The sequence below is a fragment of the Rousettus aegyptiacus genome, unplaced genomic scaffold, assembly GCF_014176215.1.
Source record: "Rousettus aegyptiacus isolate mRouAeg1 unplaced genomic scaffold, mRouAeg1.p scaffold_m13_p_12, whole genome shotgun sequence".
Lineage (NCBI taxonomy): Eukaryota > Metazoa > Chordata > Mammalia > Chiroptera > Pteropodidae > Rousettus > Rousettus aegyptiacus.
Window position 1 is genome coordinate 77,798,071 of NW_023416287.1, and position 288,358 is coordinate 78,086,428.

A 288,358-nucleotide genomic window follows, 5' to 3' on the forward strand; every position below is an offset into this window, starting at 1 on the left:
GCAGCCTGCCAAGCCCCTAAAGAAGCTGACCACGGGGAAACCCAGGCGCTGATTCAGATGAGAAAAGTGTTCCCAGAAGCCGCAGGAAAATCATCAACTGCTGTGAAGCTGGAAGATTTCCTCCCATGACAAAGCTTCATAGATGGCGAACACGAAAAGGTTTTTAAAGCTCTGGATCCCACCTGCCTTGGAGGAAAGCAGCGACACCGGAGGCACGTGATGTGTGATAAACACTTTCCAGGCACGTCGGTGTTTCTCTTGGAAGGCTGTGCAGGGAGTTAAGTCTTTAAAATATCTTAATATCGAGTATGGATGTTGCTCAGAAAATGCACATTGTTCGTTGATCAAGATTAAACATGAGACTCTAAAGAAATTTTGGGCTTGCAGCTGAGTCTACAAGCCTTGCTTTGGAGAGTTTAACACCAAGACCCCCACCTCCTCACCACACACATCCTGACCTCGCCCACCCTATGCCGACTGTGCCAGGACCTCAAGGGGGCAGACCCAGCTTCGTCCCTTCCAAAAAGGCTCCCAGGTGACTCTAATGCTCAGGTGGAATTAAGCATTGCTGGCTCAAGGGTGTGTTTGCTCTTGAGACTCAGGGTGGGAGGTAGAAAGGTCTGGAGCCCACTCCCTCAGCACTGGGGTGTGGTCCCTTTGCAGACAAGCTAGTGATTTCTTCAAGATCTGTGTGACAGAGTGACAAAGCCCCCTGGAACTATGCTGGACCAAGCGTGTTAATATCGAGCCCTAGAGGATGAGGAAGTCCACCAGGGTTTGCTCTCAATGGCTCTGGCAGTGCACAGTGCACCCCGAGACACTGCATACAGATCTGACAAAGAGGACCAAGGACTCTCACTTATTGGATGTTTCTCTGTCCCTCCATCTTTTGATAATGGGGAGTAAACAATCTATGGATGTTTCTCAAAGTGCAGCAAAAGACAACAGTCCCCAACCCTTCCTGACGCCTGGAGGTGATGCTTTGAAGACCTGGTTCCTTCAGGGAACCAGGGACAAATGGGGAAACCAAGGAAAATTGAGACTCCTCAGGAAGGTGCAGATGTCCTAGATTCTTAAGCAGACTCTTGGCACCCAGAACATGGGTTCTTAGGCAGCTTAGATCTTCATTGTTTTTTTCCATAAACATAGTGTATTTTCCTAAGTAGATTCTAAAGCAAACTGAGGAAGCTGCCAGGCTTATGGACCTCACGGCAGAGTGACCTGGGGTCTGGCAGCAGAGAGATCTCGATAGAGTCCCTGGAAAGTGCGAGAAGACAGTTTTGTGAAGCAGAGGGGCATGAATGACACTCACGGATCCTGGCTGTTTGAGGGCAAGGAAGCCGTACTGAGCAGGGCTGGTGTCAGGATCCCACATACTAGGGCTGAATGCCGGTTCTGCTCCTCACTGTGTGACCTGGGACAAGTGCACTCATTTGAGATGGTCTCATCTGTAAGAGGGGGTTCTACTTTCCTTGTGGAGTTTATAGGATTAAATGCAGCTGTACATAACACATGTAGTAGCATGCTTCATTCAAGTCCTAATACATGGTGGTTCTTTTAGCCATTTAAAAACACTTTCTTTCACGTGCCCATAGAATGTCTAGTACTTGGGACTTGCTCAGGTTGACTGAATAAGGGTTCTGGTCAAATGTCTGTCTAAAGCGGTGGTTCTCAACTGTCTCCAGACCCCATCTGCGGGGCACAATTGGCAGTGTTAGGAGACATTTTGGATGGTCACAAGTGGAGGTGTGTGTACAACTGACACCTGGTAGGTGGACAGGGGTGCTTCTAAACACTCTATAATGCGAAGGACAGTGCCCCGAGCCCCAAACTATCCAGCCCAAAATGTCAGTAGTGCTGAGGTTGAAAACCCCTGATCTAAAGGAAGAAGCTGGGATTAGCCCAAGCAGACAAGGGAGGGAGGGAAGTTTACAAGTCTAGGATCCAGCAGTGAATGAAAACTCCTGCAAACATACTCCAAAGAGGAATCTTCTTCTCACTTAGGACATCTTTAGCATTTATACCTCACAGGGTTGTTGGAGAAATTGGACTTGCACTATTGTGATTTCTAAGAAAAAAATATTTTTGACCATTCAGATGACCAAAACATATTTCTCATATATATTTGGTCTTTGTCCAAGGTTTCTGCCTCACAGCTCTCCAAACCCTTGTAATTTCCTAAGTGTCAAGTGACAAAGATGTCTTTTGTTTTGTTAATGAGGTGACTTTCTGAACCTCACCAAAGAATGGGGGCCAGAGGTTGAATCACCAATGGCCAAAGATGTAACGAAGCCTCCATAAAAACCTAAGGACAGGGCTTGGCGAGCTTCCGGGCTGACAGGCATGTGACTTGGAAGGGCACGTGACTTGGAAGAGCGTGTAGTGCGTGGAATCCCTGTGGCCCTTGCCCCACACGATGCTCTATGCATCGCTTCCATCTGGCTGTTCCTGGGTTATACGCTTTTATAATGAACCATCGATCTACTAAGTAAACTGTTCCCCAAGTTCTGTGAGCCACTCTAGCAAATGAACCAAACTCAAGGAGCGCATCACAGGAACCTCTGATTTACAGCCAGTCAGTTGGTCAGCAGCACAGGTAAACGTGGGCTGGTGACTGGACTCAAGTGGAAGAGGGAGCAGTAGGACCCAGTCCTTCACCTGTGGAATCTGATGTTATCTCTGGGTAGATAGTGATGAGAGAAGATTCTTGAGATGTTTTACATAAAATTACAGTGGGCCGGAGAGAGTGAGAGGAGCGGTTAGTCTGTTAATAGCTGCGGGTCAGCTAACGAGACTGCTCACATTCCTGAGTGTACGCTGGAACGGACTTAACTTACAGGTGGCTATTTCCGCGTTTGTCAAAGGGAACAGCCAGGCGCCACTGATCCCAGGACCCTCCGCTTCTTGTTTATACATGAGCTTTCCAGACTTCCGGACTCTGTTCCTACCCCAGGCCTCGCTCTGCTTCACCTTCTCCCACCCACTCCCTTTTCTACAGCTAATGTAAATTCATTCAAAACAACTTAAATCTTTCTCCTCCACTTAATGTATAAAAAATGCTCGCCAGCACCGGGACAGTGGCGCTGCTGCTGGCAGTGTAGACTTCAGGCCCCGGGACCTGGGTTTTTTTTTGTTGTTAGCAATGGTCCAACAAACCCTTTCTTTTTACAAAGACTTTCAGCCTCTGAAGTTAAAATTTTTAACAATAGTGTCAGAATTGAGTTGAATTCTAGGTCTCCCTGCTGGTGTCTGATAATTGCTTCTTGGTGTGGGACCTGTGGGACGCCCCCACCCCGCCCACCCCCACCACAGTACACATTGAAATTGTGACCTCAGAACACAGGAGGCTCACGGGGCGCTGCTTTAAGCAGCCTTTTGTAAGATGAGAAAAAGCAGTAGAAATTAGAGGGTCAGAATGGGAAAGCAGCTGGAGGTTGAAGTGTGGTCCAGTAGAAAAATGTGGTCTATTTTTGATTTTCTTACTAGGATAAGGCAAACTACACACTACAGAGACTAAGCATTAAGTAAAGGGACATTCCATGACTCTGGACATTCTTCAGAAAGTCAACCAAGTTATCTGGATGGGCCAATATCTATCTGTTCATGGTACGGTCTCAAAGATGAAATTAAAAAACCCAAGTAAAAATCCTGATTCATTCAGTTTTGGCCAATTTTGACATTTCTCTTGCTTGATGGAGCACTCTAGTGCCCAGTATGAGTCCATACTGGTGCCTTAATCTAGCCCAAGTCCTTCATGGTCAAGATGGTATAAAAATACAAATCATCCCATTATCTTAAGATCTACTGGAATTTTTAGACTGGCTCACCTAGAAATTAGAGCATCATCGAGTTAAGTGAAAGATGCTCATAGCTCCGTTATAGGCAACTGAGATGTTTTCTATGAAATACTTTTGAAAATGCGTTTTTTTTTTTTTTTACTTTAAGCCAGTTAAACTCTTAAATCTCAGCTTTTATTTCTCTGCAAAATGGAGACAATCCCTACACCCCTAAGGCTGTGGTAGAGATTAAATAAGATTATGCACGAGTTCACTTTGTACTAACTGGGTCACCCAACCAAAAGTAGCGTTCTAAAACCCAAAGGCCTTTTACTTTAGTTTCTTACTTGAATGTCATGTCATCCTCACAAGTTATTTCCATTTTACAGATAAGGAAAATAAGATTCAAAGTACATAATCTGCAACATATAGGATTAGATGCCCTCTACTGAAGCCAGAAATGGAAGGAACTTGAATTGAAATAGAATCCAAAGCTGGAAAATAAGTTTTGTAGACTTAACCCGGGAGCAGTTTTGAAAACGAGGAAAAGCATGAGAAATGACTGAAAAATCAGATGTACCCTAAAAGGTGGTATATCCAAGGGACTCAGTGCCCTACTTGGATTTTAAAAGCCTGAGAGGCAGATTTGGAGTGTGACTGACTCCATCTTTTACCTGGAAAGGATTACCTAAGGGCAATGGCTGGGATGACAGAAGGATGCTATCCTGGGGAAAGTTAAAAATACAGGGGGCAAGAGCTGAGGTGAAGTCACAGAAAAAGTTGAAGAAATGAATGGAACATCAAGAAAAGGCTTGTCTACTAGTAAAGAAAATAAAAGGGCCATTTCTGTATTCCTTGACCACAAATACTATTGTTGACACGAGGATCTATTTTTGAAAAAGTACTAGGAACCACCCATTTGCAAAGAGAAAACAAAAAAAGGATCCTGACTCAACGGTCCTTACCACAGCTTCTAGGTATAAGAGCGCACTGGTTTTCATGTGGTTTAAAAAATACCACTGGGAACAGACCAGGAAAATTAGACTTTTGGTTTGCTTTCTCAATTTCAAATGAGACGGCGGCTTCTCAGAGAACCTGCATCCATATACTGAAAAGACAAACCTAGGAAGATATGTCTAGCCTGTAGATAACTGCAACTTCCAGGATTAAAAGGAAACATCCTAAGGAATATTATTAGATGACTTAAAAAATGTGCAAAGTTCCCAAGAAATACAAACTTGGTAACGTACAGAGTAACAAAGGAATGTTGCTATTTAATCCAAACAGAAGAGTTCAGCAATAGTCCATTCTTGGTTTTTGTCAATAACCGGATATGGGGGTGGGGAGTCCTTAACTGAGGTTGTACAGACTGTTTTAAGAAAGTAACTTTAAGAGCTTCTTTCAGACACCTGCACATTTTCACACATACACAATTCTTAAAATCATTTTCAGCAAGTTCTTGTATACTCCAGTATGAAAGAAATTAACTAGCCTACCCCTCCCATTTTTCTCTGTGGTTTGTCTTTCAGAAAAATTGAACTTTATGAGCATTGACCAGTTACAATTTCTTCATAAATAATAGGCATGGCTATTTTATTAACTCTATTATCATATTCTTTTAATCATCACCTGATAGTGACCCTCAAAGACTTTAAATCTAGGTAATTTACAAATGTTTTGCATTAGTGAAATCCATAGATTATCAAGTATTCCCTCAATCCTTTTTGAAATCTTGGCTCTCTAGTTTTAGATTTATCTTTTAAAGTACAGGGCCTAGTTTCCATACTTCAGCACTTTACATTCATGATTCAAATAGGCTTGAAACCACTATCCCAATTTGTCTCTTGTTATAATGCCTTGGTAATTCCTCTGAAATTGCAGAAATAAATCATGCCAAAGGTTCTACTGTTTGTTTTTGATCTTGGGAGATGTCATGATATGACCCTTGGTGCTTTAATATACAAAAATAACAAATTTATTTTCCAGCTTTAAATAATTATTACGTTCTTATAGTTCCAGGATCACATTTTTAAAAACTCTCAACTTTTCATTTTAAATAGAGACTATTACTGACTTATCCAAGAACATTCAAATTTAACAGACTCTTCATCTATTTCTGGGGCATACACTGTCGTATTTTGAGGGTTTTTTGTACAGCTTTAAAGATGGTGAGACTGACTTTCCCCATCTTTGCGTTCAATGTTAGTGTGTGCAGTAAATTATAAACTGGAATATTGCTGGTTGGCACTGAACAAAGATTTATGTAATTTTGGTCCTCACGGTCTCTTCTTAAACTAGTAAGCTTATTATTAAGCTAGTTCTTTTCAGTTTGTTGCTGTATATATCATAGCTGAGTATCGTAGCTCTTTCTGAAAACTCTCACATTTAAAAAAGGTATTTACCCACACTCTTACAAAAGACTGAAGATTTTTAATTTTAAATAGACAGCAGGAACTCATTTGGGCATCAGGTTATGAACATCTCCATTATTTATGAGACATCTAAAAGATACCCTGAGGGGCCTGGAAATGGGTGTTTTCTCTTCAGCCCTGTCTCTCTTTTGTCTTCTAATCTCCATCAATAAATTGATCAATGAACTGGTTACTATTTAAAACATCTTAACCATGAAATCCTCTGTGGAAGTTCTCTCATACAGGTGTACAAACACTACCTTTAAAATATAAAAAGCAGATACTAATACAGAGGTAGCATAGAAAATCCCAAAGTGGGAAAATTTGACATTCTTTCACAATTTTCAATTACTTGATATTGTCAGCTAGATAAAGGGAAATACTTTTTGAGATATTCAAGTATGAAGGTATGACAGTTTAAAGAGAACAGCTATTCTGAATCTTTACTAAATGGAATCTTATTAGATTTCTCTATGTCCTTCCCTATTTCATCAATGCTCCACTGCCTACAGTAGTAGCTTAAGTCACGGAAACAAAATGGTTAAGGTATGGACCAGCCATAAAACAAAGTATTACTGCAACCACTAAATTATATTGCGTATACTGACATGGAAAAGAAGTTCATGATATATTATAAATGTCCCTAACCCCTACTATTTATAAAAAGTTTGGAATGAGAAAAGTAGAAATTTGAGGAACAGGTAGCAGATTGAGAACCAGTGTCTCTACGCTAACAGGTTCACTGATAATAATTGGAAGTGTGATAGCATCCCTATACCTATTTCCTAAACCTAATTATTCTAGCCTTCTTCACACTTGCTAAAAACTTATTTTGGAAGAGGATTCTCCTGTTAAAATACTTTTTAGGAAAGACACGAGTAGCTGGAAATGGGAAACTTTGTAAAAGGAAATTTTCAGTTTTGGTAAATAGGTATCTTCCAGTCTAAACTAACAACTACACGAAAAACACCAAGGAGAATACATTCAAGTTAATGGAAACAAGTCTTTATTAAGTAACTTTTAATATCAGAAAAATAAAACTCTTATAATTCTCTTTACAGCAAATATATAATATCAGTGCTTTGGCCATCTTAAGTTAAAGGCCCTTTATCATAAAATATATGGTTTTAAACTTTACTCAAGTTGAATTTGTAATCCCTATGACTTCCCTACATATACATAACAAAAGAGTGTAGTAAAATTAGCAAATACTAAACTATATTGATAATTTATCATTCTTAGTTTGTGGTTTTTAGAAACAGTACACGCACCTAATATATATGTCGATTCCTTGGCTTATTAGTTGCAGTGTACAATGCAACAAAATACAAAATACATGCTTGGTGAACATTCGTTCATATCTACAAGACGGCAGCTAAAGATTAGGTTTCAATACTGACATTTAACTATCCTACAAGCAATTAGCATTACATCATAATATGCCATCAAGGCAATTTTTTTATACTGAAAAAATCAAAATAAAAACCGTTATTTGTAAACTTTTATACGAAATGTAACTCTTCAAGTGGAAATAAAAAATAAAATTTGTCTATTTACTATTCAATACACATAGGATTTCAACTTTTGTTATACTGAGAAAAAAAGCTCTTTTGTGTTGGGAAAATAATGCTTCAAAAAATAATTAGTAGAAAACCCCACCAGTATAATGTTTTGTCCTTTCAATGCCAGCATAGATTTGGGAACATACTGAGGATGAAGTTATAGACATCCACAGGTGAAATGTAAAAGTGTATTTTAAAGAAATCTTTCCTTGTGATTGGAAATAGTTTTGAAATGAAGTAAACTGATTGGAAGTCGTCACAGCTGCTTTTGTGAATTATGCTAAGGGCATTATCCCTCTCTCTCCCTCCCCCTTCCCTAAATTACTAAAAAATAAAATATTTATAATGTGCAAGACAAATATGGATTGAACATAAAATGTTTCACATTTTGATCTAGAGTCTAAAAAGTAATCAATAGCTTGATCAGACTAATGAGTGGAATGTTCGCATCTTCAATTATTAGCCAATACAGGTGCATCCCAAAGCACTTCCTGCAATGGGAAAACCCAGGTGGCATTTCCACATTCACTGAGGGAGGCAATGGGTAGGAATTCACAATCAACACAACTGCATTCCTGATCCACTGATCATACCAACCGCGAGCACTCTGGGCGAGATGAAGGTCAATGTAGCAGTTTTTGTCCCAAATTATAACCAGTGATTGAGTAAACTGCCATCAGCCTATTATTACCAATAAGTAATCACAATGCTTTAAAAAGTTATTTGCAATCCTGCAGAATTAGGCATAAGTTGTTGTAAAATAAAAAACAAACCTGTTTTGTCAAAACTGGCAGTGTAAAGAAGGCAGCACTGGAAGTGTCTGAATCATCTGTAATGCCAAGTACCCTCCATAAATTCTTAATGTGGTTAGGCTTTGGGACTCATTGTTTTTAAATTTTAGACGTATACACTTTTCTCATAGGCTCACACAACCTATGATCATCTTCACTCAGCCGAGCTGAACTTCAGCTTTAGCAATTCTTGTACAAGCTTTGTCTCTGGGTCTACAGGATATTAATAATTCAAACCAAACTAATAGACAAGAGACCACTTAGGTTTAGTGTTACCATAGCAGCCTTTTATAAGTTTACTAACAACTTTAGCCTAATCCCAATAAAGCCTGATAACAGTCATAAGAATTCATTAGGAAGTTTACTGGGGGTACCATTATACCCATGCCTTTACGAGTCCATATAGAGATATAGTATTTATGTATATATATATAGTTAAGAGTGAATTTGGATTGCCTGAGTAACAGCTGTCTGGCAAACTGGACATGATGGCGTTCTCTTTTCACAGATCTTGTTGGCACATTCCATGCAGAAGAGGTTGTGGCCACATGGAACTAGGGCAGCAATAACTTCATTCTCAAAGCAAATCACACAGTCGTGCTTTCGTCTTGATTCTGGAGGTGAACTAGAGGTGGAACCACCATTGGAAGAGGAGTAACTATTGGTACCATTAGAAAAAGCAGGGATGTATATTGGAAGGCCAACATGGTTGCCTGTACTAGGTGGGTCGCTCCTAACCCTCCGAGCAAGTGGGTGTTCAATGCTCTCAGGAAACGTAGGAGACAGACGAGGAGTAGATGGCTGACTTCCTCTACGCTGAGTCTTCATGTTGCCAGAAGGATCACTCCCAAAGCCAGAGAGTGGGTTCACTGGTTCAAATGGAGTCCAGATAGTTTGAGCGGATGTTGGTAAAGAGTCAAAGGCAGGAGAATCAACGGCAAGATCTTCTGAGCCTACAGATGGTAGTGTATCTCCAAACCAAAAGTTTCCTGTGCTAAATGGGCTTGTTGGACTAAAGTCAGCCAGCCTGTTGCTTCCAAAGTAGGAATCGGTGGAACCACTTCCCAGAGAACTGGAACTATCATTTCGATAATTGGATATCATTCTTGCGCGGCTAGGAGGAACCGGATTGGAGGAGAGCCACGCAGAGCTAAGAGTGCCACTTTCAAAGCTTACGTCAGTACCGTTGTAATGGAAATCATTCTCTTCATTGAGCTCGATATAGTTTCCTGTACGCATGGCAATATGCATTTCTATTTCCTCTCGTGCTCGGTCAACATTTTCAGGCATCCCTGTCACTTCGAAGACAGGCTCCTTATCTCTGCTTGGAGTTACTATATATGTGTGGGTCTGCTGCTGAATTCTTTTAATAGTTGCTCCTTTGGGTCCAACTACTAATCCTACCACACGATAGGGGACCCTGACTTGAACGGTGGTTTGGCCAGGCAGATTAGGACTACATGACAACCCTCCCAGGGCAGGGCCATTTTTGTTTCGAGATGCACGAATCATGGAGAAGTGCTCTGCAGCTGAGAGGATTTCTCTTTTGGCCATGGCAACATCTTCCTTCCGTCCAGTGACAACAAAAATGGGCTCTTCACCACGAACAGGTGTTTTGATGTACGTGTTTGTCTTGGCTCTCAGTGCTTTAATTTTACAACCTGTTAGAAAAAAAGAAATCATAAGAATCAACGTCTACTTCAATAATATTGATAAAGACAAATCACAGAAAGCTCCTTTCCAGCTCAGCATCTGCTTCTGGGCAGCTAGAGTTCTCTACAAAGGTAAGCTATGCCATGAGTGGTCTGAATCTCAGACTTCTGAAGGCTTAGTATCCCACCTCAGGATGTCGATGGCAAAGAGAAACCATTAATGTACATGTCAGATATTTAATAGCACTTGTCTCATTTAATCCACACATTAACCTTAAGAACTAGACTCTTCTATTCCTTTTACTGTGAAACATACATGAGCACAGAAAAATTGTATAACTTGTCAAGGTCGCACAGCTAGTAAGTGGCAGAGCCAGGTAAACCAAGTCAGATTTCAAAATCTATGGTTTTTTGGTTAGTCCAAGAACCTCAAGTTTCACACAACTATACCATATGGTAGACATTCTAACCGATTTCCACTTAACTGCCTTATTTTAACTTAATATTACTCCTTTCTGTGAAACTCAATGGTGACAGCAGCAAAGGGCTCATGACTAGTAGGAGTAGGGCATCTCACTTTTGCTCCCATCAGCTAAATTTTAGACTAAGAATCAGTTTTGTTTATTTCCATATCTGTTTATGGTAGTTGTACTCATGTGTTAACTAAATTAACTATTACATAAACCGGTGAAGTATGAATACAAAGAGACATTGTACTTATGTAAAAAGTAAATTATTTTTGAAAATTTCAACGAAGATGAGTATCTTAAAGGGAAAAAAAAGGTGCAGTTGAATTATGTATGGGTGAGACAACTATAAAAGCCTAGGACTTTGCACTCCCTAAAATTCTTAGAAATTACATGGAATATGGGCATTAAATGTGGTTTTATTGAAGGACTATTCTTATTGGAAGACCCATTCTCAAATAAAAGGCTTTGGCCCCAAATAATCTGAAGTATATTTAAGTTAAAATACCTAAGACATATATGCATAACTACCCACCATGATTCCCTACTTTAACTCTTTGGAAAAATTACTCATTACCACCAGTGCCAGCTGTGTAAGATTAGAGGGCTTTAAATTGTTAACTTAAAATGTCAAATACACAACTAAGTCACAAAACTCTGGGGTTATAATTTTGCAAGATCTTAACATGAAGCTTGCCAAAACAGATTTGCTCTCATGAATATATTATGCTATTCCTAGTTCCTCAAAATAATGAAAAAAAGGTGCTGTTGAAGATATTCGTCACAATCTGGGGAAGTCTTTTTCTTAAACCTTCCCTTTCTTTTTTGTGCTCCGGTATATTCATAATGTACAAAAACTAAGTCTTTGTAGACATCAATTCTAACCTGCATAACTGCAGTGGTACCCAGCTCCCACCATAGGTCTCCTGTCTTGCCTCACTCAGTCATTTTCTATATTCACTTTAGTCAGATGATGCTTTCTAAACAAAGCACAGATAGCATGATCGCTTCTTTGCATACAGTGGTTTAATGGCTCCCTTTTATCTTTAGGCAAATATGGCACGCAGGCCCCTCTTCACCCGATTACCAATCTCTAGCTTTATCTCTTTACCACTCCCCTTTTCCCCAGTCATCACTTCTTAACCTCTGCAGTGTGCTCCATCATATTAAACTCCTATCTGTGTTCCCTTGCTTCTATGACTAGAATATTCCTCCGTCTTTGGCTCTTTACCACTTGTACCTCTTGGCTAGGTCTGCTAACTCCTGCTAGCTCTTCAGATTTTAGTTTAGGTGCCTCATCCTCTATGAAGCTTCCTCTCCCTTAGGACTGGTTTGTGGATCCTTCCTAAGCATTCCCAAAGCACTGAGTGGTTGACTGCGAGATTTTCATATTCTGGCCCCATACTGCTAATCCAACCCTTTTGAAAGGAGTTGATTATGCTATAACTTCCGTTATAGCATATTCAACACTTTACTCAACTTACCATTGAATTTTCACATCTTAACCACAAATGACGACCCCTTTCCAACAAACTGTAGAAATTATAAATAGCTGCTTTCTCACTGTTGGATCCTGGGTATCTATCATGAAAGCACTTTTAGAGTAGAGTTTAACTTGAAGGCTATATTCATTTGAGAAGACTACAGGGGAGACACGGCAAAAAGCAAAACTGTAAGGAAAGCCCTTAGTGCAGTACCTGGATCGAGTTAGAAAGGCCAAGGGGAGGGGGTGGCTTGGGGGCTATCAGGAAATTACAAGTTAAATGCTACTGTAAAACACAGAAGTTTTTATTATAGAGTGCTGCTGTAAGTTTACATCTATAATGAATTACCAGAAGATTGATATGCTATACCTGCTTTTGCTCCACAATAGGAAGTAAAGATCAGAGCAACGAAACTTCCATATTTACTTATTATTTATATAGGCTGAATCTCCAGAAGACTCCCTGATTCAGTGCAGAAAGTGATGCTTGGTGCTGAGAACTGAGATCATTTTCCATTGGCCAATATGTGGCTGATGGAATGACATCTAAGAAATTCTGAAAGGGGTGATGTGACTGTGTAACTGTTGATACTATACTCATTTTTACTATATCATACACTTATTACTCAGATGAGTTTACACTCTGGGCTACAACTTGTCAAAAAGGCAGTCTGACAGAATCGCATTCCTAACAAACAGGATCCAGACCATCCTGCAGAAGAACACTGGGCGATTTCTCTTAAGGACAGAGAGAATTAGCTTAAGGATTGGCCCCTCTCCATCCTTACTAATCTTGACCATTAGAAACCTGAATTAAGAAATTTCTCTAAATAAATACTTCTGAGAATATAAGCAACTATAAGTTTCACCTTAGAATACTTATTATTTAACACCTAATAAATATATTATTAACTAAGAAAATATGCCTAAAGGTACACAGAACACCATTTGGCCTCTGGTTGGTAATACATGGCTCATTAGAGAGACAGAAGATGAACGTTTTGAGCATGAACTATGTCTGAGATTGGGAGTTAGGACAGGACTTACCCTGCCCAAAAGGGTCATTGCTTAGGTTTTGTGGATCAGGAAAAAGTGGTAACAGAAGATAGCAAAACCAACAACCCCTTTTTAAGCCACTGCCAACAAAAACCGAAGTATTTCTTCTCCTAAGTTTTATAGGACAGTTTTAACATAAGAGCTTAAACTCAGATCGGATTAGGACTATAAGGAAACCTCATCAATCATCATGTTGTTTCTACAGGAACACAGATATTCCAGCACATAGTTCTAAGTAGGTGACAAACTAAAGAAGAAAAAACTTGCTTGATTTTTCAGGTGGAGATAAAAAAGCTTTTTGTAGCATTTTAGATGGAGTTTCTATTTGAAAATTCAAAGACATTAAAAAAAATCATGGAGTAATTTATAATCTCAAAGCAGCACAAAACTCAGAAGCTATAAAAGTACTGATAAATTAGACTGTACTTTACAGTTCCCATTTTCATGTGAATTGAGGTACCATTTTCCACCTGTAAGACTGTCAAATATTAAAAATAGTGCTATTAAGAATGGGGAAAAGCATCCTCATATCTAGCTGCTGAAGAGCCTAAACTGCCCGAGGGCAGTCTGTAATATCTATTAAAATTACAACTGCATATACCTTTTACCCCTACAATCCCACTCATAGAAGTGAATCTGTAGAAATACCTGAACAGGTGCAAAATGACTTTTATTTTACTTATTATTTGTATTAGTGTGAGGCTCGTACAGATAAATAATGGAATACTATGCAGTCATAAAACTGGTTGACTTAGGGGGACAGGGTAGAAGGGAGATAGTTTTCCTTGTACACTATTTTTTATTAATTTTGAGCCATAAAAATGCATTAGCTTTTCAAAGAAATATGGTTAAATTAGAAGAATTAAAGAGAAATTAAACATAAATGATACTGTTTACTAGATTTAGCATTATTGATTAGACTTTTGGTTAATACTGAGATTATTTTCAATTGTATAAACAGCAGGGAAATGATTTCATATCCTCAAAGCTTAAAGGGTTTTAATTCGAAGAGGTTTAAAAGACTAACAATTGTTTTCTTACAACTACAGATAAAAACCAACATAGAGCAAGTTGTATACCAGCCTGTTGTATAGAGGTTAAGAACTAAGGTAGCACCAACTTTCAAAGTTGTAATTTTATTGGGAAGTAAATTACCCCCAAACAAAAAAGTTTCCTATTTACCTCCTTGGTGTAGGAACCCATTTCCCCTTTCTGCATCACTGTGGCTGGGGCTGTTTCACCTTAAACCCTGTAGTGGCAGCCAGAATTCTGGTCCTCTCAGAAGCAAAGGCCCTATCTTGCTTTCACAGGGTCAGAGGGAGACCTAAGGTCCCTGTTGCTGGGAGAGGAGTTGAAAGGAAGAAAAGGAATTGAAAGGATGGTATCTTGAGTGTTTCTCAGACCAAGGGTTTGCAATATTAATTTAATGGGTAGCAATCAGCATAAAAAAAGAGAACTCCATGTGTTCTAAATGTTTCAGTGAAATACATGTACAATGGGCTTCAATGTGAAATATTCTTTTGCTTGTGTGTGTGTGTGTGGGGGGGGGGGGCGGGGGGGGGGGTGTCACAGTCCCGAAAAGTGTAAAACTACTAGACTAGATCATCTTAAAGGCCACTTTTAACTTCCTTTACACATGTCGAGTGATGTACTTATAACAAAATCAAGGTGTTGGCACGGCTGTGTTCCTTTTTTAGGGAAGCTCCAGGGAATGATCTGTTTCCTTACTCCTACAGGTTACCGGAAGAATTTAGCTGCTTACAATTACAGGACCGAGCTGAGCTCCCTGTTTCCCTGCAGGGTGTCAGCTGAGGGCCATTCCCAGCTTCTATAAGCCACCCACATTCCTTGGCTTATGGCCCCTTTCCTCCATCTTTAGAGTCAGCAATGGAGATCGAATCCTTCTCATGCTACAAATCTCTCCCCTTCTCACATCTCTGACCCAATTAGGAAAGGGTTTCTGCTTTTGAAGACTCATGTCATTACACTGGGCCCTCTAAGATAATCTCAAGACATCTCCCCATCTCAAGGTCCATACTCCACATACATATTCAGTTTGAGGGGAAAGGGTTTATTCTGCCCACCACATTACATTACCATTTTCTTTTCTTCCATTTTTTCTTTTCTTCCAAGTCCCTGGCTTTTGAACCTAGGAGAGTAGTTGGTTTGTGAACAATTTAAACCCTAAACCGGGGCACTGGGGATGGGGGGGAGGGGGAGGCGGCTGGAAAATTCGAGGATCACAGGCACTGGAATTATGGTGATAGGAGAGAGCTAAAAATAAAAACAGGCAGAAAAATAAGCAAGCCACGATGTTGACAAAATATAGAGTGTTTATGTTGAGAAGTGAGTGATCTGGCAGGAGATGCACATGTAAAAGCTGGCCTCCACCTGTCCTGAGGGCTTTGCCTAGCTGTTCCTAGCTAAACCACTCCTTCTTCGGTCCAAGAATAATGTACCAAATGTGAGAAAAAGGGTCAGCCTAATGCTTGGACTTACTATTCAAGTATTAAATTCCCTATGAAAGTGCAGGTGCTAATTCTGGGTGATATAAAGGAACTATCATAACTTTTGCTCTCAAGGAGCTCAGTCTAGAAAGGGTACAGTCAGTCACATAAACAACAAAGATATAACTGATATCGTGAAAACATACAAAGCAGTGGGAGCATAGAAAAGGATGACTTTATCGATTATAATAAATGAAAGAAAGCTACAAAGGCATTTGAATTTAGGTTTGAAAAAAGGTGATTTTGCCAGGCCTAAAGGGGAGCGGAGAGAACTGCACATACCCGAGCAGAAATTCTAACGTACAACATAGCAGTCAGGTGCCCACCCCTGGCATGGTACTGTGAGAGCTTCAAGTGACTGGAGGGGAGAAGGCTAGATGAGGAGGTGGACATCTTCGATATCAAGCAAGGGTTTAAACTCTATCTTGTAGGTGCATAAAGAATTTGTTTTTTTGTTTGTTTGTTTTTTTAAAGAATCCCCTAATGTTATATGAAGTATTGCTGATTTTTGACAAAGATAATTTTGGTTCCCCAAAATTAAATTCACTGTATTTTCCATTTGCTTCACAAATTACCTACATACATAAGAGATTTACCTACCTTTTCTCCCAGACTTTCTCATCCCCTAAATATGCCTTGTTCCTCTCCTCTACTTCTGCTCAAATATCTCCCTACATAACCCAGAAAACCCTCCTAATACTACTACTGAGTAACAAACATGGCCATTTGGAAAAGATGAGATTGTATGTGTGAAAGGCTCTATGAACTCAAGAACAATACAAACATAGGTATGACTCACTATTTTAGCTACCACATATGAACCTTAAAAGGTCCACTTTGTTTAAATTTATTGAAGTGACATTGGTTAATAAAATTATATGGGTTTCAACCAGGTCCAGTTTAAAAGAAACAATGTAAGGAACAAAAAATTGATTGCCTGTAGGTCTGAGTTCTAATCTATCACTAGCTATTTGTGCTGTGAACGTTAGGTCATTCAAACTCCAGGTCCTTTCCATGCTTATATTTTTTGACCAAGCCCCTCTTCTCCTAGGAAATACAGTCACCTCTTTTTTCTAAAATCCATATTTCACATATGAATATCTATTTTTTCTTTCCTCAAGGAAAGGCAGACCGAGTAATGGTTAGGAACACAAGATTTTGGACCATCACTAATCAGCTTTGTGAACCTTAACAGGTCACTAAACCCCTACCTCTCTTTCATGAGTGAGGAACTATGATTAAAGATACTTCTCTCATTTGGTTATTGCAAAGGTTTAATAAAATATTAAAACACTTATTACAATGCCTGTTATTCAAGTAGGTAGCTTTTTAAACTGTCCACCACCCACCCCCCTTTAAGTGATTTCACGAATAAAACTAAGATATTAGGATTAATTTTTAAATATTAAAAACTTACAGCACACTTTCCCAAACTCTATTTATACTCTCATTTAATCATCATAATAGAGCGTTTTAGAGGTACTCTTTAAGGGCAGGAAAAGAGCTTAAAAGAATTGCTCAAGATCCCCTAGCTGCAAAGTCAGATTTCACACCCAAGTTGTCTTAATAATTCCACACATTCCTCAGTATGCCATACTATTTTTCTCTAAAAGCATTAGAGAAATACACTAAATTCATGTTTTGTGATATATTAGAATTAATGAGGTGTGGTCATATTATTTAATGATTTTATATAAAGTAAGATCAGTTTCCTTTTAGAACAGTCGAGAGAGACTATTCAAAAGCTCCTTTAATTTTCCAAGAGACTCAATTTCAGTATTATATCTTCAAAGAATGATGACTACCCAGTAAAAGTGTTTCTTGTACACAACTTAATCCAACATTTAAATAAAATGTTTAGATTGGCAGTGCAATGTATTCCTAAATCACAATATCGAAATAATAGTTTTCTCCTTTCTAGGGTTCAAGTGTCTTTTTATAGCTCTTTCCAGTCAAAATTCTCTGAAATTTTTAAAGAGACATTTCAAACAGCTTCATTTATGTGATTTTAGTTTGTATTCATATAGACATCTAATGCTTTAAGTCAAGTAGTATTCATTGTTCTTAAAAGCTCTACACAACTTGAGGCTGACTGGCTCCTAAGGTAAAGGGTTAGAGATAAAGGAACGAGGGAAAAACACCCTAATTACCACAATACGGAAATTAAAACAATAAATAATAAAATTGCAAGTTTCTAATCTAAATTCATTTCAATAAAACAAATAGTATCTTATTTTGTTTCAGGTACTGTGATATTAAGGATGTAAAGATGACTACGAATCACTCTTGCCCTCACTGACTTGTACCAACTTCAAGCACCAAAAGATCCGGTGGCTTATAGGTACCTATACGTGGTTCATGTACAGGTAACGAACTGTCATTTTCTTTTCTTTTATTGGTGGTGATATTGTTAAAATATTTATATACTTGCTGACTTTATGTCTGCTTGTCCTACCACATTTTGAGATAGGAGTGTTGAAGTCTTCAATTCTTTCTGCCTGACACTCTGGTAAGTTATTTATTATATCCACAGATCTGTTTCCTTATCTATATGGTGGAAATAAGAATGGACGCGATGAGATGATACACTGCCTGATACACTTAAAAGTTTTTAAAAGAAAATAAAAATGAATCAGTTTTCTATAGAAAGTTATAAACATTGAAAGACTAGAACTCCTAAAAATAATAGATTTATATTGTGAAAATCATGTTAAATTTACAAAACTGGAAGGAGATATGAAGTCCATCTAACCGGTAATTTGAAACCTGGCTTACTCTTGCACGATTTTAGGAACCCTTTTTGGACAAAAATCAGAATATAAGAGGAACAAAAGATAATCTAGTTTAATATTTTATAGGTGAGAGAAAACTGAAACCCAGAATTGCTCAGTTATAAACTATTATCTCCTAAACACACCATTCTCTCAGCCTACCTTATTTTTCTACTTGAGTCTTATAAGTGGAGAATTCCCTGCATGTACAGGTGTATTTAAAACAGAAGTTAAACTATATGTAAATCCTCCCCCCTCCTTTTTTTTTTTTACCATTTAGAGTACTGAAATTCTTAATTAAAAAAAGGGCTCATTGGCCTTTCAAATATGAAACACCTAGAAGAGGGTGTAAATTAGAGATGAAAGGCCGAATAAATTTCCTAAGTGGGGATTTTAAAATTAGGTTTATGCCCTTTAGAGGATGTTAATAGAAACCTGTCTGGGTATCATACAATGGAATCAGATTCATTTGTAAAGTAATTTTTCCTCCAGACTAGCTTAGTTTTACCATTTATATTTCAAAAACCCTAATTTTACATAGATTTGAAGGCACGTTGTAAACTTTTAAAAACATAATGCAGACCATTTAGTTAGTGGTATACTATAGGAAAAACTTACTAAAATGACAATTTTTGGTTTCAACTAGCATTTGCTCAGAATACAAATCTAGCAATAAAAATTATAAACTTTACCTTACCTCATATACAATTTATTATTTCTATACTTTCAATTTTACAGTGAATTTGTACTAATGGGATCTCAAACTTGATCCTCATAACAAATGGGAGGTGGGAGGGACCAGGGAAGGAAAGCAAGTGGAATAGGTTTGGTTTTATTTTCCCCACAAGAGGAAAATTGGAGACTCAACAAGGTTGATTTGCCCAAGGTTACAGGCAACAAAGAGCAAAACTAGGTCTCCAACACGTTTTCTGACTCCAACTTCAATGTCCTTTCCTGCAATAAACTAAGTAGTACTGGTGGACAGGTAGAAAACGAGCCAAAGGGGAGAGGAGACTGGTACAGAAAGGGGGACAGTAATACAAAGGTCAGTTCAAAGTATAAATACTTTTACATCAGTTACTTTTTGGGGAGATTTCCTAGTTATTCAGTACTATCCCTTCCTGCTCTCCTCCAACCCAACCATGCTCAGTACCAACCACCTTACACTTACCTTCAACTACACCTGCAGTTCATATTATTCCATGATAAAACTTTACTTGTGGTCAAGTCAGGCATCCCTGCATACAATAGTAGTTTTTGCTTACTGTACAAAGTTAACAAACCATGTGCACATGAATTGTTCTTAAATCCCAAACACTGGCATAAAAGTGGATCTATAGTTATGCAGTATAACTTAAAATTCTCAAAACCAGTCATAGACTAAAGACTTGAACTCGAATGCTATTCAAATAGCAATAGGCTATGCATACATTCAGTTTTATAGATGGGCTTGGAAATAGTAACACTGGAAAATGGTAAAGGCTTAAACATCAGATTTAATCTTTCTAAATGTCTCTACAGTAGCTAATGGTATACAGCATGGGAAAAAATTCACAAGTAAATTCACAAATTATGGTATATAATGTGAGAAACATTAAGATGCAGCCTAATAAAAAATATATCACTTTAGAATCACCTAAACATCAATGGGGTTCTAAAATAAGATTATCCATAATCTACTTGAAGTTTCCTAAGTGAATTTTTAAACTGCAAATATACTTTCCTATTTAGTATCTTATGAACATTATTATCTATTTTTTCATTTTGAGTTTAATTTTAAGTTACAAATTCTACATGGCATAATTTATATTTTAAGAAAATCCTGTAACAACCTCACAGATTACAAACTAATACTATGGTAGTCATCATGGCTGTTCACTAATATTCTGGCTCTCTCCTTCTGGGCACGTGGTTGTAATGCACTTTCTTGCTCACATGAATTTAGGTGTGGCCAGATGACTTGCTCTGATTAATGAAATATGAGCAGATGTGATAATTATTACTGCCAGGTCTAAAACATTTAAAGACTAGCAGGTGCTATGCCATTGTCTCTCATCCCTCTGGCACAGCGGGAAGGACCAACAACACTTGAGGAAGTTGCTTCCTTGGCCTGCGTTCCCTGAATGACTAAAATGAGCAGAGCCTCTGTGAACAGAAATAAACCTTTGATCTTTTAAGATTGGGAAGTTTGATATCAGAGCACAATTTAAGCCGATCTGGACAGAAGTGCTAAGTATCTAACAGGCATTCAGATGTCAGTTCATTCTTTTCTATCACTGGAGAATAAAATGTGTGTAACTGCTGAAGCCAAGAAAGGCAAACAAGATTAAACAGTGGTTCTCATTAACTTTAGATTTGACTTGAAAATGTGCTTATCACTTAATTTCATATTTATCACCTTATTTGTTTATCATTCAGTCTCTTATGAGGAAGAAGAATCCGAAGCCTAGGGAGTTTAGCCTAGGGAGTTTAAGTGACTTGTTCAAGATCACAGAATTACTGACACAGAGTAATCAGAATTTAGAAATTTTAATTTCTGATTCCTGGCTCTTTCCAAAATACCACAACTGAGCAGAGACTGTTAGGAACAATTTGAAGTCATTTACAATATGTATTTTTATATTAAAACATATATTCTAGAACATTTTTAAATCAGTTTAAGGCAAAGCTATTAAATTCTTTAATCTGTACAAATATCAAATTCATTCAAAACTAAATACACAAAATATTAAGCATTACCCTATAACTAAATGCTACCTTTCTTTAAAAACTTAAGATGTTAAAAGAACATCTAACCCATAAACTGTTGCAAATTTTTCTAAATAGAAATCTCTGTAACAGAGTAATTGTTCTCAAATACTTGACTCTCTGGATCATTTTCAGATTGTTTGGTAACTGAGGGTAGAAAATACACCCTTGATTTACCACTGTATTTTCCATATCCTCCCTAGTGAATCAAAATAGTTCATGAGCTGAATAAGACAGAAAGAAAAGGCAGTAGATTCCCCATCCCTTTGCAAGAACAATTATAACTGAATCTTTCCCAATGGTCCCAGAGCTCAATCAAACTATTATCAACTAAATTTAAAATTTAAAGCCTAGAAAGTTAATTTTAAAAGCTAGTGTGTATATATACACACAAATTAACTATAAAATGGCAGTGAATTTTTAGACACATTAAAACTAGAATATTAGAATAACTCTGCCTTCTGTGTAGTAGAGACACCAAACTTTTATTAGTGATATTTTAAAATTATACATACTAGACATATAGTATCTCAACTTATGATTAGAGCAGAAATTAACCCAAAAGAAATACTATTAACCTTCGAGAGCAGGATGCTTCAATACTGAGGCAGCAATATAGAGTAAGAATTTTATAATGTCAAATGAACTGGTCAAATCCTAGTACCATTAATTGAGAAAGTTACCTTTCAGAACTTCAGATTCTACATCTGTAAAATGAGGATAAGTGCCCAGAAGGGTTAAATGGCACCAGTAAAGCACCCAAGATAGTACCAGGCAAAAGAGATATCAACCACCCTCCCAGGGCCCCTAAAGAAAGACACTGTGTTTTAGCATTATTCTGAAACTGTTTTTCCTCCTGAAATATGCATTTCTTCTTGAATAGGGAGTATATGTATAGCAAGACTAAGCCTTTTCTTTTTCTCTCGGACAAACACGCACATACCTTATTTCAGTTGTGTCAGAACTTAAAAACTGAGAAAGTTTCTATGAAACTGGGAAAAATTGTCTCAAGGATGCACTTAACGCAATTTGAATTAATGTAACATATTGTTTAAAAAGTGACAATAAACACAACTACTGGATATCAGTAAAGGCAGAGTAGCTTAATAAAGACAAAAAAATTTCCAAGAGTCTAACTCAATGAAAGCCAAAGTAGGGTGCAAGAAAATCCAGTGGAGTTCAGAAAAAAAAAAAGTGTAACTCCAATTTCCATTTTTACCTTGCTCTTTTTTCCCCATGCTTTATAATGTATATTATATCAGCATACATGTTATTTATACATAAATGTTTAGATTTGGGAGTATAAACTTAAACTTTTTTGAAGGTATACAATAAAAAAATGCTATAGATGACTTTTTTAGACTGTGAGGCTAGAGAACACATGTCCACATCATCAATACAGTCACTAATGAAAACAGTTGACACACATTAATTTTAAACAGTGGTATAAAACCTTGGGTTTTAATCTTTTAAAACAACTGGATCTATGACATCAATATTTATAATGTAGTTAAGAATGTCTTAACTACATTATAGAGAGTCCTACTGGATAGCAACTGACTGCAAATTGGAACAAAGTCCATTGACTTTAACCTGTTAATCACTGTGTATATGTCTTGCAGGTACTACATTTTTGAAAGGCCTTAAATCTGTTGTCAAGTGTATTGTCAATGTCTATATTCTAAAACTTCTTTTGATTATCAGTAAGCCTCTTTAGTTACTGGCAGTCTTTTATACATTTTAAAAATACAGTTGGTTTAAAAATAAGATACAAAGCTTAAAAAATGGGGCCAGTTTCACACTTGCAAACAACCATACACTACTGGGTAGTATAAATATGAGGTCAACACTCTGCCAACTTTGATCAGTATTAAAAGCAGTGTTGGTTTTTTGAAAGACACTGGAACCAGAGGCCCATCTACTCGAGTTGCTTAATCTATATGGCTCAGAATTCCATTTCTGTCCTACTCTTCACTTTAGAGCTGAAGTCATAAACCAATTAAGAGATGTCAAACAAAATTATGACTTCAGGTAATGAATAAAATGGCAGGAATAGAAAATTCCTAAGGATGAAAATTTAGTTCATCCAAAGCAAACAAATTAAATTTTGTTTTGCTCTTATTCACTAGGGGAAACTATCACACCATAAAAGGATACAAACATTAGAAGTTACCTAGTTCTCCACAGGAAAGTGAAAATACTTTACAGGTTTTATTATGGTGCTGCTGAGGGGTCGGGGTGGCAAAAGGGGTCAATGAACCACTTAGCAGTTGAATGGTTCAGAACAGCAAAGGAGCACGGATTTTCTACTCTTAATAAAACAGAGAATGATGACATACTTTTAACAATACTATCAATTCTAGGAAAATATTAAGTGCAAAAGGAATAGTGAGCAATTTATCTCCATGGCCTAAGACACAGATTCACATTTCCTTATTAACCAATAAGCAGAGCCCTAAAAAGAAAAACTAAAGACTTTATTTCATTTGTTGTAATTTAATAGATACAAAATAAAAACTTGGAATGAATTCAGCTTACTTTTAAATAATGGATTTGTATAAACATTAAGTTTGCACAATAAAGGACCTATTTTATAGTGCTTTAAAAGGTATAATATGGGAACAAAAGTTTGTATTAAACCAAATGTACAAAAAATATCTTGTCCTTTAGTAAAACTGACATGTAAATGCTCTTTGTTATTCTAAACCATCACCATAAGCATATTGTTGTAACTTGTGCTTAGAAAGTGACATCCTAGTATGGCAATAAAGGTTTTTCATACTCTGGCTTAAACATAAACCTTCCTGGCCCCTTTTCATATCCTTAAAAAAATAAAAATAAAAAATGCAATTTTCCAATCATACTTAGAGATTATTCCTCCACACCTTTCCTTATTGTTCCTCAGTCTTTCTTCCATCTCCACTTGTTAAAGTCCTGTCCATTCTCCAAGGCCCTCCAGAGTTGATGTTCTCTTATGTATGACTTGTGCATGTCACACATTATAGTTAGTGCCATTCCACTGTTTATTAGACTGTTAGTTATCTAGGGCAGCAAGTTTGCCTAACCAATTTCACATTCTCAACTACCATAAACTCAATGCCCGGAAAAATACAAGCTTGATACATAGCAATTGTTGGATGTTCTTAACTGAATGGCCAACTCATTCTTCATCTGGAAATTACAAAAGCCCGAACAAGGCATGCGAAAGTTATTTGCCAAACTATGGTAATAAACTCTCAGTTGAATGGCACCAGCTTTGAACAGTGCTTTAAGTACCAATCATCAGGTGGTCCGAAATAAGCCATTTCCTCTATCCAGATTTCGGATGAGTTTTTCTTATTAAAATCCTAGAGGTAAGAAATGAGCCAACTCTGATATCTGAAACCACCATTTCAACAGACCTCTTATTTATGTGTACTTTAGACCACTTGGGAAAGATGAGATCATTTAAGCAGCAGCGCCATCATTTCTTTATTTGACCCCAACAATGCTCTCAACCTAACAGCAAAGAGACACGCATCAACCAGGCTAACTCATATTGTAATAAGGTAGCTGCTGGTATATTTACTTTAATAAAGGGAAAAGAACTATACTAAAGAGCATTGGACCGTCTCTAAAAATGTCGGATTCAGAGGTACTCTGAGCATCCCCTTCCCCCACCTTCACAAATCTACTCCTGGAATCTGAGACATAGGTCCTTTGTCTGAACAATGTGGGAGGAGTCTGTCTGCAGTACTGGTGTGCTGGCAAGAGAATTTACTGAACACGGAATAAACGCATCAAGTTCCTTAACTCAATTGCATTACTGTTGAATTTTCACACATCGTGTACAGTAAAGTGCACTAAAAGGTAGGCAATGTCCCTTTTCGAGTTAAAATGTATCAAAAGGAACACAAAATTAACGAGAGAATTAGGCTGCACTTCAAAAGCTAAGTTTCGGAATAGCAGAGGGGGTTGTTTATGAAACCGACCACTTGAACATCCCCTTCCCTCTCTAAAGAACTCGCTTACAAGCCTCCATTTGTCCATTTCTTTATCTGAACAAGCTGTTGTAAAGGAAGCCGAGCGCTTTTACAAGAGTTGGGGATCCAACTTGCAATCTCGGAGGTTTCCATGCAGAACACCAAATGCACAATCCACCCAACCTTTTACCACCTCACTGAGGTTTCTGGTGCCACGCCAGCCTGGTGTTCCACGAACACTGCATGAGTAAAGTGAACACCGCCGGATCGGGTGGCTCAAGAAACTTAACACCTTTTTCATCATACAAAAAGAGCGGTACACACCGTGCGTTTTCGAAAGGGCCCATCTTCTCATCCCGTCGACCCTCGGCTCCTCCCAGGTCCCTTCGTGGTGGACTTGGGGGGGGGGGGCTCACCAGGTTCGCTTGTTCTGCCCCAAGCCCTTTTCTCGCGTTTCCCCACCCACGCCCGGGGCCATGCCCAGTAAATCCTCCTCCCTGCACTCACCCTGGCGACCGACAATCTCAGCGACATGCTCGGAGCTGGGAACCGGGACGCACTCGGTGGTGTTGACGCTCTTCCTCCGCAGAAGGGCCGCCTGCTCCCCGTTCAGGGCGGCTGCCGCCGCCCCGCAACCGCCGGGGCCGTAGGCGTGGGACAGCATCGCCGCCATCATGCCCTGGGCATCGTCCCCTCCGTACAGCACCCCTGCCGCCGCGGCTGCCTCCCGGGCATCGAAGCCGGGAGCGGGCAGCAGAACCGACCCCAGGGACCCGCCCGGAATCGGCTGGGTCTGGGAGGCGGCGGCCGCGGGCGGCGACAGCAGCAGCAGCGACGGCCGGTCCTCCTCCTCTGCCTCCTCCAGCTCCTCCTCCTCCTCCAGCAGGTCTCCATCCAGCTCCGCTTCCTCCCCCTCCTCTTCGTCCTCCTCCAGCTCCAGTTCGGCAGTCTCAGGGATCCCGGGCCGGCCGGGCGGCGCCCGCTCCTCCGAAGACATACCCGCCGCCCGCCTGGCTTGGCCCTGCGCTGCCGCGGCCCTTAGCGCTGGCGCTCCGGGTTCCGCCGGGCTGGGGTCGTCGAGGCCTAGCGCGGCCAGGCGCTCCCTCAGCAGGAGCCCGTCCCCCTCGAGTTCCGGGCCGGTCGCGGGCGGCGGCAGCGGCGGTGGCGGGGGCGGCTGCGGCAGGGGGGCCGGGGCCGCCGCCAGGGCCAGGGCCGCGGAGCTGCCGCTCGGCATCGCGGCGGCGCGCTGTCAATGGCGGCGGCGGCGGCGGCGGCTGGGTCAGGCGAGGCGGGCGGCGAGCCCCATGGCGGACAGGGCCCGGGCCCTGCTCAGCGCGCAAACACCTTTCCTCTGGGGAGGCAGCAGGGCCGGCGACCCGGCCTAAGGAGCGCCAGGGCCGCCCGGAGATCGGAGAGGGCGGGGTGGAGGGGCAGGGGAAGGAGGCAGAGGCAGGTAACTAGGTGGGTGGGTGGGGACGGCAGCGGGGCGGGCTGGTGGAGGTGGCAGCGGCTCCCCTCTCAGGGTTTCTTTTGTTTCATGGCCTTAACCAGCCCCCGGCGCGCGCGGCGGCGGAGGCGACGCCCCACGCCGCTCTCCGAATGAAGCCGGCGCGCTCTGATTGGGCGCTTTTAATCTCTGGGAGCCCGCCCTCTCCTCCCCTCAGCCTTCTAAGTCCTTTCCCGAGCCCCCCTACTCTCCTTTTGAGCCCCGCCCCGCTCCTCCCCAGAGCTCTCTGATTGGGTGACCGGGACGGGCCAGACCCCGCAGCCTGCTCCTTTCGTCCTCTTCCCTCCCCCCTCCCCTCCCTCCCCTTCCCCTACTGGCTCGCGAGGAGAGGGACTGTGATTGTTCGCTTTACACGTCACTCTTTGTGACGTACCACAGCGGGGCGGGAGAAAAGGGGGCGGGACGAAGCGCAGTGGCAGAGGCTGAAACTAGTGACCGAGTAGGGGTTTTTGCGCAGGCGCGTACAGTTGAAACGCACACCTGGGTTTCTTTTTTTCCCCGCGTCCCTCTTGCCACTTGGGTCGGGTCTTTTAGCGCAGTGTGGGAGCAGCCTTGGAGTGGAGCCTAGACAGGGTCCGGAGGGCGTTGTTTCCCCTGGTTGAGATTTCCCTCTTTCAGGGTAAGGGCCTAAGGGGAGTCGAAGGAGGGGCCAGTGAGTGCCCTATCCAGCTGCGGGGGTGGTTTCCTGAGCCGCGTGGCTCCTGGGCCTTCCCTGCGGAACCCGGGAATGCTCCTCCTTTGGGGCAGGGCCCTCCCACGTCCAACTGGACGGGCTTCCAAATGCGAGCCTGGTTGTTTTTACATCAGGAGCCTTAAACTCTGAACTTCAGTTCTTTGGGCGTTTCAAGGAAATTAAATTTTTTCCTCCAAGACGCTCTTGCCTAGGTGCACACAGTAGTTATCTTTCCTAGGGGTTTATTTTTAAATAGCTTATTCCTCCATCTTAGACTATCTCACTCCCTGCCCCCCCCACCCCCGCCGGTGGTAGGTTATAGCAGGTAATCTCCCCAGGTTAGTGTTAACTAGCATTGTCCTATAGAGCTATAATGTAACCAACAGTGTAATTTTAAGGTTTCTAGTGACCTCATTTAAAAAAAGAAACAGTTTTAAGTAGTGCAATAATTCAAAATATTTTAACATACAATCTATAAAATTATTGATGTCTTACGGTTTTTTCACGCTGTCTTTGAAAATTGTATTTTACACTTGCACTCACACAGCATATCTCAATTCAGTTCGCTTCACATTAGCCATGTATCAGGTACTATAACTACTAGCAGCTTTGAGACCTTGATTTTTGAGTCGTAACTTGGGATTCTTTTTACACAGGATTTATTGTGTCTCGCTGCTTCACACTTGTTTGTTATGAGTGAACTTTAACTGAACACCAATTCCTAAATTGTCTAGGATGTTACAAAGCCAAGAGAAGGCTGAAGTATGTCTTCTGGTTTTTTTTTTTTTTTTTTTTTTTTTGCCTTTGGGCCATATGCCCAATTCTACAACTTGTCCTACTCCAATCAAATGCCTAGAGAATTTTAATGAACACTAAAACCTTTCTTGTAACTAGGATTCCCTCCTATAGTCCTGTATGTTGCTTCTTTAACAACTCATAGCAGTAGCCTCTGAAGCAGTGATTTCGACTTTGTACATCAGAATGAAGAACTTAAAAAAACATACAGAGCCAGGGAGAGGCAAACTTTAGATACTTGGATTTAGTAGATCTGGAGTGGGGACCTGGACAAGTTTTTAAAAAGCCAGGCTTGAGAACACTGACGTAGGGTTTGAACTTGGGGTTTACAGAAGGAATCTTGCTATTAATTCTACCGAAAAGTGATTTTTTTCTCTTCTACCTTCTCAATTAGGCACAATTTTCACTGATTTACTACAACTACACTTTTTGTGATATCTCCACCCCAAGGACATTTCAAGGCGTCTTATGAAGGTACTGAATCTTTTGTAATGTACCAGCGAGTAGCTTATATAATTAGACATTTACTTACAGAATATACAGATATGCTTGCTGTCTGATATTTCAGTTTAAACAATATTTGAAGTGTAGTCCTCTTGCAAAACAAATTCAAGAGAGAAAGTAAAATAAAAGGTGCAGTGGCCACTCCCAGGATACTTTGGTCATTGGGAGGAAATGGGTAGTAGAATTTCAAATGAAACTCTCAGAAGTTCCTTTTTTTCATCTCTTTTCATGAGTATTGTCATTTAATGCTCACCTCTTGGTCTTAAGTTCTCTTCGCTAGGGCCCACGGTGAAAGCTATAGTGGGAGTGATCGTTTATAGACGGTTTTTTTTTGAGAGGGGGAGATGTAAAAAAATAGATTTATATAGGTAAGATTCATTCAGCTAAGATTTTTTTAAATGCTAAATGGCTTAATTTAGGTGTTTGTAATATAAAAATTGCTTTCTGCTTCATTCTCACATAATAAATGTGTTCTCATAAGTTCCCATACACAATTGTATACATTCATGCATTATTTTATATTTGATCAATATTATGATTTATGAACAAGGCTGGAGATAATGAAGTTCATGCAACTTCCCCTTTGGGTCTGTATTTATTGTCTTGTATTAAATCTTGTTTATGAAGTAAATTTAAGATTTGTCTTTGTTCTAAATATATGACTGGGATTCTTTCATTTAAATTCATTAAACAAACCTAATCCCTTCAACCTCTCCCAGCCACATAACACATTAATTTGCACTTGAATAGGGTGTCTCTTTCATTCCTATGCTGCTGTTTATGACATAAGTTGATATCCTGGGGCAGAAGAGTTGCTTTAAGAATTTTAGGACAAAAAACTACAGAATTGGCTAGATTTCATCAAGTATCGGGCTGACTGCTGAACTAGCTTTTTAAAGTAGATTATTATGATATAAAGGTTGGAACAATTGCAAACTAAACAAAGCTTAACAAATATGTTTGTCCTAGTAAGAAAAACAGATAATTAAGAACAATTTTGAAGCAAAACCTTAAAGACTGCCACAAAAATGTGGTGAAAGATTCTGCTGACACTTTCACCTAGAACCCCAAACTAAACATCTGCTTTGTTTCAAGGCAAGATGAGTTTCTTTAGGATAGGCTGTCCCCAGGAATCAACAGTCCCCAGCTCCAAGATAAGTCTACCTAGGGCATGACAATAAACATGCCATTCTTCTACTTGAAATTAGGAAAATGGCATGTTCTAATTGCCTAAGAATGAAGTCTCCTACCGAGTGTTCCAGGCTTTCCACATTCTGGAGTCATTCTTCCAAGTGCTCCAAATTGTTACATGAACATGCTTAAATCTCTTAAAACAAACAGAAACTCTTCTTGGATGGCACATCTCCCACCCCTCACCACTCTTTATTCTCTACTCCAAATCACCTGCTCCGGTAGCCGTCTGCTGTTCTTTACCACTGCAGTGCTCTTCCTGCCACTTCACTGGAATTATCTTCATCTTGCCACTGAATCCAGTGAGCATTTTTTATCCTTATCAATCTTAACCTTTCCACGGCGCCACTGCTCCTTAAAACACTCTCTTTGCCTTCCCTCAATTTTCTTCCTACTTCCATGGCCGTGCCTTAGTCTCCTTTGCAGGCTGTGTGTCTGTCACTCTTTAGGGATTTATCGAGGCCGCTTTCTGCTTCCTCCATACTCTCCACCTAAAAATCTTATTTGTTCCCAAGATTTCTGCTACTTTGTTGACAATTTCCAGATTTATATTGTCATTCCTGATCTCTCCATTGAGTTACAGACCCATAAATCCCACTGTTTTATGGATGTCTCCACTTGGCAATTCGAATTCAACCTCACTTTAAGTTCAGCTTCCCAAACTGAAATTTCAGTTCAAATCAGCTTTTTGGCTCAGTATTGGACAGTGCCACTCTTTTCTCAGTTCCTTTGACCAAAAGCCTGATAGATGTTCTTGTCTTCTCTAACCTACATAGCCTGTAAAGGCCAAATTCAGTGGGTCACATCTTCCAACTCTCACATCTGTGTATCTTTCGGCTTCTTTACCACCATTACCATAATCTGGGCCACTAATATTCAGACCATGAACTATTACAATCGTCCACAAAACAATTGCTGTCCTCCAATTCATTTTCCGTTTTGCATTTGGAATGATTTCCCTGCTTGAAACTCTTTTTGTTGTCCTTAGGATAAGGTCCCAATTTCTTAACATAAAATCTTCTGTATCTGGGCCTTGTCTACCTCCTTAGCCTCATTTCATACCATTCTTCCTCTTGCCCTCTTGGCTTCTGCCATAGAAGCCACCTAGAAGCCATTCATATATTCTTCATACTCTTATGCCTCCAGGCCTGGAAAATGACTCTCCCCTGCCCGCTCTTAGGTTAGCTAATTTCCATTTGTCTGTTTGAGACTCAGTTTATACATCACTTTCTGTGGGATGTCGTCCCTAACACTCTAGGTAAGGTTAGGTGTCCTTGTAGTAGGCTCCCATTGTACCCTATATGTCCCTAGAAACACTCTTCATACCTTGTCGTTTAATTAAACCTCTTTCTCTGTTTTCATCCTTATAAAGTCAGTGCCTACTATAGTCCCTGGCATGTAAGAGGGGCCAGTGTATACTTGCTGACTGACTAAATAGATATTTTTCCAAATAAACTCAATTCTTCAGCAAGTCTAAGTTTTTGGCCATTTTTCAAACACAAGCTTGTAATCTTCCATCTTTGGGCCTCTGCAATTTTTTTTTTTTTTTTTGCCTAGATTGCCCTCACCTTCTACCCCCACCCTGCCCACCTTTACCAATTTTACAGCTTCAGTTTAAATTCGACTTCTGCCAACGTACTTCTTTTCTAATCAATACAATCAGGGCTAGTCCTTCTTTCCCAACCCCTTGGAAAATGCATGTGAAGACAGCATTTCGCATATATCTTCTGAATGCTTAATTAACTTCATAAAGTCTATCCATGGCTCCCTTTGGGTTCCATAGACCTGTGATACAGACAGGCTAAATGTTCACTAACTCATTTCCTTTTCTTCCTGAGTACACAGCTAGACTGCATTTCCTGGCATCCATTGCAATTGGGAGTAGCCATAAGACCGAGCTTCACCAAGTGCACACCAGTTCCAGACCCTTAAAAATCCCTTACACGTCATCTTCCACACTCCTTTCCCATCTGTGCTGTAGATGAACATGATGTTAAAGATGGCAGAGCCGTAAGAAAAGAACCTGAATCACCACGTGGAGGAGAGGTGCCCTCCAATCAGATATACCTAATTTAGACTTTATATGAGAGAGAAAATGTTTCATCAAATTTGAAGTATTATATATTTTTGTGTATGTTTAGCACAGCAGTTAACCCTTAACTAACAAAATGCTTAGTTAAAAATCTCCGGTTTGAAAGTAAACAGTAAAATGATCAGTGGTTCCCAGGGATTAAGGGTAAAGGAGGGATAAATAGGTGGTACCTAGGGGACTTTTAGGGCACTGAGACTGTTCTGTGTATAACTATAATGGTGGATGCATGTCATATTTATTTGTCAAGGCTCATAAAATATACAGTACCAACAGTGAACCCTACTGTAACCTATAGACTTTAGGTGATAATGATGGGTCAACACAGGCTCATAGACCATGACAAATGTACCACTCTGTTGCAGGTTGTTGGTGGTGAGTGAGGCTATGCTAGTGTGGAGTCAGGGTATATAAGAGAGCTCTCTGTACTTTCCGCTCACTTTTGCTGTGAACCTAAAACTGATTTTGGGGGGAAAAAACTACTTAAAAAAAAACTGACAAAAAACCTGTTTTACACATTTATAATATTTAGTTTGAACTGCTTATATGATCTGATCACACATTGCCTGGGACCATCCCACTGTGTAGCATGGAGCCTGATGTTATTTATTTACATGAGGATCAATCCACCAAGATGACTCAGCAATCCTAAATGTGTATGCACCAAACAACAGGGCTTCAAAATGTATGGAAAACAATGAATGAACAAACAAGTACAAAAAAATATGATAAAGCTTGCAGAAGAAATAGCCAAATCCACAAATGTAGTTGGGGCCTCCAATACCCTTTTCTCAGCAATTGATAGAACTGTTAGAAAATCAGCAAAAATATTGAAATAAATAATACCATCAGCCAACAGGATCTAATTGATATTTATAGATTGCAACATACAACAGCAGGATACACATTCTTTTCAAGTGGCCATAGAACATATCCTGGACTTTAAAACAAATTTCAAAAAATTTAGAAGAATTGAAATCATATACTGTATGCTCTGTGACCATAATATAATCAAACTAGAAATCAGTAACAGAAAAGGAACAAGAAAATTTCTAAATACCTGGAAATTATACAATGCAATTCTAAATAATTTATAGGTCAATGAAGAAGTCTCAGGAGAAATAAAAAAAAAAACCACACACATCAAACTGAAAATAAAAATACGACATCAAAATTTGTGGGATATGGCCGAAGCAGAGCTCAGACAGTAGTTTATATCACAAAATGCTTATGTTGGAAAAGAAGAAAAGTATTAAATCAATAATTTAAGTTCCTATCTTAAAAAAAGAAAACAGAGCAAAATAAATCCAAAACAAGCAGAAAAAGGAACAAATAAATAGCCGAAATAAATGATAATGAACATAGGAAAACAGTAGAGAAAATCAATGCAAGAGACTGATTCTTCAAGAGGAATCAATAAAATTGATAAACCTTTAGCAAGACTGACAGAGCGGCAAAGACAGAAGACACAAATCACCAATATCAGCAATGAAACGGACTAGTACTACAGGTCCTTCAGCTATAGAACTATAAAAGTAGAATACTATAAACAACTTAATGTTCATAAATTTGACAGCATGGAAGAAATGGACCAATTCCTCAAAAAGTACAAACTACCAAAGTTCAAGCAATATGAAATAGACAATTTGAATAGTCCTATAACAATTGAAGAAATTGAACTCATAAAGGAAAATCTCCTGAAGAATAAACCTCCAGAGCCTTATGGTTTCACTGGAGAATTATACTAAATATTGAAATAGGAATTAAGATCTAGTTTATGCAATATCTTTTGGAAAATGGAAGAAAAGAGCATACTTTGCAATCATTTCATGAGGCTAGCACAGATACTAAAACCAAAGATAATACAAAGTAAACTACAGACCAAAATCTCAACAAAATATTAGGAAATCAAATCTAGCAATGTATAAAAAGAATCAATCATGCACTACCATCAAGTGGGATTTTTTTTTCATATATTTAAAATGGGTTTAATATTAAGTCTGTCAATGGAAAACATGTTTATACAAAACCTTGGACAGGAATGTTCATTGCAGCAGTATTTATAATGCTCAAAAAGTGGAAACAACCCAAATATCTACTGCTGAATGGATAAACAAAATGTGGTATATCCATGTTATGTAATATTGTTCAGCCATAAAAAAAATGACATACTGATATATGTTACAACAAAGATGAACCTTGAAAACATGCTAAGTGAAATAGATCAGTCACAAAAGGCCACATGTTGTATGATTCCATTTATATAATATCCAGAATAGGCAAATATATAAAATCAGAAAGCAGATTAGTAGCTACCAGAGATTAGGCAGTGGGGAGAAAGCAGGTAACTGCTGAAGGGTAAGGATTTTATTTTGGGGGTGATGAAAATATTCTGAAGTTATTGGTGATGGTTCAAACCTAGTGAATATATTAACCAAGGAATTGTACACTTTAAATATGTAACTTATGTTGCAAATATATTTCAGGTAAAAAGCCAACAAATATACGATAGTCAACATTCTAAAGAAGAAAAATTATATCATCCTGTCAATTGATACAGAAAAAGCATATCACACTATCCAATATCCATTTATGATAAAAACTCTCAGACTAGGAAAACTCTCATAAAATCCACAAAAAAACCTATCACTAACATTATACTCGATGGTAAAAGACTGAATGCTTTTCCCCTAAGATCGAGAACAAGGCAAAGATGTATGCTCTGATCCACTTTTAGTCAACACAGCACTGGGAGTTTTAACCAGAGCAATAAAGCAAGAAAATAAATAAAAGATACACAGTTTGGAAAGGAAGTAATATTTACTTACATGAAATTATCGAATATAAGCAAAGGAGAAGACTATCTCAATGAAAAATTTCAGGTTTCAAAATAAAAGGAGAAAAATAAGCAGAATTGATTCCAAAATTTATATGGAACTAGTTTAAAAGACTCCATGTAAAGGAGGAATTATCATAAAAAAAGTATAGTCAAGGAAAGCAATATACAGGCACCAAGAAGTTGAGAAAGGTGGAAAAATTTAATTGGCTAAATATAGAGTTAAGCCGATTGAAACAAAAGGATAAACTATGGCATATGCCACATAAAATGCATAAAACAGTAAAAAGGGATAAACTAGAAAAACTAAAGAAGGAAACGAAGAACAAACCGTAGAAAACAGGGAAAGAGAAAAATATTGGAATGAATCTAAAATAAGTACAGTTGATGGACTACAGAAAATGAATAAGGTTAAAAAAGGAAATCTGATAATACATTGGAAGTAAACAACATGATTTGAATACATTTTAAGTTTGTGCTTAATACATAATAAATAATTAATAAATATGTAATTATATTCTTTAATTTCTGCCATTATTTTAGATGACATCAGCATGGCTCTTCTAATTTCTAATATCTACTTGTCTTTAAAATTTAATCATTGTGAAATGTTGGTTTTTCTAACTTTTGAGGTTCATCAGTTCAGAACTCATCATTCCTATCACTAAGTTCTAACCCACAACATATGTCTTATGGAGACAATGGGAAATATGTACCCCTTTACACCACACAAAGGGAATTTGCTACTTTTCAGTTTCACAAATCACTTATCCTATTGTGCCTCAGTTTTTCTTCACAGATACACTTGGATTAACTTATTCAATAGATAATTATTTAGCTTCTACTCTGTCCTCGGTGCTGTTCTAAGTATCTGGAATATATTAGTGAACAAAAGAAAAATTTCTGTTCCAATGGAACGTACACATTCTATGAAAGGGATACACAAGAAGACTAGTAAATACGGTATGTTAGAAGGTAACACTCTTAAAAAATAAAGAAACAAGATCGGATGAGGAGGTTATGGACTACAGAAGCTTGGGGTATGACATACTTTTAAACAGTGTGGTCAGGGTAGGCTTAATGGAGAATGTAATGTCTGAGCAGAGATTGGAGGTTAAGGAGTTAGCCAAGTGGAAATCTGGGGGAAGAATGTTCCAGAGAGAGTGGTACTTCTAGGTCTAAGTTGGGAGCAGATCATGCAGAGCTTTGTAGGCCATTTCAATGACTTTAGCTTTAATTTACTCTGTGTAAAATGAGATGCCATTGCAGAGTTTTAAGCAAAGAAGTGATATTTTCAAAGGTGTTGAGATTTTTTTTTTTTTTTTTACTGTAGGAAGCATGAATAGGAGCGGGGTTATAAGGAACTGTAGGATTCAGGACATAGTTTTGAAGACATGACCAGCTCCAAGGTTTGGACCTGAGCAACCTTGAGAGGATGATGATGCCACCAATAGGGAGAGCTGCAGGCAGAGCAAGTCTGGGATGAGTATTTCTAGGGTTTTATGATCTTTGGTGGCCTCTGATGTGGCTTGAATTTAAAGGCCTCTTCTCTGATTTGGTGTTTCTCACCATCCCTACTAGTCCTCTTTGTTCACTTTTCCAAGTCTTAGCTCTCTGGGAGGTAGACCAGTCAGATTTTTCCAGGCACCCTATTGGCTGGTTCCTCTTACTCAGACCTTAATTGTAAATCTCTCTGCTAAACATTTGACTTCTAGTTGGAAAAAACAAGACAGAGCAAAATCTCCTAATACTTTCATTGTTTTTCTTAAAAATTTTTTCATAAGATTAATTAAAAAAATTTTTTTTCCTTAAAATCATATTTCACAATAATTTAACTTTCAGAAAGAAATTTGATGCTCATTTTGCAATACTGGAGAGGTAATTGCTCTAAATAAGGAGAACATGGAAGCATTTCTTTCAGCTTTTAGCGGAATATTTGAACCTTGACTGGGAAAAACTCTTAAGGATGAGCATGAAATACACTTTCCGTATCAATTCAGTCTCTGCCTTACTATTTTGGGTCACGTGTAGGAGCTGTTGAATTTACAGTGGATAGAATGAGTTTTAAAATATGCCAGCTGTCCAGGAGGACTATTATTTTATTCAGATCCCTGCGTAATTGTGATATGGGATCTGGTCCTGATGGTCAGGTCTGCACTAAAGTCCTTGCAAAGCAAAAGTTCCCCAAGGCTACATTTTTTATGCTTCATTTTCAGACTGTTGGTGCCACAGGAGCAATTAAAATTTGTGAATAATGCCTGTTTCCCCCTCTGTAAATAATGTGGATGGCCTGCAGTCTGTTAATATTCATGGCAGGGGACTTAACAGGCTATTGTGTTAGTAACAATGTGGATGCAAATGGTAAACATTTATCATCTCCAAAGTTTTCAGGCAATTTGCAAAGCAATGTCAGTTGAAACAGATGCTCTAAACTCCTCAAATAAAACAATCTTTAGATGATTTCTCCACATTCTCCAAAAACATTTTGTCTCCCAGTAACTTCTATTTATGTCAAATAACATTATAAAATCTACTAGAAAGTGAACAGTAATGGATAAAAAGTTTAATGTTCTCTGAAATTAATTTCCTGATTCTTTAGATGCTATGAATTATTATTAAGGCATATCAATAATACCTCCCATATGCGGGAATGTATTAGTAAGTTCCCTCTGCATGTTTATTAGCTGGTAAACTACATATCTGCTAGTGAAAATTTCCCAATATATTTATCTACAGTCTCCAATTTTTACAATTGGTATTATCTTCACTCATGAAAATCATAAATCCTAATGAGAAAGTTCAAAGATTTGAAAGTCTTAAAATTGAACTAATATTTTGCCACGAGGAGAAAACTCTTTAAGAATTATAATGTCTCCTAGTACAGGTTGGAGAAGACAGACATGGATCAATAAATATTGACTAATTTCTTCTTGTAAGGCTTGGACTATGCTCGTGGGAATATAAAGAAATATAAATCATGTACTTGACTGCAAGAAGCTCACAATCTAGTTGGTGGGATGGTCAGAAGTTAAAACATACGTGGACATAGAAGACAATAATCTAGTGCTTAAATGGATCTCAGAGGAGCATCTTTTTAGCATTCTGAGAGGAAATATTTTTGTGAGATAATTAGGAGAGACTTCATGGAGGAAGTGAAGTTAGGCAGGGGTGCAGGGGAAGTGAACACTAAAAAGAGAAGCTTGCAGGCTTGGGACTAGCGGTGGTAGGACTGGGAGGTAAGTAGAAAGTTTGATTAAAGTGAGAGATAGATATATGGCAATGAGAGAAAGCAAAGTCCAGAAATATACAAAAGACTAAGCCATTTAGACTCTCCTCTGAGGCTCATCTACTGTCGAGAGGTTGGTTTCTTGTGTAAGGATTCAGGCCAAATAGAGATTAAGCCCCAGAGATTAAGTCCACCACCTGTAAACAGTATGCTATTTAATGATTTAACATCTTCGAACCTCAGTTTTCTTCCTATGCAATGGAGATTATATCTACCAAGCAAAATTATGAGGGCTGCATGAAATAACATTTTCATTGTCGCATTAGTTGTCATCTCCTCCGTAGCAAATGGGCGGGGCTGGGAGATTACAGTTAGAGTTTGTGAAGAGGAAAGTGACATCATAAAGGGGACAGCTGTGGCCTCTGGGGAGTGTCAGTCTTGTGTTGGTGTGCAGGATGAACCAGGGCAGGGGAGCCGGTGTGTGTTGGAGGTGAGGGACCAGGACGACGAGCTCATTAAACCTCACACGACACAGGGCCCTGAACTAGCCATACCGGCTGTGGCCAAGCCAGTAGAAATGAAATGAATTCGGGAGGGAGGAATAGAGGGGTTTGGTGAACATAAAGCCAAACATAGAAAATGAAATCATACAGAAAAATTTCATGATTTCAGGATGAAGAAACATCAAACTAGTAGATGAAAGTATTAAGGAAAAACCTCTAGTGGACATTTGTTTTGTCCGCCCCGTGCCCTAACCCACTCTTGCCTTTGGATTAGCTGTCCTCTTCTCTCTTTGAGGACATGCCATTTATTTGGCTTGGTGATATGGTCCCCATTATTATTTTATGTGCGAGCATATGTATATATGTATTAGGATGTGAAGCGGGACTTTTTCTCTTGTCTCGAACTTTTGACAAAAGCCCAAAGCTGAGAATAATTGGTAACAAGTACCCTACATTCACTCCCAAGAAAGGGTTTAAGATAGCATTCCACAGAAAATAGTCACGAGGATATTAAAGTACAGCATAGAGAATACAGTCAATGATATGGTAATAACTCTGTTAGTGCCAGGTGGGGACTACACTTATCGGGGGATCACTTCGTAAATTATACAAATGTCTAAGCACTATGCTGTACACTTGAAACTAATATAAATGATGTTGAATGTCAATTGTAATTAAAAAATAAAAATAAAAAATACCATCCCATCGTATTTACTATAAAATTGAGAGGAAAAAATAGAAAAGAAACCTAGTAATCGTCATTTCCACCAGTACTATTCTATATAAGACATTTCTCAGAAAGGATCGTTGATAGCGAATTTATAGGGGGTCTATCCTTTTTGGCATAGACCCTTGTCCCTGATGCTGCCCTGGAGGTATCTGAAAGTGGAAAGTTGGCTGGAGCAGTCCACAATGGTATGGAAAAGAGAGAGAGGGCAGCAGTGAGATGCAGGCCTCACTTTCACCTGTGGAGTAAAGGCACGTGGCGTCTCCCGCAGGTCGAGGGAGGCGCAACGAGGAGGATGAAACACCAGACCCACCATTGCTTCCTCCTTCGTCCCAAGTTCTTGAGTTATGGAAAGGCCTGCGCTCGGAGAAGAGGGAAGCGCTGGCTTGCTCTAGATCAGACTGGACTTTTTACTTCCTGCTCATGAAATGATTTCACTATCCGAAAGTGACAGGAGAGCCAGGGGCTCCCCCTGGGTCGTGGCTGAGGGCAGAGAACGGAGAGCTGACGAAGCAAGCTCGAAGGCAGCGGTGGGGGAACGAGATCAAGCTGCTTCATCTCCGTACTCCACCCAGTCCATCCTGTTTAATAATCATGCCCACAGGCATGGATCAAGATTGGGACAAAATACATCAACACGGTATCTGAAATCATCTCTGAGTGGTGAGAGTATGGGTGTTTTTAAATACTTCCTTTATATTAAAAATATTCCAAAATAAAACAAACAAGAAAGATGTACAGGAAATGGCTCAAGATAAGAGAGAAGAATGAAGATCAAAATTTTAAAAGGGAAGCGAGTTGTCTCCTACTTAGTCTAATAGCCACACATTATATCTGTATTTCTGTTGCAATGCCTTTAAATCTCTCCTTCTTTTCATTTTCATGCCACCACACTACTGCTGACTCTCCCTGTCCCCCGCCTTTAGAAGACTGAAGTGACCTCATAATTGATGCAGTTTCTTCCTGTGAACCACCACACCACCAGCAAGATTATTGTCCCCAAACCTTTCATCACTTCCCGATTGTTCCAAACAACCCCCCCCCCTACCCCGGGTTCAACCAGGCCAGTTTTCTTCACAGTCTTTTAAAAGGACTAAACTTAACCCTACTTCCTAATTTTTAACATCCAAAGGGACCTTTTGATCTATTCAAATTATAACCATTTCTTGGAGTCCACCTTGGTTCCCACCCCTTCACTCATTTCAGACAGCAAGAGGCTCTTGGCTTGGGAGCTGGTTTACACGCCAGAGTTCTCCACTTTTTCATACATGTAAATTGAATAAAGACTTGTAAAGTCCACAACTGATGGGATCATGCAGTGTACATTTGTACGTATATCCCTATGTCATATACTACATAGTTTAGCACATAATAGTCTCAGAAAATAGTGTTGAATCTAAGTAGTTATCGCAAAAGTATTCCATCTGTTAATTCATTACTGGTACTTAAAATGGCCCATCGGTTCCTTTCCTGAACCTGGTAAACTTTCTAAACCATCTTTTCTCTCTTTTCACTTATGGTATGTGGTCATGTCAAAGTAATTTGACATAATATCTAAAGTGTAGTATAAGACAGTGGACCTAGATAAAAGAAAACAACCCTTATTTAAATCCATTCGTATGTGCGATGAAAAGAAACACTTTCATACTACTCTTGTCATTTAAAAATAACTTTTTTGAGCCTCTGAACAAGTTACTAAAAATAAAGAAAACTTTCCCCTCTCCCCTACTCTACTACCTAGGAAAACTTTTTTTCCTTGACGTTTCTGAATAGATCCTAGAAAGTAAAATAAGGGCTCATACTTGTTTTCACCACACTTTTTTTTTTTATTTGTAAGTAAATTTATCCTGACTCTACACAAGCCAAGAATTAAAGTGCAAATAAGAGAGAGAGATTGAACATAGACAAAGGTCAAGCGTTCTCTCAAGTCTACAAAAGGGCCATGTCCAATGGGATTGACAAACACTAAATATTTCTGAGCTGTGTGTTTCAGAAGGCTGTGATATAATGTATTACATTTGATTTGACCTCATTAACAACTACAGTACTGATTGAAATGCTGAGCTAGGTTCAGATTAAAAAAAATTTTTTTTTAACTTCTTAGAGTTATTATTATTATTTTTTAACTCCTTTGACCTCACATAGAAGCCTACCTATATGTCCTCCTAAGTCCCCAGCCCCTCTCTTGTCATCTGCAGCAGTAGTGTAGCGTAAACCAGCCTTGACTGCTGGGTTGAAGCTCAGGAGAGCAGCCCAGTCTCTGGAACACTCTAAAACCCGAAGTCAGCTGGGCTCTTCCAGCCCCAACCCTTCTGAACTCTCCTCCCTCGAAATCCTGGCTTCACCTTCCAGAGTCACCCCCCCCCGCCCCCCTCCCATTCCTTTCTTAAAAATAAAACCTTACGCTTTGAGTTTCCCTACCATTGAGCTGACAGGCCGCGGACGGTGAGAGTGGGCTGTTGCTGCTGATGGCGGAGGCAGAGGTTTGCTCAGGCCTGGAACTCAGAACTCATTTTCCCATCCCATAAACGCCATAGAAACCATAATGCAGTGTTAGGTAGGTTCTAAAGTACGTTTAGAACTCCAGATGAGGTATGTGATTCCAATGGACTTTTGTGGGTTCTCCTGGTTACCCACCTATTCATTTTAAGCTTGTTTCCTTAGGAAAATGGCTCTGTGTTCTAAACAACTGACCACAAATTGGGTAGAGGGAGTCCTAGGGGTGCAGGCCTAAACTGTTTGTCTGCCGTGAATCCAGACAGGTATGGCCTTTGGTGCACTTGGACAACTCTACCCCAACTCCAGCCCTGAGACTGCTGAGCTGTTAGAAAAACCAAGAGCCCTGGTAGCGTGAGCACCCTAGAGGGAAATAACAGACCTAAGCAGGGAGAGGGTGCTCATGAACTTGGTGCAAGGACCATGGGCAGGGCAGGAAGGGCAGAAGGCTCAGGGATGGAGGGGTGAAGTTTTCCAGAAGGTCTTTGGGCCCAACTAGAGATTTTAACAATGATATATTGTTAAGGTAGTTTCTATAGACTTGTACCAGAGTTGTTGGCAGGAAGTTTGCAAAGGAAAGCAAGTGGAAAAAAAACTGTATCTTTAGAGTTTTCTATGCAATGGAGTCCAGGGGCAGTGTTATCTTGTGGCCTAGAAATAGAGTACATAGTGTGTGTGCGTGCGTGTGTGTGTGTGTGTGTGTGTGTGAGAGAGAGAGAGAGAGAGAGAGAGAGAGAGAGAGAGAGACAGAGAGACAGAGAGAGACAGAGAGAGAGAGAGACAGAGAGACAGACAGAGAGACAGAGAGAGAGAGAGACAGAGAGAGAGAGACAGAGACAGAGACAGAGACAGAGACACAGAGAGAGAGAAATTCCACTGTTCAGTCGGAACAAAATAAATATGTAGCTATAGCCTTGGCCACAACCTGATGATAGCGGGATGCGTGACAGTAGCAGTGGCAGGGAAAGGGAGAACTGTTATGAAATGATGAAAGAACTGGAAGCCACTGTGAAGTAGGAGAAAGAATGATCACAGCCGTTAATGAATCTGTGTGGAGCCCTATAGGATCAGAAAGAGGTTCAGGGGAACTGGGATCCAGAAGTTGCAATGGAGGGGTCTGATCTGGATTTAGCAAGTAATTATTGTTTTTGTCACTCTTTCTATTGTGTCCTGGGGAAACTTGGCTCCTTTTATACATCCCTTGGTGTATAATGTTAACATGCATAATAACATAGCAACATGTATAATAAAATCGCCCTGAATAGATGTTACTGACAGCCTAAGCAAAATAAAGCTAGAGCAAAACTGAAAAAAAAAATGTCGAGGTTTAGACAAAAGGTAAAAAAGTATCATGTGCTGTAACACTGAAGACACACTGACAAGATCCGGAAGCTGATCTTAGCCTTCATGTTTATTATTATAACTATTAAGGGTGCCTATTCAGTCTTTGCCTTCGGAGGAACTCAATAGAATTAAAAAGAAAAGACAGCCTTTACTGTGATAGTTTAAAGTTTGTTTTGTGGTGTTTATAAGCAGTCTGTAGGGCTCTTAGGCTTCTGTCCTGGGAGTATGGTTGGTAATATAATGTGGGGGGTCAGTCAGTTAGTTGCTGGCAAATCTCAGTGGTGGTGGTGATGGTGGCAGTGGCGGCCATGGTGGTGACGGTGGCGGTGATAGTGGTGGTGGTGGCCGTGATGGTGGTGGTGGTGGCGGTGGCAGTGGTGGCTGTGATAGCGGTGGGCAAGAAGGAAGTTTCCATGGGAGGCATAATGTGTGTTCTAGTCATTGACTCCTGTAGCCAGAAGGAGCTCTCCTAGGCATTGCGGGTGAAGCATGACTGCAGAAATTGGCACCTCTCTCAAAAAATTCAGCCTGCATGTTACACTTTGGCACATGAGTTTGGGCGGAGATGGAAGACTGCCTTGCTCTAGTCTACGGAATAGGCAAAAATGTATGCAACCAAAGTACTTCATAGATGTCAAACGATCTTACTCATGTAAAGTTCCTATTGATTATCCTTTGATTTAACAAACTCCTATGATGCACCTAGATCAGGGTCAGCCCTCTAGAGGTACTGGAGATGATCTCCAGTTTCTGTGCCTTTATAACTATAATTCCTCAAGAGCAGGGATTTAGACTATCTCATTTTTTTTTAATTTTTATTTTTTAATTTTTTTATTCCTTGGGGCCCCTTTTCTGGAATATTTGAACATGGCAGTAGAAGGTGTCACTCTCTTCTATCTTAGATTCAAGAACTATTGGCAGAAACGTCCCTTGCCCCTTAGTGTACTCTGAGAGAATGAGCCCTCAGTGCAGTTGGAAGCTGGGTGGAGAAGGGAGAGCATGAAGAGGGAAAGAGACACAAGGGAGGACAGAAAGAAAGTCCTGATGATTCTAGAGTTTAGCCGTGAAGTCTTCGCCACCCCCACCTTCCCATCATCTGATCTTATGAACCTGTGAGGACACCTCAGGTAGTTTGACATGGGTTTCCTGAAGAGTCTTGATTTACACCATGTTCGACACTGAACCATCATCTTCCTTTCCGAAAGTTGCATACCTTCCTGTATCCTGGTTAATGGTTCTGCTCACCACCTTGTCCCCTCAGGCTGGAACCCTGGGAGTCATTCTAGAATCTTTCTTGTCACCCCTGCCAGTCAGTGATAATCACCTTGTCCTCATCATATTGCCCGAAATATTCCTTGACCCCATTCCCTTCTCCCTATTCTTGTCATCATTACCTTAGTACAGGCCCTCATGAACTCTTGCCTGGGGTTTTGCAATGACCTTCTACTTGGGTTCCTTCCAGTTTCATCCTTATTAAATCCATTCTTCACGTAGAAAATGTAGTAAGATATCTAAAATGCAAACCCGACTTTATCAGTACAATGCCTATGTTTCCCGTGACCCAGTCTTACCCTGTCCAGTTTCTCACCTTTCATTTTACACTGCATTGATCAACAGAAAGCTTATTATTTCACACACGAACCAAGTCCAGGCTCTTGTGTCAGTAGCTATGACAGCTTTCATACTTAGAAAGAGAGGTCGTCTGTTTCTATTGACTTACTCTTCAACAGTCTTCAGTACTTTATTTCCTATAAGATGAGGCCTCCCTACCTTTTACCATGCCCCCTTCCCCCAACTATATGAGAATCATTGCTTCAGCCAGACTGTTCTACAGTACAGTTACCTACAATTGTCTTTTCCTCCTCTTGTTGTTTCTTTACGCAGATCTTTCTGTCTGCTGAGCTCTTCACTTCTTTTCTGCCCATCCCCTTGTACCTACCATCAAGGCATTCCACCCCAAGCTGATTTCTTGCTTTTCCAGTATCTAAATTCTTATCATATTGCAAAAGCCATCCTGGGAAAAAAAGAACAAGGCTGGAGGCATCACTCTGAGCAACTTCAAATTACACTACAAAGTGACAATAATCAAAATGACATGGTATTGGCAGAAAAACAGACACACAGACCAGTGAAACAGAATTGAGAGTCCAGAAGTAAACCCATGTTTATATGTGCAAATAATTTTCTACAAAAGAGTTAAAAACATACAGTGGAGAAAGGAAAGCCTCTTCGATAAATGGTGTTGGAAAACTGAAAGCTACCTGCAAAAGAATGAAACTAGACTGTTGTCTATCACCACACACCAAAATTAACTCAAGATTGATTTAGGACCTGAATATAAGACCTGAAACAATAAATTACCAAGAAGAAAACACAGGAACTAAACTCATGGACCTTGGACTTAAGAGGATTTTATGAATTTGACTTCAAAGGCAAGGGAAGTAAAAACAAAAATAAATGAATGGGACTACATCAAATTAAAAGCCTCTTCACAGCAAAAGAAACCATCGATAAGGTAAAGAGACAACCATCTGAATGGGAAAATATATTTGCAAGCAATGCCTCTGATAAGGGCTTAATATACAAAATGTACAAAGAACTTATACAACTCAATAACAACAACAAAAAACCAAATGATCCAATTAAAAAATGGGCAGAGGACCTGAACAGATATTTCTCTCAAGAAGACATACAAACGGCCAATAAACATATGAAAGGATGCTGAACATCTCTAGCTATTAAGGAAAAGGAAATCAAAATCACAATGAGATACGATCTTACACCTGTTAGAATAGCTATAATCAATAGGACAAATAATAACAAATGTTGGAGAGAATGCAGAGAAGAAGGAACCCTCATACATTGATGGTGGGACAGCAAATTAGTACAGCCACTATGGAAAACAGTATGGGGATTCCTCAAAAAACTAAGAATTGATCTACCATATGATCCAGCAATCCCTCTCCTGGGTATTTACCCCAAAGACTTGAAAACGCATATCCATAAAGATATTTGCACACTGATGTTCATAGCAGCATTATTTACAGTGACCAGGACGTGGAAGCAACTGAAGTGTCTTATGATACATGATTGGCTAAAGAAGCTGTGGTACATATATATATATACAGTGGAATATTACTCAGCCATAAGAAGAAATGAAATACTGCCATTTGCAGCAACATGGATGGACCTCGAGATAATCATGCTAAGTGAAATAAGCTAGACAGAAAAAGTTGAAAATCACATGATATCACTTATATGTGGGATATAAACCTAAAAGCAACAAATGAATGGGACAAATAAACAGGAACTCATGGTCGTGGACAGTAGACTAGTGGTTACCAGAGGGTGGGGAGAGCAGGGAGGAGGGAAGTAGATGGAGTAAAGGGGGTCAAATATATGGTGACAGAAAGAAATCTAACTATGGGAGGTGAACACACAGTGTAAACATATATATGCCTTACTGTTAAAGTGTACAGCTGAAACATTGGAGTTCGTTTACCAATGTCACCATAAAAATAAATAATTAATTAAAACTATTATCATTTGCACAACTCTTTTTTAAATCATTTATTTTGTATTGCTTTATATTGATATTTGACTCATCATTATGCCCTACCTCTGCCATAAGTTCCAGACTCTGTGAGGACAAAGACCATGCCTCGAGTTTCTGAGTATGCCTAGCATGTTGTCTTGTATGTACTTAGTAGATGTTTGTGGATTTTCTACTGCATCCATTCTCTTCTCTTGAGTCATGGTAGCCTCACATTTTGGTAAGTTTTTAATAAATGAGTTCAGAGAAGACAAGGCCAATAAATTTTAACTTCCAAATATAGAAGTTATTTAAGGTCAAATTCCTCAGTTCCCACAAAGGGATAATCACTTTTGTGAGGTTCATAGCAAGTCTTAAGTTCAATTGAGCAGGAGCCTATAACTTTTGTGTTAATGAAAATTATAATTACTAAGTACATTTACAATGCTGTGGAAATCATGAATTATAGTTCATGCATCTGTAAAGTTGTCATTTTAAGGCTCATGAAAGAAACAAACTCGAGACAAAGGAGAACAAGAAAACATTAGAACCAGATTTCTGGTCACAATAAAGAAGTTGCTTTCAGATAGCCAAAGACTATAAATTTTAATTCTCTTTACATATATTCCTATTTATTTCTGAGTGTTTTATCTTGAATTAGAGCTAATGAACATAGAAATTCTTCTGGCATTTCTATTTTATTTTTCTGTTCCTAATATTTGTTATCTGTTTTCATAATCTCTTATGATTACAGTGAGAATTTTAGTCAGCACCCTGATCACCTTGGTATGTAAGTCATTTTTCCTCTAAAGATCTTAGACATAGGTTGCGTTTCAGTTGTCTTTCCGTAGAATTTAGTATTCTTTTCATTGTAAGTGACATTTGTACTTACTTGGCTCGATCAAAAAGGGAATTTATTGGCTCATTGAAGTTAAAAATCTAAGTCTGGATCAAGATTTAGGCACAGCTAGAGTTAGAGCTATAAAGACGTCATAAATATTTTGTTTCCACCATCTTTTCTTTTGCCAAGTGTTGCCTTTTGTTCTAGATTCTATGTAGTAGCAAGATTGTAGCAACAGCTTCAGGCCCTGTGTCTGCTGAAGTTTCAAGACGAGAAAGCGTGACACTGTCTTTCCTAGAAGTCCTTGTCAGGGGATCTCATTGGCTCTCAGTGGTTTTGTGTCCACCCTGAAACCAATCACCATGACCATGATTTACTTAAACCTGATGGGGAGATATGATAGACATCCCTGGCCTCACCAGAATCTAATGGACCTAAAGTGTGGGTGAACTGGTACTGATATTTCAGAAATCCACTTATTGAACTCTGAGGAGCAATTCAATTTTTTGACTAAGTCCTCTTTTAATGATGTACTTCCTTGGCTTTTGTGATGCTTCAGATTCTTGGTCCTTCTTGTATCTGGTCCTTATCTCCTTTTTCTGGTCCTTAAATGTTCAAGTTTCTCAAGGCTAGATCCTAGGAATTCTTTTAACTGGCCTCTATTCTATGTGATTTCATTCGTACACAGTGCTTTAGCGATCATCTAACGAAACAAGGATTTGAAATTTACTCTGCAACCCAGAGAAACTCTGCACTCTATATTCTATCTCTGCTGTCCACTGACTTTTCTATTTGGTTCTCTTAAAGTCACTTCAAACTCAACATGTTCCAAACCACAACCCCTGTCCCCCAGATGCACCTGTTCTGAGCACAGTATTTTCTGTCGCAATGAATTGAACCACTAACTATTCAGTTCAGCAGGTCGGATATCTAAGCACTACCTTCAAAATGACCCTCACCCTCAGTCCTCGTTGCTTAGCTGATATGTCACCAAGTTCTACAAAGTTTACTTCCTTGATATCTCTCAAATTCTTCCACTCCTCTCCACCCATACAGCCTCCTCCTTAGTGCCAGCCATCATCTTCAGTTGTCTAATTACTATAAAACTTCTCAACTCATTTTCAATGTGTTCCTGCCTTCTTTCAATCTGTGTTTTATTTTGTAGCTAGAGTGCATTATTATTTATTTTTTTCCAAAAAATGCAAATTCTGTGACACCACTGGTCTTAAAATACAGAATACAATCTCGTCCATGGTCTACAAAACTTCGCTGTCAGGATTCTTTCCTAGCTTGTTATCACCGTAACACTCTATATCCCCCTTCCCCTCTTGTCCTTTACCTTAGTGGCCTCCTTTCACTTTATTGACACTGTGGTAGACATAATAATGTCCCCCTCCTCCTCAAAGATGTCCACGTCCTAATCTTCTAGTCCTAGTCAAAACTTCTGAATGTTATCTTACATCACTAGAGGGACTTTGACAATGTGATTCAGTTAGGGATCTTGAGAAGGGAAGATTTTCTTGGATTAGCTAGGTAATCTCAATATAATCACAGGAGTCCTTATAAGGGCAAAGCGGGAGAATCGAAGGCAGAGAAGGAGATGATGGAAGCAGAGGTCAGAGAAATGTGAGGAGGGGCCTTCGAGTTAAGGAATGCAGACAGCCTTTAGTAGCTGGAAAAGGCAAGGAAGCAGATCCTCCCATAGAGCTTCCAGAAGGAACACAGCCTTATCAACACCTCAATTTTAGGACTTCAGAAATATAAGATAATAAATTTGTTTTGTTTTAAGTCACTAAATTTGTGATAATCTGTTACACAGCACCAATAGCAAACTAAGACATACACCATTGAGCTGAATCCAATGTGTGTGTCCAGATTTATTCTTTGCCTTCTTTGTGCTGCTCTGTGCCCCAAAGCTGACCTCTATGTTCTGCATCACTGAGTTCTCCTCCCTTCTAGTCCTGGTTGGGCATGGCCAATGGGAGGTACACAAAGGAAATTGGAGGGCAGAGGAAAGTGAACCTGGGCTGTTTATTTCCTCTATTACTATCCTGTTGGATCTCTGTTGGCTGTTGCACCCCTTCAACTGAAGACCACAGATCTTCTCAGATGGTTCAACTACACAGCTACCTGTTCCAAGTTCTAATAAGTGCTTTATTCCCCTGCCCTGTTTAAGCCGGGGTGTAGTGGTAGGAGTGGTGGTAGTTAACTGCTCCCTGCTGTTGCTAGCCTAGGGCACTGCACTGTTCTGTGTTATTTTCTCTATACCCTGGCCTCATCTCGTGAAATAATCTATTTGTTAAACACTCCTAAGATTACCCAGCCTGAAAGGGACATCTGCTTTCCCACAGGATGCTGACTAATATAGACCTCATTAATTTCCCCTCTGCCTCAGTGCCTTGATATATGCTGGTGCTTTTGCCAGGAAAACCCCTTTTCCAATTTGAGCTCTCTTCCTCTATTAATCCTCAGATTCTTAAATAGCACTTCCTCAAGTCAGTCTTTCCTTCCCCCAAAGTCAAGTATTGTACAACCTCATAATACTCTGCAGCTATACTCCATACCACATCACACTTATAACTTCATAGTTTTTATGAGTTTATTTGATTATTGTTTATCATTCCATCTAGAGCTGCATTATCCTATATGGCAGCCACTAGCTACCTATGGTTGTTGAGCACTTAGAATGTGGTAAACTTAACCAACTAATTCAATGTTAAATTTTATTTAATTTCAATTAATTTAAATTTAAGAACTAATAACATTAGCAGAAAACTTTTAAGTATGTTTGGAACAGCTTGGACATGTGAATCTTATCAACTGTACAATTTATGAAATCTAAATACAGATAAAATATTTCTGATGAAAATTTAGTGTCTGAAAAGAAATGGGCTATAAGTATAAAATATACACTAGATTTCAAAGACAATACAAAAAATTGTAAAGTATGTCATTAATAATTTCAAAATATTGATTACACATTGAAGTGATGTTTTAGAGCTATTGAATTAGATAAAATATAGTATTAGAATCAATTGCACCTCTTTCTTTTTATCTTTTATAAGCATGGCTACTAGAAAATTTAGAATTACATAGGTGGCTCACATTGCTGATTTTCTTGGTAAGTTCTTTAACACAGAGAACAAGGTTCAAGAGGGCAGTTTTTTTTATCCTTGTGTTTCTCAGCGCACTGATTGATGCTTCTTAGAAGATCTTCTACAAATATTTAATACATGAGTGAATGAATGGAAAAGCAGGCACTCCCACATTGCAGAGCAGCCTCAGGGAACTCGTCACCTAGAGTATCAGATTTCTACTCTGCATCACTGTACATCTTAAGAGTCAAAGTTTGAGGAGCAACAATAATAAAACAAATTTAACGAGGTTCCAGTGTGTTTCTATCTCCTGGAAGTTAAGATGCCTATGGCCTGGTAGGTATAGTAGCAATGTATCTTAGCAACAAAAAACTGGGCCTTATCTAGTGATGGAGTAGGGTGTGTGCTGGTGGCAGTGGAGTAGACTCCGCTGTACTTGGCAAGAAGCAGGCTTCTAGGTGGTTTTGAGAGAAGAAGGTGAGACGCAGCTGTGCCACAAAGTCTCCTGGCACTCATATGTAAGGATAAACCAGGGCTGCTCCCTGCCAGCAATGCTCCCTTCCCTACAATGCCCCTGTTTCCCTTTTGTGATTCTGCCCTCCTTTTCCCCAGCAAGGTCATCCTGGTCATTTTACTCTGGTTTCACCCCGCCTAATTCCACAGGGTATCCCACCCAAGTCCCTGCATCCAATTGGAGAGGCTTATTTTTGTAGACTGTAGACCCCTGCTTCCCAACATGGACCCTTCAAAAGATAGCTTGGTTGGAGTGACAAATAGATCATTTGATTTTTGTTGGAAGGAAGACAACCATGTTAAGAAGACCTCTGCATTGCAGGTCACACACCTCCATCTTTTCGGCCTCAAATACCTCTTTTGACTTGCAAAGTGGCATCCTCCTAGGGAATTTATCTCTCATTCTTCATTGACCTTCTCTTTGAAAAGAAATACATATAGACACAGACAAGGCAAGGCCTTCATGTCTCTAGGATTAAGGTCCTTTGAATGTTCGCTCTGCCTGTCTGGCTAGTAATGTGGTAAGGTCTGAGTCATGGGAAGGCTCATAGGGGGACTTCCTTTGCTGGCCCTGCCCTGCTGCTCTGCCCATCTCTTTGCGCTTTCCACAGATCTCACACAAGCCAAATCCAGGCGCCTATTTTTTTTCATTCATTCCATCTTTACACTTTCTTTAGAGCAATGACCCACTTAAATGAAAGGGAAACACAAATCCCCAAGGAAATTTGCTGACAGCTGTTTCCGTGGTAGAATTAGGTTGGGCATGTGTCTGAGAAGCTTATGAGCTCTAAGATTCATTTTGGCTTGGGGCAGAGGTGGAGAAAAAGAGAGAGAAGATTTTTCAAAAGTGTCAGGTGACAAATGTTCCTGGGGAAGTTATTGGAGGCTGATGATAGAGGGCTGGGTAAAAAGTAGTTTCTCAAGGGCAGACCTAAGCTGACATTTCGCTATTCTGTTTCATCTCCCTCAGTGTCCTGTTCAGAAGCTCTGTTCCTAAGGTCACAGGTCTACCATTCAGGTCTAGATGGAGCAGGGAAAGCCAAACCATTTTTAGAGATAAAATACACTTGTGGCAGGCAGTAAATGGCAGTATGGTTTGGAAGATAGTTTAAGGACAAAAGATCACAGGTACAGCTTCAAACCAAGAGCCTGGAAACTAAAATTTGTTCTTGAATTTTCCAGGAACTGTGTGTGTACTTTAAGCAAGTCATTTTGACCCCTGTAAGCCTCACATATCTGCAGGATGTGTGGTTTAGACTAGATAATGGCTAAGATGCTTTTTAGCTTTTCACTTTTTTGAAACATATGAAATGATTTACTTATTGGCTAAGATAGCTAAAAATACTATTATTTAGTAAAGTTGTTAACAACTACTCAGACTGAATTCTGTTTCATCCTTTTCCTTTTTCTGATGGAGGTATTTTGTAGGATGGCCAAAAGGTGGGGCACAGAAAAGATCAAAGATCCAAATAAGCCCCCAAATGGACAATCGGCCTCTGAGTCACAGACCACCGATGGGCTGTGGAGTGTAGAGTCCTTTTGGCATTCTTTGGTATGAGTCACAGGCCTCACCATCCCAGGCATCCAATCACATCCTTTCCTTCCCTTATCTGTTTGTCTGGTATGTGGGAGGACCAACCACCTCCATGACTAACAGCCTGGAAACTCCTGACTGAGCCCTAATGTGCACTTTGCATGCTGTCTTCATTCAATTGCAATGGTGTGAATGCAGTGGGCACTGAATAATGTCCGATGCTAAATTTCGCAATAAACCATTTGTTGTTTATTAGGGGAACTGCCAAAACTAGGTATAGCAGATAAAAGTACTCTTAGGTCAGTTTAGAAGCTTAAACTTATAGTGTTAGAGAATTTCAGCGTTATATGAGACTGGAATCTATCTGATCTAATACTAATACTTTAGAGAGGAAGTAAAGACGAAATTACTTGCCAAAGTTACAGGTTAATTAGTGCAAAATCAGGACTCTAAAACACCACTAGATTCTCAGGTTTATGGCCTTTCTACTGTACAGTATTGCTTATGTAAGAACCTGTGTCCATTTTAAATATAATTAATTTTAAATATGCAGTGCATGGCACTACAAAATTTAAAAGACACGAAGGGTTTACAGCGAAAATTTAGTCTCATATCTGTTACGATCTCTAACCACTTAGAATTCTCCTTCTTTGATCAATCTGGACTTTATTTTAGTATAAAGTATGAGGTAGGGACCCAGCTTTATTTTCTTTCAGATGGTTATCCAGTTATTTTACTAGCCGCTAAGGTATGTTTTGCTGATTTGCGACTCTCTTTTGGAATTTTTATGATTATGTTTGCCTTTTCTCCCTCCTATCTGAACTTGAGAGTCAGCTTGCACGTTAAAAGATTATATTGTTTTTTAAAAATAGAATTGTGTTAAATTGGTAGATTAATTTAGGGAGACTTGACAGTGCTATCAAGTCTGCAATAGAGCTTCAGGACATCTTTTCTTCCTGCATAAAAAGAAACACAATAGGAGATAGTACCCTTTCCTCCTTTTGATGCGATTCTGTGAGGGTGTGGTTGTCACATCTTCAAACACCACACCTGACCTCACACCTTAAACTAAAATGTATTCTGGCCACTCTGGCCTCCTTGCTGTTTCTTCAGTTCAGCTGGCAGGTTCTCTCTGTTCAGAACACTCCCCCCACCCAGGTGTCTGCATCGCTTGCTCCCTCACTTCCTTCAGGTATTTATTTGCACGAAGGTCACCATCTCATTGAGTCTACCCAGGCAGCTCTATTTAAAATTGGTATTGCCTCCTCTCCCAGCTCCTGCTTTTCCTTATCTTGTTCTACTTTATTTTCCACACCACTTACTGCCTCTAACACAATAGGAAATTTACTTATTATTCAATTGCTTATTATTATGCTTATTATTTATTGTCTGTCTCCACCATTAAATGTAAGCCTCAAAAGGGCAGAGATTTCTGTTTATTTTTTTTCACTGCCATGTCCCAAGTGTCTAGAACTGTGCCTAGCATATAGTTAGTATTCAATAAACATTTGTTTAATTGAGTAAAAGTAAAGAAAGTATTTCTCTAGTAAGAGATTTTATTAAGAGCACACATTATGTTTTTATCAAATGTCAAATATATTTTCAGCATCCATGGAAATAACCGCATGACCATTTTCTCCTTTCATTCCCAGACATGGCAAATGACATATTAAATTTCCTAATAGTGAAATATTCATACATTCCTGGAATAAAACCAGCTTAGTCATGGTGTATTAACCCTTTCTGAGTTGCCTGATTTTGTTTACATCAATTATATTTAGGTTTTCGAATTGAAACTAAAAGTGAGATTGATTTGAAGTTTCGTCATGACATATTTGTTTGGCTTTGTTATCACGTTATGCTAGCTTCAAGAAATAATTTAGGATTTCCTCACCCACTTTTTTTTTTATTGCCCTAGAATAGTCCAAGTAGTATCAACTTTATACTTTCTTTGAAGTATAATTACTTATGCCTTCTCGTGATTGTAATCTCTGGGTCCTCAAATTTTTTATTTGTTGTTCTTAGTATTTTTTAAATGTAGTTATATTGTTTTTCATTTACATAGTCAAAATTAAGCTAGAGTTAATTATCTCAGGAAATTATCAAGAACAAATCATCTCACACCATACATTCTTTTAAATCAAGTTTCAATTAACTTGAGAGTTCATATAACATTGTTGTGACTCCCCTCCCTTCCTTCTTTCCTCCTTCCTTCCCTCTTTCTCTCCCTTCCTCACTCCCTCCCTCCCTCTCTCCTTTCCTTCCTTCCTTCCTTTCTTCCTTCCTCCCCTCCTTCCTTCTTTCCTTTGAATTCATCAAATTCTTGCTGCAGTTTTAGTTTTATTTTTTGCCTTGACACATTAGAAAAATGAACCCAACTCTTAACTATGCATTTTTCTTCTTGTGTGCTCATGCAGTCTTAAAGCCGTGAATACCTTGTTTTCTAGATGATAAAACAGATGCCCAGGAAGTTCAGTGTCCTGTCCACTTTCATTCTCATCAGAGAGTCAGAAGTAGGTCCCAGATCTCCAGTGCCTTTTGCATTACACCACTGCTTTTTTTTCTTGGGTTTGCATATGTGTGCACATGTGTGTGTATGTGTGTGTGTATGTTCTGCTCTTCTTTCCAAGACTTCGCCCTTCCACAAAGAAATGTTAAATACCAAGTATAAATACCAAGTTACTGTTTAAGGTGTTAGAAGATATGAAAATGAATAAGGTAGTCTTTGTGTTTTAGAAATTTACCATCAGTAAGGGACTTGGACAAGTAAACAGATAATTACAATATTGCACAGAGATGGTGCATATAAAATATAAATGGATAGAAATCACAGGGGTGGGCATCACTAAATGTAACTAGATGGTTAGGAAAAGCTTGACAGAGTCTTGGACTTGGCCCGAGAAGGAAGACTACTCAAGTTTGCCATTCCTTAAACTCAAACGTTCTATCAAGAACCATGCATATCTAAACATATTTTCATTCTAGGGGAGTTACTTCTGCCTAGAGAGCCCTTTGGTTCGAGGCGCTATGTTCTCTGTACTACAATCTCCATAGCTCTTCCTTTCTGGTGATAAATACTGGGCCCCAAAGCACTTTGGAGTTCTCAGTTCCATCCTAAATGGGTTTTACTCTCAGATGCTCCAGATAGAACCATCCCTTTGGCAGTCTTCAAAGACTCCAGCAGTTCTAGGGAGGTAGAAGTTTATTCTTCAGAAGGTGAAAGATAGTGTTTTCTTTTATGTTTGACACTAGAGTCCTCTGGTAGTTGATCAAACTCTGTTCACTTAGTGATTGAGGTTGACACTATCCATTTATTTATTCCAAGTAATTTCTCATTTATTTTTATCATCATTCCTAAACTGGTTCTTTTATTTAACACATTGTGAGTGCCTGCTGTGTGCTTATCTCTGGATTAAGCATTATGGGTGTATAAAGAATTAGAAAACATACTCCCTGCATTGTCTTATTCCTGACTGCCCAAAGGAGTTTTTAGTCTAGTTGGGAAGATAAGACAAATGGAAATCAAAGATAAACAAGAAAGTAAGTCATTGTATAATATGTCTCAAATGGATGATATAGACAATTACTACTATTGAGTACAGGAGAGAGAGTGATTACTATAGGCTACATCAGTTCTTATTTGCCCTAGATTTGCCTATCTTCAAGCCTTTGATGGCTAAGTTAATAGGCCATGTTGGCTAAGCTGTGATACATAACTGTTTGGTCAAACACCAGTTTAGATGTTGCTGTTAAGATGTTTTTTAGATGTGATTAGTACTTAAACCAGTGGACTTTGAGTAAAGCAGATCATCCTCCATAAGATGGATAAATCTCATCCAATCAGTTGGAGGCCTTAAAAGAAAAAAAAAAAAAAACTGAATTCCCTGCGTGTGAAGAAATCCTCCCTCCTGACTGCCTTTGGACTCAAGACTGCCACATCAACTTTTCCCTGGGTCTCTAATCTGCTGGCCTGATTTGCAAATTTTGAACTTGTTGGCTCCCTACAAGCGTATGAGCCAATTCCTTAAAATGAATCCATCTCTCTTTATACATGCATCCTATTGAGTTTGTTTGTCTGGAAAGCCCTGACTGATACAAAGTCCAAAGATTGTCATCCTTTTCCAATGTGCTCTATAAGGCGAGAAGACCTGGTGCATCATAGACGTTCCCATTGAAATGTAAAGTCATACATTTCTTTATTCTTTCAAGAAAAATTTTATTAACTGTCTATTAGTATGGTGGATTAAGAGTATAGGTTTTAAAACCAGCCTATCTAGTTTTTTTTCTACTTGGACCCTAAGTTTTCTCACCTGTAAAATGGAGATAATAATGGTACTGTTGCAGAAAAATTGCAAAAATCAGACTGACGAGAAACCAAGCAACACTTGGAGAGTTGGAGAACTCAGGTTTATTATGCCAACAGTCCCAGGGTAGCTCTCGCTCTGAAGGTCTGGGCCTGGAGCTCAGTTGCAACATTGCTTATATAGAACTTATTTGACTTGGGCTGATTGGTTAATTTGTTCTTGGACTGTTACAAAGTGCAGAAGTTGCTATGGTTGCAGGTAGTTACATAGTGTTACAAAGTGCAGGAGCTGCTAGGGGGTACAGGCAATTATGTTTGTTGCTTAGGCAGAGTTAGCTAAAGGAGGATGAGTTTTTAGTTACTTTTGAGTAGACTTATGGAGCAAGCATATCTACAGAAGCAGAACAAAGAGCTGATTAGCTATTTTGAGTGCAAATTCCTCTTTAGTGCCTCCTTTTTATGGTTGTTTTGAAGAATAATTGAGTTAATAAAAATATGCTAAGTGCTTTGAACATTTCCTGGCATGCTGTAAGCATTCGATACATGTTAGCTATCTTTATTATGACTGTATAGTAGGAGTACTGTGCCTGGCTTTCTGAGACAATGATAAGCATCATACAGAGTTAGCCCCTAAGTTGCTGAGGGGTCTGGACAAGGAAAACCAGTGGCCTGAGCTATGAAGGCAGAGGGAGTAACTTGTGGGGAGGCTGGAAGCTGAGATACTGTGGGTATTCAAGGGGAACTGATTGCCTGAAGTAAAGAGTGTGACGGGTGAGTTGGTGGGAGATAAGACAGAAGAGGTAAGCCTGGGGCCAGATGATGGAGAGCTTTGTATGTTGGAGGAAGAGATCACTTGTCTTTATCTTGTTGATACTTAAGAGGAAGAAAAGCCTGCTCTGTCTCTGTACCTTACTTATAAGAACTACTGCTGGGATTCAAGCCCTTTCCCTCTAGCATCTCTCTTCCCATCTCCTTGAACTTCTGACTGTACTTTAAAGCTCTTAGTTCAAGGCTGCCTCCTCTGGGAAGGCTTCCTGCCAGTTAGGCTTAGTGGGAGCCCCTAGTGTGCTCCTAAGGACAGTGCTTCTATCTTTGAAGACTTATCATATTTAGTCTATGTCTGTTTTCATGTTTATCTTCTCCACATTTGCTAAATTTTTTAAGCGCAGAAATAAAATCTTTTGTCTCTATATACTTTAAGCCTTTAGTCTTGGCCCACTGTAGGTCCTGAGTAATATCTGTTGAGCAAATTAATAAAGAAAATTTAGAGGGCCTATCAGAATCTCCTGGGTAGAAGTTTCAAAAGACACATTGCCAGATCCGCCCGTAGACATGAGATTTCTCTCAGTCTGGACTGGGATTCTTGGGTCTACCTTTTGAAAATGCCCCACGTGATTTTGAGACTCGCTCTTGTTTAAGAATCACTGATATGACTCAACCTGTTTTTCTGTCTGCTCCAAAGTTCACCGAGGGGAAGTGACTTACCCAATGTCACAAAGAACTAAACTACCAAAATATCCTTACCCTCAATCATGCCCTTTCTTTTACATTATATAAAAAAAACAGAGATGTGTTGGGAAGAAGAGATTTGATGTGAGGCATGAAACAACATATTGGTATGAGATGACAGTTCTCTGGTACTTCAATAACAATAATTATCATTAATGATAATAAGCCCCATTGTATTTGAAAGTATAGACATTACTGATGATGGTGCAGATGTTTGGGAGAAAAAATGAGGCACCGCTTGGCTGGCGACAGTATGCGGGGTGACTCAGCCCTGACCAGCCCTCCTTCCTTGTTTGTAAGGCACATGGGCAGCATCTGCCTAAGTGAACATGGTCCGAAGAGCCATTCTCGGGCTTTTGGAGGAGGGAGGATGCAGAGAGCATTTAGTCTAGTGACCCCTTTTTACTGATGAGGAAACTGAGGTGCAGGGAAACTGAGTAGTGCCCTCAGATGCTGCAGCCAGTTAATGGAAAAGCTGGGCCTACAGGCTAGTTCCCACAGCTCTTTGCCAAGCACACGTACAATGGCTGCTCCTGAACAATCTAGTTAAATGTTCCCAATTTGAGGGATAGCCATTTGATTCCCTTAGATGTCCCCAAAATGTCCCAATCAGCCGAGTTCATGCCCCAATCTGACCTATACAACTCCTTTCAAACCTTCTTCTGCCTTTGCTTCCAGTTCGTTCTCTAAAACTCAGCACTGGTCAGTGCCTTCCTCTTCACCACAGAGACTTTTGCTGGTTTCTCATGATGTAAAACTCCAAACTCCTTAGCAAGGCACTGCAGGCCCTTCAAAACTCACCTGAACCTGTCTCCTCATGTCATCTCCCACCCCTGTTCTGCATGGCTGGTGTGGACACTGTTGCCTCCTGCCCCATACTCACTCCAGATGCTCCTTTTCTGTCCGTCAGCGCCCACCACGGACTAGAGAGGTTGCAGGTCCCAGGTACTCTCTCCCTCTCATCTCCCTTGGGCCTAGAGCCTAGGTTATGAGCTGGGCTGGCAAAAAGAATGAAGCCTGTGGAAGTCTGAAGAGGAAGCTATGGGGTCACTTCTGGTGAAAACTTTTCTCCTTCTAAAACAGAGAAATAGACACAAAACATCCCTTCCGTCTCCTTTCTCATTTTGGAGGATGCAGCCTGAGCACCTGGTAACTAAAGGTGCTGCAGTTATTTTAAGTTCAAAACAATCACCGAGTAGCTGACCCACAGCCCAGATGTCACTGAGCCAACTTGCCCAGCTCTGGAACTTCCTGGACCTGGGCTTGCTGTCATATAAGATATAAAGGTATCGTGTAATACTATATTGAAGAATAAATCTCTAAGTAACAAACTTGAAAATGCACAATGACTCTGGCCTTCCATTATTTGTATCCTGACTGGTACCGTGACTCTTCTTTACTCAAACTGGGACTTGGGGAAGAAATGTGCCCCTCCCTCAGCTGACTCATAGAAAGGAGGCCAGTCTTAAAACTACAGAAAAACTCAAGTCTCCTCCCTCACTCCCACTTGCTCCTCAGGCCTGCCATTTGGAAGCCGTCAGAGGAGTCATTCCTACGTCCGCAGGCCACCGGCATCTGGGTGCAGGAGGGGCTCAGTGCCCTGGAGCTGCTCAATACAATTCTGGGCTGCCTGGTCTATGGCTTCACTTCTTGTTTTCCCGTTTTCTCTTTAATTTAGCAGTTCGAGTTTGATGGAGCCCTGTTACTTCCATGAGGGCTTTAGCTCTCTCCCGGAGATATTCTGCCTCTCCACTCACCTGTCTCCTTGTCCACGTAACAGGGCGGTCTTCCAAATTCCACCCGATTGCCTGATCCTTATTGTTTTGACGCCGGTCTTCATGGCCGGAGTTGAACAATGCTAGTTCTCACCTCTCTCTAGGCGAGAGAAGAACGGGAGGAACAAACCCGTTTGCTTGCGTACTTCCAAAAATCCACTTTCTCTTCCACTCCACGGTATCCTCCGCCCTGAACGCTCCTTCGTGCCAACATCTCCCCTTGTTGAAATTTTTCTCACCCTCAAAACCCTCGCCCACGTGCATGTCCCTTGTGAAGTGATCCTCGTTCACTCCAGTCACAGAACCCACATTTCTTGTAGCACTTGCAGGAGCCTGCGTGGTCTGCACCAATCAGCTGGCGTGTGTCACACTGCCTTGTGCTGGAGTTGTGACATGCGGCCCCGCACTGAACCATAAGCCCCCCGGGACCTCAGTTTACACATGTTTTTAATCCTCTGCTGCAGGGTGATGCAAGTCGACACACAGTTATTGTGCTCTGCAGTGATATCTCAGGACTTCCTGTCATGGGGAAGAATAAATGTATTTATTGTTCGAAGCTACTTTTATTTGGGTTTACGATTCCTTGTAGAAGACAAAATCACCATCACTAATACGTATACCAACTAAGTAAATAGAGGTGGGAGTAGAAACAGGAGTTTTCTACTATTTATTTCAACGTGGGGTGTGTGCGAAGGGGAATGACTGAGAGAAGGGATGTTAAGAGTGCGTATGTGTGTCCGCGTGTCTGTGTGTGTGTGCGTCTGTGTGTCTCTGTGTATGTGTCTGTGTGCAAAAGCACAAAGCTAAAGGAAAGGAGTTAATATAGGAAAATGTTGGGGGGGGGTGCAAGGAGGACTTTTTATTTAGAAACAAGACTGAAATAATAAACTCCACAAACAGTGTTACCCCAATATGGATTAGTAAAATCTAGATGTCCTTTTTAACAATAAATATTGCTTGGTGCCCCAGGTCTGCTAAGGATGGCTAATAATACTCTATTCTCTAAAATTTTAACTCACCTCATCCAAACCAATGCTTCCTAACAAGAAATTTGATTTTACTCTCAATAGATAAAGAAAATAGTTTTTATTCTCCATTTAGGTCAAAAGCAATTTTGGCAGCAGTTCAAACACTCCTTGGGGCACCAAGAATAACTAGAAGCTTATCTTTGTGAATGTCGTTTTTGGGTGATTCTCATTTTCTGGTATTTTTCTTCTCCAGTCCTTTACATTTTCTTTATTCTATTAAAAATTTTGCAGTTTTCATTTATTTTTCATCACAATTCTTTTCTTTGACATCTCTCCACACTTTCCTTATCTAGGTCTTTTTTCATTCCTTTCTGGGACGATGGTACCATTTCAATAATTCACATTAATGGAGGTGGGAGATTTGGGGTCCTCTGAGCAGCAAGAATGCAGTCTGGTAACGTAGAGGGGGTCCTGGACTGGAGCGCCAGAAACCTGTCTTTTTCTGTAGCACTTTATCACTAACTAGCTGGACGACCTTGGGCAAAATAGCAACTTTTTAGAATCTTGGGGCCCTTATCTCTAAAAAGAAGGATTTGACAAATATTATCTGTAGGCATTAACATTCTGTGACTTTTTGGGGAAAAAAAAAAACCAAACAGCTTTATTGAAGAAGTGAGATTTGCACTTGTATTTGAAAATATGCTTCTTTGGTGATAATTAACACTGGATTTAAAAGTCGTTTTGTATTCTGCAACTTTGTGGTGACTTGAGCTTTATTAATGAGGGCTGGGATTTGGCACCAGCATTTCCCAGGTCGTCATCAATCAAACACTGGAAACTTTCCCAGATAGGAACCAACTCTGAAGGAAATAAGGAGATAGAATAGTAACAGTTCTTAACTCAGGTTCTCTCTCTCTCTGTGTCTCTCCCTCCCTCCCTCACTCTCTCTCTTTTGCTATTGTGATAAAGACATAGAACGTAAAATCTACCCTGTTAATGAATTTTTACATGCACAGTACAGTATTATTGCCTATGATCGTACAGCAGATCTCTAGAACCTTTTCATCTTGTGTGATTGAATCTCTATATTCATTGCATAGCAACTCTCCATTATCCGCTTTACCTCTAGCTCCCGACAACCACCATTCTGCTCTCCGACTCTGTGAGTTCAACTACTTTAGAAACTTCATGTAATTTGTCCTTCTGTCATGTGCTAATTTCACTTAGCATGATACCTTCAAGATTCATCCTTACTGTAGCATGTGACAGTTTCTTTCTTTTTAAAGGCTGTGTAATATTCCTTGACTTATGTGCTAAACTATATATTTTTTCTGAGTTTGATACAAATAAAATTAAAACTCACATGTTTTGCCTCAGTACCCTTTGCTGCTCCTGCCGATGGTTCATGGTGCCCTCATGAATGCAAAAACTCTGGGCAGATTGGCCTAATACTCACTTATACCCAGAGATGGCTCTCTTTACCTTTTGATATATTACCAATGTTATGTAAGTATCCTTTTACTAATTTTCATTAGAGTTAGGTTTATACAAAACAGAAGTCTTTGTCTGAAAACATGGCCTTTTTGATTGAATCATTAGACTTTTGAGGGACAGTCTAGATTCTTGTCTTGACTCTGAGCAGCCTTGGGCAAAGTTCCCCCCATTGTGGGCCTCAGCTTCCTTATCTGTAAAATGGAGAGGTAAGGCTGATTCCATGGTCTTCAGTGAGGACTGTTTTGCCCTTCAGTGGACATTTGGCAGTGTCCGAAGACATTTTTGGTTGTCGAATCTGGCCTGTCATTACCTCTACTGGGTAGAGGCCAGAGATTCTGCTAAGTATCCTACCATGCACAGGAAAGGCACCCCCACTTTGCCCAGAGTTCTCTAGCATCTATAAAATGCCCTGACTCCTATGCCTTCAATTTTCCTGTAACTCTCTGGCTTGGACCTAAGACAAAAGTGTGAAATAGAAAAGTCTATCTAACGTCTCCCTTCGTCTTTCACCGTCTGTCCTTTCAAAGCTATCATTCTCTTTCCCCTCCCTTCACTGTTCCGTCATAATCTGGGACAGGTTTAAGAGGCATATGCATTTGGACAGTGCATAAACTCTGGGTGGCATCAGGCTGGCTTGAGGGAGGAAGACATTTGATCAGCCTAGACCTTTGCTGCCACATTGCTTCCACCTCATGTTTTGAGTCCATGTGTGACACCCTCCCCTTCTCTTATGTAAGCTGATGTTTTAGTTTTTAGTTTTAATTTTAGCTACTGTTAGATTTTGTTCCTTACGCGTTCCTATCCTGACAGTTGCTGTCTTGTGCAGAACTTTAATGTGTAAAAAATAATAATAATAATAGACATATCTGCCTATGTAGGTCTGGTCCCAAAGAACCAAAGACATAAAATCCCTTACGTTTATCTTCCCTTTAAGATATAAGCTTTAATAATACATTTCTAACTTGTCTTCTGTGCTGGAAATATATTAATTATTTACACATAAAAGCTAGAACCTAGGTGTTGTCTTTGATACTTCTTCCTCTCGTCTTCAGCCCTAATCTATCTCCCAGTCCTGTCAATTTTACCTCCTAAATATCTTCCAAATCCACTACTTAGTCCCACTTCCATCAATAACTCCAGCCCAAGTTTCTCCCATCACTTCTTCTGGGACCACAGCGACCTACTCTTAACATCATCTCCCCTGGTCCCCTCCAGTCTTTCGTTCACACGGAAACAAGAGCCACCATTTTAAAACACGAATTGGATCCCATTAACCTCAGTCATGAAACCCTTCAATGGCTTTTTATTCTGCTGAGGATAAAGGCGAAGCTCATTTATATGCCTGTAGGAGGTGCCTCCCTTCCTCCCTCTATTCCGCCCCCTCCTCCTGCTCCTCCTCCGGACACAGCTACCCCCACTTTTTCCCCATGTTCTTCACTCCAGCAACAGTAGCCATTTTTCAGTTCCCTGAACTCTCCATGCCCCTTCAGGGCCTTCGCACAAGCTTCTTTCCCAGCTTGGGATGTTCTTTCCACCCTGACGTCTACCCTCGTGTGTTAGGTCGGGTTCCAGGAACAGACTCTGATGACTGGGACCTGAGTTTCTAACAGCCGTCTTCCCTTATCTGGGGCTTAAGTTACCTGCAGTCAACTGCGGTCTGAAAATATTAAATGGAAAAATTCCAGAAATAAACACTTCCTGAGTTTTAAATTGCACACTGTTAGGAGTGATGGATGAAATCTCGCACTGTCTGGCTTTGTCCTGCCCTGGACGTGGATCCTCCCTCTGTCCGGAGTCTCCTCACCGTAGCTGCAGACGCTCCCCGCCCCTTCGCCACTTAGTAGCTGCCTCGGGTGTCAGACCGACTGTAGGTCGACTGACTGACTGTTGTGGTGCCGCAGTGCTTGGGTTCAAGTAACCCTCATTTTGCTTCATAATGGCCCCAAAGCGCAAGAGTAGTGATGCTGGCAATTCGGATATGCTGAAGAGAATCTGTAAAGCGCCTTCTTTGAGTGAAAAGGTGAATACAGCAGATCCTCGAATAATGTCACTTCGTTCAATGTGTTTTCATTATAATAACATTGATGAGAAAAGAAAAACTGCTTCTGACACTGTCTGTGCGGAACGTGCACGTCCCCCCCATGACTGGGTGGGTTTCCTCTGGGTCATCTGGTTTCCTCCCACATCCCAAAGCCGTGCACTGGAGGTGGATGGCTTCTCTGCGGTCTGAGTGACTGCGGGTGTGAGTCCGAGAGGCCCTGTGATGGAAGGGTGCCCTATCCGGGCTGCGTCCCATGTCGTGCCCTGAGCTGCTGCGATCGGCTGTGGCCACCCTTGACCCTGGACTGGAATAACTGGGTTGGAAAATCACTGTCTGACTTGTTTTTATTCATCTTTCTTAAATGTATGTGTAGCTCACATTTACTTTAGTGTTTAATGTTGGAAATGTTTTGGGTTTTTACTTAGATGTTTGGTAACGTTTTTGTGACCAGAAATATGCCGTTGGAACTTAATCACTTGTTTCTGTCAATTAGCCTGTGATATTTTGACACAAAACTCCTGAATGTTGAGAATTAACATTTTTCTAATTTGCATAAGCTGTTAGCTTAGTTATGATATAGTGCAACACTTTATATCAAAGGTATTATTTATTTATATTGCATTTATGTTTCCTGGTGAATATTGGATCAACTCCTTAATTAAATAGAGATAATTTTTCCTTTATGTCTTCATATTCCCCAGCAGCTGGTAAAATATTGCAGCTGTTCCTAAAACACTTTGGGATGACTTCAGTATCTCACTGAATCTTGGTGGAGACAAGATGGAACTCTGTCCGTCCTGTGGCTTTGCTTAAAGTCAAAGCAGCCCGCTCCTGGCAGAAGCCCTCGGGCAGCTGTCTGCTATACTGGAGCCAGGGTGGAGGCCTGAGCTGCTGTTTGTTTTGCTGCTGTTCTTGGCTGGAGGTCAAGCTCTGATTTTCTTCTGACTCGGGGAGTGGTTTAGGCAAATGTGGCCTATTCAGCAATCGTCAGGTTCCTTGAGTAAAAGAGTAGCAGCTTCTGGTGATTACAAGGCATTAGAGTCCTCTATAACCTGGCTAATGGTGGGATGTTGCAGTGACGGCAAATCTTTGATAAAATTCTGCCAGCGATACCAGCATAAAAGCAGTCATGTAACCTGCTCCTGTAAGCTCAGGGGATGCCCCTGACTTCGTGAAAGTGTTTCTTCAAGGGGAATGCCATGATTTCTTTCTTTCTTTTTTAAAATTTATTTTTGTTATGGTGACATTGGTTACCAAAATCCATTAAGTTTTAGGTGCACAATTCAACAGTAAGGCACATGTATTGCATTGTGCGGAATGCCATGATTTCTGATGACTGGACTTAAGTCAAGGTCAGAGTCCAAGATTGGCTATCCTCATCATCATAAATCATTGCATCCACATTGGGTTAAGATGCTCACCAAGAGTGCTTGTTGGAGTCCCTAAAGTGTGGGGGCAGAACTTCTCTAAAGGTTTCTCCAAAGGTATTATTAGGTCCCGGGCTTGCCTGATCCTTATACTTCATTCATGTTAGCATGGAAGGGCTTGGATAATTTATTTTTATTTTGGGAAAATATGCGTAACATACAATTTTACCATTATACCCATTTCTAAATGCCAGCATTCAGTGGCATTAAGTAAATTCACATTGTACAACCATTGCCTCCACCCATCTCCAACACTTTTCATCATTCAAAACTGAAACTGCGCTTATTAAACATTCTCCTCAGTTCCTCAGCCCCTGGCAACCACCTTTCTGTATGTATGAATTCGGCACTCTAGGAACCTTATTTAAGTGGAATCATACAGTACTTATCCTTTTGTGTCTGGTTTGTTTCAGTTAGGATTAATGTCTTCAAGGAACCTGGATAATTTTTTTATATCAATCATATTCCCCGAATACCACTCAATTCACTAAAATAAATTTCTAACATCCTTTATGCTGTTTAAGAAACCCATGGAGCAGATTTAAGAAACAATATTTAAGGGGCTTAGTAGCCATCTCTGAATTGCAGATCCTCGGCTTGGAGTTTTTCATGTGCTAAATAATCACTTTTTGCACATTATATAGTTCAAACCAAAGTCTTTTTAAAGTAAATGACCACACTGACTGCTAATGCATAGTTAAAATTCAAAAGCTCCTGACAGGTCAAGTGCTGAGTGTTAATAAGAAAGGGACATCCTAGTCTAAGCCATGCCACCCTGAACACGTCTGATCTCGGAAGCTAAGCAGGGTCAGGCCTGGGAGACCACCTAGGAAGACCAGGTGCTGTAAAAAAAAAAAAAGGGGGACGTTTCTCATTGAAGAGCAGGGTCACTTTTTTGGTTCTGTGACCCAGTAGGGTTTTTGGGGGTCAGTTACAGGATGTCTGGGGTTTTGCACAAACTTTCCTCTCTCTCTCTCTCTCTCTCTCTCTCTCTCTCTCTCTCTCTCTCTCTCTCTCTCTCTCTCTCATGTGTGTTTCTAGGGTAAGAATTCAGAACTTTTATCAAATTCTCAGATGGGTCATGGTCACCCTAAAAATGTTCTGAGCTATGTTAAAAGCAGAAATACTATTTTCTGTAGTGTTTTGGAGGAAACAAATAGAAAAAGGTCTATATATCCAGGTGTGGCGTACAGTGCACTGAATGTGTATTTCCCCAAAGCTCATATGTTGAAATCCTAACCTTCAATATGATGGTATTAGGAGGTGGAATCTTTGGGAGGTAATTAGGTCGTGAGGGCGGAGCTCTCATGAGTGGGTTGAGTGTCCTTATTAAAGAGACCTTAGAGAGCTCTCTCGCCCCTTCTGCCAGGTGAGAGCACAGCAAGGAGATGTCCATCTACGAACTAAGACATGGGCCCTTGCCAGACACCAGATCTGTCGACACCTGGATCTTAGACATCTCAGGCTCTAGGACTGTGAGAAGCACAATTTTGTTCTTTGTAAATTATGCCGTTCTGTATGGGTCCCCATGTTTTATAATCCCTCTTCTCAGAGTCAGCAATTTTATATCAGACCCACAGCTGTAAAGCTTTCCCTGCCCATGAGGGCAGCTGCTTCTCACAACTCTAGGGGGCACTGTTCACTTTCACTGTGTGTGGACGAACCGTCCTGACGCTGGGCAGCACGGCAAGCAGCCTCGTTAATCACCGAGGCTTTCTCGTACCCACAAGACTCCGAAGGCCACGACACCATTTTTCTCATGGCCAATTTACTCTTTCGCATAAAAATGTTTAGCACGGGCTGTGAAAAAGATAAAAGAAGAATTGAGAATGGGACCCTTCCCTCTGGGTTCCAACTTAGCAAGGTGATTCTCGGTGTTTTGAAAAGATTTTTACTGTGATTGGCTAATGAGGGAGTTCCGGGAGATCAATAACATCAGGAGGCTCTCAAGGCTAATCAATCATACCATGATTTTCCGTTATAGACTTCCCTCCCTACCAATTTAGCTGATAAAAACCATTCCTTCCTACCTGGAATGCTCTTCTCACTGTGCCTGTTTAATTTCTCTACATACTCGAAATCCCAGTTCAAGTCTCACCTTCTCTGTGAAGTCTTCCCTGACCACTTCTTCCCGTAGTCTCTGTTCCTTCTGAATCCATTCAGTACCACTCAGACTGTACAGCTTGTTATAAGCATTTACAGTGTATTTGCTATGTACTGTTAGTTATACGTATCTATGATAGGATCATATTTTGAAATGTTATTTGGTGTAACTATTCTTGCTGGTAACTTTTGTTGCTCTGCAGCCCTCACTTCCCATCGAGCTGAGGCATCCAGTGAATCAGGGGGTGCAGAATTAGAGGAACAGTTCCCAAGATAATCCTCATGTCTGACACCAGTTGCAGGTTTGGGGTGGGGGTTCTCAAGACCATCCTTAGATTTGGTAATTCACTCAAAGGACTCATAGAACTCCCCGAAAACTGTTGTACTCGTGGTTATGGCTTATTACAGGGGAAAGATACAGGTAAAGAAAGATAAGACCAGCCAAGGGAAGAGACACATGGGGCAGCATCTAGGAAAGATCTAAGTGTGGAGCTTTCTGTCGTCTTCTCCCAGTGTCATGGATAGTGTTACCCTTCCAGCAAAGATGTGTGATAATGTATATGGAGTACTGCCAACCAAGGAAACTCCACTGAGCCTCAGTGTCTAGAGTTTTTATTGGGGTTCTGTGGTTGAGTGTCCACATGGCTGCTTTAGGTGCCAGCTCCTTTAGAAGGTGAACTGATATCATGTGACTCAAAGCGCCCACCATAATCAAGGACACTCTTATCAGACAAGACACTCCAAGGGCTCCCCAGGGACCAATGGCAAAGGCCAGTGGTCTTAACTTTGCTCTTTGGGCAGAGTTAAATTCTTTACTATGTGGGGGTGTCACAGAATCTGGCTGAAGAGTAGAGTTGAATTTCCCTTCCCAATTTCCAAAGCAAGCTCTCAAAGTGCGCTTCAGAGACTGCAGCTGTCATTTTCATTTACAAGATTTTTATGTGTAGAGCCAGCTTCTTTGAGAGAAGGAGAGTTTGTGAATTCTATGGGAGCCGACACTGGAGGACTAGAGTTTTGGGATTATACAGGTAAATAATAGAAGAGAGAATGAGGAAGGCTGTGCTATAAGGGTGGCTTCTCAACACACAGGAAGGCAGTAAGAACCTTTCCCGGGCTGGAAGGAAGAGCTTTGAAGATCTAGAGAGGAGAAAAGGGAAGGGCTTTGGCTTGACCCATTTGTGGGGTTGAAACCAAGGGCTGAAAGTGGAGGTAGAAGCTCCCCTGATGCATTAGAAGATCTGGATGCAGAAAGGAGACCTGCCCTTCTTTCTGCCTAGAAATCTTAAAGGAGACCGGCTCACAGAGTGACCCACACTGAAGATGGAGTACACATAAAAGATTTTCTGGGATGTAAGCAAACCCTCACCTCAAAATGGCATGTGCGGGACCACGTGCATATCCATTATTATGCTGCATGATACATAGACAAACAGATGTCTGCCCACATCAGTGGCAAGGATTAGTGTATTTTCTCAGGCACAATAGGCGATTTATAGCTTTCTTATCTTTCTTGGTTAGTTGTCTAATCTCTGAATAAACACAGTTGTGTGCAATTTATAGCTGATCACATCTGACTATGTTTTCTTTGTTCAGATGCCTATGATAAAACTCCCTGCTCCTGGGCCTGGCATTTAGGCCCCCGGAGTTTGGCCTCAGCCCTCCTGCCCAACATTAGCTTCTGTTCCTCCTCCTCAGACAGCTTGCCCTCAGCTTAACAGGACTTGGCAGCAACTGAATGCACCTTCCCACCTCTGCACCTTTACTCAGGCTGTTGTTTCTCTCTGGCCTGACTGTCCCTGTCTCCACTGGGCTTAAATTCTACTTCCTCTGGGAAGCCCTCCTCAATTTTCCAAACCTGAAGTTGACCTCTCACAGCACATTGGCTTTACCTATGTTATGGGATCTACAAAATGCTGCTATTTGTCATTATTATCTATTACCTAAATATAGGTCATGTCTTATGCTTGACTGTTAATTCCTCAAAGGCAAGGACCATGACTTTTCTTATTTAATCTCCGTGTCTCTAATAGCACCAGACACAAGTCCCTGTATGCTCAGGTGCTGAGTGAGCACCACCTGAATTGACACATATATACACACACGCACCTTCAGTCTCGGTCTGCTAGTATCTGGGGATATTGAGGAAGAAGGAGTGAAATGTAATGATTCAGGGAGATTTTGGGAGGAGCTGAGACTGAACTCTGATGCCGAGGGCAGGGGATGCAGCCAGCAGATGGTTGGGATAGAGCTTGACATTTTAGTAGACTTGTCAGGTGGAGTGGCTTCAAAGTCCTAGAGTTAGAGACTAAAAGAGCTGGCACTTTTTCCATCGGACCAGACCCATGCTTTTGTATCTCTGCAGTCAAATTTGGGTGGCAGGCTAGGGGTATGGGATGGACCCCATGAGGCCCGGAGAGCTTATCTTCCGATTCTTGCAAAGCCTCCAGAATAGAGAAAACCAGGTTTCCTTTGTATCATCCTAAGGTGTCCACGTGGTGGGATGTCAAGAGGTCCAGGAGCAAAGGTCAAGAACTCACCATTCACAAAGAAGAGATAAAAAAAACAACCTATAACTGTTCTCGGAAGTGGTCACTCTCACTAGCAGTCAAAGCACTATGAATTAAGGCAACTTGGGGTTGGTCGCCCCCTCTCTTATTTTTGTTCAGTGGTGGTGAAGGTGAGGATAAGTTACAGGTCATTCCTTTTGAGCCTTTTAAAACACAAGTCTAAAATGGACATAACCTTGACCAACTTAAAAGTAATAAAATTGCAGCCCTCTTAGATACAGTAATTCTACTTCTAGAAATTTATCTTTAGGAAATATTTATGACAATGCACAAAGACCAAGAAAACATTTATAGTGATTCATTTTTAATAACTATTAAAAAGAAACACACTAAATGTATGAGATTAGGAATTGGGTAAATAAACAATAAACAAACAAATGTAAATACACATTCTTACTATAGACTACTCTGAAGTGAACATGATGTTGAAGATTTTGGGCAGCCTTCCTTAAAACTCTATTCCCTGAATCAGGGCTGTTTTGTGTAGATGTACTTTCCACACAAGACACGTCTTCTGTGCAGTCCCCAAGAAATGTGGCACAGATCCCTTTACCTTTGGGAATGTCCTATGCTTGCTTGAGTCAAACCTCACCAAGGACAGAATGAGTGGAAGGTTGGGTGGGGCTGGGTGCAGATGCTCCCAAGCCTGCATGTCAGGGGCTGGGTTTGTAAACGGGTGCTGAGCAGGCCACTGCGTGATCAGCTACTCCCAGCAGGGTACAGCTCAGGAAGGAGTCTGGTCTTTATCTTTGGTGGCTTCTTTTTCTATATCTAATGGATGGAGGAAAAGGCATGGACGTTAGACTGAATCACTGACCCGACTGATGTTAGAGAATGCTTCTCGATATGGAAAGATCTCAGTATACATTGTCAAATGAAATTAGCTGTTCACAAAATAGCATAGTACAGTATTATTTCATATTTTTCATAGAAGCATTATCTATTTCTATATCTACACCTACACTTACACTTCTATCCATAGCTATACACATGTAGAACAATGTCTAGAGAGAAGGCTTACCAAAATGTTGACACCTGTTATTTCTGGGTGATGAAAACGCAGTGTATTTTATTTGTGTTTAATTGGTATTTAAGGTTTTGTCTTTTTTGTTCCTTCCTCCTTCCCTTTCTATTTTCCCTCCCTTCTTTCTTTCTTTTTTTCTTTCTTTTTTCTTTGGGAGGGAGGGGATGTGGAGGAGGTTTTGGGGAGGACGGAGGGCGTTTCGATTGAGGATGGATGTGCTTTATGTTTCTTTTGTCGGAGTGAGGGTAGTCTTTCGCTTATCCTTCTCCTCTTCCTGCCTTTCCTTCCTTCCTTCCTTCCTTCCTTCCTTCCTTCCCTGCCTCCCTTTCTTCCTCCCTCCCTCTTCCCCCTCTCTCTTTACTCAGAAATATATATCACTTGTGTAATAACAATTGAAAAAGAATAATGACCTCTGGGGAGATCCGCCTCTGATTTTCTTCTCTTCTGCCCACTAAACCATAGAAAGAATTCCCGATTTGAAGTGTAGGTGGCCCGTAGTGAGAGTCTGGCGAAAGAAGCCATTCATTCTGATTGGGGCACCTGGGAGTGTCAGGGAGAGATGGCCTTTGAGGAGGTCGGTCCTGTAGAGAGGGAAGGGGAGGAAGACCATGCCATGGTGAGGGCGCAGAGGTAGCGATGAAAAGTGCATGGTTTTGTTGTGGGTGATGGTCTACTCCAGGCCTCTGAGGATGTGGATGCTGAGTGTAGGCTGCTCAGAGATGCTCGGGGGGTCATTGAAATTTGGTAAATTCTTACACTTATTGTCTCCCCTCAGGACCTTGGGTACTGCTTGTAATCATCCTGGTACCCTTTTCAGTTTGAAAGTCTTGATGTGAAAGGAACGTCAGGTTCACGGGAAGCAGACACTTTTTATGAAATTCCCTCAGCACGTTTGCCAGTGCTGAGTAGAGGGGAGAGGCCCAATGAATGGATAGGTCTTGAGTTGGCATTAACTCGAGTTAATGCAGCTACAGGGAACAACTCCCTTTCTCACATTCTTGGTCTCGAGGAGTTTAGAAGATGCCTATTTACAGAGTTTCCTTCTCTAATGCTGTTGTTAATAGAAGCATGAGGGGTATTATGAGTAATTTGGTACCCATAATAGTTAAATTTAGTTTACAAATAATTGCCTTTTTATCCCCAGAATGGATTCAGGGATACTTACATAATAAAATAACTTAAGCTCACTTGCACTCTGACATGCTGCTTGCCGCGGATGCTGCCAGCCTGCTGGGAATTATGTCCACCTGCTGTTTTAATGATCCACACGGCACAGCGAACCAGTTTCACTGATGTGCCCTTTATAGTTAAATTATTCTCATACTTATAAAGTGTTCCTCTAACTATCAAGCCAGGAACAAAGAAAGCCGGCTGTACTATTTGGGGTCTTGTCAAAATCTAGTCCTGGCATGGAATGCATTAGCGGTTCCCTGACTGGCCTGCCTCAGTGTGTGGAGGGCGGACAGCGTCCAGGGCTCTGATTTCCACGAAATGGGAATGCGGAGAGGTGCCATGTGCAGTGTTGGTACAAGAGAGACGGTCAGCAGGTTGAGGCTTGGAGGCCCCTCTCCTCTGCTTTCCAGAACATCCCTGTGGCAGCTAAGGGTGGCTCTCAAGGCTCTCTGCCAGGCAGGGAGACTTGGAGGGGGTTATTTTTTATAGTTGGTAAACTTGGCTTAGTGGTAGGGGCTGGTTCCCAGGCTGTTGAAGGGAATAACTAAACATGGAAACCACATGAGAGGCTGAGCGTCTGGGGTCCCTGGGGAGGAGGGGGCAGTCCCAAACCCTGTTCTCTCACAGTTAGGCCCTAGAGAGCCTATTGTCAGCAGGATCATTCACTTCAGACAATTTGCAAATTGTACTTTCTCTTCGTTCAGTTCTCTGGAGGTAAAGTGAGTCCTGCGTATTCTGCAGGGGAGTTGCTTTGCCGCTCTCCTTTGTCCTAGCCTGACCTCCAGAAACCCCTGGGGGCACGTCTGAGGGTTTTTTAGAATGTTCGTTGTTTGCCAGACACCAGAGAAGACTATCTTCTTACAAAATGGTGACTTAAAAAATGTGTTTGTTGATGACAGGCAGATGGACCAAGTCTGGAGAGCAAAACTATATTCATCTGTTAACCCACATATAACTCGACTCAAGACTAATTTTATCCACAGTTTCAATCCCAACCTACATCGAATGAAGAAGATTGCATTACCTAGGAGGAAAATCTTACCCAGAAGCCCCTCAGTGGACCCCTCCTTAGGGTTTCTTAGGGAGGGTTGGGTCATATGCTCATTTCCCAGCTGCACGGGAAGCTGGGAAAGTGAGCGAATGGCATTTTGCCGCAGTGGGCTGTGGGTTATTCAGCGAGGAGGAAGTGTCAAGGAGATGCTTGTTGCATAGGAAGCCATGAGTATCTGCCATATTTCCCCGGTGTCTGGTCCTCCAAACATCTGATCCTGGCCATTGGCAGCAACGTCCAAAAGTCCAACGAATCCCACTCGTCTGTCTCGGCTTGTTCCCTCTCTGGTTTGGAAGCTGTTGCTGGGATGGGGAGATCCTGGTTATAGCCCATGGCAGACCATCTCCTGCCACCCTGTTAGCTAGAGCCTGAATCACAGGTGCCAGTCTGCTGGCCCCCTGACGAGTGGCCCTGATACTTGTTCCACTCCTCTCACTGTCTGCTGGGAAAGCTCTCGTCCTGCTACACCTTTATTCCAGCAGCTCCATCCCCCATCAACAAACTGCCGGTCCCATCTTCAGGCAGCAGGGTGACTGGCTCATGACAGCCCTGGTGGACTGACCTTAATGGGGTCCGGCAACACCGCGTCTCGTTCTTTCTTTGGTCGCCTTACTTATGCGTCTCAGGGACCATAATTTATAACTCGTGGGAGTGCGCCCATGGGAGTGCCCCACTGTGATTCGCCTCCCAAAGGGCTGCTCTCCGGGAGGGGGTGTGTGCGCTTACTCCTGTTGTGTTTCTGACTCATCGGTTATAATTACATCCGACAGTTTATAACAGTAACCCAATTGTGATGAACCAAATACAAGTTTTATTTTTCTCGTATAAAAAGAAGTCTGGAGGAAGGCAGTCTAGAGCTCATGCAGAGTATCCATAATGTTATCAGGGACTCAGACCTCATGTTTCTTCTGCTTTGCCATCTGTAGTGTATGGCTTTTGTCCTTCTGATTTTAAGTGCACCTCAGAGTCATAAAACCTTCCCATTGTCTATATTCCCACAAGACACTGGGTCCCCCTTTGTGAAGGACACCTTGCAAAACTCTCACATTCCCCAGAGATCTGATACGTATTTGCATTTCTGCAGGGTCTCTGGCTTCCAAAAAGGACAGTTTTTCACTTCTGTCTTTTGTCATGTTCCCTTCCCTGCCCTCCCCTCCCTTCTCCTCCTCTCCCCTCCCCTGCCCTCCCCTCCCCTGCCCTCCCCTCCCCTTCCCTGCCCTCCCCTCCCTGCCCTCCCCTCCCCCTCCCTCCCCTGCCCTCCCCTCCCTCCCCTCCCCTCCCCTCCCCTCCCTCCCCTCCCCTCCCCCTCCCTCCCACTTCCCCTTCCCTTCCCTTCCCTTCCCTTCCCTTCCCTTCCCTTCCCTTCTTTCCTTCCACAAATACTTTTTGAGTCTTCAGTCTATGTCGGACAATGTCTTAGGCTCTTAGGGACACAGGCTTCCTTTGTTGAACGAGATGCCAAGTGTGGCCACTGGCAAGATGAGTGGCTCCCTGGTGAGCATCACCTGTTTGGATGTAGCCAGGCACAGGATGTATGCCTGTGGCTCATAAAGAGTTAAGGGCATTTCTGGAAAATGTGTTTGAACAGCCTGCAATCTTTCTGAAAGATTGCTCTAAGAGGGAAGACACAAGCCCTGAATTTCCCTGAAGGGCTAAAGCCACCCAAGTCCTCCATCTGTTGACTTCGCACACATGTGTGGGAAGCTTGTTTTCCATGTTACAGATGGCTGGACAAGTTAAATCAACTCGACACAGCTGTGGCACAAGACGTCCCCCTGCTCCTGATCCCATCAATAGGGAATCTTGCTGGTGACAGATACAGGGAACAAAGCAGCCACGAGGCCGGGCTTAAAGAGGTTTGTGGCAGTACAGTCATATGTTCAGGTCTGTGTGAAGACTCTGTTTTGAAAAGTTTTCAACCTGTAGATGAGAAATATGTGTATATTCCATTACACATGAGCTGGAGAAACTCTGAATTAACCAGGAATAACTATTAATATTTTATGATATTAATAATCACTTAACAATTGTCTAGTTAGTTATACCTTACAAAATGCTAATATATACCTGATCTCATTTGATCTTTAAAAGAATTTTATAGTAAAATCTTATATATTTAACTGTTTACAGTCCTTTTCCTACCACCTGTCAGGGCCCAAAACAGGCAGCCCCAAAACATCCTACGATGGCGTATGATTCCTTTGAATTAAGGTTGCTTGACAAGCAGCCGGTGCCAGAAGGGCACCTTGACCCTCCCTCGTATCCTTGAGTAAAGGAGATAAATCTCTCCTGTGAAAGGTGCCCTCCCTGCTTCAGGAAGGCCGAGAGACAACCTTATCACTCGAGCTAAGAGATCCCAGCCAAAGAGCTTGTATAAACACTTTATTGTTTTACTACCCAAGCCCAAACTTCGTTTAGATCCCTCACTAGCAAATACCCAAACCTGGCTTAGATTTCTTTCTCATGAGCACTTTCTTTGCCTTGTCAATTTCCCACAAATTTATTGTTTCTTTGTCTAAAGAAATAAAAAAAAGTGCCTGGTTTGATCATTTCTTTTGCGCTTCATTTTATGATCTGAGCATCGTATTGTGATTCTCCCATGAGCACGCGTTAAGTTGTTTCTTTTTCTCCTTTAATCTAGTCTTGTGTAAATTTTATTATTTTATTACATCTCTAGCCATAAAAACTTAAAAAGAGTAGAAGGGGGGAGTTCTTCCCTTCCCTGACATACCTAACAAAGCCAATAAAACTTCCACAGATACGGAATATCAATATTTTAGGAACAGTAAACCCCAGCTGTTTAACTTTCTCCTACTTGCCTCACGATCCTGCTTTATGACATACGTTTTGCACATCTAATTCTCCTTCTGGCCTTTTACATTCCTGTCACTCCCATGTCTTTATCCCTGATATCATATCTTTGATGTCCCAGTCTAACCCATTTTATTATTTGTTTTTGCTGTTTTTTTTTTTAATTATATTGAGGTGTAATTGACACAAAGTAAACTGCATGCACTTAAAGTGATAACTTGTAAGTTTTGACATAGGTAGAAACCCATAAAGCCATCACCACAGTCAAGGTAGTAAATATATACTTTTATTTCAAGTGCCTTAAGTTGGTCTTTATTATTTGCAACCAAAGGAAAACTTATCTAAGATGCCATTTGGTTTACATTTTCTGGTTCTCTTTCTGGTTCTGGACTCTTAGGGGCTGTTGGTTCCTGGTGGACCTCAGCTTTAATAAGTGATTTCATATTCCATGTCTTGCTACCCCCAGTTTCTCTTTCAGCAAGTTTGTTCACCCTGTGTGTTAGTTTGGAGCTGGGAGACCTAAGTCCATGTCTCTGCCTTGCTACTTTTTAGATTTCTGACCCTAGATAATAATGATAATCATGTTACACAAAGCATTAGGTTATTTAGGACCACATGAGAACCTCCTTATATAACGGGATGCTAAAATGGAGGGTTCTATACAGACACCAAGTCATGGTACATGCCATATTTTAAAACTAAATCACCACATGGGCAATTTACAAAGAAAATGTCGCTGAACTGGTTCAAGGTCTCTTGAACTTTTCACCTGCTTTAAGATAATAAAAAGAGTTGAGGAGCTGACAGAGTGTGCGAGGAAATTTTCTTGAGAGAGGGATGTTGCCCTGGTGTAAATTCCTACCTCCTGTGGAGTCCCATAGGGACAGGTGACTTTGTGGGGACCATTTAGAGAGCTTGATATGTGTTCCTGTAGTTGGGGGAGAAGCTGACATAGGGGTACCTGATTCATGCCTGGGAAAGCAGGGGCATCAGGGTAGGTGGTAAACACGAGCTGTCACTATTTGGTACCCTGCCCTTCCCCTAGAGAATGTGAGGGAGGAGCAAAGGCCCCAAGGGAAACCTGCAGAGCGGACTGCAGATGGCCGTAGGCGATGGCAAGCAGTTCCCTGGGGAGTAGAAGACGGGGCTCATTTTGGGAGTGTGTCTGGAGAGGTCCAGGGATCCCAAGAAAGCACCTATGGGGGAAGGAGTGGCTCTAAATGTCCACCTATGGCCATGAGAGTGAAAGCTGTCAGTCACAAGGAAACCTCTTTGCCCCTCCTGATGCTGTCCTCTCTTTCCTCCCTATGTGCCATCCTATGAGGGACATCGTACTATCTCTTAGGGGTTTGGGAGGGCAGGGGAGAAGTCTCATCTTTGAAGGTGACTTATAGTGTCAGAATTGAAAGATGTTATCTCAGAATGACCAAAGAAGCCATAAGACCTGACCATATAGGTGAAATTTACTCCTATATTTTAAAGGAAAAGTGAAAGATAAAATAGATAATAAAATTGTGTTTTAATTATATCACCAGTTATCCTTGTTCATTATACAGGTTACGTTCAACTAGTAAAATATCACACAAATATTAGTGACTATGTTTATTACCTCCTTTACCATCGTGTCTTCTCTTCCTGAATACTAAGGCTGCGGTTCTCAACCTTGAGCTGCATCGAATTGCCTGGAGGGCTTGTTAAAGCACAATCACTAGCCAACATTGCGAGTTTTTATTTAGTGTGTGATATTGTAATTTATAATAAGAAACAAATACTTGGTATTCGTCCCAGTTTTTAGCACAGAGGTCTTAAAACCTTCAGAATTTCTTTAGTCAGGGTTCCCCAACCCCTGGGCCATGGACCAGTTCCAGTCCGTGGCCTGTTAAGAACTGGGCTGCGCAGCAGGAGGTGAGTGATGGGCGGGCAAAGCTTCATCTGTATTCGCAGCTGCTCCCCAGCACTAGCATCACCGCCTCAGCTCCACCTCAGACCATTAGGCATTAGATTCTCATAGGAGCACCCGTTCCTGGTGCCAAAAAGGTTGAATCAAAAAGGTTGGGGACCCTGTCCTAAGTGACTAAGTGACGCAGTAAAAGTATCTTTTGTTATGCTGATGAGGTGACTTTCAGAATGCCTGCAGTTCACTAAGGAGGGCGGTTTGTAATGTTATAAGTCCCCTTTCCTTGCAAATACTTATTGAATATCTGCACTGGTAAACAGAGGGAAGTAATATGTTCAGCAGCCGACTAGCTGAGTTGTCGTGAATTCTTCTCCCTTCCCAAACTGCCCAGAGACCCTATTTATCATAGATTGATTTTTGATAACTTCCCATGTGTCCACCTTTTTTGAAAACCCAATTGAAATATTCTTGTAGGAAAGATTACTTTTGGCAGTTACACTGTTTATTATTCCCAGGCTTCCATACATATGTAGCATTGTAGATATACAACTGGCAACTGAGATTCTTTTTCTTAAAACATTCTCATTTTGTATATTAAATAAAATTCCACTTTTATATGATTCCCTTTCTCTATTGTTGGCTTCTGGGAAGACCCCTAAACTTACTCCCTTTACGTACACTAACGTTCTCTCTAGATACTAAGCTTTATTTCTTGTACTAAAATCATATTCAGTTTTTTCTCTCTCAGGGCCATACCAACTGTGACTTTAATGTTTTTCATTTTACTACTTTTATGTATTTCTAAATTGTGCTTTTCTGTATGGATGTAATTTTATTAAGACCTACAAAATTTCTTTTGGTGGTTCTCTCCTCATGACTCCCAATTTTTGTTACAGAATTGAGGCCCATCCATCCTGAACTCAATATTCTTATTTTCTTTGGCTCTCTCTCTTTTGATTTCTCTGCTGTCTTGTTTTTTTTCCCCCTCTGTTGATCCATTCAGATATAATTGACTATTTCCTTTCCATGAGTTAGTTGTTCCTCGAAGCTTTTGCCCATTAAGATTTTATTATAAAAATTTTCAAAACGAAAATGTTTAAAGAATTTTATGGTGAATATCCATGTACCTACTATTCGGATTCCACCATTAGTGTGTTAGTATACTTTATCACATCTATCCACCTATCTGCTCCTCTTCCCACCTATCATACCACCTTCTTTTTGCTGTGTTTCAAATTACATGGCAGGCATCAGAACCCCTTACCCTAAACACTTTAGCTACATAATTAGAGTTCTGTATTTGTTTATGGTTCTTTTTTTTTTCCTTTTGAGGTAAAATTTCTATATCATGCAATACATAAATCTTAAATTTACCATTTGATACATTTTGACAAATACCTGCCACCTAGCCTGACTCTACAGACTGGGAACACAGTTCAGGGTACACAGCGGCTCTCCTGACCACGGGGCTCAATGACGGCCCATGTGGTGTGGTCATCTGGCTCTTCTTTAGTATCAACACCATATTCACACTTCAGCTATTCTCTCTCTCTGCTTCTCTTTGCTTCTACTGTCCGTCTCTCCGTATACTTCTCTACTTCTGCTTTATGTTTGCCTCCCTCTTTGTGTATGTCAGGGTCAGACTTGCTATGAAAGAGAATGTAAAGGGTTCAGCTAGCCACCAGCCAGTATAAGCCATCCCTGTCGGGTAAAGCTTACCAGATTTCAGAGGGCTGTTATACTTGGTACCACAGGTAAGTTGTTGCTTTGGCTTCTTCCTCTTAACGGAACTATGGAAATGGTAGGCTCAGAGCCACACAGTAAGCTTAATTCTGCGTTCACAAGCCCAAGAGTACATAGTCTCTAAATAAAACTTACCAATCTTATCGCTCTTTCTTTTCTTTGCTATAGTTTATTTTATTTCCCCCAAGTCAAACTCCTTTGTGTCTGTTACTTTGCTGGAACTATTAGTCCCTCTTAGTACATAACTCAAGTGAATTTTCCTGGGGGAGGCAGGCTATAAGCTGCAAGGGGCTAATCACTCTAATATATAAAAAACTTCCAGAAATCATCAAGAGAAATACCTACAAACCAATAGACAAATGGGCAAAGGACATGAATAGCCAGCATACAGAAAAATAAATGAAAAGGGTCTCAACACATAGAATGATGGTCAACTTTGCTTTTACTTATTAGTGAATATATTAAATATACATACAAATATATAATTACATATATTATTATTAATATATACTTATAATAAAATATAAAAGGAATAATGAGGAAAATATCTGTCAACACTACAATATTATTTCTCACCTATCATACTAGCAAAATCCGAATCCTCTAACTTAAGAATCCAATTCAGTTTCATATGCTGTATTTCTCCATGGCATTAGTCAATGTTAGGAAATACTGGAGAGATGTTTAGAGCAGTGATATTAAAATCCTCAGGGAAAGAAAAAAATAATTATATACCCAGTTAAACTGTACAAACATAAGTAAGTAACTTAGAAATATTTTGGAATATGACAGAAATTAAGGAATGTAGTCATGGCTGCCACACGTGGCCACTTATTACATAGAGTATAATAAGAATGGTACTCCCTGGAAATGTGCAGTGTACAACCTGTACAGATGTATGCAGCAGTCTCAAATGTAGTTCCCATATGACCTTGAAGAATGTTAAAGGATGAAATTGTCTAAAAGGTGAATGGAGAAGTTATAGGCAGTGGAGATTGAATCTGTCTAAATGCAGCAATAAAACCAACGGCAGTGGCAATTATGGTTTTAGAATACAATGTGAATGGATAAAGGAAGGCGATGTATAAAAATAATTAACATCATCAGATGGTGGAGAATGAGAAGGTGGGCAATCGTGTAAGTATGTATTTATTTTCTCATTTTTCATTGTAGGTGATCAAAAGATATTGTTAAAATCTGCTCAAAGAACAAGCTATAAGTACATATAAAGATATAAAATTTTAAAAAAAAGAAAATAATATAACAACCACAACTGGATAATATAAGGAAAAGAAATGTGGTAGGAGGAAATATATTAATTTCATCTTCATTCATAATGCGGAGCCAATAGTTTTCCTAAAAAAATAGAGAATTAAAATTTGATTTTTTTCACTACATATTTCAAAAATTTATTAATTAAAAATTGTAACTATCAGTGTCTAAAAAACAAAAACATCTTGGTTAAAAGACTAGGCTTTGAAGTCAAACTGCCTAGCTTTGAATTCCAGGTCACTTGCTAGCTGTGATAGCTTGAGCAAATTCGTGAAATTTTCTAATCTTTAGTTTTCTCATCTGTAAAGTGAGATTATAATAATATTTATTTCATAAAGTTGTGAAGAGTAAATACAGTAATGCATCTAAAATGCTTAGCAGTAAGTGCTCAATAAATGTTAGCTGTTATTACTGTTATTTATTATTTTTGTCACTAACCATGTGTTAGGTTTGTATGGAACACCAAACTGAAATAAATTCTGAGACATCGGGGTCCCAGTGTACATTAAAACAGAAATGCTACACTGGCATGTCTCAGATAGGCTGAAAACAAAGTAGCATTACCATTAACATAGAGATTAGAATTTTTGAAAAATTCACAATATCAACAAAATCAGATGACCTATCATTAATCTAGTAGGGGTCAAACTTAAGTCTTCTTCAGACCCCTATCATGATTTTGTAACATTTGGATGGAACTTATATTTATATTTACCTGATAATTTCTCTTTACTATTTACTTCATATTTTAATTATTTAAATAATAATTTACAATTTACCATTACAATTTAAAATCTATTCACTTTAAAAAAAAACTTTCCTCATACCAAGCAATTGTATGTATGGAATCATTTTTGATGTTCTAGTTTAATTTTTAAACACGTAATATTAAATATCTGAATATCAAAAATTGGTCCACTTACAAACACTCCTGTTCTCGTGGAGTGCACATTCCACCAGCGGATAACAAAGAAAATAAAAAAATACAATTTATAGTATGTGAGATGGTGATACACATTATGGGGAAACATCAAGCCGGGAAAAGAGGTAAGTAGTGTTGGAAGAGGGATGATGGGTGGATTATCATTTTAAATAGTGTTTAAGAAATTTTCCCTTTGAGAAACTCCTGAAGGAGAGGAGTGAATAAGCCATGTGCCTGTTTGGGGAAGAGCCTTCCAGACTGGCAGAAGAGTTAGTTCAGTGGCCCTGAGGTGGAAATATGCCTGGTTTGTTCGAGCAACAGGGAGGTCAGCGGTCTGGAGTGCAGGGAGCAAGGGGGAGAATGGTAGATGAGGGGAGTCAGAGAGGCGACAAACAGTGAGTGGACGACCGGCAGGACTTGCTGCTACTGCTGCTGCTAAGACTATTGCTGCTGCTACTGATTCTACTATCATTTTAGGGAGTAAGGAAGAAGAACCCTCTCTTACAGCAAGGAGACATAAAATTCACAGGTCAGTTTGTGCTTAGAGCCTGATTCTTCAATTTTTGCTTATGGGTCTCTTGGTCCATGCAAACCACCAAACCTGCATACCACTTAAAAATCCACTGCACCAAATCTACCACCTAAAAATATCCCAACGAGGAATAATTTAATAAACAAGAGAAAACGTACTGACCACTTAATGTCCTACCACTCTACTAGGCTCTGTTCAGAATCCAAAAGAAATAAGATTTGGTCCCTGACTTTAAGGCATCCACAGTCTTGGAGTGAAAACAAACTTACAAACAGATAGGGATATTCTCAGCACAATGCACTATGAAATTCTGTGTTGCTGGCTCAGTGCTGGAGTAGGAGGGAAGGATGACTCTAAAAAGGATGGTTAAGGGGAGTTTCCTGGACAAGGCAGGCCTTGACCTGCACCTTGAAAAGTGAATGGGCAGAGAGGGAGGGAATTCCAAGCAAGAAAAAACAAACAAACAAACAAACAAACAAACAAACAAAATGCATAGCAATAGCAATGAGCTTGAGCTTGAGTGCCAGGTGGGAGATGAGGTTAAGGAGTTAGGTTAGGTTAGGAAGGACCTCCTCGAAGGCTCAAAAATAAACAGATTACCTTACTTTTCCATGAGTAGAAGAAAAAAATTACTGGTATATTATAAACCTCGACAGAGTAGGGATTGGCCAGAAGCCCACTTGGATGAACTCACTTGGAGAACTGCCGTGGGGAGCATTATGCTGAAACGAGTCCCTTAATGCTTTACACTCACCCAAAATTCCATTTCCTATCTGAGGGCAGTTAGGGAACTTCTCTTATCAGACCCCTATTTCTAGCGGCAACAGGCTAGGCTGACCGAAGCCAGGTACAGTGAATTCCTTTTTCACAAGTTACCAGATTAGGGATTCCAGAATGGCAGAGATAAAGGCTGTACTTGTCCCATTTTCAGCAGATGGAGAGGAATTCAGTGGGCAGAAAGACAAAAAAATCTGTTGGCGAAGGCAGGCAGCCAGTGGTAGAAATAGGCCTGTCCCACACCCTCCTGAACTCAGAGTCTCGCCTCAGGCAGAAACCTTTCACTAATCTTCTGCAGGTTAATTCCTTCAGCGGCTCCTCCAGCCCAGAGAATCCCCTGAGTTTTCCCCCTTAGACACATGGGTCTGATTTTCCACCTCCACGCCTTCCATAGCCCAGAGGTGACACACCATCTCTTCAGCTTCCCGTAGGTCTGATCTTTAACCTCTTAAGGAAAATGAGCCAGAAGAACAGAGATAACCGTTGTGGGGCAAGTTTCAAGGTTACCCCATCTACTACGGCCTGACTCACAGGGCCCAGGTCTGCTTCTTAAGCAGTTCTTACAGACTTAGAGTATGTCCAAAGCATCATGAGCAGACATGCAGAATCTCAGCCCCCTCCCAGCCCTACTGAGTCAGAATCTTCATTTTATTAAGCTCTCCCGGCAGATGTTTCGTATGCACATGAAGGTTTGAGAAGTGCTGGTCTAGTCTAGTTCATGCTGGGAATTTGTGCTTTGGGAAGAGGCTTCTCAGACTGCAGTTTGAGAAGCAGATGGGTTGTTGCTGCTGTTTGGTTTGAAGAGCTTGGCTCCCTGGACTTGTTTTTGGAATGTCCCTCCCCTTCCTCTCTTCAGCCCGTAGACATTTGAGGAATACTTGCTGAGTGCTAGGTACCAGGCTAGGCTCTGGGTTACAAGCACGAAAGGACCAACTCTGGCTTTTTGGCAGCTAGTGATCCGCTGGGAGGGAACAAACATGCATATGCCAAGGTAGAATACAGGGAAGTACCTGTGTCCCCTTAGGTGAATCACATGATTTCCTAGCAGCCCTCTTTCCTCCCGAATTCCTTGGCAAGCTTCAGGTCAGCTACACGGATTCCGAAAAACCCTTCTTCCTTCATTACATGTCTGCACAACCACTTCCTGGGATGCTAGATTCTGTAGCCGATTATCCCTGCTCATCAGTGTTACTGTCAGTAAAGTCCCTTCCTTCCCACGGAAAGTCCTGCCTGTTTTGCCTGTGCTAATTCTAGAGGCTGTCCTTTTTCTCTAACTTCAATTAGCCCGATCCAGGCCCTTTGTACTTATCAAGAATAATTCATTATCTTTGTAACTGGTCTTCCGGTCTTGTGTCTTGTCCTCATCAAATCCGTTCTCTATAGCAGACGGAGCGATCTTTCTGATACACAAACTGCGTGCTCATTAAAACCCTTCGGCGCCTCCCTGTGCGGGATATGCTCTAAAGTCCTGATCGAAGCATATGGCCCTTTTCATGGCCTGCCTTCTGACTGTCTGCCCTCATCTCCCACGACCCCTGTCTTGTATTTCAGCTACCGCAAACCCCTAGACATCTTGCTCTTCCTCCCCCCCGCCCCCAAATCTTTCTCCAGATGCACTCATTGTCGTCCTTCTGCTTAGAACGGTGTTCTTTCCTGCTTTACCAGGTTGATGCCACACTCAGTTCGCCTATCCTTTTCTGTCGGTTTTCCAACCCTAGCCGCACGTTGGAGTCATCTGGGGAGCTTTTTTCAAAGAAATATCAAAACCCGGGCCTCACCCCCCAGGGAATCTGATTTTATGGATTTGGGGACTGATGTCTGGACATTGGCATTAAAAAAAAAAAAAACTTACCTAAATTGGTGCTTCTCAAAGTGTACCGAGCGCGTGAATCCTCTAGGGATCTGGTTAAAATGCAGATTCTGATTCAGCAGGTCTCAGGGGCGGGGGACTGTGCGTAGCAAAGCAGCCGCTAGGAGCTGCTGGTGCTGCTGGGCCATTGACCTCACTTGAGCGGTGAGGAGGGTCTGGAATGGACGATCCCACAGTGCGGCCAGGGCTGGAAGCCCCTGTTCTCCAGGACCCTTGAGGCCTCTCAGTCGTTGATCTCCCTTAGCTGCTCTATCCTCATGTGTGCTGCCTTCTGGTTTTCTGACATATGTCAGTAGGACTTCCTCTGACTTTCAGTGCATCCATCCACGATGAAAATGCAATGAGCTGCTTCAGGAGGGAGGAAATTTCACATGTCTTGTTACTAAGCAAACATTTTGGGAAAAAGATATAATTTTTCTTTAAAATGCTTGTGAGTAGATTGGTAAGACATCAAAGAAAGACATTTTTCAGAGAAGCAAGAGAAAGGATGATTTGTTTGCTTTAGAAACAAAACTCATGGCCTATTTGAAGTATTTGAAGGAAACAGCACGTACAGATATAAAAAGAAACTGAAAAATTGACAATAGCAATGATGGCAATAATGAAAATAGCTAACACTTACTAAGCATTTATTACCAAAGTACCGTGGTCCCGCCTCGTGTGCCGTTTTGCTTTCTGTGGTTTCAGTTACCGTCAATCAACCGTGGTCCAAAGAAATTAAATGGAAAAAAAATTTGAGAAATAAATAATTCGTATGTTTAAATTGGTCACCATTCTGAGTACCGTGATGAAATCTCTCCCCGTTCCTTTTCGTCCTTCCTGAGACGTGGATCGTCACTTCGTCCAGGGTCTCCATGCTGTGTACACCACCCACCTGTTAGTCGCTTAGTAGCCATCTCGGGAATCAGATTGACTGTCACAGTGTCACAGGGCTCATGTTCAGGTAACCCTTACTTTACTTAATAATGGCCCCAAAGTCATTCATATAACTTTTATGACAGTATATTGTTATAATTGTCCTTTTTTATCGTTAGTTATTCTTGTTAATCTCTTAACTGTGCATAATTTATAAATTAAACTTTATCATAGGTGTGTACATGTTGGAAAAAATACTGTAGAGAGTGTTTGGTACGATCCATGGGTTCAGGCCGCCACTGGGGGCCTTGGAGTGTATCCCACGTGAATAAGGGGGTGGGGGATGACTGTACTGTTCTAAACACTTTATATGTAATAACTCCGTTGCTCCTAAAAGTATCCTTGGAGGTAGTTTCCATTAATTATTCCCATTTCACAAGTGAGGTAATGGAGACACAGAGGTGTTAAGTATCCAGCTGCTTCAACTAGCAAGTTGCTTAAGTGAGACAAGTGAGTTAATAATAAAAGGTATTCAAGAGCGCTAGAATCATCCAGAGGTTAGAGACATCTTTTAACATTCGTGAAAGGAGATCGCTGAGGAAATCTTCCAGAAAAATACCCTTTCCTCAGCATGTGGTTTCCACACTTTCAGTGGTATTAGTGAACATCATATTGGCAAGGAAAAGTTTCGACTCACGACTTTGAATGTAGTTTGAAAATCCTGAGAGCAACGAAGGAAAAAATGCTTATTCTTGCTTCAGGGAGATTACCAAGAAGAGATGTTATCTTCTGTGTAACCTTTATTGCTTTCTTATTTTCAGATACTTCAGCCAGTCTAGTTCATGTTGGAAAATTCTCCTAAAAGGTTGTTTTAAAGATTACTTTAATATTAAATATTTGGATTTAATATTTGCATTTAATTTTAGTAGATATCTAAAAAAGTATGTACCAGTAGTTGCGTAAAGTATATATGCTATTTATATGGTCTAAAGAGCTTTCCAGGAATGAAACCTACATTTATACAACTGTATCTATAGGACATAAACATTCCCCTTACGATGGCTTGACAACTTTCTTTATGACTGTTGGCTAAAGTCCAAGAAGGTTGTAAGTAGGTTTGTGCACACGTGTGTTCCTTAACACTTTATGTGCATGTGTTCTCAAGGGCCAGGACTAGATTTATTCATCTTTTTTATCCAGCTCCTGGCACAGTTTATTGAACCAAACCAATACCAATGGCTACTGTATATTGAGTGCTCTCTCTGAACCAGGTGCTATGCTACGTGATTTTGCGGGGGTTAGCTCATTAAAGCCTCTCCCTAAAGCCTTGTGGTGTGCGCAGAAGCCTACGCCCTCTGATGACAGAGCCACCCTCCTGAGCACTACTTGTCAGTGCTTCTCTACCTGTGCGCTTGGCTGCCCTGAGGCCACCTGTCTCTCCAGCTGCCAGACTGCATACAACCCCCATGCCTGACTCTGCCCGAGAGACCTCTCTCTTCCTGAGCCGGTGGAGGGGCCTCGCTATCACACAGCTCATGATCTAGGTGGAAAAGCTACCGATACACCCTTCCCTGAGCCCAGGAAATCAAGTTTCCATTTTATCCACATTCTGAGGTTCTCTCTCAAGCCTAAATCAGATACATTTTTTCCCCATTTAAATTTTTGAAAATAAATTACAGTTACATTCCAAGGTTCTCTCTGAATTCTAATTCAGATATATTTTTTTCCCAACTTGAATTCTTAAAGAATGAATACTACCAAAGTTTGACATTCAGAGTCCGCGTTTAATTAGAAACTGTCTTAAATGTGGCCCAGCTCTTGAATAGCCACGTAGGCTTATGATTTCGGTATTTTCTCCATTCTACAGGTGAGAAAATTGAGGCATAATAGTGTCTTATCCAGGGTCACACAGCTTGAGTGGATTTCTGTCCTTGAAATCCATCGATTCCTGAGAGAGCGGATTTGACCCTGTGATTCTCCCTGGCTGAGGGGGTGTGTATCCCCAGAAACTCGGCATGGTAATTGATGTAAATGGAATACAATGTAAGGTCTTTTCTTTTTCTTCTTGTTCCTTTTTTCTTTCTTTCTTTTTTTTTCCTTCTTTTTTTGGCTGAAGTGAAGTTGTGTTTTCCTCGACAAGGTAGTATGAACTTTCCAGAGCAGAATCCCCGATTCTCGTTCAGCAAATAATATTTGAGTTGCTGCCTCGTGTCAGGGAATCACATGGGCTGGACCCACGAGACCTTCCTCCGCACAGCTTTTCATCAGCAGCTTCTACGTACCTAAATCCTGATTGGTAGTTACCATCACCAGCTTCTGGAGAATACATACTGCTTGCTTCTCTTTCTTCCTGCTCCAACTGCCCTTATTAAGTTCCCTGCTCCTAGGCACTTCCGTCACTGGATAGAAGAAAGAACAGAAGAGATGCAGGTAAAAAAACAAAAACAAAAACAAGAAAAACCCAGCCAGTCTTGCTCCACACTTTGAGTTCCAGTCTTACGTTTGGTGGAGGACAAGGTTTATAGACTGGCCAAGAGTATGTTGAATTAAGAGACCTTTGACTCTGAATCCTCCCTCCCATCTCCATTACATTCCCTAAGTTCCTCATTCCTGGAGGCATCAGAATGAGGTGGGAAGAACCCTGGCTTGAGGTCTCTGTCCTTTCCAGTCCTAACTTTGCTAGCTGAGGACTTGGGTGAGGGTCACTTCCTGTCTCCAGGCCTCTGTTTCCCCCATATGTGAAAAGAGCATTAATAATGCCAGTTCTGTCTAGCTCATAGGGTGGTTGTAGGATCATATTAGAAGATTGATGGAAAGAGATTTCCAAGGCATAAGGAATAAAGAATGTGTGTGGGATCATTAGCAAGGCCATAGTGGAGAAAGGACTGTGTCCGGGCAGCACAAATTATAACCAGCCCCGACTTGCAGCCAATTCCAAGAATTCAGACTTCTGGTTAACTTCCTCCCTCCCCCCTGACCTGCCCCACCTACTGACTTCCTGAGATTTCTTTCTCTCTTATCTTTTTTTTACGGCTCTTTTTCAGGGGGACAGAAATGTTGCCAGCGATAGGTACAGAATGTAGAGACCAGTTTTCACTTAGGAATACTCAGTAAAATGTTTCTCTCTGTTGAAGATTCTTGAGGTAAATCTTTGTCAAGTTGAGTAAAAGCCATTGAGCTTATTCCTTCCAACAATCTTGTTCAGAAAGAAGGTGAAAAAACAGATTCATCAAAGGGCTGGCTGTTTTCTTGTGTGCATCATCCCTCCAAGACCCAAGGCCCAGCTACTCTGTCTTAATTGGTCTGGGGTACGGCCTGGACATCTGTACATCCAGGATTGAGAATTTATCAATCTTGTCTGAACCTTCAATTTACAGGCGAGCTGTTGGAGGCTCTGCTGTCTCTCCGACTACAGTCTTTCGTTTAAATTCTTATTGGCCTCTCCCTGGACATTTGGCCAACCCCTAAATCTCAAACATTCTGAAATGAAAAACTGTTTCTCTCCAACAAGCTTAGATTCTCATTGTCATTACCGTCATTATCTTGAATGCCTCCTTGGAAACTTCAGGCATCTTTAATACCCTCCTCATCTCCACGCTGAACTCTGGAACGTTGAAGAAATTACTTTGTCGAATGTCTTGCTTTAGTGCATTTCTTTCTGTTTCCACTGTCCTCATGCTAGCTCATGTTTTTTTAGCTTACATCTGACCTCACCTAGCTGTCTGAAAACTGGTCTCCCGCTCTCTTCTCTCCTTTGCTTTATTTTACCCATAATATAAGGCCAGACAGCAGATGGGGGTCTCAACCTCCCAGCCCAGCCTTTAAAGACGTCTGTTTTTGGTTTTAGCTCTACTGTTTGCTCGCTTGACTGCATTGGACCTCAACTTTCTGAACATGTTTTCATTATATTGTCCAGTTCTTGATCCTCCATCCCCCTTTTCTGTCTGTTGAATGTCACTTATCCCTTAAAGTCCAACTGGACTGTGGCTCTTGCCCTAAGTTTTTCAGGATCTCCTTCTCCCAAAGGGATTTCTCTCTGAATTCCTGTAGAACTTTATTTGTGCTTGATTTTGGGCACTTGGCAGAACTGAGTTTCTCATGGAGACTTTCATCTCCCCGGGGATCAGAGCCCTGTCCTATACATCTTTGTACCTCCCTGCCGATACACAATACAGCCTTCTTTGCCATGGTGGGTGTACAGCAAGTATTTCTTATGTGAATGACTATAAGATTAAAATACGGTTAAGTGACTTTTGCAAGATCACCCAGCTTGTTTGAGGGACCAACTTGGAAGAGAATTCATATCTCTGACATGTGCACTCTATACCATTTCAAGAAGCCCATTTTGCTTAAAGATAAATCACAAATGGCCCACCTCAAAATTTTTTTTTTAAATTAAAAAAATTAGTTGTCTCATCAAGGACATCTGTTTGTTAATTTAGAAAAAAAAAGATGAGTAAGAAAAAAGATGAATAATTTGGGAGAAGAAAAAACAATCTTGTGAGTAGCTCAACCCAAGCCAACCAGAAAAACGAATATTAAGATTTATGGAGAGTTACATTTTCCTGTCATTCCTGAAGAACCTGGGAAAGCCGGAGGTGGGAGGAGGGAGGAGGGAGGGACGAGAACCAGCTGCTTTCAGAATATTAAGGCCTGAGGCTTTCAGAAAGCATCTACTCTACCTGGCCACCCTGTGATTGCTGTGTGCTTTTGACAACGCATGACAGACTCTGTACAGCTTGGTTTAGTAAGGGTTGGGGCAGTTTCTTCCTCATTATCACCTCATTAAACTTCTGAATGCTGAAGCTTTGCTAGCAGACTGTGTTAGGATTAATCTCTTCTAAATTCCACACATATCATTTAAGCTGCATAGTTAATTGCCTAAGGGGTAATTGAAAATGCAGCATGAAATGTGTGGTGAGTGAAGGCTATTATACAGACCTTAAATTCTACATTTCTGATTAACTTTGTGAGCTTAGTACCCATTAATGGCATTTCCTTTGGTTCAGGCCAGTGCATTAGCTCTAAATGTGTGCTTCTTAGAATTTTAACTCCCACCTGGATCCTTCTCACTCCCTGTCTTTCTGTCTCTATTTTCTGTCTCTCTGTCTCTCTGTCTCTCTCACACACAGACATGCACATGCACATACACACTTTCCTCTTTTCTTTTCCTGGGATAGTTGATTTCTTAAACTATTCACTAACTTAATAAATCGACTCCTTTGAAATGAAGGTTAAAAAACCAATTACTTGGTGCTGATGGGTAGAGTGTGGGGACATATTCATCTGACATCCTTGGCTTCCCATCAGGTCCCTGACCTGCAGTTCACAGAGGCGCCTTGTGAGTAATGGAGAAGCACGTGGCCCTTGCTCTGTTTCTTCAGCTCTGTAATAATGGGGCGTGAGGGTTCTGGCGAGGGCTCCCTACCTCACAGATTAGTACGTAACCACCAAGCAGAGCGTTATATTCCCTTAACCTTCTTTTCTCTGATTCAAGTGGGAAAGTAAATCCTTGTCATCTCTATTTTTTTTTTTAGAAGAAAGGTCTTGGATCTGTGAGGTCCGATTCCTAAGGGGACTCTGGAACCGAAGAGCTGTGTCTGCCTCTCTGGGCGTCCCTGCTGGAACATGCAGCTGGCCGGAGGGGTGTGAATAAACTCATGGAAGAAGGTAGATGAGTGATTGTACCAAACGTTTGTTCCTAACTGATTTATGCAGGATCGTATAATATTGGGTGCTTATTAAGACATGCCGGCGAAGTGTGTGATGTGTGGGTAGGGAGGTAGGGCAGGAAAGTAGAAAGAGCTTTGGGCTAAAGGTTAGGGGCCTGAATTCTGGCCCCAACCCTGTCACTGAGCGTCTGGCTGTTTGGCTAGTTGCTCACTGCCTCCACGCCTCTCTTTCCCCATCTCCAAGACGATCTCTTGGGGGCCCTCCAGCTGTGGGAGACCGCGATGTTTAAGAAGGCCCCGATATATTATCTCTAGTGCTCAGAAACCATATGGAAATAACTCAGCATGGCATGGACTGCCAAGGCCAAGAAACAGAGACATGGGCAAATATTAATAAAGCCCAGCTAGGTCTTACGCTATGCAGATGATCAGCATCGGGTCACCTGACCTTCATCATTCTATTGCATAATTTAGTTGAATCCTAATCCTTGTTTGCTAACCAACCTCACTCAGGACTGGTCATTATAGATTTGCAGATTTTTCCTCTTCTCCTGTAGGCTTAACTGTCTATAGTGATTGAAGCCTGTGCTTAAGGTGATTGGGAAATAGCGATTAAATTAATAGATTTTTCCAGCAAGGACAGACTTAATGGAGGTAATAGATAAAATGTCTAATTAAACAGGCCTATTGTCTACTTCGAAGCTAAATAAATTTACCTCTTAACTTGGGTAGGCTAAGAGGTAAATTAGGAAATGGAGGGGGGGGGGAGGTGCTCTTATCCCTGTGTGCTCACTGGCAAAGCAGTATCTGGGTGTGAGAAGTTGGGGAGAGTGATTCCATCCAGCGTAATTTCCGTCCAGTGTGAGACTTTTGGAAGTCACAGGCCTAGCATGGCTCACGCTGTGTCTCCACACGTGGGCAAGAATGGAGTGAGGAGCGTTCGTCTCTTGCGAATGAGGGTGAGTCACAAACACAGAACCGAAGGGAGGGACAGGACCCGTGGAGAGAGTTTCGTCCCTGTCTGTGGGTGATGATGGCGACGTGAGGACAATGGTGTGGGCTCAGCCACATTTCGGGGAAAGGAGAACTAACCCCTAATGTTTCTTCTCCTTCCATCTCCAGGCAGCTGACATTTTCGGTCTACATTTTTTTTTTCTTTTTTTAAAATTTAATCATGGTAAAATATGCAAACATAAAATTTAGGAACGTAACCATTTTCAGGGTACAGTTCAATAGCATTAAGTACATTTACATTGCTGTGCTATTATCACCACTGTCCATCTACAAAACTCTTTCACCTTGTAGAGCTGAAACTGTACCCATTAAACAATAACACCCTATTCTGTCTTCCCCCCACCCCCACCCCCGTCCCTGACAACCACCATTTGACTTTCTGTCTCTATGAATTTGACTACTCTAGGTACCTCATATGAGTGGAGCCAGACGGTGCTTGTCTTTTTTATGCGTGGCTTATTTCACTCAGCACAGTGTCCTCAAGGCTCATCCATGTTGCAGCAGGTATCAGAATTCCTTGTTTAAGGCCGAGCAATATTCCACTGTATGCGTACACCAAATTTTGTTTATCTTTTCATCTGTTGATGGACACTTGGGTTGCTTGCACCTTTTGACTTTTGCAAATAATGCCACATGAATATGGGTGTACAAATATGTCTTTGAGTCCCTGTGCTTCATTTTTTGGGGGCATATAGCCGAAAGTGGAATTGCAGGATCATATGGTAATTCTATTTTCAATTTTTTGAAGAGCTGCTTTACTGTTTTCATAAAAGTTGCACTATTTTACATTCCCACCAATAGTGCACAGAGAGTCTAATTTCTCTACATCCTAATATTTGTTGTTTCTTCCTTCTTTCCTCTCTCCCTTTCTCCCTCCTTCTTTCCCTCTCTCCCTTCCTTTTTGCCATCCTAATGGGCGTAAGATGGTATCTCATCGTAGTTTTGATTTGCATTTGATTTGCATAATGATTAGTGATGTTGAGCATCTTTTCATGTGTCTTGTGGTCTACATTTTACTACATTCAGAATTACAGTTTACACTGGAACCAGGAAGAAGCCACTTATACAAAGACATACCAAAACACCTTTGCGCTGAACCGAGGTTTCAATCGCAACTTTACACAAAAATTATTAAGAGGAGATGGGAAAGATGGTGAATTAGCATGTTCAAGCTGTGAAGAGGAACTGAATCTTTGAGAGGGGAGGGGACTTGCCTGCGGACCCATGGCTGGTTAGGGGAGGCCTCCTGTCTTCCAGGCACTGTGCTCCCTGTCAGTATCTTCTGGCCTTCACTGTGCATAAGACTGATTAGGGCATTCTGGGGTCCTACCACCAGAGAGTCTGATGAAGCGAGTTGGAAGTGGGCCTGGTACCATCCTTTATAGTCAGTAATTCTGATGCAGATGGCCAGTTGGCCCCAGTTTTGGAGATTTGCATGTGTCCAGCCTCCCTCTTGAGTTCATATGGGGGCATGGTGAGTTTGATGGGTCAGCAGATGTATTGATTTCCTACTGCTGCTGTCACAAATAACTACGAAGTTGGCGGCTTAAAATAACGCAAAGTTATCTTACAGTTTTGGATGTCAGAAGTCCAAAATGTATCTAATTAGGCTAAAATCAAGATGTAGGCAGGGCTCTGTTCCTCTTGGAGGCTCTAGGGGATCATCTGTATCCTTATCTTTTCCAATCTCTAAATGCCACTCCTGTTCCACGGCTTGTGACCCCTTGTTCCATCTTCAGAGCCAGCGGTGCAGCATCTTCAAGTCTTTGATTTTTACTCTCTCCTGCCTGCCTCATCTACTTTCAGGGACCCTGTAGCTATGCTGGGTCCATTCAGATAATCCAGGATAATCTTCTTATTTTAAAGTCAGCTGAAAAGCAACCTCAATTCCATCTGAAACCTTAATTTCCCTTTACCATGTAGCATAACATATTTATAGATTCTAGGAATAAGGATATTGGTATCTTTGGGGGCCATTATTGTGTCTATTACAGAAAAGAAAATGCCCGACAGGCTGGAACTGAAGGAAGAGATGGAGAAGGGGAGGCAACATGCTGTAATTCTCTTCTTCCTTCTCTTGGGCCCCAACATTCTCCTTTGACCCCCGCCTTTAAAACATTAAGTTTATTTGGGTAACATTGGTTAATAACATTATACAAATTCCAGTTATAGGAGGTGTAATTTGACATCTGTATACTCTACGATGTGCTCACCACTTGAAGTCTAGTTTTTCTTCCATTGCCATATATTCGACTCCCTTTACCCACTTTGCTCTCTTTCCACCCTCCTTCCCCCTTGGTAACCACCATTCTGTTGTCTGCATCTGTGAGTTTTTTTTGTTTGTTTTGTTAGTTGGTTTCTAACTTTTTGTTTTATAGTCTATGTATGAGTAAAATCATATGACTTTTGTCCTTTTCCACCTGTTTGATTTCACTTAGCATAATAGTCTCAAGATCCATCCACGTCGTCACAAAAGGTACTATTTCCTCTTTTAAAAAAATGTCTGAGTAGTATTTCATTGTGTAGATATATACTACATCTTCTTTGTCCAATTATATATGTTAATGGTACTTAGGTTGTTTACACGCCTTTTGAGTCTAGTCATTATCTCCTCATTTCCAGAAGAGGGGGCCTAATAGCAGAGATTCTTAGTATGCAAATCTGAAAGTTTCTGGGTTTGTGGCACCAGTTGGAAAATTGTCTATATCTCCTTCTTTGTACCCCAAAATCATATCTGTGCACACTCATGCCCACCTATATGCCAAGTATAAGTAAAAGATGGACAAATCCAGGCCATGTGACCCCTGATTTATTTAATTCAATCCAGTTTATCAAATATTTATTAAGTGCTTTAGCTAGCACTCTGCTCTAGAGAATAAAAAGAAAAAAAGTTTAGAGATAGTCCTTAACTTGGAAATGCGTGGGAAGACAAGTTTTACTGATAAGAAATAATCAGAGAATAATAGCGGTCGGTATATAAGCAGCTGCTAAGCCAAATATCATTGAATTCCAATTCAATCGATTAGAATAATGTACTGGAGGTTGGGGAGAGGTGGAGCTCAGTTGTCGCAGCTGAGGAAGTTACAGAAACCAGGAAGGAGGGATCAATTGGGACATAAGAGAGGAGGTCTGAGAATATTTATGGGAGAAAGGGAGGGACAAAGTTATCAGACAATCACTGTACTCTCTGTGTGGAGTGAAGTCTGTTCTACTCTTGTTCCAGAAACAGAGAAAACCCCACGTCTATTTATTCCCTCTGTTTGATGACTGTCTTGACTATGAATTCCGAGGGAATACCCTGTGGTCACCAGGTTCTCTTCAACCCTGATGGGAAAGCACGCATGTAGACCTTGTAATTAAAGAGATAAATTTCCCACCTAGTGATTTGTATTATCTCCATCCAGATGCCTCCCCTATCCTCTTTTTACCTTTTACTACTACTTAGGGGTTGAATTTCTGATTTCCTCTTTCTAGGTATGTCAGACCTCTCCCCTGGGGAAGGGAGGGGTGGAAATACAGATACATTCAGGAAATTCTTTCCTCCTAGTGATTTTGAGTGAAATTGGCCTCTTTCTAGGGACCTGCTGCTAACATCCAGCTCTAGAGACAAAAAAAAACAAAGAAATATATGGCTTGCTCAGTGTAGAAAAGCCATTTGTTACAGAATTAAAAGTGTTGCGGACACTCAGTTGATTGCATGGCTTGTCTTTAAAACCCAGGATATGTTAATACTTCTCTCTATCTTAGTGGAAAATGATCTAACCAACATTCATAGGTAGAAGCCTTGTGGGCTGCTCTTTATTGTTGGTTTGTCAGAAAAGAAGGTAGACAGCAAGAGGTGGAAATATTGGTCTTCGCTTTTATTTATAATCCAAAATGCTTTTTTTTGTTGTTGAGAAGATGGCAACTTTGCCTATAAGGTTTGCTTGTATAGAGAAGGGCATCTCTTTATAGAAAATAGGGCAAATTGATTAGGTACTCATAGTCATACATCATTTCAATATGATAGTTGAGTGACTTACTGTATACTAGCTCAGCAGCTTAAAGGTCACGTCCTGCTAGTGGGTACCAAACTTCTCTGACTACTGTTTATCTTGTCTTCGTTTATTTATTTTTTTTAAAGTGTTTTCTTTTTAAAGGCAGCCCAGAATTAACAATGAATAATTTGCTGCTGTTTGCCCAGAGCTGCTCTTTTTAAAGGCTGTTTTCCTATACTGTGTGGCAGAGGCTTGATAGTAATATAGCTTTATCTTTGAAAGCAAAAGTCCTTTCTATTAATAGGCATCCAAAATCCTTTCCAGAGTTAATTAATGCAGCTACAAAGTGGAAATAAGAAGTGACGGCAGAGGGGAAGGAAATTGTAGCTCATAGCTGTAAGTAAAGGAGAATAGATATCACCTCTTATATTCTAAAGGCATGCCTGGAAGAGTTAGTCATCCCACTGCGTTACAGACCATGTTGGGCCAACTTAAACATCTGTTAATCAATTTAAGTGAAAGAAGAAACATCCAGGTACCAATGTGCTCAGGTCTCTTTTGGTGTTACAACAGTAATGATGATGATAGTATGGCAGCTAACAGTGTAGAGCATAGTCCACACACCAGGCATTGTGTTAGTGTTCTGTGTTAGGATTTCTCCACTTCAGCACTATTGACACTTGGGACTGAATAATTTTTAATTCCGGGAGGCTGTCTGTGCATTATAGGATGTTCAGCAGCATCCCTGGTCTTGCTTACTAGATGCCAGTAGCACCCCATCCCCCAATTTGCGTCAACTAAAATTATCTCCAGACATTGCCACATTTCCCCCTGGGGGTAGGTAGGGTGGTGGTGGGCAGACCCAGACTCTACCTGGATTATGCCATTTAATCCTCTCAACACAGTGTCACAGACACTATTGATATCTCCATTTTATTTTTTCTTCACAGAGAAATGTGAGAAACGAAAAGGTTAGATGGCTTACCCGAGATCATAGCATATATGATTCTAGGCAGTGAGTGTCCTAACCACAAAACCAAGTGCTCTATAATGACAAATTTGTATGTTCTTCCTGTAAATAACTAGCCATTTTAGCAGTGATATGCTATCTACCGCCCAATCACATACAATTATTTATTATGACTTTCCACTCGACAAACACTACTCCTTGAGGTATGAAGTATCCTCAAATGTTGCCTGATTCATAGTTTCTAACAAAATTATTTCACACCTATCAAACATTTAAAGAATAATATGACAAATGCCTTGAGACACATGCTTGGTTAATTTAATAGGTTTATTTAATATAATATTTACTTTAGGTTTTTTTTAATTAACAAAATATTGAGGGAGTTTATCACCGCTAGACCTGCCTTAGATGTTAAAGGGAGTTCTTCAAGTTGAAATGAGAGGACACTAATTAATAACATGGAAATATATGAAAGCATAAAACTCAACTGATAAAGGTAAGTATATAGTCAAATTCAAGATAATCTAATATTGTAGTGGTAGTAAGTAAATCACTTTTAACTCCAATATAAAAGTTAAAAGACATAAATATTAAAATTAGTTATAGCTACAATATTGCTAATGGATACATAATATAAAAAGATGTAAATTGTGACATCAATAACAGAAAATTGGGGAAGGATTAGAAAAATATAGAACTTTTATATGCAATTATAGTTGTTATCATCTTAAAATAGACTGTTGTAAGATGTTTTATGTAAGCCTCATGTAATCAGAAGGAAAAAACCTCTGGAAGATACACACAAAATATACAGAGGAATCAGGGCACATCACTAGAAAAAAAATCAAGTCACCAAGGAACAGCAAGAGAAGAAAGGAACAAAGAAACTACAAAACAGTCAGAAAGCAATGAACAAAATGGGAAAAGTACATCCTGACCTTAAAAGTAATAAATAATTACTTTAAATGTAAATGGATTAAATTATTCAATCGAAAGACATTGAGTGACTGAATGGACAAAGAAAAAACAAGATACAACGGTATTTACAAGAGACTCATATTAACTTTAAGATGTAATTGCCAATATATAGAAATAAACTAAGTGTCCTTCAAGAGATGAATAGATTTTAAAAAGTGGCATATGCGCGCACGTGCGCGCGCACACACACACACACACGCACATAGAGGTGTATTATTAAGCCTTAAAGAAGAAAGTCATATTGCCATTTGAGACAACATAGATGAACCCGGAGGTCATTATGCCAAGTTAGATAAGCCAGACACAGACAGACAAATACTGCATGAGCTCACTTAGATTTGGAATCTGAAATAGTCAGACTCACAGAAGCAGAGAGTAGAGTGGTGGTTGCCAAGGGCTGGGGGGTACGGGAAATGGGGAGATGTTTGTTAAATGATACAAAGGGTCAGTTACATGGAATGAATAAATTCTGGAGATGTAATGTACAGCATGATGACTATAGTTAAAATACCATATTGTGCATTTGAAATTTGCTAAGAGAGTAGCTCTTACATATTTTCGCTGCAAAAAAAAAATCATAACTTTGTGAAATGGTAGATATTTTAATTAGCTCGATTGTAGTAATCATTTCACAGTGTATCCATATATCAAAGCATCATGTCGTACACCTTTAATATATACCATTTTTACTTTTCAAGTATACCTCAATAAAGATGGAAAAAACTAATCTCATGTAGTACTAGAGCTAATTAATATGTGTTTGTAAAGAGCTTTGAGATCTAAAATTGAAAGTAGTTACGAAGCACAGAATATCATTACAATTTATTTGTGTTCTGTTATTTAATGTTATTTTATGGTTGAGGTTATATAATTTATTATCATAAGGTAAAGGAGAGCTCAGCGCATGCCAAAACAAAAATATATTGCAAATACAGTAATATATCTATTACCCATATTTTAACAGGGAAGCTACCTGCTTGCATTTATCACCTGTGTTATGTGAGGATGAGTTATGAGACCTCACAAAAAAAGATGTGTCTCTTTAGAAATAATTTAGAAATAGTAGCTGACTGGATTTTGGAGAAGCACTTTCTTGCTCTCTTTCCTTCTCTCTCTCTCTCTCTCTCTCTCTCTCTCTCTTACACACACACACACACACACACACACACACACACACACACGAGCACCATAGGACTCAGTCAGATCAGTTCAGGGATTTGAATGGCTAGAACAATTTCTCTGCCTAGGGGTGTGTTGAAGTGAACTAATGAGGAAGCGCATGTGAAGAAGAGAGGCTATAACGTTTGTCTTTATTGCTGTGGTCCAGTGTTACAAGCTGAAGCCTTTCAAGTTAATATGAATATTTTGAGGTATCAGGCTAAATAGGGAGGCCATTTTTATTTTTAGACGCAGATTCATTCATTATTCCCATATTATAAGGTGAAAAAATCCAAGCCAGAGGAAGATTTTTCATTTGACGTCTGATGGAGAAATTGCTTCAGGTCTTGTAACTTTAGCACTAATCAATGAGAATAATCACCACTGCAGTTTACTGAGTATTAATCATGCACAATCCGTAGTGTAGACCCTGGCCCATGGTGACTGGGATGCTGCTGTGTCAAATATCGTGCTTAGGGCTTTACTTAGGTTACTTCATTAGATCCCCACAGTAGTCCTCAGAAGTGTTAGTTTCCATTTAAGAGATGCAGAAACTGAGGCACAGAGAAGGTAAATTAGTCAATGATGGGTCAGGCTCCAAATCCATGTCCACCTGAGTCTAAAGTCTGGGTTGTTAGCACTGTTCCGTGCAGTAGCCACCAGCCACGTGTGGGTAATCAGTACTCGACATGTGTCTAGTCAGATTTTAGTACAGAACTTACTGTAAGTGTAAACTACATACTGGATTTTGAAGACTTTACAGAAAAAGAAGAATGTAAAATGTCATTAACATTTAAAAATATTGATTACATGTTGAACAGATGATAGTTTGGATATGTTGGGTTAAATAAAAATACAAAACATCGATTTCGTTTATTTCTCTTAAATTCTTTTAATGTGGCTACCAGAAAATTTTAAATCGTATATGGCACACTTTGTATTCTTACTGGACGACACTGCTAGAACTCGCTGTAACTGTCCCCTTGTCCTTCTTAGCACAGTTCTCTGCCCACAGTGAGCCCTACACATGTTCCGACTCACTCATAATTTATGTAAGCGTGGCTAAAAGCCAGGGAGGAGGAAGAATAACACAAACTGTCAAGTGATTTCTTTAGGTGTGAGCGGAACACAGCTTACAAAACTCAGAAGACAGACTGTGAATTGGCAATTTTCCAGGGATCAGTCCCCCCCTCCCCCGCCCCTGCCCTGCTCCAGCCAATCCTTTCCTTCTTTCTTCAAGAAACATTCGAGGAGCACTCAGAACAGACCAGGGACTGTGCAAGGCCCTATAAGTTACAAAGATGAATAAGACCCAGTAATCAAGGAGTTTACTCCCTAATAGAGAAAACCGATTTACTGTATATTAGTAGTTTGCTAGGGCTGCAGTAACAAGATGCCATAGCCCGGGTGGCTTAAACACCAGAAACTTTTTTTTCTCATGGTTCTGGAGGCCAGAAATCCATGATCAAGAGGTTGGGTGTTGGTTTCTCCCAAGACCTCTTTCCTTGGCTCGCAGATGACCATCTTCTCCCTTGTCCTCACATTGTCTTCTCTCTGTGTACATCTGTGTCTAAACTTCATATAAGGACACTAGTCACTGGATTAGGGCCCACGCTAATGACCTCGTGTTAACATAATCATCTTTGTAAAAACTTTGCCTCAAAATATGGTCACATTCTAAAATATTGAGATTAGGACTTAAACATATTAGTTTTTGCGGGGACGTAACTTAGCCCGAAACATGATCTTTGAAGCAAACGCAATGGTCATGTGGAAATGGGGTATCTGACTCTTTGTGGCTACATCCTGAAAGGTGGTCAGGGAAGACATTACAAATATGAGGCGGAGATCGGTGGGCTCTTGGAGATTAGCTTTTCTTTTTTCTCTTTTTTCTTTAGTCTAATAAGCTGCCAGCTGCTCTCAGTACAGATAGAGCTAAATGCAGATATTGAGGGCCCTGCTCTGTTTTGAAGGTGTTCTGAGGTAAAGGTATAACAAGACCCTTGGTTTTTGTGAGTGGCTTAGCAGATGCTGCCTCACACTTTGGCATGCAGAGTTGATAGTCAAGGAGGTGGAGAGGAAACCAGTGGTGGAGGTAGAAATGAGTAACGGCCTCCTAAAATAAAATTACTTTGAGGAAAGGAGTTTTTGACACTTACAACTGGGTTTCAACCCAAAAGGCTGAGTGTTTTTTTTTCAATATTGACTATATTTCTTATGCTATACTTTACATCCCCATGACTATTTTGTAACTACTAATTTATACTTCTTAATCCCTTCCCTTTGTTCACCGCCCCCCCCCCCCCCGCAACTCACTTCCCATCTGGTACCCCTCAACATGTTCTCTGTATCTATGAGTTTATTTTTATTTTGTTTATTTTGTTCTTTAGATTCCACATGTAAGTTAAATCATACGGCATTTGTTTTTCTCTAACTTAACTCTACTTAGCACAATAACCTCTAGGCCCATCCATGTTGTTGCAAATGACAAGACTCCATTCTTTTTTTATGGCTGAATAATATTCCATTGTATATATACATACCATTGCTTTTTATCCATTCATCCATTGATGAACACCAAAGTTGCCTCCATATCTTGGCTATTGTAAATAATGCTGTAGTGAACAAATGGATGTACATTTGCCTTTGACGTAGTACTTTCAGTATGTTTGCGTAAATACCCAGAAGTGAGATTACTGGGTCCTTCTTCATCTCTTGTTATAAACTTTGTTTTAAAGTTTATTTTGTCTGGTATAATTATTGCTACTTCAGCTTTTTTTTTTCCATTTTCATGAAATATCTTTTTCCATCACTTTTAGTCTGTATGTATCTCTCAATCTGAAGGAAGTCTCTTGTAGGCAGTAAATATAAGGGCCTTGTTTTCTTATCCATTCAGCCACCCTTTCCTTTTGATTGGAACATTTAACCATTAACATTTAGAGTAGTTGTTGATAGATATGTGGTTATTGCTATTTAATTATTAATATTTTTTATCTTATGTATTCCTTCTTCTTAAAGAAGTCCCTCTACAATATTTATAATATGGGTTTACTGTTCATGACCTCCTTTAACTTTCTCTTGTCTGGGAAGCTCTTTATTTGTCCTTTGATTCTAAATGATAGTTTTACTGAGTAAAGTAATCTTGGTTGTAGGTCCTTGGTTTTCATCATTTTAACTATTTCATGCCAATCCCTCTGTCCTGCAAAGTTTCTGTTGAGAAATCAACTGACAGTTTCATGGGAGCTCCCTTGTAGGTAACTAATTGCTTTTTTTTCTTGGATTCTCTCTTTGTCTTTAAGCTTTGGCATTTTAATTATGATATGTCTTGGTGTGGAGCTCTTTGGGTTTATCTTGTTTGGGACTCTCTGAGCCTTCTGGGCTTGTATGTCTATTTCCCTTGCTAGATTTTGGAAAATTTCAGTCATTATTTCTTGAAATAGGTTTTCAGTTCTTTGCTCTCTCTCTCTCCTTCTGGTATCCCTGTGATGTGAATGTTGATATGCTTGGTGTTGTCCCAGAGGCTCCTTAAACTATTCTCGTTTTTTTTAGATTCTTTTTTCTTGTTGCTGTTCCGATTGGGTGTTTTGTGCTGGTTAATCTTCTAAATCACCGACTTGGTCCTCTGCTTCATGTAATCTACAGTTGATTCTCTCTAATGTATTCTTCATTTCAGTTATTGTATTCATATCTGATTGGTTCTTTTTTACATTTTCTATCTCCATTTTTGTTTTTTGTTTTTTTTTAAATGTCTTTGTTGGCATCCTCATTGAGCTCATCGAGCATCCTTTTAACGAATGTTTCGAACTCTGCATCGGCAGATTGCTTATCTCCATTTTGTTTAGATCTTTTTCTGGAGCTTTATCTGTCCTTTCATGTGGGACATGTTTTTTTGTCTTTACATTTCAGTTGCCACCCTGTGTTTGTTTCTGTGTATCAGAAAGGGCTTCTAAGTCTCCTGGTCTTAGAAGAGTGGACTTATGTCCTGTGGGGCCCAGTGGCACAGTCTTCCCTGGTCACCTGAGCTGGGTGCTCCAGGTATGTCCCTTGTATTGGTTGTGTGGGCCCTCCTGTTGTAGTTGAGCCTTGGTTGCTGTTTGCATATCAGTGGTGGTGGGTAGGAGATTGGTTGTGAGGACTGGCTAGTGAGGGGCTGACTCTGCAGAGCAGGATTCGCTTGGGCAGGGCCCTGGTGCTTGCCCAGTCTGCCCTTTGGTTGTGTGATCCTCGGATGCATCCCTGGGTGGTGCTCTAGCTCAGGTCAAAACTGGCCAAGGCATGCTGGTGTGCTGGGCACCAGGGCCTCCTGGGAGGGACCCCGCTGCAGGCCAAATTTAGCCTGTGGTCTGCCCATAGCCACCTGGCAAGAATCACCAAGGAATTTGCAGATGGCTGCCACCTGAGCTGAGCTTAGAGGTGCCTTGAGAGGCCAAGCCGCAAACCAAGGCAGGCTGCCACTGGTGCCCGGCTTGAGGCTGCTCAGCAAGAGGTGTGGGGCACGCTGAGGCCAATGCTGCTTGTTTGGGTTTTGTGAGATTTTAGGAAAGTCCACAGCATGGGGCAAGACAGGCTGTTTGTATGGAAAAGACACTGGAGGTGGCTTGGGTGGCTCGCAAGTTGGGAGGGGCGGGGTCTCAGGGAATCACGAGGGCAGGGCGACCATGTTAGCCGGGTTGATGGAGGCTCAGATATGATGGCTGCCTTTGTTTGCAGGCCAGGAGGGGGGAAGGGCTCAACAAAGGAACAGTGGCCTCTGCCAGCACTTCTATCTGGAAGAAAGCCACCCCTCCAGCCCTCACCCTGAAGCCAGACAACTCAGTTCCTCCCCGGTATGTCCTGGATGACTTTCAATCTGCTGCTCCAGCTCTGGAGCTCAGAGCGAGCGAGTCCATCACTGAGTAAGTCCACGTGGGGCCCTTTAAGAGTCTGTGACTACTGCAGCCTTCCGTCTCAGCTACAATCTCCACTGGTTTTCACAGCCAGAGGTTGTGGGGACTTCTCTTCCTGTCATAGGAGCCCTGGGCTGGGGAGCCTCGCTCTTCCGCAGCCGAGACACTCCTCTCGGTTCTCAATTGTGGGATCAGTCTCGAGTCGGCCTCCTCAGTATGTCTGCAGCTGTAGGACTTCTGTTCAGCCAGACCTCAGGAGACTCCCAGTGATGGCTGTTCTGCAGTTTAGTTGTAACTCTGCTGTGGTCGTGAGAGGAGGTGAGCAGTGTTTACCTACTAAGCCATCTTGACTGGAAGTCTCATGAGAATATTTTTAGAATCGTGTCATTGTATATATTGATGAATAATATAAGTTTTTTAAACAACCAGTTAGCAAAAATTATCTTAGTCCCTTAGCTCTTGTGTACAGTTTGTGGTGCTCAGTCGAGGGGTCCAAACCAGGTCACTTCTCCGAGTCTCGCTGACTCTCCCAGTGACCCGTCCGACAGCCCAGCAGGTGCTGGCACACAGAAGAAACTGAAGATGCAGCTCCCTTTATCCCCTCAGAGTATCACTGTCGCGCTTGTCTCCTCCAGGCCACTTTGATTTAATCTGCCTGCCCTTTAGAGCCAGGAGCCAGGGATGACTTTTTTCAGCGTATAGTTCAGTGAAGGTAAACTCATCCAGGTAACGTTGAAGGAAAAACCAACTTTATTAGTTTGCTCTGGCTGCCGTAACAAAGTACCACATATTGGGTGGTCGAAACAACAGACATTTATTTTCTCACAGTGCTGGAGCCTGGAAGTCCAAGATCAAAATGTTGGCAGGGTTAGCGTCTCCTCGGCTTGTAGATGGCTGTCTTCTGATGGTGTCCTCACAAGGCCTCATCTGAGCACGTCTGTGTCCTAATCTCCTCTTCTTATAAGGACACTCGTTGTATTGCATTAGGGCCCGTCATAATGACCTCATTTTGCCTCTTTAATGACCCTATCTCTTAATATAATCATGTTCTTAGGTATTAGGGATTAGGACTTCAACATGTGAATTTGTGGGGGGGGACACAGTTCAGCTTATAACACCGACTAAGCACCTGAAGGTATCCGCGTGAGTGTGAGCATCCATGTGCAGCGCTGGCGGGAATGGCTGGAGTCCCAGGGCAGGAAAGCTAAGGTGGAGGAACTGGGAGTCTTAGTTGAAACTCAGAGTTAAGATAAATCAGGTTAACAAAAACCGAGTAGGCAGATGCTGACCATTACAGTGCTGGGCATTGGATTCTGGTCCCCATTCTTAGTCCCAAAGAGATCCGACCCCAGAATACCCTGCCATGAATCAAGGAACCAACAACAGAAAGTTTGCACCTAAAAAGAAGTTTTTCAATACTCCGGTCAACCCAAAGGACACATTAAATAGAAGCTCTTATTTAATATTTTCTTAGTGATTGGAATGATGGACTAGCAAGAGAGCCTGTCAGGTTTCCCGGTGACACTGTGGACATCATTAAATAACATGCAAATCATTAACTAGGAATGTAGACAGGATGCCCAGACTTAATCCTTTTTTATTCCCACCCCTGGGGAAGTTTGGCAGCATAAATGCCTTCACTCCTGCCACGAGGAACTGCTCTGAAATGCAAAGTTTGACTCAGCCCGCAAAGTAAAAGAAACTGTAATGGTCTCATTTCTATCTTTTTGAGTAATGATATGCCGGTTTCCCAATAAACTGCATAAAGGTGAAGAAGAAAAATAAGTCTTTGACCTTTCTCGTTTATAACCACACTCAGATATTTCTCATATCTTCTGCTGGCCACAGAGTTTTGCATAGAGGAGATTTAATTTCCTGCTGCTGCAGGCATTAAAATAGATAGGACCTCCTTCCTGTCTTCACTGCAACCTGAAGCCTTTTATTTGGCTGTCAATCAGGGCTTGTCATTCACAGGACCCTAGTGAAGAGTGTTGCGGGTGAAATCCTTTCTAAGCAAACTGTTCCCACAGTGTAGAGCAAATAGGTACCCCATGGGGAAGAATCGTGAATGCTGAGCAAGTGGAATATGGCAGTCACTGTCTGGGTGATGAATACCTTTTATCCAGATAAATGTGCTTCTAATTTGTTAGTTTAATTACTGCAGCCTTGCAAAGTCTTGAGCCAGTAATTCCTTTCTCAACAAATTAGAGGTCTTGAATAATTCTGTGGGAAGACTAATTCTTCACTCTGGTTTTTGGACATTTCTCTGAAACATATTTCCAGAACTCAGTTGGATGCCATTAACAACTCAGTGCGATGGTTCTTGTTGCATTGTGATGTATAAACATCTCTTTGGAGTGGCTTCTGCGTTTCTAACATTGAAGCATGAATCTCTTTTGGTTAATTACCTTTCCCAGCTCCCTTTTAAGGATGTGAAAAAGATTTCACCTAACAACCAGCAATTGTTGTTCTAGAGGAAGAAAGTAAGGAAGTGATTCCCTCAGCCCAACCCCGGTTCTGAGTCTGAAAGAAGGGTCTGATGGGAACACCACCCACTCTTCACCCCTGCCGCTTTCCAAGGTTGGGGACTGGAAAATTCAAAATTTGCATTATAGAAAATGTACGCTTTCTACCTTACTTTCTACTTTCAACTGCTGCTTGCTCCTTTGGCCCAGATGTACTAATTACCTGCCTTCTCATTTTCTCTATTTTGCTAATGTCTTTCTGTCCCCCAAGTGAGAATCAGCTTAGCTGGCTTTCTGTCAATAGGAAGTCTCTGTTAATTGGCATTTCTCTCATTTGCAAGCAGAATAATAACTGATATTCATAATGATTCCAGAGGCCTTGCAAGATCCTGAAGGGTCTCATGAATTCTCAAGAAATGATTGACTTCTGTACAGAATAATTTTAGTATCAGGTGTGTTTTATGGTTTTCTGATTCATTGCAAATTGGACGTCTGTTTATGGGATATAACTTTCTATTTACCAGAGTAACTGTTAGGTGGAACTCAAATCTCTTTTGAGAGAGATGGAAAATAGGACTTTTTCAATTGGGAAGCTTCTGGTGACAGGTCAAGGGTCAAGTCTAATGCTTTTTTATCTTTGGTGCAATTTGTAGGGGCTCAGAGGGTGCTTATTAAATAACTGAGCGGTCCAGGGGCACGGGTAGCTGTAGGCTTGACAAAGGATCATCCCCGAAGCAGGCCTGAAACAGAGGCCTGAACATTCGTGTTAAATCTGAAAGGTCAGATAGATGAGACTAGAACAGGACGCAAAAATGTAGGAGTCAGAGAAACTCACACACGGAATGCAGGTTAGAGCAGACAAAAAGATCTCAATTTAGGGGTTTGAGATGTTGAAAACAATTCCAGAAGGTGGAAGTACCAAGGTGGCCCCTGAACGGTGCCACTTTCTACTGTGTGTGGGTAACCGTTAGGTCATTCATTGTCTGTCACCCAGAGTCATGTGGGACCAAAGATGCCAGATCCCCAAGGTCCTTGTGGAATAGAAGGATGCAGATGACTGGTTGTTGAGACTATAGCAAGAGAAACCAGCTCTTTCTTCTTTCTTTGTGATGGATTTTGAATGCAGCAGCCAAATTGATCATATGTCCGTCTGCTCTGCTGGTCAAGGTGGCCACATCTGTCCACTCATCTTTGCTGCTGTCTGTCTAGTTTGCATGCACAGGCAAGACCTAAAGTCAGTATGACTTGACTCCAGGCTAAATTCCCTGTACTCTGTGGGAGAACATTTTCCTTTATATATTATAAAGCATGTATTATATCCTTTCACCTATACGAAGTAACTAAGATCTACTGCTTTATCTGGGTCAAAGCGCCTGTGTAACAGAGAGGAGATGAGAAAGAGTTCATGATCCTTGTTTCACATATGTATACCTCTGTGTAACAAAGCACCCCACAACTTGGTGCCTTAAAATGACAATTTATTATTTCTCTTGAGTTTGAGCATCGACTAAAAGTTCTGCTGGCCCCCTTGGGGTCTCTCATGTAGTTGCATTCAGTTGGTGGACTGGCTGGCTAGAAGATTTAAGAAGGCCTCTCTCACGTGTCTGGGTGCTATTTGTCTGCCGGATTGCCCCTCTCCGCGGCTCATTGTGCCCGAGCTCACATGCTTTCCCTCTCCCCTCTCTCTTTCTCTTACTCGCGCTCTCTCTCATGCCTTGTGCTCCAAGGCTTTTCCATGCAATCCTTCTGTCCAGCAGGATAGTTTGGACTTCCTTGCAGCATGGCAGCTGGGTTCCCAGAACGCGAATAGAGAAGCCACCAGGATAAGGTCTTAGCCTGGAACTGGCTGTATGTAACTTCTGTCACCTTTGTCAGAATAAGTCATGGGGTCAGCTCACATTCAAGGGTGAGGGAGATATCTCCCACTTCTTGATGGGAGAAACAATAAATATTTGTGGCCATCTTTATCACATCTTCTTTTAAAAAGTTATTATCAGCCAAGGGGAGAAATACATTAATGCTTGTCTCGTAGTTGTTGTGAAGATCAAATGAGATGGATACAAATGTAGCATTTAGGGCAGGTCAATAAATATATTTCTTTTGACTTGAAGATCTACTCTCATGGGTAGAGACTTTTCAGGAATCTGTATTGCAGGGGTTGAGCATCTTTCTGCTTTAGTTATCCCCAAATGGGGATTAAATGAGTCGATATATGTAAACTACTTAGAATAATGCCCAGGGCATGGTAATCATTCCTAGGCTCTGATGGTTCTGATAATCGCATCACCTTATTTTCACAGCCATAAGGATTGGTCCATGGGGTAGACAGTTTACCCAGCTTGGCTAGTTAGAGTCCTTCTCCAGGGTTGATAGATACTCTAGCAGTAAAGGGAAGACATCTCAAGCAAGGTTAGCTTGCTCTCTACCATTTTTTAGTGAAATCTGGCATAGACAGAATAGCCATGTCCTAAGAAGATATCTTGGCCATGCCTTCTATCTTCACATATCCTGTCATTCCTTTATTCATTATTCATTTATCAAATATTTAATGACTTTTTGCTATGCACTCAGTATCATAATACAGTCATAATTCTTTCACCCATGAAATCTACATTCTTGTGTGTGATATATACAATAAAAAACAAACAAATGATTATGAGTTGCAGCAAGAGCCTTGTTGTAGGCTGAGTAATGGCTCCCAGAGATGTCCATGTCCTAATCCTCAGCACTGTTATTATGTTACCTTACATGGCAAAATATGATTGCTTAAGGATCTCGAGAGGGGTAAATTATCTTGGATTATCTTGAGATGGGTAGGACTAATGTCATCACAGGGTCTTTATAAGAGGCAGAGGGGTCAGACTCAGAAAAGAGGATGTGGGGGTGGATGCAGAGACAGAGGCTGAAGGATGCTGTGCTGCTGGCTTTGAAGATGGAAGACAGCCAGTAGCCAAGGCATACAGGAGGCCTCTGGAAACTAGGAAAGGGAAGGACACAGATTCTCCCCTAGAGCCTCCAGAAGGAATGTAGTCCTGCTGACACCGTGATTTGAGGACTTCTGACATCCAGAACTATAAGAGGATGTATTTGTATTGTTTAGTCACTAAGTTTCTGGTAATTTGTTGAGATGAAGTGATCAGCGGGCACACAGCCGTATATCTATCTATCTTGCACGAAATAGATCACCTCAGAGGTTCATTTGCACCTCTTTCCTAGTTAGCTTCATGTTTTTGTTGATTGAGCTAACGAGCTGCAATTTCACAATGGCGCTGTGTTCAAAACACCTCACCTAACAGTGAATTCCGATCCCACCAAGGTCCTTTTCTCCCTTCCTCTCTAAGGCCCTGCAGGTTGGGCTCTTTCTGGAGACTTCTGCTTTCAGGACTCGGCACAAGTCTCACCTCCTCCTAGAGTCCTGCCCTGACTTCTCCAACCTGTCATGAGCTCTCCCTCCTGTCTGAGCTCACTCTCTGACTTATTTTCCTTTCTGTGCTCCTCATCAAGTAGCAGTTGTTTTCACTGCAGGGTTTCCACAGTGATTATTAATTACCAGCCGCTCTCTTTCCCCCCTCCTCCCTTCAGCTCCTGTTGCTGGCCAGGGCAGGTCCATCCCGCCCAGGGGTAGGGCTTGAAATGATGGAACCAGAGCTGCACAAATGGAAACAAACTGCTCAGGAAGCGTCTCACGGTTTACATTTTCAAAAATCTTTCTTGTCGGAAAAGTGTCCCACAGCCTCTTCTGTTCACCGATCATACTGATTTGCGTTTACCCTCTTGGATTTCCGGATCCTGCTGGGGTTAACAGAGAAGGTTCACAAATGTATTTGTCGGAAACAGGAGCCTCTCAAATCAACCCTTGCTCTTTATAAGTAATGTCGTCCACTACCCTCCCGGTCCCCTCCCTTAAGTCTTCTCACAGGGCATTAGGTTCATCACCCCAGTGACCCAGAAACTTCAAACAGTCCTCTGGACTCCACTGAATTCTGATGATGCCAAACGGAAGGCTCTTTCTGCAGAGCGGGCAGCCTGCAGGGTGCGCACCCAAAGCTCCTCTGGGATGAGCTTCTGAGCTGTCGGGAGGCCGCCGCGGTCCGAGCCTCTGCGACACTACGCTTAGCGGAGAGGTTGATGACGGTACGAATCTGATCTATTGTCAATCTTTGCTTAAAACCCATGCTTCCTTTTTGCCATATGATTTGGTTCAGTTTTCTTTTTAATTTTTTGTTAAAGTTAAATTTAAAAATTTTTGAGATGACTGTAGGTGCACACACAGTTTTGTATTATTAAGAAATAATACAGTGGGAACGCCTGCACCCTTTCCCTCCGTGTTGACTCCTGTGAAGTTAGAGTGTAGTCTCACAAATCACATATTGCCATCCTGCGGGAGGGGAGGGGTGCCCTGGCAGAAGTGTGGGTGCCCCTTCTTATGCCGGGTGTGGGTGGGGTGGGAGTTCTGCCCCCTATTCCAGGTGTCTCTGTTGACACTGTGCGTGTGTGGGGTGTCGTTAGTCCCCTCCTGGTAATGCTGCCTCACACCTCCACTCGGCCTCTCTGGCACCTCCCCAGTGGTCACGGCTGGTCAGGGTGGACTCTGGGCTCCTCACTCAGCCTCTGCTGGCGCGGGTGGCATGGGGCGTCAGTTATTTTCTTTGGGATTTGGTTGGACTAGAGCGATTATCATCTAAACGTTTGTTTGTTTGTTTGTTTGTTTGTTTTTTGTCTTTCTAACCTGCCCTTTTCCCAGTCCTTTGGCTAGAGCGAGCACACTTTTTCCGGGGCTGTTTTCGTTTGAGCTTGTTGGCATTTCTCGGTTGCCAGGTATATCAGCTCCAAGTCTGAGATATGTGAAGTTAAAAATCCTGTCAACTTATTACTGTGTCATTCCATGGGTCTTGAGGTCCCTCTCTGTCTGCTTTTCTCTCTCCACTTTTCAGAATCTTATTTACAAGGTCCAGGTTTTTTTTGTTTTGCTTTGTTTTGTTTTCCCAGTTGTACTTATTGGGAGGAATAGGACGAAGTACATGTAAGTCCATCTCTTTGGAAGCAGAAGTTCCCAAGTGTTTTTCTTTGTGTATGTGTTTTACACGAAATGCCATGATCTGTCCTCTGCTGACCTCTCCATCACTCTTATCACACTTGGCTTTATGCCCGATGCTCAAAGAGCAGCTACCTGTGAAACAAGCCTGTCATTGCTTCTGCTGGTCCCCTCACCCACACTATCACTAATAAAAACACACGACTACAGTGCTTGTTATGTGCTAATTATATGTAATACTTATGAGTTGAGTACCATTATGATAGAGGTGAAGGAACTGAGGTCCAAAGAGATTAAGCCATTCACTTCAGCTCCCCCAGCCAGTAAGCGGCAGGATTTGGACCCAGGCAGGCAGCCTGGCTCTGACGCCACACTCCTAACTGCTCCATTCTGCCACCTCCCTGCCAGCTCTGGTCGTCTGACTTGAGTGGGCATCAGCATCACAGGCCGAGGGTTTGGAAACAAGGGCTGCTGAGTCCACTCCTAGAAATTCTGATTCAGTAGGTCTGGGGCTTAAGAATTTGCATTTCTAACGAGTGCTCAGGTGATGCTGATTTTACTTTCTGAGACCCACACTTTGTAAACCAATCTCCTTCCCAACCTCTCCGTCACCCCAATGTGCTCTGACAATGGCTGCACAGCCTTTCGATTTGACACAGGTGTTACCTCACCTGATTCGATCTACTCTTTATTCTTCCACCCTCAGATATTTCTCTCAAACTTCCTCAGAAGTCTGCATCTCTCAATTGCTGTAGTTGCCACATGATATGGAAATGACCTGTTTATATCTATATCTATATAGATATAGATATATAGATATATATATAATGATATATCTATATATCTATATATATATATCTCATTTCCATCTCCCACCCCTTCTGAAGGCAGAGAGGTTAGTGCAGAACAATATATATATAATTCATCTTTGTAGAGTCGCCTGGGGTGACTGTCTAAAGGAAGATTTCTGAGCCCAGTCCCTTGATTTTTCTAAATCAGTTGATCTGGGGCAACACCCAAGAACCTGCACTTTAAATAATCAACTTGTCTGATTCTGATGCATTTGGTCCACTTTTGAGAAACTGCCCTGGAACTTTGCATTGTTTTTTGGCACTAAGTGCTCAGTAATAATTTATTAACTGGATTTTATTGATCTGAAGTTTGAGATGAAATGATAACCCCCTCATCACCTTTTCTGTGCTTTCTCTCTCCCTACCCCCCCCCCCAAGCTCTATGAGGGCAATATTTTCTGCTCTTCCATCTAAAAAATGATATGCCCCTTCTCCCTCCCCCTCGAGTTCTTTCTTTCTTTTCCTCTCCTATCAGAACTTTCATTCACATGCTGCAGCTGATTTCAGCTAGCTGTCGAATAAGCTTGGAAACCCTGAAACAATTTTGGGGTGCTATGTTTTTAAATATTGAGACACAATTAATAGAGAAAAGTGCACAAGTCTTAGGCATTCAGCTTGATGCATTTTACCTGTACACACCTGTATAAGCACCACTCAGATTGTGACGAGACATTGACAGCACTCAACAGGCTGTGTCGTGATCCCTTCCATTCAATACACCTCCCCTGGGGTAACCTCGTTCTGACTTCTGTCATCACAGATTAGTTTTGTCTGTTCTTGAACTTCATATGAATGAAATTGTATTGAATTTACACTTTGTACCTGGCCCTTTGTGCTCAACATTATGTATGTGAGATTCACTTATGGTCTTTACATACAGTTAGAGTCCTTTTTTCATTGCCGTGTTGTATTTTTATGAATATAAAACAATTATTCTTATAATTGCTGAATATATTTAAAACATTTTTTGGTTGTTGCTTTAAAAATTGTGATAAAATATATATAAGAAAATTTAGCATTTTCATCATTTCTAAGTGTACAGCTCAATGGCATTAAGTACATTCACTATGTTGTCCGACCATTGCCATCATCCATCTCCAGAACTTTTTTTTCATCTTCCCAAATAGAAACTCTGTACTCGTTAAACAATCATCCCCCATTTCCCTTCCCCTGGCAGCCACCATCTACTTTCCGTTTCCGTGAATTTGACTATTCCAAATATCTCGTATAAATGAAATTATATAGTATTTGTCTTTTGTGATTGACTCATTTCACTTAGAATAATGTCCTTAAGGTTTATCTTTTTTGTAGTATGCATCAGAACTTCTTTCCTTTTTAAGACTGAATAATACTGCATTGTATATATAACACATTTTTTTTTTTTTATCCATTAATTTACTGATGGACATTTGGGTTTCTACCTTTTGGCTATGGAGATTGTCTTTTTTAGTTTCAGGGTGTCCAAGGCAGGTCAGTGCTATCCGAGAAGAGTGCACACATGTGGAGTCCTAGGGCCATGTGACGATGGGGACAGTCACTGGATTATCATTCTGTGGAGATCCTGCAGCTGGAGGGAAGTATTAGATAGAATCTGAGACATAAAGCAGGAGGATCTGGAGCCTGGGAAGCGCGTCAAGTGATGCGCCACCCTGGGAACATGTAGGAGAGCGGGCAGACAGTGCGCAGGGCCGAAAATAGACATTGGTGAGTCTAGCCGCCAGTTGGAAAATCGTTTCCAATAATTCATCCAATTATTTAGTGGACATTTTTGGTTTCCTTATTATGTGGCGGAGTCCTCTCGAAGGCTGGGTGCTGACGTTTGCTCTTACAGTCATGACTTCTACTATTATCTATATATCAGTAATCCGCAAATATGTCTTATTACCATAACTTTCTCTTGGGCTTTAGAACCATATTTCCATCAGCTTACTTGGCATATACACCTCTATGTCCACAGGTACTTCAAATTCAGTATGCCCTGAATAAAAAATTATCTTTTTAGCCTTGAAGGAAGTCCTAATAATTTACTCAATTATAGAAGCCAGAATGCCAAGATTTTCTTTAACTCCTTCCCTGGGCTCCATTTCATTGATTCTACTTCGTGTCTTTTTTCTTACTTTATATTGTCATACCCGAATTTCATCCCACATCTTCTTTCATAGGCATTCTTCTCTTCCTGTCAGGGTTATTTTTCCAAAACAGATTTGATCATGTTATTTGCAACCCCTCCTCTTGTATTTAAACCTTTAAGTCGCCCCATTGCCAATGGGATGAACTTTATGTTTCATAATATGGTTAATGTGGACCTCCAGGACCTGTCATTCAACCAGTATCGTATTCTATTTTATGTATTTCACCATATGCTTCACTCGTGCGGATAAATTTTCACATTCTCTAATATTGGAAATTATTTTTTTCCACAGTATCTCTGCGTGTGCTATTCTTGCTAAGAGCAGAACATTTACAACTCCACTAATTTTTGAAGATGCAGGCCCCTCTGCCATTCTCATCTTTTTTCTTGGAGGAAGTAGAACTGGAATCCAGAGTGAAGGCTTTTATACTGTGTTACACAGCTGAGTGTAGTCCCTGGGGGCCACAGTGAGTGTCTAGGCTTAATAATGCCCCTGAATTTGTCCCAGTACAAGCTGCCCTGGACCTTTGGTGGAGGTGGCAGAAGGAACTGTATTTGAGTCTACCTTCTCTCTCCTAACATTCTGATCTATGGCATATGAAATTGGGGTAATATTGTCTCCTGTGTAAGAGTTTTGAACAATACACAAATACATATATGTGAAAGCCTTTTATAAGCTGTAAATACTGTATCTATTAGTTGTTAATATATACTTTACTCTTTCACTCTATATTTTTTGTCTTCCCCACTTTCCTCTTTCTTCATTTTTTGGTATCTTTTCCTTGGTATCTTCTGGTATCTTCTCTTCCTATATTTTTCATATATATATATATATATATATTTTTCTTTTCCTTCGGACTGACAGTCATACTCATAAGCAGTTTTAATACTACTGGGTACTCTGTAGATTTGACCCCCACACTTGCATAAAGTGCCGCCAAACGATCCTGTGATCTTAATAATTCTTACATTTCCTCCATTTGTTCAAAATTCTTTTCCAGGAGTTAACAGCTCTTCCTGGCCTGGGGAAGAGTTCTCCAAGTTACACAGTCTTCTTGTTGTTAGACTTAAGAAAAAGAAAAACTTTTAGTGTAATATTGTCAACTGCTTAACCTTTAGGACTGAAGGAAAAAAAAGGGCATGTCAAAGCAGTAATGTTTTCAGCTGTTTTTCACTGAAGGGTTCATCAGTCATAGAAATGTCTTCACCTCCTGTTTGGTTACTGCACCAACAATTGGGTATAACTTTCTGAGTTAGACAGAGTTAATGGTTTCTCGGAGTAATAAAGCTGTCAGGAGGAGGGAGACTTTCATCTAACACCATAAAAAATGTGAAAGCAGTGTGTGGTGGTGTAAGGACATTGAGATGGCAACATCTGGAGAATCTAAACAGACTGGTAATTTATGGCCCCGAGGGAAATGCATTAGACCAGAAACCTGGAGACCTGGGTTCTATTCTCATCCTCATCACTGACTTCCATAGTGACCTTGGGCAAGTTAAATTGCCTGACCTTTCTTTGCTTGTGTTTATTCTACAGAAATGGATACTACTACTACTTGTATTCATCTGTTTGTTATCCTAAGAGAGTTTTTTTTTTTTTATTTTTATTTCCCTCTTTTCCTTTCTTTTAGTAGATAAATGCGGCGCCCTTTTGAAGCTGTTGAATAAGGTCAAGGTCTTATTCTCTCTCTCTCTCTCTCTCTCTCTCTCTCTCTCTCTCTCTGTCTCTCTCTTTCTCTCTCTCTCTCTCTCTCTCTCTATATATATATATATATATATATATATATATGTATGTACATATATATGCATACACATAGATACATATATATGTACTTATATATAGATGTGTGTATATATATGTGCATATATATTTTGGAAAGAGCTTTAATTTATTTTAGTAAGAATTCATCAAACACAGAATGCCAAGAAGTTTACTATTAAGGCTATGCCAATTTTAAAAAGGAAGAAGGTGCAGCTCAGAGAAATTAATATTTACAGAATCAGAACTTTAAGTTCCTATTAATTACATTAGTTTTTTTCTGCTTAATTACAGATCCACAGAACAAAAGAGAAACTTTGCAAACAAAATCAGAGGATCTTGAAAGAATAGCGACCTGTATTTAATTATTGGCAAGTGGGTCATATTTGGTGTAATAGCAGTGACACGTCCACACAACAGAGTGGGGCAGGGACAGGTTTAGGGCTCCCCTCAGGTCCCTCCTTCTTAATGCAAACTTCCCAAGGCACAATGACATCACTTACCTCGGTACTCATATGTCTCATTACTTGTATTTTTCAGTTATATTCTGTTTTTTCAAAATTGCCTTCTTTCATTGTAATTTGATTTTTAAGAGACAGTTATTACTGTGGTTACAAATTTGTCCATTCATTCCACAAATATAGTTAAGTGCCCATGAGGTATCAGTCAATACGATGACCTGGGAGATAGAGTGCTGGGCACGGCAGATGTGGCTCCTGCCTTCATTGCCTTTGGTAATGATAAAGGAGAAAGACAGCAAGACATGCCTACTTCTGACATAGAAGTGAATATAAGATCATCAGTGATAACTGGGATATCAAGGGAAGTACAGTAGGCAATCCCTCCTTATCTGGATTTTGCTTTCTGTAGTTCCAGTTACCTTTGGTTACTTGTGGTCTGAACATATTACCTGGAAAATACCAAAAATAAACAATGAGTAAGTTTTAAATTGTACTACATTCTGCGCAGTGTGGTGAAATCTCACACGGCCCTGGATGTGAATTGGCCCTTTCCCCAGCATCTTCATGCTGCATCCACCCTGTGCCCATTAGTCGCTTAGTAGCCTCCTGCGTTTTCAGATCGATTGTCCTGGTATCACAGTGCATGGGTTCAAGTGACCCTCATGGTAGCCTAACGCTGCATCACAATGCCGACGTCATTCATCTAACTTCATCCCATCCCCTGGGCATTTTACCACCTCATATCATCACAAAAAGAAGGGTACGTACAGTACACAGGTCGTCAAATTATGTCATTTCAGTCAATGTCGTTTTGTTATGATGTCGATGAGGAAAACAGTTGCTCCCAGCCAGCCACATGTGTCGCGTTTGTGGGTGCTCCCACGTCTGGGCGCATTTTCTCCAAGTACTCAGTTTCTTCTCCCATCTCAAAGCTGTACATGTCGGCTGAATGGTGTGTCTGTGGTTGTCCCAGTCTGAGTGTGGGTGCAAGTCTGCGTGGTCCTGTGATGGAAGGGCATCCTGTCCAGTGTGAGTCCTGCCTTATGCCCTGAGCTGCTGGGAGAGGCTCCGGCCACCCTTGACCTCGAACTGGAATAAGTGGGTTAGAAAATCATTATCTAACTTGCTTCTATTCATCTTTCTTAAATGTAGGTGTAGCTCACATTTATTTCAATGTTTAAGAGTTAAAGTGTTCTGGGTCTTTATTACAAAGTTTGGTGATATTTTTGTTAATTGTAAATATGCTGTAGTAATTTAACTCTTGTTTCTATCAATTCGCCTGTGGTAAAATAACTATCATTGTACATTGTTTTTCTTAAAGACAAACCTTCTAAGGGCCTATCAAAAACATTAAGTGAGGAGTTGCTGTACAGTGCGATAGGTATTTTGAGAGAGATTGCACTCACATAACTTTTATTACAGTATATAGTATAATTATTCTATTTTATTATTAGCTATCGTTATTAATCTCTTACTGTTTTTAATTTATAAATTAAACTTTATCATAGGTATATGTGTGTAGGAAACAAAATAGTATATATAGGGTTCAGTACTAACTGTAGTTTCAGGTGTCCACTGTGGGGGGGGGCGGAGGGGAGAGTCTCAGCATGTATCCTTTGTGGACGAGTGAACTACTATAAAAGTTTTCTGTTTGAAAGTAAATGTAAAAATCATAAAGGATAAGACCATCAACCTCAAAAGCCCTTGGCATGCCCACAGCCTCTCAGAGTTTTTACAAGCTTTCCTTGCTCTCCAACCTGCTTTTAATTAGTTCTTTTCCTCATACTTCAGCATTCGTGATAATGAAAAACAATTTCTTACTCAGCTCCATTGTTTTTCTTTGCCGTTTCATCACCAGTTCTGAAACAGGTCGTTTTCTACTATTTTTCATTGCAAATGTGCAGAATTTCAATTTTGTTAAGATCTCTTGCAAGCCTGGAATTCAATAATTTTATATTATAGAACAAATGGGCCTTTTGAAGGCTGACTTAAGAACTTAACCATAGTTGATAACGTTGTTTTCCTTATGGGAAAAGCTTTCTTGAGGCTTGAATTCTAACCAACAGACTTTTAAATAAATATTTAGAATATGACTTTTTTGTAAGTAGGACCATCTTTTTGGTACTGGACTGTTTTACATACAGTCATTTCTTCTGGAGTGCCTGCTTCAATGCCTTACATACAAGGTGTTTCATGGATAGCAATTGAGAGTTTGAAATAGGGCGATTCCACATTCTCTCTCTGGGCACTTCAAGTTTAGTGTGTCACAGCTTCTTTTGTCTTTTATAGTACAACCGAAATCAACTTTGATTTGCTTTGCCCCTTGTTAAACTAGAAGCAGCTGATGCCATTTATACTTAATAAATAATAATATTTTTCAACATTTGTTTCAGACAGTTTTGCATTTAAGAAATAAAATGGTACAATTAAGCTCTTTCTATATCGACCCCCATCCTTGTCCCTTCTCACTCTTTCCTTCATCAGAGATAACTAACATCTTTGGCTTGTTTTATACTTATCCATAAGTTTGCTACATATGTATTTCCATAAACAATATTGTTCCATGCATTAAAGGAGATATTAATAGTAAAATAGTATAAGTATCCTTTAACACTTTGCTATTTTTACTTAACATTAATTTTGAAATCTACCCATGTTAATACAGATAAACTTGGTGTGTGTGTGTGTGTGTGTGTGTGTGTGTGTGTGTGTGTGTAGTTACATAGAATTCCATCACATGACTAAAGCATAGTTTATTTTTCCAATCACTTTTGATGGACAAGTTTCCCCAGAAAGCAAACCTAAGACCAAAGCTGACATGAAGCCAAAGCTTCTTAGGGAGTTTTAGTCCCAGGGAAGCAGGAGTGAAGGTAAAGGTCGGTGAATTAGGAAAGGAGGGAGAGCTGATGTGGGAATGCTGGCCACGCCTTGCCGTCCAGGGCTGCCAACCGCTTGACCTTCCGGGACTATCTGCCACCTACACATCATACAGTATGAACTGTTACGTCTTAGGACAGTCCTTGGGAAGGAAGAATCTGACAGTCACCTGTCTACCATTCAGCCAAAATTTGCCCCATGTAGGGTTACCAGATTTAGCAAGTAAAAATATAGGATACTAGTTAAATTTGAAAATCAGATAAGTGACAAATAATTTTTTAGTATAAGTATATCCCATGCAAGATACTACAAGTTATATGTCACTGATCTGAAATTTAAATTTAATTGGGATCTTGTATTTTATCTGGTAACCTCTCTATCAGGTAATAATACCCTGCCCTTACAGAGAGTACCTGTGGGAATACTGCCTGGGTCTCAGCATAATAATACCTTGCACATTGGAGAATTACAGATCTGATGTTGGAAGGCATCTTAAAGGTCATCTAGGAGAGCAGTTCTCAATTTTTTCCTACTTCCATTCTTCCGAGGCTTATAAAACACTCCTACTTATAAAAATGGCTAATGATAATAATTAACGGCATCTCGACTGGGGCATATGTATTAAATAAGAATCTGGTGATAGCGATGATGGTGGTGAGAGAGAGAGAAGAGAAGTGGGTGTTAGTGCAGAGTTGAGAGAAACGTATTGAAAAATTTTCCACTCGATTCTAATATATCCCCAGTTTCTTCCTCACTGATCAATCAGCTTTAGGCACCATGGAAGACTTTCTGAGAAAGGATTGTTAGAGCTGAAATTTGGGGCTTGATTGGGAATTATCTACATGAAAAAATTGAGATTGAGGAAAGCATTTCAAACTACAGAAACAGCTTTTGCAAAGGCCTCTACGTGGGAGGGAGCATGGTGTGTGTGCGGAAACTGAAAATTGGCAAGACTGGCTGCAGGAAAGGAGGGGAAGAGTAACGAGATCTGTGGCTGGAGGGACAGGTGTCGTCCTCATTCCGGAGGGCTTAATATGCCACGTTAAGGGTTTTGGACTCAATCCTAACAATAATTGGAAGCATAAAATGAACTAAATAAAGGAGAGACATGAATTAATCTAATTTTTATAAGAACAAAATTTGGTTCCAGTGTGGAGAGCAGATTTGAAGGGATACCATTTAGACAGTGAATGTCTAGCTGAGATGTGACGTTTCTTGGGCAGTGGAGATTCAGAGGTAGGTGGATTGAAAAAATTCATAGTGGGTAAAATGGACAGGACTTAGTGGTTTTGAAGTGTCAGAGAAATATTAATAATAAAGGATGTATCTTAGATGTCTGGCTTACATGGTTGGATGGTTAATGGCGCCAGTCATCAAGACAGGGAACCTTGAAGCAAGATGAGTATGGAATTCGTTTAGACCTGATTATTATGAAGTGCTTTTAAGACATCTGAATGGAGAAGTCAAAGGCCACTGAATATCTTGGGTGTGATGTTTGGAGAAATTGTTTGGGCTGGAGTTAGAGGTTGTGATCCAAGCTATGGGCATGAATGAGGATGCCAAGCACTGTCAGTTAAAGAGAGACCAGATGACCAGAAGTTCTGAATAGTAACTGGTTAATCTGGTAACCTAACTGTTGAGCAAATCTCTTGAAAGAAGAGACTGCTCTCCACAATCCAAGGTGACCAATGGGGCCCTCTGGAGAAATGCTTTAACCCAAAGGGGTAACTTTAATAGAAAAAATTTAAGTCATGTGATAGGGTTAGGGGAGGGCGTGTTTGAGCAGACAGGGCTTTGTGGTGTCTTATAAGCCTCATTAGGTTGGAAACTTTCTTCTGGTTCTACAACTGTAAGAACTTCTTCCTGTTTCTTTACATATAATGTGTACTAGACAGAGAGTAAACAGAGAGGCATTTAAGACATTTAAATTCATGGATTTGTGAGACCAGAGAAGCAGAATGTAGTTCTTTCTGTCCTTTTTTTTTTTTTTTTTTTTTTTGAGAAAGAAGCAAGTAAGAGGAAAATAGGCAGATATTGAAGTCTTTTTGGTAAAGGAACTTCTCGAGGGCCTCCTGGCATCGACGCCAATTCAGCACCATCTCCTGCACCTTCTCTTACACAGACCTAAACAGTGAGCCTGAAGGAAAAGCCAGATGCTGCTGTTTATTGTGTCTTATATGTATCAAGCACATGGAACCTCTGTGGAACGCTCATGATGTAGATAATATTACCTTACCTCACGAATAATAAAAATGGGAGACCCAGGTTAAATAACTTAGCTAGTGAGTGATATATGAGTGATCCGAATATAAGCCTGACTCTCAAACAGTGTCATCTCCTACTCACTATACTTCTCTTAAGCGCTCAGCATGAAGCCGACCCAAAATCTAGAAGAAACTGGATCCCAAAACAAAGGTTGTATTCTGTCCTCTTTGTATGTTGGAAACTGGACTCAGATGTTTTGGAAACTTCATGGGACAGGAAGGATTGTTAAGAACTAGGCTTTCTTTAACTAGAAAAATTCAATCAACTAGCATATTCCATTTCCCACATGCTGCTATTAATTGCTGTTTTACTGTGCCACAGGGAAAAGCGAAGGGATGGCTCTGGGGAAGGAGAACGAACGATGCAAAGTCTGAGTAACCCCTAGAGTTCTGAGGATAAATTATCTGCTTAAAACTGGGTCTCTCTCTCTCTGTGCTTGAAGTTTTATTGACTTCGACTTCAGATTGAATCTTGAGTTCTTCACATCAGAGTTAACTGTGTCGAGAACGATCACTGTGCCTCCTGTGGGTTGCGAGCAGCATCTTGGAAGCTTTTCTTGGTCCTCTTGGGCTGGCCAGCTTTCTCATTTATTTCCCTGATACCTTTTGGGGTTATCTATTTTATTCTGCATTTAGACCTGAGCAATTTTTGTGTAATTATGACCTTATTGTTTGATTAACTTCCTTCTTAAGAGGGGAAAGAAAGAGTAAGAAAGTCCACTCCTCAACTAGCATGTGTTTTGTGCTCTTTTGGTTATTTTTAAATAAGGCTTTCCCTGGGGAGTGAACAGTAACACAGAGACACTTTGCAAAGACACGCAGAGGTCATTTCAGAGCTGCCGAGAAGCCCAGGGTCTTAGATGTCATCAAATCTGGAGATGCTCCAAGATATGAGCTAATAGAGGGGGAAAAGACAACTCTTATACTGCTGGGTCATATCTTCAGACTTGAGGAGGAAAGCGTCCAAATAATAACACCACTTAGAGCAATGACAGCCAATATCCTTTGTGCGCTTGCTCTGTGCCAGGCTCAGAGCTAAGTGAGTTTATATTTCCTTTTTCTCTTTTCATTTTCACAGTTGCCCTCTTGGGTGGTCGTTGTATTGGATGTTGCAAATCCTTTGGGACCCAAATCTCTCATCAGCCTCTATTGTAGTGACAAGTTTGAGCAGGCTTCAATGAGTTTTGTGTAGGCGCAATTAGAGGGAGCCTCTCTTTGGCCTAAGCCTCCTAACTCTCACTTCCTACCCTGAGGCTTCTCTGATATCTGGGCTTGGGATGTGGACCAAGTCCATAGATGAATCAGTCAATAGGAGAATGCTTCCCCCTTTCATTCTCCAGGCAGACTCTTCTTTCTTTCTGAGACTTATTTCACAGGTCTTCCCAGGAGGTCTTGGATCGAGCACCAGTCACCTGTACCCCCAGCAATGTGCTAACATCCTCCTCGTTCCAGTCTTTTTGTCCTGCACGGCCGCTCCCTGGGATTACTTTCCAAATGAACCCTCTGCAGGCAAGCCTTTGTCTCAGGCTCTGCTCTGGGCTGTGAGGCAGTGGTGGAAAACTCAGGCTAGATGAATATTACGGGGAGGCTCTAATACCAAGAGGTCCTCTTTGCCGCTGCTCCTGCAGCCCCCGTCAGCGACTCCCTGGTCTCCATCCTAACAGGAAGGACACGCGGTAGCTTTCTCACTGTGGAAACCCAGTATTGGCTTTTACCCAAAGGGTGCAGTAGCTAGTGCCATAGGAGGCCTGTAGAGCTACAGCATTTGACCCTCAATTCAGAAATTTGCATTAATGACCCTCCTTGAGCTCCCCAGTAGCAATTCTATCCAGATATCCAATATAGGGGGGCTTCTGTGTGGGAGCCCCAGATGGTAACCTCTAAATAGTTATCCTAAAATCATGTTTTGTTGCTCTTCACCTTTTATCTTATTCACTGGGAACTATGGAAATTCTGGAGAGATTCGTGGGTGGGGAGGTTTTGAGAGGCTGAGCCTGCCAGGGGCCATGGTTTTAGCAACATCCTCCTCAAAGCGAGTCTCAGGCTTCAGTTTGCTCCTCGTGGCTCAGAGCGCTATTACCCCCATGTCACGAATTAGGAAACCAAGGCTTGAGGAAGTTACATAAGTAACTTGCCCAAAGTCAGATAGGTCCTAAGTGCTGGAACTAGCATCTGCTGCCAGGTTTCCCTGGCTGTAGGTCCCGTGTCATAATCAGAATGCGACACTGCCTTCTAGATGACCTTCCCTCAGCACAGGGCTGTCTCGCGAGCTCCATCCCCAGGAAAACATGCTGAGGACTTCTCAGCTGAGACCTCTGAGAATGGGCTCTGGGCCCGGAGATGAGGGATCCCTACACTGAGAACTTTAGCAAGCTCCATATCCCATTTGTTATCTTCATTGCCCTTTGTCTCAGCACAGAAATTAAGAGTGAAATTCTTAACAGGAAAAGGGCGGTGCGCTTGTCTTTGGGTACAGGAGAGAGAAGGCGCCTCCTTGGATGTAGCCAAGATTGTGGGAGAGGATGGAGAGTAGGTGGGTGCAGAGGCCACTAGGCAGAAAAAAGGAAGGGGGGGGGTGGACATGGACCTTTGGCTCCAAGGAAGGGACAGCCCACGGTGCAGCTCTGGGCCTAGGCAGGCCCCCAGGCCGTGGTGGTGAAAAGTCCAGCGTGGGCAGGCCGGACTTCAGGGACTGCAACCTCCGTGGGGTTGCATAGTGTCCTCTGCTTAGAAGGGCCCTGTGCTTGGTTTTATGCTCTGCTGTCGTGGACTTGAAATTCTTAATTTCTGAACACAGGACCCTGCATTCTGATTTTGTACCAGGCCCTACAGATTATGTAGCCTATCCCGAGAGTGGGATTTCCTAACATCTCATGTACTCCACTGTGCCCGTCAGAGGCCCCGTACTGGTGGGTTTCAAAAGGGCTGCAAAGGACTATTTGCTTCAAAGCACCTTCCCACCTTCCTTTTGCTTGGGAAGCAAAAGAAGTTATCAATTTAAAATTCCCCTGGGAGAGAGAAAAAAACATAAAGAGCCACATACAGCAATCTTTATTGGGAGCAGGTTTTAATGAGGGTGGAAAGAGATGGCTCAGCCATTCCTGGCGCTTAAGGCAGGGGCGATGGGGTGGGGGAGGGGGCGAGTAGGGTCGACACAAAAGAACCATGGGGGGCAGGGCGGGGGAGGGGGTTGGGGGGACGTGGAAGCAGCATATATTAAAGATTTCTGTGAATTCCATTGCTTTTCTGGAGCTCCTCTTCTACCCAATTGAATTAAATTAAATTTTATTCTTCAAACTCTTTCACTCAGAGCCTTTGTCATCTTTCATATAATGGAAATAATAGAGAACTCGAAGGGTTCGAGTGAGGATTAAATGACCCCACACACAGGAAACACGGGCCACACCCTCCCTCGGCCAGTGTCCGGCTTCCGTTCCCTCTCACAACATTGAGTGTGCATCCCAGACAAATGGGCGGGCTCACGTGTTCATCTGGGTCATCTGGGCCAACGCCAACTATCGAGGGGCAAGTGGGGTTTGAATGTTAATTATCAGGTCGTCGCTTTACTTGATGACAGTGACATTTGTCTTTTGTGACTTTAAAGGCACAGCTTCCAATGACAACTTTGTTCTACCTAAGCTATAGAATTTCTAGAGAGCCTCTACGAAGCTCCTGTAGAAGCTGCAGCGTGACTCTTAACAGCTTCAGTTGCTTTAATTTAACCGACGTGAGTATTGCCGTGGGGTCCTGTTCGGGGCATTCATCCATGTTACACATGCTGTGTATTATTTCACTGGGGCCTCTCAGGTTGTGTGTGTGTGTGTGTGTGTGTGTGTGTGTGTGTGTGTGTGTGTGTGTTTATTCACTTGGGTCAATTTTACTCTTTTAGCCTGATAATCAGCTATTTGGATGTAGTCAAAGAATAAATAAATATAATAGATTCCATATTTTTCACCATCAAATACCCTTTCAGGCATGTTCGCCTTTATTTTGTTCACTGTATCTAATTTTCTCTGGTAGTAAAAATTTAATGTAAAAACACGTAGATTAAGGAAAAAAGTGCTTCACCTTAATCAGCCGGACTTCATGTTTTTGACCAGTATATTCCTCCCATTTAAGAGTTAAAATTTGGTTTATCTCTCAGCTAACACCAGACTAAAATTTTTAGGTTATATAAATTGGAAGTAAGAACCAAACTCAAACAAACCAACAGAAAAATAAGAGAAAATCTCTGGTGATTTCTTCCCTTCATTTAACTCTATTTCACTTTTCATGTTTTTATCAAAACATGATATATATATACATATATATCATATATATATGATATATATATGATATATATATATATATATCACATATATATTTTCCCCCAAATGGTATTATACTATACATTCTGTTTTTGTATCTTCTTTTTAATGCTTACCAAAATATTGTTAACACAATTTTTTATCTGTGCAGGTTTTCTCATAATACAATCACATGCTCATCTTAGCTCAACTCCATATGATAGCTTATAGATTTAATAGCTATAATTTATAGCACCACTTTAAAGAAAAACCGATTGACTCAGCTGATAACTGTCACCTACCTCTTTTTTCCAGAGAGCTTTTGTCATGGCCATTGGTAGCCTATGAATTAGCTACCTTTCAACAAGGTGACCTTTTCTGTCCAGTCAGAATTGACTGAGAAAGAGGATGCCCTGTGGGCAGGAAAGATTCTCTTGAAGAAAACATGGGTAAAAAGGGACCCTAAAATAGATTTTACACAAGCATATTAACTCTTTTTTTTGCCACATTTAGGAATCCGCATTTGTCTTTAAATTTTTAATAATGTTTAGCTACACCCTTTTTCTTCTCTCCTGGGACTCCAATGGCACAAATGTTAGATCTTTTATAATAGTGCACACAGGTCACTAAAGCTCTCTCTCTGTTCATTCTTTTTCAATCTTTTTTTTTTTCTTTTCTGCTGTTTAGATTGGGTCATTTCTATAGTTCCATTTCCAAATACACTTACTCTTTCCTTTGTCATCTCCATTCTGCTGTTAAGCTCATTCGTTCTGTTTTTTTAAATTTTAGTTATTGGATTCTTTATTTCTAAAATTTCCATTTGGTTCTTCTGTTTCTTTGTCGACCCTTTCTATTTTTTGTTGGTGTTGCTGTTTCAAGCATATGTGTAATTGCTTCTTGAAGCATTTATATGATGGCTGCTTTAAAATCCTTGTCAGATACTTCTAACAGCTCTAACGTCTTGGTGTTGGCATTGCTATTAGTTTCCTAGAATGACTGCAACAAATTATCACAAACTTAGTGGCTTAAGATAACAGAAATTTATTTTGAAGGTCAGAAATCTGAAATCAAGGTTTGAGCAGGGCTGTGCTCTGTCTGGAGGCTATAGGGGAGAGTCTTTCCTTACCTCTTCCAATTTCTGGTGATTCCAGGCATTGCTTAGATTGTTGCTGCAAAACTCCAATCTCTACACTTTGTCTTCATATGGGCTTTTTCTTTGTTGGGAGGTTTTGATTACTGATTCAGTCTCCTTATTTGTCATTGGTCTGTTCAAGAGTTCTGTTTCTTCTCCATTCAGTTTCACTACATTGTATGATCCTAGGAATTTATCCATTTCTTATAGGTTTTCTCTTCCTCTGTGTTCACGTGCTCCCTTATGCCTCTTATAAGGACACATGTCATTGGATTTAGGAACCACCTGGGTAATCCAGGATGATCTTGTCTCAAGATCTTTAACCTAGTTACATTCCAAAGACTTATCCGAATATGGTAACGTGCACAGGATTACCTTATTTGGAAAATAGGGTATTAGGATGTGGGTATATCTTTTTGGGGGATGATAATTCAACCTACTGCACTGTCTGTTTCTTTTTTTGACCACTTAATTGAGTTATGTGTGACCTATAAAAAGCTGTACCTATTTAATGTATATAATTTGAGGAGTTTGGAGGTAAGTATGCAGCTGCGAACCATCACCACAATCAATGCCATAAATAGATCCATCACCTCAAAAGTCTCCTCCCACTCTATTTATTTACATTTTTTTGTGGTAAGAATGTTTAATGTGAGATCTATCCTCTTGGAAAAATTTTAAGTATATGATACAGTCTTGTTAACTCTAAGCAACATGGTTTATAGCAGATTTCTAGGGCTTATTCATTTTGCATAACTGAAATTTTGTGTCCTCTGACTGACACCTCCCTGTTTCCCCAGCCCCTGGTGACAACTACCCTCTATGCTTCTATGATTTGACTGTTTTAGACTCCTCATTTAAGTGGGGGTCATGTTCTGTGTCTGGCTTATTTCACTTAGCATAATGTGTGTCAGGTTCATCCAGGTTGTTGCAAATGACAAGATTTCCTTCTTTTTTATGGATGAATAATATTCCATTGTACACAAATACCATATTTTCTTTATTCATTTATCTGTTGGTGGATATTCAGGTTGCTTCAATGTCATGACTATTGTGAATAATGTGGTGATGAACAGGACGGGGTGTGTGTGTGTGTGTGTGTGTGTGTGTGTGTGTGTGTGTGTGTAGACGTCTAATTTTTGGAAGACTTTAAGAAGCATTGGTATTAATTCTTTAAATGTTTGATAGAATTCACTTTTGAAGCCATCTGGTCCAGGGCTTTTCTTTGTTAGGTTTTTGATTACTGATTCAGTCTCCTTATTTGTCATTGGTCTGTTCAAGCCTTCTATTTCTTCTTCATTCAGTCTTGGTAGGTTGTATGATTCTAGGAATTTACCCATTTCTTATAGGTTTTCCAACTTGTTGATGTATAATCATTCATAATAGTCCTTACAATCCTTTTATTTCTGTTGTGTCCTCATTTATTTTTTGCTTTATTTATTGAATTGTCTCTTTTTTTTTAATCTAGCTAAGGGTTTGTTGATTTGATCTTTTCAAAAAAACCAACTTTTGATTTTGTTGATTTTTTTGTTTTCCTATGTCTATTTTGTTTATTTCTGTTCGTTTGCTAGCTTTGATGCATAAAGTTATGTGGTTTGAAATCTTTTTCCTTTTTTAGTGTAGGCATTTCTCTCTACATACTTCCTTCTTAGTACTGCTTTTGCTGAATCCCATAAGTTTTGATATATTGTATTGTTGTTTTCATTTGTCTCCGGCATTTTTTAAATTCTATTTTAATTTGTTCTTTGATCCAATGTTTGTTCAAGTGTATGTTATTTAATACCCATGTATTTGCTAATTTTCCCATTTTTATTTGTGTTATTGACTTCTCATTTTATTCCATTGTGGTCAAAAAAGAGACTTGGTATGGCTTCCGTCTTTTAAAATTTGTGCAACTTCTTTTGTGACCTGGCATGTGACCTCTCCTGTGTAATGTTCTGCGTGTGCCGACGCAGACTGTGTATCCTGATGGGGCCCATGCGTGCCGGTTGTCGCGATGTGAGAGCTGGTTGCTGGGATCCCCCTGCCCTTTTCTTTGTTCTTAGGTGCCCCTTCATGATCTAGCCATTCCGATGTCCACAGAGTTCTGGGTGAGTGAAATACAAGTGGGCCTCTTAGGCAGTGCCCCAAAAGGCTGAGGAAACTGGAGGCTCATTGCGCCTTCTCATTTCCCTTTGGGAGAAATTGTGGGCCAGGGAGGTCTCTCTTGGCCCTGCCTGGGCTGGGCTGGAGGAGGAGTGATGTGGGTACAGTGGAACTGTTCTTTTTACTATTTCAGTGCAGCCGTTCTTAGGTTTTGTGCTCTACCAGGTGCTAGAACCTCTCAGTTAGACTCTGTAGTTCTCACAAAGGTATTTTTGTCTGTGGATGGTTGTTAGGTGAGTGTTTCTGTGGGTGAATGAGGGCTGAGACCGCCTATTCTGCCATCTTGCTCTGAAAACAGTGCCCGTTGAGTTTCCTTTCTCATCTAAGTTGAGATCTTACCAGTTCTTGGTGTAATAAGTGATTTCCAATGGAAACTTAGATATTTTGGATGTTATGTTGTGAGACTCTGGATCTTAGTTAAATCTTCCATTGCAATGTCTTGCTTTGTTTTGTTTTGACACTGCTCTGGCAGGGAAAGAGAAACACTGCTGTGTTACTGCCAGGTATGGCTAGAAGTCGAGTTTCCCCACTGGTCTTTGTTGACACCTAGAGTGAGAGGTTCCTTGTTACTGCTGGCTGGGCATTCAGGGCCACTGGTTCCATCCTGGCTGGCGAGGGCAGAAGTGCCTTGTTACTCCTTTCTCATGGCTTCCAGTGTCATCGTGGGGGGAAAACTCATTACAGCTGGGCTGACTCTCCAGTAGGCCTTCTCTGACACCACACAGGGTGTGGGGGCCTCGCTTTCATCAATTGGGGGTGCAAGTCTAGGCCCTCCACTCAGCCTTTGCCGGTGTGGGTAAAGGTTACAGCTTCTTCTGTGGTGTTGACAAAAGTAGACTAAATCATGCATCCCCAACCTTTGGGCTGCAGACTGGTACCGTTCCGTGTCCTGTTGGGAACCGGGCCGCACAGCAAGAGGTGAGCGGCAGGAGAGCGAGCGAAGCTTCATCTGTATTTGCAGCCGCTCCCCAGCGCTAGCATCAGCGCCTCAGCTCCACCTCAGATCATCGGGCAGCAGATTCTCATAGGAGCACCGGTCCCTGGTGCCAAAAAGGTTGGGGACCGCTGGTCTAAAAGTTTCTGGTTTACTAGGCTGCCGCTTTCCTGATTCTTTGGTTAAAGGAGCAGGCTTTTGTTATGGCTTCTTTCGGTCTGTACTCATTGGGGTTTCCAGGTTGCTGGCTTTTCTACCAGTCTAGGCTGAACGAGGCACAAAGAGCACCCAGGAAGCTCGCTTCAGGTCCCAAGGTTTCTAGCCAGTCTGCCTTCTTTCCATCTTTCATTCTTTTAATGTTTGTTTTATATTTAATGTTCAGAGCTTTCCACTGTGCTCAGTGGGAAGAATAGGGAAAGAATTTCTACTGTTCCATCTTTTTAGAAGTGGGGGTTTCTTTATTGGTGTTAATATGATATAAAGAGTATTTAGTTTTTTGGAGTAAAATCCTTTTTTTTTTTTTTTGATGTCATGTGTCTCTCCTAAAAATTATGTAAACATTAATCTACATTTTTTAGTGTTTTCACAGTTTCATCTTTTATATTTAAATCTCTAAGAAAGTGTTTACCAAAGTATGGCCCGTCACAGTTTCTGGGTCCCATCTATGAGCAACTGAATCAGAATCTCTGTAATTTCCCTTTACATAAAACTCTCCATGTGATTAAATGCATGTCAGATTTAGAGATCTACAGTTTTATTCATCCATTCAAAAAAATTGATGTAAGTTGGAAGGCAGGAATTCCACCATGTTTTCCCCCCTAAGTGATTAGTCAATTGTATTAAAACCATTTATTAAATTGTTCTCTTTTCCACACTGATTTAAAATGCCACCATGATAAAATATTAACTCTATGTATAAATATAAATATTTGGGTCTGTTTCCAGATGTTCCATTCTGCTTCATTGATCCGTCTGACCATTCTGGCGCCAGCAACGTACTTTTTTTTAATTGCTGTAACTGTAGTCTGTGTAGACATCTGAATGTTGCCCTACATCAGTCTCTAAAAGCTTCCTAGGAAACCATTTGCCAGGAGAAAATTAGATGACTCATATGTGAAGATGTTTTGTAAATTGCAAAGATCTCTAGCTTCTCAACCCACCCCTGACACCAGCACTTCCTATAACACTGATCTCATCCTGTCCCTTCCTGACTCTAAAACCTTACTCATAAGACAAAGCTCATTATCCAGGCATCCAGGGCCCTTCCTCTGCTACCTGGTCTCCATATATCTCTTCATTATGACCTTTTACCTGGCCTTCAGTAAAGCTGCTTCCCTAAGCAAGTTTATCTGCTGTCTATTTTCCAGATCCGCCCGATGTATTTCTTGCATTTGTTCTACTCACCTTGAAGTGTGTCCTTCAAGGCCAAATTCTTTCCAGAAATCTTTTATCTGAATGTGTAGCCACTGACTTCTCTGCACTCACGGCACTCCATGCTTAACACACACTGACCTATGACGGCTCTCATATGGTGAAATTGCTTTGTTGCTCATGTTTTCTGGAGTGTGTGTGTCATCTCACCCAGTGATGCGGTCATATCCCTACATTCTTTGCCTTCTTCTCCTGCGTATGCTCCTGTACTGCCCTTGCAAAGCGTGATGCACACGGTGGTCATTCGCTCACTATGTATTTACTGGCCAAATAAGTCAGGGCAATGCTAGATCTTGACAAACGTCTGTGATCGATTTGTTCACACCCAGGCAGAAGATTGGGCTCTACATCTGATCAATTTTCAGGTATGTGTTCAATTCAGAGCAAAGTCACAGGTAAACTGTGGGTTCTGAGATATCACTGCTTTATATTAATGAGCAAGACAGTGCTCTCATGGGACACAGCGATCCTGTGCAGAGATGTGTAAACCCATGACTGTCTTTCTTAGACCCTCGCAAAGATATCCCCGCAGCTCAGAATGATCTCCACTGGACAAAAGGAGGATGTTTTGGAGATGCTGTCATCGCCTGCCTTGTCCACAACGCTGTGCTAGGAACTTACCCCTCTGAAGCCCTTGGTACTTCAGCAGCCATTAAAAAAAAAAAAAAAAAACTGTTGTTTAAATCATTTGATCTAATTTCTCTGTGGCCACAGCTGATTGGATTGAATAAAGGGTGTACCGTGATATACTGGGCCGATCTGGTTCTTGTTCTGGTGAATCAGAGCTAAGAAACAAAGGATAGTTGCCAGTTGGATATGGGTACTGTGGCTGAAAGATTCTGTAAGAAAAGTCAGGGCCAGGGAGGCTGTGATGGCAAAGAGAAGCTGAAATATGGAGGATTGGGAGAATTAGGGAGTGAGCCAGAGAAAGAATGAGAATGATGCTTCTGGCAGGAGGGCCGGTGAGAATGTATGTCCCTGGAGCCACGCTGATTGCGGAAATACTCTCTACCTACCAGGGCTCTCTTGAGCTAATCCCTTTCCCTGCTAATATTGAGTCTCTTCTCTTCCTGTTCTGGAATCCTCATGAGATCACTGAGACTAATAAAAACCCCACTTTTCTTGACCAGACTTGAGGGACCAGGGTGTCTTTGCTCCTTTCAACCAAATAAGCCTGGATAGAATAGGCGATACTGAGGTGAATACACACACACACACACACACACACACACACACACACACGTGCGCGCGCGTGTGTGTGTGTATGTATGTATGTAATATATATATATATATAATTTTTTGTGTGTATATTCTGTCTGGAGAATATATATTTAAATTGTATCAGGAGTCATATAAATAAGAAAAGCTGGATGAATTTTTAAATTAAGTTGCTCTCAACAAGATTTTAATTAAGCCTTTAAAAATTTTTGTCATGAAAAATTTCAAACATGAGGAATGGTAGGAATAATAATAAAATAAACACTATCAATCTACCACCCAGATTCAATCATTGTTAACATTTTCCCATATTTGCTTCATCTCTCTTTTTTTTTGGTTGCTGAATCATTTTAAAGTAAATTATAGCTATTTTAATACATTACCCCTAACTACTTCAGCATTCATCTCCAAAAGAGGATGTTTTCCCACTTTTAATGCTATTACCACATATAACAAAATTGACAATATTTTCTTAACATCACTAATCACCTGCCTATATTGAAATATTCCCAATTGTTCTCACAATGGTCTTTTTTTTCCTTTTTGGTAGATGTCTTTGAGCCAGGGTACAGACAAAGACGACACTGCATTGGATTGTTATGGTCGTTAGCCCTCTCTTAATCTAGAACAGTACCTTCCTCTTTCTCTTTTGAATGAAGAAATTAGGCCAGATATTTTGTAGACTAGCCCACATTCTATATTTGGCTGATGGTTCCCTCACTGTGCGGTTTATCTCGTTTCTCTCTTCCCTGTGATTCCAAAACGAAGCAAGTTAAATTTAAAGGTTAGGTTGGATTCCAGCGAAACATTTGGATAACAACATGCCATCATTGGTCACGATGCTGTGCACTTTGTCTTACGTCACATCAGAAGGCACGAAACGTCTGGCCAACTGCTCCACTGTTGGTGAGGCCAGTTTTGTTACTCTGCTAAAGATGGTGACAGCTGGATCTCTCCATTGTAAAGGAAGCTGCTCCCTTTTGTGATTAGCAAATAAGCTGTGGGGAGGTACTGTTCAGTTTTTTAAAATTAACTTTCACCTGTGATTTTGATATCCATTGTTAATCCTTTCCCAAATGGATAAACTTTCTCACCACTTGATGCCTTCTGACGATAGATCAGGTTATAGGAGAACTAAGAAGAGGGGACGTAAAGTCACCTTGATTGTATTTTATTATGCATGTCACCACTATTACGGATATACTTATTGTTACCTACTGCAGCCTAATAAACTATGCCAAGGCATAGTGACTTCAAACGACTGTCCCATTGTCTCTCATAGTATCTGTGGGTCAGAGATTTGGGAAGTGCGTGGCTGGGTGCTTCTGACTTGGGGAATCTCAGACGGTTGACGTCAGACAGGGTTAGAGCTGGAAATGCGGGAAACTGTAATATCTGGGGGCTGGCCGGACATCTTCATCTCTTTAGGTACTCTCTGGATGGGCTAGTTTGAGTTTTCTCATAGCATGGTGGTGTCAGTTTGCTAGGACTTTTTTACATGGTGGCTCAGAATTCCAATTTGGTTGCAGCAAATGAAGTGGAAGTGGTGTCATCTTTAACTTAGCCTCGGAGGCCATATAGCTTCAGTACACAGTGCTGTATCAGTTGACCTGTTATTTAAGTTGGCCCAGATTTGAGGGGTAAGGGCATCGATCCCACCTTTTGATGCCAAAAGTGTCAAAAACTTCTCAGACATTTTTTTTTTAAAACCACTGCATTATTTTTATGAAATAAATGTATATACATCTGCATTTATTAATTTTTGTTTTGTTTTTTAAAAGGATCTTGAGCGATCGATCAATGATAACACATATGGAACAATGAAAAAAAAGATTACAATAAAAAAGATCAATGAAAGGGTGAACGATACAGACGTACCAGGCACCTGGGCTGATTCTAGTTTCTTCCAGTGAGCACTGTATTCACTTCCTGGAGGCGAAGATGAGACATGAAGAGCTTTGGTGTTCATAGCTCTACCTGTTCAGTAAAAGGAAGTTTACAAATTTATCCGAAGAGTCAGTCACCTTTTGCCTTTGACGCTGAATTTTTGGGAAGACTTCACTGGGTCCTTTCATCAGAGCCATTGAGAAACAGAATAGTCCATGCCTGGCTTTGGTTGCTTGACAGAGAAATACTCTTTGAAGTGGAAACTTATGACATCACTTCTCTGTGAACACAGAGAGATAAATACTCATGCTAGCCTTTAACTCATTTCCACAGGGAATGTGATGTGGGTATGTTGCTTGTTAAAGATCTAATAGGGTCTGCCTCAGGGAACCCATAGCAATGATTTTTCAACTCTGGCTGCACATTGGAATTGGAGGTGTGTGGGGGGTAGGGACACCTTTTAAAAATCCTGATGTTTAGGTTGTTTCTCAGACCAACTGAACAAAATATCTGGGGCTGGGACACAGCTATCATCAGTATTTTAATGTACAGTCAGCATGGAGAACCACTGCGTTAGTGCAGGGTTTGGCAAACTTTTCCTGCAAATGGGTACAAAATAAATATTTTTATTTGGGGGGCCATACTGTTTCTGTTGCAACTACTCAACTTTGCCTCTGTAGTAGGAAAGCAGCCACAGACAATATGTAACAAATGGGTGTGGCCGTATTCCAATAAAACTTTATGTATAAAAAACTGATAGAGGCTTGACATGGCCTGTGGGCCCTAGTTTTCAGCCTCTGATTTAGAGGGTCTGTTGGTTTACAGTTCTTTTCAACGACATCATCCTCACCCGTGCTGCCCCGTATATGCAGATGTGAAAGAACGGAACACTTTTATGACTATTGTGGTTCAAGTGGGCAATTTGGCAGTTCGAATTATCCTTTAGTATCTCTTTTAAAAAAAGGAGAGGGGTTAAGTCACAAGGTATTTGCCCATGCACGCCCACCTTCCAGATCTCCTCCATGCAACTTTTCTGTCCTTAGGACGTAGAATTTTGGAGCTAGGAGTGGCCTTAGAGGGCAGGACCAGACCTCTGGCGCTGCTCTCTGGTCCGCAGGTTCAGCTCACAATTCCCTGTTGTTTCCCCGTGTGTGCCTGACTCCTTCTGTCCAAGTTCTCAGAACAATGACCTGCCACTGTGCTCCTGCTCTTCTGTCTCTTTAGATTACTTCGTGCTCTGCATCCTGGACCTTGGCATGGCCTCGATCTGTTTCCTCATCATTGTAAATTATTTGAGGACGGGGTAATGCTCTTCATAACTATCACGTCCCACTTCTCACCGTCAGCAACACTCCCTTCAAACCCAAGTCCAAAAACTTCCTCTTCTTCCTAACGCTCCTTAACTTCTCTGCTTGTCAAGGCCAAGAATCTTCCCCTCCCCAAACTTATCCCCAAACCATTTTGCTGGGGCTCAGAAGGCCCTACCTATCCTCTCCTGGCCATGTTTGCCATGCCGTAGGCCTCTCTCTGGTCTTTTAGCGTCTTTGAAAAGAAAGTGCACACTATGTTACTGTCAGTACTGGCTTAATCATGAGCCAGCTTCCATCTGTGTAATCTTGTGCTTAATCTCATCTGCATTCATGATTTTAGAGTCCAAACATACACACTGTCTTCATGAATATACTCAAAATGTTCAGGAAAAGAAAATAAAGCTGTTTGGATGCAAAGGTAGGGATATTACAGTACTCGGTCAGTTCAAAGATAACATTTAGATTTTCTATGTGCTTGGATGGAGGTAGAGCTTCATGGACTCAAGCAGAAAGGTCAGGGCCCTTTAATTTACCTCTTAGTTGATTTTTTAATTTAAAAATTTTTTTTTAGACAACATGTTTTTGATCGAACTAATGTCTCTCTTTACCAGTGTTGCAATTATTATGTCTTCCCATCAAACTTTCCAGTGGAAAATAGTGAGGAAGAAAGGGAAAAAGTATGTGACTGGCAGGGGTGAAGATTCTCTAAGTGCTCAGGGTAGCTGGTCACCAGTCTGGCTAGTAAAGTTTTCTTCCGAGAGAAACTTTTCTTCTGAGGAAATCAAAAGGCAGACCATGGTGAAATATGGATGGCCTGGTGAGTCATCTTCAAGGTGTACTCACACTGACCAGCTGGACTAAGGGTTTTATACCTTTATGTAGGACCACCTGAATTAAGCCAAAATATACCTGGAATCTTACACATTTATTCCAGATTTGATTTTTCCCAGTATTAGCCAAGCCAATAAAAGTCTGAATATGTGTGTGTTCCAACAATTAGCTGCCTGTATTTGATATGGAAACAAACAAGGGTTCACAGGCTTGGCTCTGCCATTTAGTGAATTGATTGTACCGAGTTGGTTGAGTGTTGTGAACTGATGGAATTTTTCACACATTAGAAGAAGCAGGTAAAACTCTGCTAACCTTGTGGCAGAGTTGAGAAAACAGAGACCTGGTCCAGCACCATCTCATTCCTTGAGTTCTCCAGTAACATTACACTAACTTCCTCCGAGAAGCTCAGCAGTTCACTTGAAGGGGGAAGAAGTACTTGACTGCACCTGATTCCTTTCCAGTTAGGATGAAGAAAGCTAATGATGGGGTGCTAAAAAGTCTGAGAGTAGAGTCATGCTTCAGTTTTTTGACCCCGAAAAAGAAGAGAAAGTCATTTAGTAAATAAGGCTAAAGTGAGGATTTCTCAGAGTTGCCAGCAAGACTATGTCAGTTATCTTTTGCTGTGAAATACAAGATTCCAAAACATATGGCTTAAAATAATGATGTATGATTTCTCGTGCTCTGCGGGATAGGGGTTAGGGCAGGGCTTAGCTAGGTAGGTCCTCTGCTCTGTGTGGTGTTGACCGGGTGGGTCACTCCTGCAGCTGCATCCATTCCGGTGGGAGCTCGGCTGAGGTTGAACATCTAAGATTGCCTCTCATCTTCCAGGATGAGGAGGCCTCTAAACATGGCCTCTAACATTTCAGTAGCCTAGTCTGGACTTCCTCACGGCATTACAGCTGGCTCTAAGAGTGTAAAAGTGGAAGCTTCCAGGCCTACTTAGGCCTGGTCCCAGAGCCAGCATCGTATAGGTACTCATTCTGTTGGCCTAAACAAGTCTCGAGACCAACCCCAACTCAAGGGGAGGGGATGTGGCCCCCACCTTTTGAGGCCTACAGAAGCAACTTACCTTATGGAGAATCCCAAACATTGATAGTGTTAAGGGTGACAACTTTCAAATGGCCAACTTCTGCTTCCATTGTTTAATGTTAAACAGGGTGTAGTTCTAGGAGATACTCTGTGCAAAGATATGCTAATGTTAAGGGTGTAGTTATCCTGTGTAAAGATGTGTTAATAGCCAGCCTCTGCTTCTGTAAACTTGCTTGCTTGCTAGAGGGGCTATTGGGGCTTTTTAAGCTATTTCTTCTAGAGGCTGGGGGCTGATTCTCTAGTGGGGAGAATCAGTCTCTGGCCAGCTAATAAAGGCTCATAATTAATCTCAATTGGCTCCGTGGGTCTCAAATTTAACCGCACCACAGCAATAGGATTGTAATTTCCTTCAATTTAAATTTAGTATGCAAATGCAATTAATCACTAAATAATTAATATTTATGTCAACAAATGAAATAATAAATATAAAAGAATTTTATGAATGATAAAAAAAGCTATAATAAATCAAGTTCTAGCTTAATGGAAAAAGCATAATTGAAAAGGCTTCTAGAAAATGTAAAGCTTAGGGGGGACCTTATTTGACATATGAGGAAATCGCAACTCCTGTAAACACTTAACTTGTTTAAGTTGATTTTTTTTTTTTTAATTTAAGTCATTAAGTCTCATAGCTCTCAGTTCAGTGCTCATCCCTTCCCTCTTCCTCCTGATCATATGGATAAATATTCTGAGGCTCATCAGTGTAGTGGACAAAAGTATTTCCTCTACCCTTCTAGGTTCTTTCAGCTGGTCTAATAATTAAATTGACTTAACACAGATTGATAGGAGAAAAACGAATTTAATTTCATGTGTATGGGAGCCTTACAGACACGAGAGGCTCAAAGATGGTTAGGCAACTAAGGCTCATGTGGCACCCTGAACTAAAGAGGGGCGGGGGACAGGGGTCTGGAGCTACCCAGGGGAGGAAGACAATTCACCGGAAGATGGAAAGAGCAAATGTTTGGTAAACAAATGTGTGTCACACCATGCAGAGACAATGGGACACAGAGAGGACTTTGAAGGAACAGACCCTGCTGAGCTGCCCGCAGTTTACCCTACCTAGGTCATGCTCTTTGTAGTTGTCTCGGGTGATTGCTCTCTTCCTCTATTTAAATTCTTTTAGTCAGTTAAGGTGGAGGTAAAAAGCATCTCCTGAGTCTTTTAGGTCTTAGTTGTCTTCAGCTCAAAATAATCCACATGCCAAAGTGGCACATTTTGGGGTGACTTATTCCCCTTCAGCAGTTATGCCTGAATGAAATCTAACCAGTTGGTTTTCTTTTCTGTAATTCAGAGGTTTTTGGTTTTTTTTTTCTTTGCCTTTGATACTATTGACCTTTGGGGTTAGATAATTCTTTGTCCTGGGGGGATGTCCTGTGCATTGTGGAACCTTTAGCGGCTTCCTGGTGTCTGCTCACTAAGGAGCCTGAAGCACCTTCAGCCCCCGCCTCGTCGTGACAACCTAAAATGTCTCCAGACATTTGTCAGCTGTTCCGGTTGAGACCCAGTGCCATAATCCAAGGTACTGACTGTTTCCGGGTTGCAGCCTCTCGAACTGTCTACATAATACTTATGAATTAACTATTTTCAAAACCAAAAACCAGGGCGTCAGTCTGATAAAGAACACCCCTCCCTAACTGTACATTCATATTAAAAAAAATACTTTTGACTTATAAACTAAACACATAAAATTAAAATCGTACTTGGTTACACACACATCTTGAACAAAAACAATGATTTAAAATTCAGTTGTTTTGGAAATTCTAGTTTATAGGTCTTTTCTTGCAAAGCTAAGTTCGTAAATGTTGGCAAATGTCAGTTATTATTTCTTTACCTTATTTTACCCTGGATAGATCTAACTAGAGAGATGGTGTTAAATAACAGTGTGTTTGTAAAACAAAGTGAGACAGAGGTTTGGCAAAATGTCTATTTGATTTGAAACAAGTAGACCAGAAAATACACAGTTTAAAAACACCTCCTGATTCAAGTATTATTTAGACTGACTTTCTACACTAACCAAATTGTTTAAAGTATTCATTTCATTTGTTATCATGTCAAAACAGCCAAAGTGTCTGATACATTATTTTGTTCTAGTTCTTTATGACTCCCAGCGTATATATATTACAAAACTGGATTTGACCTGACCGTTTCCATCTCTCTTTCCTATGGAAATGATAATATTGTTGGAACTCTAGAAGCAACACCAACAATGAAATTAAATAATTTCAAGGTTTCTTGCGGAGGAATTCTAAGGCACTACCAAAAAGTGCCCAGAAAGGCAAGGCAGAATGCACCCAAATGCTTCGTATGTCTTGACGGTTTAATAGTGGTTAAAAACACAAGTCAAATCACATTTATTTCTTCTTAGATATTATAAATGGACCCACAAAAATGGCGAATAAATCTACACAGCTTCCCCTTATATAAGTGCATGCTTAAATTTGTTCCTTTATTGGGTTTTTGAGCTTTCCCACATATACAAATACCTGTAGTATCCAAATATGCTGTTCTGCTCATTTGGAAGAGCTGCCTGATGGTTTCCCCTCCGGCATTTTGAATAACTGTGAGCTGAAGATGCCAAATAACTCTCAGGTCTGTGCAAGTTAATATTTCTGCCCAGTTCCTAATAAAATACAGCTGAAATCTCAACCAGAAGATGTCCATCATCTGACATGCACTTGATTGTGATAATGAAACGCTGCCTGCCCCATCCCTAACTGTTGGAGCTGAGATCCATGTAGAATAATTTTCGGCATTCTGGTTTCCCTCAATTTTTTCACCGCATGTGAATTAAAAATTGTTTCGTTCAATGATGTGAGGTAAAGACTTGATACAGTTAAGGTGAATTTGGCGACATAATACACTCAAGTGTTTATCGTGTTAATAACTTGCTTTCCCGGCTGTTTTTCCCTCTCCCTTTCCTTCCCACACCCCCGCCCAAGAGATTTGATGCTGAGCATCGGTCCTGATCTTCCTTTCTGCCTCACACCTGGATTTGAATTCCCTTTCTTTATATCCTTAAGGAGACCAGTTTTCTTCAAAGAAGTATCCTCCTACAGAGTTCCATAGTTATATAAGAATACGGACCATTAATTTCTCTGTTGATTTTACTTTCTCTTGAGTATCAGATCTTTGGTGAACGTATAAAACTTCACTGACAGACTAAGACAAAAAGACAACCAGTTCAGCTCAGAAATAATTTGTATAAAGAGATGGATCAGCGTAGCAGTGCAGGCATTTGGTCCTCTACACCTGAATATTGTTAGCCCAGCTGCACAAAATTGTTATCTGCCCAGGCTCCGAAAGACATTTAATAAGGTCTGCTGCACCTTTTGATCAATTTCCTGTTGAACTTTCCTGGAAGGAAGATGAGGTTGGTATAGGGATTCACTCACTACCTTTGTTTCCTGAGGACTTTCTTCATTTCGGAGTTGCAAAGTAGGATGTTTTGGAGAGATGAGTCTCTGGATCCATCTCAGTGCTGCACGCAAAGGAGGAAAGGGCTGCCTTTGTGAAGACTGGAGTCTCCCCGCCTCCAGCTGAGGGCTCATAGAAATTCCTAACAAATAGCCTTGGAAGGCCTGGCATCGTTAAGGTAAACACATCCAGTTAAATGTCTTATCCCAGTGAATTGCACAAAAGAGGTGTAAAATAAATATCAAATCATCAACCCGGCATTTAAGCTTAAATTGCTTTGTGAAAGCTCTTTACGTTGCTGACTCAACTGCTATTTTATTATTCTCATAGTTTGGTGTAGTTTTAGGCGGAGTATCACAAGACATCTGCACACACAGGACCATTTCCTCAGTTTTATATGTTCAGGGATGTATCAGGGCACCTGGACCCTAGGGAATTTGGGGCCTGGGAAAAGTGAGTGGGAGTATTCTGTGGGATATTACTCGGTCTGTTAAAGGATTCTCTCTGTTCTTCTGGAGCATTTTCAGCAGAGGTGATATTGTCTTTGAAGGGATGAAAATTGATTCTTGAGGATTAAAAAACCCTTAGATATTTCAATAGTTTGCGGTCTTCTAAAGCTCAACTGAAACCGACAAAATCGTAGCTCTTCATACTTAATTTCTCTCCTTAGGGATAAATTTAACTTATTAAAATGTATTAATTTAAATTAATTTTAAATTCAACTTATTTTTTTCTCCTTAGGGGGACAATAATGGGCAAAAAGAGGCCAAGGAACACTGCTGTAGTGCAAACATTTCTCTGTGGCTTTGGAAACCACCCATGATAAGCAGATGTGTACTCTTTTGTTATCTTCATGAGATAAAACCGACACTTAAAAAATATTCCCCACTGTGGCTCTTTTAAGATGACTTCCTGGGAAAAGAATTGGAATCTGCAGATGCTGGGAACAGACAACAAATATTACACCAGCCCCGAATCTCCCCCCTGTACCTGTTTAGCCTGACTCCCCACCGTAGTCCCCCAAATGTTCCGTCTCTTTTATGTGTTAGCTTTCTCCAAATGACCAGTAAGGGCCAGGCTTTGTAAGAGTCAACGAGTGCTAATCTGGGCCAACTGTAAATTTTTTATGTTTTCTTTTTCTCCCTTGGAAATGTTTATATGATTCCTTCCAGTAAAGATATACTTTCTGGAGGCAGCTGCCTCTCTCCCTGGCATGGATGGCATGGAGCTAATCTGCACTTAACGTTGGAGAAAATGTGCAGATAAGTCCAGTAACCCCAGGGGCCCATCGTGACCTCCATTCATGTACTCATTTCCTGCCAGGGCACCTATACCCAGGGATATTTAAGTCTGGACTCACCTGGTCATCTCTTTTGAGTCCCTCAGTGAGAGGGTGAGGCTAATAGATATTATCTTTTCTTTATAAAGAACAACACCAATATTGGTTGAAATAGACCTAGTGACTTATCTAAGATCACACAGCTAATAAATACCAGGGTGAAGACAGCCCTCTCCCCAACCACAGGGCGGGAACTGTATTTTTTACTCACTATCATATCCTTAGAGCCTAGCACAGGGTCTGGCACATAGTAGGAGTTCAGTCAATATTTGTTATGAATACATTTCTCCAAGCTCGGGGCTATTAGATCATCAGTGTATTGCAGGAATTTTCCTAAAAACTCAGGCCATTTATCTGGCCCATGGTTGATTTTATACTGTGGTAGCTATCTTTTCCATTTTAAAAGGTATAACACAACAGCTGTGGTGACTTCTTTAAGCACAAAGCTTACCCAGACTTCTGAGAAGTTTGCCCTGAAGTTCAAGACAATCTTGTTGTCTTCTAGGTTATATTGCATTTCAAATTCATTAAATGAAGTTAGTGTTAAAAGGCAAGATTTTATTGTTATTAAATTTTGTTGTATTAGGAGGCCCAAATTATATACAGAGTTGAAGACACTCTCGTTTCTGTTTCCAGTACAGTTTATACACAACACAAATATACTAAATAAGAATATGCTTGTATTCTGGAAGATAGGAAATGCCCAATAGAATTAAGTTCGCTTCTTTTGAAATCAGTCATTTGTTATGAGAGAGGAGGAAGCTATAATGAATTGTCACAGATTTGGTACACAAACATCAACCAACTTTCCTCTGTCTTAGCTTATGATAGGGAAATGTGTTCTGGTTAGCCCAGTAGGTGTAGGGTAAAGAAATTTCCAGTCAAAGAAAATCAAGCATTCATTCAGTCAGCTATGGGCAATGGAAAGTTAAAGATGATTTGAGAAAAAACATCTTGTCTTTGAGAAAATTATAGTAGATTAAGGTAAGTGAAACATAACAATAATTAAGTTGCAAGGCAGGAAGTGAGAAGTGTAAAAGGCTATTAAGTGTTTAGAGGAAGGAAGGATTATTTCTCCTTTTTGGGAAGTAGGGACAGGATAGGGAGTATCAAATACAACAGTGTGGAGGCAATATTTAGGTTAGGTCTTAAATTAAGGAGTAATCTAGGTATAAATATTAAAACTAGTGGAGAAAGAGGAATCCGACCATAGAACATTACCAATGTCATGGATGCAGAAAAGCGAAGGTGTACACAAGGGGACAGAGCATATTTTAGTGTGACTGGGGCATGTGATTCCCAGGAATCGAGAAAGGCCCAGGAAGCTGTGGGAGTCAATAGATCAGGAAAGGCTGTGTGGATAATGGTGAAGAGTTTGAATTTTATTTTTTATGCAACAGAAAACAGGTATTCTGTATCAAGAATATGAAGAACATGACAATGAAAATTGTCAGAAACATGTAGAACCCATTCTAAAGATTCAAGAAAAATATCTGAAATGTAGTCAAAAGATTTATCTATAATATTTTTTCCTAAATTATAATAGCAAAAAGTCAAAAGAGCTCAAATGTCTAAAAATGCAAGAATGATGAAAGCATAATATTGTTATTACTAAATAGATGTTTTCCTAAAGGATTTTAAAGACAGAAATTCTTATGTTGCATTTAGAATAGCAGCACAACTTAGATATAAATTAAAGAGTATGTAAAAGATCTTTAATGAAGGATAAAAGGATTACCTGAATAAATAGAGAGAAATATCAAGTTCTTGTATTTAAGAGTTTAATATTATAAAAATGTCACTTCTCTTATTCAACTATCAATCAATAAAATTCCAATTAACATTTCTAGAAAATTTTAATTAAACTTCACAAATGAGTTAAAGTTCACCTAGAGGAAAAAAAGTATAAGAAAAACTAAGTTTTAAAAAAGAATAATATGGACTCCCACACAGCTATGGATATTAGCTCAGTGACCATAGTAGGAACCATAAAGAGACCAATGCTTACATGAAAATTTGGTGTATGACAAAGCTAGGATTTCAAAGCAGTGGGGGAAAACATACTATCCAATAAATAGGTCTGGGACAATTGAATATCCATTTACATGAAAACATAGTTAGCTGTGTCTAGCACACAATACTCAGAAAAATATTCCATATGGATTGAAGAACTTCATCTTTTAAAACCACCTGCTATAAAAGCAGTAGAAGAAAATATAGGTGTAAAAAGCAACAAGGAATTCCTTAAAAAAGTGAAACGGAATTATGATATGATTCAGAAATTCCACTCCTGGGTTACCCAAGAAATTGAAAATGGGTGCAACCAGGTGCTTGCATGCTAATGTTCACAGCAGCATTATTTACAGTAACCAAAAGTTGGAAACAACCCAAATGTCCATCAACAAATTATTGGATAAACAAAATGTAATAGAGACATACAACACATTGTTCATCCTTAAACAGGAAAGGAATTTTGACATATGCCACGGTATGGATTCACCTTGAAGGCATTATGCTAAGTGGAATAAGGCAGTCACAAAAGGACGAATACTGTGTGAGTCCACTTGTGTTAGGTATCTCAAATAGCCAAATTTATGGAGATGGAAAGTAGAATGGTGGTTTCCAGGGGCTGGTGGAGGAAAGAGGAATGGGGAGTTATTTATTGTTAATTAAGTACAGAATTTCAGGTTGTGATTTCTGGAAAGTTCTGGAAATAGATAGTTGTGATGGTAGCACAGTATCGTGAATGTACTTAATGCCACTGAATTGTGGCATTTAAAACAGTTAAAATGGTAAATTTTATGTATATTTTAGCACAATAAAATTGAAAAAAAAAATGAACACCAGGGAGAAACTTAACCATGGAAAATTGGGACTGTGTGTCAGAAATGAACACTGTTTCATAGTACAAGGAATATTTGAGAAGCAGAAGGTTTTAGATCATTGAGAATGAATACAAGTTGCTATTGTACAGAAATTAAAGATGACAATATAAAAGTCAGAAAAATCAAAAAGCTATAGAAAAAAAGTTTCAAAGAGACGGTGTGCTTAAGTTTTTATAAACTGAAAACAATAATAGGGATCAGATTTCTACTGAACGTGATCCATGTAAGATTTGCAAATAGCCATTGCAAATTTCTTGTTTAATGAGGATTTCATTTTTGGTCAAAAAATTGAGTCAGACAATTGTTCTAATTGAATTCATTACTTGAGTAGATCAGAAGCAATTCTTTAAACTTCCTATTCTTCCCAGAATGAAGATTTAATTACAATCATGAAACCTCACTTGCATGCAAAAAGACTCACATGCAATTAGTAGACTGGAACAAAATGGCTGACTGCATAAGATAGTATTCCACAAAGACAAGTAAATGCAGAAAATCGACGGGGATTGAGAACACTGCCATGGCGTTCTTAAAAACAAAGCATAATGAGGATTTAGTGGTGTAAAATTTACTGGAAAAAAAAAGAGAAAATTTTCTAAGTTCAGTAGAAATAATTTCAAAATGTAGTGCTAGAATGGCCAAACACGTAAGACGGACTAAATAATTGTAAAACAAATAATCACTATGTAGGATGGAGAATTCAATATATCGCTATTGATTTAATAGGTAATTAAGTGTGACAAAATACTATATGAAAAATTTAAAAACCACATTACTCAGTTCAATCAGATTGTGGCAGGAATACAAGTTATATTAAACAACTAAAGCTTATTGTACATATTGTTGAATAGAAGACGAAAAGAAGGAGGTCGAAATGAGTAAATATTGCACTGATTTTACACCTGTTGCAGAAAGTACATTTTTAAAAATTAACTGAAGAACTGAAACTCTTCTTTAGACTTTAGACATTAATTTAAAGACAGAGACGGGCAGCCTGGGACAATGGCACTGACATGGTCAGTGAAGGAACCGATGCGCAAGCTAGACTTTTGTCTGCCACATCCCGAACCAGTCTTTGTGCCTAACTAAATTCCAACTGTGCCTAGTTGAATTTATTATTAGGAGACGTAGTCTCAACTGTGCCAATTACAATCACATGTTTTGGGAACATTTCAATAGGGATTAGGTATGATAATGTCTGGGCTAGTGTAAGACGGCATATTTTGAAGAAACTCCTATCAAATTTGATTTTGCAACCAGTCTCAGATAACGTGATGGGGAAATGTGAAAGCAATTAGATTTAATTTAGATACGACACAAGATGCATTCAAGAGTTAGGCTGAGCAGCAGAAGATTCTCAAATTGAGCGAAGTATGAACTTTGGGCAAAAAAAGAAGTTGATATTGAATTTGTAACATGGTTGCTATTTAGTGTGAGCTGACCTTTGCAGAAAGTAACAAGAAACACAAAGGGATCTAAGTTTAGCTACTTTAAAAGAATTAAAAGTATTTTCAAAACTTTTAGAGAAAACAATTTTTTTTCTAAATAAAAATGATGTGAAAAATATGCAATAAAAATAATATTGCAGTAAATAAAAGGAAATTAAAATAAGGAAACAAAAACATTTCAACGACCCTTAGGAACAAGATTTACTTATCAAATAATTTTAAAACTAGTTTCTATTGAGACTATCTCCCAAGCATTATAGCATAGACACAAATGAAGATAGATATGAAAAAATTGAATAATGTTGTTGTAGTTTTGGTTTTCATTATAAAATCTGAACATGTTATATTTTAGTAGACCTTAAGAAACATAGCATGGATGTAGCTATTGCTTTAAAAGATGGTGAAAAATCACAATATAAGTAGATTTGGTGCCTATGTTTCTTGCTGTTGAAGCAGATCAGAATATGCCACCCAAAACATGCCACTTTGGCATAACAATTGTTTTGAACCAAAGACAATTAAGAAGCAGTAAATGCAGGAGGAGTTCTCTACCCTCCCTTCAAAGCAGGACATACATTTATTTCTGTGAAGGTGTCTACTACCTCTTTCCTCTCCTGCACTGAGAGGAAAACAACCCTATCCCTGGAAACAGAAAGTCAGCCCCGAGGTGGGGCTGCACAAACAATCTTGCTAAACAACCCTTGTCTTCCATTTGTTTCCCCCGTATTTACTTTCCCACAGTTTATCACACCTAGGTGTCCAAGACCATTTTCCTTTGGTCTTGTCACTTCTCTACAATTTATTGCCCTTCGTTAAAGAAGTGTATAACCCTTCTGTCACTCCCAGTCTAACTGCTCCTTTGGGTCTTCACTTCTTTTCTATGAAGGCCTCTGTGCGAGTGAAAATTAAAATATTAACATAAAATAAAATTCGCATGCCTTTTCTCCTATCAATGTCTGTCTGTCAGTCGAATTTGACGGTCCCAGCCACAGCACCTAAGACGGTAGAGGAAAGTTTTTGTTCCCCTACACTGTGCTTATTCTTTGATGTTCGTGTCAGTTATAAAGTTATTGTCTGCCAGCTCCAAATCTACTCTTTGGAATTAGGCTCCTTGATGCTGGAGCTGGGAAGGCGTGGGGGAGAAAGGACGTGCTCCTGCCTGTTGGCTTCCTCCTCCTGTGACGGTCGCTGCACTCTGCAGCGGCACGTCCTCCCGGATGAAGCCAGTGTGCACTTTTCCAGCGCCTGTAGGAGCAGCAGCCCCCTGATGCCCCGTCTCTGATACCCAGCACCAGCCGTCTGCTGCCCCGTCTTTTGCGATCCGGGTCCCAGGGTCTTGGGGCCTTTTTCTACTTCCTATGTTATTATAATTCCAAACTCTTCCTTTTGTTTTCCTCAAGACTTAGGGGCAGTAGCCGTTTCCTCTGCAAGTCACCTCCTTGATACCTTAGAGTTCTCTGAAAATATTTTATATATTTAAAAAATTCAAATTAAAGCAATTGTGGTAAAATATACCTATAACATTTACATTCTTAACTGTCTCAAAGTCTACATTTCAGTAGTGTTAAGCACATTTACTTGTTGTGCAACTAACCTCTCAAACTCTTCATTTTGCAAAACCGAAACTCTACCCGTTAAACGGTAACTCCCCTCTCCTCCAAGTCCCACCACTCCATTCTACCTCTATGAATCTGACGACCCTAAGTACCTCGTGTAAGAAGAATCCTACAGTGTTGTCCTTTTGTGACTGGTTTAGCATAATGTCCTTAAGGTTCATCCATGTGGTAGCAAGTGCCAGCATTTCCTTCCTTTTTAAGGACAAAAATACTGTTCTGTTGTATATACAGACCACATTTTGTTTATTCTTTCATCCGTCCGTACACCCTTGCATTAAAGTTCTCTTTACTTTTCAATTGTCTTTAAACGTTCTTTCTATCTAGTTAGCAATTCTTCATATTAAATTCTCTGTTCAAATAAATGATATGATTTCTGCTTTTTGACTGAAATATGACTGATAAGATGATCAATGATTTTGAAAATATATCTTTCATATTTTACTGAGGGTAGGTAGTCTGTGATTGGGGCCACTTGTGTAGGGAAACTGTTTTCTGGGTATAGGACCTCTTGTCTCTGGGGAGACCAACCTGCTTCACATAGGTGGCTTCAGAATCAGAAGACCCAATTCACACCGTTTGCATGAATTTAGCAAGAGAACATGCTAGAATGTGCTGTTTCCTGCTTGTTCTTCCTGCTGCATTCCTTGTGGTTCTTCAGGGATATCTGTAGATCTGTCTTTCCCTCTGCCTTCAACCCTGGCACCAGGAACCCTTCCCAGACAGACTGGCCAGTGCTCAGCCCTGTTTTAAAAACATCTCTGCTTCTCAGAATTTGTGGACATTGGGCTGGTTTGGCTTCTAGGATTTCTCTGATTTCTGCAGTAGTTTTCTCCTGACCTGCGTTTTTAGATGTTTACTTCTTTCCAACTAATATTTATGCTTTGTATTTTGCAGGAAATCTCTAATCTCTCAATGCCATACCTTTTGGTTTGCAAACATTATATATATTTATTCTTTTAAAATAGTATATTTTTCCCATGTCCAAGGATTTTGAATTTGAGTGGAAATGTTCTTAGCTCACTATTTTAATACATTATTCTATATAGTTCTTTATAATTGTTTTTTACCCCCCTGAAGTTTCTATAAATAGGTTTTACTTTTATAATCAGGAAGAAAAAAGAAAGCTAGATTCTCCTGAAGATTGTGTTATTTTCCTTCTAAATATTAATCACTCAGGGACATAAACTTTTAGTTACTTTAGAAGGAAACATAGCTATTATAATTCATGAAATCTTTAGAGGCAACACACTGCAACTTAATTTTTATATGGTGTTTAATTCATTTCATAATTGTATGGATAAATAATGTATGAAAATGAAATGGCAATTATAATCATCATATCAGTGGGAATATTCTCAAAGTCATTTGAATCAATTCAAGGCTGATAGGAATTTATTGTTATTAAAAAAAATCTTGCTTACCTAGATATCTTTTAATATTAGGGCTCTGAATCTGCAAGGATTTTCAGGAAACCAAAGTAAAATAAAAATCTCCCCTGAAATAAACTGAGAGTGAATGAGGTGTTTGCAAAAGTAACATGTAAATCTTGCAAATGCAACATCTAGGTATTACGGAGATATTCCGGATTCCTCAAGCACAATGGCTCGTAAATAAGTGATACTCATTTTCTTGACAATGCTTACTGAATGCCTACTTCACATCCAGTATTGTTCTCATGCTGGGGTTACAATGAATAAACAAAATAGACATATCCCTGCTCCCTGTGGAACTTCTGTTCTTGTGTGGGGTATAGATGTGTAGATAGGCAATTACCATTTGGTGTGCCAAATAATAGGGTGAGAAAAATCCAGGGAGCTCAGAAAGCACAGAGGAGGGACACTTCATTTAGTCACGAGTATCAGGTAATAGTAGCTTGTGACATAAAGAACTAATAAAGAAGCCGATGAAAGAGCATTGAAAACTTAACAGAGGTGTGTTCCCTTTTCTTTGGGCTCTTGCATTATACTGTGTACTCTGCCCTGCGTCCTATAACAGATAAGGGATGGAAACATCTTTCAGTTATCAGTTAGATGTTTTTACGCATCATTCTCTTCTTGGTTCCATTGGATTTCTTCAGTGGGAGCAAAGGAGGAAAAACATTAGGAGAAGAAGTCTGAGTGCGTGGTTTTCATCTGGCTGTATGAGCTGAGACTTCTCAGCCTATGGCCAAAGCCTAGCTCATATTAAAAATCCTCTCCTAGTAAGTACCAGGCAAGCTCTTGTTTAGAATTTAGAATGTCTTTTTTATTTTAGAGTTTAGTTTTGTAAGTTTTAAAACATCCTTTTGGGCACATCATCCTTGCTAGTCATATAAAGGCGTTTTAAGTTTTTTTTATTTGGAACTATTTTGCCTCATAAAGAAGCATCCTGCATTTACAAGGGATCATACTATCCCACCACGTCCATCATGTAATTTTTCCCCCCTGGCTTCTAGTGTCAGAAATGCTAATTGCCTCTAAACTCGTCTTTAGAGGCTTTTCTCTTTAGTAACAAGTAGAATGTATTCATTACATCCATAAACCTGGAAGTAAACATTTGGAAATCACCTCATTTTGACTTAGAGAAAATGCCTCATCATCTAGTTTACTAGATATTCACCAATATCTCCTTGGGCTTAGGAGATGGAGAAAGAAAATATTTACATTAGGCAAAAATAGCTTCATCCTAGGCAGAGTAGCAATTAGAATTTTTGTCTCCTTGCCATGTGGGATATTATTTTAATTCTTGCCCTCTCTGTACAAAAATTTGTTAATTCTGGTAGATTTTCTCTTACAGTTAATAATAATAGCTAACGTTTATTGTGAACCTATGGCTCTCAGGCATTTAACATACCCTTGCTCATTTAATTCTCAGAAAAATCCTATGAGATAGATGCTGTGATCTCCATTTATAAATGAGGAAATTGAGGCCCAGCCATGGTTTGAACTCAGAGAGTCTTCGCGATTCTCTTTGCAAATAACAAGTCTCAAGACTGAGTAATCTTCTGCTGTACAAGGACAATGAGCTCTGCTGAGAATCTCCAATAACTTTGTCTTGACTAGTATCACATAGATGAGGATGGCTACTTTACAAGGCCTCTTCCCTTCTCCATGTAATAAATGTTGCTGATTAGTAGTAATAGTGGACACAAATGTTTCTAACTTGTTTAGGCCCATGGAAAACTAGATCCTTCTATTACTCAACTCATAGCTTCAGAGGTCATAGCATTTACTCAGTGGGAATGGTACTCAGTGGGAATGACCAGACCTTGGTGGTACTGGTTGTTGAAATCATGACACAATAGGTAAATAGCCATGGCACTAACCCCCCAACCGCCTCGCCCTCCCCCGGGATTTCTGTATCTTTATGCCATCCAGAATCCGAAGAGTTAGTGTCTGACACAGCAGGGGGTTTCCTGGACCCTGCTCCTGCTCTGCAGCCAGTATCACTTGCCCTAGATTCCTATTAATTCATCTACACCCAGGGGAAGCAAAATCTGCCTGCTTTTGTCACTGGGCTGAGGGGAGGATCATGGGAAAGAAAATGGCTAACAACTCGCTTCAGAAACTGAGAAATACAAACACCAGGAATGTCACCAAGTGGAGGAGTTTCATTCTCAGATAGGCAGGGGGCAACAGAATGGCTTCTGGGCCCTGCCAGTGTTCCTTAAAGAATGGCTAGGAATTGGCAATTTTCACAAGTGGAATTAGGTGTTAGATGTTTTTATGATGCTACTAATGCTTTATATTTTAAGTTCTTGGCAGGGGTCCCCAACCTCTGAGCCGAGGACCTTATAGCCTGTTAGGAACCGGGCTGCAAAGCGGGAGGTGAGCTGCAGGCCAGCAAGCGGAGCTTCATCTGTATTTGCAGCCGCTCCCCAGCGCCAGCATCATTGCCTCAGCTCCACCTCAGATCAGCAGGCAGTGGATTCTCAGAGGAACACAGGTCCCTGGTGCCGAAAAGATTGGGACCACTGAAGAGTATATAATTTTTTATGCTGGTTCTTTTCTTTTTTTCCTCCAAATTATATTTTCATTTTCACTCATTCTTGAGTGTAATCGGAGTGTGTGCCAGAAAGTTAAAAGCATGTGGGTAGGAAATTGAAGGTTAAAATATTTTTTTTTGGTTCGTTAATTGTACACTGAGAAACAACATAAAAATGAGAAAGCAGTTTTAAAATTTATTTTGAAATTCAAGTGTCCATCCTCCAAATTACTATTCTACTTTTTACTCATTTCAAAATTTATGTTTTGGTCACCTTTTCTACAGCATAGATGTTTATTTTCTTTACAAATATATTTGAGTTATTTCATTGTTTTTTTTTTATTGTTGTTAACATTGTTAACACCTCACCGCTTTGCTTAAAATTTTACAATTTTTAAAGCAAGGATTCTATTATTTTAAGATTGAACATTTCTTTTCTGTGTTTTTTTTCTCTTTTAAATAGCTTAATTGAGATAAATTCACATATAACTTACCCATTTAAAGTATACAATTCAATGAGTTTTAGTATGTTCAGAGTCATGCAATCATCACTGAAGCCAATCTGAGAACATTTTCATTTTCTACAAAAGAATCCCACACCCTTTAGCAATGACTCCCCATTTCTCCCCACCCCTGTCTCCTCACCCCCCACCACCCACTTTTAGACAAACACTAATCCATGTCCTGTCTCTGTAGATTTCTCTAGCCTGGACATTTCATATAAATGGAATTATACCATATCTACTCTTGTGTGAATGGCTCCTTTCACTTGGCATAACGTTTTAAAAGTTTCTATGACATATTTTTGATGAGATCACATATTGTCTTGGAATAGCCCCTGCATTTCATTGCTCTTTACAGGTTTATGTAAAATAAACCATAATAGACCATAAATGTTTAGGAACCGTTTTGGCATCGTTGGTTTTCTACACCTAGAACAGCACTGCCTTCTGCTAGGAAATGATCCAATGACCCTTTCAGCCATGGTTTCAGGGAGAACCTGATGAAGCCTTTGACAGGCCCTTTACCCCCAGTATTCCATCTGGGGAAGGATCCTGGTCCCAGCCGATCCTTCCCTGGGATTTTAGAACCGGGAATCAAAAGGTAGTGTCCCAAGCCCTCTCTAGAGATGGAGACAAAGTCATCTTGTCTGCTGTTGTGTAGAAGAAGGTGGTGTGCAGGTGAAGAGAATTCCCCCCACAAAGAGATGCGCCATAGGGACACCTGGCAGCATTCACATTTCTGGCTCCATTGATCTTCAAGGCCCAGCTACAACTCTGGCCCTCCATGTTGCCTAAGGAACACACTGTTGTATATTTCAACATATTCTGCAGCATGTATTTAGATATGGGAGTGATCACTGCATCTAAAGTATCTGGAGAGAGTTCCGAAGTGTGGTTAGCTCTCTCTGGGGGTATGATTTTAATGGATAATCACGACCTAGATTAATTCATATTAATATTTAGCATCCTAGGTATTTTATATTAGTTGAAAATGTCTTCCATGAACGAATTTAAGTTCTCAATTCACAATTATGATACATCGCCAAATTTTGTGGGTATTTTTTTGTTCCTTAAAAAATGAATTATATAGCTACCTGCCTATATAGAGCACGATCAGATTTTTTCCTCCACATTTCACTGGTTTGAATGAATAAATGTTCTTTCCCATTCTGATTTGCTTAGTATCATGAAATAAGTAATTGGAAATAGAAGACGGGAAGAAATTTCAGGCATGCAGAACATTTTCCTACTTTAAATGTATATTGTAGCATTTTGTGCATGCACTGAGTACTTAAAAAACTCCCCAAGTGCAGAGTTATAATCTGTTATTACTTTGTAACATTACTTCTGTCTTCTTGCTGTTTAAAGAAAAGGTTTGGGTCTTGACACCTTAAAATTTATGAGACTATAAATATTCTTGTTTATTCAGGTACACATAAAAGACAAACTCTAAGAAAAAAAAAAAAAAAACCCTGACCCCTTTTACTACTTTTTTTCTGAGTGGGCATGTGTTGCAAAAAGAAAGTCTTGGCATTTATAACAATTCTATATGTTTGGTGGAGATTCCTGGCCTTTTTAATTTTTTTTATTTTTTTTATGCAGCCTTTTTTTCCCTCTCTTTCTCTCTCTTTAGTGTTCTATTTTACCACTGTTTGCAGACAAACCTCAGCATCAGTTCTTTTTACTAACTTACGAAACGGCTGCTTGGGTAAAGGTCTGAAGGGCAAAGATAAGAGAAAGAAAAATATAGGTCTAGGGAAGGAGGATGTGGAAGAGGAAAATATGATGGGTCAGGAAGGCAGGATGAGATCCGAATCAGATATCTGATAAGCCAGAGGGCACATCCCCTGGGGCAGGCTCAAGAGGCATGTGGCGCTGGTGCCAGCAGGGGAGAGGTCCCAGATCTGGGGCTGTGGTGACTCAAGCACTGAGTCTCCATCAGGGGTAGGGTCCAACCTTAGAATTTGCAGTCAGATCTAAAAGGCGCAGGGCTTCAGATATGCAAGTTTCTCATTGAGGTAGAATACAGGGCTACAGGTGGATTCATTGTGATAAGACTCAAGGCTGGGAAGAGCCAGGATGCAACCCTGCAAAGGTTCCCCAGGCCAGATTTACCACTCTGGGTGGGGACTTCTCAAGCCCTTTCACATGGAGCACCGGCAAGGGGTGGTGGAGGCAGAGCTGGCTGTGCTCTGGGCTCCACATGCCGCTTCAGCTATTAAAGTTCCTTTTATTATTTATTTAATTTAATTTTAATTTTAATTTTATTGTATTATTTTATTTTATTTTTTATTTATTATTTTATACAAGTGTATGGGGCTCAGGAATATGCATTCACACCAAGTTCCAAAATAACTCCTTAGGCATTCCAACCTTTGAGGTCTGAAATGGCTCAGATATGAAGCTTTAAATCTGGAGCAATGTGATTTCACGTTGCCCTTTGTGGTGTTATTCTCCAATAACAAGGACTCTACACATTGTACTACAGAGAAATTATTGTGTCTCAGGAATTGCCGTATTGATGGTGAGGGACGAATCTTAGGGTAAGACCAACCTTGGATTTCCCACTGGAAGAAGAGAGAGAGGAGAGGAAAGAAAACTCAAGACGAGGAAGAAAGATTAGAAATTAGGAAAGAAAAAGGTGAAAGTAGATTATTCAGAAATATTTTTAAAGGAGAAAGAGGAGTCAGAATGTAAGACCGTGAGAAGGGTCTCTTAATAGCCCGGGGAGCAGAAAATTTCAAGGAGGAAGTGATGGGCACAGTTCTGAAGGTGCAGACTCTGCGGTTTCGAAGTGATCACTAGATTTTGGCAATTAATACCAAACAATTCATAACCTCCGAGCAAATAGTTTTTGTTCACTGGCGGAGGTCGGGTAGAATAAAGTATCAGAGGTTTGACCAGAGAATGGGGAATTATGAATGGAGGTTTCTCTTGGAAGATGATTAACAGTAAAGGAAAGGAGGAGAGTAGAAGAGCTGGAGAGAAGAGGTTTTTTTTAAAAAAAAAAAAAAAAAAAATGAGAGATCAAGAAAAGGAGCCCAGCCCCAGAGCTGCAGCCCCTGGGTCTCTGTAACGTGAGCTTGGAAGCCTTGTCGAGGTACTTTCATCTCCGCCTTAGCATTTTCTATGGTTTTGCTGCTGTTCCCCCCCCCCTTTTTTTTTTAAATGGTGGTTAAAGGTGTACAGACCATGTTAAATTAATTTTTTTTTAAGATACGATTTTGTTTTCAGTTCACTTAGAACATGCAAGTCTGATATTTTTAATCAACCGAAATGTTTATAAAATGGATTTTCTAATTCTGCATTCATCATGACTTTACAATACCAATTAACCGTGTATGATATTTACATTTGCCAAAACTGAAGAGTTTTGCAAGTTCTAGTTTATCATCAGTGTTTCTATAATAAACGGAGCATGTAAAATTTGAAATTTAAGATTGGCACCTAAATTATACATGAACTATGTTGTTCATAGTATTTCAAAATTCATGTAACTTCTCTGAAAAACATAACTTCTTTGGAAACAGACTATAAAACTTAATAGATTTTCCACTTTATCAGCTGAAATGCTTTATCTTTGTTTTTCACTGCACGTTCCTCATTTTTTGTTCATTTAATTTGCCAATCATTTTTTTTGTAAAGTAGATTTTAGTATGCGCTTTTGATTTTAGTGCCTTTTCAAATTGGCATTCTTCGAAATATTTTTCTTCCTTGATTGAGAACGTCTCTATGTATGTATTTAGTCATATCAGCTTTACCAAGTGAAACTAAGCCATACTGTTTTAAAATGTAACATTTTGAAATGATGGACACATGCGAAGTGACTGACTGTATCTTGACTATGGAAAGAAACTGCTTCGAGAAAGTCATTGAAAGTTTTAGCATTGTCCGAAAAGCAAGGGAGAAGGCAAATTAGTAATAAGTTTTAAAAATGGAAAAAAGAGACTAGTTTTGCTTTAACGTAAAAATTCTGGTTGTGCCAAAGTGTGAAAGAAGAGAGTCCAAGCAGATTTGGGGTGTACAGTAAGTTGTAGAAGGCTTGAGGTGAAGTGAAATTTATCTACCTGAAAATAATAAGTTTGAAAAGAAACAATGAAATGTACAGAAAATTCGACAGTATTAGATCAATTTTGATGCATTTATTTATAAAATGGAGAAGATGCTGATGAATACTGTAAAATATTACATGGGTGATATGCAGAAAGTGAAATTATAGTTTAATTTTTTCTTCTGTTAAAATAACAGCAAGATCATAGTCTTTAAAAAGGGGGATGGGGTGGAGTTGATCAAAAAACCCGTGCCCTGGCTGATCTGTAATCAGTGAGAAGTTCAAATACATTTTAACATTATGGGAAATATATCTGGCGGATAGAAATGAAAATTGGGAAAAGACTAAATAGATTAATCCAAATGAATTCTTGGTATAAATGAATAATATAATAAATAAACAAAAAGCGCACACAGAAGAGAATGGGAAACCCCAGTTTGGGGTGTCGGATGGAGGGGGATGAGGAGCGAGGAGGAGCCAGAGTGTGCCCTGAGGCTCCTTCTGAGACTGGAGGGATGGAAGTGGTAGCGAAATACTGAGAGTCGTGGAGGAGAGAATTCAGGGAGTTCTGTCAGATGACCTTGATCTTGAAATGTACAAGGAGGCAAGGGCAGAGTCTTGATGGGGAGAGATTAGACTGGAGGCGTAAGTTGGGGACAAGGGGTTTGTACAAGTGCAATGAGATGTGTGGCAGGGAACCGACTGGAAGCAATATGAGCATGGTACAGGTGCTTCTCAGAAAGTGCTGGAGAGGGAGGGAGGACATGAGGTCAGGGGCGCGGGTGGAGGAGTAAGCGTTAGGCTCTTTCACTACCTTTAAAAAGTGCAGGCTCGGGTGGTGGTGGGGCTGTCCCCTTCCCCAGCCCCGCCGTTTGCCTCTGACTTGTGAGGGGATTACACTTCAGTGCAGGTGCATCGGTCAGCATCCTGGGCTCTGAGATTGCTTCAGCCTCTTGTCTTTTTCCCGGATGCACTTTTTTTTTATCCTGTTACAAGCACTTACCTGAGACACAGTTGACATGATTTTGGCCTCACATACTACCTCTTACGAATTTACTCTGATCTTGGAAACAAAACGTAGAACCAAAAAAATAAAAAAATAAAGAGAGAGAGAAGAAAGGAAAAAAAAAAAAAAAAGAAAGAAATCTCCATCCACATATACCTTATCAGAAAATTTCAGAGTTGTTACCACACATGCTTGAGGCAGTTTTCCGTTGTCTGGCTTAGGAGGGGGGATGGAGTTCCCAGGGAGGGGACACAAGGGGATGGAGAATTGAGAGCTAAGGTGGTTTGTCTAACTCCAATTTCCCTTTCCTGATGAAGTGGCGACTCTTACGCAGTAATTTTCTCACAGTCACTGTGTCCTTAGCCCATGTTGGCCCCTCTTGTCTCTGTCGCTCTTCACCGTATTTCTCCTTTCTCTTAACCAACGACAGTTCTTCAGGCTCCGTGATGCAAATTCCCCTTCAATTAACAGGAGAGTTATTTTGTTTGGTCCTTGATTTGATTTTAGAAAATTAAGCAAACATTTATGGAGAGGCTGCTGTGGGCAGACACTAGGTCTAGTGCTGTGAGCAATACACACAGCTGTTGAACAAGAAGACACGACGTAGCGAGAGAGGCCAAGCCCGGCGGAGAGGCGGACAGCAGCCTTGTGCAAGGCCCAGAGAGATGGCGACCAGCTGGGAGGGCCAGGGAACAGTGCAGCTGAGGGTGACTTTAGAACTGGGCTTCAGGGTTGAAGGGATGAGGTAAGATTTCAACCAGGTACCACAGAGAAGGGGCCAGAGCATTTGTGGTGGAACAAAGCCGGTGAGCAGAGGCACTGGGGGCAGGAGAGGTGAGAGAGCCAGGCATGGTCTGGGTTGGAGTAAAAGCAGCGCGAGGAGGCGTATGGCGCACTATACGCACCGTGCTCAGGAGTTGGGATTTTCTTCTGTGAGCGTTTCAAAGCCTTTGAAAGCTGCCTGTACGTCATTGCAAAAGCTTTCTTATTTATCTGCCCATTTGCAGTTAAATCTGTGTTTCCCGGTTTCATCTGTTAAGAAGGAAAATCGCGAGCTGCTTGGGCTGCTGCGATGCCGTTTTTGAATCCTGTGCTTTCCACTCCTTTTTATCTGGGTCTCGCTGCTTTGCTCGGCTGTTCTTGATTGCCTTCCGGCGCTATCTACACACAGCAGGTTCATTTGCTTTGCTGCTTTTGAGAATTCGGGATCACGATTTTGCCAATTTTAAGTTTTAATAAGTTTTCTCACCTTTTCATGACTGTCTTTAAAAAGAAAAAAATGTATCTATGCAATGAGCCATAGACGGCATTCTGAATGTTGTTTGTGATGTTACAGCTGAGATGAAAACGTGAAGAAACACAATGAAATCTCATTCCCTCGAAAGGCTTTTGGCCCTAAAACCACTTTAAATAAAAATAGACAAATAAAAAAATGAAAAGAAGGATTTTGATCCATACAATGTTTACTTAGCAAGCTCAATAATAGACATTTGAGAAGGTTCTTCTCATGGCACTTAGTAGGTGCTTAATTAAATACTGACTGTTAGTTCTGCTCTGAGAGAAGAATTATGGTTAGGTGGGAGGCACTCGGAGATTGTCTTCCATACTGGGTACAAGTAGTTTTTATTTTTCATTTAGCCCCAGTATTCCACAATACAATGTTATGATGTTATTTTTCATAAAAAGTACCAAATCATTTAAATGTTTAATCAGAGGGAACAGTTTGGTAAATATAGGAATCCACTTGATGGATGCCTCTGTCATTATTAAAAAGGCGATTACTAAGATCATTATGGAAAAATATTATCACGTAATGTTAAAAGGAAGAAAGCAGAATATAACATGTCCCCTGAGACTGAAACACTTTAAAAATGAAGCGTGTCTATTAAACACAACTGAAGGCTGAGTCCAGTGACTGCTCAAAGATGGCCCCCAAATGCAGGACTGCGACCTAAATCTGAAGTCAATATTCAGCAATAAACATTCCTGAATATAAACAAATATGCTTTCAAAAGAGACCCACGTTAGGCAAACAGTATTGTTTACCCACCATCTTGGCATCAAGAAAAACAAATTTGCTCGTTAGCTCTTCTCCTTCACTTTCTTGTCTCCCCTAATACCTTCTGTTGGGTTGTTTCCTCTAAAATTGATGCAGAGATGACCTTCACCACTAAGTTAATGTTGTTTGCACACCTTCCAAAAAACTCAGACTCTATGGATAGGCACACTGCCGCCTGTGGCCTTGAGCTTTCTCAGAATCATGGATTATATATATCTGTCTGTGACTGGTTAATAAGTGAACTCATTCACATTAAGACTCACAGCTGCCTTCTTCCCAGAGTGTCTGGGAATGAAATGGGCAATAACAATCAATTGCCTGGCTCTCACAGATGCACAGATTCTGGAAGGTAACTTAGGCAGATGAGCAGGTGATGGGTTTATGGCGGAAGACCCTTGGCAGAAAGTGAAGATCCAGAATAAAATCCTGCTTTTAAAAAAAGGAGAGAGGAAGAAATGGCCACCGGTTTCTTGGGCTTTGATCACCCTGTTCTCAGATGGGCGTGTGGGTCATCGCAAGAGGTTTTTACCGTCTTCAAGGAAAGGAAGTTACTTCAGTGATTCTGAGTCTCTGGTGTTCAGTCCTATTTTCTTCTCCTCTCCCTTCTGCTGTCTATTTTATGGGCCGTGCTTTCTGGACGATGCCTCCCATCTAGGGCTCTCGGAGTCCAGCTGCAGCTTGCCCAGCCTCCCTCGCTTACTGTACTCACACAGTCAGTAAGGGAAAAAGCAAAAGCAAAAGCAAAAGCAAACTCTCAACTCTCCTTCGTTTCTGCTTCTGCAGTGGTGGAGTTGACACATTGCCCTTTCCAGAGACATCCAGGCTGAGAAATTATTAAAGTTCTGTTGAAGTAAGCTTATCTTCCTGCTCCTGCCATCTACACCTGTCAACCGATGTCTGACTGGCAGGCCTCTGTGTGTGCATCAACAGGCGCACCCCTGAAATATCGCTTACGAATGGTGGCATCTCTGATCAGAAGCACGCTGTTGAGTGTTGGCTAATGACACGCCTGGCTTTCTTCCTGATCCTTCACCTCCTGATCTGGGAGCCGAAATGCAGAACCAAATGGGCTCTCGAGATGATCTGGCCCACCCTCCATTTTCCAGATGAGGAAACCGATACTCAAAAAACATTACTCGAGATGATCTAAGTGACAGTCAGGGGAAAAGGTCCCAGATCACTTCCACCCCAGTCTGGCAGCCTCTTCATTGTGTCATTATGCTTCCTCAAGTTACTTTCTTGACCCAGAAACTTTAAAGATGCTATGCGGGAAACCCCAGGTTTCCTTCATAGCTTTGTCCCAATGCCATCTCTTTCACCAAGCTTTTATAGACGGACCCAGTCATAAGAGAACTCTGCATCCTCCAATCTCACGTGGCATTTTTTAAAACCATGCAAAGCATTATAGTCTGCAGTACTACTGTCAGTTAGGGTTGATTATGCACATATTTTACCCTCCCTACTGGATGATAAGAGTTGTACCTTTTTTCATTTTTGTTTGTGCCATAATGTTGGCACACTGCTTGGCAATGGTGGACACTCAATAAAGGTATGCTGCACAAATGAATGAGAGAATGAATGAATGAACAGTGAACCCATTGGAACGGCACCTTTGTTCCCTCCTGGAATGGAGTGCTGTAGATAAAGCATGATGCATCTCTGGGGACCGGGAGCTTTGTGAGTTATGGGGAAGTCTCTGTCTCTCTGGCTGAGCGGGCAGTGATAACATGAAAACTACAACCTTGGAGCAGCGAGCAGTGATTTAGGAAGTACATTCATATGGGCTCTTCATAAATAAATCAACTCAATTGCTGCCAGTAGCCAGTCAGGCAGGTGTGCCCCTCCACAGAGCAGGTCTCTGGTATTCGCCTGGCTAGGATGTTGACTGCTACTGAACATTACTCCAGCATCCGTGTCCCTGCACAGACTGTAGCTTCTTGTCATCGGTCTCTGCCTCTTTGAGGACTTTCTTCACCCAACTAGGAGAGGGCAGAAATAGCTCATTGTTTAGTCAAATTGTTAAGCAAATGATAGTAATCCCTTAGATTGGTACACAGCTATAGTTTACAAAGCGCCTTATGTCCAACACCTTATTTACCCGTTACAACTTTTCGCTCATCTTTCCTCCTCATCACCCTCCCCTAAAGATCATAGTTCATGCTTCCTGTCATCTGGAATAGTGTCACCTCATCTCTTGTTTGAATCTTGTCCCTTCACTGCGCTCCAGACCAAATGCCATCCCCTGAAGCTTCACTGGGAATCTAAGCACATTCTGGTGACTCCAGAGCACTTTGGGACTTCAGACGGTCCCTGCCTATAAGACAAAGTGACTAATGCTGTCTTGGGCAGAGATGCCACAGTTTTCACTGCGTATCTGATACTTAGACATTTGGGGTGAACAACCGAATGATTGAACAGTATTAATATTATCTATAATTTACAGGTGTGGATGGGAGAAGTAGATATGTGATTAGTCAGAAATGGGTAGGTTAAGGGGAACTTATGAAGCGGTTGGTGAGTAGAGCCTCTTGAAGGCAGGGCCTCACTGGTATAATAATCACCATATCCGGTGTCTTCCATGACACTTGGCATATAGTGGGCTCTTAAAAATGTTGACTGAGTACTTTTGTTTATTTATTCATTCCCTTTTGGGGAGAAGATGGTCCTCAGAATGTAATCTCCCTGAAGACAAGGACCGTGTTTCTCTCCTTCCCCAATGCCTTTGCAGACTTCCCGGTGTAATTCGTCCTCCATCAATATTTGTTGAAAGAGTGCTAACTGAATTGAGTAGAGAGGACGTGAGCTTTGGGCTCTGACAATTCTGTGCTTAAACCCCCAACTCCAGTACTCACCAGCTGTAAATAAGGGAGATGGATAAACCCAACTTCACAGTTTAGTACTGGACGCGTTGAATAAATGATAGCTGTTATTTATCCATTCAATAATTATCAAACTTGAACAATGTGCGAAGAGCAACAAAAACAACTCCCTCTGGCAACCTACAATCATCTATTCCTTTGCTTTGGTCACGTTAACCTGGCTGTGTATTCACGTATTCGTTCATCCAACAGCTATTTATTGAACTCTTACTATGCGTCAGCTGCTGATCTAGGAACAATGGGAATCCGCTGGATGATTGTAGACAGAGGAATAACATGCTTAGATGAATTACCAAGGTCCCTCTGCTTTTCTGTGTGTGGAATGGAATGGCTTAAAGGCTGGCAAGACGAAGTGTTGGAGAACAAGAAAGCCTGTCTTGCACTTGTCTTGATGGAGAGTGAGGAGGCTTAGGCTGCAGTGGAGGCAGTGGAGCTGGCGAGGCGATTCGGACTATGTGCTGGATGGAGGCTGACCCAACAGGACATGATGATGGGTTAGGCGGGGGCGGGGGCGAAGTAGAGGAAGGCATATGTTTATGGTTCAAATAATGGGGTGAGCCGAGCTGCTATTTCCTGACTGGGTGGGCATCGGCGGTAAAAGAGACTTGTAAAGGAGTTTTGACAATCACAATTTAGACACGACACCTTTAAGATGCCTATTGGCTATCGATGTGGGGTTCGGTAGAGAGAGCAGAGCTGCGCAGATCTATTTAAAACTCGGTATAAAAGGCACTTAAAGACATAGATATTGATAAGATCCCCGTAAAAGAGAAAAGGAAGACAAGGGACTGAACTATGAGAGGCTTCTGTGTATATGGTCAGGTAGGGAAGGAGCCCAGCATGAGGGCTCAGGGAATGTAAGGGGAACAGGTAGTTTCTAGCAGAAAGAGTGGCATCGGTCTCAGCGGCTGCTGAGAGGACTGAGTAAGATGAGGGCAGAGAGGGGATCGCTGGAGCTGGCTCTGTGGGTCGAGGCAGCGGCAGCTAAGTGGAGGGTACGGGAATTCCCAGGGGTGGGCGAATGGGCAACGGGAAGTGAGGAATGAGCACTGTCTCTGTGAATTTTGGCGTTGACGGGGGCCGCAGCTCAAGGGGGATGCGCGTTTCTGGGTGTTTCGCTTTTTTCGGTGCAGATAAAACCCTAAAGCACGTCCGTAGGTTGACAGGAAGAATCGAGAAGACGGAGAGACTGATGATTCAGAGCGTGAGGCAATGGCTACAGGAGCGGAGTCCCTGGGAGGGCGAGGGGCCCAGCTCACGGGCGTAGGGTTGTGTTTTGAGAGACTATTCTGGAAAGGTGGAGAGCATAGGTAATGTCCACTTTGAGAGATTCTGGACTTGAGAGAAGTGACTTCTGTGGACCAGTTAGTTACATAAGCATTTTCTTTAAACAAAAAATGTCATCCTGCAAGTAGAGGTCAGCCACCTCCTAGTGACAAAATGTTGCCAGGAGATCTGAAGTCTCTAGGCTCGAGGCACAGAGAAGGGAAATAGTAACTTCCAGAGAGGGGGAGCATGGAAAAGGAAGGGAACAGAGTGCGAGGGCAGGGAAAGAAAGCAAAAAGGGAGAACGAGGAAAGAAAGAGGAGGCAGGAGAGAGAGAAGCCAGCGGCTATGTCAGAGGCGCCCCAGGGACGGTGCGGCTCTGCCCTTTAGCTAACAGCTAAGGACAAGAGGCGCCGTGAGTCACAGGAAACCTCTGTGACCAGCACAGGTGTGGGTACACGGCCCAGCTCTGCTCCTGGCCCCAAGGAAGGAAGTGCAGTGACCGGGGCCTGGCTATAATTAGCACCCGCCGGTAGCCTAGAAAGCTGCCTGCTCTGAGGCCTGTGAGTTCAGAGCCAGCACTTGAAAACAGGGGCGTGCACACAGCCCGCGGAAACCGCTGCTGGAGGTCGGCCTGACAAGTGTCGCCCTGCAGCCCTGCAGGCCGTTGCCCTGAGCACGGCCCCTGGAGCCAGCAAGGCTAATGTTAGAATGCAGGCGCCCAGGATTCCTGGACTATCGCTTATCTGTCTGGGCAAACGTCCTCCGTGGCTGGCTTTCCCGGGCTCCTGGGGCAGCCCCAGCCCGTGGGGGTGGCGCCGCCCTGGCAGACGGGGGTGGGGGGGACCGGCCTTGGCAGACACAGGGGACAGCGCTTTCCCAGGGCCTCGTCTCCTTGGAGAGCCTTTCTAACGCCTTGGTACACCCATGCTGTTCTCCCCTACGCAGGCCCGTCTTTGGCTTTGCTGCTTATTTCCCACATGGGGACATCTTTTACAAAAATTTTTTTGCAGTGAAATAGGGAGGAAACCCTTCAACAGCCCCCTGCTGCTGCTGCTCCGCTATTCATGTAACCCTGTGGGTAGGTGGCAGGGACTCCCCGATGACTGGTGTTCCGGCCTCCTCCCTCTCTCCACCTGTCTAACCCTAAGAAAGTTCTTCCTTATCCGATCCCACGTTACTTTTCTTGTCACTCTCTATCTCCAGCCTTGGGTCTCTCTCTGGACATCCCAGAATTAGCTGTCTTCCCTTCTCCAAATAACAGCTTTCCTTTACATTTGCGAAACAAATCATTGCTTCCTGCCCGTTTTCTCTTTTCCAGCCTGATCACCCCTACTTACTCTGAGTACCCATCAATGCACTAAATATCTGGTTCTTGCCTGCTGAGTGTTTTCTCCTGTGCTAGGTAGGTTTTGGGGCGTATCCACTAACAGAATGTAGCCCTGGGAACCGAAGGAACTCACGTTTTTGTTTAAAGGAACGCTAGTGGACAAAATAGAAACATGTCATGAAAGGAGGGTATGAGGTGATAAGAATCATAGTAGAGATACGAAGTTTCTAATTTCTCTCGAGGCTTATCGTATCTTGGCGCTAGGTGTGCTGTGCACACGATCATAAAATTCGTGACATCGTCGTCAACTTATGCACAGGTCAAGAACCCCGCCAGCCTCACGGGGCTGTTTAAGGAGCTGCCAACCTTACGTCAAAGGGCAGTTTTAGGAATTCAGACCACCGAGACCAGTGCAAAGTTTCACCCTGACGTTCACACACCAAGAGCGAGGCCTGGAACTCAGTCCGTTCGGGTGCAGAGCGCGTCCGTTTGACCACGACGCCGTTGGCTTTCCTGGAGGGCTCTGGGAATACGGAGGGAGCAAGGGCACAGGAGGGTCTTTAGCCGGGCCGCTGCCTTCGACCTGTGCCGAAAAGATGTTTTCGGATACTCCCCCGGCGGGAAGCACGGTGCGCTCGCTCGGGCCTGGCTGTGCTTCTCGGCACACACCGTTCCGTTTCATGTTCCTGGCACCTCGCCGCTCTGAACACAGACTTTCTTCCAGCTTCTCTTCACTGTGGTGGAGCTAGCACGCGAAGGCGAGGCCACCCCGTGCCCTTCTGACAAGGGTCCATTCTCGGAGGAATCACTTTCCAGAGCCATCCTGGGAGCCACTGCCTTAAATCCTGCCACTTGGAGCCTGTCAGTTTTCCTGGAGAGGAAGGGTGGAGCTTCGCACCATCATCTGGCACCCTCCTTCCAACTGCCTGGGGAGACAAGGATGTCCGGGGTGCTTCTGTGACATAATGGCTCAACACCTGTTCACGGTGCCCACTGCGAAGGGCACAGGGTGGGGACCTAACAGCTGCCTCCCTTCGTCCCTCTTGCCTGCCATGGCCGCCAGCAGGCAGTTCTTGGCCGGGTCCATCAGTGCTCTGCAGGCTTGAGCAGCCCAACAGGAGACCACATTCTCTTCCATTTTCCTGGCTCCAAGCAGCTTTTCGGATGATTGCATACTTCAGTACAGGGTGTGTGTCTGCTTATTATTTCATTCTGGATGGTGGTGTGACCCATACTGAGCATAACATGCAGGAATAATTACTATTATCTTTATTATTTTTAACATCAATTGTGCACCAGTGGGTGTTGTTAGAGAATAGAATCAGACACCCCCACCCCTCTTTTGGCCCAGCCGGCTCTCAATTTAAATTAAAACAGGATTTTGGCATCAATAGGAGGTTAGGATACTGGTGCTGGGGGATGCTTGGAACAGGAAAATGTAATTTGTTTCTCTGTTTTTTAGGGGGCAGATATTAAGCCTTGTATTTCTTCCCTCTGGATGATTTTCCTTTTTTAATAAAAAACTACAACAATAATAATGATATTATGCAGAATTTGGACCTCTCAGGCAACACATTTTTCAATGGTTTCAAACACCGGGTAAACTAAGATTCATTTGAATTTACATGTGCAAGAGACAGGGACAAATGCCATCGTGGTCTTGGAAAGTGTGGGCTGATGGGGGCCAGAGACTTTGCTGCTCTGAAATCTCCTTGTTTTCTTCAGAGCAGAGCGAGTATCTAGTTTCTTTGTCAATAATGATGTTTATGTCTCTCTCTGTTCTGCGTCTCCTTTTTGTGAACCGCCGCCCCCACTCCTAGTACCAGTTCTAGAGAAATCTTCCCAAATGAGCAGTTTCATCCAGGCCACCCGCTTTCTCGAAATTCTTCCCCAATTCCCTACTGCTCTGCTATCTCAGAGCCAAACTCTCTTGTCGGCTCTGCTCAGCTTTACGGATCTGCTTCCCTCCCATCCCGTCAGCCTCACGTGTGTTCTTTGTCCACGAAAACTCGATTTTCTCATTAGCCCACAAGCTCATCTTGCTTCCTTCCGGTCAAGTGTACCAGTTGCAACATTCTTTATCCAAGGAAGTCTTACCTCCAATAAATTCTTTACTGCCGGAATGTGGCAGACCTGATCTCTCTTCGGTTCCTTTGTAAGTTCTGCCTGGATGGTCTAGCATCTTGCTTTAGAATATGGATGCACTTGGCTTATGTTAAAATGCCAAGACAACAAGGCAAGGGCAAGTGACATGTAACAATTTGTTTCAGTGAGGGCATCTGTGGTTTCAGGTCTGGCATTATCTAGCTATGTGACATTAAGGATATCATTTAACTTCTCTGAGCCACAGTTGAGTATATGTGTGTGTAAGTGTGGAATTCTGATGGTCACTTCTAACTCAATTGTTTTTTTTTTTTTCTTTCTGTTTTATCCTTATCCTGCGTTTTTACCCTGGTAATAGGGGGGTACTTATATCTCCTGACCATAGCGTTTCACTCTAGGGCCTTGTAGTAGATTAAATAACGGCCTTCTAAATCCTAATCTCTTGCCCTGTGAATATGCTCATTTAGATAGCAAAAGAGACTTTGCGGATGTGATTAAATTAATGATCTTGCGATGGGGAGAGTGGCCTGGCTTATCTTGGTGGGTCCAATACAATCATAAAGATCCTTTATAAGAGGGAGGCAGGAGAGCCAAAGATAGAGAAGGAGATGTCATGATGGAAGCCGGGGTCCCAGTGATGTGAGGAAAGGGCTATGAGCCAAGAAATGTGGGAGGTTTCTAGAAGCTAGAAAAAGCAGGAAAATGGACCACCCCTTCACCAAAGCTTCTAGAAGGAGGGTAGCCCTGCTCACACCTCAAGTTGAGACGCCTGATTTTCAGAATTATAACAATAAATTTGTGTTGGTTTAAGCCTCTAGGTTTTGGTAATTCGTTACTGGAGCAATAGGTAATTAATGCAGACCTAGATGTCTTTAGATCGATTGGTCCCATAGGCTCAGGTTCGCTCCGCTGATGTTTTAGATCCTGGGTCCACACCCTCTTTCAGCTGACTGATAATTTTTCTTCTAACTTCCTCTATTCTTAAATACAGGAGAGTCTGACCTTGTTTTGAGGCACCTTTTGAGGCATTTTACAGATGGCCTCATGTGGGCATCAGAGGATACAGTGATACTTTCTTTCCTAGAACAGATCATAAAATCATCGCTCAGGCATAATGAGGAACATGTTAATCAGACATTTTCCCCAAACTCTCCACAATCAGTTCTTGACGGGTCCTCATTAAGCACAGTGTTAGCTCTAAGAAGAGAGAGAAGGCAATGAGAGAACTGCCGGGCTGACTTAATTTTTACCAAAGAGAGGGCTGCTGCTTAGAGAAATAGCAGGAAACCTTGGGGGAGGATGCCATCGCGATCTGGAGTTTTGAAAAGCAGGGCTCAAGAAGAAAGGCAAAAATAAGCATGTCTTCATATCTTTTACTGTTCTGTAGATATTTATAAAACATGTTTTATAAATACTCTTAAGTATATCCATAGATAAATTCCTATAGTTACTCAATCGAAGTGTACGTGCATTTTAATATTGCCAAGTGTCCTCTGATATGATTCTGTCACTTTATACTCTCATGAGCATGACGTGGAAATGTTTGTTCTTCCTCATTTTTGACTACTAGATTTCAGCATTAAAAATTTGCCCACCTAAAGGGGAAAAATCATATTCTTGTGTTTCGATGTTCATTTATTCATTAATAAGTTCAAACATTGCTTCAAAAGTTTGTTCACCATTCTTATTTTTCTTTTCATGAACTCTTCCTTGTATCCTTTGTTCATTTTTAATATGTTGCTTAACTTTTTGTTGTTAATTTGAATGATATTTAAACATTAAAGAAAATTGTCCTTTGTTCATCATATGTTGCTAATATTTTCCCAGTTTGTGACTTGTCCTCTAATTTTGCTTATGGCTTTTTGTTTTGTCACATTGATTTAAAAAAATTGTGTAGTCAAATTTATTGTCCTTTTCTTTTTTGGCCTTGAGCTCATGGTTTTAAAAATCTAGACGGGGTTTCAAGATTGGTAGATTAGGGAAATGATGCAAAACAATTTTATAAAGACTTTATCCATGTACTTTATGAAACTGGCCATGCTATCCTTGTGGACGAAATGAAGAATGAGAGTTGGATGATGATATATGTCAAAGTGCCTTTTTAGTTTATTCAGTGGATGTATGTGAAGGGTGCAGATTAATGGACCCATGTCAACTGGATTCTCTTGTCCTTGATAAAGATAGAAGACATAATTCTCATATTTTTTTTTTCAGAAAAAGAAAGGTCAAGATGGGATATTTAATCCCCTGAATAACAAAATCAAGATTCTAGAAGATCTTCACAGGCCAGAACAATGAGTTTAAAACTAACAAGACAAATTTCAAAGAGATAAATCAAAGATTTGTATTTTTCTAAAAGTTCAAGAATGCCAGGACAGATGGAAGGCTTAGATACCAGATATTCCTGTAAATGACACCACAACAAAGAGACAGTGCAGTGTGATCTTTAGTACAGTTAATGGTGTACTAAAAATATGAAGAAACTCAGTGCGGTCTTAGGTTCTTTCTGGACTACTCGACACTTTTTTAAAAAAACATTTTATTTTGAGATAATTATAGGCTTACAGAGACTTGCAAAATGGGCATAGAGAGCTCTCGTACCTTTTCCCCGAGTTTTTTTTTTCCTCAGTAGTAACATCCTACATAACTACGGTACAATATTAAAACCAGAAAATTGACATTTGTATACTCTACACACCTTATATTTCAACAGTTTTTACATTCATTCGTATTTGTATGTATAGTTCCATGAAATGTTATCATATATATATATAGACTCATGTATTCTTGACAGTTTTTAATTGATGAGTAAAGTAAAAATAGACTTAATCTGTAGAAAAAATGTATTCCTCTATTTCAGACAAATCAACTCTGGAATTTTACATAAGTGACATTCCCTGGATAAAAGTGTAAACATGGAGTGAACTTGCACAAAGTACTTCAGTTGTACTTTAATCATGCTATACTTGTATTCTTAGGATTATGTTAAGCTGTATATTGACAAACTATAAAATGAAGGGAAATGGGACTTTACGCAATGATTTTCAAAGGTCCTGTGAAGGCTTGTCATGCCACACAGGATTAGGCTTTTTCCATGTTGTTATAGTGGTGGTTAAAAGAGGTTGGAGGCAGTTATAAGAAACCAGCTTTTTGAAACTTTGACTTGGTGAAACTTCTGTTAGGAAGACATGCTATAAAACAGTGGAGTTTGTCTGCCATGAAAACAGTAGGAAGGAATTATTTAAGTAAAAGCAGAGTGACCACATTTCAAGAGAGGCTTAGGGAGGATTCTTAAAGTTTGGATTAGAAGACCACTGAAGTTCTTCCCAATTTAAAGACCCTAAGATTCTATATTAATGAATATAAAAATGTTGGAATGTTTGAGAAGATGGAGTTTTCTGTGTATCCCAGAAGGGGAAAGGAAGTGGAGGGGGAGGAAAGGAAGAGAGAAGAGGTAGAAGGAAGTGCTGATGGTCCTAGTGGCACACATGGAGTAAAGAAATAAGCAAAAGCAGTTTTGAAGATATACCTTTAATAGCTTTCTCTGTTGATATGAAATTTCCCCATCAGTTTTGTAAAGAGAAATAATAGTATGCAGCTTTTGTGCCTATTAATTATGAAGATAAAGAGGTTTGATAGATATTTTTGTTACTCTGTTATTCTCTCTTCTTTGCCTTTCTCTCTTTTCTAAGTTGATGAAATATGTTTTGCTCTAAAAATGCTATATCTAGTAGACTCCTGATACTGTTTTGACTGCTTTTTCAAATCTAACTTGAATACACTTAGATTATTAGCTGGTGAGATAACAGTTCTCTATGTCACGCATGTTTGTTGATGGTAAGGATCCAAAGAGACAGGGTGGCCACTGTCCTTCTCTGAGCCCTAGAATAATGAGGGGCCTGTGTAAGAGTGGAAGCCTCTTCCATGGAGGTATAAAGAACATCATCTGCTCTAAAAGCATCTTGAGTAAGAGAAAAGTGTATGTATCAGTTTGGATCTCATCCAATTAAATATAATAGAACACCCAAATACAGGGACTTAAACAACTGAAGATTTATTTATTTTTCACATAACAACAAGTTGAAAGGTAGCAACTGCCAACTTTATTTCAGTGGTTCTATCATGTTAGGGATGTGTCTCCTCAATTTTCTGGGCTTTTTCCTCATGGTCACATAAAGGCTGTTGCAGCTTCAGTCAGCATGTCAGAATTCTAGGAGGGAAGAAAGGAGAAGAGAGTAGGAGGAAGGAGGAAAGGGAAAGAAGAATGGTTGACATCAGCTTTTATGAAGAAATGCGAATGCCTTCCCAAAGCCTTCCCTCATGTTTCATTGGCCAGAATTTCTTTCTTTACCCACAGTTTTGGGTCCCACAGTTTGGTTGAGACATTTGTACAATGCTTTAATAACGTGAGAGAAACAAAGAGAAGGGAACAGAGAGTTTTCTATAATGTGCAAATGGTTTAAGAACATTAACCTGTGAGGAAGGACTATAGATATCAGAGATTTAACTCTCCATTTATCTGTAGAGCTCCCCTTATACACACTCATCCATGTCTGTGGTTAAGAGAAAGGAGGTAGAGAGAGAAGGATTTTGATAACTCTCCATTGAACTGAAGTCATCTGCAAGATAGGGTATGAAATTGGTCATAAAAACTCTTCTTGAAGCAGCCATTCTCTGGAAAAAATATAAACTTAGAGCAATTTCTTCATAGTCTCTGTTTTTTATTGCAAACAGGGTGAGGTGATGTTCTGGGCTGTTGCATCCTGGAGCCCAAGCAGGTTTCAGAAGATTGTCCCTCTCCATTTTAGAGTTGTTTTTCTGTAATTGAGACCAGAGCGTGACTCCTTGTGTCCACAATGCTACTAAATTGAATTAGGGATTTCTTGGAAAGAACAATGAAAGCCCAAATTCTGTTACTCTGCTATTTACTTAATATGTATGAGCTTGCAGATCTTTTAAGTGGTAATATGAAACAGGCTCTGCATTCTTAGGCTCTAAGTGCTGGTTTTAGAAAATGTGTTTGGTAACATAACTCTGATTGTTTGAGGGAACTTTGTGAATTTGAGCATTTGAGAAAGGAGGTTTTAATTAGCTCCTTTTTATAAATGAAGCTAAGGGTCAGGAGAATTTTTTAAAAATTGCCCAAAGTTTCCCAAATAGCCTGAGGTTCAAAGTATGTCTTGTCTGACATATACACCTTCCTCTTCATATGGAGGACTCCCTAAACTACTACTAAGTTCCACAGAATGAGTAAAATATGGTGGATCTAGGTAAAGAAACAAGGCCCAGATTGAAAAGATTGTTCTTTAGGTCTGAGCTCACGTGGCACTCTGTCCTTGCGATTTAGTGCTCTTGTGAGACACAGTGAGTTAGATGAGAATCCTTGAGCTCAGTTTTGCTGTGGATGTGGGTGTCCTCTGTCTGTTATGTCCTCCAGCACACTGGGGACGCTGGCCTCAGATGTTTGTTCTCCCTGATGTCTACCTGGTCCTGAACTGATGCCCCTGTGGACATTGTCATGCCCTTATATTGCAGCCATCATTACACACCCAGCCACTAGGGGCACACCGACCCCACTGATTCATTCTTGCCGGGGGAGGACATAATCCCCCTTCCCTCTTAGCTACCCAGCCCTTCAGAGGAGACTGACCATTTCCCAAAGAGCCAGTATTCATAGAGAAGGATACAGAAAGAGGTGCATTTAGCAGGGATAGTTCTGGCCATAGTTGGGCTTGGCTGACACGGCTCATTTTTCTTCATTTTCATCCTGTCTAAGGGACCTGACTCCAAGCCTGCCATTGGAAGTGTCCCCTTTCTTTTGTCTCTTGTAGGTGCCCATCCCTTCCAGCTCAGAGGCACTGCGGATGTGATGGGTGAACATGTGTTAGTGCAAGGTATGTGTATTCACATCATATTCAAAGCCTTTTCTTCATGGATGGCGAAGGCTGGTTTTCCCATATATTTTTTTAGTGCCATGACTTTGAGTAGATACTAATAGTACTGGTCAAATAAGACTAAAGTAAACAAAAACATTTTATTTACATTCCTATTTTTGTTTCCAACTCTCTAGTGTCAGGCTTGATGCACCTCAAAACAAACCATTCTATATTATGTATATATATATATATATATATATATATGTGTAAATAGCCACATGCACGTGTACTTGCATTTTGTGCACACACACACACATCTCTGTGTTTGTGATATAGTTGTTTAGAGTGCCAGAGTAATGGATTGAGCATACCTTTATTCATTTGTTTTTAATGTAAGCAATTTAGCCATACCTATTATGAGTCATAAAAATAGACATGTTTGGACGGGTAAGTAGAAAGTTCAGGGACCCTGTGAGGTTTAGCATGTAGACTAATGCTGTGAGAAGTGGGAGTGATCCTACTAGTGTGTGGAATAGAAGTGTAGTTCTGTGTTTAGTGGTTGTGTTTGACCTCCCAACTGAGTGATGATAATTAGGGTTGGTACTAGGGTTGCTTCACAGTGATCTTCCTTGGGAAATGATACCAAGGAAATCATTTGAAAGAAAGAGAAAGTTATAAAGTACACTGATTTTTTTTTAATATAAACTCCAGGGTATATTTATTTACAGCTTACAGGCCTTTTCACACATATTATCTTCACAGCACTCTGGGGTTGGTGGTTTTATTGTTCCTCCTTATTTTATAAATGAGGGAACAGGCTTAGAGAGATCGTGTGGTTTAAGGTTGTATGAGTGGATGAGTGGTAGTTTGGAAAGTTTTTCTTAGTTTGAAAGGTAAGGAAACCCAATCAAGAAAGATAAGACATTAGTCAAAAAGATCCACAACGAAGTATTGAATGTATATGTACTTTGAGAGAGGAAATGGGAAATCCAGGTCTTTAGGCCCGAAGTTCATTGTTCCCTTTACCACACTATCACCATTCCAGTGGGGATGCACTTAATGAACATCATGGAGGCCTTGTGTACTATAATTACAGAGACTGTGAAACGAAAGGAAAGTGTTTATGGCATAATTTAAGCTACAGTATGAAACAAAAAGCATACATGCATCATCTAATTATAAATGTGTAATATGTGTATGTTTAAAAATAAAAATTGGAAGGGATCATGGAAAAATGAATAGACTGCTTTATAGGCGATTCCAACACTGAGCCCTCTACACCTCTAGAGGCAGCATTGACCCGAAGTTTAGCTCACGTGGTATGTGGTAAGGTTGTTTGATAAGCCGTGGGATGCAGAAGGTGGGGCGTATCTTCCATCCTAAGGAACAGTGCTAGCCCCACAGTTTTTCCTACATCTTCACGAAGAAAGCCGGTATTTTGTTGCTCTTGGTTTGAATGGGCAGGATAAAAGCATCAGTTCTCTGCTTTGTCCAACCTTTACCTCTTTGATGGGAAGAAAAGTTGTTTTCTCCTGGTAAAAGTGAGCAGCCTGAATTTCTTGGTTCTAATGGGGCTCATATTTTTCCGGTGGCGTGAAATTCTTCCTGAGGCTTGAGTAATCCCGTGTAGAAATATCTTTTCTTACTGCAGGGTACAGTGTCACTGGTCTGTGGGACCAGATTGGTCTTTGAAAGAGAGATTAATAGAAAGCTTTAGAGAATTGAACACAAAGCTGTTCTTTCACACAGTCCCCATGAAAAGGCTGGCCTCCCAGGTATCTTTCCTTCCTTAGATAGAGTTTGTAGTCTGTAGGCTTCAGCTACCTTACGCCTTACCTTTCCCATTTTCTCTTTCTAAGCATATGCACTTTCAAGTGCTTTGTTGTGGATCTTTTTGATTAGAGTCCTTTCTTTCTTGGTTATGTTTCTCTGCTTTCCAAACTAAGCAAGATACAATCGCCCTGCTCTGTCCCTGCCCCCGTTTATTTACTGCTTTCAGCTACTTTAAATTTTGAAATGTGTTCTCATTCCAGGGCTTTAATTTTTTGGTGTGAAAATTGGTCTAATATTAATGCTCCTTAGCACTATGCATAGCATTTCTCCTCTGCAAAGCACTTCGCAAAGACTTACCAATTAATCCTCTCAACACCCTTTGTCTTGTAGGGACAATTAAAAGTTGGCTAACAATAGGAAGGAGAAGGAAAATGATTCTTATTCTTTTCCTAAGTGTCTTCAAGCTTCAGAGCACATTTCCTGCCATTAACTAAAATGTGGAATAGCTGGGAGAGAGGGGAGAGGAGGGATTTTGAGAGGAAATCCTTCTGATACCTTCATGAAATTCTCCATTAAGAACTTGGGTGCAGGTTCTTTAGAAGATAAACTATGTGGAGCCAGCTTTGTCTAAGGACTTGCGTATGAGCTTAATTCTGGTCCTAGTTTTTGTTCTGATTTAGAATCATAGAATGTTAGAGGTTTAGACCTTAGAGATATAGTAATTGAACTCCTTGGCTTTACAGGTATGAAACCAAGGCAGAGAAAGTTTAGATTATCTCAAGATCATGCAGGGCCAGATAACTTTGTTCCTTGGCAAGCCCTTGGCTTCTCTTTTAGATAAAATACCTGTTCACCTTGAAGGTCTATGACAATATATTCATTGATTATGTCCCTGGCCAGTGCTGGGCTTAGATATTGGGCTACGCTCAGCATCTGCATGGTTCCTGAGAGAAGTGAAAGTTACTTGCTGTAGCCAGCCCAGCTGGTGTGCCAGAGAAAGATAGAATAACTGTTGCTGGGCAAAAATGCTCTCTTAGTACATTTGGGGAAAATGGAATATAGAATACATCATTCATCTTCAAAGATATTCAACGGATATTTGATTTAAACAAACACTTCATTATGGTGTTCACTGTAGCAAATTCTGTAATTATAAGTTTTATGGCAACTGCCATTACTAAACCATTTTCATCCCTCTCCTAGTTGTCTGAAAAACCATAGATTGGGAGAAAATTTTCATAGCTAGCCCCTGCCTGGTAGAAAACGGATGGCTTCTGGGAGCACAGACAAGGCAAGAAAACCTAATTAGCTGCCTGTAAGTTATTGTTGACTAGAAAGAGTCTTTTTCCAGTTTGCAAAATAGTTGAAAGTTTCTTTTCTCTTTATTGTGAAATTGTGAAAAATGAGGCAGACAGAACTCATTTTCAAAGCTGTATAGAATCACTAAGAAATGTTGGGGGAAAAAAGCTTTACCGAGTTACTTGTAAGCATGCCGTGGACGGAGCTGCTGATGATTTCAGCATCTTCTGTACCGCTGTTTCCATTTTCCCGTTTCCTCTGCTCTGTCTTGATCATTGTGTCCTTGTGATCCTGGGTTCCTGGAGTAAAGGAACCTCACCTTGGGGGAGAGAGGCTTGATCTGCATCCTGGCTCTTGGTCATTTCTGAGGTGATAGAGCTAGCCTCGAGGGTTAAGTGGATCAAGTTGGTTTTGTACAGGGTTGATATAATGCCACATGACAACAGGTGATTGACAGACACGTTTTGAGGACACAGTTCTGGAACAGGATTCCAGACATGTAAAAAATTCTTCCCTTACCTTGTCTTGAAATGCGGCTTTTATTAATCATGAGCAGACTTCTTACCTAATGGAGCAGTCTTCATTCTCCAAATTCAGGGAGCATTTATTTGCTGTACTACCAGAATAAAATACTTGCTTCTAAATGATTTATGTGGTTTGTAAATTGTTTCATACATTTTTTATCTCCTTACCTAGATTATAATTCTCTGGGGACAGAGATCAACTTCTTTTATGTATCTAACTTTACTATTAGGGTAATTCTGAGACATAGTATATGCTTAATCAAGAGTTGTTGAGTTGTAATATAGTACTGAAGGCCTGATACAAGGACCCCCATATGATGAACTTCACTTCTTCTTACCCTATGGCTTAAAACTGCACATAAGTTTAATTTCTGTAATATAGTTTTTTTTCCTTCTTCTTCTTTCCCTTCGACTCAAGTTAGTGTTACCCAGATAAAGACTTAATGACTTAACTTATCTGCTTCTCCAACCCGCCCCCCCCCCCCACCCCACAATCTGTTTTCCTATTCCCACTCCTTAAATCATCAAGCTTTGGAACATAATTAACTCAGCCTCAGGTTTGTAATCCTGAGGACAAATAGATGTCAGTTGGACTTTAGACTAAAGATAATATCTTGGCTTCAGATGTGTTCTAGCTCTGGGCTTATCAAAGCAGAGCTACAACCCCACCAGCCAAGGAACAAGGCCACGAGATCAGACGAGATGGTGTCACAGCTGATACCAGGAGTGGACACCTGGACACAATGATTAATGACCTCATCCCTTCCTTGTTATTTCTTTTGCTCCTCTTGCCTCTCCTCCAGGTGGCTGGAGAAACACATCAAGGCCGAGAACTCAAGATAGATGGCTTTGGTCACCCCCTCTTGGGTGTCCAATCGGTAGCACTGATGACCCAAACTCCCTTAGTTTCCATGACTACTGAGATACAAGGGTAGGGGTGGGGACTGTGCCTTTGAGCTCCAGCTTGCCCATGTTTCTGGGAACTGCAATTCTCCAATAACCACTTATTCTATTTAGCCCAACTCTTGTGTTGATTTTTGACCAAGTTGGGCAGGCAGCATGAGACTCTGGACTAGTTCATCCATTGGTTTCAGTATGTGTGAGAATGCTTTCTTTCCTTTATGGGCTAGAAGCCCTTTAAGGATAACTTTTTTAGAAATTCATCTTTTTGTGCCTTATACTCACTTGATGCTTCATAAATATTTATTAAATGAATGATTTGTGATCACCTGAACTTTCCGAAAGGCCATTTATGTTTAGCTTCCCCCCAAATTTCCAGGTGCTCATCACCCTTACAGGCATTGATGACTGTACTTCTGATGCAACGTTTATAGCTGATTATTTGTAGTAAGCATAGGTGTTTGAGATCATTTTGGATACTGTCGCTTTTCTTCTAATACCCATGTGTTCTCAAAAGTTGTTACTGTGGAAAGTACCCATTGCGCATTTTTTCTTCATTCTTCAATCTGAAGACATGAACTTGAAAAGGTATAGTATTGCTCTATTATGCACTTTACTCCCTAGTGATATTACTTTTAGCATTTTTAAACCTTATTTGGAAATAAATGGAGATTAAAAATATTGAATAAAAGTATTCTCAAAGCACTGACCTAAAACAAAAATTCCCACAGCTGTCTCCCAGCCTCTAACCCTTCTTCGCTGTAGATCTATAGCAGTAGAGCTGTATGGGGTTGTTCGGGGTGGTCATCCAGCCTTCTTCTTCACAACTCGGTCTCACGAACACTTAGCCTGAGAATCTCAGATTCTAGCTGCTCTGTTGGCCTAGTTAACCTCTCTTGAAAATTTATTTTTTTACTTTAAAAAAAAAAGCTCACCTATTATTTCCTAGAGTAATAATAAACTTATTTTTGAGTTGAATTCTGTTATCATCCTATAGCTATTCCTTTGCTAATAAAATTATTAAAATATTATAATTTACATAGTTCCTCAGACATACTAAATATTTTTAAAAATATTCAAATAGAGAAAGATATTTCACTTATCTCTTTAACAAGCAGGTACTTGATATCTACTCTGATGTTTAGTGAAACACTAAAAGAAGGATATATTTATATCTGTTTTCTGGAGATTTGCAATCTAGAAGGCGATTGGAACAATATCTAAGTTTAAGGATCTGAGACCTGAGATAGAGACAAAGGCTGCACATCTGAGGTCTGGGGTCTCGGAGAAAAGACTATTCGTTATGATTTTGTGTAATCTGAAAAGCCTTTCGTGAGAGGAATCTTCTAAATGAAACCTTGGTGGTTGAGTAGATGAAGAAAGGGATGGGGTAGGAATTAGGAAAGATTTCTATAAGCTGAGGAAGGAGCTGGGACAAAGACTGAAGGATACAAGTGCGTGAGCAGTTTAGGGAGAGGAAGGCCGGCAGGCTGGGATGGGATGTCAGGGGCCTGCTATCTGGATATGTGAGGGATCTAACGACAACAACAAAAAAAAACACAAAACATAAAGTAAGAAGCCATACTCATTTTCTGTTTTATTTCTTGTCGCTGAAATGATTAGTGTGGCAACGTAATTAACTTTGTCCCTATAGATGGACCGAAAGTGCAGATGCCATTGCCAAGGGAAAGAAGGTATTTTGGAAATACAGCAGTGAATGTGGAGTTATAAGATTATTGGCTGGAGGGGCCTGGGTTGCAGATATTCAGTCAATCATTGGAATTTTCTTAACAGACTCCATGGAATAGCGCATTGCAGACTCAAAATCAGGGTCCTGAGATCTAAACTTGCTCTGTGCCTCCAGGGAAATTATTTCATCTTTCTAAATTTTAATATCCTCATCTGAAAAAGGTAATGGTTGGACAAGAAAGCCTCATATGTTTATTTGGCTCATCCTGTGATTCTCTAGACCAGTGTTTCTCAAGCTTCCTTGCACATCTGCTCCATTTGAGAGCCTCACTCCTGAGAGGTAGTATTAGGAGGTAATTGCACTTTCAACTAAGACTCTCTGGGTCTCTTCTGTGCCTCCAGGATTCTTCTGCAGGTAGTCTACACTAAGAAAATCTGCAAAGTCTTTAGATCAATCCTGCGTACACTGATCTTACCCTTTCCAACTCTAGAGTGCTGATTCTTGGAGGACGGAGATCTATTTTAAAACTTTTCTTATTCAGCACTGAGCCTCATGGAATGTTCGCCTGGTTCATTTCAAGAAATCTTTATTGAGAGTTCCTGGATGCCAGGTACTGGAACACAGAGACAAAAATTTCCTTTAAGGAGCAATGTCCAGTGGGTACAACATCCACGAAAGTGAAATAAATACCTGGCTGTTTGTTGATTGATTAAATAGGTATCTAATACTTTTAAAACCTAAAGTCCTAAATGTCTACTGATTTTCATCTATCCCATTAAATAACAATTCTCTAATGTTTTTGAAAGACCATAATGTCAGAAGAGGGAAAAACTCATAAAACTTATTGTCAATTTATTGAAACACCCACAAAGGAAAGGATAATTTGTAAAATCCTGGTACCAACGCATTCTTGATGAGCTGGCCATACATTATATGCATGTTCAGTTGATTTCTAAAGCTTTTGCGGGGAGCGGTCTTGTTTCACGCCCCCCCCCACATCCTCGCTACTTCTCTTTCCCCTCAGCTTCCTCTGGCTTCTCTAGTTTGTATCCATTTTCTCTCCTTTCCCACTTTTCCCTCCATTTTTCTACTCTTTGACTAATCACTTCTCTCATTCTCTTAAAGGAACTTTTATTAAGAGTTAACTATGTGCCAGATTCAGATCGTTATTTTACTTAGATTGTTATTTAATCCTAATGACAATATCTTCATGGAGAAGGAAACTGAAACTCAGTGATGCTGTCACTTGACTGGGGTTACACAATAAGGGGTAGAGCTCCAGGAAGAACTCAGGTCAGTTTGACATGTCAAAATCCAGCCTATACACCTTCTTTGCAAAGCAGTTTTCTTTCATCATTTAAATGTGCCTGGAACATTTTCAGACATCCTCCAGGAAGTTAAGATGGCTGTGTCTGCTTTTACAACAGATACAATTATTTGAGAAACCCATGGCTAAAACTTGCAAAATCTGCGGGAAAAAACTTCTGGGTCATTTGGAGTTTTTCACTAGGCACCAACAAAGGCAAGGAACAGCAATTATGATGAAAGACACTAGGAAATAAAAGGAATAAGCAATGTAGTGATTGCTCTGGAAAAACCATACCCTATCTTATATTTCCATTTTAATAATGACCCCTAATCTTTCCAGGAGGTTTTGGAGCATGTATGTTATCTTAAAATGCTTCTCAAATTTTGGCATTTTCATTGCTTTTACATGCATAGCCATAATGAAGGGAAGACTCTCTTAGCGCCAGTGAGTGGAATAATTAAATGTGTTTACCTGTTGACATTCCGAACTACTTTATGATTGGATGAACCTGCTCTGGTGTTTACATGTAAGGGATATTGTGTCTGTGTGTGTTTTTTTAAAATCTTATTTTCCTCGATGCTGCTTGGAGTGTTATACTTTTGATTTTCTTTAGTTGTCCTTGAAAAAATAATGAAAATTCAGAGTGAAATATAATTCCTGTTGCCACTTTAATTTTATATTGTCTACTTACCCAATAGTGGTTGGGAATTAATCTTAGAATCATACTCAAGCTTAACTAGTTATTGAATCCCACTGAATTTTACCTTATTTCATGAGGTTCTCACATCTGGCAGTAAAATTACCCTTAAGTCAGAAAGAAGAATTGACTTGTCAGTTCCCTTTGAGACTTGATCAAGAACCCTCCTGATTTGGGAGTTATAGTGTTTAATATTCTTTTTAGTTATGACTGCACAATCTTAGTCTAGTGCAACAGCCCATGCCCTGAAGCCAGACAATTCAGTTCCTCCCCATATGTCCCTGGGCGCCTCCTAGGCTGCTGCCCCAGTGATGGAATCAGAAAGTAAGTTCATCAGCAAGTAAGTCTGTACATGGGCCCCTTAAGAGGAATATCTGTGATGCCAGAGACCCTCTGTCTCACTCAGCCACAATCTGTACTGGTTTTTACAGGCAAGAATTTGTGAGATCTTCTCTTCCTGGTACTGGAACCCTGGGCTGGGGAACCCAAGGTGGGCCTGGGACCCTTCACTCTTACAGGGGGAATCTTTGCAGCTAAGATATTTCTCCCAGTTCTCAACTGCCACATGCAGTTGTTGGACCAGCCCATTTAGCATCTCTGCCCCTCCTACCAGTCTCAAGGTGGCCTCTTCTGTTCGTTCCTAGTTGTAGGACTTCTGTTCAGCTAGACTTCAGATGGCTCCCAATGATGACAGTTCTGAGTTTAGTTGTAATTTTGATGTGGTTGTGAAAGGAGGCAAGCATAGCGTTTACCTGTTCCACCTTCTTGACCAGAATATATATATATATATATTGACCAGAATATATATATATATATATATATATATATATATATATATATATAGACCGGAAAATATATATATATAGACCAGAAAATATATATATATATATATATATATATATATATATATATATATATATATATATATATATTATGTTTGAAATTATGTTTAGTAGATAAGTGTCCTAGTCTGCCTTCTTACTGATTTTTTTCTTTGGGGAGAGCACTTCATAATCTTCATCTTAGAGTCAACATTTAGGCACTGAGCCTAAGACATCAGCCCCCTCCCTTTAACCTCTCCTGCCACCCAAATACTAATCACTGAAAGTAACTGGTAGTATGAGCCTTTGTTTCCACTCACATCATAAACAACTCTGATTCCCAATTTCTCAGGTAAAACTTTTGGTGAATTCATGACTTTAATCAATGAATATTATACTCATCATTAATATTTAATGTTCAGGTTTTTTCTTTTTTTTTTGAAACAGTTACAAAACAGTTTTTAATCCAAATAGTAATGAAAGTGCAAGGGGCTTTTCAGGAGCTCTCCTTTCCCAAAGGATGTGTGAGCCCAGGTATAGGGCAGAAGGAGCCAGGAAGGTAGTGGTCTGGACCCTGGGAGGGAGACAGGCACTGAGCCTCTTCTGGAAAAAATATTTCTGTGACTCCTGTGGCTCCTGTCCCAGCCTCTGCCCAGACCATCAGTCCAGATCCAGGGGTAAGATCCAAGCTCTTATATTGTACTTTTTAGGAGCTCCCCCTTCCCAAAGGATATGTGAACCCAGATATGGGAAGGGGATAGTGGAGAAGGGCAGGGGTGATCTTGGGCAGGGGAGAGCTGCATGAGCCAGGCCTGAAAACAGCCCTAGGAAAAAACTTGAGAGCCGACATGCTATCACCCCATTTAATGTGGTGAATATTCACCATTTAATGTTTTCAAATTGATTTAGTAATGAAGAAATAAGTCTATTGTTTCTTGTATACTGGACATAAATTTGTTTAATTATTTCAAGAGTTTATCAGTTACAATTATTTTTTGTTCAGATACTGAACCTTTTTTGTTGGCATTTGACTCTGGTTCTTAAGCCTGGGTAACCCTAATGAAAGATTAATCTGATTGTGACAAAGCTCTTAGGAAAGGAAACAGTGGTTATTGATCAGAGAGCTGGACGTGTTCCCCCAGGGAGTAAGTATTAATATTGGTCATCTGGCCTTGAGACGTTCACTGGTTCTTCCCAAGCCCATTGGAGGAGGAGGTTGCAAAGCAGTTGAGTTAAGCCCTTGCTGAGATTGCTTTCTCTCCTTGGGATGAAAAACAAGCAAACGTGAGGCACTCTGGCTGAAAACTGGGAAAAGCTACCATTGAATTTATCTCCTGAAAAATAGTCTGTTCTGATTCCTAGCCTTTGAAGAACACTTTCCAGTCTAGGGTCAACTAAGAGTTAGATGAGTAAGGGTGTTATTTTCTGAAGTTGATTTTAATCCACCCTGTAGCAGAAAAACTATTTACTTAGGTGACTTTTGCTTTGGAGGACACATCTACTTTGGCTGGAGTCATCGGACTTGAGAGATAATTGAGGAGTGATTGGATATATAATTACCTCTCAGTAAAATCAGTGTTGTAACAGAGTACCTCAGCTTGGGCTAGGTATGTACAAGGTGCAGAATTAGGAGACATCACCTATTTCCAAGTATATGTTTACATTCACTGAGTAGCCTCCTGGATAAACATGACAACATAAAATTTGCCCACAATTGTGGCTGCTACACAGGGACCCTTCAGCTGAATATAGGAGAAGAATGGGGGTGTGGAGGAGTAGGGGCGTTGGGTAAGCAAGATGGCGGAAAGGAAAAAAGGTGTCCCTAAAGTTTACTGTAAACAAATAAATTGTTCTGGAGAGTAAGCCAGATCCTTCAACAAGTCCTTTGGGTCTGAGAGGAACAGTGGTTGGTTATGGTGGGCTGCTATTCAAGCTATCCTTACCCAGCTACCCTTGTGACACCTATGGGCTCAGGGTCCCTCACTGTATACAAGATTAATGGCAGAAGTTGATAGCATCATGGGGATCCAGCAAGACTGCTGTGACCACTCTCCCTCCAATTTTAAACAAAGCATAAGTCAGAGGAAAGAGCATTGTCCCTGTGGATTTTCAAGAGCATCACTGACTGCACCTAGTTTGAGGGGCCAATGGGAACATCATGGCTCCATTTGCAGGAATACGTCCAAAGGCCAGGAGAGGCTCTTGCCTGCAGAATGCTGGCTCAACTCATTTGTACTCACAGGTGGATGAAGCAAAGTACAGGGAGGAAGAGTGACCCGGATGTGAGATTCCAGAGGTGGCCTTTGGTTGCAGGAACATGTACTAGTAGGAAGTGCTTAGAGTGGGGAAATCTGAATGGTGACTCTGGGACACTGTGAGGGAACTGGACTTTTCAAGATTCCATGAGCTAAGAAAGGGGGAGGAGAGAAAAAGAGAGATAAGGAGAGTTTAGGATGAATTTAGGGTGAAACTCTACGTTCAGAGAAGCTTGGGGGTGGCTGTGAGCGATTAACAGGAGGAAGGACATTTCTCTGATCACCGTCTGAATTCTTTTTGAAATGGAAGATGGCAGTGGGGTGACCTTGAAAGAACAAAAAATAACTCAAGGGTCTAGGCTGGAGAAAGAACTGGAAGGATAATTGGAGAAGCAGAAGAACAGAATGAGCTTTGGGAAATTTGTTATGCTTTAAACTCATGCCAAGCTGACTTAATTAATGAGCGTATATGTATATAATTTATAGAATTCATATTATGAAATTCAAGATTTCATCACAGTGTCATATAAGTACCTGTGCACTGGAATGGCCTCAGTCATCATGCAGTGTGGACCTGTTTGGGGAGAAGAAAGAGGGGAAAAACTGGTTCTAAGGGCAAACTTACTTTAGAGGAGGAGAAACCTTAAAGAACAAAATATGCAACAAATAGCACTGAGCAGTTATCCATCACAGTGCAATATACTGGAAGTTTAAAGGTCTCTTTTCTCAAATGATATTGTCTGTTATGGGTTTACAGTAACCAAGTGCTAGGGTGATCAAAGGAGAAGAAGCAGAAGGAACACATGTCACAGCATGGGTGATACCAGATTGATTAGTGACTATCGACAAGACCTTTTCCTGGGCATAGTCATTGCATATCTGGAAACATTATTTTTAATATAATATTTCAGGCATAAAAATTTATAATGGATTCAAAAACGGATATCTATATATTTACCACCCAAATTAAGAACCAAAAATCCAAAAACACAGGTGAAATCCCTTGTGAAGTCTTGAGATATTTCGATAAGTTCTTAACTTGTCTTTAAAATGCTAGCTGGGCGAACTTATAGGACCTGTCTTAGTTTGTGCTGCTCTCACACAAAAGCACAGACTAGAGTAGCTTATAAACAACAGAGCTTTATTTCTCGCACTGGAAAATCCAAGATCAAGGTGCCTTCAGATTTGGTGTCTGGCGAGATCCATTTTCTGGGTCATAAATCTCAGTCTTCTTTTGTTCCTCACAGGGTGGAAGGGGTGAGAGAACTCTCTGGGACTTTTTTTTATAAGGACACTAATCCCATTCATGAGGACTCCACTCTCATGACCTCATGACCTCCCCAATACTATTATATTGGGGATTAAGTTTCAACGTGTGGATTTTGAGGGAACCCACACATTTAGTCCACAGTAGGACCTTCACACTTGTAGGCTCCTGAATGAGTTCAGACCATGATGGGCAAGAGGGCCATGAAACAAGGAGGATTAACCTCAGGGGTATCTAACAAGAGCAACCTTCCTTTTAAAAGGGAATCTTGTTCTTTCAGATCAGAACTTGGGGATCAGGAGAGCTCCTGCCTAACACCCAGACTGGGGACTTGATTTCTCTGAGAGTCAGGGTTTGGAATAATCCAGGGCAGAAATAAGACTGTCAAGGAGCACTTAGTCACCCCATAAGCAGGTCTAAGCTGCTTATCTATGTTAGAACATGGAACTTCCAAAAGGAACAATTGTCTCTTTTTGAAGAAACTGTCAGTGGAAAAGCTTTTAAAAATAATTTCCTTGCAAAACGCATAATACTCTTAAGCAGAACCCTTTGACACTGCTGTTTAGCAGCCTCTTCCATTTGTATGAGCTCCGGAGTATGAAACATTCCTTGTGCAGACTCAGAAAATAGCTTGCTTATCACACTGCACCTGTCAGTTGCATTGTGGGTGCCAGGCCTAGCACAGCGGAGCTGCGGGCAAGGCTGTTTCTGTGTGATACATGTGTGCTGCTGAGATGAGAGCCTTTAGAAGTCCTGGCACTCGAGGATTTAAAAAGGAGTGGATGGGTTAGCAGATCGTTTTCCCTAGCAATCTTCTTGCCTTCCTTCCTTGAGTTCTGGTGGATTAGTAGTTCTGTTAGGTCCTCAGGGCTGGGAAGAGCCTGCCTTAGAGGTTCCAGGGAGGGTAACAATGAATCTGGCTAATGTGGGCCTCCCAGTTTCGGCTTTTGTAATCTGCAGCCGGGATGTGACTAGAAGGTTCCAAAAAGATTTGGCAGGTCCAGGGATCAACGGTAGGTTTTACATTTCATCATTTGGCTAAATTTCATAAAACTATGGTGATGATGATAGCAGCCTTTATTGATGGCACATGTGACATGTAAGCACATACAATGGACGGAACCGTTTTTATATGTTGTCGTATTGATTCTTATAACAATTTAGAACTGAAGAGGCTAAATAACTTGCCTAGGTTTACATAGCTTAGAAGTAGCAGCACTGGGCTTTGAACCTAAGTCAATGTGGCTTCAAAGTCTGTGCCTTTTTCATCTTGCCAATGATCCCCAAATTCGTGTGCATAAGAATCACCTACAAGTGTGATTTAAAAAAAAAAAACCTGACACTCGGTTCTTATCCTTGCAGGGCTTCTGATTTATTATGTCTAGGGCTTCTGATTTATTAGATTGATTAGGGCTGCTTTTTTTTACATGCATTTTAAATGTACTTCATGGGTGATTTTGATGCAGGTTGTTGAGGTACCGTACTTTGAGAAACACTGGAATGTGGCTATACCAATGGCAAAGCCACTTTCTAGGCATCTGTAGTCATGCAGGAAAGGGAAACTGTTACAGAGAGTGGAATGTTAATTCTGGTTAATTTCCTTGTATTTGAGACCCATGAGTGGTGGACTTCAGCTGCCATGATGGTTTGGCTTCCAGGGCTGGGTTGGCACAAGTGTATGTCATCACCCTGGGCCTCCAGATCTGCTGAAGAAAAGCTTGAAGGCCCAAGTGTTTCCTAGAGCTTCTCTGCTGTCCACTTATGGTCAGAAATTCTAGGGGGCAAGCAATGGGGTCAGGGTCCCTTTGGCCTTTCTGCACCCCATTTATCTCAGCTCCAAGTCCATGTATTATAATTGGTTAGAACTGAACTGATTTTGGGTGGGATACATAACCCCCCTTCTTGGCAACATGCTCCCAATGGCATATGGTCCAACCCTTCCTGGAGAGCCATTGGGTCCAGTTCTGCTTTAGAACGAGGCCTGTGGGGGACACAATTCAAATCAGTTCTATGGGGTCTGGCACAAAGTCAATTTTCAAAAACTACTTATTGAATAATTTTCCTTCACGAAACCATTTTAGCAGATCACAGTCTCCATCAGCCTTCGTTGTGAGCAGACAGGAAAGGTCAAATTGGCAAGAGTCTCCATTCCCCTTCCTCTGTCTTCTGCTTTGCTGCATAAGCTTTTATTTATTCCTTCATGTGGGGTCCTTGTGCTCACAGATGATCCTTGTGCTGGGAGGCCTCTCTCATACAGTACCTACTTACGATATTCTGGGGTTTGTTGGGTTGCATAATAGGATTTAAAAAACTCTCCTCAAATTGACACACTCACAGTCAGCCAATTTCATCCTGGAAGGTAGAAGATATGGCTGTACGGCCACCTATTGAAAAGATCTGGGAGAAAGAGAAAACTGGCTGACATGTGTCTAATTTCTATAGGACCTTGAGGTCAAAGGATTTGTCAGCTAATTCAAGATAAAATGTCAGTGATTTACTGTGCTTTCCTGGGGAGCTTCACGTTTTAAAGGAGACAGCATGAGAAAAAGAGAGACAATACTCTAATAAAAGCATTTCAGGAAGTGATGGCAGGCAGGTAGCTGGTAGGAAATGATTAGGGAATAAAGTCTATGTCTGAGCCGTTCAGATCAGAGCTCAGGGAGGATTAACCCATAACTTAACCTGTCATGGGCCCTGCTACAAATATCCTAGGACTCTGGGCACACTTTGATGGTTAAACATTTTCTGAGTCTCTAGGTGAGCTTGGGCGTCTCAGAGCCGAGCCTGTGGATGCTGGCTGCAGCGGTCACTTTTACAGTCATCTTCTGAGGTGGATTCCTGGCTCCACTGGGGTCTCCTCCTCAGAGTGGCTTTTCTGTGGCACTCAGGTGATGTGGATCCCCAGTTAGTACTTTGGAGATGGTGCAAGTAATTTCTGGTGCACTAAAGCAATGGTTTTTAGTAGGGAGTTTATTCCCCCACCAGGGAATATTTAGCAACGTCTGAAGACATTTTCAGTTGTCATAACTGGGATGGCGCTGTTGTTGCTACTGAGATGTAGTGGGTAGAGACTGTGGCCACTGCTAAATGCCCTACAATGTACAGGGCAGCCCTACAAAGCAAATAGTTGTTCCATCCACACCATCAATCACTGAGGCTGAGAAGCCCTATACCCACAGAAGTCTGTTGGGAAATAAGCACACACTTCATATACCTGACAGCGGGAACAGGTGAGTTGGCTGCGTTTAGGAATGCAGTGGGATTCTGAGTTAGGGACCTCAGGAGCAGTTTTGAACTCCAGCTGTGATCCATAAATTCGGTAATGGGAAGTAGCCCTGCTTACCATTTTCCCTCTAAGGTAGGGAAGAGGAAACTGAAGCCCAACCTGCCATTTTCTCCATTTTCCCAGGCCCCCCTGAAGGAGGATGTGTTTTCCTTCCATGGGCCCCAAATGTCCTGAACTAAATGGTAGGGCTGTGAACAGACCGTGCGTGGGGCTGGGGAGGCCACCTTCTGTCTGTATGTTGAGCGTTTCCTGGAGAGGAGCCTTAGCTTGTAGGACTGTGGAGACTGAAGAAGAAGTCAGGGCTCAGACCAGGTCCGTTGTGCTCACAGTTGTGTCCATGGATTCTTGCACGAGATTTGACACATATAGGGCACTCGTTAAGTAGTTGCTGAACAAATTAATGAAAGAATGCCCTCCTGAGCCTGAATCATTCTTAGATGCTCCTTACTCCAGCCCATCAGAGCGGTTCCTGGTTCAAGAGGAAGCAGGCCGCCGATGGAGCGGGCAGAACAGGCCCCTATTTTCTCTTTCATTCTGGTCTCGGTTAGGGATGTGCCCCTCGTTTGTTCGGTGTAATGTGGCGGTTGGTGCACGGGCTTTGCCGTGAGGCCGACTTGGGCCTGCATCCCGCCTCTGCCATTTCTAGGTGGTGTGAGGTAGGCCAAGTGTCTTAACCTCAGGGAGCTTCTGTATTCTTGCCTGAACTTAGCAATGATTGTAGTTCTCTACTTATTTCGTAAAGTTCTAGAGGATTACGTGAAATAATCCATGATGAACGAAGATGTCCAAGAGATTTTTTTCAAGAAGCTTGTAGTTGGAGTGTCAGATAGAAAGGTAAACAAGCAAAATTAGGACAATGTAAATGTCACAGTGGAAATATAAATGAGATAATATATGAAAACACCTAGCATAAGCCTTGCACTTGAGAGGGATTTAATAAACATTAATTCCCTTCTCCTTATGAAGAATACAGTGAAGCTGCAGAGGAGAAATGGACATGAGAGCAAAGCTTGGTGTGCGTTTTGAGCTGTAGACGGAGATTACCTGTTTATAGTTGAGGGACTCTATTTACTCCCTGTAACAGAGAACAATGTCACGTCAAGAGGGAGGGCAAGAAATGGGGACGAGGTTTGAACTTGAGAAGGGTGGGAAAAGTTGGGAAGTTGATATGGGAAACGGGAAATAGAATCTCATGGGAAGGAGACTACACATGCTAAGACGCAGCCGAGACTATAACCATCATTCTTTTGGAGAAGCACATAGGCACAGGCGTGTGCTTTTTTCCAGTTTTCTCCTCTGACACAGATCCGTGGCTGGAAGAGACAATCCTCAAGCAAGATGGGCACACGGGCGGCCAGGAGTGCAGGGACACCGACAGGATCAGGAGGTGAATTAGTGGGGACCAGGGTGGTAAAGAGGGACGAGAGACCAAGAGGTGGGGAGCAGACTAGGAAAAGGAACTGAGGGACCAGGACTAGGAGTTGGATAAAGGAGAAAGCAAAGGAGAAAGTAGGGAAACCGGGTTCAGACAAGAGCACCCCAGAGTCTGCTATTCTGTGGGAGCAGAAGTTCTGCGTGTTGAAGCGTTCCACAGTGAGACTGACCAAATGGAGTGCTGAAGGGAAGGCGAGGGCCTCGGAGAAGGGGACACCGAGGTCTGTGCATGGTGACTTTGCCTGGGTGGCGGAAGGGGCTGAGGGAGACCGGAAGTGAAGCCGTGTGGAAAATCTTCGTCGCCTGTTATGGATTGAATTGTGTCCTCCTGAAAGATATGGTGAAGTCCTGCCCCCCAGTGCCTCATACTTGGGCCTTATCTGGAAAGAGGGTCACTGCAGAGGTGATTAGTTAAGGTGAGGTCATGCTGAAGTCGGGTGGGCCTTTAATTCTGTATGACTGGTATCTTTATAAGAGAGGGGACTGCCATGTGAAGACGCAGAGATATACAGAGAGAGGGACGATGGTCACATGATGACAGATGCAGAGTTCGGGGTGGTACAGCTATAAGACAAGGAATATGCTAAGACTTCTGGCAACGCAGTTCATGAGACTTGGTATGGCACTTTTCCTCCTCGGTCCAGCCTGACTTACTCGCCACCGTTTGAGGTCCTCCTCAGTCTCTAGTGCCTCCAGCAACCTTGTCTGAATCATCTGGTCACTCCGCCCTCCCCTGCCTGCCTTCTCCGCATTCCAATTACACTGAAAGTCTGGAACAATTATGCATAATTTCAGCATGTAATTCCAATCTGTTTAATGATTTCCATCAAATTGATTCAACGTTGGTCTTTACCAAAGGTGTAAGCACCTTACCTTTTCGAATTTCTCACCCTGCCTAAGGCAGTGTGTTGATTGAACATCTGGCCGGCAGCCACTCAGTCACTACTTGTGAATCTCTTGCTGGCAGTTACGTAATACAGTCTAAACCTGATCCTCTCTCATTTAGGTCACTTGCAGTGCACTTTTCTGGGGCACCACTATCCTGCTGGGGTTTGATTACTGATGGGCTCTCTTGGCTCATTACAGAAAACTATAAAATGCTCATTGTTTAAAAAGTCATCATGTATTATCATTATTATTTTTTTTTTATCATGAGAACGATTCACATAGAGGAGTGTTCAACGTTAAGGAAACCCCGATACCAAAGAAAACACATAGCTGATTCAATGGTAAAGGTGGTAGAAGAATCTTTTATTAACACAAATATAAATATTTTTAAGTTTTAAATTGCTTAATAAGACACAGTGCCTTGTTTAAAAAATAACTTTTATAACTTTTTTCTATTGTGCCTATCACAATAAAATTTGATTTATTCCTCTTTCTGGGCACACGTGCACTGAATAAGCTCTACCGATGATGAACAAAACTTAGAAAAACAAAGCAGAACCTTTTATAAAACAAGGGCGTAAACCTAAGCTACCCAGGCAGGATACCTCTGCTGGTGAGACTGTCTATGTGCAGGTCTGTGCAGAGAATATCTTTTGAAGTTTATGCAAGAAAATGGTAGTAGTGACTATTTCTGGAGGGGGATCTACAGAACTGCCGGGCAGGGGGAGAGGAAAGGAGCCTTTTATCTATATACTATTTTATGATACTTTTTAAATAGTCATGCTCCCTCCCATGTGTGCTTAGGAGAGAGAGAGAGAGGATGGAGAGAAGAGGAGGATGGAAAGAGAAAAGAGGAAGGAACAGAGAGAGTGAAGGAAAAGGAAGGAAAGGGGAGAAGAAATAAAGGTAGCCTGCACGACAGGACAGTTAGAAAGCAGAAACGAGGTCCTTAAAAGCATGATTTAGGCTTGGACATGGGGTAAAAACTTGCACTTAGATGTAGTTGGGGAGACGTGTACACGTACACACACACACACACACACACACACACCCATTAGTGATCAGGTCTGTTACCTTCAACAAGCCATATTCTCATGAGGCTTTTCATGGGGTATTATGATCTCATTCCTGATGCAACCCTAAGCCAGCCAGGCGGGATTTCTCTGCTGGTTTAATTGCCCTTTGTCTACACTCCAGTCCCTCTCCTTAGGGAGCCTCAGTACCTTGATCACTTCGAATACCACAGACCTTTTTTGGGCCCTCTTCCCCTGAAGAGAGTAATTTCCCATGCCATTTCTTCAGCTTGGCGGTCTCAAACTATGCCTTCTTCTTTCTGTAATGAATCGCTTGCAGCAAATACTTAATGGGGACGCTGGAAACAATGGGCTCCAGCGACACAGAGAGGGAACTTGCCCAGGTCACACTGCTGGTTAAGTGGCAGGGCTAGGGCTGGGCTCTAGGGCCCCTGACCCCTACCCAGTGCTCTTTCCCCAATGCCACGGCCTGATACCCATGTTACAGACTCTCTGCTATATCAGAGTGATGGGCAGGGCGGGGAACCTGGGCAGAAATGCTACGGAGAGCATGTTTGCAGTTCAGACAGCAGCAGAACCAGGTTATTGACAAGACTCTCGAGATGATCATTAACTCGAACGTATTGATCACTTCTGTTAAAGGAACAGTTTCCAGACGCCTCGCCCCTCAGTGGTTCGGTCTTTAACACTCTGGCCTGTGTCAGAGCCATCGCCGCACTCATCCCAGCCAGCCCAGTGCCTGACACATGGTAGTCATTTCACAAATTTGTATTGAGTTTATGCAGTGACTTACCATTTATATAGAAGGGAGACATCTGGTCTCTCACTCTAGTTTTACAACCAGACCGAGTTCATTTGAAAGAAGAATCCAGATGAAAGATATGTGTCAAAGGCAGAGGGATGGCGGAAACGGAGGCTGTGTGAACCCGTCTCCTGCTGTGTGTGTGTGTGTGCAGTGAAAAAGGAGAGGGAGGAGACCAGAATTGGCTCCGTGCTCTTTGGCCCTCGGTGACAGTGGGAGCGCAGCCTCCGTGGGCCGAGGGGCACGGAGCCGCTGGGGAAAGAATGCAGCTCTGGGGGAGGCGGGCGGGCAGACAGCAGCAGGGCTGTGTGTTCCAGGGCTGCCTGTGGGAGAACGGAACACCAGCTGGGACACGAACCAGCCCAGGAAGCAGGAACGCGTGCGGAAAGGCACGGACGTCGGCAGGCGTGGAGCGAGCACGTGCTGGAGAGGCACGGGGGCGGCCGCGCTGAGCCGCAAGGCGCCGTGCGCGTGGCGGGCCGTCCTCCTCACCCCTGCTGCCCCCTCTCCTTCACGGACCCCCCCAAAGCAGATGAAGCAAACCCGCCCTTCAGCTGAGAGTCTGGAGAGGCAACGGCGGTTCAGGGACTCTGTGGACCAAATTCAGAACCGGAGTTCGCCGGCCATCAAGGCTCTTTGGTATATCATCATTCTCTCGACTTCATGAGAATTTCAGGGAAACCCATGGCCTCGTCTGTAGAGAAATATAAGTAAGGAGCGCAGCAGCCTGTGTGCGTGGAAGGAAAACTTTTCTCTCTGGCCATACGCTCTCTCTAGGGACTCCTAGAATCAGAGCCTGAAGGAATCTCTGAGCTCACCTGGTCTAACCCTCATCTTACAAATGAAGACAGAAGTGCAAGAAAAGGATCATGACTTACTCAGGGTCACAAAACCAGTGACAGGCGGGTACAGTAGTCAGACTGGACCTTCCTGTTTGAAATGGCATGTGCTTTGCCATCCCATAGCGATCTTTCCAGTCCCGCAGTGACCTCGCTATGGCCTCTGCAGGGCAACATGGATTCAAGGTCAATCTAATCTGTGGGTAACACTAATGCTGACTACAGAGGATGGTCACCAGGGCTCCTAGCAGAACAACAAACTGGGATAGAATTTCCTTCGGGCCCCTTCGCTTGCTTTTTTTTCAAGTTCTCTTTCGTTTTGGGGTGTCTGGTTTCCTCTTGCCCTCTCTCCTTGTGTCTAAATGGCCACGCGCTGTGTCCATGAGGTCAGCCTTCCTTCCCCTGAAGTGTTCAGATGCCCAAACACCATTTCTTCTTCTGCAGCATGGGCCTTGGGTCAGAACTATTATTTCTAACCAGCAGAGCAGCTCTAACTGTGGGGTTGGGTGGATTCTGTGACTAGAGTAATTGATCTGCACTTAACTCCATCAGAGTTAAGGCTGCTGACTTACCCACTGGCACACTCTCTACTTTGCTGGAGTCCCCTCTCTAATCCGCCCCACTCTTATGTCAGAAGAACTTAGAGGGGGAGGCAGAAACCTGGCAACAGCGATCAGCTCCGGATGTAATAGACAACGAACAGTCTCTCCCTGAACAGTGTTCTGGGTGTGGCATACACATCGCTTCATTTGATTCTCTCAGCCTGAGGGACAGACATTGTCCTCCATCTGCAGATCAGGACAGAGGCTGAGAAGGACCAAGCACACTGTTAATGAAAGGAGCCAGGGTTTTAAATGCGGTCTCTTTGCTTGGAAGTCTTCCATACTTCCATCCTGCCTCCCCATAGCCAAAGCTTTTTGGTCTTGCTTCTCCTATGATTCCCATAAAAAGTTTTTTTTTTTTTTTTTTTTTTTTTTTTTTTTTTTTTTTTTTTTATCACTAGCTGTGACAGTGACTTTCTGTGGACGAATGATGTAACCTACATTATTCCAAAGAAAAACGACTTTGGCAAGGGAGGGACCATCTGACTTCAGTGTGTTGTGCAGTGTTGGAGCTCGGCACTGAGCTCTGGAATCATCATTATCTTGCTTGACCTCCCAGGAATGCCAGGAGCGGAAGTGTGTGGGTTAATTAGAAAAACTGTTCCATGAATATCCAGCATTGTTCTTGTTTGCGGTGAAGAGAATGGCCTGGGGGAATACCTACCCGGGCTGGCTCTGGACAGCCGATTTGCTGGGTCAGCCTGATATGGATGGCTGGGGCTGATGGAATACAGCCAGGAAAATAGCTCTGCCTTGCTCCCTGTGGACAGGGCTTCAGGACAGGCTAAAAACTCAACGGGCGAAACTGCTGCAGAGCTTGTGGCACGGTGAGAAGACACAGGCTGGGAATCCAGAGACCTGGATCCTCCCAGACCGTTGGAAATGTCCCCTCCTGGGCCTCAGTAGACTATATGGTCTTTCCATCCCTCCCCCGCCTAGGTTTCTGTAGCTCCGGTCTCTCACGTCGCATATTTAAAAAAGACTTGTCAGCATTCACTTTCTCACATGATACTCATGTGACCCTAACTCCCCATGCTCACTCAAGTACCAGAATTGATCTTTGTGCTCCAGGCGGGGTTAGGCTTGATGGAGAGAGTGCAGAAGACTTTCTTTGACCCGACTGCTGTTCTTCAATGACACCATCGTCCCTGAGGTGTCCCCCATCCCTCAGGTGACCTGTGGGCACCAGTCGTAACACAACATGATCAGCGGTGCAGATTACGTAGTCCTCACGTTGCGATGTGTTAAAGGACTGAGTAAGCTGGGAGTGACTACAGTTCTGCTTGAAGACCATTGGTGATTTTGACGGATTCTCTGATTTCTTCAAAAGCTTCCTTTTAAAAACAAATCCTGTCTTTCTATTATTGACAAGGACCTAGTCTCATTCTAGCTTTGGTTCCTGAATTGGGAGAGATGGAAGAAAGCTTAAGGGATTTAAAGAGGAAACAGTAAAAAGTGAAGCAGGGTTTAGATCATTTAATCACGTGGAAAGCTGGGGACTGTCTAATTGCGACATTTAAAATAGCTAATAAGCTCCACCTGGTAAGGCACCTTATTGTAGCCTACCTCACATCAGTCCTAATTCCTTCATTTGACAGATACAAGAGATCCCTGCCCCATATAAATGAAGATAAACCTGTTTTCCAATAGGGGCAGAATTCCTAATTAAAGGGTTAATGCTTGGAACACGCAGGACCTGACCTGGCCAACTACACCACAGCTCCAAGAAGAAAAATCATCAGCCTGGGAAAGTTTTTGTCACGTCAAGATGGCACTCAGAGCTTCCACTGAACAGCCCAGCACTTATTTCCGGCTGGTGACAGAGGAGGTGGTGTCTGTCACTTCAGCCCTTGGTTTCATGCCCTGTGATTTTGCCTTTCACTCTGGTCAATTAATTAATTAATTAATTAATTAATTTATCTTTAGGCGAGGCAACCCTTGGTTGACCTCACAGATCGCAAGGACCTTGTCAGTTTAAGATCCTTTATTTTTTAGTTTTTACACCTACAGCACCTGGTCTTCCTAGGTGGTCTCTCATCCAAGTACTAACCAGGCCTGACCCTGCTTAGCTTCCGAGATCAGATGGGATTGGGCTTGTTCAAGGGGGCATGGCCGTAGACGTCTCTGGTTATTTTAAATGGCGCTATTCTTGCCCCTCTACTTATGAACTGTACTTGGACCCCTCTGAGCCCTGCAAAGCCAGTCTGCCTCTCCACTTAGTTTAGCACAGGGGTAATGTGGCGAAAGTCAGAAGTTCCCACCTGTCACCCAAAAGTGAAGATTGCATTCTGCCTGGGCTTTGTGCATAGCTCTGTGGATTCATGGCAGGAGGCGAGAGAACAGCTCCTTGTGTGGGCCTCTTGGCCTACCTTGGACACAACTATGGAGTCCGAAGAGCCAGACTTTGTCCATCTGTCTCACGTCCCTCAGAGCCCTCGCCCAGGCTGCCCCGAGCCTTCTTGGGAATTGGATACTCTTGAATGCTTTACCTCCTTCCACACCGGTAATCAAAGTGAGTGCATGCTGAGGTGTGTTAAGGATCTCTGGGGTATTTACATTTTAGCATTCTCTAATGTAGGAGTTGGCACACATTTTACTTAAAGGGCCAGATAGTAAATACTTTAGGTTTTGCAGGCCACATGATCTCTGTTGCAACTACTTAACTCTGCCATCATTGCACAAATGCAGCCATAGACGACAATATGTAAATCAGTGTGGCTGTGTTCCAATAAAACTTTATTTATGGGCATTGAAATTTGAATTTCATGTAATTTTCATGCATTTAAGATATTACTCATCCTTTGCTTTTTTAAAACACTATTTAAAAATGTAAAAACCATACTTAGCTTTTAGAACATACAAAAACTGATAGCAGGCCAAATTTGGCCTGTAATTTGCCAATTCCTGATTTAACTAACAGCAATGGACACCTGGCTATAATCTCTAGGCATCTCCAGAGACTATTAGCTCCTGCCTTTCTGGAACTTCTCTCCTTGAGCCAATTTAGATCAGGCCAGAGAGGCCCCAGAAATGCTGGGAGCTGGGGTTACCATTGTTGCTGTAGGCCTAGCTGTGTCTTAGTCTCCCCTAAACCCTTAGAGAAAGTGTAGAATTTGTGTAATCACTTTTCTTTTTTCTTTCTAGAGCTGGCTTGGTGCAGGTATTAGTTTTCTGTTGCTGCCATAATAAATTACCACAAATTGAGAAGGTTAAAATAACACAAATTCATTATGTTACAGGCCTGTATGTCAGAAGCCCAGGTTGGCCCAGGAGGTTTAGCTGCTCTGGGTTTCACAGGCTGAAATCCAGTTGTTGGCCTTTCTGGCCTCTGACAGGAAGGTAGGAAGGATCTGGGAAGAGTCTCCTTTCAAGCTCATTCAGGTTGTTGGCAGAATGTAGTTCCTGTGTTTATACGACTGAGGTCTCATTTCCTTGCTGGTGCTGGGGGTTGGAGTGAGGGAGGTAGGGGATGGCTGCTCTTAGTTCTTAGAGGTCTTTCTCTGGTCCTTCCCTGTGGGCAGCTGCATCTCAGAGCTAGCAATGGCACATGAAATCCTTCTCATGCTTGGAATTGCTCTGCCTTTCTCTTCTATCATATCTCCTTGCCTCCAGCCAAAGAAAGTTCTCTGCTTTTCAGGGCTCATGTGATTAGATTGAGCCAGCTAGATTATCCAGGATAGTCTCCTTATCTTAAGGTCCATAATCTCTGTTATATCTGCAAAGACCTTTTTGCCTCGTAATATAAAGTAGCTTCCAGGATTAGGGCCCAGCCATCTTTGAGGGGTCCTTATTGTGCCTCCCACAGTGAATTTTGGAAAACCTAAGCCACCGGACAGAGATGTCATGTTTGCTAAACAGCTGCTTCTCCACGTGAAGTCATTTGTGACCTTTTCTGTTAGGAGGACCCATTTCCTCTTTGGAATTTCTGTAACCGTTTGTCTTGAGCGTGACTCTAGTGCACTGTGGTGGCTTTTGCCCTTTGCTATTTTTCTTTTTCAAGTTACGACATCCTCTTTCTTTTGGGGACTCCTCCCCCACGGTCCACCCAGAGGGGCTGCCATCTCATCCCCACAAGGGATGGGCATATGACTCAGCCTAGCTGGTCAGAACTCCCAACTCCCTCAGCATTTTGGTCACATGAGCCAAGTGAACCAATGAAATCTTCCCTGGAATTGGAGTTGATTTATGGACATTGGGAGAAAGAAGTTTCAGTTTAGCTGTTTTTTGTGAATTGAAAGGATACGAATCTGGTGCCTCTAGCAGCCATCTTCTCTGCCATATGGGAAAGCCATCTGCAAAATGAAACCAAGGAGAGGAAAGATGAGGAACATCTATTTTGCTGCTTCTTGTTTTTCCTGTGCTAGCACAGTGTGTGCCCCACAGTAGGTGCCCAGTGAGTATTTGTTGAATGAATGGAATTTTGGCAGTTTTGAGTCACAGGTGCTAGTCTCTGAAACCTTAGTCCTTACAGCTCATTGTTCTATCCCATGAGCTACTCCATATCTTTTATAGCTCAGTGACTTTCTTTTCTCTTTAGACCATGGCGAGTTTGGCATCAATTACTTTCTAGAGAAAGAATTCTGGCTATATGGTGATGCATAACATAACTATCCTATATTCTGTTTATAATGCCTCTGCCACTAGAGCGTAAACTCTTTGAGAGCAGGAATTTAGTCTTTTACATCTGTGTATCTCCCACAATACTGGGAGCTTAACATGTGTCCGATCTAAGAAGCATTGACTCACAGCGGCAAGAGAGCCTGTTGTGAGGGAGAGAGACCACTCGAGCACAAGAAAGAGAAAGAGAAGCAAAATAAGTGTGTAAGAGTCAGCAAAGGAATACGTGTGCTCTTACATAGAGGTTTGAGCAACAGAAAACTCAGGAGAAATCGGCGGCAAATGTGGCTGTTAGTCCACTGTACCTCTCACTCCTGTCTATGTCTGTCAGTCTGACTGTCTATTCAACAGCGAGGGACACTTAGGTACAACTTCCCGATACCGTTAAGTTTTCCCCTCTTACCTTTTTGGAACTTTTCTACTTCCTGAGTCAATTCAGAACAGGTTAGGGAAGCCCCACTGGTGATAGGAACTGAAGTTCCTCTTGTTGCTGTAGGTCTCGATGTGTGCATACTGCGTACACTCACCCCCTCCCTCTCTCCTCTCTCTGTCCCTCAGTCCCTCTCCCCTGCCTGCTTCTGTGCCCACATCATTCATGGCTTTTTTCAGTCTCTGAGTTTCCAAAAGATTTTTCTTCACCCAGATCAGCACTTATCGCCTACCATTTTCCTCCCCTCCCTGGGGGACAGAAAGGTTTATGAATTTATCTCTGTGGTTGAGGTGGTGAGGGTGGGAGGCAGGAGAGGAAACCTCTTCTGGGTTTGACACATTTGAGCAGACAGGGCTTCTTCATTCATGTTCCAATAATGACTCTAGTGCCTGGCGGTTAATTGCTGGGCCCCAGGGTCAAGCCCTGTCTCTTCCCTTGATTTCCGTGAGACCTTAGCCTCAGCATCGTTATTTGCATAATGGGTAAAACAATATTACTGATATCATGGGGTTACTTATGAGGGTTAAATAATTTATGGCATCATTAAATAATGTAAGATGTTATTAAGTAATATAAAAAATATAAAGTGCTTATAATATGCCTGGGACCCAGCTCAATAAGTATAACCTTTTATTATTTTTGTTGTTATACATTTTTGATTCTTATCCAAAATGAGTGAAACTGTCAAGTGGGCCCAGCTCCCCAAATATTTTGTGTTGACCAGCTCTAAGGATGCCATATGGCTTTTTAAAAAAATTATTGTATCTTGTGAGTAGTACAGGAACAATATTTTAGTGGTTAAACCACTTACCAGCTCTAAGGATGTATTTTATAACAAGGTGAAGAATAAATCTAAAATTTCTGTTAGCTGTAAAAGACAATTTTGATCTATGGAGGTAACTTTTGCACAGAAGCTGTGACTCTAAAGGGACAAGACATGTGGAAGTGCGGTTCATATACAACTCTGGCAAGTCACATTGGATTCTGAAAGATGGGCTGCAAAGTTACAAAAGAAGGATTATCAATTCATGGGCTTTGAGGAAAATTATTACTATCTTCGTTTCTGGGTGCCAAGAAAGAGAATCAGAAGTAATTTTCAATATAAATAGGTATGAATAGGAATTTCTGTAGTCCATTTGGGGAAAAGGTTTTATCTTCTCTTGTATATAACAGTCATTCGAAGATGACTTATTAGCTTTTATATCTCCATCTGATGTCACATATTCCAACTTTATTGCTTTGATTTAATATTCTATCTTAAGCACGTTTCCAATGAGCAATAACAGAAGAATTGTTGCTGGAGAGGAGATTTCAAGATTTCCAAAGGGTGATCATGAAAGAGTCATTAAAAAATGGATTTCTGTTTTTTGTTTTTTTTTCTCCTTTAAGAGTTTGTAGATGTTTCGGAGTTTTATTATTTTTTTTTTCTAGAGCAGGATAGATGTGGTTTTGGAAAGTCAGATCACTGGACACAGCTGTTTGATCACATTAGTTGAAAGGGATCGCCACATCCTTTGATTTCCTTTAAATACTACGCCAGTATGACACATGCTGTGACTTCTCCCTACATTATATTTATATCCGTGCCTTATTTTTCATTCTAGATTCTAAACTCTTTAAGAGAAGGAGGCACATCATAGTCCATGGTTAAGATCAGATATCATCTACTTCCTAGGTGAATAGCTTTGGGCCTCAGTATTCTGATTATCCTGAATCTGTGGGTGATAGCACTGACTTTGTAGGGAAGATTAAGATTCAATGCATGGTGGAGCCTTTTACCTGGCATGAAATAAGCCCTGGATTACACAAAATGTTAAAATAACCATTTAAGGTAATACGGATTTTAAAATAGCTTACACAGTATTTTCATTTTCTCTCTATTGCCCACCAATTGAGAAAACATTCTTTGAAGAGTTTAAGTTTTCAATTTGTTCTACCTTCAAAGAAAAATTTATTCTTTGCATCATGATATGTTAGAGAGGATATTTAAGATTACCTTAAGCCCTGATGAAGAAACTGAGTCTGGCTTCATGGCAGGGAGAAGATGGGCCAGGACTTTAAAGAGAGTAGAATTGGCTGAGTGGAAAACTGGGAGAAGGCGATGGTATAGATTCCAGCAGGAGCACGGAGGGAATGGTGGGGCGTGGGGTATAGGGATGAGATAAAGGTAAGTAGGAACTTACTAAGTGTGTTTTAGAAATAATGAGAAGACAAGTCTGACTTCCGAGCCAGGCACCATGCCAAGTGCTTTACTTGATGTTCACAATAATTATGTCCTTGTGGATCAGTCCATTTTATAGATAAGGAAGCTATTCGTAAAAGCTAACTTGCCATTGCTCACATAGCCATTGTTTTCCTATTCTTCTGTGAAGACTCGCGAAGGAGAACAGTTCAATGACGTTAGACAGGAAGTAAGGTTGAGACTGTTTGACAAAGGCTTTGATGTCAGGCAAAGGAGGATAGGCTCATCTTCGAGACAATGGAGAGACATTCAAAGTTTTCAACTTGGGTCTTGGGAAATGAGGTTTATGATACTATAAACCAGGTGAGTGAGAAAGCTTTAACCCGATAGCTATAAATTCTTTAGCTCATCTTTGAAATGTGAGCTCTCCACTTTAGTTCCTGTCAATCCTAATTTGTTTATTAGTTGGTTTATTAGTTTGCACCCATTCTTTGAGGGGAGTGGGGAGAGAGAGAAAGTGTCTAAGACTCTGCTGATCCACACTGGCACCTATTAAAGGTATCGTAATGAGGAGCAGGAAGTTGTTCCACTTGCTGTTGGCAGAATCACGAGCGGAGAAGGGCATGCTAATGCCTTCTTAGTAACATCGAACAATGGTGCCCCAGATAGCATTATAAGTATTCATTTTGAATTTTTCATAACTTCCATGTTCCAGTTTTATCCCCTCAAGTCATGTACCAAGTTCAGGACTTAAAATTTTTTTAGCTCACCGTCAATTGCCCTGCTGTTGAGGAATAGAGATGAGTCATTGACATTATTACGATATTTCCCATAATAAGTTTAATGTGAAATGGAATTATGTGACAGGACTTGATGGCTGTCTATTGCCTTGAAAATTAACGCCTCACCTTCACCCTGGTGTTTATATCTAGGAAGCGTTTTACCTCGCCATTTGTCTTTCAGCAGCACTGTTATCCATCCCATCGGGCAATTAGAGCAGCAGACGGCCTCATTAGCCACAAAACCATCTTGGCATGGTCTGCTTCTCCTGCCGTCCTGTGAGCCTGTTGAGTTTCAGATCTCCTGGCACTGCCCCTGAATGGCCAGAGTGACCCTGGAACACATTGTAAATAGTAAAAGTTGTTGACAGTGTGTTTCTCTTTCTGGTGACTTCATGCTGACTCTGCCAGGGCCCCGCCCTCACCCACCCCCATCCCGCTAGGGATTCCAAGCGCAAAACCCCCAGAGGCATGACATTACTAAATTCTTGGGACTTTCTTGGCTGCCTCTGCTCTATTAAAACCTAGCTCCCCCCTTTTTCTCTCTATTCCTGCTGGATTTTATTCTCAGCTAAGTGACCATAGCAGTCAATAAATCAGCCCCAAAAGGTTTAATTTCCACTAATGAGCAGGTGAGTTAATGTATTAAACTTTCAAGGTAACGCAACACAGGCAACCTTCTCTTCATTTCTTCTTCTTATGGAGAATTTAGAGCTGCAAGGAACTTAACACACTATTTTAGTCCAAGCACCAGTGGTTCCGAGTCAGTAAATCTGGAGTGGAGTTAAGTAGATAAATTGCAAAAAAGCTTCCGCTGATTCTCACATGTCACTCTGGATGAGGATACGACTCTCATGAGATAAGGATTGTGAAGTTCTGAAGCTGCACTGTCGAGTGCGGTAGCCACTTCTCACATGTGACAACCTACATTTGAATTAATTAAAATTAAATAAAATTGAAAATACAGTTCCTCAGTCATACTGCCACATTTGAAGCGCCCGTCACCACATGTGACTAGTGGCCACCGTCGTCAAGGGCACAGACGTAGAACCCTTCCATCATCGCAGCAAGTTCTGTTGGGCAGTGCTTATCGTGGCTTCGAAATGTAGAAACAGCACCTTGGGAAGCAGAGCAGGATGAGAAGCAGAGGGAGCTCTTAGGACCCACCTTCTCCGAGGGGGGAAGTACCGGTCATTGGGTTTTTCACTAGTGCTCTGAATATCAGTCCGCTCTGGTTAGATTGTAACTTCCAGCCTGGCTGTGTTTTTATCAGGTTTTTAAGAATTGGCATAAATACAACCTTACAGTGACATATTAATTCTAATAAAACTTACATTCTCCTATTCACGTTTTTAGTTTACAAAGAGCTTCATATGCGTTCATTTACACGATATTCACAATAATCGTAGGAGAGGTCATATTATTCCTATTTAAGAGAGCACACGAACATGAATACTCATCAATAGCAGAGTAGCTACATAAATAAACAGCTGTAAAAAGAACATATTAAAGCTATGCATATTGATTTGGAGGGATTTCCCCAAGGTAGCATGGAGAAGAGTGGATCTGGGAGAGTGTGCATAGCATTATCTTGGTTATTTGGAGGTGTGTGTACTCCCTGATCCATTCCTCACTCTGCCCCTGCTCCTCCCTGTGCTGCAAAGTGGTGGACCTCTGAAGATCGTGTTTTCCAGTCTTCTGTGTCAGTTGGCTTCCAGTTTAGCCAATGGGTATCATGGTGGATTTTTGTGGGTCTGAGCAAGAGAGGAGCCAGGGCATCTACCTTGGGCAGCATCTTTTGTTTCTCCTCCATGGCTTTGGTTCCCCTGAATAGCTTCGCCATGGTACCAGCTTCTACTAGGTGACCATCGCTACTGGGATGAGATAACATTATCTCCTTCCTTTGCACCTATGGCCTAGGGCTGGTAGCAGTTCATTGCCCTTATAAAGTTCTGGACTGACTCACCATTCCATGTTTAGCTTCTTAGCTCTCCTGTCTCCAATATAAGCAATATCCTGCACTAAATGTTCTGTTTGAATTATCTTAGAGTAGTTTCTGTTTTCCTGATTGGTTGCTGACTGAAACAAATACGATCCGTCTGTGTAAAAAATGATAATCTATGCAAAACGAGTCTGTGTGTGGTATATGTGTATGATTATGTGAGCAGAGGGAAAACCAGAAAAGCATAAGTCCTAGGTTGTTAACATGGAATATGGGGACGGGGGTGAGTGCCTATGGGGTGTAGGGGTGGAAGAGGAAAAGGATGAAAATAAACTGAAAAGGAGGAAAAAAGACTGCATTAAAAATACATGATATGGTAAGCCATACGCATTTACGTAAAATCATAAGAGAGATGATCGACTAGGTGGAGTGGTTTCCTGACCTGCACATAGGTCAATAAGTGGTGGAGCTGGAACCTGAATCCAGGTCTTCTGACTCCAAATTTAGGTACAGAACAGTGGTCAAGAACCCCGATTCGGAGCCAGGCCACCAGTGTCCACGGTCGAGGCTTTGTCACTTATGGTTCGTTCAGCCTCGGCTTGGTGTCCTCACTGGTAAAACAGGGATAATGACAGTTACTACTTCTCAGAGTTGTTTAGAAGATTAAATGAGTTAATATTTTCAAAAACACTTAGTTCTGGGCTCGACACACAGTAGGTCTGATATGTGTCAAAGGGTTTTTTTTTTTTCTCTCTATATCACTTAGTTGTACTAAATGTATCAAGAAAATGCGAATACTGCTTCCACCATTTTAATCTTTGTGCTTGCATTTTGAGGATTTAGCAGTTGTAAGATACGATCAAAGGACTCAATCCAACATAAAGAAAAAATAATGTTCCTTTGCCAAGAGACCAAGAAGAGAAAAAGAAAGAAATTGGAATAGAAATTATACTTTGGGGAATCTATCTTTGTGAAATAAAGCTATGTATGGAAACAGCTCTATGTACAGATGTGTTTATTGCTGCATTTTCATAATAGCAAAAGATTGGGAGCCACTTAAATATCTTACCATGAGGGATTAGTTAAGATAACTGAAATATCTTTTTGAGAGAACATCATAAACTTGTATAATTGCTGAAGGAAGTAGGTAATAATATATTAAACACTCATGTTATTACGTTATGTAGAAATACAGAACTTTAAATTACACACATAATGATTATAGTAAAATAAAAATTCTTGCGTAGGGAAAAAGGCTAGAATGATATATGCTTTTTTTTTTTCTTTAAATTAAACCTTTTATTTGGGGATGATTTTCAATTTACAGAAAAGTTGCGAAGATATACCCTTCACCCATTTTCTCCACTGCTAACATCTTACATTCCGATAGTACAATGATCAAAACTAAGAAGTTAACATCTGTACATTATTATGAACAAGATTCCAGTCCTATTCAGATTGCACCTGCTTTTTTGTTAATGACCTTTATCTGTTCCAGGATCCAGCCTACGCACGGAGTCACATTCAGCCATCATGCTTCCTCTGTCACCTCCTTATCTGTGACGCTTTCTCAGTCTTTCGGGTTTTCATTACCTTGACAGTTATAAAGAGTACTGGTCAGCTGTTTTGTAGATATTGAAAATATATATATTTTTTGATTCTCAAAAATGACATACACTTTTATAATGGTGGGAAAAGATCATATGTAACTTTGGATCAAGCAGTGAGAGACCGATGAGAATCCCGGTTACTGGCCGTTCGTATCGGCAGTTCTGTGGTCTCCAGCCTCCCCACTCATGTGTGTGTCAGTCCTCTCTTTGGGCTGAGAGTAGAGGTTGGAGGCAGTGCATTGGGCTGTGCATCCTCTTCATGAGCTGATGTTTCTTTGGAAGGTGTGTGTGTAGAGAGGCATCTATTTACTGGAAGGGAAAGCTGTCCCTGGATTTGTGGAGTGACCAGGGGAAGAATAGAGGAAGTGGAAAGAAAGTTTTTTTTACTATCTTGCATGCCTTTTTCTTTCTCCTCACAGTAAAGGCTTATTTCTGGGTCAGGGTTAGAATGCTAATCTAATCAAGTCTGAACCCTTTCCTGGCATCAGCAATCCAGATGACCCTGGGTCAGAGCATCCTGGAGACAGTGTGGTTCCCTCTCTCAAGCACTTTATTTTTTATATGTATGTATATATGTATAATGTGTGTGTGTGTGTGTGTGTATATAATTTGCACTTTTTTTGTAGTTATCTTCACAGTGAGCTCTTGGGGGAAAGGCAAGGGCAGTGTGTTCTTTTTTTGTAGTATCTTTATTGAGATATAATTTATATACCATAAAATTCACTCATTTAACATGTACATTTCAGTGGTATTCACCATATTCATAGAATTGCACAACCATCCCCACTAGCTAATTTCAGAACATATTCATCACCCCACAAAGAAACCCCACACCCATTAGCAGTCACTCTGTGTTACCACTTTCCCCTAGTCCCTGGCAACCGTGAATCTGCTTTTTGTCTCTAGGCATTTTCCTATTCTGGACGTTTCAGATAAATAGAAACATACAATTTGTGCCTTTTTGCATCTGGCTCATCCATGTTGTGGCATATAGCAGTACTTTTATTTACTTTTATTATTTATTATTTTTTATCGCAGAAGAATGTTCCACTGTAGACTGGAGCATCCTTATCTCTGTACTGCTACTGGCTAGCACAGTGCCTGACACATAGGAAGCATGCATAACGGTTTCTTAGGAAATAATCAATGAGATTCTTCTTTAGATATCACTCTTTTCAGGCAACCTAGGAAATTTCTTCTCTAAATATAGCATTCAAATTTTCATCTCTGTTCTCACTGCAAGTATCCCAAACTCAAATTTACCAAATCACTAACTTCCAGTCTCCTCTGATTCCAATTTATTCTCTGCTCACTGACAGGATTTAGCTTCTTAAATAATGACTTCGCATGGTCAGACTCTTGTACAAAAACATCCAGTGGCTTTCCATTGTCTATAATCCATGTGGCCATTCATTTATCAACTATGGTGTGAATGCCTATTACATTCTAGGAACTGAGTTAGGCACTAGGACATCGAATATGTGGTTCTGCGCTCAGGAAGCTCATAGTCATTAGACAAGTAACCACATGAACAAATAAGTTTATAAATTATAGAATTTATATGAAGAGAAAATTAGGATTATATTTTACTTGGGGGAAGAAGAAAGTCTGCTTGGTGAGGGAGCACGTAGGATTAATAATGATGGGTGGGTGGGCAGACAGCTAGTCAGGGAAAGGGTGGAGGGACACAGGATTTGCATGCAAAGACCTAGTGGCAGGAAAGTGCATGGCGATTTCCAGGAAAGAAAAAAATGGCCGTTGTGGGTGGGCATCATGAGTAGGGAATGGCTGGTGAATTAGGCAGACCATGTGGGGGTCTTAGTAGGGTTTTTAATTTTATCTCCAGCACGGTAGAAAGAGATTAAAATACTTTAAGCAGAGGAATGTTAAAGTTCAATGTTTGTTAATAAAAAATCATTCTGGAGACCGTGCAGAGAAGGGAGACCAGATAGGAGAGTTTTTAATAATCCAAGGGATTGCTGACAGTAGTCAGACCAGGGTGATGGCAGTGCAGATGGGTGGGGTCAAGGTTTATATTGGAAGGAGGACCTACAGGATTTTGTCATTGGTTAGATATAAGCTCTGCGAGAAGGGAAGGGGCTAAGAATGACCCAGTTTTTTTGGCATGAGGCATGGCATGGGTAAATGGGCCATATACTGAGACCAGACAAACTGAAGGAGGAGCCGATAGAGGGCTCAGGGCTGGGAGGATTGAGAGTTCATTTTTGGACACATTAAGTTCAAGATGCTTATGAGACACAGCATCCCATAGTGATGAGCAGGTAGACAGTTGAGTAGTTCTATCCGAAGCCCAGAAGAGAGACGGTGGCTGGAGATTACACACACACACACACGAATCTTTGGCACATAAAGGGCTGGCGAACATTTGAGATTGCCAAGGGAGAAAATGATGAGTAAGGAGGAAAGAGGGCCCAAGTCTCAGCCCTCATTAACTCTAATATCATCCAGTTAGAGGAGAGCCCAAAAAGCAGGCTGGGGCCAGAAAGGCAGAAGGCATGCCAGGAAAGTTGGGTGTGGAGTCACGGAAGCCACAAGAAGACAGGTTTTCAAAAAGGAGAACATAGCTGCTGAAAAGGCTAGCAAGATATTGGTAGTTATGTGATTTTTGATATGCTTGATAATAGATTTTATAGAGAGTGGGAGGTGGGTGCTGTATTGGAGTAAGTTGCAGAACAAACTCGAAATGAAGAATTGGAGAGAGGATATGCAGACAATTCTTTTGAGAAGCTGGGGTATCAAGGGAAGTACAGAAGTAGGGAAATCTGTAGGTCAAAAAAAATTTTTTAAGTGTCAATTTTGGCTTCTTCATTTTCATTTTAAGATTAGAGAGAATAGAACCTGTTTGGATGCCGATAGAAAGCAAGTCGAAGCTACTCGAGGGAGGGAGAGGCAATACAGAGATAATCAGTTCCCAATGGGGGTGGGAGGGCCAGGGATCCAGAATACATGGGACCGGCTGGGCTTTTTGAGGCTGGAGTGATGGTGACAGGAGGAAGCCAGGAGAAAATGGGGGGGCGGGGCAATGCAAACCAGTGAGGGGACTTAGTGGTGAGAGGAGACAGGCGTTTCCTTCTGGTGGACTTCAGGCTGGTTTCCTTATGAAGGGAGAGATGAGAGTCTCCAAAAGTAAAGAGCTGGGCAAACCTTTCAAGAGAGGTGTGAAGAAGGAATAAAATAATCATTGCGGGGGATGGGAGGAGCACTCACTCACTACAGTGACAGTAAGGAAAAAGTCCGAACTCCTTTGCCTGTCTTTCATTCCTACAAATGTTCCCTGTCGTATGGCAAGATGAGTAAGATACGTTTCCTGCCCTCGAGCTGCTCGCTGGGAGCACAGCCACAAATACTGCACGTAATTTAAATGTGGTTAATGTGGAGACAGAAGAAGGCAGAGTGAACTGTGGAAGAAAAGACACGCATCTAAAGGAAAGGCGGTCTAGGCGTCAGGGATGGTGATGGAAGGGTTCCTGGAGGAGAGAAGATCTGAGTGAGCTGAGAATAGAACACTAAGGGTTAGCCAGGCGAAACCCTGGACAGGCGAGAGAGCAGGGTGGGCTTGAGACACTCCACAGTGTTTGTCAACCCTCAGGCCAGCAGGAACTGGTCTGCTCCCTACCCTGAGTTTTCAAAGTCCAAGTTGCCTCCCGGAAGTACAACCCCAAATAAGAGAGGAAGCTGAAAGGTCTCAGACACGGGAAGAGCACCAGCTTCCAATTCAGTGGAACTATTCGCTGTGTCCTGAGGTGGCAGCATTTCCCCCATGTGGGCTGTTACTACTAAAGCAGCATAGATGAGCAAAGAGAGATGCCACTCCCAAGTTCACCTTTTGATTCCTAAACCTGAATCTTCCTACTATGAGAGACAGAGCACCATATATTGAGTGTTGGTCCTATTCCATATCATGTAATCTTTTAGGATATGCACCTCAATTTTGTAAGGAATTGTGTCCAAGATAGTGGTCTAATTGTGTCTTTGACAGGAGAATCAACACCTTTATAAGATCAGTTGCTTCTGCAGATGAGATATATGATAAGACCAGTAAATCCTTATGTTTACTAAAAATTAGTTTCTTGATCAGAAGCGATGTTGTGGGATATATTGGCAGTGAATAAGCAGTCAGTATCTTTAAAGATGGTGGTGTTGGCAGAAGCATGGTGAGCAACGAAGAATGTATAATTCCAGAGTGTCTACTCCAGCTAGAATTCTTTCTTGATGGGAAAGGGTCAGTGTATTCAAACTGCCACCAGGTGGCAGTCTTGGCCATGGGGGACATGGTACCATATTGGGGGCAAAGGGCTAGGCTCTGCTGCTGGCAAATTGGGCACTCAGCAATTGAACTACGAAAGAGAATTTATATTTGTGTTACTGTAACTTGTAAAAATCCTTTTGATAAAGATAAAAATCTCATTATCACTCTATACTGATTTTGGATCTGTGCACCCAGCAGGGCATACTTCTGGTTGAGAATCATTGCTTTTTTTTTTTTTAATTCTGTCTTCACTAGCTAAAAATAGTTTTGTGAAACTTTATCATTTCAAAAGAAGTGTTTTTTCAAAAAGAAAATAACATATTAGTAAAAAAAAAAAAGTTCCGTTGCCAGAAGTCTTCCCCTGTCCTCTGCCTTCCCACCAAGATTTTTTAATGCCCTCAAAGAAGGATATCTGTCTTCCTACTGTGTTTACTTGTGTTGGTTTAAACTACTGCTTGAAACATTATCGATGGTGTTTTTAAAGAACTGCTGACCATGCGTCCTGATTTTCAGTCCTTCTTCGAGTTATAACAGGTAATTTAGGAATTTTAGTAAAGATATTGTAATGACTTGTAGGGACCATGAAACATAATATTTAAATCGAAGACTGTCCTAGAAAATCCAGTATATGGTCACTGTGAGTATGAGCTTAACGTATGACTTTGAATAAGGCGTTTTTGTTCTCCAGGCCTTGGATGCCTCAACTGTGATTTATAGAAGTTGGTCTATGCCAGTTGTTTTCATTTTTAATATAGATGAAACATTTTTAAGTGGCAAATCTTTTGAATGTCTCTTCGACATTACTGTACTTCAATGTTATCTTTGTTGTCCTGAAATAAAATTCATATATAACATAAACCACCTATACAAATAATCTTATCTATGTAATATCCTAAGTGTGATATAGAGAAGAAATAAAAGGAAGTAATTAATCACAAAATGATGTGTTTTAAATATGTAAATGACTGGTATTTGGCTATATCAAAAGAGGAATAAAGTAATCAGATGTTTGCACCTATTTAGACAATTACTGTAATAACTGTAAATGTAGATGGATTAGGTGTGTTGGAAAGGTGACTCAAACTGTGAGAATTGTTGCTGTTGATGTTATTTTGCAAAATATTTAAGATCTCATGATAAAGTTCTGAAGTATAGTCTTCTTTTGATTTACATGGTAGTTGTATTCCTGACTACCATGCAAAATTATTTTGTGTTTTTGTGTATATTAAAGGTAGGGTCTATGTTGAGATAATTATAAACAAGTTTTTAATGATAAGTTTTTAATCAATTTTAGTCTTTTTAAAATTAGTGTTTAGGTCATTTACATAATAAAATTAACATCAATATACTTGGGCTTAATCTACCTTTTGTTATTATCTGTTTTTCCCATTTGTTTGTTCCTTCTTCTTTGTTTTTGTATGAACTGAGTATAATTTATAGTTCCATATTGCCTCCTGTGTTATATTATTGGCTATACCTCTTTTTAAAAAAATTTTTAGTGGTAGCTTTAAGGTTTATGGAATACATCTTTAACATGTGGCTTCAAGTAATATTCTACTTCACATGTGGCATACATTATTATAGCATAGGTTTAGTTTTATTTCCCTGTCCTGATAATTTTGCTATTATTATTTATAAATATATATATATATGCTTCTAAGATTTGTGGATTCATTTTTCTTCCTCAAACTTCAAAAAATTTCAGCTATAATATCTTCATGTATTTCCATCTCCTTTAAGGACTTCAACTATATGCGTATTAGGCTGCTCGCTGATGCTCTGGTCATTTTTTTTTCAATGTTTTTTCTCTGTGTGCTTCATTTTGGATAGTTTCTATTGCTAAATTTTCAAGCTCACTAATCTTTTCTTCTTTAGTGTCTAAAATACTAATAATTTCATCCAGCATATTTTTAATAGTCTTATTTCTCATCTCTAAAATTTCAAGTTGGGTCTTTAAAAAAATACATATATATATTATATACATATTATATAATATATATATATAAAACATGTCTCTACATAACATACTCAGTCTTTCCTCTACATTTTTATACATATGGAATATAGATCTGTTTTAATATTTTTATTTACTAATTTTATAATTCTGTCATTTATGGATCAGTTTCCATTGATGGATAGTACTCCATTTTATTGCCCAATATGCTTGTTTCTTTGCATGCTTGGCAGTTTTTTAATTTAATGTCATATATTCTGAATATATGGCATCAAATAAAAGGTTTTTTGTATTCTTATAAATATATTTAAACTTTGTTCTAAGATGCAGTTGAGTTACATGGAATTAGTTTATTCCTTTCGAGGATGGCTTTAACTTTTGTTAGGCAGATCTTGAAAAACCTTTGTCTAGGGCTAATTGTACTGCACAACTGAAACAATATCACTCTGTGTACTGTGTACTCTACTTAAATGCCCCATATGTTACAGGGATTTCCACTCTGGTTGGTGGGAAAACATCCTGTTTCTGGATTTGTGTGAGCTTCGAGAATTGTTGCCTCTGCTTCTTCAAATGGTTTTTCTCCAGCATTAGGTAATTTCCTCACGCACATATGTTGACCTGTACTTAACTAAAGACTTGACAGGGACCTTCTGCTGATCCCTGGAGTACCCCCACCACCACCATGCAAGTCTATCTCGTCAAGTATTTTGCCCTGTGAACTCTTGTCACCTTGGTCTCTCAGACTCCCAGCTCTATGTCCCCAGCTCTAGAAGATGACCAGACCCCACCAGTGAAAAGGATCTTCCTCACCACATAGCAGTCTGGAAAATCTCTTCAGGCAATAATCTGAGGGCACTCATAGAGTTTTTGTTGTTTGTTTCCTCCCTCTCAGGAATCACTGTCCTTTGTTGGCTGATGCCCAGTGTGTAAAAACTGTTGTCTCATATATTTTATCCGTTTTTAAAAAATTGTTTCAGGTGGGAGGGTAAATTCAATCCCTTTCACTTTATGTTGGTTGGAAGCAGAAGTCTCTTGTTGTGTCTTTCTGGATTTTGTGTCAGTATAATACTAATCTCAGTAGAAAATTTGGGCAACTTCTTTGTCTTTTTCCACTGTCCATTATATATCTATAACGTATAAAATATCTATTCCTTAAAAACGTGATTAACACCTCTCGAGCCATTCATGCTCGACTTTGTCTTTGTTTCATTTTGCTTTTGTTTTCTGGGTTTTACATTGGTGAAGAGAAGAAATAATTTTATTTTTCATTCTATTTTAAAATTATTGGCCTTTTCAAATATATATATAGTTCTTATTGTACATTTAACATTTGTCCAGTAATTCAACCTTTGCATCTAGGTTTTCAAGGAGACGGGTGCGTAGTTACTCATATGTGCTTTTATGATCTTTATTTTCTATCTGTAGTTATATTCCCATTTTCCCTATAGTTTGTTCATTTGTATCTCTTATTAGTCCTTCCAGAAAATTGTTTGCATTAGACTTTTCACTGAAAAAATCCCTTTTTAAATCAGTAGCATTATTTTTTTTCTTTTTTTAAATTTATTTTTTTATGGTGACATTGGTTAATGAAATCCAATAAGTTTCAGCTGTACATTTTAACAGTAAGGTGTATATGTATATATATATGTGTGTGTGTGTGTGTGTGTATGTATATGTGTGTATATATATATATATACATATACACATATATATTTTTACACTGTGTGTTTACGGCTCATAGTTAGATTTCTTTCCTTCACCATATATTCGACCTCCTTACTCCTCTCTTCCTCCTCCTTTTGGCCTTCTTTCAATTTCCCCCTCTGTTTTTATAATTTCCAATCTTGTCTTAGATACATTTCATTACTATTTGTCAAACATAGCTTTCATTTTCATTCATTTCTAGGTATTTCACAACTTCTTTACAATATCCTTTTTATCTAATGGTGTATCTAAAAATAGTAATTTTAGTTTCCATATATATGGAATAATCCAGCTATGTTTTTATTGAAAAATATCTGAGAATATAGTTGCCTTATGATGATCATTTGAAATTAATTGAAATTTCCCTTGTTAATATATTTTTTGAATATTTCATAGGTGCTTCTAAAAGAATCATATACTGTATCTTTGTGAGATGATTGTTCAAATATCTATTCATGTTTGGTTTTGGTCTGCCTGATCTATCATTTTTGGACATAAATGTGATAAAATCTTCAACTCTAATGTACTATAGACTTAGCTACTTCTATAATTCTATCCATTAATGCATGATATAAAATATTACTGACATCTGTTTATGATTGTCATAATTTCTTATATTTGTCCTTTTGCTGTTCGAAAACTTAGAGTTATTTTAGTATTTTTACTTCGAATATTGTCACTCATGGGTTTTTGTTTTTGTTTTATATGTGTTTTGTGCATGTTTAAAAAATCTTTTCATTTTCTTTTTTTAAAATCTTTTCATTTTCAACTTCTTTGTGCCTCCCCTTTTTTCATATCTGTAGGCAACACTGCATCTATTTTAAAGATCAAATCCGATAATCTTATTTTATTTGAGTTTAACTTATTAGTTACTAAGGTACCGACTTATGACATCTGTGAGCATGAGGGTGTGTTTTCTATTTTCTATATTATTTTCTTTTTCATTTTTTAATGCTTATTCTTCTATTGTGCTGTCATATATTTGAAAGAACCAGAATTTTTGTTAGCTTTTTCATTTTTTCTACTGGTGAGAAACATATGTTCTAGTTTCGTATTTTCTGTTCGTTATCCCTACTCACTAGGAGCATTCATACTCTCATTTGCCCCTATTAGTGTCTTAGGCTTATCACTAACAATGTCTTCATCTCAGACGAGCAGGGGTTCTCATTACTTTCAGCTCCTTCGGTCTCTCCTCCTGCTCTAGATCTCTTGTAAGTATTAACTGGAATTCTATTTCTAGGCAGATGTCCATCCATATTTTGTAGTTATTTAATTAGATATGTCTTTTATTTCAACATATCTACTTGTATATCTATTACTACTCTTTGGATTATTATTTTTTCCTTACTGAAATATTTTTAAATTCTGGTACGACTGAAAATATTTTCCATCCCCTGTCTATAAACAAAAATGTATGTTATTCTTTATTTTCCATGAACGGTGTTCTGTTGAGAATACTGATATTTATATAATTTTCCCTGCCTTTTCTAGATTTTTTTTTCTGTTTGTAATGTTTCTAAATTCTGATATACCTGGGTTTGGGTTTGTTTGCTTAATTATTTGTATTTATTTTTTAAAATATTGTTCATCCTTGGTATGCATTCTATGATCTCCTTCAATCTGCACTATAATTATTTTTAATTACTAGGACATTTCTTTCTTATTATATCTTCAAATATTTCTTCTCTCCTATGGCTGCTTTTTCCTGTCCTTTGGTAATTTTTATTAAGTTGCTATTGGCGCTTCTGTTCCTGACCTCAGATCTCTTAGCGCTGTTTATATAATTTACATTTTTTAAATTCCTTCTAATGTGGTATTTTTTGTGAGTTTCCCTGTTTATAAATGTACTCTTTAGCTTTTTCCAGTCTGTGTCTCATTAAGTACATCAAAATGTTTATTTTGACAAATGAATTTTCATGGCCACTGTATGAATTTTCTATTACTGCCATGGCAAATTACCACAATCTTAGAGACACAAGTTTGTTATCTCCTGTTTTTGTAGGTCAGAAGTCTGATTCAGGTGCCATTAGGTTACAACCAAGGCGTGGGTGGGCAGGGCTGTGTTCCTCACTGGAAGTTCTGGGGGACAATCTGTCTGTTCATACAGGGTGTTGGCAGAATTCAGATTCATGTGGTTATAGGACTGAGGTTTGTGTTTCATTGCTGATTGTTGACGATGTATAGTTCTCAAGTTCTGCTGGCTGCCCACATGCCTTGGCTCACAATTCCCTTTGTAAAGCTAACAACATCAGCTGAGTCCTTGTCGGGCCTCATCTCTCTCACTGCCTCTAGCAGATCTTAAGGGTTCATGTGATTAGAATGGACCCACCTAGATAATCCAAGACACTCTCCCCATCTCAAGATCTATAACCTAAATCTATACACACCTAATCTATCTAAACCTAAATTTAACCACTTGCAAAGGCTCTTTTGGCATTTATTATAGCATATTTACAGGTTTCGAGGATCAAAAATTGGTACTTTGGGGGGGCATTATTAATCCTAGTACAATCATTTATTCTTACTTTGTATTCTCAATATCCATTCTTATCTCCCTGGGACTATTACAATGGCTGGGTTTTAATTTTCTTTTCAATATATTTAGTTCTAATTTCTCTATATAGGGCATTTTATTTGTTGTCTTTCTTATTTTGTGCTCAGGCCTGTGGTATTTCCTCGGCAGTTCATCCATATGACCTTGAGACTGTTGGCCGCCTCCACTTTTCACATGCTGCATGTGTGCTTATAAAAGCTGTGACCTGAGCTTATGTTTTTCTCCCTAAGGCTGGGGGTGAGCAGGCTGTGCCGTGCATTCGATGGCCTCTCCTGATCTCTTGTGTGAGATTGGTTTGGGTTTTTGAGACCCTCTGTTTCTAGCTGGCATTTCTGTTCCCCTGCTCACACTTGCCCAACCCCATTGAGGCAGTGCTATTTAGGAGGGTGAGGCTTGAGGTAGGTGGGCTGTTTTGCTAAGACTGTGTGTTTTAGGGATATGGAGACACAATTCTGTCCCTGATTGTGGAGGGCAGGCTCAGCTTAGCAATCTTTGCAGCTCCCTGCCCAGGCAGTGTGGAGTGATGCTGGGAGAGGAGAGTATACACCCAGAAATCTCAGTCTGTGGCCTTCTGGTCTACTCTCTGTTCCTTTTTCACTCCAGGCTGTCTTTTCGTTCTACACCAGGTTCCACTGGCTTCAGATGCTAGGGTTTTTTTTCACAGCTTTCTCCTAGCTTTTTAAATGTAGCTAGGTATGCCCTCTGCCTCCCCATGGCTTTTCTGGCCAATTATAGGGCTGGTGCATGGTAAATGATGCAATGTCAACCTTATTCCCTTCACATCACTTTGGCAGTGTCTAACTGTATCAGCCACTGCAGTAGGGACTGTCTATATCCATATAATGCTTTCAAAACCCCCAAAGATTCCTGCTTGAAAGTAAGAGGGTCTGTGACCTGTCTAATAGCAGTAACGTACAACTTACTGCCAGTTAGGACCCTTCCAGCTGCAAGAAACAGAAACCACACTATTTGGTTTAAATAAACCTGGGATTTGTTAGTTCTCACATGGAAATGTCCAGGGATGGTTCTGTTTCATGCACAGATGGATTCAGAGGCTCTCATGATGTTACTAATAATAAAATTTACTCTCTCCATCACTTGGCTCTGCTCTGTTGGTTTTAATACTTAAGTTGATATGTTAGACTCTGGTAGTTCCAGTGGAAAACTGAGCATGCCCACTTCTGACAGTTGGGGCAAAAGGGTCCTTAAATCTTACTGGCTCTGGTAAGGTCATGTGCCCAGGAAGATGTGGTGCTCTGATTGGCTAGGCCTGAGTCACATGCTTCATCCTTGGAGCCAGTGTGATGCTGTTTTTAATGCCTCAACCTGGGAGGACAAAAGTGATTTCGGCCCATAGCTATTGGCCAGAACAAGGTACATGGCCCTGACTCAAATATAAAGAAGACTGGGAATTGTAGAAGAGCCTATGGAAGATATGGTGACAGCTAACTGCTTCTGTCACTGCCGCCTACATATAAATTATCTGGGAAGTCTTTAATAAACATACACATTACATAAAATACCCTATTGTCTGAAACTTGCTTTAATCTACTATAAAGAAAAAAAATGTGTAGAGGACTGAAAGAGAAGATTGGCATAATATTGTTAAACTGTTAAAGGTGAGTGAGTATGTGGGAATTTGTAATATTATTCTACTTCTGTATATTTTTGGAGATCTCCATTATAAAAAGTTAAAAAATAAAATAAAAGAATAAATGCCAACCCAGAGACCCCTTTTTCTGTATACCTGAGGTGAGGGTTGGAGATGAATATTTTGCAAAAATTTTTCAAGTTATTCTGTGGTCAAGAATCTAGGTGATTTAACCACGTCACCCATCAAGGTTCATATTCATACTGTGAATCATATGGTGTAATATATACATATATATGTATATGTATATATTTATAGCTCTTGGACTTTTCAGCTCATGAATAATTGATTTCATTATTTTTTTTTTTGATTCCACATTTAGTACACCTTAATCTTGGGTATTTTGAATACCGATGGTCCTGATATTGTCACAAAATGAATGTTGTTTTCCTACAGAGTAATTAAGAAGAGAAAAGAAAACTCTGCTGAGGTCAGACTATTTATTCTCCTCCTCTGCGTTTTAGAAATTAGATAGTGTGGTTGATTTAAAAGGACTACAGATCCTTTGCAGTTTCTCCCATCAAGAGTGGTCTCTATTTTTCTACCCTTGCATTTGTACTGATCTTGTGGCTTCTTTGACCAATAGACTGTAGCTCAAGGGACACTGTGGAAGTTCTAAGTCTAGGCACAGGCTTCTGCTCTTACTCCCTGGTACTCAACTGCTTTGTGTGGAAGCCCAGGCCAGCTTGCTTGAGGTATGTGACCCAACTGACAGCCACACCAAACACCCAACATGTGAATGAGGCCACACAGACCACAAAGCTGAAGTTGAACCTCTAGACTCTACATGTCCATGAGTGACCCTAAGTGAGACCAACAGAAGAACCACCCAACTGGGCCCAAATCAAACTGTTAACCTATAAAATCAAGAGCAAATAAAATGGTTGTTATTTTTAAGCCACTAAATTTTGGAATGGTTTGCTCTGTAATGAAAGACAGCAGATCAGATAGTGTTATACCCACAGGTCCTCAAGTCAATGGTTCAGATTTTAAAATGGGGTTTCTCACTTTTGTTTTCCTCCAACCCCAGTTCTTAAAAATCTCTAGGCTGCACATCTTAGAAATGATAAGAACTGAGTCTCAGATGTCTCGAAGTTAAAAAAAACATACAAAAAAAAAAACATATCAAACTATATTTCCCTCCAAGGAGAATTTTATTCACTCAGTTTCAGTTTTATCTGCTTTTATGACATCTGAATTGCACTAGGATGTGATTTAATTTTGGGTCTGGAACAGAGTTTACATTGGCATTTGAGGAGTTTTCCTGAGAGATCAACTTTCAAGGAAACACATATTGTAATTCAAGGGAAAGTATGTTTCAAACTAGTGTGATTTTAAAAACAGCAGAGTTCAGTCACTGAGGCATAACTATTCCCCAGCTGCTGTTGATGATATTTACTTCTTCTGGGATTAACCCAAGAGCCCCATGAGGCAGGGATAATATTAGATGTTCATGACGGAGGTGATGAAAATAGCATTGAATAGAGAAGCTGTTTGACTTGTGCTAGTTTCTTACCATCCCAGTTGGGAGAGGTATAACGTTCTGCAAAATCACACCAAGAACCTTAAATTTAATGAAGAAAACACTTCCTTTTCTCATTTCAGTCCTCAGACAGAGAGAACCACTATTTCCCAACCATTTTGTTCTGAGTCTTTTTGGATGAAGAGAAGTTTGAGTGGGAAACTTGCACTCCAGGTGAAGCTATGTATGTGTCCCAAATGAGATGAAAGATGTCGCGAATTCCTGAAAAACACCAGTGGGTCTGAGCATCATGAGAATGATTTGCTAAACTGCTGTTTTGAAAGTGAAGGTGACTTTGCCACAGACTGAATCTTGCCTGTGAGAGCCAGCCTAAAGAGAAACGTGAATTAAAAAGCATCACTTTGGAGAGTGCCATTTATCTTCAAAATGCTCAATATATCTAGCTGAGTTTACAATTCAGAATCTTTGACCCCAGGTAATCATTTTCCAAATATATTTTAACCAAGAATAACTCTTTTTCCCTGCCTCAAAAAGGCCGTATTAAATTTATTTTTAAGTGATATAGTTCACATCTTTTCTACTAAAAATAGTCATGAATGAGAAGAAAGCATTTAACATGAGAGAAGTCTGAGCACTGTATGAGGGGGTAAGTGGCAAAGACAGCCAACTTATTCAAGCCTGAGAGCCTGCTGACGAAGAGAGTGTATGAAGCAGCAGGAAACCTTTTTTAGAGAAATCTAATAAGAGAATTTGACGAACTGTGTCTCTATGCAGGGCCCTGAACCTAGGGCAGCTGCTGACTCCCAAAATAATGAGACACAGCCCCATCCTCAGGTGCTTACACGCTATGTAGGCCCGGAAGGCATGATGCATCTGAAAAGTTAAGAGCATGGCAATAGGCAAATGAAAACGCTGGACAAACATATGCTATCACCACGGTACACGATAAACGTGAAATGAGTATGTGGTGTACTCTCTGAGAACTCAGATGGAGCAGAGAGTGGATCCCGAAGAATGGAAGAGCTGAAAGGCACGGGGGAAGTAATTCAGCCCGGAGCAGGATATAGAAATTGGCACATGGGGTGACAACGGAAAGAGGCAAGAAAGCATATGGCAGAAGCACGTTTTGGAGACTGGTAGGAGAGTTTCGTTAGGACAGACCAAGATGTGTGCTGAAGGGTGGTTGGGCGACAAGCTGTGTTTGAGCCTAACTCCAGAGGCTCTTGGTCAAGGCATTTGATTTACATTCTCTTGGTAACTGGGATCTTATGTAAATCTTTGGATGTCTTCAAACATTGTTTATGATGCCCCAAAGAACAAGAACTATGCGGGGCCTTGATAAATGAACAGGAACTTTCCTAAGAGTTTTCAGTGGAGATAAGATGCACCACTCATTCAGGCAACTTTGGGCTGAAAAAGTGATTAGAGGCTCAGCCGATTTATTTAATTTGGATCAGGCTGAGAACTTCTCTACCAAAATATGAACTTGGTTCCATAATCTAAGCTCATGTTTCTCTTACACAAAAATGGATGTAAAAAAATAAAACAATAATATTTACCATGCTCCCACACCAAACATGCTTGCGTGTGTGTGGAAATATATAAATGTGTACTCAAAAGTGACATTCAAAATATTTAACATTCAGGAAGTAATATAATACATCAATGTTCTAGATAATACATGTATAATATATATGTATTATAACATTGCTTATTGAGTGATTTAAAATGAGGTGTAAATTGTTTATCAAATCATGATAATTTCCAAATAATTTATTGATAATCTGAAATGGTTGTTCAAATCTTTTGTCTGAAGTGACCGTCATCCAAAAAATAATGCCCTAGAATTTGAACCTCGATTTGATGACAGAAACTGTTTCAAAAATTACTTCACCGAATTGTGAGCAAGTAGGTCCTTAGTGCCCAGATGCTTCGTGGCAGCCAGAGGTAACTGGATGCCTAATCTGCATTTTGGGGCTTGATACACACCTGGGTGCCAAGGCTTTCTATGGGGCCTCGACCTGGAAGTCCTGTGTCTAGGCCCTAATGACGGTGCCGCCGACCTTCTCCCCCCACCGCCCGCCAGAGCTGGCCTGAGGATCAGGAGGCAGAGACGCATACACACTGCTTCCTCATGTGTGCCAGCCAGTGTGAACCTCGTCACCGCTAGGGTTGTGTTTAATAACGTCACACAAGAAGTGACAGTAGCAGATCTCTCATGTACTGACCATGAAGGCTCCAGCTTCTGCTTTGATTTTGATAACAGTGATTTTAAAAGAATGCTACCAATTGTAATAAGAGAGAACTCAGGCACAGGCAAATCTGTATTTTCTTAAGTCAAGTGTTGGAAAAATGTGCACAAAGATGAATATACACAGTTCTAGCAGTAGAGAGAGCATCTATGTCCCAGGAGAAGAGAATGCGGACTGGAGAAGCTTTAGCCTCTTAGTTTTAAAGGCGGTCATCATTTTTTTCAATTAGGAGATTATATTAGAAACTCAGTTACCTGTAAGTGTGTATAGAAAATGGAATATGGTGTTCTCTATAGAATACCTTGAACTAATTTGTCATCTTTATAAAATCCCAATAGAAATAACCCTTTTTGGATATTGTTTCATATAAATACTTGGGCTAGGTGGACCCTTCTTGCTATAAATGTCAAGGTCAGGTGCCCATGTAAAGCTAGGTAAACAGCTTCCACTGCAGCCTTCTATAACCATAAAGTCTGTTACTATCTGGATATACCGAATTTTGTTAATTTCTGGGTTAGGTAACCAAGAATTATGGGCGAGAGGTAAGCCTTAAAGTGAATTGTGATTGAATTGTGATCACCAAAGAGGTTGTTAAAAGTGCACATCTTGGGTCCCGCCCCCAGAGATTCTGACTTAGATGGGAAGAGATCTTTTTTAAAAACGCATAAGGTGTTCTGATGCCCACGTGGTTCTGCACTACACCTTAAGAAACACTGAACTCGGGCTTTGTTCCAGGAGGTTGTAACTGCAGATCTTTTGAATGAAGGAGTTTTCAAGGGATAGGGTTGAGGGAAGGTAAAGATGGTGTTTTTGATATCTAAATCAAGGAAGGAAAACATCAGTGAGTAGCCTCTCTCTTTCCCCAAAACTGTTCAAAACATCGCCACAGTTTTCTAGAAGCTGTGCAAAACAGGAAGCTACTATAATTAATTTTGTACAAATTTACAGTCAGATTAAGACAGAGGTCATTACGACAGAGACAGCAGTCAGGGAAAGAGGGGGAGAAGTGGGTGCCGTTATCCTGCCATTCTCTTTACTTTCCAAACTATTATCGTTTACAAATGAAATAAACACATTGCCAATTCTGATTCTAGGTCATTAACCAAGTAGTTAAATTTAATAAAATCTCAGACTAATCCAGACAATTGGTTGCCAACTAGCGAGTTCCTCATCAAGTTTTTCATTATATTTACTTTTATAACATGCTGATGGCTTCAAAGTCAATTATCATGCCAGAGAAAACTAAGCATGAGTCAGAAGAAATGAGCTAGATTTCCATGTAGCCACATGGATGGATCTCAAAAACAAAAGACTAAATGAAAAAAAAGGCACAGAATGAGATTGACCATATACCAAGCATGCACAAAACAATGCCACCTGTTTTTCAAGGCTGGCTATACATGTAAATGAAAGTATGAAAGATGGAATAAGAATGTATTAAATAGACTAAAGAGAAACTGAGATTGGAGATAAAGGGTAGAGGGGAAAAACAACAAACCAAACCGCATCAGACGAGAACCTTGCCACAGGTCACTGAGGATTGTGGATCTTGAGTTGAAGGAGGATGAGTGACTCAGTGCTGTGCCTCTGAGGGAAAAATGTGTAAGACTTTGTCCCTGTCCATATGCAATTGCAACTTAGTTCAAGCTACATACATGAAATACATTTTTAAAAAAGATATAATCAAATGGTAGGAGGTACCAGTGAGTACTATGAGAGCTCAGAGAACAGAGGGAAAAAAAGGAAAAAAAATTACAGAAAATTTTAGGGCAAAAGGAAAAAAAACAAATGTTCTTTGGTATCTGGTTGTGGTCCTCAGATGCATTCCACTGTGTGACCATCTTTGGATGTCACCATTTTCCAGTGGTCTGCAGGAATTTACACCAGTATAGACCCCTTCAACCTACCCCAGCTCCTGAAGACTGTTCTGTTTACTTCGTTCTTTTCTATATGCACAGGAAATAGGATACAACTTTGCTTACAGGAGAAAAAAAATGTTATTTTAACCTAATTTTATTTATTTCTTCTTATTCCCTTTTTCACATTGGTTTTTATCAAGTTCTGTGAGGTCAGGCAATATTTGCAAAGATGTTCTAATACCGAAGTGTGCTCTTCTACCTCACATTAGTTAAGGTGATGCTGACTGCTATTGTAGAGATGCCCCCCAAATATCAGAGACCTTAAACTCCTATCGGAGTGCAGTGATGGTTCTTCTGCTGACTCTCCTTCATGCAGTGATTCAGAAACTCAGTTTCTTTCGGTCTTGAGCCTTTGACATGTTATACACATGACTCTCAATTTGCCCTGGGGGTCTTTTCCATTCCCGACAGTTGAAAGAGGAAAAGAAGATGAAAGAGTATGTTTGGAAAGTTTTGATGGGCCAGGATTGGGAGAAGCAGTATATCACTTCCTAATCCCATCCCATTGGCTCAACCACAATTATAATGGCTGATAGGAAAGGCTGGGAAAGGTAATATATCTGTATGCTCAGATACATGGAGAGATGAGTCTCCCAAATAGCTACTATTTATTTATTATCTACCTACCTACCAGTATATTTATTTTTATGTATTTGCATCAATCTCTTACGCAAAGGAGGTATAGAAATAGGGTTTGATAAAGGTAATAGGAAATATATTTTTGTTTTAACTCTATATTTGATGTACTTAATCAGAAGCTGGAAGAAGAACCTTAGGGTGTCTTTTTAATATCTTCCTCACCCACATTCATTGATCATGAAAGAAAGAAAGCTACATGAACAGAATAAGCCACACGTATGAATTAAAAGGTCCAGCAAGGCTTCCCTTGAAAAACATGCTGGTATGTGGCCGACAGGGGCAGTGATCACCTGTGCGCCTCTCTTCTTTCACCTGCCTTTTCTGATTTCTCTGAGCCAATAGATTCTTCCGGTCCTGGTTACATTTTCCAGATTCTACCCCTGACCAGGCCACACCTTTGAGACTCACTTGATCCTTTATGCCTTAGCTGATTTTCTTGGACTCCACTTCTTGACAGCCCAAATTTCTATGCCTTATTGTTTCGGCCCTAGCTGTGCATGTATAACTTGTTTGAGTCATTTACTTCCTAAATAGCTAAATTCTGGGTTGTCGTATATTCTTATTAGTATTATTTTATTGCTATCTTCATCTCAATGTGACTATGATATAGTAATAGTTGGGATTTCTATGTGAAATTTCCACGAAAGAGCTTAACATTATATCCTACTTATATTTGCATATATATTTTATCTCATATATATAGAAGAGTGATGAGTCATCCAAATATTTCAAATAAAAATTTAAATTTGAATCATGAAAGGAAGTTTTCCTGGGGACATTTGCTCCAGTGCTTTTACCACGTGTTTAGGAATTTGCTCATCAAAATTGGTAACTTCAAAAGGGTCAGGAGGGAACTGAGCTAAGTTTTCAACTCAGACCCAGGAAAGTCAATTTGACTAAATAAAAACTTTGTTTCTTAGGGTAACCTGGGGTCTAAAATGTGTACCGTTAGGTAATCAATTTATGATGCAAATACTGATATCCTTTTCTCACACATTTACATGATCTGATCAATAACATATAGTGCAATAATTTCTTTGCCTTTGATTTATAAAGGTCAGGCATTTGGCAGCTACAGCCTACAGGTGAAATTTAGCCTGCTGTCTGTTTTGGTAGATAAAGTTTTATTGGAACACAACAATACTGGTTTTCACATACTGTCTCTGGCTGGATTCATATGGCAATGGCAGAGTTGATTAGTTCTGACAGAGACTATGTGGCCCCTCCAAGCCTGTATATAATATGTACTATCTGGCCCTTTGTGGAAAAAGTATGCCTACCCTTGCTTTAGGAGGACTCACTGAAAGCAAGTATTTAATTTCTAACACAGAATCGATGGCTAATAATCTAGCCGAGTCTTTTCTTTTTCTTTCTACGTGGTATGCTTTAACTCTCCAATCATTTGTTCATTTCTCCGCAAGTATTCACCATGAGCCTATTATACTTTTGGCACTGGGCCAGTAAAGATAACATACAGAGTTTCCATCCTCATTATTTTCATTTTCTATTGGGGTGGGGAGACAAAAGACAGATAAACAAGTCTCTTCGTGATTAGTGTCATGAAGGTGACTGGAGCAGGGTATGGAGCGGGACGTCTCTCACTGTTTAATTCCTACTCATACTCCAAGGTCTTGCGTAAGCCCAGCTTCCTTCACGAATCATTATTGATCTCCCCATTTGGTCTCTGCTTTTTTGTTCTTCCTGCTAACTCACAGCTTTTTCCATGTTGAGGCATTTATGTCATTCTGCTTTGAACTGGATTTCTTCGTGGATGTTTTCCTTCTCCACCATAGATCGTGAGCCCATTATAGCGAAGGCAATAGGGCAATTTTTGTTTCTTAGCAGCAACTAACACAGTGCCTAAAAATTACTAGGAAATAGGTAAATGTCTTGAATTAAGCCAAGCTTGGTTCTAATAACGGAGGTTTTCAGTACACAACAATTTGATCCATGCCTCCACAGCCCGTAGCCTTCCTGGGTTTGTGACCATCACTGTGGACCATCGTCACTTAGAAAGGAGGGAATTTCCCACATTTTCAGGAGCAGAGGCTCCTTCAAGAATTAACTATACCCATTAGGACCACAAGATTTATCTTTTGTCTTGATATAGATATCAGATAAAATCTTAATTGGTTATACCCTGAATTCACCCAGCAAGTGGGAAAAATCAAACCAATCAACCAAATAAGTGGGAGAAAGGGAAGAAGTTTCACAAGTACTTACCAAATAGGTAATTAAATGAGAAATACTTGGCTTTTTGTTGCTGTGTTAACCTCCTCCACATCCCCCCCGCCCCCACTCAGATTTCATGGGCTGATCTATTGGGAGGAAAACAGGTTACTTTGTTGGAAAGAAAGTAGTATTGGAGGTTACATTAATCAGCGCCTAGGGATCAGAAAATTTCTCCCATGTGTGGGATGAATGGGGTTATTCATGAAGGGGCATCTGGGCAGGAAGTGGGGGAGTTGTGGCTAACTGAGCTGGGCTAGCCTCCAAGAGCGGAAGGGAAATCTTTCATCAGAACAAATGAGCATCAGCTAGGTAAGGGAGAAGGCCAAAGGTGCTCGTAGAAGGTGAGTGAGAAGGAAATTAAGAGTCGTGACCCGTTACCAATTGGCATGATTCTTGAGGCAAAGCCACAGACAAAGCTGGGCTACGTATGGGTCGTAAACGTCCTATGTTACAGTCATCACTGAGCCTTCCATAGGAAAAAAAAAAAAAAAAAAACTAGTCTCTGTGATCCTTGGCCTAGAAGAGACTGATTTTGTTACTGTCTCATTTTCTTCAGAACTGGGAGGGAAGAACCAGTATTGAGATTCTATAATGCCTAATAAAAAAAAATAAAATTCCCAGATGCCCTTGGCTTCAATTTTAGGACAACCAAATTCTACTGAAATAAGTCTGTCAATTTCTATTTACCGTGGGCGTGTTTACATGACAGAGACATGGCAGAGCAGCCAACTTACTGTGGGGACTCGGGCGAGACACTTTCCTCAACCCATACTGTACACCTTCCCTTCGAACTTGGGAGGGTTGCCTGGATGACCCAAACTTGTTCCTACTGTGATATAAACACATCCTTGAACAAAGCGATCAAGGCTCTGGTTTCTTGGAATTCGGGCTTTGTTTTCAGGGAACGGCCTGTTTTCTGGACAACCTTAGGCACCTGGGATAGGGGCAACATCTGGGGCAGGTAACGTAGCAAGAAATCAAGCAATGGGCTTGATCGCCCTGTGGGTTTATACCCCTGTGTGTATAAAGCCTTTCTCATGAAGATTGTATCTCCAGATCCTCATCCTCTTGTTTGTGCATATTTATAAATAGAGACCGATTCTTTTTCTGGTATCCTAAGTCCATGTTCCTAGTAAAGTCTAAATCGCCTAGCTGAGCCAGTAGAGAGAGAGAAAAAAAATATGATCTTTGGCAGATGAAGACAACCTATAGCCATCACTGGTGAATTTGTGGCTATCTTTAATGATAAGCACAATGACCTTTACCCTGTGGTAAATATAAGTGCATTTGTATAATAACATAAATATTACGAACATAATAATAGCTATCGTTTATTGAGCACTTACTATGTGCCCGGCATTATGCTAAGCACTTTCAAAACAATGTAACATTTACAGTCACTCTGTGAGGTAAGTACTAATGTTATTCCCATTTTCTACATGTTAAGTAGCTTTCCCAAAGACTTGTAGCCAGCAAGGGGCAGAGCCTACCAAACTAATTCCAGAACCCAAGTTCTTAGTTTCTACATAAAATCGTCTCCGTTCATACAGTGAAAAAATGAGGCAATGGAGGCTACACCCAAGCAGCTTGACTCCAGTGGCCTCCTTTTTTTTCACTGCGTTATGTTTATATTTTTGTCTGTGTTTAAACATATTTTCACCAGCTGTGTTTGAGTGGTAGCTCTTTTTCTTCTTTGGCTCAGCTGAAAGTCAAGAGAACTCTTAGCCTATTGCTGAGAGCTACGAACTCTCCAGTGCAGACTAATTATATGCACTTATGGGAGAATGAGACTTTGTATTGTGTTTAGATGTAGAAATAGAAGCACTTTTTTTTTTTTGAAATTCATGTTGTAAACAACTGTGGCAACAACATTGCAATCGTATCTATTTCCAACACTACCAAGTTACACTGACCTTTTTAGACTTTGTATATCAATGGACTCAACTCTAAGTGGAAAAAAAATTACAATCGATGGAGTGAGATCATTGTCAATTATGTCTTACCAGAAATGATTACCTTACTAACATAAAGTATGATTAATGAATAATTGCAGGCCGCCACCTATGATTTTTCAAAGTTATCTAAAATGTCCCATATTTCAGGCTGGTATAGCGAGATATATACTGAAAGAATTTAACAATAAATTCTGTCTTTATACTGAATGTCAGGAAATGCACAGAGATTTCTAATTTGTGAAAAAAGTTAGAAAAGTCAAATGCAATCTTACTTGAAACATCTTCCATGTGATTACCCAGCAAACAAGTTTTCTGTTTAGCTAACAAAGAGAAGGGGTTTACAACACAGTATCTGGAATGAAGGAATTTGAGACTCGAGTGACCTGCTTCATAATTTTCCTTTAATATAAGCAAAGTGAATCCATTCTCTGATGTAATAGTTTCCACTCTCAAGGTGTGACATATTATATTTCCATAGGACTTTCCATAAGTTTATTTAACCCATGTCTTGATTTAAATCTAAAATTTCACAAAATAAATAACAAATTAGACCCTGGGCAAAATGACAAAGTGAGATTCTTTAGATTCTGAATTTCGGCTCTTGAGCCTCCACACTGTACTATCTTGTGAGCCTGTTAGAAGGATGCTGAGGGCTTTGAGGTAAAGGTGCATCCGGTAGTTCAACAGTTGTGTTTAACTGCCTTCCAGACACATGGCTAGTTGCACTTCCAGGCTTCCTTGGAGTGTGGTGGGGCCACATGATCAGTACTGGCTAATAAGTTGTGTTTGGAAGTCCGTGTGTGTGTGACTTTTGTCATAGCGTTGCATTGACAGAGTGCCACCCTCCAGAGCTCTCTTTCCCCGTGACGTGGACTAGCAATGAGCCTTAGACACCTGTCCTGTTGGCCTGATGTCTAGAGTGAGAATGTTATGGAAAATGCTGACACAAAGGACTATGTAACATGAGCAAGAAATCAACCTTTTCTGTTTACATGTTTTAAATCACTGAGATATGGGGATTGTTTGTTACTGGAACATAAGCTAGCTTATCATGGAGACATTGTTATTGGTTAGAATATTGTATGAAACAGTCAAGCCCAAGAATCACCAAAGTTGTCCCGAGGAACAATGAGGTGGAGAAATGGGGGAGACTTTCCTGTTAAGATTTATTATAAGGCTACAGTAATTAAAGCAGTACAGTATTATTAATATGATAAATAAAATGGCCAGGGAAGGAAAAGTGAGAGTTCAAAAGCAGACCCAAGCATGTTGGGGAATTCTATATTTGATGTAGGTAGTCTTGCAAATCACCGAAGAAAAATAAAATGTCAAGAAATGGTGCTGGGGATGTCGTTGTTCACTATGGGGAAAAAAGGGATTTAGTTCCCTAGCTGATACACAAAAATCAGTTCCCAAATGGATTATAGACTTAGATGTGAAAGGTAAGAATTTAAAACTTCATTGCAAGCTCCAAGTGGCAAAAAGAACTCTTAAAAGAGATAAAAATGTTGATAAATTAGAGTACGTTAAAATTAAGAAGTCAAAAGCCTCTATCAAAAAAATATGAAAATATAAGCCATATCACATAGCAATGCATATAATTTGTAAAAATTACATATTGGAAAGAAAAAGATAATTGAGTAACAATTTAGTTCATATGCAAAAGATCATAGCAATTTCACAGAAGAGGAAACACAATTGGCAAATAGATATAAGCCACTCAACATCATTAGTTATCAGGAGAATGCAAATTAAATATGGATAAAAATTCAAAAATTAAGAATTTTTTATCAATAACAAGTACAGTTGAGGATGTGAATCTATGGGAATTCTCATGTACTTCTTATAGGAGTATAAGTTGGTATAAATACCGTATTGGAAAGCAATTTTTCATTCTTATAAAGCTGAACATTTTATTACTCCACAACTGAGTGCTTTCATTCATAAATATCATGAAGAAATACTCTAAATGTGCATACTAAGACACACTCAATGGTACAGTCATTATGAAAAATGGTATAGAAATTCCCCCCAAAATGAAAAATAGAATTGCCATATAATCAAGCAATTCTACTTCTGGGTATATGTTCAAGGAAATGAAATTAATATCTCAGAGAGATATCTGCACTCCCATGTTCATTGAAGCATTATTTACAATAGCCAAGATATAGAATTAACCCAAGTGTGCATTGACAAATGAATGAATTAATGAAATTATATATATATATGTAATGCAATATTATTCATCTTTAAAAAGAAGGAAATCCTGTCCTTTTTAACATATGAATTTAACTTTTCAGATAATTCTTCCATCGCTGTGTGTCAGGGCCTGGAATTTCCTGGAACTCTGATAATCACTACAATAGCTAACATTTATATAACATGTACCGTGTGCCAGGTTCCGGTGTAAGGGTTACCTCATCCAAGCCTCACAAAAGCCCCGTGGTATCATCCCCATATTGCAGATGAGAATGCTGAGGCGCAGAGAGGTCAAACATCGTGTAGAAAAGCTGGAATTCAAAGCAAGGGGTTTAGTTACAGATTTCATGCTCCTGACGACCACACCATCATGTTGCCCTTTTGATATTCTGTCGATAAAACTATCTGTCGCTTATAATAAAAATTTACACTGGGTATCTTCCAACACACCTGTGGGATGTCAGCCGGATGAGACGCATGCCTTTGCCAAGATTGTTGCCTAGTTTGCAGGTATTAAGTTGGTTCTGTCTGATCCTGGAACATGCAAGTATAACTAGTATAACCTGCCAGACTAGTTTGAGGTACAAATATAGTCCTGTTTCTTTTTTTAAAAATCTAATTAAACTTAGTTCTTCATTGTATGTGTAATAAACTTACATTATTCAAATTCCAAAAATATGTAGTCTGAAATATCTCCCTCCTGCATCCTTTGCCCAGCCAACCAGATTCTCTCTCCCATGTAATAAGCCTTATCAACTTTTTGAACCCTACAGAGAGAATATGTTAGATACAAACAAATATGTACGTTTTAAAAATTCTTTTGATATTAAAACATTCATTTTTTACTTCATGTCAGGCAGTATGCTAAATCCTTCCAACAGCTCAACAAAGTAGGTTTTACTAAATCTCATTTTGCAGACTTGGAAACAGAGACACAGATTGATACAACTATACAAAACACAGTTGACATTTGGACCTACAGAGTCTGACACCAGAGCCCAAGATCTTAACCATGATAATATGTTTATACTGCCTCCCTATGCTGAATCTTTTTATGAGAACAATGAGAAAAGTGGATGCTTTGAAGTTTATATAGGAAAAACATTGTTTCCATTTCTCTAGAGAGAATAAAGTATATACTTGTGTATTCCTTCTTTTAAAACATCTTTAGCGAGGCATAATTTGTACACCATTAGATTTACCCATTTAAAATGTACAATTTAATGATTTATAGTATATTCACAGAGTTGTGCAGCCATCACCACAATCTAAGTTTAGAACATTTTCATCATGCCAAAAAAAAAAAAAAAAAAAAAAAAAAATAAGCCCTGTACCCATTAGCCATCACTATCTACTCTGCCCTAAGCAGCCACTAACATACCTTCTGTCTCTGCAAATTCACCTATTCTGGACTTTTCATATAAATGGAGTTATACGACATGGCGCCTTTTAATTTAAACTGAGTTCTCTCACTTAGGATAATGTTTTCAAATCAGTTGTTCAATCCCTGACATGTTCTTTTAGCAGACAGTTAATATTTTCATCTTATGAACTTTCCCTTGTCTCCAATTTCTCAAACAGTTCAAAATCCTGGTGCAATAACTGGAGAAACAGGTTAGACCTGCTGCTGCTTTTATGGCTGCTACAGGGGATCTCATTTGAGAGCTCGTCTTCTACGGTCCAGTAGACTCTCCTAGACATGGAATGATGCTTTTGTTCCCCCCAGATTCTGCCTATAGTGGCATGTGCTTGATCTCATGCTTTTTGTTGCTGTCAATGGCATTTACATGCTCATTCATTGCTTTTTTAACACAGTAATCATGGTACCAGGTGGCTAGGTTTAGAAGTACTTCTGGCTTCAGCCTGGACCAAAACTTAAGCGTCTTCTGTTGGAACTGGGACGCCAGAACAGTCCTATTAGTGAATTTACTTTTAGCATCCTTGAGGTCTCCTCTGGCCTGCAGAACTTGGGTCATATAACCCTAGTCTACTCTAATAGTCTTTCTTAACTTTAAATTTTAGGGAGCAAGTGTTGAGGTCTTTGTTCCTTCCCTGTCAGAACCCTTGAGAAAAATCACTCGCCTTGATATATACTCTCCCGGCAATAATTCTACATTTTAAAGGCCTGCCTTTGTTAGAATATGAAGATACTTGTTATACACATTTCTAGAGGAATGAAAACCTGGCAGATGTGGGAGTTCCTTTAAAATTCTTCCTTGACTAGGGAAGACCCTTTCTGTGATGATGTGCTCTGTACGACGAGGCACAGAAGTGGAGCATGACTTCGATACCTCATTACACAATGTAAAGTTTTCCATCTGATAAATGATTTCTTTTTTTTTTCTTTTTTTAAAAAAGACTGTCTATTGCACCAGCTCAGCACTCTTCATAGTCGTCAGCTATGTTTCCTTGAACGCCAGAGTTGTGTTTGTGCTTTGAGTGTGACAGTCCGGACTCAGCAGTTTGCTCGTTCACAGTCATTTCTCCTACCCTTATGTTAAAACTCTCACATTTCCTTTTCAAATAGTCAGATCGTCTTGCCTTTTTGGGGGATGGGGTGGGGTGGGGTGGCGATTGATTTAACATTCTGCGTATTCCGTCAAATTTTATTTTTCTCTGACACCGTGAAGAGCAAATCATTTAAAAGTTAAAGAAAATTTGCAAAAATAAAGTGTAGAGCAGTCAGAAAGAGATTCCCTCACTCCACATATGCCTGCAGTTGTTGTGAGGAGAGTTGATAACCAACTACAGTAAGCTCCTCAAGCTGCCAACTGCAATGCTGAGAGCATTGTTTGTAGAAATTAGAGCTAATAAATATGGGGTATGGTCTTTACTGAAGTGGGAAAGTAGGGAGCATCACAAGTTCAGCAGGTTTAAATCTGGGGTCGCCTGTATTAGAATTAAATGATATGTATTTGCAATTGGAGGTTTGTTGTACTAATTTTCGTGAATTTTTTTTCTTCTAGTTTCTTGCAAGCTGCATCTACATTTATTATGATGAATCTGAGCCACCCTAGGCGAATAAAGAGAAGCTAGGTGAGTGGACTTGCAAGAAATTACTTTTTTTTTTTTCAAGGAAAGTAGATATTCCACATGTTTGATTTACTGTTCTCATAAAATATTACTGACTATATTGACTATTTTGGCCCCAAACAAGCCTACATTTTCTTAAGATTTAGAAAGAGCAAAATACAAATAACCACATGGCAGAATGTTCACTAGGAAGGACTCGAATGCTGGGACTTCCGGGGGGCCAGGGTACGGGTAGGGCATTCACCGACCAGATGGGAAGCAGAGCGAGTCCTGTTTTTCCTATGCCCGAGCTCCTTCTTTGGGCCAAGTGCTGTGCTAGGCACTTTCCATATGTGGAGAAAGATAATTAAAAGCCGTATTTTTCTATTCACGATTTTACTTGGTCACAGTTGTGGCTGAATTATTGCTTCAAAACTCAACAGATTAAAAGGAAATAGGAGAAAAAAAGACAATCCAAGTGACTATGGTAATAGAAAGGCTCAGGCTAGTTTAGTATCCTCATACACTGTTGGTGGCATTGCAAATTGGTGCAGCTACTATGGCAAACAGTCTGGGGGTTCCTCAAAAAATTAAAAATGGATATACCTTTTGACCCAGAAATTGCAATTCTGGGTATTTATCCAAAGAAAACCAAAACAATAATTCATAAAGATCTATGCATCTCTATGTTCACGGCAGCACAATTTACAATAGCCTAGATGGAAGCAACCTAAATGCCCATCAACAGACCATTGGATAAAGAAATTATGGTTCACTTAAACAATGACATGTTACTCAACCATAAAAAAATGAAATCCTACCATTCTCAATGACATAGGTGAACCTAGAGGTTATTATGCTGAGTGAATTAAATCAGGCAGAGAAAGGTAACTACCATATGATTTCACTTATATGTGGAATCTAAGGAACGAAAAGAAAAAACTAATTGAAAACAGACTCAGAAATATAGAGGACAATCTGGTGAGGGCTGGAGGGAAGGGAGGTTGTGAGGCTGGGAGAAAGGGGTGAAGGGTTAAAGAAGTACAAATTAGTTGTTGGTAACTGGTCACAGGGAAGGGGAGTATAGCATAGGAAATGCAGTTAGCATTAATGTAATGGCTAGGTGGAGAGCCAGAGGAGAGAAAGAGCAGTCAGGGGGATCAGTTCATAAACTAAATAAATGTCTAACCAATGGACTGTATACTTGAAATTAATAATAAAATAAAATTTTAAAAACATCCTTTGTCTTAAAGAGAAGAGAGGAGGTTAAAGAATGTTTACAGACCAGTTACATAAGATGGCAAATGAGAAATAAGTTTAGCCAGGTGTGACAAATGTTCTAAATTATTAAATTAAATTTCTCACTACTTAATTTGTTGAAAAGGATACACTCTCCTGTGAAGGTCTGCCATTTATGTACAAATATTTATTACTGTTGCCTATGGAATATAACTCTCAACCACATGGTTATGATTTCTGCAAAAGTTTACATGTTTTTGTTAAGAAATCTTATTTATTCATTATAAGTTCCAGGAGAAAATGTAATTTATTAGAAAATGTTATAGAATTTGAATTAATTTACCTCAATTTTAATGTATACACTGTGAGGATTAACTCACTATTTATGACGTTGTTAATTTGATTCTCTATGGCAAGAATTTGTTTGTTAGTGGAAACCACGAATGTCCCATATTTTGATGTTCCTTCCTCTGCCCCCTTGAGCAAAACAAATTAGTGATTCAGATTCATTTCGAAACACCTTGTGAAGCTTGTTTTGTTGTCTTATATGCGATTATTTTGAGTCTTTACAAAATCCCTGAGAAAAATAGCATTATTGCCAGGGAGGGAGATATCTCTTAGGAAAACTGCAACTCAGAGGGGTTAAGCCCTGGTCCAGGGGGCATGGGAGGTGTCGGAGCCAGACCTGTCTGTGCTCATGGCTCAGCCTTTTTCATGTGTCATGTTGCCTCCCGAGGGTTCTAGCTGTTAAACTGCACCAGTTAAAACACCTACAGGAAAAATTCGTGCACTGGTAATTCCTTTCCAAGGCTATGGGCTTAAAGTGTTCTTTATAAATCGCAAAACCAGCAGCTCAGAGTTAAGACTTGTAAGTGGTAGGGATGCAGTTGCTGTTTCTTCTGCCACTTCTGGGAGACCCACAGGATTTGGGTTCTGTTTACTTTGACACTTTTGGTTTTATTGCTGTGTTGGCAGTCCTGTTGGGTCGGCCACGAAGGTGGTTGAGCATCAGTGGACAGTTAGGACGCTCTAATTCCAGTAAGAATTCAGATTGTCTTTTACGAATCCTGCCTCCTTAGCATCACTCCTCTCTAGTTCTTCAGCACCAACCGCATTGCCAGTGCTTTTGTTCCTTTGCAAACACATTAATCATTCGTGCCTGAGCGATTGTCAGTTTCCTCACTGATATTTCTGCTCCTAATTTTTCTTGTATATTGACTATAAAACTGTATTTTCTCCAAATCAGAACTTGCCATAGTACCCCCCAGCTTAAAATCCTTTTATGACTTATCATTGCTTTCAGGATAAAGTTCCAACTCCTTGGGGTATCACACAAAGTTCTCCATGACCTTCAATCTCCAATCTCAACCTCTTCGCCATACACATCCTGTTCTCCAGACACATCTAAACTACTTGTGGCTCTCTGGACACATTGTTATTTAACATCTTCATGTGTCTCTTCATGTTTCCTCTTCTCCTGGGAACACCTCTGGACTCTCCATCACGTGAAAAATAATGTAAATGGAGCCATTTAAAAATGGACGCAGAGCCACCATGCCAGGGGGCTGCCTTGCACGTTTTGTTCCTTGAATCATTAGACTGAGCCAGGCCTTGGAGCCGGACTAAAACCAACATTGTTTTACAACCAGGTGTAAAGCTAGCAGAAAAGTCGACATCTTGACCACGAGGACTAATGATTACGGACGCTCTACCTGAAGATAGACCTGTGACTCTTCATGTGTAGCCATGAGTAGCTCAGCTTGTCAGCACCTGTAGGAATTCTTTCTCCTTTTCATGTAAGTATTGCTTTCCTTTCCTCGTAACAATCTTGTTTCACCCTGTGTTCGGACCCCGTTTGGGTTTCTGCTCCAGTCTGTGCTTCCCGCATTGCAGTTCTTTGTCACCTCGCAGTTTGGCTTTTTAAATCTCACGCTGACGACTCTAAGGTCTATCGCTGTCACAAAGGCCGACCGTGCAGGTACCTGTCTTTGTCTGCTACTGTCCGTCCAGTTCCTTATTACAATAATGGGATTTTGGCGATGCCGCCAGTCATAGCATCTGTTCTATTGATCACAGGGTGGGTGTGTTACCTCAGGTATGGGCAACCATAGAACCTTCTTGAGCACAATGATGGGCCCAGGGGTGGGCATGTGGACCAAATAAGGATAAGGTCTTCCCTGGGATTTTTCATATGTAAACTGGAGGGTTTCCCCTTGACTCATAACTGTATGGTTATTGCCTCAGAACCACTTTTTCCCAGGTCTCCTGACTCATGGAGGAGGCTGAAGAATAAAGCTCATGTTTAGAATGTGATAGAAATGAGAGGTAGAGAGCGGGAAAGGCCTGGGAGTGTCGAATCTCTGAGATCTATCCCTTATTAGATAGCAAACCTGGGTGAAGTTAACTTCCCTTAGCTCTACATTTTTAAATCTGTAAAATGGAGAACATAAAAGTAATACTGCCGACCTAATATGGTTCTTAGGAAGATTATGCGAAATAATGCATATAAATCACTTACCGCAGTCCCTAGCATAGAGGAAATGCTCAATAAATGTTAGCAGTGACTGTAGTTATAGCTAAAAGTAGAAGAGAGGGTCCTCTTCTTTGTCATCCACAGTGACCCTGGGGCTTTTCTACTGGAATTTAGACCTATTTATCATTAACTGTGGGCTAATCATGGGACCATTTCCTTTTCTCTAGTTATCTTTTTGGCCCATCCGTCAGGCTAATTATCATTTTTTAATGGCTCACCTTACTCACCTTTACTTCAGTTGTTTGAAACCCTTAAGTGACTTAAATCTTCATTAACATATGTAGAGAACATGTTCACGCTTGCAATGATATTAAAATATTTAAGGTACTACAATACATGAGGACCAGCGAAGAGGCTTTTTGCTTTTTCCATTACTAGAAATCTAATAACGTTGTAACGCAAAATAATTTTGATTGTTTCAAGCACCAAATTACTAAGTGGGCACGTTATGGTAAGGATGTGTGCACCGAGCGCGTTCTGCAGTTCGGTGTGCTCAGCACAATTGCTCTAAGAAGTCGCAATATTTTTTTCTTATTAACAGACTGACCTCATCATTCTATGGGCAAGCTGATAAACGTTCTTTCTTAGCGTCCTCTTAGGATGCATGTGAACTGTATTTTCAAGTGGGTATCACCAACCGCATTTCTTTTCTGTCACTCTGTCTCTGACCCAGCTCTTTAGAGACCTGCAGCAGCAGCATCTCTCTCATCTTTTCTGTTCCCCTGCCTCAGATCTAAGCGAAATTCCCGCCCCCCCCCCCCGAATCCCTTGGTGAGGTTGAGGTGGGGAGACACTAATGATCTCTGCTATTTCTCTTGAACTTTGACCTGTTTTGCTTGCCCTGGAGAACACGGTCATTGGAAAGAACAGACTACCTGACAGCAAAGTAACAAAAGAACCTGGGACAATACGAGTTGACCCACGTCCTAGTCTTGGCTCTGCCATTTGCTGTGTGACCTGGAATAAGTCTTTTCTTCTGTCTGGGTATCATTTTCCTCATCCATGAAATGATAAGCTTTTGCTGGGGGATATCACAAAGCACAGGTGTGATCTATGACCTAAAAGCGACTTTAATAGTTTAGAATCCAATGAATCTGTGTCGCTCATCCTTTTCTCTTGTTTAACTGAAAAACATTGGGCATGGTTTTATTCAGTGCTTGCTGATTGCAAGAAATAGAAACCCATCAGAATAGTCTGCACAGGAAGAGGGGTTGTTGAAGGACTGCGGGGACCATCTCGCAGGCGTCTCGAGACAGGAAATGAAGCTCTGCCAGGCCACAAGGGAGCGAGGGAAAGTAGGAACTGCGCCGACAGGACCGTCTCTGGGGACCTGACGACGTCTGTCTCGGTGCTGCTCCATTTGGACGTTCTCTCCATCCTCCTGCTTCCTCCTGCAGACTGGTTTCTACTACTTAACTTTGGATTTTCTGCTTTCTTATAATTCTGCATTATCTTGGCACAATGCCGATGCTGACCAGACTCTGTGATCTTCAACAAGTTCTGTGCCTCCCACGATCCAGCCTCCTCAGACCCTTAGGGACGCTTCCTTTCGCCACCTTAATAAGAGAGAGCTGGGTTTGGTTCAGGCGTCTGTTCCCGGTGCAGTCACTGGTGGCCCAGAGACACATGTGTCAAGGGCTGTGGAGAGGGCGGTTGCTTTAAAAAAGAAGGGAGACAGTGAAACAAAGACGGGCACATCTGCTAGAGGCCTAAGGAGAATACAATCCAGGGACTCTGGGTCTTGAGCTACATCCTTGTGTCATTTATCAAAATCCATTGGCGAGATTTGGGATGGACCGAAACCAATGATCCTGCTAGTCAGGCGTGCAACAGTACTCACCGAACCCCCACAGAGGGGCGACATCTACGCAATCGGCCACCTCTATAGAGTACCTACTGTGGTTCCAGTTTGAGACTGTTCTGCTGGGATCGAATAGGTAATGTTGCCAAAAAGCTTTCATTAAAGGCGACAATGTATTCTGTATTGCAAATGCAAAACTTTTCTCTTTAAGTTTCCCCTTCGCCTAAGACTAGAGTATCTTGAGTTTAAAATCGCTTATGTTTTTCTTAGTGAATATAGGATCCCCCATCTTGGGAATGATAGAAACTTACACAATTCTGTACTATTGCTGTGTCATGCCATTGTGAAACACATGTAGTCCTATGTATCAGCTATCCATTGCTATGTAACAAGTTACCCTTAAACTTAGCAGTTTTAAACAATAAATGCATATTATCTCCCAGGAATCCAGGGATAGCTTTGCTGAATGGTTCTGGCTCACAGTCTTTAATGAGGTTACAGTTAAGCTATTGGCCAAGGATGCAGTTATCTGAAGGTCTTACTGGAGCTGAAGGAATTACTTCCAAGCTCATTTGTGTGGTTTTTGGCAGGCCTCAGTTTCTTGTTGGCTGTTGGCCGGAAACTTCAGTTCCTCATTACTGGGCCTGCCACAAACTTCCTGAGTGTCCTCATGATATGATAGCGGCTTCATCCAGATTGAGGGGGAAGAGAGAAAGAAAAAGAGAGAACTCCTTAGATTGAAGCCATAGTCTTTGAAGTGACATATTATTTCTGCCATTTGCTATTGGTCACATAGCCCAATCCTGGTACAATTGGGGGCCATCTTGGAGTCTGGCTATCACACCCTGTACCTTTGAGCAGGACAGCTAATTTCTCTGAGCCTCATCTTCCTCTTCGTTAAATGGGAATGAAAGTGATGGCTAGAGGTGATGACTTTATGGAATGTTACTGAAGATCTAGTGAGGTGATGGATGAGAAAGCCCTTTGTAAATTGTAAAATATACTGGATGAAAAATTCGATGTCACTGATCTGGAGGTGAGGGGTGAAAGTCAAAAGCAGTAGAGTAGGGAGAAACATGGCTATCTTAGGCCACAGCAATTTTCCCCCCACACAGACGATCTAAGCTCCTTCTAGTGCTGGGCAGAGTAAGAACATGTAGAGTTTGCGGTTAGTGTGGTTACGATGTTTTTTGACATAGCAAAATTTTATTTTTCTAAGAAAAATAACTGGAGAAACAAACCTCACTGCAAGGTTTGAAAAGTGTGAGGACATCGATTTATTCTTACAATATAATTTGTTAATGAGTTGATTGTCCATGAATTAAAAACATATGGATTCAACTTTAATGGCACGATGCAGAACTTGAAAAAAATGCAAGGACATTGAGTAGTGTGACCTAATTTAAAAAATACCCTGTGTCCCTAGATCACCCTTTCGCAGATCAGCATGAGATCTTATCCACAGGCAAAATGGTCTTGCCAACAAACTGGCTGGTACCATTTTTTTTTTTTTTTGGCATGTGTAGGGCCTGTCTCTTGATAGTTGTACGTGTACAGACAGAATTTATAATGGAGGCGAGACTTCGATGCTGAGAGTCCAGTGTTAGAGGCTGGTTAAGCCTTTGGCTCCTAAAACAACCACCTCATAATCAAGTCATATTTTCCAGTTCTCACTCTTTGACTTACTTCTCTGGCCTCATTATATTTTTGTTATCTGTGTATCATCACAGTTCTCAGGTGCTTCCTTTATAACTAGAATCACAGGACCGTAATAGTTAAAGTCTCAAGAAAATCTTCGAGAACTTAGTACAAGGAAATAATATTAAAAGGACCAAGGGTGAGAGTCAAGGGATGCAAAATTCTCCATTTATATTGGAGGGTCCATAATTTCATCAGCTTCCCTAATGGCACAACCCTCTATATTACAGATGAGAAGTGTTATGGGCTGAATTGTGTCACCTCAAAACTTGTATAGGTCAAAGCCCTGACCCACACAGTACCTCAGAAAGTGACTGTATTTAGAGATAAGGCCTATAAAGAGGTAATTAAGTTAAAATAAAGCCATTAGGGTGAGCCCCAATTCAGTATGCCTGGAGTCCTTATAAACAGGGGAGATTTTGACACAAAACGAGACCCTGGGGTGTGTGCACACAGAGGGGTGACTGTGAAGAGGCAGCAAGAGGACAGCCATCTATAAGTTCTCCCAACATTTTTATAGCAATTCTCGGGTTGAAACAACTAAATTTCTCTCTGTTAGAAATATCTACAGGCATACCTCAGAGATATTGCAGGTTTGGTCCCAGACCATCGCAATAAAGTGAGCTATAATCTTTTTTGCTGGTAGAGCATTTTGCCTTCAATTTGTAAACAACCCCCTCCAACCCAAAAACAAACAAACAAACCCACACAGTATCCATGAAGCACAATACAGCAAAGTGCAGTAAAATGAGTTTCCTTTTCTTTTCTTTCATTGGTCATTAGCTGGGATAATATCTGAGCTTCTGAGCTGCACTTTTGCAGTTTTCTGAAACAAGAGAGAAAAAACGATAGGAATCTAGGACTTATCAAGGATTTCACCCCAGTAGGCAGGAGTTAATCAAAAATAAAACAGTTCTCACATGTACCACAGCTTGACTTCTTCTAGTCTCCTGAGTAGACCAAAAACTTCAAGTCTTGTTATTGGATTAAGATGGTCCTGGACTACTTAAGCCCCTAAGCTTCTTGAATTAATCAGTTTTGGGTATTTCTCTTATATTCTCAAATATCAGAAAATATTTTTTTTGCTTTTGCTTCTCTTAGGAATAGCAATTAATTATGTGTGTTATTATGCTCACTGCATATGTTGTGGGTCTTACCTGCTCCTCTGTATTTCCTGTCTTTTGATTGTCTGTAATTAATCTCAATAGAGTATTTTAACCTAATTTTCAACTCAGTAATTCTTTAGTTATGTCTCATTTGGGATTAAAGCCATCGTTTTAATTCTTAATTTTTGTTATTGCTGAATTTTTAAAAATCTGGCTTTATCTACATTTTTTAATTTGTGTGTTCTTAATAACATGCTCAAAATACCTAAATCAAAAATTGATAGAGCTACAAAGAGAAATAGACAAATCTGCAATCATAATGGGATACGATAAAACAACTTTCTTAGTAATTGCTAGTAGAGAAAACTTATCAGGAATACAGATAATTTGAACAGCACAACTTACAAAACTACTTACTGTTCCCAAGAATGGTGCACCCAACAACTGGAGAATCTGTTTTACTTTCCAAGCCCACAGGAAATACTTAAACAGAAATTGACCACAGACCTATAGATTTAGAGATCCATTGGGAAGATTTACATCAAAGATGTCAGTTCTTCCAAATGGATCTATAGCTTCAGTGCTATCCTAATCAAAATACTAACCAGGTACTTTCCAGAATTTGAAAAGCTTATTTCAAAATTTGTACTAAAATTAAAACACTGTGAATAGTCAAGATGCTGTTGAAGAAAAAAAAAATAACCGTGGGAAAACATGGCCTACTCACTATTGAGACTACATATTTATAGTAATTAAGAGAATGTGGTATTGGCAAAAGGACTGGAAAATAGATCAATGGAACAGAAGAGATGACTCAGATATTTATTGCTGTGTATATGGATACTTGATTTATGACAAAGCTGACCATAGAAGGCTAGGAAGAAAACTTTTTTTTTTTCAATAAATAGTGCTAAGGTAACTGGATATTCATATAGATAAAAATAAAATAGGACCATTTCTCTCTCTCACACACACACACACACACACATATATATATACATATATATGTGTGTGTGTGTATATATATATGTGTGTGTATATATATATGTGTGTGTGTGTGTATATATATGTGTGTATATATATGTGTGTGTGTGTGTATATATATATATTGTTTTATATATATATATATATATATATATATATATATATATATATATATATATATATAAACAATTCCAAGTAGATACAGACCTAAGCGAATGGCAAATCATAAAAGCTTTTAGATGCTCAGTATCTTTAAGACTTCAGGGTGTGGAAAAACAAGACTCAAGAACTCTCACCATATAATAAAGGATTGATATATCTAACTATGTTAAATTAGGATTTTTTGCATACCAAAACACAATGAAAGACGGAAGGCAAACCACAGAGTGAGGGGAAAATATATATGTATAGTAAAAATACATATAATAAATGAAAAGTTTGTATCTATGCTATATTTTAAAACTCCTTCAGATTAATAATAAAAATATATACTATCCAAGAGAAAAATGAGGAAAAGTTAAATGATAGTTTATTGTCTAGTTTCTATAACTTGATTATAATCTCATGAGGAAAAGATCTTTTTTTTTTTCTGTTTTATCTAATGTACCCTCATCCTTAGGACAGTGTCTAGCACGTAATTGTTGCCCTCTAGACACTTATTGCATGTTCTCGTTTAACTCTCATAGCAAATCCAAGAGTGAAGGATTACTGCTATTCCCAAATCACAGTAAGAAAACAGAGTTAGAGAGGTCATAGATGTCTAGCCAAGGTTCACTACAAAGCAGATGATAAAGTCAAGACTCAAATTCATGCCTTCGGACATCAAAGCCTACTTTGTTCCCACTATGTTAGCTGCAACATTTTCCAGTGCTGCTAATGGCCAGTCGTGGGTAACCATGTATTTCAAAGGGAAATATTGCAGGCCCCAGGTGACTTATGCTTTTCATGGAGGGCTACACCAAGCCGATGTGTGTGGCTCAGAAACCTGGGGATGGGCATCATCTTCTCCATGGAAATCGTTGCATCCTTTTCATCTAACTTAATAGTTTTCAGATGAGATGGTGCCCACAGAGGGTTGGGCTGGGTAGTCCCCATGCCACAAGGTGAAGGCAGAGGCTTTCTTTTCTGGCTTGGCCAATTTACTTATTCCTGGTGAGACAAGCGAAATGAAAACCACAGCTTTCTTCATCTGCCAACATTCAGAATGCTCAGCTAAGAACTATCTCCTGTTATCATCACTCGGCACTGCCAGTATTCATTATCAGAATAGCGAATAGTGAGTTCAATGTTTAATGAATGCAGAGTGGATTATGGGGATTATAAGACTTTACATTCACTTATTCATTCTTAGATTTAAACAATGTGATATAGGATAAAAACTTATGAAAATGCCAAACCATTTATCTCAAGTTCCACATATGCTAGTCTGTGCCTTACGAAGTCAGATACAACAGCCAAACGCAGCGTGCTGAATTATAAAGCCAGTACCTGCATGGAGGATGGACGTGCTCCAATGCTCCTGAACAGAAAATGGAGAGAGACTCCTATGAACAGCCAATTTAATGAAATGATCTTTGAAAGAAGCCAGTAGCACTTTTTAATTTTTTTGCAGGGAATTTTTTTTTTCAGTATTTTAAGGAAATTAGTACCCAGAAATTTTAACAGTCATGCATAAAAGATACTCCCTTTGCTTTTGCAAAAATTCAAATATGTTACTGCCATGCTGAGCTTCAAGTTAGATTTGCTGCTTGAGTAAAGAATAGGGCTATTCCCATACGTTACCACTCTTCCCGTCTAAAATCTTTTCCATTCTTTAGAGCCTGTATTCCTTGCTCTATGGTTTACTGTCACATGCTGCCTTGGGTCAGCTAGTTGGGAGAATAAGAAATCATGGCTGGGTATTGTCAGAGCGGAGACACGGACCAACCTAGGTAGTTAGCTGCCAAACAGTGTGACCAGAAGTCCAAGACACAATGGCTCAAAGCCTGCTCTCCCTGGCATTGCGATCTGCAAGGACCGATCTGCTTGGTCAGGTTGCCTCCAGCAGTCCCTGAACTGTGGCGATCCTTCTAGAGAGGTGGCTGCCAGTGTCTTGGTTTCGAGGGTCTGTCTCAGTTGAATGTATAGGGACAAATTCTGCATAAAGCTTATAAGAACTGGTGGGTTTGGTCTTGCTGACACCTTGGTTTTAGATTTCTGGTTTGCAGAACTGTGAGAGAATGAGTTTATGTTCTTTTAAGCCTCCCGGTTTGTGATCATTTTTTATAGTAGCCCTTGGAAGCTGATACAGCAGACCCTGGGGCTCAGACTCAGGCGAGGTTACAGGCCCACTAGGGACCAGGTAAAACCAGTAACCAGGACCGAAAGAAACCCAGTTATAGGGAAGAGACCTTCAAAAGAGACCAGGCATAAAGTAGAGGCTCAAGCGCTCATCTAAGCAGTAAGACTAGTTCCAAACATCCCACTGATGGGAATATGATTTATGTGAGAACAATGAGCTCAGTTATTTTTTATGAAAATAACTATTATTTCCCAAACTATGGGTCACTACCCATTAGTTGGTTGTGAAATCAGTTAAGTGAGAGACAATAGTTTTTTGTTTGGTTTGGTTTGTGTTTGCTTTTAAGAATGCAGTAAAGTGTGTCAGATTGCATCACCCATGGTCAGGGGAAGGAGTTTTATTAGTGAGATGCTGTCAGAGAAGAGATGGCACTCAATCGAATCCGTTAACAAAAAGACGATGCAAAAGCAGAAGCAGCCAGACACGGTGCAATGTCTGGGCCTCGTAACAGCAGTGAGAGATTATCATTCTTAGGTCTGAAGTGGTAAAGGAAAGAGAACTTCCAGAATACCGGAAGGACAGAGTGGCCTGACAGGAGCCATGATCTTTGGAAGAGGCAGGCAGACATCCCATAGAAAGCTGGTAGGTAGAAGCCAGTATGAAAAATGCCCAGTTCCACTCCCCTCCTGCCACTCGCATTGCCTGCTTGTGCCCTCTTCCACTGGCCAAACCCAGCTTTGGTTGGGGTGGGGGCGGGCAAGAGAGTCTCCAGATATGATCCATGTGCACCTGCTGGAGAAAAGTGGAGAGTGAATCTAGAAGAGCTAAAGAAACTGATCCAGAACAGTGCCATTTCTTGATGCTTTGTATGTGAGTCCAAGTTGCAATAGAAAGTATTTTTCTTACCGTGTGTTGTGGTCAAAAAGTTGAGAAAAACTGGAATAATGGACAGAATTGTTCTGAAGCTGCAAGTTGAAAGCTTTCAGAAACAGGGCCAGGGCTGCAGCTGGGAGGGTCGGAATGGTTCTGTGGAACGTCTTTCCTGTGACTCTACAGGCAGATGGCCGTGGGTCCTTCTGCACAGTGTGACCTTGATTATATTTTATGAGCTCTGTATTTTATGCTGTCATTTTGTCAGATGCACACCTCAGATCTCCCATGATAGTCTGAACTCCTTGAGGGGAGAAGCAGTGTCATGGGCTTCTTACGTAATGCCCACAGTGCTTTGGGGATAATGGCACTGCACATACCACAGTCAATTACGCATGAACTGGAACAGACCGGATGGCCTTCTGGTCTTCCAATCAAACCTGGTGCTGCAGACCTTCATTCACTCTGAGGAAACCATAAGAGTTGAACTTAAAATCTGATTCCTCCTAAGAAGAGTTTCATTTTAATGGGCACTGAGGCTGTAAGCTAAAGCCAGAACTCATTTAGCTACTAGACTCATTGCAACCCTCACAGGATTCATCTTTGAATTTTTTTCCTTCGACTCTGACATTCGCATCGAAGCTCCAGTTCCAGAAACCATCCAGACCCTACCTTTCTGATTGGATTTCTCGGCAACTTGGTTCTCTCTCTAGAGTATGTAAAAGAAAGGTCTGAACCTGAAAAAGTGGATGTTCTACACCCCAGGCTTGATTTTTGCCAGTAACTATTTGGGTTAGCCTGAGCAGGTCAGGTGGCCTCTGAACCTCAGCCATGGTATCGTCACAGCCACAAGCAGATGCTGCGATGCCAAAGGGAAGGGGCCAACAGGATGGTCGAGATTAAGAAAGGGAAGGGCCAAGGCTCTTTCTATCTTTCAGATTTCTATCAAGAGGCCAAATTTACTTCCGATCTCCTTCAGATCCTTCTTTAATCCTTCACAACACACACACACACACACACACACACACACACCACACACACACACACACACACTACACACAAGGATCTAACTGACTGCTAGTGGGGTGGGACCTCAGTTGTCTTCACTGACAGCAGGGGTGAATGCGAAATCAAATTTGGCTTAAGGAAAGCTGCCCCCTGGTCTGTAGTGGTTGGTTTATACACACAGATTGGGCTTCTGAACAAACAACGTGGATTCTAGTTGTGCCGCACAGGGAGGAAGTAGAATGGGGCTCAGATATATATTTTATGTCCCTTATTTTTGAGGAAGACAAATGTTAAAGAGTTTTGAAAAGCATGCAGTTGGTTCACAAATTCATAAGTTTGTATACAAACTGTGTGTGTGTTTTCCAAAGCTCTTAAATGCCTCTTATCTCAAGAATAAGCAGATAGGGAAGATATCATTGCCTGTTATGGTTTGAATTGTGTCTCTCCTAACCCCACCACCTGTGAATGTCACCTTATTTGGAAATAGGGTCTTTGCAATGTAATTAAGTTAAGATGAGATCATATTTGATTAAGGTAGACCCTAAATTAATATGATTGGCGTCCTTTAAGAAGAGGAGGAGAGCCATACACAGAGGGCGATGATGAGAAGAGACAAGGAGAACGCCATGGGAGGGTGGAGGCATCTAGAGGTCAAGAAATGCTAAGGACGTCCAGCTGTCACCAGAATCTGGGAGACTAGAGACATGGGACAGAGTTTCCCTCACAGCCCTCAGAAGGAACTAACCTTGCTGACACCTCGATTTCTGACTTCCTCCCTCCAGAACTGTAAGAGAATACATTTCTATTGTTTTAAGTGACCCAATTTATAGTGCTTGGTTTCAGCAAATCTAGCAAACTAACACACTATCTCATTTTATAGCTTAGGAATGTAAGGTGGCTTTAGTCACCACCTGCTCTTATACAACTTTTACGATCTCTACTCTGAATGTTCCAAAAGTTACAGTTTTTAACATTTTATTATACAGCATAATATATCTGGCACATGTTATATTTTTAGCACTTTATTATAGCACTATGGTTTTCTTTTCCGAGAAATAGTGGGGCTGGACTCGGGCTCCCTTTTAGTTCATCCTCTGATCGTAACACCCTGCTTAACAAAACCTCTGGGAATGAAGCTTGTTAAAAATGAAGTCAGATAGGCAGAGTTGGAGAGTGACCCATTTAAAACTGCCTCCTAGAAACTGAAGATCATTACACACAGACGTTCTTGGAGAGGCTGTGGTAGGCGGGGAGTCTGCAGCTGAGGGAGAGGGTCTGATAACAGACAGGGAGTGTCGGGTTCCATCAGGAAGGACGGGGAGCAAGATGCAGGCAGACTGAACCATGACGGACAGATGGAGGCGCAGAGAAGCCCTTCTTCAGATATGCTACCTGTGCTTCCTCCAAAGGGTCCCAGGCGTTTGACTGTCACACCTCTTCAAAGGGTGATGACAGTTGCCTTAGGGAATCTCAGAGCCAGGCTCTAGGTACAGGCTTGGCCCAGCTGCGTCCTTCCTCTGAAAAGCTGCCTTCAGTCGCCTGGTGTCTGCTTCCCATCTCACTGCCGCAGCTTGCTGGCTTTTGTTTTCTTTCCTTTTTTCTTTTTCAGAGCTCCTCACAGGAACTGTTTGGCAGGCAGCTCAGGGCCCTGCAGAGAAGGCAAGTCTAACAAGCTTGTCCTGTTGATTGATTAAATAGGACAGGCCAGGGGCAATGGGAGTGGCAAAATTCCTCTCTGATTGTCCTAAGGGTGGGGCTCAATGATGAATGGGGTCTGATTGTGGCCCAGCCTCTGGAGAGCCTGCTGGTGCCCCCGTCTGGAGACCCTTCTTGCTTTGAGTGCATCTTGGAAAGCAGTACAGAGCTCTCAGCAGGATCTGGTGCAAAAGGGCCAAGACTATTTATTTATTTTTTAGCCCAGTTGTTGCCCTCAAACCTTCTCTGTGCAGTATGGAGGTGGAAATTGATTCTCCCCAAACCAAGTGCCGCAACCAAAGCCAACTGCTAGTAAGAAACAGGGAAGAGCCAGCTTCATACATACTGGGTGTTCCAAACTGGGACCTAACTGGGATCTCCAAGAGTCCGCTGGGAAGCCTCAAGTGTGTAATTTCTCCTCCAGCAAGGTCATCTCTTCCTATCCAGAGCTGGCTGCTTAAAGCTTGGAAGACAATGACATTGACCTGTAGTTCTACTTGTACATGACTTTTAGTCAGCAACTGGGCAGGGAAGTAAATGCAGGCATTAACTTATTTCATTCTCTCTTCTCTTCTCAACGCCTCCTCCCCACCCTCCAGCTCTATCTCTGGATATAATAAGCAGATAGAACTTGGTTCTTTATTTGTAAAATAAGGGGATTGAAGATAATCTCTAAAGGAACTCTGGCTTTGAAAAGTCTTGTGTTTCTATTTTAACTGGTTTCATCCACATCTCCTCTTCCGTGGGCTCAGGAATGCATTTCTGCATGTCTGTCCTGACAAGCAGTGCCTGAGAAGTTGAGCAGAAAACTTGCCTCAAATTAGATTTACTACAGGACATGATTAGACATGAAGGCCCGAAGTGATGCTCTGCACTGCTCTTGCGGGATCCCCAGCCTTCTTCCTGCCCTGAACACAGGCACCTCCCTTCTCCTGAACTTGTCTGGTCATCCCAGGTATCTGTCCATTTGCCTGCTTTGACCTGTGGTAATTTCATATTCTGCACCTGTGCCAGACTCTGAGAATTTGTAACTTCATACCATACTCTGCACAGATTCTTCAATACATATATGACTCTCCACGACAGCAGCAGCCTCTGGGTTCTCTTGGAGGAGTTTGGCCTGCTTTATTTCCTGGGGCTGGTATCCCATTTATACCCTTCTGACTCCGTTCTCCAGATCAGCGGTGAATTTTCTGGGCCTGGGATTGGTCTCTACTGAGGCTAGTTTGCTACGGGATTAGTTTGTCAAACTGACAGAGATCGAGAAGTCCAGTGTGCTAGTAATGCCTAGAGTGAATGAATGAGGAATAGGTTTCCAGGTGACATTGCTGTAGACACAGGCCAAAGTCTAGAGACATAGAGAATCTGTATCAAAGAGACTCAGGAGCGGTCGGGAAGGGACACTCTGGCAGGGCTTGCGGAGGCCAGGACTCCAGTTCCAGTAAAGACACAGAAAAGGCAGTAAGGACCTGTGTGTAAAGGAATAAGACATGAGCCCTCTTCCAGGCCTTATTGAACAAGGCTTGGTTTTAGATCGAATTATAGTAGGTCAGTTATAAAAAACTGGCTATAAGACGAGAACTTCCTTAGTAGCTGCTGTGGATTGAATCGTGCCTCCCCTGCTCCCCAAATATATGTTGAAGATTAACTGCTTATATCGGTGAATATGATTTTGAAAATAGCCTTTGCAGTTGTATATAATCAAGTTAAGGTAAGGCTCCACTTGATTAAGGTGGGCCTTAAATCCAATATGACCGATATCCTTATAAGAGGAAAGAAATTTGGAAACAAATACTTAGAGAGGAAGGTCATGTGAAGATGGAGGCTGAGATTAGAGCCAAGCACCTACTAGCTAAAGATTTGCAAAGGCTTGTTAGCAACTCCCAGAAACCAGGAGAGAGGCATGGAACAAACCCTCTCGATAGCCCTCAGAGAAGCCACTCACTCTGATTTCAGACTCCTAGCCTCCAGAACTATATAAGAGAAGAAATTTACTTTGTTTTAAGTCACCCAGTTTGTGGTAATATGCTACAACATCCCTAGGAAACAAATACAATAATCAAGTTAACATAACGTGGACCCACTGACATGCCGGGTCTTCTTACATATTCTCTGCATGAGAGTAGGACGGATTTCAAAGGTTGGTGAAGGACTGAACCAAAAGGTGTGATGACCTTCAAATGGTAGGGCAGTGGTTCTCAACTGATATGTATGGCTAGAGTGTTGTGAGAGTGGATGCAACGGGCATTGGTGTGTGCCAGGATTACAACATTATGACCAAATTTGTGTGTGTGCCATAATTACGAAGATGGGATGTGTTTGTGAATGGGCTGGAGCAATCTGATACGCACTTCCTATATCCTCCTTGCCTGTCCTTTCAGGCTTTACATTGCAGTTTTCCATCCTCCCACCCCAACTCCCTCACCTGTCAACACACAGGTTGAGACACACTGTGTTAGAGGAATGTAGGGGCAAAGAGAGAAAGAGATCACTGCATAGTTCATCTGATACCTTGTCTTAGTTAAGAAAATGGTAGATGACGTAACAAACAAACCCTGAACTGTTAGTGTCTTACATAAGAGAAGTTCTTTTCTCGCTAATGTAATATGCACTATAGGTGTTCCTGAACAGCAGACCGATCTCCTCCACACAGTGATTCAGGGACCCAGGCTCCTCGCAGCTTGAGACTTACACTTTCTCTCGTCTTGGAGTTCTCTGCTCTAGTTTACCAAGGAAAGGGAGTTGGTGAAAGTCTCACGTACTTCTCAAAAGCCATGGTCTATAAGTGTAAATTATTACTTCTTTCATATTCTGTGAGATAGACAGCCCGACAGCCCTACCTGGAAGTAACTGGAGTTGTGCTAAGAAATGTGGTACCTGGCTGTGTTCACCTTCTAGCAACACTTCTGCTACAGATGGGCACAAAATTTTAGTGGTGAGCTATCCATCTCTGTTATGCTGCTTCAAATAGTTCTCAGAAATTTCACATCATAGATCTCAGAGATTACGTTCTATTCTTTGTTTGAATTTTTATGTAACACACAATAGAATTGGCAGCCATTTATAGTAAAAGAGAGGCAAACATTTCTGAATAAAACCTGTGATTGAATCCTGGCTCCAACATTTAATAATTGTATAAATTTTGGGCAATTTACCTAAATCCTCTGAGCTTCAACTTCCAGATTTGTCAAATAAAGATAATAATATTTATTTACATATTTAGTAGCTAGAGATGATATATATAAAGGACTTGGCATATAATAAGCACTTATTAAATGGTACCTTTTATTTTAATTTCAATAGAATCCTTGCCAGTAGATTTTTGTTAGTTAACACATTACTGTCAGACTTAAAATTGCCTTAAGTTAGAGATATTTTCTTGTAACCTAAATTAGTTTCCACTTAGTCACAGAAAGTTAGAGTTAGAAGTCCCTTGGAGATCATCATATTTGATTTCTGGGGACACTAAATGACTTATTCAAGGTCACAGAAGCAATTAATGGCCTAGATAAGACTAAACTTTAAGTGTTTTTTACCTGTAGTCCAGTGTGCTATATAACCCTTCTTATTAAATTACTAAAAATTGAGCATACCAGAACCGTAGCTCTTAAATTGGAACTTTTAAATGACTCATATGTCTGGTTTGGTTGAGTAGGATTTCTGGGCTAGCTGTCATTTTTGTGAATTCTCTGTCATTAGTATCATAGTGCAAGAATTACCTTCAAATAAAGAATTTCGGTGTTTCCAGAGAGGTTAACTCTACTTAGCCATTAAAGTGTGACTTCTAGTACATTTCCTTCTGAAAAAAATAGTGTGTTTTAAATAGCTATTTAAAATTTTCTAAATGCAATGTTTTAAATGAATATTTTTCTTTTTATTCCTTCTTTTCTAAACCATCAGGGCTCTTTTCTTTCAATGATTTTCTGATTGTTAATATAACGTATCATCTCCATGTAGGGTGCGTGTGTGTGTGTGTGTGTGTGTGTGCATATGTGTGTGTGTGTATGTGCGTGTATTTTCTCACTCAGTAAATATAATATTTTGTAGTGAAAATCCCAAATGACCTAGGGACATTGTTTTGAGATAACTGAATTTCTGACAAACATTACTCATAAAGGTAGAGGCTTCAGTTCTGACTACATGGTCATGTGTTGAATATTAATAGAAAGTATGAGAAGTCATTGCCAACATTGTCACATATAACCTGAATTTAGCACTGTCTTTTTTTTTTTTATCTCCCTAAATTGGTCTTTGCCAGCCCCATTAGAGAGGGCTTAATGATCAGAGAATATAATCTTACTGCCTTGTGTGCTTTGAAGAGGTCTTCTGTAAGTCTCCCCACAACCCGAGACGACTAGGGTAGAGTCACCACCTCCTTAACTTCATCAAGTCAACACTCGAGGCCATGGAAAGGTACAAAGAATTCTTAGCATTAGGGGCCCATGGGTCAGACTATCAGAGATCTGTCTCCAGAGGGATTAATTCCTCTATATCACACTTCCAAAGGGTGATTCAGGCTTAGGTCTTTCCTTGAATGGAGGGTACTCCATGAATGTTCCCTCTCCTACCTCTGTCTCTCCCCTGTTTTCATGCATCCCCTCCTTTTAAATTCATCAATCTTAATCTCTCTACCCTCAGCTTCATGAAAGGCCTCTCTCTCCATCCCACCCACAGAAGTAAATGTGGGGTCCTTGGTCCCTCCATTTCTGTATCAATTAAAAACTTTATTCTTTGGCCAGATATTAATAGAAGTGCTCCTTGGCTTAGCTGCAATAGATTGGGGGAAGTGTGTTCTGGTCCCAATAACTACAGCCCATTTCCTCATTGCTCACCAAGGAGGCAAGCACATTTGACCAACATGAGAGTTTTAAAAGATAGCATGGTTTAATATCACATGAAGAATAGAGTCCTACAGTTAACATGGATTTCACTTTACCAGTTTGGAAATGTTAAATGCTTGTATTGCTATGTGAAGGCCAATGTGACTTCTTCTTAGGCCTAACTGACCTTACAAGGGTTGCCACACCCTACTTATTATAAATGCCTGGCACGCTCCTATTGCTGTACTGATAGTGAGGCACCAGTTATGATTATTGTCTTCTATTGAAATATACCTGTGTCCTTATACACGGAGATCGGTGTCCCCCTTGGATGATGGCTCCAGAAATGATCTGAGTTTAGGATGCTTTTAACTTCAGAACCATTCACAGTGAGGGCTAATTTTGCTGATTAGCTAAATCTGAGTCTTATGTCCAGTTTTGGGTGGTGGGGGGCGCACCCACCTCAACTATAGTGATCAAGCAGAATTGCCTTAGGATGGGGGAGAGGATATTTCACACAGGAAGGCATGCTATGCAGACAGCAAATCTCCACATGTTTACTCTAGAAAAGATGGTGTTCTTATGGGAAACAATTAATAGACAATATCAGACAGTGTGTAATTAAATACTGGAGACAGTGTGGAAGGAGAGCCTACAAGTATGAGGATAATCAGAGAGGGCTTCATACAGAGGCTCTTTGGCCTAGATTTTAGAGAAAGATGTCAGATCGTGGTTCATAACAGAAATAAAGACACAGGCAGGAAAATAGAGTGGGGAAGCCTGAGACAGGGAGTAGAATTCATCCTGTGGCAATAGCATGGCCCATCGAAAACAAAGGATGGTATAACACACAACTCCTACCTTTGCAGCAAATTTACCTATGATGTTCTGCTTCTCAGTGTTCTCTTGGCTTCCCCTGGGATTGAATTAAAACTCTGCTTACATCTGAAGGATCTGAGATCTATTAAATGGTGGAGGTCTTGGTGCCCGGAAATGAAGGGAGGAGAGAGGTTTTAGGACTAAACTTCCTCATCAGCAAAACAGGGACCACCTAGGAGGAAAGGCAGCCCCTTTCTCCTCAAACCTGCTGGTGAATGCCTGAAATTGCATCAAGGAGATAATGCTTCTGAAATGGCTTATATGATTATTCCTAGATAGAGGGGCTTCGTGACAAATTCTTTCTTGTTATGATGTTTATAAATGAGCTTAGATCCTTGGAAGGTCAGGATGATAAGGTGAGTAAAGGACTGGAATGAAATAAATATTACCAAAAGTGAACAATGGGTGTCTAAGGAAGTGGGGGAAGACTTCAGAGAAAGGAGCAAGACTTAGTCAGGGACAAAAGTGCTACTTTCTAGTACGCTGATGCTGCTGGTGTGGGGAGGAACGTTGGGTGCTTGACAAAGCCATGACCTTCTGTGTGGTAATATGGTAGAAACTCCTTTTACAACATGTTCTGGAAAGCAATGTAAATATTTATTTGCAGGCACATCATGTTTTATATACTGTGTGTGTGTGTGTGTGTGTGTCCTGTTATCTACAGAACTATGTGACCTTTTGCTCTTAGAGTCATGCTGTGGTTTGGGAGGAATGACGCAGTCTGATGGCTGTGTTCTTAGTCTTGTCCACAGCACATGGCTCGGCAAGTGAATGGAATATGCAGACGGAGGTGCAGAGTGGGAGGGCAGCTGTGAATCTCCAGCCTGCTTCGGGTGTAATCACGAGAAAGGCTTTGCTTCCGGGGAGCCTTTGCGGCTACTCCAAGCTGCACTCCCATGTTTATTTTGGGAACTGCAGAGACTCAGAACCCAGCATGACACTTGCATGACGATTTATTTTTTTTAAGGGTTATAAATATGTAACTCCTTTTGTAAGAAATCAAAGCTCTTCTGGTACATTTTATAATCACTTACCAGTACCCTCCACCTCTCTGAAATAAGCTAGATTACATGTTAATGCAATTTGCATTAATGGTTTCATCTTCATTAAATTATCAGCATTTTCTCCACTGGCATATAGACATGCTCCCCACAGTTGTCTGTTTCAAAGGCATGCTAACAGACCTGACACAGGTGCCCGGAGTGAGTGCCTTCCGTTAAGACCAAATCGAAGTTAATATCTCCTTTCTCACTTCTTGAGACATTTACTCCCAGTTTTCCTTTTTGTTATGAGGTTTCCTTTCTAACAGCACAAATGGAAACCCTGGTGGAGAAGAAGGAAACATAAAAGATGGAATGATGGAAGTAGGTATATTTCGAATGACTTTCTATGGTAGAGACTGTGGACTTGAGAATTAGACATGGGTGGTGGGTTCAAGTCCAAGATCAATCATTCGCTACTAATTTGAGGCAAGTTACTTAACTTTTCTGAGTCAGAGCTTCGTAATTTATAAAATGAAGATAATACGTGCTTCCTCATGGGACTGTTAAAAAACTGAAAAGACACTGTATGTAAAGCACGAGGCAGGTAGTAATCACTTAATAAGTCTTAGTTCCCTCCTTTACTTAAAGCAGAGGTGGTAGGAATCTTCCAGCTTATGAAAGAGATGCAACATTTGTTTTATTTTGGGGGAGTAATGTATCAGTCAGGGTAGGCTAGATTATGCTGCAGTAACAACAATCTCCAAATCTCAGTGACTTACAAAATAAAGGTTTGTTTTTTGTTCGTGTTACATTTTCACTGTGGGTCAGTTGCATCTTTCTTCCTCTCACTATGAGATTTAGGAGAATGGAGCAATCTCCATCTGGAATATACTAATCATGATGGCAGAGGGGGAAAAAGCTAATAAACCATGAGCTGACTCTTTTACCTAACGTGACATGTATCACTTTTCTCACATTTCATTGGCCAAATCAAGTCACATGGCTAAACACGATATTGATGGCAGTAGAGAAGTAGAATTCTTTATTTCTTTGTGGCTGATGGGACTGACTTGTTGAGAGCAAAAGTTAAAACTGAGGCCTGAACCTCATGAAAATCACCTATACTCATGACAAAGCCCTAATGAATCAACCCTATGGTGGGCCCAGGAACACACATTTTTGCTGCTTTCTGTAGGTAAGCCTAGTTAACAGCCACAACGCTAAAATGTTAAGGTTTACTCAAGAAACAAGAAAATTAGCAAGCTGATTAGCTTTAGAGGGAAATGTTAAAACAGATAACTCTGACTTTTTTTTATTTTTATTTTTTTATTATTTATGCCTACAGCACCTAGTCTTCCTAGGTGGCCTCCCATCCAAGTACTAACCAGGCCCAACCCTGCTTTGCTTCCAAGATCAGACATTGGGCTTGTTCAGGGTGGCATGGTCATAGACCATGGACTGTGGCTCCACTGGGGTGTGAACCCAGGACTTCTGCATGGAAAGCAGATGTGCAGACGTGCTAACCTCTACACTATGGAACCATGTCCTGACTTTTTTCCTAAGTCTTACAAGTTTCTCTTTATTCTTTTTCCTGTTACACCTTTATTGAATTGTTCCATGGCATCTTTATTTATAATTTAGGAAGTGGGTGAGTTGAATACTTTATATGTCTCCGAGGAAAATAAAGAACTAGGTTGTTTTTGAGTCTTTTATGGCCCTTCATTGATTTTTTTTTCAATGAGTCAGTGGTTCACAATGAAAAAAATGCATCACCACCTTACACTTAAATCTTTCTGGGATACATGAAGATGGACACCGAGGAAGAGTCGGGCCTTGATTAGCCATTTGCTTTGGGTACTGTCTACCTTTTGCTATACAGGTAGTCATTGGTCTGCTTTTTATTGCTTTCTGAGTCAATCAAGAACATTGGGTTTACCTTTCTGCCATACTCGTTGTTTTTCTTTGGCACAAAATAAGGCCATGAAGGAAAACCACTGGGAAGGAGGAAGGCACAGAAAATTGCAAAAGGGCAAAGAAGCATGTCTACACTGAGCGCTCTCACTTCAGATTGCCGTTTGGACAATGCTAGTTCTTCAATCTCCATTAATCATATCCTCCATTCCCATTTGGCCTTCGACCAAAAAGAGGGGCCTGAGTCAGCACCTCCCCACATCCCACTGGAGAAGAGACCCAACCTATAGGCCAGCCCTTGTCTTGTGGTTGTTTCATGAAGGCATCTTCCAGAGGAAGGGATTGGCCACAAATATTCTCTTGGATCCAGAGAACACACTGAAGTACAAGATTACGAAGAGCTCTCAGTGGGAGTACTGCAGTCAATGTGATTTCTTCGCAGGCTGATTCTTACTCTGGGGTTTGGCCTATTCTTACGCCTTCAGAAAATGAGAAGCTGAACTGCAGAATGTTTAAGCAAGTATTCAAATATTCTTAGAAGTCAGAGCACACAATTTGCAGGACCATGGTCTAGCATTGCTTTGTTCTTGCATCCTTCACAATTGTCTCTCTTTGTGTGTTTAAATGCCCTGGAAAGTGCCTGACAGGGCTGACCCTTTGTCTTGGCAGAAACTCTGCACTGAGGTATCAGAGCAGCAGAGAGGTCCCTTAGCTGTCTGTGCATACTGCCAGGTGAAAAGCTGACAACTGGAATTCCACTGGCTGAAATACTTTTTGGCTGAAGTTTTCAGTTTTCATTGAAATGGAAAGGCCTCTGGGAAGAGTCAGATCTCATTTTATGTGGTGTGTGTGTGTGCGTGTGTGTGTGTGTGTGTGCGTGCGCGTGCACGTGCGCGTGTTTTTCTATGAAAATAAAATGCAGTGCTGTCTTATATGCCAGCAGAGAAAATGCTGATAATGATTTTTTTCCCCTAGGAGTGTGGCTTAGATCGCTAGCTCCTCTTTGATTATAAATATTCATAGCTGGGGGGTTCTTGCTTAAGACCTACCATCTACCATACTCTCTTATATATAAGTGTGGCCATGTGATTGAGTTCTAGCCAATAAAATTGGATTGGAAATTCTTGAGCAGAGTACCATGCACTGATTCCCAATGCCAAGGGAGGACTCCAACTTCTTGGAGGAGAGCAAAGACTGTCACAATGCCAGCCACCAGGAATAGAAGTCCAAGCACTTCTGCCCACTGAATCTTAGCATCAGAGTCACCAAGGAAAATACAACACAGTCAAGCACTAGATGGAATAACGCTTATTCACACAGAGAAGACACAGAGCAAGATCAGCTCCAGCAGTGGGTATTAGTCCCTCATGGCCAGTGATGAGCAGTGGGAGTAACCTGCTGACCACGAGAGGTCAAAAAAAAAGCTGGGCTGGAGGATTTTTTAAAGGATATGGAAAACTCAGAGGTTGACTGTAGATACTTTTTCCACAGGGTCTCAGCAGGTCTGATTTAAGCCGTGGCTCTACTCAACAAATAATGCACTAATGCCCTGGGGACAGAGGTGAAAGAGGTATAAATAGTTAGCCAGGTAAACAAGTAGTTTCCACACAGTGGGCATCAGAACCATGGGAGCCCAAAGGAGAGACATCAATCAATTACATACTGGAGAAGTGACCCGAAACTAAGTTCTGACAAGTGACTAAGATATAGGTGGACAAAGAAAGGATGGATACGAAAGGCGAATACACTGAGCTATGGAAAAGGAAATTTCTTTCAAGCCACCTCCATCCTCTCTGTTGGGTCTGGGGAGAAAGGTATGTTGTGGGAGAGAGCCTTTCTAGACTGAGCCTCTCTAGCCAACACCATAGACTGAACCTGTCTCTTTCTTATGATGCTAACTAGAGGCTGACGGTGTGGTAAAAGCCCTGCACAATGATCCTCACAGACAGCCTTCCCTTGATACCTGTGCCGCTGTGGAGGCTGAACTTATGGCTCCGTAATAGGAACTCTGATCCCAGGCTTTATAGAGTATAGGGCACAACCCTCATTCAGCCCACATGGATTCTAACTCTTCATAGGGAATCTAATTCATTAGGAGCAGAGACCACACCTAGATTCGGGTAATGGGTAATGAGTGGATGATGGTAGGGATCTGAGCTTCAGAACTGGGGAACCCATTTCCATTTGCTCTGCTTCCCAACTTATAGTCACCCAGACCTGTCACTTCTGCTGAGATACCTGCCTGTTTGGACACACTTACAACTTCAGCTCTGCTGGTGTAAGTGTCGAGTTCAGACTGCTGGTCCCCTGCTTACACATCCCAAGCCCAGGTTAGAGCTGAAGCTTCTTTGCTCTCTTCTGGCCTGGATTTTACCAGCCAGAAGAAGCCCACCACTTAGTTCTGGTCCTCTCTTTCTGATCTCTCCGAGTGCCCCCAGGTGAGTCCATGCAAATCATCAGGATGCTTCCCAGCCAGATCCAGAAACAGACTTAGGAAGTGCATGCCCTAAAGGCCACGTCATTAGCAAAGGCGGAGTTTTTCTTTGTTTATTGCAATGTTTCTCATGCATTCCCCCTTTGTCACCCACATGAGCATGATTTTTGGATACTTTATTTATTCAAAGGATAGACAGAAAACTATAAAAGAAGGCTCTTATAGTGTATATTTAGCAGGAACGAAAGCCTTGATGCAGAGGTCTCAGAGTGGAATTTGGGTTTTGCCAGTTTGTGGGGAAGATGTTGGGGGTATAGTGTCAGGAAGTTCCCATTCCTAAAGTCACACCTCATAGTCTGAATGCCAGAAGAAAGTCAGTCATCTAGTGAGTGGTCGTGCCTTTGAAATTCAACAGAGAAATGGAATCGATATCTGGAAGGGGTAGGATCTGGAAAAAAGTGTTGATTTGCTTTGAATTTTTTAATTGGCTTAACTAGAGCATACATGTATGTCGGGGGAATGATCTGGGAGAGAGGGGGGAAGGTTGCAGGGACAAAGGTCTTGGTTAGCAAGAAGCAATGGTATGATGAGTACAGGTGTAGCAGTTGGCCTTTCATAGGAGGAGGGACAATTTTTTCCTTGTGTCAGAAAAGAAGGAACAGAATTAGGGTGGATGTGCAGGTGACGTGGTAGATTGATTACCTGGTGGGAAGATGCAGGTGCTCTATCTGCTTTTAGTCTCTCAATGCCTATTGGGTGATGTTAAGTTCTGAATGTGGGATTTTTGACCTGTGAGCATGCATTGGAAATTTGAAGAAAGAGAAAAGATGTAAAATAGATCCAGGGAATGTAAAATGGAAATTACTAGGGACCTTTAGGATTGCTGGGCAGTGTGGAGTGCTTATTTGGAATTCATGTCATTAGATTAAGGTGAGTTGACATAATAATGTTTTGGGTTTTTTTTTTGTTTTTTTGTTTTTTTTCCTTAGGAACATTTAGTTGTAGGATAGAAGGTTCAGAGCGTGGAGGTATTTCAGTTTAACAGGGTTGGGGTTTTTCTAGGTGTGTAAAAAGTAGGGAGGGGACAGTGGAGCTAAAGATGTTTCCAGCGGAAGGCTCAGAGAGGTTACTTGACCCATCCCAGGTCACACAGCAAGTTTAATGGCAGAAACTCAGAATATAAACCCTCTCCCATTGTCACAACCTATTAAGAGCCCTGACAGTTCAGGCTGGATAAAGAGAGAAGGGAGACAATGAGGGGGTGATATTCAGTCAGCCTCAAGTGTCTGGTCCACTATTATTGTTATTTCGCTACTACTTTGAAAAGATCTGAATTGCAAGTATTGTGCCAAATAAACCTTGACATGTCCCTTTTAAGTTAGCAAGTATCTGTTTGTAGTTAAGAAAAACATCCATACACACTATCTCTGTGCTCAGCGAGACCTGCTGCACTGAATCAGGGAGGATCGATTTTAGAGGGGGCACCCAGAGCTCCGAGGAGCCTGAGTGACACTTCTCATAAACCGACAGTGAGGCATGGAGTCGGACAATGTTTTTATGGGAAAACCCATGAAAACTTTAAGCTTTCGATAATACTGATTAAGAATAATTTAAATCATTCATTTTTTATTAGAAAATGTCAGTGGCTATGAATTCATCAATTCCAAATCGATTTTATTTGTGTAAAATTGGCATTTTAGAAACTGGATTTATTGCTCACAGTTACCTCTCTCAATGTGAAAGTATTGCAGTATTAGTGGTAAATGTACTCTGATTGAACCTGTATCATTAATCAAATGTTCCCAAATTGAACTCCTAATCATGTCTTACAAGATTAAGTAAAGAGCCCCAGAGGATGCTGGCTGCTTTTCAAGGCCTCGGCCAAGTAGAAGGAAATGGTGACTCTAGAGGAAATTTGCTATTTTTTTTTTTTGACTGCCTAAAGTCTGAAACCCCTCCTATGTTTGAGGACTCTGCCACCTTATGAATCGTGGTGGGAGGCAGAATCCTTCTTCTACTGGAGAAGGCGGCGGTATGGCAAGCTGAAAAGAACAGACACTTTCCCAGCCTCCCTTGCAGCTAGAATGGGCATGGGTCCAAGGCCCCATCAATCGGATCAATTGAATTCCTCCTCCCCAGACTTTGAATAGTTGCTAATGAAGCATGAGAGGAAGCAGTGGAGAACCCAATTTCCCAGCAGAGGCAGTGGCAGAAGCAACTCCAGGTCTGAGGGGCAGTGAATGGTAGCATGAGTGCTCTCCAGCTCTAGCAAGGTAAATAAAGTCAGTCATAAGTAGGATGACAATACATCCTAGTGTGCCTGGGACAGTCCCAGTTTATGCCTGTTTTGTGTAATTATTGAAAGCATCCCCCTTTGCTTCCAGAATTGTTCTACTTAAATAGTAACCATTTAATCATTGTTAAATTGTTAATTTTAATAATATGATCATCTCAGTCATAAGTTAAATCCCTTATATCATCACCCTCCTCTCAGATTGTTCCCTTCAACCATCTTGCTTTGAAATTAGGCTCTTTTCTGAGAACACTTATTTGCATCTCTCTCCAATGACAACCTTCTTACCTTCTACAATCCTCATTTTTTGGGGCCTGGAAAGGAAGATATGTCTTTCCCATGATCCTTGCTTCTTAATACCACCACTAAATCATTCCTTATTTATCAATGACCCTCCAGACCCAATGGAAGTGATGTCATCTGACTCTATGTCTATGTTGTGGTCAACCACAGACCCCTTGTTCCTTGATGATTTTAATCCTTGATACTGTCTCAATCTCCAACCCTCTTCCTGTGAATGTTCTGGATGATTTCAATATCTAAATAGATTGTCCTTCTTCTACTGCCCCTTGATTCCTTCAAAGATCTCATCTCACCCCCCACCAAGCCACCCATTCCTGCGATCATGCCCATGACCTTGTTATACTAAGAACTGTTTTCCATTTTCAAGCATTCTGCTCTCCAACTATTGCATATTATTTTTCCAATTCACTCTTCCTGGGATTCTACTCCAGCATCTTTTTGACTCCACTAAGACCTCCAATGAAATAACCCTATCACTTTCTTACCATCTATTGCCCTCCCCACGGCCTCATTTATTGTCTTTCTGGGCTTGAATCCCATGTGTTGTTGTTACCACTGTTCCCTTGTATACACCACTGTACACCATTGACCACCTTTATCCTTCTCCCTCTGACGTACTTGCCTGGCAAAACTTTTGCCCTGATTCTCACCAACGGCGAACTTGAGATTAAGTAAGAGGAAACCACACAATGATGCTGTGACAGAAACTGCTAATTTTCTACTCTTGAAACTTTTTCCCCTTTTTTTCCCCTTGGAATTTTACCTGGAGTTATGGCTGTGTGGAAAAAAAAAAACTTCTGCCCATTGCTGTATAAGCAGAGGTGTTTAATGCAATTTCAGGAAAATGTTCTTAAAGGAAGGGTATGTGTATGTGTGGACTCCTTTAACTTTTTTCCCTTCCACTTGACTGAAACATGGTTGTGAAAGCTGGAGCCTGAATAGCATCTTAGGCAATATGGTGGCATGTTAAGGATGTAGAGTTTGTGTCATAATGATCATAATGTAATGTAGGCCAATACCTCCTATCTCTGGACTCCATGAAGGAGAGAATTGAGCTTCTATTTTTGTGTGGTAGAGGAGTAAGTACTCCTAAAGATATCCATTCCCTAATCCCCCAGATCTACAAATATGTTCCTTTGCATTGGCAAGAGGGACTTTGCAGATATAATTAAATTAAGGGCCTTGAGCTGGTGAGAGGATCCTGGATTACTCAGGTGGGTCTAATCTAATCATGTGAGTTCTTAAAAGCTGAGACTCTTTCCCAGCTGTATCAGCTGCAGAGAAAGTGTGAAGATGAAAGGTCAGAGAGACACAATGTTACTGGCTTTGACAATGGAGGAAGAGGCCATGAGACAAGGAATGCAGGCGGCTTATAAAAGCTGGAAAAGTCAAGAAAATGGATTCTCCTTTAGAGCCCCAGAAAGGAAAGCAAGCCCATCAACGCCTGGATTTTAATCCTTAAGACCCATTTTGGACTTTTGACCTACAGAATTGTAAGATAACACATTTGTGTTGTTTTAAGCCACTAAATTTGGGCTAGTTTGTAATGTCTGTGATAGAAAACCAGCACACTGGGTTAATATGTTGGTTTGTGTTTTCATGTTACTCAAAACTCTAATCTCAAATAATAGACACACAAATGGTATTAATTGAATACAAGGCCACCATCCTCAAGTGGGTTCTTGGAACTACCAAGACGTCCTAACTCATTTCCCTGATTAATTCGTACTTCCACCCTTCCAAATGTCATCTCTCACCTCTCCTCCATCCTTCAAACCTCTTGCATCCCCTCCTCGTAACTTACCCTCAGTTAAACGGCCTTGCTCCTTCTTTCATTTAAAAAATAGAGGCAACCAAAGGGCAAGCTCTTCATGATCCTACCACCAGATATTCTAACCAACTCCTATTTTACCCATTTTCCGAGCCTTCTTTCCCTCATTAAAGGGTTAACTATGTGCTCTCTCAGTGCAGACCTTCACCCCTACGCAAAGATTGTTCCTTCAATTACACCTTCTTGATCCAGCATCACCACCATTTTCCCTCTGTTGGGTCACTCCTGCCCTTTTTTTTTTTGCTATGGTAAGGCAGACACGTTAGAGGTCGTGTGTGTGCACGTGCATGCATGTGTCGAGGAGAGCTATCTATGAATCTTCATATTTATTTGCTGAGGCCTTAACTAAACAAATCAGTTCATAACTACAGATATTATATATAATCTATAAAATGAACATGTACTTAGTAAGGACTTATGAGGTTATAAAGTAATGTGAGTGCTTATCACAAGAAGTTTGAGTGCTTGACCCAGAGAAGTTCTGGTATAAGACACCTTTATTCGTTGCCTCCATAACTACATCTGTGTCTGTCAGCCTACGTAACCAATTTGGGGTTCAAAAATAGTTAAATCACCTAAGAATGATCTCTGTCTTCAAATTCATCTGGGGACATCACTCATGAAATGCCAGAGGATAAAAGGTGCAGCAGGAGGAGGCGGTCTGACATGAATGGATAGGATTTGAGGGTAGAAGTGTTCCCCTAAAGGGTCAAGGCTTCTCTTATCCAGATCTGAGGGTGACCAGTGCTAGACAGTGGGTGATTTGAGTTGAAGCATTGTGGTTTGGCTGAAACTGTCCTTCAGCGTAGGCAGGAATCCAGCTTTGTTAGAGGTTGCCATTGGTTCTCCAAAGTGGCTGCACCATTTTACATTCCCACAAGCGACGTAAGAGAGTCCCACTTATCCCACATCCTTGCCAATGCTCGTATTGTCAGCCTTTATAATTTGTAGCCATTCTGGTGGATATGTTGTGGTATCTAACTGTGGTTTTAATTTGCATTTCCCCGATGAGCAATTATACTGAATGTCTTTTTATAGGTTTATTGGTCGTTTGCATATCTTCTTTTACAAAGTGCCTGTTAAAGTCTTTTGCCTATTTTTATTGGATTGTTTGTCTCATTATTATTGATTTATAGGAGTTCTTTATATATTCCAGATACAAGTCTTTTGTTGCATATAAGCCAGGATTCCTTCTGAATACCAATAACAGAATTTGACTAATGATGACTTAAATAATAAAAACAGCAGTGATCTGATAAAACAAAAAGTCTGGAGTCAGGTGGTCCATGGCTTACTAAGGAGATCTGTCATCTTAGCAGTTCAGCTCTTCATGTTTGTACCTGTAGCCTCCAGGTTGCAAGATGAAGTTCATTGCTTCAGACACTGTGCCTACATTCAAGGGCAGGAAACAGTGGGGTAACCAAGGAGATAATGTGAAGAGGTCCTAGTATGATAAAAATTACTTCTCAGAAATGCTCTCAATTTCCTTTTTATTTCTGATTGGCCAGAGTGACAGGAAGGCTGGGAGAATGAGCATTAGACAGTGGCGTACTATACTATAGCCATGATTGGATTAGGAGTCATGATTCATACCCTGGGGTGGGGCACATTGCATGAACACAGGTGCTGTTATGTAGAAGAGAGGAACAGCTGCTGGATAGTAACATGTCAATATCGAAATCCCCAAAGCTGTATGTTTTCTCTCTGCTGCAGTGAGAGATCCTTGGAAAATTCTGAGAGGTCTTGGTAAGCTTATTGACAACGTAGAGATATCAGAAAAAAAAATGTTAGAAAGTCAAGTTCTTTGACTAAAATGCAAAATACAAACTTCCATTAAATATTTTTTCTCAGAGAAGCCCACCTGGCTTGAGGAGTTGAATCAGAGTGTGAGCTGTGATCACATTTTATTGTTGCAAAAGGAGGTGGGATTCATGGTCACGCGGGGGAAAGGCTAGATGACGCCCCATAGCAGTACTGAAGACAAGTGGGGGCTGAGGGTCCATGCCTTCGGCTAGGTCTTCTGCAAAAGTAGAGCCTGAGGTAAGGACAGTTTAGGAAGCGCATTTGGGAAGTGATCCTAGGAAACAGGAGTGAGGGACTGGGGAGAGTGAAAGGAGCCGGGAAGGCAATGCAAAAGCACATTAAGAGTTGGTTGTTTCTGTGAGTTGCTGGTTCTTGATTGTGCTGGGAGCCTCGGAGGCGCCATATAGAATCCATGGCAGAATTATTCTCCAAGTGTGGCCCTCGAAGCAGCTGACTGGCATCACCTTGACTGTGTTATACATGCAAGTTCAAGACCCCCGACTTGACCTCCAGAATCAGAACGTCTGATGGGGAGGGGGTCAGGATACTATATTTTAACAAACTCTTCAGGTGGTTGTTATGCATGTTCGCATTAGAGAACCGGAGGGAGCAGTTACCAGTCAGCTCACATCCCCCAGTGGTCAAACCATGTGGGGTTAACTTCCTTTTACCTTCAGATTGCTCTGCATAAGTATGCCCCTCACCACCTGTCAGAGAAGCCCATGGTGCAATGAGAGAGGTTTTCATTGCAGCCGAAGCCATGCCTGTTCACGAATGCTCACAAAATGCTGTTGTCTGCCACTGGTGGCGCAAACGGAGGGCCAAAAGGATGTGGCATAGGAGATGCCTGACCTGTAAGAGGAGAACAGGATTAGGCCAGTTTAGATCATGACAGCTCCTTCAATGCCAGAACTTCATGGAGGAAGTCAGAAAATCACTGTCTAAAGCATCAAGCTCTTTATAAAGGGCCTTAAGCTCTCAGAAGGAAATACCCTGTGGAATAGCACAGGATGTTAGTGTATAGGAGACATTAACAAGGCCCCTGAGTCAGTAGCTATTTATGTTCTAGTATATCCTTGAGGCGGGTGGGGGTATTTCCATCTGTCAAAAGTGGCCTCAGTGATGTCTTGCTGTTGGGATCAAGTTAAAGAGAATGGACTTTTCACTTCATTGGGGAAGAGCTTCTAAACATAGCATATTCATCAACTCTTTCTCCATTTCTTTGGAAACATAAACCTGTGCAGGTTTCCATCTCTATTTTTTTTTTTTCTGTCACCCCAGGAAACTGTCTACTTCTTTGCCAGACATTGCTTTTCTTCCAGTTTTCTCCTTTCACCTTTGATCCTAAAAAAAATGTCACTGGTAGTCATGATCTGATTTGAATTATCTGAAAAAAAGGAGAAAAAAAAAACCCATCCCGTTGAGACTAGAATTAATTTGGGTTGGTGGGGCAGAGATGATTAACTTAGAGATGATAAACTTGTAAGGAGATTTATGCTACAAGCCCTTCGTAACAGATATTTGATTCAACACAAGACGTTCCAGGTTTTTATTCAGAACTATCATTAGGCTAGGGAGGTAATGTGAGCTGCAAAGATTGAGAGAGAGAACATATCTGTAGGCTTGTTCTGCAGTGGACGGGAGGTACTGTAAAGCTCAAATGAGAAAGGTACAGCCACTGTACAGAGATTTCCCCCAAGGAAAAAAACAGTCAGCGTTTCCCTTATTTTCTTCACTTTAAGATCCCCCTTCCACTGCGTGTCGACTCGTCGTCACCAAGTATATCTGGTGATGATACTTAGTGCACTCCTGTTGCTGGGGACTGAAAGTTTTCACTACAGAGGTCGTGACACAGGGTCTGAGAAAAAGTGATAGTGTTTTGCTAGCTTCCTTTGAAAGAAGATGTGGTAGGATTCCAGGAAGAAATAATTCTCCATTGGAGGGAAACTATCAGACTCGTCTTCCTAAAATGTACCTTATATCATCTTTCTACTCAGTTCTAGAACTTACAGTGCATCTCTAATAGAATAGCCCAGTCACCAGCCTGGGCCTCTGCCCTCACTATCTAGGCAAAATTAATCCTGAACTTTGCAGATCATCAGGCCCCAAGGATGCTCATGGCCTCTGAGTGACATGCAGGATGGAATTGTTAAATCAGACTCACAGCAATCAGGATTTTACTCTGTATCCAGTTTTACTAATTCAATTCCAGGATACAGGTAATCAATGGGCAAAAGAGCTCTGAGGCCTTAAGGGTAGCTCCTTGGGTCTTTCGTTTCCTTGTTAGAGAAGTGTCTTTGGCCCAGGGTAGATGAGGTCTCTAAGGGAGATTGACAGGGGTCCTCCCACAGCAGCATCTTCATCTTACACCCAGGGGATGGTGCAGCCCAAGTGCCTTCCTCTAGTGGCCAGGCCTTGCACATCTGGGTTCCACTTACTGTTGGTGATTTTGAGCCTGGGCATCCTGCTGAGGGCATTTCAGAGATGGAAACTCTTTCTCCTAGCTTTGTTTGTCCTGAGTTTCAACTCCCCTTTGGGATGCTCTTGCGTGCATTACTGGTTCCCTTCTCTCGCTGGCCACTAGGAAGTGGGCCGTATCTCTTTAGATTTGTAGTCAGAGCAGAGATGGATCTCATTCTTTCTGTTCCTTTTATTACAACTAAGGCAAAGTCAATTTTCAAAAAGGACCATTCACTTACAAACAAAACAAACAGGCACATACAGGGAAGATATTAAAAATAAGAATATAGGCTTGAAATATGCAGATTTCTGAAATTACATTTTCAACTTCACTCTTAGTCTCATAGTCTCTTTTATCTCCCCAGTCCTATCCTAGGGAACAAGAGTTCGCAGTTTCTCCCTGGTTCCTACCTGCCCCACATTCATGGTTCCATTCATGGTTCCACAGGTCTAACAGTGTAGGTCTCACTACCTGGACCCCTCGATGTCTCACAGTCAAGGAAGCAGAGAGTCTCCCCGCCTCCCGTTGTTTGTCTGGGGCTGTGGGGCCCACCAGGGAGTCCTCTAAGGAGCTGTTTGTCCTCTTTCCCTATCGACTGGCAAACCTGCTGAGAACGAAGCAATGCATGAACTCAACATTTCACAACCATCCTTCCCGTACACTGGGACTCTCTTGGAATCTCAAAGAGGCCCAACAATTTTAGGCTAACATGAAAATAAAAGTACTGTCCAAACACCGAGTGCTTCGGTGGAAGAGACTTTATCTGGGAATCTAAAACATTACCATCTCTGAGCAGTAAAATTATTCTAAAAAAAAGTAAAACTGATTTTCTCTAGTTTAAATCATAACATTGCCATAATTCAAGATTCATGTTATAGCACAGTTCTCTCAGGCTGTGTTTGATCAGTCAGATTCCACAGTTGTTTAATCTGACAGATGCTCTGGCAAGGAAATTCTCTTTTTGAATAATAATTGTGAAAATATAAATTATCCTTCTTATTCCTTAATCCTACACAGAATGTAAATTACAAAACGGAATTGGATCTCAGCTCTGTTTGGTCTCAAGTTTGGTTTGAACTTTAGCCACATTAAAAAGTGCTACCAAAAGAGACCGCCACTACTAGCAGTAATAATTAACAAACACCCCAGATAATTCTGGGAGAGTTCATGTATTATCTTAACAATTGCTTACTCCCCGGGGTCAATTAATATATTTTATCCTTTCCTTAGAGTACGGTGTGTTCGAAGGGAGAGAGGACAGTGACACATAAAGGGCTGAGGGACATCAAGTCTGACAGTATCTTCACAGGTTATCATGATTTCTTTAATTTGCAATTGTATCGCAAATGAAAATTGTATGCTCCCCACCCCCAAATGTTACTGATGTAGCTTTAACACTTCTCTTTCCCCCCCATAGTGGGTTCAGAAAGCAGCTTTTTCCCTTGTCGATTCATGACAGAGGGTGATAAAGAAGTAATTCAGTTTGCTTTCCAGCATATCAGCCCGGGAATAAGGTTTCTAGCAAATGCATTGCTTTTACTTAGATTCCAGCAGATCAAAAAATTTTGCAGGTCTCACGGATTTCAATAGAACATTATTTTTATGTTGAGCATTTCTTGTGAATACTTGAGGAGGAGTCAGCTCTTGGGGACCCACAGCGTGGCCTGCCATGGGGATGGGCAGGGACAGACAGAACAGCGAGAGGCTCCGACACACCAGAACACAGACCATATTGGAAGATAAGTCAGCAGGTTAGTTTTGTGACCATGTACCCCTCGCAGAGGGAGAAAACAGTGCTGAATACTCTCTCATACTACCATTTACCAATGACTAAAAGACAAGTAGGCTCCTTTAGGAGTGTGGTCCTCAGGATAATTTAGAGACCTTGGCTGGAAGTTAGATCAGGTCCTCAGTCCTAGTTCATGAATCAACTTGAAAAACTCCCTGCCCTCGTCTGAGCCCAAGGTGGTATTTTGTTTTCTGGATTCCCCCCACCCCACCTCCCATCAAATAAATGAGGAAGTTGGACTATTTCAACATTTTCTAACTAGATCATCATTTTCCAAAGAGTGTTACACTTGAAGAGTTATTAGGTGTTACAAGAAAAAAGGCTTCCGTGGTTAAATGTTTGGGAAATGGTGCATGAAACAATGTTAACAGTTTTCTTTACCACAGAACCTTTAGTCTCTACTAGACAGGTGTGCTTCTGACCCTCTGATAAGGGAGTTAAAATGATGCTTTCCCCAAAGTTATTAAAAAAAATTTTTTTTGAGAAGTGTCTTATGACGTTGTGTTCACCAAAGTTCCTTCGGCTTTATGAACCCCCTCGTAAAAGAGTGTACTGATGGTGTAGAAGGATCGTAATGTCCATCAAACCCCTCCAGGACCCCAATGAAGATTCACATTCTCTGGGAAGTCACTCTGGATTTCTCTCTTTTCCAACAAAAATTGTCTACTTGCTTCTATAGAGAGAATGTTTTCTATGACTAACCCAAATGGGAATTATTAAGAAGAGTTCTTCTGAAAAATTCGCTGCAAGTTTCCTTGATTTTTATTGACTCCCCCATCTCCACATAATGACTTTCTCCTCTATTTCCTGAAATACAGTCTTATATAGAAGTCAATGCATGAAAATCCAAACATAGAAAGCATTAAAAAATGACAGGAAAGCTGTTCACATAACAGGAGAATTCTTCACTTTACAAATGATTCTTCCCAGTGTCTATTTTAAAGAGAAAGCTGGAGACACTGGAAGAAACTCCATGGTATCACAATTTTCCCTATGTTCTGCAGCGTTTATTAGCCTTTTAGCAACCTTAATTTTTAAAAGTCCTCTTTTAGATGTCTGTTTCGCTTCACATGAAGATGGAGGCCTTGGTTCCCTTCCCTCACACGGTTGAACCCGGAGGGTTGATGTAGCACATCTAGCCTTAGTTCGGCCTGCCTCTTCTCTCACAGGGGCTGGCCTGCTCCGAAGACTCTTGCCGGTCCAGGAAGACCTTCCCAGCACCTGGGAACCACTTTGGAATGGCAGACAGGCTTCTAGCTAGAACTTCATTATTCATTTTCTCAGTGCTTCTTGTGTCTTGGAGACATTTCTTTATTTGCAGAGATTATCATCCTTCACTGAAAACAAATATTTGAATATTATTATTATTTTTTTTTTATCACACATCTGAAACATAAGTTCTGTTTTGCCCGCTGTCCAAGTTTCGAAGATTCCCTCTAATTTGGGAAAATGGTTTCTATTTCAGACAGCTACAATGAATCAAGGTGTACACAAACTTGATTTTAAAGGTGGTTCCTGCTTTGTTAACCCCATCATGAAGACAGAGGAACAGTTGGATGGTTGATATGTTGGTAGAAAGCATTAGCTTGCTAGTAAGGGTGATTTGTCACTTCAGGTGTAGTGAGGCCACTTAAATACTTCTCTTTGTTAGTTAATGGACTGAGCATTCTTATCCTTATTATGAGCAATTAGTTCAAAGAGAATCTCAGCTCTAAATGAAGATGCCCTCTCAGGACAAGGTAGCTCTGACTGGGTGACTAGACACTGATTTCTAGACCTAACCAACAGCCTAGTTTATGTGTCCCTGGAAGACTATTACCTCTCAGATATTTCTTCAGTTCCTCAGTAAGTAGAATTTGGTATTCTTGATCATTCTTTTTTGGAGGGTGGATGGGTACGCAATGCCTATTCATAAATTCAGGTAGGAGTAACCAGTCTATTGACTAATCAGTGGCCACATATTCATGCCTTTATATATTGCTTTTATTGAGGTATAATTTACAAGCAAAAATTCACAGATATTAAGTGCATGATTTAATGAGTTTTGATACATATGCACATTTAGGTAATTATAACTCCACTCAGGATACAGAACATTTCCATCACCACTTCACCATTCCTCGTGCTTCTTTCCAGTCAAATAGCCTGCTTCCTTTCATTCTTACACAGGAAGTATAACATTCCTACCAACCGTTCTTAATCATATCACATTAGGTTCATTGTGCTTGTCCTGAACACCTTATAAATAGAATAGTGCAGTATACATACTCTTGAGTCTGGCTTCTTCACTTAGCATTGTTTTTGATATTCATACAAATTGTTGTCTGCACCGATAGTTAATTGTATTTTCATTTCATTTTATTACCACAATTTATATTTTTATTTCTCTGTTGTGAGACATCTGGATTATTTCCAATTTGGAGTTAAGAATAAAACTGCTATCAACATCCTTGCACAAGTTTTTCTTAAAATATATGTCCTGTCTAAGAAATTTTTGCTTAGCCCCAGGTCATATAATTGTTTCCTTTTTTTTTTTTTAAAGAAGCTTTATTGTTTTTCTTTTATGTTTATGTCTATGGACTATCTTATATTAGAATATATGTATAGTGTGAGGTGGGGATCAAAGTTAACTTTTTTCCTCTGTTATCTAGTGGTGCTAGCCCTATTTGCTCAAATAAATAAATAAATAAATAAATAAATAAATAAATAAACCCTCTTTCCCCCCTCTATTTGAATCTTGGCATCATCTCTTGAAAATCAACCAGCTGATATGTGTAGATCTGTTTCAGGACTTTCTATTTATTTCTATTGATCTCCGTACTTACTCTTACACCGATGACATATTATCTCAATTACTGTAGCTGTAAAGCAAGTATCAAAATCATGTGGTGAGCATTTTTTAAATCTTTAGGTAACACTAATGCATTTATGGACCTCTTTACAGTAGAGAGGTCTAGTGTCCTAGATGATAACTCGATTTTATATTTGATGAGAGATCACTCGGATTTCAGAAAGCTTTCAGGTAATGTACCCAAAATAGAGAGGTGTCTATGCTACTCCATAAAAACTTTACTACTGTTTACCAACAGTAGTAAATGCATTTCTTATGACTCTGTTGACATTTCTGCCTTTACAGAAAAGCTGGTTTTGAGTAGTAACTCTTTCCATGTTAAATAGCAACCTTGGGGGTATAGTAATTGATGGATTTGCTTTTATTTCATTTTGGTCCCCAGTATCACTTTCCACACACTTGGGTGCCCCAAATATCTCCCCTTTTCACTTTTCTTCTTTGCTATTTTTCAATGCTTCATTTTCTTCTTCTTCTTCTTCTTCTTCTTCTTCTCCTCCTCCTCCTCCTCCTCCTCCTCCTCCTCCTCCTCCTCCTCCTCTTTGAAGGGCATGCTACAAATAAAGATTGACCTTAAAGTAAATAGGTCGTCTCATTTCCCCTTTGTCAGAGGGCGGTTGAGATATGGGAGTGTGGCACACCTCTAGACAGCGAGAGGTCGTGGGGGATGAAATTTGGAATTGCTATGACTGATTTTCTGGGGGTTGGGGGCAAGGTACCAGTTTCTCTCCTGCTGCTGTTGCTGCAGGATGTTGTGATGTTGGGTGTGGTACCTGGAACTGTTGCCGCTGGCTCCTGACTATGAGGAGACCCACAGCTGACTTGTGGAATTCAGCAGAGTGGAGAGAAGGAAGAAATCTGAATCCTCAAAGAAATGAGGGAGCTAAACATAATGTCCTAATCCATCCCCAATCTTTCAGTTATGGGATTTAATAAACTTTGTTTATTGTTTAAACCATTTTAGTTAGGTTTTCTGTTACTTGCTCATTAAAGCATGTTATCTATTAAAACCATATTGTATTTTAGCAGCTCTTTGATGTGCTAAGAACTCATACTGAGAAAATTAAATAAATAAGGCATTACATTAAGAACCAAAATACGAGCAACGGCATAATTTATTGGTGAAATTTAATCATTGGAATATATAATTCTAAAAGGGGGAAATGCTTACCTTTATAAAGTATGAAAAAATTGGATGAACTTAATATTGCTAGGTCTTGAGATACAGCTGCCTATGACTCGGGTAACAATAGATGAATTCAGTAGAAAATTGGGATTTTCTAATGTAGATTTATTTTTTTAAAAGTCCGTACTCATACATTCCCCTTACCTGAAGAACCACTGGGCTTTAGAGACTTGATTAAGGAAGGCCTCAGTTCATAAGAGAGGTCAATTGGCTTAGCTCAGAAGGCTGAGAGCAAGACAGGACAACAGAGTCCAGAGTTTCTGAGAAGGAGAGGCGTCAGGACTCCAGGCAGGTTGGGACTTGTAGCTGATTTTGGAAAAAAAAAAAAATGTTTCTTATCAGTTGTCCATATCAAAGAATAAGGTGGCTATGCTGTTAATTACCTCCTTTGGTACACTGACTAAGGCCAGACTAGTTTTTCTGCCTTGGGTTGAGAAAATCCACCTTTATTAATAGCAAGCCAACTTCAAATTCTATAGCTGCTTTATTTTTGAAATGAAGTCATTATTTCAAGTCAAAAGTACATAAAGAATTTCTGGAGACTTTGCAAGGCAGAGAAATTCAATTCTGGTTGGTGTGAAATTGCAGGTAGTCTTTCAGTTTTCAATTTCATCAGAGGTGATGATCCATAATTTTGAACTTCTGATGCTGAAAATTGAACTGAAAATGAGACTCTTATGTAGTTAACCATGGCCACTTCATTGTCATGATTATTATTACTGGGTTATCCCATCCATGTTAAGGAGGATGAGAAACCAAGTCTTTGCCTTCTAGGTATTCAACCACAATCCCAGGAAGTACCTTTTTCTGAACAGCCTGTGCCTGTTGGGGAATGGGATCATCCATTGGCCAGAGTCATGGTCTTTTCCATTTCAAGCAAAGGTCCTTTTTGCTGAATTTCTACATTTTAAAAATTGTCACAATATGAAGGGGTCAACATGCCTGTCATAGAGAAGATAGGCACACGGAGTTCACATTCTGGATTGCCTGGGTTCCTTCTAACCATTGCACATAGACATGGGTCTGAGGTTTTATTTTATTTTATCTTATTTATTTATTTATTTATTTATTTATTTATTTATTTATTTTTAGGCGAGGCAACCCTTGGTTGACGTCACAGATTGCAAGGACCTTGTCAGCTTACAATCCCTTATTTTTTATTTTTTGACACTTAACAGCACCTGGTCTTCCTAGGTGGTCTCCCATCCAAGTCCTAATCAGGCCCGACCCTGCTTAGCTTCCGAGATCAGACAGGATCGGGTTTGTTCAAGGTGGCATGGCCATAGACGACATGGTTATGAATTTATTGGGGGACCTGTTGTTCTTATTAACATATTAACATGATACTTTTCTTTTGTTCGTACGTTGACATATTTGCAGGAGTCTCTGGAAAAATAATCTCAAGTATTCACAACTCATGCATACCCTAGCATGGGTTGAATTGAGTTTTTTGTTTGTTTCTTTTTCTTTTTCTTTTTTTTTTTTAGAATAATGTATCTTTAGCTCATCTGAAAATTGTAGACTAAGGAAAAAGACCCCCAACAAATATTTTCCATTTTAAATTTAACACTGGAGAATATTATCTTTGTATTGTCAAGTTTACTCTGTGTGTGTGTGTGTGTGTTTGTATTTGTGTTTGTGTGTAGGGATTGTAGCCTCCAGAATAAATTTTTTTTCTATCAACTTTGAGCATATTTTTTAACTTGGAAAAAAAATGCTATCAGCTTTACGAAAAATTCAGGCCTACATCTCAGAAAATTGTACAGAAGAATTCAATCTTATATGTGGGCCAAAATTGTACAAAATTGTATAAACGTGTACAAAAGAATCCAGTCCTATATGTGGGCAATACTGAAGTAGATGCTCAGAGCCTGTTCATTTCACTTCTGAGTCATTAGTGGAATAAGAAGTTAACTTACGCTGCATATTGATATTATTGAATGATAAGTAACTTTTTGCCCTTATTGTACATTTGAAGCACTCCTGACCTGACTACTATATATGGAAGGAAATAGGAACTGTTATTTAATATTATCATTTGACAGAGGTAGAAATCTTGAAGCCCTGGCACTATGGCCTTTATGGTACTCATCCATATAAAGGGGGGCGGGAATGAAAGTGGAGAAACCAAGAGATCAGGCCAGTGTTACAGGGAGTGAGGATGAGGAAAGGTGGGAGGGGAAGAGTCAGGAGAGGATGAAGTGCTTACAGAGGGTTTGTGGAAAAGAGAAGACAGATTGTGGGGGAGCAGCAGCCACAGGGAATGGGACTCCGAGGAGATAAACATGAAAACATTAGTATGTTTTTCTTCCTGTCAATGTTTTTCCATTTTCTGAAATCTTTAGAAAAGATCTGTTCAATATTATCTTTTGCTTCTGAGAACAGCAGGAGGTAGCCTAGTTTAATATATGTGTGATTATTTCACTTTATACAAAATGTTTCTGTTATTTGTCTGTCAAGTTTTCAGATCAGTCATTGAAAAGTTTCTTGAAATTATTCCTTGGTTTTATTCAGCTATTAGGCAGAAGTTCTTGTAGCTTATTTAGGTCTGAGTGGGCATGAGGCCCAGATCTGGCCAATTAGACATAAGAAGACTCTGGAGAAGATGTTTGCCTGATACAGAGAGAGAGAGAGTAGTTCACATAGAAAGAAAAGGTCTCTTTCTGTCTTGGCCACTGTTTGCTCCAGTTTTTTTGATGGTTCATGACCTTGAAGTGGCTCCCTAGGAGTAAAAGGACAGCCAAGGGATGGCAGAATGGAAAGGTGGAAAGATCTGGGTCCTTGATGACACTGTTAAACCGTTAAACTGGGTCAGCATTTCCTACAACTGGGGTATTTGTTTAGGTCTCCTAAGATACTGTTTCTAACTGATTACTTCTCTATATTCCTGGATTTTGTTAATCAACCATAAATATCCTTAATGGCTAAGCTTCTGACGTTTAGCTCTGTACATGCAGCCAAAGGCATTACTAACTGGTACATAATGTGTTTAAAGCTTTGGCCATTTGTAACCACTTCTTCATAAGGTGCAGCCAAACAAAACAGAAGTAATAGAAAGTTAGAGCATGCAGAAAATTGCAACTGTCATTCATAATATCTGATTTCAAATGTCTATTTATCCAGAACCATTTGGCCTCATTGATTGACTTTACTATAAGCAAATATCAAAATTGAACTCGAGTGATAAATATTCATTAATAAAAATTTGTAATTTGTCCGTTTTACATATTGGTATTCCAAGTAAGATTTCGTTTGAAAACAAAAAAAAAGCTAAAATAATTTTAAAACCACAGCAAAAACCAAAGGGAAACAGAGTAGTTGAATGTTTGTGTTTATATATATGTGCATGTATTAATCACTAGATCCACCCAACCATTTAAATATATTAGACCCATTCTCTGTGGGATCCGCTGATCTGAGGGTTAGAGACTCGAAGCAAGATTTGGCACAGATTCTGACGTCTACAAGACTTTAATTTGATCGGTGGTGCCACCGTTTGACCACCTGTTCAGGATGCAGACCATGCGGCCAACCTTGAATCGCATCTTTCTCGAACATCCCACAGGTTATTCATCGGCAAGTCACGTTCCCTCCGCCTTTGCGACCCTTCCCGGCTCCAGTGCCTTCCCACGGTCCTCGTTACTTCCGCTCTAGCTTAAGCCGTCAGCATCTTCCGCTCGTCCGCTGCGGTTTCTTGTCCAAATGGTGGCAGGAGTGATTTTTTTTTTTTAAACATAAAGGAGATCATGATGTTTTTTTCTTTTCAGCTATTCCATGGCTTTGCATCATTATTAGAAAAAAAAAAAATTCCAAAGTTCTGTCCCTCGTTTAGAAAGCTTTGTGATCTGGCACCAGGCACCTCTCAGCATCGTTTCTACCCTGCTGGTCGCCATTGACTCTCTTCTGCGTATTCTGGCCTCCTTGCGAGTGTTGACCATGCCAGCTCTGTTTCATTCTCAGTACCATTGCCCTTCACCCAGTTCTCTGCTCAGAGTTACCCCAGGAAAGCCTTCCTCCAGCTCCTAATATTCTTCTTCACCCCCTTACACTATATTTATATTTATTAGTCTATAGTCTTCCTCAGTTGAACATCAGCTCGAGGGCGAGAACTTTTGCCATTTTAACAAATGAATAACTGGATGGATGGATGAACGAAGTGTGGACGAGTTGCTCATTGCTTTCCAGTTCTGATTCCTCCCCGACTGGGGATGTCTTACCGGCCAGTGCGGCAGCCGTCTCCCTGTGCCGCTGTGTTTGCATTTGTTTATTGAGGGGAAATTCCAGGCCTGAGAGCGGGGAGATTTTCAAGGACAGGCCGGTTGGCTCCCTTCTTTTCACACTGCTTGGGTGGCTTGCTACTTTGTTTATGCATCAGACTTGCCTGTTGCCAGGCAAGATAGGAAGCTGGTCTACAGAAGATGCTGACTAATGCATGTGTTTCTCTACTTTTCCCTATGAAGAAAAGCCAGCTCAGGCAGCCTGGGGCAAACAAATATGGAAAGTTGGCAGTCAGCCTCTCTTCTGGGTTTGCATCTTTTCTGTACCTTCCTCCCCCTGTCATTGCTCCTTCTACTAGGAACTAAATGGGATCCCAGATGCTTTGTTTTCTCATTTTAAGGGGGTGATATGGATATTTAACTTACCCACAAGTATTCAGCATGTAGTTATTCCTTCTGTAGGAGTCTTTGTGTGGAGTTGCAAGAAGAGCTATCTCCTTGGATTCTAGAACCATGCACACCTGTGTCCATCTTTGGCTCTTTATCAGCTGTGTGAGCTTGGGTAGGTGTCTCTACCTTTCTGAGCCTCAGTTCTTCCGTCCACAACATGGGAACGCTAAGACCCATCTCATGTTGTTGATGTGGTTGTTAAATGAGATGATATATAGAAGGTACCTGGCACAATGACATCACTAAAAAAACTATAGTGAGGAGGCAAAAGAAAATTCAATAATGTTTTGTCCTACTTTGCCTTTCGATCATCCTTTAAATTCACTCTGTATGCCATTTCTATTCAAATAAATGGCCAGTCTTTCTCATAAGCCTGAAACTGGGGAACTATTGAAAATGAGGCAGAGACAAATGGAAAACAATGTTGTGAAAACATTAATATATTTATACACCTGGACCCATTTCAGCAGAAACTGCAGCCTATATGCTGTTTGCAGCACCCACACTCTCAGGCTGCAGATGCTGTCGAGTCCCAGGCCAGGCTGCTTTCTCGCCACCACGTTATCTATCATGATTTCCCTTCAGGGTGAGATGACTTGCTCCATGGTGCGGTGAACTTGCAGGAGGGCGGTCTGGACGGGACTGTGCCTTCCTAATCTGTGTTCCCAGCCTGGCTCTGGGTGTGTGTGTGTGTGTGTGTGTGTGTGTGTGTGTGTGTGTGTGTGTGTTGGTGTGTGGCGGGGGAGGGGATACCCCTCTTCCTCCTCACTTCGGACTCCCCTCCCTGTTGACTCCCCTTCCTCCCTAGAGGGTGAGGGTTGGGGCCAGGAGTTCACTTACTCATTGATAGTGACATATGTCAGGCCTGAGAGAGATGGGACAGAATGAGCACACCGCCAGCCTGTCCCTCATGCAGCTCAGCAATTCCTTGCCTTTTGGGTTTCTAGCTCCTTTGTGGGGAGTGTGAGAGGGGTTGGGGAGGGGTCCGCCTGGAGACAGGTGGCGGCTTGCCAGCAGCTCTACTTGATTAAGGAGTTTGTCAGCAGTGGAAAAGCTGAGTTGAAAGGCCAGTAATATGCAGCTTCCTGTCTGTGGGTGGACAAAGGGGCTTTGTTTATTCCAGAGAACTAGTCTTAGAACTCCTTCCAACAAAACTTTCTGGGGTGGGGTTACTCTGAGATGTCTGATTCATACTGAGGGCTGGGAAGACTCTGGATCTACCAGGGAAGAGGAGTCTGGCTTCTGGGCTACGATGGGTGTTGGGATTTTAGCCAAGGCAAGGGAGGGGATGGGGATGGGGAAGAGAAGCCCAAAGAAGGGTCTTCTGTGTCCTGACATGTTCAGCTCATGTCTACCTCAAGGCCTTTGCATGAGCTCTCCCTAGAATGCCCTCCCTCCCAAATCCTCACTTCCTCACTTCCTCCAGGGCTTCTGCAAAGGACACGTTATTCGTGAGGCCTTTCTGGACCCTCTTTCTCCCAACATCAAATGTTCCCCACCCACCATCCCCCGGGGTGTCTCTCTGAGTGTTTTACTTGGTATATTCAACACATGTATGAGGTTCTAACGGTCAACCGTTGGCAAATAAATGAATTTTACACCAGGAATTCCAGAAAATGATAAATATATCCGCTTGGTAACCAGCTTCCAGAATATGAGATAGCTGCCCAGGTGCAGAATAAAACATAACAACTAAGCAATTCATTGGCCGAAGCTTCCATCTGGCCAAAAGCAATGCTACTCAGATGGGGCCTGATGCCTCCTCTTGTCAGGAGCTGATGCTAGTTCGTCTGCAGGTGTTACAGGGTGACCCTCTCGAGGCACATCTGAGGAGTTAAGCATAGGCTGTTTTTGTAAAATCTTTATTAATCTAGTATAAAAGAAGTCACAATGATGATTTCCCTTTTACCTGAAATCTTTTTCTTCAAGCAAAATGATGAAACCCATTATCAGTGAGACAAGATTCACTTTTCACACTGCAGACGTATGGCAGGCTTAGGTAGAGCAAAAACATTTTGCCTTAACCATCCATGTATATTTTTAAAGAATTCAAAGAGGAAATACTGTAGGAATGTTAATGACTGTGTCTGTATGCCTTATCAGGCTTGGGCGATTTCTCACTAACCGAATTGATCACTGTGAGAGAGTTCCACTTTGGTAGAGAAGAAATGCAGGCAAACCGGCCACATCCAGCTCTCTCGTGGGTCCCACTTATTAAGCAGTGATTGGCTCAGCCACATTGCCAAGCACATAGCAGTCTCATTCATTCACTCGCAAAGCATTGATTGATCACCTGCCACCTGCCAAGCATTTTTCTAGAGGCTGGGGATTCAGCAGTGACAAAACCAACATGTACATCTGTCCTCGTGGAACTTTCATTCCAGTGGGGGAGACAGACAGTATCAAAGTAAATGAAGTATACTGTATGTTAGAAGGTGACACGTGCTATGAAAAAAAGGCAGAGAAAGGGGGAGGGGGCTGCACTGTAAAATGGGGTCATCGGGGCAGCTCTCAGGTGACAGCCGGGCAAGGATTAAAGGCGGTCAGGGGACCAGCGGATGGAGGGCCGTGCAAAGCAGAGGGAACGGCCAGTGGGAGGCTCCAAGCATATCTGCAGAGGAGCCAGGAAACCAATGTGTCTGGACCCGGGTGAGAAAGGGAGCAGAGTAGGGTGAGCCAGAGAGGAAAGGGAGTCCTGATCACTTACGGCCTGTGCCCGTCGCAAGGACCCTGGTACACTCTTCTAAGTGAAACATGAAGCCAGTCCAGAGTTTCACAGAGGCGTCACATGATATGCTCAGTGCAGGATTCCTGAATTGAATTTGTTCACAGCCTGTGTTATTTTGGTCAAAATATCCCCCAAAAAGGGACTGGTAGGCAAAGTTATCCCTGGGTATAGTGGGTGGACTGATGCCGATCCCTGTACATGCTGTTAACACCCACCACCCTCTAAAGCCTCAGTGTTTTGCTCTCAGTGATGCCAAACCGGAGGCCAAAAGGTATGAGTTTGGCTCCACAAGGTCAAGATCTTCACCCTTCCCTTTTGCATCCCTAAGGGAAGGGTAGAACAGGGGAGCGAGACAGGGAAGTGCAGCCCGGGGTGTTCATGCTGGTGCCCTGCTGGGATGTCCAGGGTCACAGCCGAACTCATCCCAGAGAGTCTCATGCAGGGACTGCCTCCATCTTTCTTCTCTCCTAAACTTTTGATACTGACGTAGATACTCATTTCATGGCTCATGATCAGCGATTTCCGTAAAACCTGGGATACTCTAACATGATTTTTGAGGTATTTTAAAGCTTGACAAACAGCCTGGGCGGTGTGGTTTGGATATAAACTTTTGATGTAAGTCACTGGGGTTTTTGGTTTGTCATGAAGACAGTGGGCTCCTGGGTCAGACGCTTGGGACAAGTGGAACGGGGCAGGATGACCTATCCTGCATGTCCTCAGTGAGGCAGAGGAAGTTATCCAGAAGGGTTGGGGAGATGAGAATGCCAGAACAGATTTATCACACGAGACCGCTCACCCTCCTCTAACTGTGTACCCCACAGCGTCCAGAGGGCATTTCCTTCACCAGCACGGGGAGGAGCCCAGAGATTCGAAGAACTCTGTGGTAGCTCTTCTCTGTGGGCCAGGAGCGACAGTGGACTGGACTCCCTGACTTTGGTGGGGATGATGGAACCTGAAACCAAGAGGTGGTGTTTGGTCACCAAGGACAAGCAAGGTAGCTGTGGTTATTGCACTGGCTAGCAGAGCTGAAGTAATTATCACAGTAGCATGACCTGCAGAGACCACTGCATTGGCTGGTCGATCATGGTATTCCTTGAGTAGAAGTAGATGGGCAGGCTAATAAAGGCTTACTTGATTTGCATGAATGGAAAAAGGTCTAGATCTGATGAATAGAATCACCTCAGAGATGCTCAAAGCCCCTCAACAAATTTCCAGACCTGAGCCACTTCATAGACCCAGAACCCCTTGAATGGAGGAGGACAAGTCCGGTTATGTAATCCTGCTGCTCAGCCAACAGTTTACACTAAATATTCCTCCTCCTTTTCCCTAAAGGCACCTGTGGCTGCTGATTAGGGTGATTGTACATTGGGGAGGGGGAGGTATGTAACCAGACTTTTAGGGACTAGTGGACACTGGAGACTCAAAGTGCCACTGTAGTCCCCTAACAAGGTGACCAATGGAGTTTGGCTCTGGTCCATCTCACAGTGGCCGCAGGGGCTCCCCAAACCTACTCTGTGGTTATTTCTCCCATTCGAAAAATCATATTTGGAAAAGACATCACCACTGGTGAGAATTCTTTAACATTTCTCCTTTCAGTTTCCTAAATCTTGCGATCTGCCCAGTGCTAAGAGCTCTTCCCATACACAGAGGGCCACTCAGACGGCCATCTCTGGAGGCTGTGTCCGCGGGGCGCGACCACCTGGCTATTTGGATGGTTGCTTGCGAGGCCTAGGATGCTACACAGCGAGCGTGATGCAGTAGACTGTAGCAGGAAGCAAAGGGCAGGGAAGAAAAAACTAGTTCCGGTCGTGCCATCCTTCCCCGTGTGTCTCTCGGGAAGTCTCTCTGCCTTTCCGAGCCTCAGTGTTCTCATCTCTAAAAAGAAAGTTCAGGCTAGTTTGGTGGTTCTGAGCCTCGGCTGCATATTGGACTCACCCAGGGAACTTAAATACTGATATCTAGGCGCTACACTAGAAACTTTGCTTTCATGGGCCTTGGGTGGGGACCTAATGCTACTGTTTATTAACACCTCCCCTGTGATTCAAATGTGCATTCAGGGTGAGCTCCGCTGGATGAAGTCATCCCTGAGGTCCCCTCCAGCCTTGACAGGCCCAGTCTCTACAGTGTTCCCCACCGAGAGAGAGAGAGAGTCGGACACATTGGAAGTCAAAGCGCCAAAGGACATTTGGAGGAGGAAAGACTCCAAACCTCAGTTTCCACAATTAAAATCCAGAATATTTCTCCCTTAAGGAAAAAAATTTGGTCAGACCACAGAGAGGTTGAGTGGGGGAATGGCTCAAATATTTGCTCTGGCCATTTCAATGATATTTTGGAGGGTTGCTCAAAGATTGGTCCACCATGTCTGCCTATGTCCTAGACACAGGCCAGAAAATGTCCCTGTGTTTACTATACACCTCGTCAGAACCCTGTTATCATTACATCAGGGACCCACACCTTTGCTTATTGGTGGATGCTCTCTCTTCTGTGTCTTATTCCTGCCTTCATTTCTGGCTGGCCTTTGAAAAAGGGATGCTCCCACTCCGTGAATCTTGGGATTAGTTCTGGTCTTTGAGCCTGACTCAACCACAGACCAGTTGTGTGACATTGAATCGATGCCTTTTTCTCCCTGGACCTCCATTTCCTCATCTTTTCAAATTGTAGCTCTAAAGCATCTCATGGAAATGCTTTATGCAATTGCAATTTTATGAAACCTTGTTTACTCATCCAGAATATTAAGCTGAGCAGCTTTTCTGAAGCAAAATGGACTCGAGACTGTTGCAAAGTGATTGTGCTCATTGACAGCTGAGGCGAATTTGTGGGGAGCATCTTTCCAACTCGGTCAGCCTCAAAAGAATGGTAGGCCTTTTCTACGATAAACCCAGCTTTGAAGCACTTTGAGCGAGGGCTGCTAGATGGCGCTGTTTCCCCAGATTTCCAGGGAGTGTGCGTTTTTAGCAGATGGCTTTTGGAGGAGAATTAACAATTAATGTCCACTGTTATCAGCCAAAGCCCGCAGAAAATATGTTATACTCCAGAAACTACACAGAGCTGAGATTGCTCAAAGACATTCTGCTGCCAGCCTGGTCCTCTGCTGGCCCAAAATGTAATCATACACAGCCAGTCCCATGCACAAATTGATCTCACGAATAAGGGACGTTAATAACGAGGGTGAATCAAAAATACGATAATAAATGATTTGAATGCTTATTTCCTCAGCCTTATTATATACTTTATTCTGGAAGTTTTTCTGCACACAGCAGTTAGAAAACAATTGCCACTGTGATGGAGGGTGGTTATAAGGTAAAACCAATTCTGATGGCAGTTCACTTTCAAACAGCTTAAGAAAGGAAACCAACAGATGAGATGCATGGGCTGCTTCCCTGAATCCATATGGAGGCTTATAGGGTATCATCCAAACGGGTGCATGGATTGCGGTGGCAGGCAGGAAAGATTTCCTGTTTTTTCCCTTACCATTACTTTTCTATAACAAGGCCATTTGTGTCAAGAATTTTAACACTGCAGGTATTACTCTCTCCATCAAAAGGCTAAGATATTCCTTGTCACACAAGGAGACTGTTAGGGAAGTCAGGAAGAGCAAAGGGCAAAAAGGTCGTTTGGCCCATTCTTAGCTCTACTTCTTGCATTTTTTCCCTTGGTGCTTGTAACCTTCACCACCATTATTTCCATTGATGCCCACCCAGTGGGGTAACTGAAAAGTAAACCCCTTGTTGATAGCAGAACTTTGGGGGAGGAAGGAGCCGTAAGGTACTGCTCCCCTGCCTGTCCTTTTAGGACCTTTTTCCTTGTGGCTGTGGCCATGTGGAGGGGCAGCGAGTGGTGCCAGGGGCGAGTGGGCTAGAAGAACCACAGGCAGTTCTCTCTCGCAGGCATTGGCCTTGCTCTGAAATATAAAACCTGCACCTTCCCCAGCGCCCCGCTCCCCACCGTCTGCCTCCTGACTTGCCCCTTGCCCAGAAGCAGCAATCTGTCACAATTAAATCACTAACTGCTCCACCCTCCCTCTGCCACACCGTTTACAGTTTACAGCTTGGTCTTGCAGGCTCGGGAGACAAAAAGAATGAAACCAATGCATTGTCTTCACGCTTCTCTTCTAGTTTAATTCTGCTTTCTGCGTATTCACGGTGTGCGTTGTTTAGATTTAGAAAAATGTTCCCAGTGTCAACACCTCTGCTGTGCATCT

General features: G+C 40.9%; 1 protein-coding gene, 1 long non-coding RNA gene and 3 pseudogenes across 3 annotated transcripts; 1 reads left to right on the plus strand and 4 right to left on the minus strand.

The window, feature by feature from the left end:
• Nucleotides 1-7,170: 7,170 nt before the first annotated feature.
• On the minus strand, nt 7,171-26,782 carry MEX3C (mex-3 RNA binding family member C). The gene is made up of 2 exons (XM_016148789.2): nt 25,694-26,782; nt 7,171-10,201 (listed from the first exon to the last, which is right to left on the minus strand). The coding sequence occupies exons 1-2, from the start codon at nt 26,418-26,420 to the stop codon at nt 8,976-8,978; spliced, it is 1,953 nt and encodes a 650-aa protein (XP_016004275.1). The 5' UTR covers nt 26,421-26,782; the 3' UTR covers nt 7,171-8,975.
• Nucleotides 26,783-27,036: 254 nt separating this feature from the next.
• Nucleotides 27,037-239,691, plus strand: LOC107512856. Of its 2 annotated transcripts, XR_001597423.2 has the most exons (5): nt 27,037-27,312; nt 28,556-28,635; nt 92,244-92,376; nt 235,961-236,030; nt 238,895-239,691. It is a non-coding gene; the product is annotated as an uncharacterized LOC107512856 (long non-coding RNA). The 2 variants fall into 2 exon arrangements; XR_001597424.2 differs by lacking the exons at nt 235,961-236,030; nt 238,895-239,691 and adding an exon at nt 105,186-105,370 and having other exon boundaries at nt 27,039-27,312.
• Nucleotides 198,624-198,742, minus strand: LOC118610270 (annotated as a pseudogene).
• A 19,548-nt stretch (nt 239,692-259,239) lies between the features above and the next one.
• Nucleotides 259,240-259,355, minus strand: LOC118610597 (annotated as a pseudogene).
• An 18,576-nt stretch (nt 259,356-277,931) lies between these two features.
• Nucleotides 277,932-278,050, minus strand: LOC118610332 (annotated as a pseudogene).
• Nucleotides 278,051-288,358: the final 10,308 nt, after the last annotated feature.

Bases quoted from the DNA above. Each gene is read 5' to 3' on its own strand.
- MEX3C (XM_016148789.2), bottom strand. From the start codon at position 26,420: ATGCCGAGCGGCAGCTCCGCGGCCCTGGCCCTGGCGGCGGCCCCGGCC. The intron at 10,202-25,693 runs GTGAGTGCAGGG...TTTTTCTAACAG, and splicing joins TGAGATTGTCGGTCGCCAGG to GTTGTAAAATTAAAGCACTG.